Consider the following 288,358-nt stretch of genomic DNA (forward strand, 5'->3'; position numbering starts at 1 on the left):
AGATAATTATAGATGGCGAGAATTTCGATGTTACGTTTTATATCGTCGCTGAGCGTGACGTAAATCATTCGATAATGATTGGAAATAGCCTACTTTTGAGAACTGAAATGACCATGAAAGATGGAGAAATTACAATTCGAAAACCATCAGAGAGAAATCTATTTTTGGAAGAATTTGGTAGCATTTGCCTTAATTTTGAAGTAGACCACGGAGATGATGATGATGTTGATCTGGGTCATCTAGATGGAGACATTTTGACAAACGTGAAAAAATTAGTGAATGGGTATAAACCAAGAAGTGGTGTGAAAAGCCCGATTGAGATGAAATTGATTTTAAATGACGATACACCAATTTACCAACGCGCAAGACGAATGCCGATTTCCGATCAGGAAATAGTGGAGCAACAAGTAAAGCATTGGTTGCATGAAGGGATCATAGTGCCGAGCACATCAGAATATGCTTCCCCAGTGGTATTAGTTTCAAAGAAAGACGGGTCAAAGCGACTATGCTGCGACTATCGAAAGCTGAATGAGAAGATAATTCGAGATCATTTCCCAATGCCTTTAATTGACGATGTACTTGATAAGTTGCAGAGTGCCAAGGTGTATACGACATTGGATTTAGTGAATGGTTTTTTCCACGTACCTATGGAGAAGTCGTCTAGGAAGTACACATCGTTTGTAACGCACAATGGGCAATACGAATTTCGGTATGTCCCATTTGGCATTACAAATTCTCCTGCTGTGTTTACAAGATTTATTTTTGCTGTGTTACAAGATTTGATACAAGATGGTACGATAGTAGTGTACATGGACGATATCATTATTCCAGCCAAGGATATGATAGAAGGGTTGCAAAAATTGGAATTAGTTTTGGAGAGAGCGTCTTTGAGCGGATTAAAGATAAAGTGGAGGAAGAGTCAAATTTTGAGAACGAAAGTGCATTTCTTGGGATATGTCATAGAAGATAGTTCTATTAGGCCTGATGAGGATAAGATTATTTCAGTTAAGAATTTCCCAGTGCCGACTGATCGTAAGACCGTAGAACGATTTCTTGGACTAACGACGTATTTTCGAAGATTCATTTGTGAATATGCAATTATTGCGAAGCCGTTGACGGATTTATTGAGAAAGAAGACAACATTTAAGATAACCGATGAAGTTTTGGCTGCGTGTCAACAATTGAAAGATGCTCTTGTGAGTGCACCTGTGTTGAAATTATTTAATCCGAATGCTGTTACTGAGGTACATGCGGATGCGAGTAAGTTTGGATATGGTGCAATGCTTTTGCAGAAGGACTCAGAGGATCAGCAGATGCATCCGATACAATTTATGTGTCGAAGAACCAAGCCGTATGAAGAAAGGTACCACTCCTACGAGTTGGAAGTTCTTGCAATCGTAGAAGCTCTGAAAAAATGGCGCATTTATTTATTGGGGATACCATTTAAAATTATTACCGATTGTAACGCATTTAAGATGACAATGAGTAAAGCTGATGTTCCACCACGAGTTTCTAGATGGGCAATGTTTTTACAAGACTTTGATTACAAGATTGAACACCGATCCGGAACCAAGATGAGGCACGTAGATGCATTGAGTAGGGTGTCGTGTCTTTTGGTGGAGAGCAGTTTGAGTCATAGACTTAAAGATGCCCAGTTGAAGGACGAATGGACAAGAGCTGTAAGATCTGTTTTGGAGAAGGGTCCTTATGAGGACTATTATTTGAAGAATGGTGTAATTTTCAAAGACCCTACAACGGAATTAATAGTGGTTCCACATCAAATGGAAGACGAGATAATAACGATGGCGCATAAACAAGGTCACTTTGGGGTGACCAAGACAAAAGATTTAGTGCAAAAACAATATTTTATTCCAGGACTTACCCAGAAAGTTGAGAGGATCGTGCGAAGTTGTGTGCAGTGCATCATCACGGACGCTAAGAGTGGAAGAAAGGAAGGATTTTTGAATCCGATTGATAAAGAAGCCCGACCTTTGGAAACCTATCACATTGATCATGTTGGACCAATGGAAACGACGAGTAAGGCTTATAATCACATTTTAGTTGTTATAGACGCATTCACGAAGTTTGTGTGGCTTTATCCCACAAAGTCAACGGATACTAACGCTGTTTTAGAATGTCTAGAGAGACAGGCTGCTATATTTGGAAATCCAGTTCGGATAATTACGGATCGCGGGACAGCATTTACGTCCACGAATTTTGAGAAGTATTGCGAAGAAGCTGGAATACAGCATTTGATGATAGCGACAGGGGTACCTAGAGGCAATGGTCAAGTCGAGAGGATACATCGAATTGTAGTACCCATGATTGCGAAATGTTGCCAAGAAGACCCAAAGAGTTGGTATAAGCACGTCCGTAAAGTGCAGATGATGATAAATAGTACACCACCAAGAAGTACTAAGGTGTCACCATTCAAATTGTTAACCGGAGTTGAGATGAGACGTGAAGAGAACCCTGACTTGAGAGAAATTCTAGAAGCGGAATTGATGATGGATTTTTGCCAAGAAAGAGAGGAAGTGAGAGCTTCGGCAAGAGAGAATATAACCGCTATTCAGAATGAGAATTGCAAAACCTTCAATGAAAGACGAAAGCCAGAGACCGTGTATAAGGAGAATGATCTGGTCGCGATTAAGCGTACCCAGTTTGGTACTGGTTTAAAGCTGAGAGGTAAATTTTTGGGACCATACAAGATAACGAGAGTGTCACGACATGGAAGGTACGAAGTGGAGAAAGTCGGAGAGCATGAGGGACCCAACAGAACATCGACGGTAGCTGAGAACATGAAGCCGTGGGTTCTGCAATCCGGGGCGTATTGCCGTCAGGAGGGCCGGTTGTAGGATGGCAACCTTGTTGCATACAAAGACAGACAGTGAACAGTAACTTGACGCTTACTAGTACTTGTACAGCCTTCCTCAAGAACACTCTCTTTTAGACCGTGAACGAGAAAAGAAGTAGTCTTTAAGCATAATTTTAAGTGAATTAACTCCTCCTTTATTATTTTTACTACTTGTAAGGAAATTATTCAATAAACTTCATTATAAATAAAAATCAAAAGAAAGTTTCCTACAGAAATAAAATGTTGACAAAATTTTCTATAGAAATAAAATGTTGACAAAATTTTCTATGGAAATAAAATTTTGACAAAATATTCTATAGAAATAAAATTTTGACAAAATTTCCTATACAAAATTTTGTTTTTTAATAATTCTGTTTATTTGCAATCTATTTTTCTACAAAACATTAATCAATTTTTTTGTCGCAATTTTATTTATTTTTTTTTATTTAATTTTTTTTTTCAAAAAAAATAAAATTGCGACAAAATTTTCTATAAAAATAAAATTTTGACAAAATTTTCTGTAGAAATAAAATTTTGACAAAATTTTCTATAGAAATAAAATTTTGACAAAATTTCCTATAGAAATAAAATTTTGACAAAATTTTCTATAGAAAAAAAATTTGACAAAATTTTCTATAGAAATAAAATTTTGGCAAAATTTTCTATAGAAAACAAATTTGAAAAAATTTTCTATAGAAAAAATTTTTTGACAAAATTTTCTATAGAAATAAAATTTTGACAAATTTTCAAAAAAAAAAAATTATAACTGGGCTAGCAGAAATAACTTGTCCATTAATGTCAGTAAAACAAAGATCATGGCTTTTGAAAATCCCCGCCAGCCGATCACACTGAGAGATATTGTGATCCAAGACAATTTAATTAGTTTTAGTGACTCCATTATTTCTCTTGGGTTTCACATTGACCATAGACTTAAATTCGATTTCCATATAGCCAAGATATGTTCAAAAGTTAACTTCGTTCTGAAGAAACTATATAGTTTGAACGTTATTCTCCCGCTTCCTGTGAAACGAATGCTGGCGCATTCACTACTTATGCCACATATTTTATACGGTGTAGAGGTTTATATGGGGTCAAATAGATCAAGTTTGTCTAAACTTACTTCATGTTTCCATTCTCTGCTTCGTTTTGTATTCGGTAAAAACTGTAGACACAACTATTCACGCTTTGCTAATGAATTTCTGGGATGCTCGTTTGAGCGTTATCTTGATATTCGATGTCTTTGTTTTCTTTATGGTGTTTTGAAATCAGGTAAACCAGCATATCTTATATCTTATTTCCGGTTCTTGAGTACAACAAGGACCACTCAAATACGCATTGAACATTTCAACCATAATATTCTGGAGCGCTCGTATGCAATTCGAGTTACCAGACTGTGGAACTCCTTACCTCAAAACATAAAGCAATTATCGAATAGTGTTCATGTTTTCAAAAAAAAGTTAATATCCCATTTTTCTCACGAAGCTTAGCAGTTTAGTCATTGACAATCTCTGTCTCACACTTATTCATTATTTTTTTAGAAATGTGCATTGAGGATTTTGCTAGATTTTTAGATTTTTAAGTTTTTTTATAGTTTTAGAATTTTTCGTGTTAGTGCCTTAGCAATTTTTGATGTATGTAATTAATATTTTAAATCTCATTATTGCTCTACTTTATATATCTATCAACATATGGCCCATGGGGGCTCAGTTTGATTAAATAAATAAATATAAATATAAATAGATATAAAATTTAGCAAAAATTTGCTATAGAAATGAAATTTTGCCACAATTTTCGTTAAAACTTAAATTTTGAAAAAAAAATGCTATAGAAATGAAATTTTGTAAAAATTTTCTGTAGAAATCAAAAATAAAGTATTGTAAAAATTTCCTATAGAAATCAAATTTTGCTAAATTTTCTTATTCAAATTTTGCTAAATTTTCGTATACGAAAATTTGCAAAAAAAAAAAATCCTATAAAACTGATTTGCATTTTTGTTCAACACTGTACAAAGCTATGAATTTATTGCTATACAAAATTACTTTGCTTTCTTTCAAATAGGAACTGTAGTAGAAGCCATCTTTGATCATGGATGCTATGAACGCCATACACATATGAACCTATAAACATTTTGTGTTTTTATCATTGTAATAACTTTGCTATTTTTATCTCTTGTATTTTTCTTTCTTCACATTCGATTTGCTTTAATAAAAATATTCGTATCATAAAGGTTAAGGTGAATAATATTTTGTTTTGTGAAGATAGGTGGCAGACGTTGAGATTCATATGTAGTACGGTTTGAGGGTCAAAACAAAATGTACGTCATAGGAATTTGTAAAAAGTATGCACTAACAACATGGTTACATGGTTATCATATTGTGATCAGTAAAAATTTTCAATGATAAGCTAAAGTTGGAGGAATCATAACATTCCAATATAAATAATAAAGAAATAATGTAACAATTTAACAGGCAATTTAAAAATTTCATTTCGATAGGAAACTTTTGCAAACTTTTATTTCAATGGAAAATTTTTGCAAAATTTAATTTCTAAAGGACATTTTTGAAAAATTTCATTTCTATAGGAAATTTATGCAAAATTTCATTTCTATGTTATAGGAAATTTTTGCAAAATTTCATTTCTATGGGAAACTTGCAAACTTTAATTCCCATGGGAAATTTTTGCAAAATTTCATTTCTATGGGAAACTTTTGCAAACTTTAATTCCCATGAAAAATTTTTGCAAAATTTCATTTCTATGGGAAATTTTTGCAAATTCTCATTTCTATGGGAATTTTTTGCAAAGTTTCATTTCTATGGGAATTTTTTGCAAAATTTCATTTCTATAGGAAAATTATGCAAAAATTTCATTTCTATGGGAAACTTTTGCAAACTTTAATTCCCATGAAAATTTTTGCAAAGTTTCATTTATATGGGAAATTTTTGGAAATTCTCATTTCTATGGGAAATTTTAACAAAATTTCATTTCTATAGGAATTTTTTGCTAAATTTCGTTTCTATAAGAAATTTTTGCAAAATATCTTTTCTATTGGGATGGTTAATTTTTTCTCAAATGTTTGCAAAATTTCTTTTCTACAGGAATCGTTTTTTTTTAATTTCATTTCTATAGGAAATTTTGTTAAAATTTCACGTACATGGGAAAATTTTTCCAAAATTTCATTTCTATAGGAAGTTTTACAAATGTTCATTTCTATAGGAGAATTTTGCAAAATTTCATTTCTGTAGGATTATTTTTTTTGCAAAATCATTTCTAAAAAAAATTTTCGCTAAATTTCATTTCTATAGGAAAAATTTGCAAAATTTCATTTCTATGGAAAATTTTTGCGAAATTTCATTTCTATAGGAAATTTTTGCAAATTTTCATTTCTATGGGAAATTTTTGCAAAATTTCATTTCTAAGGGAAATTTTTGCAAAATTTCATTTCTGTAGAAAATTTTTGCAAAATTTCATTTCTATAGGAAAGTTTTGCAAAATATCTTTTCTAATGGCGTGGGAAATTTTTGTCAAAATTTCGTTTCTAAAAACAATTTTTGCAAAATTACATTTCTACAGGAATCTTTTTTTTTAATTTCATTTCTATAGGAAATTTTGTTAAAATTACACGTCCATGGGAAAATTTTTCCAAAATTTAATTTCTATAGGAAAATTTTGCAAGTGTTCATTTCTAGAGGAATTTTTTGCAAATTTTCATTTCTACACGGAAATTTTTGTAAATTAAATTTGGGAAAACATTTTTGAAATTTAAGATTATATATATAATTTGAACAAATATTAAATAAAGTAATAAAATATATTTTTTTATTTTAAAGGGTGATACGGTCAAAATTTGGTCAATATAAACTTGACGTATTTATTTCAATTTTGCATTTAAAAAATCTGAACACCCCTCATTTTGAAGGTGTGTGTATGTTGCTCCTATTTTGATTTTGGAATTCACTCTTCAGTTGTCAAAATGCCGTCCATACAAGAAGAGCAGCGTATCAAAATTTTGCTCGCGCATCGCGAAAATCCGAGCTACTCGCACGCAAAGCTGGCAAAATCGCTAAAAGTTGCCAAATCAACCGTTACAAATATAATTAAAGTGTTTGGGGAACGTTTGTCGACAGCCAGGAAGTCTGGATCGGGGGGAAATCGAAAACCGGAAGCCGCTGAGACGACAAAGAGAGTTGCCGGTATTTTCAATCGAAACCCTAACCTCTCTATCCGGATTGCCGCAAATAAGCTGGGTGTATCGTCTGCAACCGTGCATCGAGCCAAAAAACGAGCCGGACTATCGACTTACAAGAAGGTAGTGACTCCAAATCGGGATGATAAACAAAATACGACGGCCAAAGCGCGATCCCGGAGGCTGTACACGACGATGCTGACGAAAACAAAACAAAAATGCAAAGCAAAGGTGGATATGAAATGAATTCAATACAACTTCAGGTTAGTTATTTTCTTTGAATATGAATGATAAAGATAAAACCAAAAGGTTAAATTTTTTTTATATAGTGTATAGGGTAGCTAACACAAATATGTTACCCATTGAAATGACCCTGTTTTTTTTTTTTTGGTATAAAAACTATGTTGTTATTATTGGAATGTAAAAATGATGAGCACGAATGTAATTAGCCAGATTTTCGGCTCACACCATCGTTGCCAGAATTGTTTCACCAAAAATCGCTAGATTTGCTCAAAAATAGTTGAAAAAACTAAATATAAATAATTATTTCTATAGAAAATTTGGTCAAAATTTTATTTCTATAGAAAATTTGGTCAAAATTTTATTTCTATGGAAAATTTGGCCAAATCTTTATTTCTATAGAAAATTTTGTCAAAATTTGATTTCTATAGAAAATTTTGTCAAAATTTTATTTCAGTAGAAAAATTTCTCAAAATTTTATTTCTATAGAAATTTTTCTCAATATTTTATGTCTGTAGAAATTTTTGTCAATATTTTATTTCTATAGAAAATTTTTTCAATATTTTATTTCTATAGAAAATTTTTTCAATATTTTATTTCTATAGAAAAAATTGTAGTTCCGAGGAATTTCCAATTATTTGTTAACAGAAATTTAAATCTAAAAATTTAATCTATGATGATAATTTATAACTTATAAACTTTTTCTTTTCAGGCTTGCTGATAGTTTATTTATTAAGATTATACACCTATATATTGGGACTGTTGACCTAAAGTTAATTAGCACAGAGCATATTCCCTCCTGTCCAATGGCAATTTTTTAAAGCTTGCTCTGTAATGCAATCTTTCGCTTTTTACGTACTTGTTAAGCAGCCTCTATACTTGTGTGTAAGATCTTTAGGTAATAACAAGCACATATATATATATTTCGTAGATATTTTAGCGCAAAACTATATATAAACATGTTTATATACACTCATATATATTATATAACAAAAGTGTTGTGTTGGAAAATCGGAAAGATAAGAAAGAAGAAAAAAAAAACGTTAAATCAATTTGGCCTTTATTAAAAAATCTAAAATAATTAATGAAAATGTTCTAAACATTTTCTAACTTTTGTTAACAATAACAAGATATATATTACTTTAAATATTTCTATACTCGACTGGAAAATGATGATATAATAACATATTTTTTACATCTTGGGCTCGCGTCCCAAATAAAGTGTTCAAAAGTAGGTTCTCAAAAATCAAAGTAAATCAGATCAAGTTAACAGATCTCCGTATTATACTTTAGAACATCACAAGTCAATTTTGCGATCAATAAAAAATGAACCTAATCTACGTACACATATACATACCAGTACCATAGTCTGATGTTTTTTACTTAAAATTTATTTGTCTTTACTGGATGGATGTGTAAAGCAAATAAAACAAACGTGCACAATCAATATATTTAATTCTTTTTTTTTTAAATATAATAGTCTGAAAACAATAAGCATTAAATTTGAACAAAACTATGTAAAAGCAAATGTATAAATTTTATCTAATACTACCTCTAGCATTAAGAGACAATTTAATATTTTTTTTTTTATTGAATTTTGTGTTTTTTTATAAATTTTTATTTATTTATTTAACAAATGTTTACAAAAACAAATATTAAAACATAATAGAAATGGAGAAAAACAGCAAACAATCGTAGAAAATGAAATGTGTTATAATTCATTTACTTACTAAATTAAATACATCATAAATTATGTACATAACAAATCCATTAATTCCCTGCCTCCAAATACAGCCTCTATATGATCACAAATCAAGAAAATATTTCAAATAACTAAAGAATTTTGAATTTTAGTTTTGTCTGTATCTCATATAAGGCCGTAAGGAAAATGTAACATTAAAAAAAATATCCATATATAAATGTTAGTTTTAAATTTATAATATAATAGACTTTATAGAAAATAAATTAAAAAATAAAAATAATTTAAATTATTGAAAAAAAAATCATGTTTTAATTTATGCAATCAACTGTAGCTACTACAGGAATGAGCGGACAATGGCAATTACTTAGGTTTCAAGTTTATTTATTTTATTCCCGTCAATGATTTCCGAAGAAGATCGAATTTTGTCAAAATTTTATTTCTATAGAAATTTTTGTCCTATATTTTGACAAAATTTTCTATAGAAATAAATTTTTGACAAAATTTTCTATAGAAAATTTTGACAAAATTTTCTATAGAAATAAAATTTTGACGAAATTTTCTATAGAAATAAAATTTTGACAAAATTTTCTAAAGAAATAAAATGTTGACAATATTTTCTATAGAAATAAAATTTTGACAAAATTTTCTAAGCAATAAAATTTTGACAAAATTTTCTATGAAATAAAATTTTGACAAAATTTTCTATAGAAATTTATAGAAATAAAATTTTGAAAAAATTTTCTATAGAAATAAAATTTTGACAAAATTTTCTATAGAAATTTATAGAAATAAAATTTTGACAAAATTTTCTTAGAAATAAAATTTTGACAAAATTTTCTATAGAAATAAAATTTTGACAAAATTTTCTATAGAAATAAAAATTTTTACAAAATTTTCTAAAGAAATAAAATGTTATTGTTGTTTTTGATCTCAGCTTAAAGCCATGCATTGACTAAACTACAAGTGTAGCTTAACCAACAGAGGAAAAGTATGCTTGTCAAAATTATTTGGGACAAGCATACTTTTCCTCTGTTGGTTAAGCTACACTTGTAGTTTAGTCAATGCATGGCTTTAAGCTGAGATCAAAAACAACAATAACGATTGAAGAGAAGCCAACAATAACAAACAAAACGAATGAAATAAAATGTTGACAAAATTTTCTATAGAAATAAAATTTTGACAAAATTTTCTATAGAAATAAAAATTTTGACAAAATTTTCTAAAGAAATAAAATGTTGACAAAATTTTCTATAGAAATAAAATTTTGACAAAATTTTCTAAAGAAATAAAATTTTGACAAAATTTTCTATAGAAATAAAATTTTGACAAAATTTTCTATAGAAATAAAAATTTTGACAAAATTTTCTAAAGAAATAAAATGTTGACAAAATTTTCAATAGAAATAAAATTGTGACAAAATTTTCTATAGAAATAAAATTTTGACAAAATTTTCTATAGAAATAAAATTTTGACAAAATTTTTTATAAGAATAAAATTTTGACAAAATTTTCTATAGAAATAAAATTTTGACAAAATTTTCTATAGAAATAAAATGTGGATATAATTTTCTATAGAATAAAAATTTGACAAATAAAATGTTGATACAATTTTTAATACAAATTAAATAGGAATCTATTGTCTTCCAAACCCCTGCCGTGTGTGTCGCCCTTAATGCCGTCCTTATTCTCTCATCGCCGATCAAGTGGTCAACTGGTTGTATTTCTTTCCTGAAATCGAACCGAATGGGCAAGGCCTGTTCGGATGGCACCCTCCTGGATGTAGCATGGTTTGGGTGGTTTACCCCTCTGCACTTTATCAGGTTCTGGTGGATGAGATGAAGAAGATTCACGACTTTTGCTATGTTGTAATGTCGCATTTCCCTTTTAATTCAAATATTAATGTCCAATTGTTTTTCGTTAAATTTATTAGAGTAACATCAAAAATCGTTTGTATTGATATTCAAAAAAATCGATTTAGAAGATTACAAAAAGTCCACTTCGACTATTGAACCATCTGTATCACCTTCTAAGCCTATCAAATCAATTGAAGTCAACGCCACACATTTGTCATAATTATTTATTAAAAGCTATAATTATTCCAATGTATTTTCTAAATATACTTCACTCACTTCCACTGCCGCTGCCACTACCGCTACCACTTCCCGAGTGACCACTCTTACTGCCATCATCATCATCACTACCACCGCTATGATCGCTTCCGCGCTCTACATCAGACTCACTGTCCGAATCCCGTAAAGCTTTGACAACTTTTGTTTTATCAACATGCTTCTTACTACGCCTGCCCTCGAAATCGGAGCCTTCATCCTCATCGGACGAATATATGGCAGAAGCTTTTTGATCACCGCTGCCACCACCGCCGCCGCCAGATCCTGACGAAGTTGCAGGATTGGTTTTTTTATTGTATTTGTTCTTGATGGCACTCAATGAAATTACATTTTCATCATCGCTACCCTCGTCGTGATGATATCCACCACTTGCCGATGTACCATGGGTATCTTGTCCCTTCTTTTTACTCTTCGGTGTTGGTTTATTCTGTGTACGCATGGCTTGTCGTAGTTTCTCCTCTTCCTTTTTAAGATTATACAAACGATCCTGTGTCGGATCTTTACCAACTTGGGTAAGGATTTTAATACCAGATACTTTCTGGGATCGATCTGCCAATGACATTGTCATCTTCTTGTGTGTAAATGATTCCGTCGAATGAGGACGGAATGTTAACTTTGTGCGAAAAACTGCCTGTCCCTGGAGACCTGTACCTTGACGTATGAACATGTGATTGTGATCACCATGTAGTGGCTGGCGGTAGACATCGAATATTTCATTACCCAAATGCAATGACATGCTTCCATCGGACCATCGCACAAATCGAGCATTCGACTCTTTGATCATGTCACCATCATTGTTCATGTATTCGCGCCAGCGAATTGTGTTACTAACTTTCAATTTGATACGTTGGCGACCCTCTTCATCCATTGTCTCCTCTTCGTCAATTTCGTCTTCATATGTTTCGGGATCAAAAGGCCTTGTGTCCACAGACAAGAAATTTGGCAATTTTACAAAATGTATCTCACGCCCCAAATCTGTTACTATACGAGGAATCTCAACATCAATGCGTGTTTCCGGTATGGGTTCGGGTTCGTCTTCCTTCTGTTGTTCCCCAATACGTTCGGCAGAACGTGATCTAGCTCGTGATGCAGACCTAGAGCGCGGCGTACGTGATCTTGACCTAGATTTGGTCCTGGACCTTGAAGCTCTGGATGATGATCTTGATGCTGTTCTTGATCTCGACCTCGACTTTCGTGATCCTTTTTCAGAACCGCTATCCGATTTATCTTTCTCATCTTCAGACATACTAATGTCATCGGCATCGCCAAAAATATCTTGGGCATCTATTTTCTTGGCATCATCTTCAGGTTCGCTATCATCGGAATCTATGATACGAGATTTCTTATTCTTCGAAGGAGACTCTTTTCCGCCCTCCTCGTCTTCCGATCCACTTGATACAGCTTTACGCTTACTCTTGGCCTTTTCACCGCCAAAATCACTGCCCGATTCTGAACCACTACGGGATCTCCTTTGTGGTGTACCCGAACGACTGCGAGACCCACTGCGTGAGCGGGGTGTTTGTGAACGGCTCCGGGATTGCCTGTCATCGATTTGAAGATTCGGTGATTGTGATCTTGATTCCTCTTCATTTTCAGGATTTGTCGCAGTCTTGTTGGGAGCCGGGGAACCACTTGGAGAGCGTCTGCTTTTGCCAGATTTATGAGAAGTTTTTGAATGTTGACTTCCTGCCGAATTAGAGCGATTGCTGTGGGGCGTACCAGAACGTGAACGAGATTTGCGATCACTGCTAGCGCTGCCAGAACGAGAGCGAGATCTTGATTTGGATCTTGAGCGGGAATGAGACCTAGACCTTGAACGTGATGGAGATCGTGAACGTCCAGTTGCAGACCCGGCGGGAGTTCCAGAACGGGATCTATCGGATCCACTTCCAGACTTACGGGATGCAGGAGATCTAAAAACACATTGGCTATAAATACCGAGTAACGTTGAAAGAGGCCTTAACTTACCCGGCATTGCTTGCTTTTGCTGGACTATTGCTGCGACTGCGGCTCCCACGACTGCTACTTGAGTCCGAATCGGATCCAGACCCTATAAAAGATTATATTCTGTGAAGTACTCTAAAATACTTAATAAAAAAGTCCTACCACTATCGTTTTCCGTATTGTTAAATCCCATTTTTTTGTTCCAAATCTATATATTCACGCAAAACCAAACGAAATATGACAACTACAATGTTCAAATTAGTGAAGAGAGCGTATGGCAACGCAGAAGAAATTTAGTAATCATCAGGGTTGCCATTTATCCGATCGGACCACAATTGGTTCAAAATATTATTAAATATTAAATTTTGTTCGATGGTCGGAATTTGGATGATTTTGGTCAAATCGGTAATTTTTCAAAATTTTGACAAAATTTTCTGTAGAAATAAAACTTTGACAAAATTTTCGATGGAAATAACATTTTGACAAAACTTTCCGTAGAAAAAAAAATGTAGGCTAAATTTTCTATAGAAATGGAATTATGACAAAATTTTCTAAAAAAAATAAATTTTGACAAAATTTTCGATAGAAAAAAAATGTTGACAAAATCGTCTATAGAAATAAAATTTGGAAAAAATTTTCTATGGAAATAAAATTTTGACAAAATTTTCTATATAATTAAAATTTTGTCTCTTTGGCCTAAGACACGCTTCAGGGTATAGTTAATAAATTTCTTCATAAATGTTTATTGTAAATATTTGCATGTATAATTAATGCGAATTTATACAAAATATTTGGTTTTGTCTCCTTTTTTTTTGCCGTAATTCTTTTACGACTATTCATATGTGTTTCGCATATATGATACCGAAGAAGAATCTTTAGCGCCATCTACACTATATATCGTGCATTTACTCTCTGAGTAAAAGAGCGCAACAGTGTTATGTACAATTGCTTTGCTGCGTTACATCGACACTAACTGTATACTTTCAATCCCAGATTAAACGTACTCCGCATGACTTGTGCGTTTGTTTATTTATTCAGCTAGTAGGCGCAGATTTGTTGCTCTCTTGGTTATTACTTAAAAATGGGTTGTCCAATGGGATTCGGTGAATTAAATATCCCTTCGTCGAGAGCGTTTTGGGACGATTGCGATGAGGATGAATGTCCAAAAACTGAGGCAGAGAAGTGAGCTATTTGTTAACCAAAAATTAGTTCGATTCCAAATTTTAACGATAATTTCGTATAGATTACAGTTGAAATATGAATGCTCTCCAGAGGGAGCCGAATGGAAAAATCCGAAAATGATGTTTATTCTTGAAGGGCCAAATGTGGCTGCATTTGGTGAAGGTACTCTTCTACTAAACGATAGTAAAAAGGTAGCTTCAATTCCGAGCAAAAGTTCTTCCCTTCATTATATTCCCAGTAAACAAATGTTAATAGCCATTGTGGAAGAAGATTTAGCAACAAGTGGTGAAATATGTGATATTCTGCTTTCTACATGCAAACCTCAAGACGTAATTACATTGACCATAAAACCAAAAGTAGATTACAAGAGTGAAAACATAGCCGCAGTAAGGGACACAATAACACTTTTAAGATCTATTGATGGAACTTTGAATCACATTGAAGCATTGGAAACACCAAATTTTATAGCTGGTGTTGCGGCAGGAAGTGAGTAGTGTTGTAGATTTGTTATCCCATTCAATGGTTTTTTCTTTGTCTATTTACAGTATGTTCCTGGCGTTGTAATGAGAAACTAAAATCCCAATCATACATCGCTTACACCGATAATCTTGCTATGGATTCGATGGCCGCAAAGCCCATATTGAAACTTCTAAATGATTTAAATATTGAATATTCCAATTCTTATAAGCCTAAGAAACGAGATGACTCACATTTGTATATGTAACAGAGATAGCACTTTACGAAATTGTTATCCACTTGTTGTGAAACTAGTTCGGGTTTTGGGTTCCAAATGCAAAATATAAAAAATTTAGACTTTATTAAATATTCCCAGAAAACAATCTCTTATTTATCGAATTCAAACATGCTTAAATTTAATCCTTTAGATCTTTGCTCCAAATGCGCCTTTGAAATGGCTATAAACTGGGGACGATGAAGCAATGAGTAGGCTTGCACCAATAATGAGCTTATTAACATGTGCAACTGGGTATGTCCGCTACAAAACAAGTCAATGCCTAGTTCTAGGGCTGTGCCAAAGTCACATTCATCCACCGCTATGCTGGCAGCGGTTACTATGGGCTGTAATTTTTCCATAACAGCATTTTTAACTGTGTCATTTGGATCCGTTGCAGACGAACCAGCCGTTTCAAACAGTTTTAAGATTTTCTTTAACTCTGCATCACTTTCAATGAGTGGTCTGTAGCCCAATTGTGTTTTGGCCTCATAGGGAACTACAATGCCAGCACGATGAAATGTTTTGCACACAACTTTGGAATTTCGTTTCCTACGTACTTGTTCGAGTGTGTCAATGTGGACCTCATTCGTTCCTATGAACTTCTGCAAAGATTTCTTCGTACTTGCCACTGTAGCGGCGGTAAATGGAGTAGCCTTAAAATCTTTATCCAAGTAATTAATAAAAGCATCAAAAATACTGGCAGCAATAAATTCAAATTCACAGTTCTTGGACGAGTCATTGCGAGCTATGAGTAAAGTCTCTTTATCGTGGGGATCATCACGCCAATATCCATAATGTACCCCAGATCCCTTAAGGACAAATACTGTTTGAAATTCCGCTGGATCGTAGAAAAAACGCCAATGCCTAAGATAGTCTCCGGGCTCATGCAACTTGGCCTTGTTAAATCTTCCTGCCATAAACTCGAATGGTCCAACGGCCAACAAATGAAATGTTTTCTCCAAATACTCAAGGATTTCTTCTCCTTTTGTATTGGGTTTCAATTGTTCTAAAAATTTCCAAAATGCATAGAAATCTGGTGGCATTTCCACCAGAAACTTATGCCGTATGAATTCGTGGCTCTGCAATAAATTGTCATACTCCTGTTGCTCAGACAACTTAATGCGTTTTTGTAAAAGTGCCATGTAATCCTTACCACTAATATTCGATAGGGCTTCTTTTCGCAAATGATCTGTTTCGTACTTATCCTTTGGGGGTTCCATTTCCTTGGACACGGCAGATGACTCAGCTTTCTCCATTTCCGAAGATCTGCGTTTGGGTGGTGGGTTTTCTTTTTTCGGAGATTTCTTTTCCTCGGGATGATTATATTTTTCTAGATGTTGTTCATTCCTTTGATAACATTTATCCCAATATTTGCAATCTTCTTTCGGCATCTCAATTATTTTTACCGCCTTGTGTTGTTTCGCTTGGGATAAAAATTGCAAAATGTCAGCTGATTGTTGTTATGGGAGATTTAGACGAACAATTTCGAAGCCTACTATGCAGCTCTGTCAAAAACCCTTGATGCATGCCGATAAGGCGGTTTCACCATGTATTTCCTAAGCTCGGTATGCAACTCGTGCGAAAATTACTGTTGCATGACAATAATACAGTTTTCCCATGTAATTTTTAGGGAAGAAAATGTGTAAGCAATCGACAACACCGTGTCTTGGTAGCAAAAGCACCAATGCCTGTCTTATGCGTAACGGAAATTTCGTAAGAAATGTATGGCTATATTTGCTAACAAGATTTCTGCGAGGCGTTGTGATCCATTGTTTACATTTTGCTCTCATAAGAAATACATGAGAAAACTGTGTTATCGATCTCCCCCGTTGTTCCCGCAAGAAATACATGGCAAAATTGTATTATTGGTTCACAAAAGAATTTATTTATTATAGGTGAGTATCAAGTTCGAGTTTAGCCGCTAAAATCGCAAAAGTGAAAACTAAATCAGTAAGAAAAATGCGTGAAATTATGCATATTTGTTGCAAATTTTATTATAACTTGATGGAGAAAAGCCCAAAGCAAATTTTCACAAAGTGTGTGTTCCTTAAAATGGATTATTAAAGAAAAGTAATCGTGAAAAAATTACGTTTTTAGCGGCTAAACTCGAACTTAATACCCACCTTATAAAACAAAAGCCTATTGGCCAATAACGTATTTCCGCTAAAAATACTCAAATTATCGAGTCTTTATAAACTTTTTTCTACCCATAATAAACAAAGTTTGCTCCCGCGGACTAAAATTAAAAAACTTGTCTTATTTTTTAATGATAGTTTACTGTTGTATATCATTCAATGAATACAAAAAAATAAGACAGTTTAAAGACTTTGTAACGAAATTGAAAAACGTCGTTACAATATGCATTTGTTGTTTATATGTTAATGAACTTAAATGTTACTACCAGTGAATTTCTGCCGTGTGATTTATATAGTAAATTTGCATATAATCTAATCTTCCACAGTAATTCCCTTTACGGAATGAATGCATTCTTCTTTGTTTATTAAATGGCAGGTCTTATTGACCAATGACATTAGTTGACTGACATCATTGGACCATGCGTTTAGGACATCTGATGGACTCTTTTTGATGGTGAAGTAAATAATTTCTGCGGGACGATCTATTTTAACACGTATTGTGTCACTGTTTGCCAATTTCGACAAGTACTCCTCACAGCGGTTCGTAGGCAGATTCAACAATTCACTCATGCGGGTCAAATGCAAACGGGAGTAATACATAGCAATAATGCGAATATTCTAAAAAGAAAATAGTTTGTAGGAATTGTCCTTGTCAAATTCTGTATATTATCGGCTTACATGTTCTATTAGTCGATCCTTGAGTTCAGCTATGCATTTTTTGCCATGTTTGGTGTTCTCCTGGAACATTTCATTTTCAGCTAAAACTGTGCCAAAATCATGGTTGAAGGTATCGAAATTAATCAATTCCTTAGACATAAATAGACGCAAAATTTCTCTAGAAAAAATATAGAAGTTATTTGATGGCTACATTACTATCTTTTTTATCTTACTTGTATACTGGAATATCTTCCAATTTTTTATTCTTTGACAAATGGGCCATCATATCGCATTGTTCATTATCATATGGGGCCAGAATGCAATATAAAACAGCACAGATAAGTTTCTCCTTAAGTTCTTTCTCTTGTTCTGGTGTTAGCTCCACAGGCGTGGGTACTTCGGGTTTCTTGGTTTCCTCTTCTTTTTCCTTCTTCTTTTTGTCATCGTCGCCCTTCTTTTTATCTTCATCCATAGGTTCGGGTTTGGGCTCAACAGGCTTTGGTGGCTCGGCAATTGCCTGATAATGGCGAGAAGTCTTCAAATAGGATGTGTCACGATCTAAGCTTATCATCAAATTGTAGAATTTCAATTTGAGATCATGCTGTGAGGGATCGTCGAAGAATTTTATACTAATTTTCTTGGCGATGATTTGTGTGGAAACGAAATCCTCTTTCAGCAGACATAAACGCATTTGTTCCAATATAAGCTCTACCTAAAATGTAAGTTAGCATATGGGTTCATTACGAAATTCTTTCTTTAAGAACTTGCCTTCTCTCTCTTGTCCATTGAGCCATATGTTTCCACCTGCAGTTCTTCCATAACAGCTGCAGCCCCGGGTATATCACCATCAGCCTCTTTAATGTCGGCCAATATCTTTGTCAATCGAGCCCTTTCAATTTCAACATAGATTTTTCCCTCTGTAACTGACCTCAATGTGTCGATTAATTTCAATTTTGTCTCCTTATCAGGAGTCTTATCCACGTAGCTGCAGCATTCTTGTATCATTTTGGAGACAGCCTGCTTCAATTGCGAACGCCGACGAACCAATAAAGTAACATATTCGTTTAAAGCATTCCAATTGCCAGCATCAAAACATAACTGACATATGGCCACCAATACCCGAGAACATGAGACCATGTCTGCCCCCAGTCTAGTTTGTTTTTCCAATGACAAAAGCATTTCAATAGCTTCATGGAATGAGTCGGGGTTCTTTTTAGCTAATTCCTTAGCAATGGGAATTTTTTCATCACAAGATGGAGCATAATCAACCTCCATTTTTTGAATGCGTCCTCCATCAAATAAATATGTGTCCATTTTGGCAATCTATGATATGGAAGGAAATTGGAATAAAGCTGTATCCTGAAAGCATAGCTATTTATCCTACTAATTTTACCTGTTCTAATTGGGTTCTATTACTGCAAATATGAATTAACAATAATTTTTTGTAACCTCCGGCTTTCGATTGAGTTCAGCAATAATTTTTGCTTTAATCATTCCACGGTTGTATATTTTAGTAGTAGCCAAATATTGTATGTTGTCAATGCATCAAACGTATGGTGTGGTAGATTAGTTCATTAGCGGCAACGTAAGTTATTAGTTTTGTTAAGGTATGTTAATTACTACGTTCACACAAGGTATTTCGTTTTTTGTGCGCCATACAATTTATGCATTTATTTTATTATTTTTATTATTTTTTTATTCATTTAATCAACCAACGCCTCTGTGGACTAAATGTTGATAGATTTGATACAATTCAAAGCAAATGGCTTAATTTGGACATCTGTTTATGGATTTTATAAGAAACACGATTCTTTAAGCTCGGTATGTAGCTCTAATTAAATTTCCTCTAACTATAAAAGATGCATAGTTACTAGCGCTAATATTTGTTCGAAAAGGCTCAATATTAACGGTTTCACAGATATTCCGCTCAAACGGTTTTCGTACGTAGTATAACAGCGAAAACGTGGCTCAAGATCGGGTGAGCACCTCCAAAGAAATTTCCGCTACCCATTAGAAATAGATTGTTGTTTTTGCAATCAAAATTTCCGGGCTTCAAGCAATGCTATATTTGCAAAAGAAATATCTGTGACACTTTGTTATCACTGGTTAACATTTTGTTCCCATAAGAAATGCATAGCAAAACTTTGTTATTGGCACGCAAAAGAATTTCCGATATGCTCTATGCGTAGGAAACATTGGAACAGTGTTATCGGTGCTTTCGAGAAAACATTATACCGTCAATTTGCAACGTAACGGCTTTGTTCTTATCTTCCAAGTTTGCCAGTTTTTAACGGCGTCAATTTTTACAATGCCGGTCCCGATATATGTCCTGAGGGTATAAGATTGTCTAACGGAGGGTACTTCTTCTTCTTAGGTGGAATCGTAGTATTGTATTTTCGTAAATTGAAAGAATTAATTTGGTTTTAATTTTGCTCAATAAAATAATAAAAGTGGTTTTGGGAACAATAAAATTCTATTACCCCAGGTACATAAGTGTTTGCCATAATTTTTTTTCTGCTTCGACCAAAACAACACATTTTGCGCGCCAAGATTGCAAAAGGAAGCGAAAATGGCTCACATAGAAGAATATCAAGATTTGGTTTTGGATGCTGTCGAATGTGTGGAGTTTAAACTGAGTAAGTAATTTCATTGTTAAAGATGTCGGAGCAACTGCAGTTTATGGGCCCCTCACCGAATTACTTAAAATTAATATATGTTGTGTTGTGTCATTCGGTGAGCTGATTCCAACAAAGTGACCCATATAGCCCTCCAAAGGGTCAATAAAAACTTGAAATATATCTCTTTTGTTTTTTGTCCAATCTAGACAAAATTGATATCATATGAAAATTTTTATTTTATTTCTATTTCTATTTATATCTCCCAAACTAAATTAAATATTAAAAAAATATTTTTTGCGTATAAAAGTTCACATGATACCACGTTTGTCTAGATTGGACAAAAAACAAAAGAGATATATCAAGTTTTTATTGACCCTTTGGAGGGCTATATCTCAAGACCCGGGTACTTCCCTCGGGTATGGGTCACTTTGTTGGAATCAGCTCACCGAATGACACAACATATATTAATTATAAGCAATTCGGTGAGGGGCCCATAAACTGCAGTTGAGCCAAGATGTCTGTATTATAATGGACCCCAGAAATTTTTATGGGTTTAGGGCTTAACCCAAACTTATATTAGTAGTAATATTATGTTCCATATTTAGTTCGATCCAAGACCGACTTGGAAAAGGATGAGTTGGCCTTTCATCCATTAATGGCACATCAGATATTTGGTGAATCTGAAAGTATTTTTGGATACCAAGCCTTGAAAGTAACCATTTTATATACGGCCGGCCCGTTGCATATTTATTTGGGTATTAAATATGACAAAAAAGTTGATGAGATTTCCAAAGGTGAGATTAAAGCTGACGACGTTGTCGCTACAATTGCTGAAAAGTTACCTGATGGCTGTTACTTCGTGAATATGGATGAATTTCTAAAGACTTTGGATAAAGCTGATAAATTTCAACCATTTGGTGAAAAATTGTCTGAAAGTAAACACACCGACGATGAGGGCAATGAAAGACATTTCGAGGTTTATCACTGCAACTTCAAGTATCCATCCTTCCTAAAATTTTTCTCACGTTTACAAACATTTGTACTATGGTTTGTTGATGCAGCTTCATATATAGATGTGGACGATCCCCAGTGGTCATATTTTGTTTGGTAAGTTGTTTTTTGTGAACCATCAATAATTGACATTGACTTGATTTATCTACCTTCCGTAGTTATGAAAAATATAAAAATGAAAATGGTGAAGAATTGTTTGCCACAGTAGGATATACCACCATATATGAGTATTATGCTTATCCCCAACATATACGACCTCGCATCAGTCAAATGCTTATTTTACCACCGTTTCAAAAATTGGGCATTGGTACTAAGATGGTGGAGACAATTTATTCATTCTATCATTCCCAAAAGAATGTCATTGATATTACAGTAGAGGATCCCTCTGACGATTTTCAACGTATGAGGAATTTTGTTGACTCTCGTCTTTGCATGAAACTGAAATCTTTCCAAAGGGACGAAATCAAAAAAGGTTTCACCAAAGACATGATTAAAGAGGCTAGAGAAACGTACAAGGTAATAATCAAAAAGTATATTCCTCCAAATGAATGTAAACAATCCAAAATTTTATTGATAGCTTAATCCCCGACAATGTCGCAAAGTATATGAGATTCTACGTTTGTATCATACAAATATTCATGATAAGGAAGACTATACAGCCTATCGATTGGATGTAAAGAAACGTCTAAATGCCGTCTATCACAAACAATTGAGTGACATTAAAAAAATGGAAAAGGCCAAAATGGATACTGAATGGTTACGTGCCCGTTTGCCAAATATGAAACAACGTATTGAACAACTGCAAGAGGAATATGAACAAGTGGAGAAAGACTATCAGCAAGTAATTCAAAAACTTCGTGAAATTTAATTGCCTTGGTATTCAAAACTTACGTGTTAATTTACTTATGCGTCCTTAAAATCTATTTGTATTTTTTTATTTTCTTTGTTTTATTTTTTCGTAAATTATTTAATAAAAAATTGTAATTATCACTTTGTGTGAAAAAAATATATATTTTGTTTAACTTAAAGCCCGAGTTTATTGAAATAATAAATTTAAGTATTTTTGTAGTGCGAGTTTTTGACAGACTGTTGCGTGCTATCAATCTGGGACCATGTAGATTGATTTCACATTGTGATGTAACAGTGGACATTACCACAAACGAGGTCCTGACGAAATCTCTTTGTAATTGTGGACGTCTAGAAATTTTATTTCTATAGAAAATTTTCTTAAAATTTTATTTCTATAGAAAATTTTGTCAAAATTTTATTTCTATAGAAATTTTTTCTCAAAATTTTATTTCTATAGAAAATTTTGTCAAAATTTTATTTCTATAGAAAATTTTGTCAAAATTTTATTTATAGAAAATTTTGTCAAAATTTTATTTCTATAGAAAAATTTGTCAAAATGTTATTTCTATAGAAAATTTTGTCAAAATTTTATTTCTATAGAAAATTTAGTCAAATTTTGTTTCTATAGAAAATTTTGTTAAAATTTTATTTCTATAGAAAATTTTGTCAAAATTTTATTTCTATAGAAAATTTTGTCAAAATTTTATTTCTTTAGAAAATTTGGTCAAAATTTTATTTCTACGGAAGATTTTGTCAAAATTTTATTTCTATAGGAAATTTTGTCGAAATGTTATTTCTACGGAAGATTTTGTCCAAATTTTATTTCTACGGAAAATTTTCTCCAAATTTTATTTCTATAGAATATTTTGTAAAAATTTTATTTCTATAGAAAATTTTGTCAAAATTTTATTCCTACTGAAGATTTTGTCCAAATTTTATTTCTATAGAAAATTTTGTCAAAATTTTATTTCTATAAAAAATGTCAAAATTTTATTTCTATAGAAAATTTTGTCAAAATTTTATTTCTATAGAAAATTTTGTCAAAATTTTATTTCTATAGAAAATTTTGTCAAAATTTTATTTCTATAGAAAATTTTGTCAAATTTTATTTCTATAGAAAATTTTGTCAAAATTTTATTTCTTTAGAAAATTTGGTCAAAATTTTATTTTTTTAGAAAATTTTGTCAACATTTTATTTCGATAGAAAATTTTTTCAAAATTTTATTTCTATAGAAAATTTGTCAAAATGTTATTTCTATTTGATTAGTTCGGCTTGAGGTCATGTGAATAAAAACAGATGTTGTTGTTTTTTGAGTTGTATTTTTATATTTAAAATTTTCCAATATTTCGAGACATCTCCGATGCTCGTCTTCAGGGAAATTAATTTAAATTTAAAGAACAGTGAACTTCTTTACAAGGGAGTATATTTACAACTTGTAAATATACTCCCTTGTAAAGTCTCGAAATATTGGAAAATTTTAAATATAAAAATACAACTCAAAAAACAACAACATCTGTTTTTATTCACATGACCTCAAGCCGAACTAAGCAAATATAATTAAAAGTTTAAAGGTCAACTAATTAAAACAACAAAATGTTATTTCCATAGAAAATTTTGCCAAAAATTTATTTCTATAGAAAATTTTGTCAAAATTTTATTTCTTTCATTCGTTTTGTTTTGTTGTTGTTGGTTTTTGTTCTTTAATCATTGTTGTTGTTTTTTTGACGCATGGACGCACGTTTCGGAATTACCACATTCCTCATCAGCATCCTCTACTTGCATAGAAAATGTTGTTTCTATAGAAAATGTTGTCAAAATTTTATTTCTATAGAAAATGTAGTCAAAATTTTATTTCTATAGAAAATTTTGTCAAAATTTTATTTCTATAGAAAACTTTGTCAAAGTTTTATTTCTATAGAAAACTTTGTCAAAATTTTGTTTCTTTAGAAAATTTGATCAAAATTTTATTTCATTAGAAAATTTGGTCAAAATTTCATTTATATGGAAACTAGAAGTTCCTCTTAAAGGTGAGTATTAAGTTCGAGTTTAGCCGCTAAAAACATGATTTTTTCACGATTACTTTTCTTTAATAATCCATTTTAAGGAATACAAACTTTGTGAAAACTTACTTTGGGCTATTCCCCATCAAGTTATAATAAAATCTGCAACATATATGTATAATTTTATTCCTTTTTTCACTGATTTAGTTTTCACTTTAGTGAAAAAACTCGAACTTAATACCCACCTTAATTTAAAATTTTGTCAAAATTTTATTTTTATAGAAAATTTTGTCAAAATTTTATTTCTATAGAAAATTTTGTCAACATTTTATTTCAATAGAAAATTTGGCCAAAATTTTATTTCTTTAGTAAAATTTTGCCAAAATTTCATTTATATGGAAACTAGAAGTTCCTCCTGGAGTGGAATGTTTCACAAAATCAACATCATGAATTCCACCAATCTACCAAACAATAAAAATATTTGTGGTACAATTCTAACAACATGAAAAAATTCAGGGAATCCCGTCTTTGTAACCTCATTCATTCGATTAAAATGTTTTCTCAACGAGAATCCTTTTCAGATTTGAGAACAGGTAATTGTCGATGGAGGTATGTGGATCTGTGTGATACAGTTTGACCTGTTACAATCAATATCATCACAGTTCGTATGACAAATTACCCATGATTACCTTTGAAAGCCTTGGAGTGTAAAACCCCAGGTCATTGCTAGGACAAAATCCCCAAGTTACCATCGCCACCCACATAAAAACATCAATTTAGGGTTTAATATAAAATGAGTTTACTTTTATTAAAGGCTGTTTTGGGTACAACTAACTAAAGGATATTCAATGTAGATATTTTCTCCAAATTATTCTGGTTTCGATTAAAGTCGCAGGGCATTATTTTGAAATTTTGAAAATGTAAACAATAAACAAAAATTGTTAAAAGATTTTAATGATTTCCAGAATACAAAATCGATGTGTTGCCAGAGAGATGTGCAAAATATATTTTGGTTTTTTCATTGATTTGATATTAACTTTTTTAAAGGTTCTTATCATAATAATTTACACAACTATGGAAGTCTACTATAAGAATATTTGTGTATAAATATATGTAGATTAGAAATTGAAATTAAATTTTGCGGGAAAATATAAATTGTATATATTTGTATGCCCCGAGGGCATTATTTGTAACGTGCATGATTTTGAATCTTTGTTTTTTTTTTGTTATGGAAAGTATAAAACTATATGGAATTACTTTCACTTAATCTTATTATACACATAAGATATACATGTACATTTTATATATGAGCAAATAAATTTTTATTTTTAAAATTTTATGTCCATTAGACCACAGCTGGGCTATGAAAATATAATTTTGTTATACTATTATACTATGTGCAACTAAAGAAATGCTATTTCTTGAAGATTTATGGAAATGAAAAGAAAGTTTATTTCTATAAAAAATTTTTGCAAAATTTTTTTTTTCAGAATTACCCGAATTTATTCTGATAATTGGTTGATAGTTTTGCTGCAAGTAGAGGATGCTTATGAGGAATGTGGTAATTCCGAAACAGCTGTACATCCAACCATCTTGCAGTCTATAGGGATTTGCCCAAATAAATTTGACAAGCATATTTTTCCTCTGGTTGGTTTAAGCTGAAATCAAAAACAAAAAAAATTTGTTTCTATAGAAAATTTTTGCCAAATTTTTTTCTATAAAAATTTTTTGCCGAATTTTTTTCTATAGAAATTTTTTGCAAAATTTTATTTCTATAGAAAATTTTGTCAAAATTTTATTTCTATAGAAAATTTTGTCAAAATTTTATTTCTTTAGAAAATTTTGTCAAAATTTTATTTCTATAGAAAATTTTGTCAAATTTTATTTTTATAGAAAATTTTGTCAAAATTTTATTTCTATAGAAAATTTTGTCAAAATTTTATTTCTTTAGAAAATTTTGTCAACATTTTATTTCTATAGAAAATTTTTTCAAAATTTTATTCCTATAGAAAATTTTGTCAAAATTTTATTTCTATAGAAAATTTTGTCAAAATTTTATTTCTTTCATTCGTTTTGTTATTGTTGGTTTTTGTTCTTTAATCAATTTTGTTGTTTTTTTTGATTTCAGCTTAAAACCATACATTGACTAAACTACAAGTGTAGCTTAACCAACAGAGGAAAAGAATGTTTGTCAAATTTATTTGGGCGAAGCCCTATAGACTGCAATATGGTTGGATGGACGCACGTTTGGGAATTACCACATTCCTCAACCAATTATCAGAATAAATTCAGGTAGTTCAATAAACCCAAAGTGAACCACACTTGAACCTTCCGAAAAAAGGTTTATGATAGCCGGCTTATGCCGAAATAAATTCATACAAACATCTCTCTTTTCCTTTGCCACCATCAAATCATCGATTTGAGTGCAGTTGGCTGGGTTTATTTTCTATCGAAATAAAATTTTGACAAAATTTTCTATGGAAATAAAATTTTTACAACATTTTCTATAGAAATAAAATTTTGACAAAATTTTCTATAGAAATAAAATTTTGACAAAATAAAAACAATAAAACAAAATTTTATTTTTGTCAAATTTTTATTTCTATAGAAAATTTTTACAAAATTTTATTTCTATAGAAAATTTGGTAAAATTTTATTTTATAGAAAATTTTTGCAAAATTTTATATAGAAAATTTTCTCAAAATTTTATTTCTGTCAAATTTTATCAAAATTTTTATTCTATAGAAAATTTTGTCAAAATTTTACTTCTATAGAAATTTTTTGAAAAAAAAATATTTCTATAAAAAATTGTATTTCTATAGAAAATTATCGTTGGTGCATGCAGTCATGTATTCCAATAACTTTCTAGGCATGTATAAGGATATTTAGAGTTAATCCTAAAAGCTTCGGAAAAAAGGGCAGAGCACAAAAATTATTTTGATCCTATTCCCTATTACCCACTTAAAATTTTGCAACCCAGCTAATTTAGGGAATACGATGTGCTATATAAAGATAAAAAATCCCATTGAATTCAGAATTCTAAATTTAAATGAAAGCCTATGCACATAGTATTATCGTTAGATCTATGGAAAAATTCATGGACATCAACATTTTCATCATGCAATCATAAGACAAGAGAATATAGTGAATGTACATACAACAAAAATATGTACATCTTTTACATTCACTTCTAGCATGATCCATATTCTTCCATCCATTTCTCAAAGCGCTTAACATCATCGATAGATACAGATTTTTTAGTCCTCTGCATGGCATCTTGAAAATCTTGCAAGGTGATGGGCAGGTCAACATCTTCGCGTCGAATTTGTCGTATCTCTTCGGGGGTACGACCGAATATCTGTCGACGCATAGGCATCATGGCGGCATCGCGACATACATTGCTTATGTCGAAACCGGAATAGCCTTTCATTTGTTCACCAATGGCTGTGGTATCCAAAGAGGAACACAAATTAACATCCTTGAGGCAAAGTTTCAATAAAGCTGATCGGGTGTCCTCTGAAATGAAAGAAAGTTACAAACTCTTAAGCCTTAAATCACAATGTGGGCCATCCTCACCATTAGGCAATGATATATAGATACGTTTTTCAAAACGTCTACGGAAAGCTTCATCAATATCCCAGGGATGATTTGTGGCAGCCAAGACCATTATAATTTTCTCATCTTGCATGGTGACATTCAAGCCATCCATTTGTATAAGAAGTTCAGCTTTAAAACGGCGACTTGCCTCATGCTCTGAATCGCTACGCCGGGCCGAGCACAAAGCATCTATTTCATCAATGAAGATAGTGCTGGGAGCATAAAATCGGGCCATTTCAAAGAGTAAACGCACTAGCTTTTCACTTTCTCCTCTATACTTGGAAGTCAATGTGGATGAGGAGACGTTAAAGAATGTTGTACCACATTCGGTGGCCACGGCCTTGGCTAACATAGTTTTACCAGTTCCCGGAGGTCCCACCATGAGGACCCCCCTCCAGGGTCTTCGAATACCTTTGAAAAAGTCAGGCATAATAATTGGCAAGACCACAGCCTCTTGAAGTATAGACTTTGCCTCATTCAAACCGGCTACATCGGTCCACTTGACTCCGGGATTCTTTTGTAATATGTCCTTTTCCAACGTTTCCACCAGATGTTGTTCATAACCTGCCGGTGCAAATGTCTTCGATTTTGTGGAAGTTTTCGGTGAATTTTTAGGTGTGCTCTGTGATGTAGAATTCTCTTCGAGTGAGGTAGCTTCTTGATCATCTGAATTGGAATTTTCATCTATGGAATTCTTTTTAATAACCTTATCTTTGGGTGGTTTCATTTGGGAGGCAATAACCATTTTGCGAGCTCTTACACGTTCCATTGATCGGCTTTTGCGATTTGGCATTGTAGCTGTCTTCAATGAACGTGAATTTCGTTTATCTGCTCGATCCGAGAGACCAGTGCCAGCTGTAGCCACATTATGAGAGCTGCCATGATGACTGAGATTAATGGAGGGTAGCGTAGGCTGAAGTTCTGGATCACGTCGCCTTAGCGATGATATCCATCTGTTGTCGTTGTGCGTATTAAATGTAGTTGCAGAGTTGGTGTGCTGTAAAGGATTTGTATTGGCCCCCGCAGCGGGTGGTAAATTTGTAGTGGGTCTGGGTTGTGGAGAGACTTCTGGAAGAATTTTTTTTTATGTATAGCATTAATTGCCTGAAGGTTCTGCATGAATGTCTATTTCATTACCTTGTGTTGGTATACGACTTTTTAAGCGAACAGCTCCTATGCTGGTTGTTGATTGTGATGGTACCAATCCTCCCATTGATGTGGTCCTTGTTGTTTCAGTTTTTTTAATGTTACCCGTTTTTGTAGGCCTATGTGTTGTAGTGATTTTCGTAAAAGCAAATGGAGGATATTGATCCAAGATCAAGGAGTCCATCATGCGTGCCATATGTGAGAGGCCTGTGGGCGGTGCCGATGATGTACTGGAAGTAAAAAAAGAAAAGATTTATAGTTCATTTAGATACTTAGATAGTACATGGAGAAAAACATAAATCATAAATCTTAGTTTAATGAATATTACGAGGCTCGCTAAATTTCGTGAAACATTGTTATCGACTGTTTATACATTTCTCCCAAAAATTACGGTATGAACCCTTAGCAAAATTGAAAGAAAATCAACTTTTGTTATCGAAGGCACTAGGACGATTTTATTGACATTATACATTTTCTCCCAGAAGAACAATATGGAAAAACTGGGGAGCCACAAACCAGTTTTGACCAAGCACCAAAAAGTGGATGATTATCTCCTCTCACTAATTCTGGTGACCTATCTGAGTGTTTCACAACTTCTCTATGTGGTTTCACAGTAATATGAAACACCGTTCGGATTCGGTTATAAAAAACAGGCCCCTTGGCATTGAGCTAAACATACAATCGGGCAGCCATAATCACTTGTGGTAGCACAAAAATAACAGACTGTCACTATATCTAACCAAACCTTGATACTATTGACTTTCGATGAAATATGAACAAGAATTTTCGCAAGAGCTGCATACAGGGCTTTATGGCAGCGAATATAAATTTAAATCGATAACATCGTCCTTCCAAAAAAATTTATGGGTATTGTTGCTACCGAAAATACCATGCGATATTATTAGCGGTTGTTTACTTTTTCAATAAAATCTCTATTGGTAATTTAATACCAAAAATTGCGCCACATGTTGTTCTCGATTGTTAACATTTGTTCCCTGATCTTGTATACCATTTCGAGAACTTTTGTTTTTGGAAAAAAATAAATAAATCAAACATTAATCTCCACACAAATGAAGATAACTGGAGGAGAAATTCATTGCATGACAAAATGTTTCTACAATCATAAAAAACATACGTAAATGATTAGAGGACTTACAACCCCTATTTGGAATAAAAAATAATAACAATAATAAAGTAGTTCGTTCATTTCTATAGAAATTTTTTAAAAATTTAATTTCTATAAAATATTTTGTCAAAATTTTATTTCTATAGAAATTTTTTGTAAAATTTTATTTCGATAGAAAATTTTCAGAAAATTTTATTTCTAATGTTTGCAAAATTTTATTTCTATAGAAAATTTACTTACAACCCCTATTTGGAATAAGAAATAATAATAACAATAAAGTAGTTCGTAAACTGTTGTTTATTTCCATTGAAAATTTTATTTCTATAGAAAATTTTTACACAGTTTTATTTCTATAGAAAATGTTTGCAAAATTTTATTTCTATAGGAAATTTTCTGAAAATTTCATTTCTATAGAAAATTTTCTGAAAATTTTATTTCTATACAAAATTTTCTGAAAATTTTTTTTCTATAGAAAAGTTTGTCAACATTTTATTTCTATAGAAAATTTTTGCAAAATTTTATTTCTATAGAAAATTTTCTGAAAATTTTTTTTCTATAGAAAAGTTTGTCAACATTTTATTTCTATAGAAAATTTTTGCACAGTTTTATTTCTATAGAAAATTTTCTGAAAATTGTATTTCTATAGAAAATTTTCTGAATTTTTTTTCTATAGAAAAGTTTGTCAATATTTTATTTCTATAGAAAATTTTTGCAAAATTTTATTTTTATAGGAATTTTTTGTAAAACTTTATTTCTATAGGACATTTTTGCAAATTTTTTTTCTATAGAAAATTTTGTCAAAATTTTATTTCTATAGAAAATTTTGTCAAAATTTTACTTCTACAGAAAATTTTGTCAAAATTTTATTTCTATAGAAAATTTTGTCAAAATTTTATTTCTATAGAAAATTTTGTCAAAATTTCATTTCTATAGAAAATTTTATCAAAATTTTATTTCTATAGAAAATTTTGTTAAAATTTTATTTCTATAGAAAATTTTGTTAAAATTTTATTTCTATAGAAAATTTTGTCAAAATTTTATTTCTATAGAAAATTTTGTAAAAATTTTATTTCAATAAAAAATTATGTCAAAATTTTATTTCTATAGAAAATTTTTGCAAAATTTTTCTTCTATAGAAAATTTTGTCAAATTTTATTTCTATAGAAAATTTTATCAAATTTTATTTCTATAGAAAATTTTTGCAAAATTTAATTTCTATATAAAATTTTGTTAAACTTTTGTTTCAAAAGAGACTTTTATATTGGTAATTTAATACCGAAAATTCCGCCAGATGTTGTTATCGATTATTAACATTTTTTGTTTGGGAAAAATTAACAAATCCAATATTGGTCTCCACACAAATGAAGATAACTAGTGGAGAAGTAGAATCATTTTTTTCAAATTCATTGCATGATAAAATGTTTGTATAGTCATAAAAAACATACGTAGATGATTAGAGGAAGTATAAAAAATAATAATAAAGTGGTTCGTACACTGTAGCCAAAAAGGCGAAGAAATTTTAGTAATTTAATACCGAAAATTCCGCCAGATGTTGTTATCGATTATTAACATTTTTTGTTTGGGAAAAATTAACAAATCCAATATTGGTCTCCACACAAATGAAGATAACTAGTGGAGAAGTAGAATCATTTTTTTCAAATTCATTGCATGATAAAATGTTTGTATAGTCATAAAAACATACGTAGATGATTAGAGGAAGTATAAAAAATAATAATAAAGTGGTTCGTACACTGTAGCCAAAAAGGCGAAGAAATTTTAGTCACGAACAAGAAATAATGAATCCAAATAGTCAATGTGAAAACGTGTAAAAACACCTGAAGACATATTTAAGTGGCAAATGGGGTTAATGATTTTTGCCAGAGAATTATATTCGTTAGTTAATTGTCACTCTATAAAAAAGGCAACGTTATATAGTAAATCACTTAAAATACAAGAAAAAATGGTAACAAAAAACACGATTTACACACAGAAGATCGTGATATTTAACAATCGATAACGTCGTTCAAGCACCAATTTTTGTAGCAAAAGTGTTAATGCATTTCTTAGGCATAGCGGTACAACTGTGCGTATGATTACGTCCGTCTGCTGCTAATTGTATGTAAAGTATACGCAATATGTTAGTGTACGCAAATTAATAGTATAACCATGGTGCCAATCTTTTTTATCAAAGTTTGGAAATATCTACCCTAATATATATCAAATCACAAAGCTGGAAACTAGTAAAATAAAAATACATTTGTTTTATAATATATGCAACATGCAATAATTTTGCGTACACTATCATAGTTTGAAAGAATAATGAGAAATACAACCTCTATGCGTGAAGATAATCATTCTAATCATAGAATAGAATTTTGACAAAATTTTCTATAGAAAAAAAATTGGCAAAATTTCTGAAGAAATTAATTTCTGACAAAATTTTCTATAGAAATAAAATTTTGCAAAAATTTTCTATAGAAATAAAATTTTGCAAAAATGTTCTATAGAAATAAACTTTTGACAAAATTTTCTATAGAAATAAAATTTTGATAAAATTTTCTATAGAAATAAAACTTTTGACACAATTTTCTATAGAAATAAAATTTTGCAAAAAATTTCTATAGAAATAAAATTTTGCAAAAATTTTCTATAGAAATAAAATTTTGCAAACATTTTCTATAGAAACAAAATTTTGAAAAAATTTTCTACAGAAATAAAATTTTGCAAAAATTTTCTACAGAAATAAAATTTTGCAAAAATTTTCTATAGAAATAAAATTTTGCAATAGTTTTCTATAGAAATAATAGAAAAACTTTTATTTGGAAAATAAAGATTGAAAAAAACAACAAAAAACTCAAAATAAAATTTTTTGAAAATTCTCTATAGAAATAAAATTTTGACAAAATTTTCTGTAGAAATAAAAATTTTGACAACATTTTCTATAGAAATAAAATTTTAACAAATTTTTCTACAGAAATAACATTTTGCTAAAATTTTCTTTAGAAATTAAATTTTGAGAAAATCTTCCATAGAAATAAAATTTTGGCAAAATTTTCGATAGGAATAAAATTTTGACAAAATTTTCTATGGAAATACAATTTTGACAAAATTTTTATAGAAATAATATGTTGACAAAATTTTCTATAGAAATAAAATTTTGCAAAAAATTTCTATAGAAATAAAATTTTGACAAAAATTTTTTATAGAAATAAAATTTTGACAAAAATTTTCTATAGAAATAAAATTTTGCAAAAAATTTCTATAGAAATAAAATTTGGCAAAAATTTTCTTTAGAAATAAAATTTTGCAAAAATTTTCTATAGAAATAAAATTTTGCAAAAATTTTCTATAGAAATAAAATTTTGCAGAAGTTTTCTATAGAAATAAAATTTTAACAGAATTTTCTACAGAAATAACATTTTGCTAAAATTTTCTATAGAAATAAAATTTTGACACAATTTTCTGTAGAAATAAAATTTTGACAAACTTTTTTATAGAAATAAAAATTTTGACAAAATTTTCTATAGAAATAAAATGTTGACAAAATTTTCTATAGAAATAAAATTTTGACAAAATTTTCTATGGAAACACAATTTTGACAAACTTTTCTATAGAAATAAAATTTTGACACAATTTTCTATAGAAATAAAATTTTGACAAAAATTTTCCATAGGAATAAAATTTTGACGAAATTTTCTACAGAAATTAAATTTTGACACAATTTTCTGTAGAAATAAAATGTTGACAAAATTTTCTATAGAAATAAAATTTTGCAAAAATTTTCTATAGAAATAAAATTTTGACAAAATTTTTCTATAGAAATAAATTTTTGACAAAAATTTTCTATAGAAATAAAATTTTGACACAATTTTCTATGGAAATAAAATTTCGCATAGTAAGATTTTTTTGTTTGGTAGTTTTATGTTAAATTTTGGTAGATTTTTTGGTGACGGTGTTATCGACTATTTACAATACACCATTTTAGTTCAATGATTCCTATGGCATAATTATCACAATGGACTGAATAGTCTAAGTGAGCCTGAATCTTAATCGGGCTGCCACTTTAACCTATGGCATAATATCGGAATACCAATCAATCCCAATAATAAAACGTGATACATGCGAATGGATATAGGGTATAGGGAAATGTATGGCTGATTTCTAGTCTATGTACTAGCTTTTTAATCTAAATGAAATTTGGGTATATACAATTATGACAAATTTCTAGTTTCTATTCGACCTTTTTACTCTAAAACTCTATGTATATATTTTTCCTCAATTCGTTGATTTTTCATTGTAAAATATTAAATTACAATTTTATACATATGAGCTGATGGCATGTTAGAACAATAATTGTATCAGATATACAAAAACAAAAAAATCATATGCATATGCTAGGCACCCCAAGGAGTCTATTACTATTGCAATCCCTTAATAACACTGTATTAAATGACCAGATGGGGGCTTGGTATAGTGCAGATAAGAGCAAACAAAATATCCTCTACTTCCTAATAGACAAAGTCAAAGCCAACGACATTGTGACACGAAAAGGCCAGACTTCTATGTCGATGAAATATGAGTAAATATCCAATGAACTCAGATATTCATATATGGACACCAGAACATATGAAAATACATCTGTATGTGTGTATATATAAATTAATTGAAAAAATTGCATGAACTTTATATGGTGTTGTTTTAAGCTTTTTTTTTTTTGAAACAACAAAAATGCCATATTGATAGTTTCTTTTGCAACTTAGGTTCATTGAACTCAGTCACTAAGTGATTACAGGAAGTAAATTTGATTTGTTTTTTTTTTTAATAATTATTTTATAAAAGCGGGCCTGGTGGGTGAGGATGAAATTAATGAAGTTTCCTATATAGAACTAGATACAATGATTTATAATTAGCAGTAATTGATTAAAGGCTACCTGTATGGGTAGAGGTTAAATTTTTCATTATCCTTTCAAAACATGATAATGTACGTAAATTATATATAAAAAACACATTTTTATTTTATTAATTTATTGCTTTGTGATTTGATATCCATTAGGGTAGATATTTCTAAAACATGGAGGTGGTACTGTCACATACTGAAAAAAATATTGATCAAATATGTAAAGTTAGTAAGTATAAGTAAGTAAAGTAAGTAAAATTTTACATAATATTAAGGATAAATATGTTAAAGTAAATAAATTTTAATGCAAATAAAGAAAATAATATTTATTCAAACAATTTGTTCCCTCCGTTAAGGACGTGTGGCTTTGAAAACAAACAAAAAATCCCTTAAAGTAAAGAAAAACATTTTTGATGTAAAAAAAATAATCGAGAAAAAAGAATTGATAAACGAGATCTGCATCTTAATTTTATAGAGTTTAGATTTAAAACCCAATAATTAAAAAAAAGAAAAAATCTAAACGAAAATTTCAGATTTCTCCACATCATAATCCAAATTTTAATAACGTTTTAAAAAATATTCAATTAAAATTCAACAAATTTTTAGTTGAAACAAAACCCAATCACAAAAATTAATAGTATCAATTAATTTTTTAATTGGATCAATTAATATTATAATTGGTATTCAATTAATTTTTTAATTGATACTATCATTTCTGTGATTGAAGACATTTCAATCACGAAATTAATTGATCCAATTAGAAAAAAATTTTTTGTGTGTACTATTTGACTACACAAAAATGTACATTCCCTGCATTTTTTGAAATCACCAGTGGAGTTAATTGTTGAAGTACTAACCAATAGACCCTAAAACCACGAATTTCTATGCTAATGCTGAAGTATCTGGGAATACTAGGTTAGGTTATGTGGCAGCCTGATGTATCAGGCTCACTTAGACTATTCAGTCCATTGCGATACCACATTGGTGAACTTTTCTTTTATCACTGAGTGCTGCCCGATTCCATATTAAGTTCAATGACAAGGGACCTCCTTTTTATAGCCGAGTCCGAACGGCGTTCCACAATGCAGTGAAAATACTTAGAGAAGCTTTGAAACCCTCAGAAATGTCACCAGCATTACTGCGGTGGGATAATCCACCGCTGAAAAATTTTTTGGTGTTCGGTCGAAGCAGGAATCGAACCCACGACCTTGTGCATGCAAGGTGGGCATGCTAACCATTGCACCACGGTGGCTAGAAGGTGAGTACTTGACCAGATTCCTCAATTTGTCCTTGGAATCACTGCCCAGCACAAAAAGCGTCGCCAAAAAAGTAAAGAAAATGTTCCTTTTGGATCCGGAAGTGGTGCAAAATTGACGCAGAAACGATGAATTTAACATGGGCTTGTCATAGGATGGAAGTCCTCCATTTCAACGGCCAGTGCACTGAGTTTGCATCACTTTTTTAGGTGTGATCCGAATTCAATGTTTTGGATTTAAATTAAAAAATTCTGTGATATTTTGTTAAATAAATAAATAATTTTTATAGTTTTTAATGGATTCTAACGCTTGTTTGAAACGTTTGACCTCAAATATTTTCAAAAATTCACAATTTTTTCAGATTGGATTTAGCATTTTTTTCGACAAAATATAAAAAATTTGTACCATTTTATTAATTCTTAAACTGTTTTTAACCAATTTGAACATCATTGGGAGTACATCTTCTGGAAGTGCTTTAAAAGTTGTGCTTTTGGAAGAACTTCTAAATTTTGGTGGGTGATTATGGGTATAAAGTAGATAGGCTGATTCCATACTGAAGCCAGACAAATACTTCTATAAAAATAAAATTTTGAGAAAATTTTCTATAAAAATACAATTTTGAGAAAATTTTCTATAGAAATAAAATTTTGAGAAAATTTTCTATAGAAATAAAAATTTTGATAAAATTTTCTATAGAAATAAAATATTGACAAAATTTTCTATAGAATAAAAATTTTGACAAAATTTTCTATACCAATAAAATTTGACTAAATTTTCTATAGAAAAAAAAATTGACAACATTTTCTATAAAAATACAATTTTGACAAAATTTTTTAGAGAAATAAAATTTTGAGAAAATTTTCTATAGAAATAAAATTTTGAGAAAATTTTCTATAGAAATAAAATTTTGACAAAATTTTCTATAAAAATAAAATTTTGACAAAATGTTCTATAGAAATAAAATTTTGAGAAAATTTTCTATAGAAATAAAATTTTGACAAAATTTTCTATAAAAATAAAATTTTGACAAAATGTTCTATAGAAATAAAATTTTGACAAAATTTTCTATAGAAATAAAATTTTGACAAAATTTTCTGTAGAAATAAAATCTTGACAAAATTTTCTATAGAAATAAAATTTTGACAAAATATTCTATAGCAATAAAATTTGACTAAATTTTCTATAGAAAAAAAATTTGACAACATTTTCTATAGAAATAAAATGTTGACAAATTTGTCTATAGAAATAAAATTTTGACAAAATTTTTTAGAGAAATAAAATTTTGCGAAAATTTTCTATAGAAATAAAACTTTGCGAAAATTTTCTATAGAAATAAAATTTTGACAAAATTTTCTATAGAAAAAAAATTTTGAGAAAATTTTCTATAGAAATAAAATTTTGACAAATTTGTCTATAGAAATAAAATTTTGAAAAAATTTTTTAGAGAAATAAAATTTTGAGAAAATTCTCTATTGAAATAAAATTTTGAGAAATTTTTCTATAGAAACAAAATTTTGCAAACATTTTCTTTAGAAATAAAATTTTGACAAAATTTTCTGTTCAAATAAAATTTTCACACAATTTTCTGTTAAAATAACATTTTTTTTCTATGGAAATAAAATCTTGACAACATTTTCTATAGAAATAAAATTTTGACAAAATATTCTATAGCAATAAAATTTGACTAAATTCTCTATAGAAAAACAATTTTGACAACATTTTCTATAGAAGTAAAGTTTTGACAAATTTGTCTATAGAAATAAAATTTTTACAAAATTTTTTAGAGAAATAAAATTTTGAAAAAATTTTCTATAGAAATAAAATTTTGAGAAATTTTTCTATAGTAATAACATTTTGAGAAAATTTTCTATAGAAATAAAATTTTGACAAAATTTTCTATAGAAATAAAATTTTGACAAAATTTTCTATTGAAATAAAATTTTGAGAAAATTCTCTATAGAAACAAAATTTTGAGAAAATTCTCTATAGAAACAAAATTTTGCAAACATTTTCTTTAGAAATAAAATTTTGACAAAATTTTTTAGAGAAATAAAATTTTGACAAAATTTTTTAGAGAAATCAAATTTTGAAAAAATTTTCTATAGAAATAAAATTTTGAGAAATTTTTCTATAGTAATAACATTTTGAGAAAATTTTCTATAGAAAAAAAAATTTGACAAAATTTTCTATTGAAATAAAATTTTGAGAAAATTCTCTATAGAAACAAAATTTTGCAAACATTTTCTTTAGAAATAAAATTTTGACAAAATTTTCTGTTCAAATAAAATTTTCACAAAATTTTCTGTTAAAAAAACATTTTTACAAAATTTTCTATAGAAATAAAATTTTGACAAAATTTTCTATAGAAATAAAATTTTGACAAAATTTTCTGTAGAAATAAAATTTTGACAAAATTTTCTATTGAAATAAAATTCCTCCTTAGGAGTTGGGCTTAACTGGACAAATCCCTTCCAGTAAACAAACTGGTTCGGCCATTACTCCTACACCATATGTATCCTTGACCTATCGTTAAAGTATGACTTATATATTTGTTTATCCCGATAACAATTCTAGGACATTCGAAATAAACAATAATTGGTTATTTTACCTGAAAATAGGTATATGTAGGTCAATGTTAGATATATTTGAGGCATTGGCTCTTAAAAAACATTTAATAGGATAGAGCATAAGATATCGACCTCGACCAGTGAAATGATTGTGGGCATTAATTAATTTGGATTACAATATCAGAAGGTCATATTCAAATCTATATCTAATTTGTATATTCAAACGAACCCACTTTACCGGTTTAACACACCTTCGAGTGCATAAATGACTAACCTTGTGTACTTTTTACTATATAGCTCAATATTGCTTTAATATTTGGTAATTAGTCAATTGAAAGGCCCGAAAAATGTTGGTATTTCATGGTCATCATTGTCATTATTTCATTGCCTGACTATGTTGGCCATTTGGTGTATGTAGGTTCATTTGGTGGCCCCAAACCCTATCTATAACACATTCTTCGATTCAGTTTTTCTTACTCAGCAACTGTAAGAGAGTTCGAGGGTAATCTATAAAAAGCTAGAGAATCTAGTTCATCATTATTCGATATGATCCTGATTGTATGGTGTTATTATTTGTAGTTGTCCGTTGTCTCATACTTAAGACATTTTTTTTATAATAATTTATTCTTAGCACAATACAAGTGTACTCGCATATATGTTCCAATACCCCAGTTTCGTTAATAATCGAGTACACATTGTCATAAACGTAGGCAAAAACATAACCGATGTACAACAATAACATCCTTCCTTTGGAACGTTCTCCTTTTTTATTTCTCTTTCTGTTTATAGGTGCTGTGGTCATGTAGATGTACACTGAAAAGAATTTTGAGCAAATATGAAAGAATACGCGACTTAAATTTTAGGACACAAAATTTGCACAAATTAAGTTGAAATTACACCCAGAGAAGGAATGTGTTCACATCCTATTCTCGAACGTTATGTATCTGATTTTGAAAACCATTTTAGAAAATAGAAAATTTTGTCAAAATTTAATTTCTATAGAAAATTTTGTCAAAATTTTATTTCTATAGAAAAGTTTCTCAAACATTTTATTTCTATAGAAAATTGGGCCAAAATTTTATTTCTATAGAAAATTTACTCAAAAAATTTATTTCTATAAATTTTATTTCTATAGAAAATTTTCTCAAAAATTTTATTTCTATAGAAAATTTTCTCAAAATTTTATTTCTATAGAAAATTGGGTCAAAATTTTATTTCTATAGAAAAGGAAGGAATATTTTCTGATTTCGAAAACCATTTTTTTGAAAATTTCTATAGAAAATTTTGTCAAAATGTTATTTCTATAGAAAATTTTGTCAAAATTTTATTTCTATAGAAATTTTTGTCAAAATTTTATTTCTATAGACAATTTTGTCAAAATTGTATTTCTATAGAAAATTTTGTTTAATTGTATTTTTATAGAAAATTTTGTTAAAATTTTATTTCTATAGAAAATTATGTCAACATTTTATTTCTATAAAAGTTTTTATTAAAATTTTGTTTCTATAGAAAATTATGTCAAAATTTTATTTCTATATAAAATTTTGCCAAATTTTTTATTTCTTTAGAAATTTTTCTCTAAATTTTTACAAAATTTTATTTCTATAGAAAATGTTGTTAAAATTTTATTTCTATAAAAAATTATGTCAAAATTGTATTTCTATAGAAATTTTTGCCAAATTTTTTTATTTCTTTAGAAAATTTTCTCAAAAATTTTGCAAACTTTTATTTCTATAGAAAATTTTGTCAAAATTATTTTTCTATAGACAATTTTTGTCAAAATTTTAGTTCTCTAGAACATTTTGTCAATATTTTATTTCTATAGAAAATTATGTCAAAATTGTATTTCTATAGAAAATTTTGCCAAATTTTTTTATTTCTTTAGAAAATTCTCTCAAAATTTTTGCAAACTTTTATTTCTTTAGAAAATTTTGTCAAAATTTTATTTCTATAGACAATTTTTGTCAAAATTTTAGTTCTATAGAACATTTTGTCAATATTTTATTTCTATAGAAAATTTTGTCCAAAATTCTATTTCTATACAAAATTTTCTGCAAAATTTTATTTCTATAGAAAATTTTGTCAAAATTGTATTTCTATAGAAAATTTTGTCAAAATTTTATTTCCATAGAAATTGTTGTCAAAATTTTGTTTCTATAGAAAATTTTGTCAAAATTTTATTTCTATAGAAAATTTTGTCAAAATTGTATTTCTATAGAAAATTTTGCCAATTTTTTTTATTTCTTTAGAAAATTTTCTCAAAATTTTTGTCAAAATTTCATTTCTATAGAAAATGTTGTCAAAAATTCTATTTCTATAGAAAATTTTGTCAAAATTTTATTTCTATAGAAAATTTTGTCAAAATTTTATTTCTATAGAAAATGTTGTCAAAATTTTATTTCTATAGAAAATTTTGGTAAAATATTATTTCTATAGAAAATTTTGTAAAAATTTTATTTCTTTCGAAAATTTTGTCAAAATTTTATTTCAGACAATTTTTATAGAAAATTTTTGTAAAATTTTATTTCTATCGAAAATTTTTGTAAAATTTTATTTCTATAGAAAATTTTGTCATTTCATTTTATTTCAGAAAATTTTTATAGAAAAATTTTGTAAAATTTTATTTTTATAGAAAATTTTCTCAAAATTTTATTTCTATAGAAAATTTTGCCTAAATTTTATTGCTGTAGAAATTTTTGTCAAAATTTTATTTTTATAGAAACTTTTGTCAAAATTTTATTCATCGACTTCAAATTTGGCACAAGTATGCATTTTGGGATCAAAATATAACCCTATTGAATATGGAAGAAATCGAGTCAGATTTGGATATAGATCCCATATATATCTCTCGCCCTATATGCGCATAAATGGCCCCAGAAGCCAGAGTTTTACCCTGATTTGCCTTAGAGTGTCCTAAATTTGCTTGTAATCGGAGTTTTGGCTTAGCGAATAGAATTAACATTCTAGCTATGCATGCCAAATTTGACATTAAAAATCGGTTCAGAGGGTATAATACAGTTGGTCCCGCTAGACTTTCCTTACTTGTTCTTTTCTTCAAATAAAGGATCCCAGCAAAAAAACGTCGCCAAAAAAGTAATGAAAATGTTCTTTTTGGATCCGGAAGTGGTGCAAAATTGACGCAGAAGCGATGAATTTAACATGGGCTTGTCATAGGACGGAAGTCCTCTATTTCAACAGCCGTTGCACTGAATTTGCATCACTTCTTTAGGTGTGATCTGAATTCAATGTTTTGGATGTAAAATAAAAAATTCTGTGATATTTTGTCAAATAAATAATTTTTATAATTTTTAATGGATTCTAACGCTTGTCGGTAACGTTTAACCTCAAATATTTTCAAAATTCACAATTTTTTCAGATTGGATTTAGCATTTTTGTCGACAAAATTTTAATGATTTGTACCATTTTATTAATTCTTACTCTGTTCTTAACCTATTTGAAACCAAAAAAGTTAAAATTATCCATTATAAGTATGAAAATACCATGTTATAAAAAATTGAATTAAAAGAACTTCATGGGTAGTTAAAATAAAGAACATCATTGGGAGTGCATCTTCTGGAAGTGCTTTTAAAGTTGTGCCTTTGGAAGAACTTCCAAATTTTTTTGGGATACTAATCTTTGAAACTTGGGTCCCCCCGTTAGCCTTTAAATTAACTTAAGGATTTTGGTCTTGATTCCAAGCCAAATGTGCGACTTCTTTACAATAAGGATACAACTAACAATGCAACCAAATAAATACTGAAACGAAAGATTATGCAGCCTAAATTTTAGCTCACGCAATTTACCCAATATTAAGAACAAATTGCTTTAGAATAAAGAAAAAATTGGATTCAAGTAAGCTTTTTGCGAGTGTACATTGTCTTATGCAGTCTTTTGTTTTTTCTTTTTTTGCATAAAAAGGATGTCTCTTTTTAAAAACGTAAGACATAAATACAATAACAACAACACGACTGAAATTAAGTGCATGTACGCCCATTCTCAGGTGGTATGTTTGGTTGTGCCGATAACGTTTTTGAAATGACAATGAACTCAATTGACGAAGTAGCAATAATAGTTGTTTATATTGCGGCGTATATATCTCCATACCACAAAGAGACACTTTTAATATATCCTGGCATTAGAAGTATTGTAATAAATAGAACGTTGTTATCGACAACTTTACTTTCAAAGAACCCATTCGAAAATTTATATTTAACAGAAAATAGAAATATATTTTTGCTAGGAAATATTGATTGAAACAATCGATAACAACGTATCCGATAATTTTGCCAGTAAAGATAGTATTGTATTTATTATGGGTAGCGGAAATTTTCATAAGAAATGCATAGTCATATTTGCTAAAGAAAACTCAATGAATCGTTCTTATCGATTATTTACATTTTGCTTCCTAAGAAATACATGGCAAAAGTGGCATTAAGGGAGAAAATCGAAACAATCGATAACCTCGTTCTATCGAGATTGTCTGTATCAAAATTTCTGATACTCTTAAGAAATGCATAGTCATATTTGTTAACGAAAACACCATGAATCGTTGTTATCGATTATTTACATGGCAAAAATGACATTAAGGGAGCACATGTAAAGAAACGATAACATCATTCTAACGAAATAACTAGTCTGTAGCAAAAATGCATTTCTTATGGGCAGGGGAATTTTGTTGGGGTATATATCAGACTACACGCAGAGAAGGAATATGAGAAAAATATTATTTTTGGATGGGGAAAACATTTTTGCCCCAAAAATGTTGTTTTCTCGTCAAACATAAAATGGTTATAAAAATCATTTATATAATATCCGAGAAAAACATGATTGCGACGAACATGCTACATGGTCACTGTCCAAAAATAACATTTTGCTACGAGGTTAGGTTAGGTTAGGTTAGTTTAGGTTAGGTTAGGTTAGGTTAGGTTAGGTTATGTGGCAGCCCGACGTATCAGGTTCACTTAGACTATTCAGTCCATTGTGATACCACAGTGGTGAACTTCTCTCTTATCACTGAGTGCTGCCCGATTCCATGTTAAGCTCAATGACAAGGGACCTCCTTTTTATAGCCGAGTCCGAACGGCGTTCCACATTCCAGTGAAACCACTTAGAGAAGCTTTGAAACCCTCAGAAATGTCACCAGCATTACTGAGGTGGGATAATCCACCGCTGAAAAACTTTTTGGTGTTCGGTCGCAGCAGGAATCGAACCCACGACCTTGTGTATGCAAGGCGGGCATGCTAACCATTGCACCACGGTGGCGTGGGTGTATATATCCTTTTTCAAGTGTATGGTTTTGGTTGTGGTTCTGTTGCACCTAAATTAAATTGATGATGCTATCGGTAGCAAAATTTAAATAATGGATAGAATGTGAGTACCAGACCTTAAACTGCCTAATACGAGCTTAGTGTAAGAGCAATTTATCATATGGGACTACGGTTGCCACAGTTGGTAGAATTCTACCAAAAATGGTACATTTCATAAAAGAAAATAGAAATGAAATTGTGACAAAATTTTCTATAAAAATAAAACTTTAACAAAATTTTCTATAGATAACTAAAATTTTGAAAAAATTTTCTATAGATAAATAAAAATTTGACAAAATTTTCTGTAGAAATAAAATGTTGATAAAATTTTCTGTAGAAATAAAATTTTGATAAAATTTTTATAGATAACTAAAATTTTGACATTTTCTTTAGAAATAAAATGTTGACAACATTTTCTTTAGAAATAAAATTTAGACAAAATTTTCTATAGAAATAAAATTTTGACAAAATTTCCCATAGAAATAAAATTTTGACAATAAATTTTTCTATAGATAACTAAAATTTTGACAAAATTTCCTATAGAAATAAAATTTTGATAAAATTTTCTATAGAAATAAAATTTTGACAAAATTTTCTATAGAAATTAAATTGTGACAAAATTTCCTATAGAAATAAAAATTTGATAAAGTTTTCTATAGAAAACAAATTTTGACAACATTTTCTATAGAAATAGAACTACAAGAAGCAAGTTAAAATCGATAAAACATATAAAATTTTGTACATTTACAATGCAAGATATATTTATACAACTAATACTGTCGCTAATATGAGGGATCATTCATTGGAAGAAAAAAAATATTTTAAACAATTGGTAGATTTTTGGTTTTTTTTTTCAAATTTTGGTAGATTATTTTTGGCACGAGTGACACCCGTGTTTGGAACTTATATTTTTGTTATTACTTCGTGCAGAAGGGGGAGTGTTCGAGAGTAACTCTCTGTATATATCGATAAAACTGTTTTTACGAAAATTTCATTATCAAAAATGCCTAGGCTAAAATGTGCTTTTCCTTTTCTTATAGCTAACATAATACAAAGTTTCTTCAAATCACAAATAATGAGAGAATGTATTGATTGAATAAAATATAATTTTTATAAAATTAATTATATGACAAAAGTAGCGTAAAGTGAATCTGATTTATGGTCAGCAAAATTGCTATAAATGAAAAGGACTTCATTTGAAAACATTCTGGTTTTCTTCACAAAGACCATGGAACTTTTCTGTTTATCCAATTTGGAAGGCGTTACCATTTATAATATTTTCAACTTTAGTATTTCTTTGTCTGGAGAAGAAAAGTAGTTCTTTGGTCTTTCCATTATTTATTATACAAAACACAAATAGAATTGTCCATTTGTTTGGAATTTACGCTACATTTTCTTAAGGAGTAATGGTGGCCGATGACCAAGGCAAAATATAGATGTAGTTACATACAAAATCATATAACTATGGTAATGTCATGATAGGTATATATGTATGTATTACCTTATATACATTGGAAAAAAATTAAGCATGTATAATAATTACTTTTAAAAGCTGACATGCAAGTTTATTGAAATTTCTGCAATTCATAAAAATACTTTGTTACTTTTGTTATCGATTGTTCATATTTTGCTTTCATAAAAAAATATATGGCAAAACTGTGTTATTGGCTCGCTAAAGAAATTTCCGTTAGAGGTGCATACCGAGCTCTATATAATACTTTTCTATTTATCAAATTATTTCAGAAATGAACGAAATATATTTCCAAAATAAATCTATCGTTTTCTATTGTTGGAACATTATTATCGACCATTTTTGCAGAGACCCAGGGCTACAACAGCCTGGATAAGTCATTTTCTAAGGAATATTAATATACAAAATCGGAAAAAATTATCAGCTTTAATCAACTTCTAATTAGAATTATTTTGGCGATATTTTTTGTGTGTATTATAGCCATACAAATTTGAATTTTCTTGGAATAGAATAAATTTTGGATGATTTCCCAAAGTGTAATACTGTAGAATGGTATAATCAGGGATGGAAAATACAACTTTTAAGAAAGTACAAAAAAGGTATTTTTTGAGCGAAAAAGTACTTTTTACTAACTTTCAACAGACATAATCAATAGACAGAATTTTAAAGAAAATAAAATTTTGTTTGTCAATTTTAAATATTAGTGTTTATAATGTTTTTTTGTTTTCCGCTTACAAAGACTATCGTAGTATTGCAATTATGGTTGCCACCGTTAGTAGAATTCATGGAACTTCAAAAATTTTCTAAAATAAAATACAATTTTGACAAAATTTTCTATAGAAATAAAATGTTGACAAAATTTTTCCATCGAAATAAAAATTTGACAAAATTTTCTATAAAAATAAAATGTTGACAACATTTTCTATCAAAATAAAATTTTAACAACATTTTCTATGGAAATAAAATTTTGACAAGATTTTCTTTCAAAATAAAATTTTGACAAACTTTTCTATCGAAATAAAATTTTTGGAAAATTTTCTATAGAAATAAAATTTTTGGAAAATTTTCTATAGAAATAAAATTTTTGGAAACTTTTCTATAGAAATAAAAATTTTGACAAAATGTTCTATCGAAATAAAAATTTGACAAACTTTTCTATCGAAATAAAATTTTGACCAAATTTTCTATCGAAATAAAATTTTTGGAAATTTTGCCAAAGGAATAAAATTGTTGGCAAAATTTTCTATAGAAATAAAATTTTTGACAACATTTTCTATCAAAATAAAATTTTGACAAAATTTTCTATCGAAATAAAATTTTTGGAAAATTTTCTATAGAAATAAAATTTTTGGAAAATTTTCTATAGAAATAAAATTTTTGGAAAATTTTCTATAGAAATAAAAATTTTGACAAAATGTTCTATCGAAATAAAAATTTGACAAACTTTTCTATCGAAATAAAATTTTGACAAAATTTTCTATCGAAATAAAATTTTTGGAAATTTTGCCAAAGGAATAAAATTGTTGGCAAAATTTTCTATAGAAATAAAATTTTTGGAAAATTTTGTATAAAAGTAAAAATTTTGACAAAATTTTTTCATATTTGTTGTTTTGATCTCAGCTTTAAAACCATTTTGTTGACTAAACTACAAGAGTAGCTTAACCAACAGAGGAAAAGAATGTGTGTCAAATTTATTTGGGCAAAGCCCTATAGACTACAAGATGGTTGAATGGACGCACGTTTCCGAATTACCACATTCCTCAACCAATTATCAGAATAAATTCAGGCAGTTCAATAAACCCAAAGTGGACCACACCTGAACCTTCCGAAAAAACGTTTATGATAACGGGCTTATGCCGAAATAAATTCATACAACCATCTCTCTTTTCCTTTGCCACCATCAAATCATCGAATTGAGTGCAGTTGGCTGGGTTTATTGTCTATCTAAATAAAATTTTGAAAAAATTTTCTATGGAAATAAAATTTTTACAACATTTTCTATAGAAATAAAATTTTTGGAAAATGTTCTATATATAGAAATTTAAAAATTTTCTATAGAAATAAAATTTTGACAAAATTTTCAGTATAAATAAAATTTTTGAAAAATTTTCTATAGAAATAAAAATTTTGACAAAATTTTCTATTGAAATAAAATGTTTGAAAAATTTTCTATAGAAATAAAAATTTTGACAAAATTTTCTATCGAAATAAAATTTTGACAAAATTTTCTATAGAAATAAAATTTTTGGAAGTTTCCATAGGAATAAAATTGTCGGCAAAATTTTCTATAGAAATAAAATTTTAACAAATTTTTCTATAGAAATAAAATTGTGATAAAAATTTCTATAGAAATAAAATGTTGACAAAATTTTCTATAGAAATAAAATTTTGACAAAATTTTCTGTAGAAATAAAATTTTTGGGAAGTTTTCTATAGAAATAAAATTTTTGGAAAATTTTCTATAGAAATAAAAATTTTGACAAAATTTTCTATAGAAATAAAATTTTTTACAAAATTTTCTATAGAAATAAAATATTATTGTTGTCGTTTTTGATTTCAGCCTAAAACCATGCATTGACTAAACTACAAGTGTAGCTTAACCAACAGAGGAAAATAATGTTTGTCAAATTGATTTGGGCAAAGCCCTATAGACTGCAAGATGGTTGGATGGACGCACGTTTCGGAATTACCACATTCCTCATCAGCATCCTCTACTTGCAGCAAAACTATTAACCAATTATCAGAATAAATTCAGGAAGTTCATTAAACCCAACAATGAACCACACTTGAACCTTCCGAAAAAAGGTTTTACATGATAGCCGGCTTATGCCGAAATAAATTCGTACTAAAATATCTCTTTTCCGTTGCCACCGTCAAATCAATAAAATTTTTGGAAAATTTTCTATAGAAATAAAAATTTTGACAAAATTTTCTACCGAAATAAAATGTTGAAAAAATTTTGTATCGAAATAAAATTTTGACAAAATTTTCTATAGAAATAAAATTTTTGTAAAATTTTCTATAGAAATAAAAATGATGACAAATTTTTCTATCGAAATAAAAATGTTGACAAATTTTCCTATCGAAATAAAATTTTAACAAAATTTTCTATAGAAATAAAATTTTCTATAGAAATAAAAAATTTGACAAAATTTTCTATCGAAATAAAATTTTGACAAAATTTCTAGAGAAATAAAATTTTGACAAAATTTCTATAGAAATAAAAATTTTGACAAAATTTTCTATCGAAATAAAATTTTGACAAAATTTCTAGAGAAATAAAATTTTGACAAAATTTCTAGAGAAATAAAAATGTTGACAAATTTTTCTATCGAAAAAAAATTTAACAAAATTTTCTATAGAAATAAAATTTTGGGAAATTTTCTATAGAAATAAAAATTTTCTATCGAAATAAAATTTTGACAAAATTTCTAGAGAAATAAAATTTTGACAAAATTTCTAGAGAAATAAAATTTTGACAAAATTTCTATAGAAATAAAAATTTTGACAAAATTTTCTATCGAAATAAAATTTTGACAAAATTTCTAGAGAAATAAAATTTTGGAAAAATTTCTATAGAAATAAAATTTTTGGAAAATTTTCCATAGGAATAAAATTGATGGCAAAATTTTCTAAAGAAGTAAAATTTTTACAAATTTTTCTATAGAAATAAAATTTTGACAAACATTTTTATAGAAATAAAATTTATAGAAAATTTTGATAAAATTTTCTATCGAAATAAAAATTTTGATAAAATTTTCTATCGAAATAAAATTTTGACAAAATTTCTATAGAAATAAAATTTTGACAAAATTTCTATAGAAATAAAATTTTGACAAAATTTTCCATAGGAATAAAATTGTTGGAAAATTTTCTATAGAAATGAAATATAGAAATTTTCTATCGAAATAAAATTTTGACAAAATTTCTAGAGAAATAAAATTTTGACAAAATTTCTAGAGAAATAAAAATGTTGACAAAATTTTCTATCGAAATAAAATTTTGACAAAATTTCTATAGAAATAAAATTTTGACAAAAATTTCTATAGAAATAACATTTTGACAAAATTTTCTATAGAAATAAAATTTTGACAAAATTTTGTATAGAAATAAAATTGTTGGCAAAATTTCTATAGAAAAAAAATTGACTAAATTTTCTATCAAAATGTTGGCAAAATTTTCTATAGAAAAAAAATTTGACAAATTTTCCAAAAGAATAAAAAATTTACAAAATTTTCAATAGTAAAATTTTGACAAAACTTTCTGAAGAATCAAATTTTGGCAAAATAATATTTTTTGGTAGTTTTTTGTAAGAATTTTTCCCGATGTCTCAATTTAAAAAAAAATCTCTAAGTGTATATATAGAACTATTGTATAATGTTGACTTCACACGCTAATTACCTTACCATTCATGTAAATCCCACAAAGAATGATATGGGGTATGCCGATATGCAGAGACCAATGGTACGGCCACCTCATATTCAACATGGATATCGGATGCAGCATTTGTGGGCGGAGGACGATCCAAAGCTGGATTGGAATTCGATACCGAACGTTTGCGTAAATACATATTAGCTGTGCTAGAGTTATTCGAAGGACCATTAACATTATTTAGCTGATGATGTTGATTATGGTGGGGTTGAAGTTGTTGTTGTTGATATTGGTGAGGGTGTGGGTGATGAGCGTGATTGCCATTTATTTGATGTAAATTATTGGGAATAATTCCTGTTGCGGTGGTTGCGGTATTAGTATTTGAGCCATGATTAATCAAAGAACTATCGTGATGGTTTAGACCAAACCAATTTTGAGTATTTGCATTGAACATAATTCAATTTTTTTTTAAATCTTAAAAAACACTTGTCACATTTGTAGTAAATTTTCTTCTGTGATATGCACTGTGATTTATGTGTATTTCAATACATTTACTTCCGTTACATTTCAATGGAATTTCAGTTAGGGACTGAAAAAATACACGTCCGTTACTTTTAAGGGTTGTTTCACAACTGACCACTAATGACGATTTAGACGAACGCATACGTCTAGGATTTCTATTTTTTTTCGCCCTATTCGTAGTTTCGTTTATCATTCGTAATTTTTATGATTATTTTTTTTTTTTTTTTGAGGCGGTTTTTTTATTACTTACACTATTAGAGACCGTCCACCAAAGCCGGTTGTGTGGTTTTCTTATGGGGTGGATGGTGGCATGTTTCGTCGTATCCTTCAAGATTTTGTATTTTCCATGTATTGGTCATTTGTAAATGACGGTGAAAACGACCATACCCTACTCATACCATCAATATTGGCTATAGTTTTATCGTTAGTTACTCCTTTCGTGGTCGTGGTCAGAAGTACTTCATGGTAATAGTATTTGACCAGGTATTTCGGTTTGGGAGAAACCACTTGTTTTAGTTTAGCTATTGTTTGTTGTGTTTGTTGTCCTCCATCATCATTAATATGAAATGAGGTTAAAGGAAGTTGGTTTTGTTTTGTGCTCTTATTACACATGATGGCTATTTGATGTGGCATACCGGAGCTTTTCTCCCCCTCAACTACTCCTCCATATTTATACTTGGCTACATTCTTTGTATAGTCAATGATTTAAAGAGTTGGCTGTAGTCGTTATGTTGTTTAATTTGTAACGAAATTTCCGATAAAATAATCTACCAAAATTTGAAGAAATATTTACCAAAAATCTACCAATCTTACAAAAATCAAAATTTTATTTCTATAGAAAATTTTGTCAAAATTTTATTTCTGTAGCAAATTTAGTAAAAATTTTATTTCTATAGAAAATTTTGTCAAAATTTTATTTCTATAGCAAATTTAGTAAAAATTTTAGTTCTATAGAAAATTTTGTCAAAATTTTATTTCTATAGAAAATTCGGTACAAATTTTATTTCTATAGAAAATCTTGTCAAAATTTTATTTCTATAGAAAATTTTGTCAAAATTTTATTTCTCTAGAAAATTTTGCATTATTTTATTTCTATAGAAAATTTTGTAAAAAAATTATTTTTATAAAAAATTCGGTCAAAACTTTATTTCTGTAGAAAATTTTGTCAAAATTTTACTTCTATAGAAAATTTGGTCAAAATTTTTATTCTATAGAAAATTTGGTCAAAATTTTATTTCTATAGAAAATTTTGTCAAAATTTTATTTCTATAGAAAATTTTGCCAAAATTTTATTTCTATAGAAACTTTTGTCAAAATTTTATTTCTCTAGAAAATCTTGTCAAAATTTTATTTCTATAGAAAATTTTCTCCAAATTTTATTTCTATAGAAAATCTCCCCCAAATTTTATTTCTATAGAAAATTTTGTCAAAATTTTATTTTTATATAGATAATTTTGTCAAAACTTTATTTCTATAGAAAATTTTGTCAAAATTTTATTTCTATAGAAAATTTGTCAAAATTTTATTTCTATAGAAAATTCGGTCAAAATTTTATTTCTAGAGAAAATTTTTTTAAAATTTTATTTCTATAGAAAATTTTGTCAAAGTTTTATTTCTATAGAAAATTTTGTAAAAATGTTATTTCTATAGAAAATTTTATTTCTATAGAAAATTCGGTTAAAATTTTATTTCTATAGAAAATTTGGTCAAAATTTTATTTCTATAATAAATTCGGTAAAAATTGTATTTCTATAGAAAATTTTGTCAAAATTTTATTTCTATAGAAAATTTTGTCAAAATTTTATTTCTATAGAAAATTCGGTTAAAATTTTATTTCTATAGAAAATTTGGTCAAAATTTTATTTCTATAGAAAATTCGGTAAAAATTGTATTTCTATAGAAAATTTTGTCAATATTTTATTTCTATAGAAAATTTTGTCAAAATTTTATTTCTATAGAAAATTTTGTCAAAATTTTATTTCTATAACAAATTTTGTCAAGATTTTATTTCTGTGGAAATTTTTGTCAACATTTTATTTCTAAAGAAAATTTTGTTAAAATTTTATTTCTATACAAAATTTTGTCAACTTTTTTTTTATAGCAATATTTGTCAAACTTTTATTTCTATAGCAAAATTTGTCAGAATTTTATTTCTATAGAAAATGTCAAAATTTTATTTCTATAGAAAATTTTGTCAAAATTTTATTTCTATGGAAAATGTTGTCAACATTTTATTTTAAAGAAAATTTTGTCAACATTTTATTTCTTTAGAAGTTTTTATCACAATTCTATTTCTATAGAAAAATTTGTCAACATTTTATTTCTATAGAAATTTTTGTCAAAATATTATTTCTATAGAAAATGTTGTTAACATTTTATTTGTCAAAATTTTATTTCTATAGAAAATTTTGTCAACATTTTATTTCTATAGAAATTTTTATCACAATTTTATTTCTATAGAAAATTTTGTCAACATTTTATTTCTATAGAAACTTTTTTATAGAAAAATTTGTTAAAATGTTATCTATATATATAAAAAAATTATAAAATATTTTGTCAAAATTTTAAAGAAATTTTTTTAAACATTTCATTTTTATTTAAATTTTTTTTGTCAAAATTTTGTTTTTATAGGTAGGTTAGGTGGCAGCCCAATGTATCAGGTTCACCTAGACTATTCAGTCCATTGTGATACCACATTGGTGAACTATAAAATATTGGTGTTTCTATAAAATATTTTGTCAAAATTTTATAGAACATTTTGTTAAAATTTTATTTTTATAGCAAAATTTTATTTCTATAGCAAAATTTGTCAAAAATTTATTTCTATAGAAAATGTTGTCAACATTTTATTTCTATAGAAAAGTTTGTCAAAGTGTTATGTCTTTATAAAATTTTGTTTAAATTGTATTTTTATAAAATAGTTTGTCAAAATTTTATAGAAAATTTTTTTTTATAGCAAAATTTGTCAAAATTTTATTTCCATTTGTCAAAATTTTATTTCTATAGAAAATGTGGTCAAAATTTTATTTCTTTAGAAAATTTTGCAAAATTTTAATTTTTCTATAGAAAATTTTGTCAAAATTTTATTTATATAAAAATTTTGTCAAAATTGTATTTCTATGGAAAATTTTGTCAACATTTTATTTCTATAGAAATTCTTACCACAATTTTATTTCTATAGAAAATTTTGTCTAAATTGCATTTCTATAAAATATTTTGTCAAAATTTTATAGAAAATTTGTTTTATAGCGAAATTTGTCAAAATTTTATTTCTGTAGAAAACTTTGTAAAAATTCCATTTATATGGAAAATAGAAGTACATCTAAGTTGGAGTGGAATGTTTATAAATTGTGTTGAGGGGTGTTACCGCTATTTTTAAATTTCGATCCAATATGATATGCATGGAAAAACTGTGTGTTATTGGCATTTAAATTAAATTTAGAGAGCATCTCGGGCTTAATGAAATTGTCGTTAGAACATTGTTAACGACTTTTTTAATTTTCAAGCCCGGTATGAACCGCTTTTGTGGAATTTATGGATTTTCTCTGGGTTTTGGCTCCGAATCAGTATTTAAATAAAGAAAGGAATTCACATAATTAAATTTTTTCTAAAAAAAAAATTCTGCCTTTAATATTTGTTTCATAGCTCATTTATTATTCGTTAATACTTCTTTCAACCACTTGAGTTTTCTTTGAATGTTGTTGTTTTTTTCCAATAAGCCTTTTTGCTTTCGTAGAAATTCATTTAATTTTTTGGGGGTTTTGGTTAAACGAACGCATGGCGTGGCACGCCATCTTTAACATAAATCGATTGTATCCAAAACGTCTTTTTGGTTAACTAAATAAATTGGGGCTAATGGCCAAATTTGATCTGGACTTTATATGGTAAACTTTTATATTACTAATGCAATAATCGGGAACAAATTTAAATTTTTATACGTTTGCCACAGAAAAATTCAGGTAACAAGTTAAGTACTTATACATATACTTAAAGAAATTACTTTTTGCATTGGTTACAATAAAAAATTGCAAACAATTTATACTTGAAAAATAAATAAAATTCATTTTACAAATTATTGGAACTTCAGAAGCTCTTGTGTTACTCCTTCGCTTCTGACCGAACAAAAACACGTTTTTCTAAATTGGTTGCCTTCTAAAATTTCGGTGAGATTTTATGATTCCCTAAGTGATGTCGCACATAAGTTGACTATAGGGGGAAGAATTTGCTTTTCAAAACGAGCATGATTTATCTGTGGAATTGTATGCGGAACTGCACTCTAAAGCCCGATATGTACATCTAAGAAAACTTTCATTTGTATGTATTCGATAATGCAGTTCAGATGTATATTCCTTATAGTTGATTGTTCAGATCTTGCGGTAATTTGATGTGGAAATGCATTCTAAACACGATTGCCATTCAAGCCCAAAATACTCTACCAACTTTTTCAACAAAAAAAAAAAACTACCAAATACAAAAAATCTTATTTTACTTATTTATTATGAAAAAATATATTTTTTCAAATGAAATGATGAAATGACTTTATTGAAAATATAGTCAAAATTTTATTTTTATAGAAAATTTTTAAAAATTTAATTTATATAGAAAATTTTTGTTTATAGGAAATTTCATTAAAATTTTCTTCCTAGAGAAAATTTTGTCAAAATTTTATTTCTAAAGAAAATTTTTTCAAAATTTTATTTCTATAGAAAGTTTTGTCAAATTTGTATTCCTATAGAAAATTTTATAAAAATTTTATTTCTATAGAAAATTTTCGCAAAATTTTATTTCTATAGAAAATTTTCGCAAAATTTTATTTCTATAGAAAATTTTCGCAAAATTTTATTTCTATAGATAATTTTCGCAAAATTTTATTTCTATAGATAATTTTCGCAAAATTTTATTTCTATAGAACATTTTCGCAAAATTTTATTTCTATAGAAAATTTTCGCAAAATTTTATTTCTATAGAAAATTTTTGCAAAATATTATTTCTATAGAAAATTTTGTCTAAAGTTTATTTCTATAGAAAATATTGTCAAAATTTTATTTCTATAGAAAATTTTCTCAAAAAATTTATTTCTATAGAAAATTTTGTCAAAATTTTATTTCTATAGAAAATTTTGTCAAAATTTTATTTCTATAGAAAATTTTGTCAAAATTTTATTTCTATAGAAAATTTTCGCAAAATTTTATTTTTATAGAAATGTATCTCTTAGGTGGAGAGGGATATTTTGAAAAATCTACCAAACAGTAAAAAATCTGCCAATTTTGGTAGAATTCTACCAACTGTTGCAACCGTGATTGTAAATAATGTAGTTCAGATATATATTCCTTAAATGTTCAATGTTCAGCTCTTGTGGTCTTAAGGGCGGTATGTACCTCTAGCGAAAATTTCCACTACCCATATATATTTCATGCATGCATATCCCAAATTCATTGCTATATATTTGCTATTGAACATTCCATGATACGTTATTATCGATTGTCTTCAATTTGCTCCCATAAAAAATACATTGCAAAACTGTGTTATTGGCAAGCAAACGAAAGGTGCATACCGGGCTTTAGGGAGAAAATATGAACTGTCGATAATAATAGCCATGGGGAATTTTCGCTAGAAAAATGAATTTCTTATGGGTAGCGAAAATTTCGGCTGGATGTACATACCGGCCTTAACCATAAGTAATACATTGCTAACCATAACCATAAGTAATACATTGCAAAAGTTCCATGAGTCGTTGTTATCGATGGTTTAAATTTTGCGAGGCGTTAATATCGATTGTTTACATTTTAAAGTTACATACCGGGAATTTGCGTTATCCATATGCACCTCCGTCGGAAATTTCGTTTGCGTCCCAATAGCACACTTTATAAGAAAAACTTGACAAATCTAAACACTATTATCGATTATTTATAAAGGGTGATTTGTTAAGAGCTTGATAACTTTAAAAAAAAAAACGCATAAAGTTTGCAAAATCTCATCGGTTCTTTATTTGAAACGTTAGATTGGTCCATGACATTTACTTTTTGAAGATAATTTCATTTAAATGTTGACCGCGGCTGCGTCTTAGGTGGTCCATTCGGAAAGTCCAATTTTGGGCAACTTTTTCGAGCATTTCGGCCGGAATAGCCCGAATTTCTTCGGAAATGTTGTCTTCCAAAGCTGGAATAGTTGCTGGCTTATTTCTGTAGACTTTAGACTTGACGTAGCCCCACAAAAAATAGTCTAAAGGCGTCAAATCGCATGATCTTGGTGGCCAACTTACCGGTCCATTTCTTGAGATGAATTGTTCTCCGAAGTTTTCCCTCAAAATGGCCATAGAATCGCGAGCTGTGTGGCATATAGCGCCATCTTGTTGAAACCACATGTCAACCAAGTTCAGTTCTTCCATTTTTGGCAACAAAAAGTTTGTTAGCATCGAACGATAGCGATCGCCATTCACCGTAACGTTGCGTCCAACAGCATCTTTGAAAAAATACGGTCCAATGATTCCACCAGCGTACAAACCACACCAAACAGTGCACTTTTCGGGATGCATGGGCAGTTCTTGAACGGCTTCTGGTTGCTCTTCACTCCAAATGCGGCAATTTTGCTTATTTACGTAGCCATTCAACCAGAAATGTGCCTCATCGCTGAACAAAATTTGTCGATAAAAAAGCGGATTTTCTGCCACTGATTTTGGTAATAAAATTCAATGATTTGCAAGCGTTGCTCGTTAGTAAGTCTATTCATGATGAAATGTCAAAGCATACTGAGCATCTTTCTCTTTGACACCATGTCTGAAATCCCACGTGATCTGTCAAATACTAATGCATGAAAATCCTAACCTCAAAAGAATCACCCTTTATAATTCTTTCGTAAAATATACACTACTAAACTGTGTTATTGGCCCATAGAGGAAATTTTCGTAATAGCTGCGAACCGGGCTAGTGGCCATTTCCTTTGCATGGCAATAACACAATTTTGCCATTTATCTCTTATTGGACAAGTTGTGGTGTGAAATTTTACTTTATAATCTTTAAAGCATTCACTTTTTGACACTCAAGGAGAATAATTGCGAAAAAGGAGAAAAGTCAATTGGATACATATCATATTAATTAAAAAGCACTGCTGGCGGAAAAAAATTGTACAAGCCTGTGAGACACGTGTTGCCACTGAATGTGACCTTTAAAACCTTAAATTAAAAACACAAAAAAATGACCAATGTCATTTCTGATTCTCAACAAAAAATAAAATGCCTACAGTAATAAACCATTTTAAAGGCCTACCAACTCACTATTCATCCCCCATAGACAATTTCTCAAGGGAAAATATATAAAAAAAATATTTCACTTTAACCTTTGCCAGGGACACTGGAGCAACATTAGATCGGCTACAAAACAATTGATTTTTCACAAATTGCTGCTGGTGCCACACCAAGTAGTCCATTTTAATTTACTTACCCAGGCATAACTGGTAAATATGATGTGGTTGAATCCAATGTCCTTATGGTGGTATTCCCTCGGACGACAAGTTTTTCACGTGTAACGCGACGAAATGTTTCCTCTTGACGCATTTTCAATGAAAACTACAAGGAATCGTTGTGGAAAATTTTAAATTATTTCTATTTGCTTTAATGTTGCCTCGTTTTATTTTTGTTTAAATAATTCACTGTGACACTTGTTTCACATTCGTTTGCTTATGTTAATAAATTGGTCTTTATTTTCTGAGATTATTTCTCTTATGATATTATCCATACTTGGATGCTGTGTATATTTTCAAGAAAGGGATGCTTTTTTAAGCTGATCTAGTGCGCAGGTATGTTTTTCCCCTTTTTTTTATTATATTTTTAGAAATTTATCTTTTATTTTTCTCATGTTGTGTTAGTTATTTTTCTTTTTTTTTGTGTGGGAACAACTTGTAAATTTTTATTACACAACTGCATTCAACCAAGGATATTTTTGCATTGTTCTTCATATACTCTGGCTGGCTTTCGGTGTCGTGTGTCTGGTCGCTGTCGTCTCTACTGACCATTAGATTTGTCTCCTGGAAGTTAGGGTGAATCGGCCAGTTTGAATTCATAAGGAAATGGATTTTGTTAATGAAAATGTTGCTCTTGCGAAATTTTTTGTTGCACGCCTGTACATCATTTTTGTTATGGGAGAAAATGTAATTAATCGATAATACCATCCTATAACCAAGTTTGAGACCACTAGATAGAAAACGTATGATGGTTTAAATCACAATTTTCATTGATGGACCATTCCGGGAAAATTTTGGGAAATTTTTTTATAGAAATAAAATTTTGACAAAAATTTTTATAGAAATAAAATTTTGACAAAATTTTCTATAGAAATAAAATTTTGACAAAATTTCCTATAGAAATACAATTTTGAGAAAATTTTCTGTGGAAATTTAATTTTGACAAATTTCTTTATAGAAATAAAATGTTGACAAAATTTTCTACAGAAATAAAATGTTGACAAAACTTTCTACAGAAATAAAATGTTGACAAAACTTTCTATAGAAATAAAATTTTGACAAAATTTTCTATAGAAATACAATTTTGACAAAATTTTCTACAGAAATAAAATTTTGACAAAATTTTCTACAGAAATTAAATTTTGACAAAATTTTCTATAGAAATCAAGTTTTGACAAAATTTCCTATAGAAATACAATTTTGACAAAATTTTTATACGAATAAAATTATGACAAAATTGTCTATAGAAATAAAATTTTGAGAAAATTGTCTGTGGAAATGTAATTTTTTGGAAACATTTTAGAATTAAAATTTTGACAAAACTTTCTATAGAAATAAAATTTTGATAAAATTTTCTATAGAAATAAAATTTTGACAAAATTTTCTATAGAAATAAATTTTTGATAAAATTTTCTATAGGAATAAAATTTTGACAAAATTTTCTATAGAAATAAAATTTTGACAAAACTTTCTATAGAAATAAAATTTTGACAAAATTTTCTATAGAAATAAAATTTTGACAAAATTTTCTATAGAAATAAATTTTTGTTTTTTTGTTTTTTGATCTCAGCTTAAAGCCATGCATTGACTAAACTACAAGAGTAGCTTAACCAACATTCTGATAATTGGTTGATAGTTTTGCTGCAAGTAGAGGATGCTGATGAGGAATGTGGTAATTCCGAAACAGCTGTACATCCAACCATCTTGCAGTCTATAGGGCTTTGCCCAAATAAATTTGACAAGCATACTTTTCCTCTGTTGGTTAAGCTACTCTTGTAGTTTAGTCAATGCATGGCTTTAAGCTGAGATCAAAAAACAAAAAAACAACAATAACGATTGAAGAGAAGCCAACAATAACAAACAAAACGAAATAAATTTTTGATAAAATTTTCTATAGGAATAAAATTTTGACAAAATTTTCTATAGAAATAAAATTTTGACAAATTTCTTTATAGAAATAAAATTTTGACAAAATGTTCTATAGAAATAAAATTCTGACAAAATTTTCTTTAGAAATAAAATGTTGACAAAATTTTCTATAGAAATAAAATTTTGACAAAATTTTCTATAGAAATAAAATTTTGACAAAATTTTCTATAGAAATAAAATTTTGAAAAAATTTTCTATAGAAATAAAATTTTGACAAATTTCTTTATAGAAATAAAATATTGACAACATTTTCTACAGAAATAAAATTTTGACAAAGTTTTCTATAGAAATAAAATTTTGACAAAATTTTCTATAGAAATAAAATTTTGACAAAATTTCCTATAGAAATACAATTTTGAGAAAATTTTCTACAGAAATAAAATTTTGACAAAATTTTCTACAGAAATAAAATTTTGACAAAATTTTCTACAGAAATAAAATTTTGACAAAATTTTCTACAGAAATACAATTTTGACAAAATTTTCTACAGAAATAAAATTTTGAGAAAATTTTCTGTGGAAATGTAATTTTTTGGAAACATTTTAGAATTAAAATTTTGATAAAACTTTCTATAGAAATAAAATTTTGATAAAATTTTCTATAGAAATAAAATTTTGACAAAATTTTCTATAGAAATAAAATTTTGACAAAACTTTCTATAGAAATAAAATTTTGACAAAATTTTCTATAGAAATAAAATTTTGACAAAATTTTCTATAGAAATAAAATTTTGACAAAATTTTCAATAGAAATACAATTTTGACAAAATTTTCTACAGAAATAAAATGTTGACAAAACTTTCTATAGAAAAAAATTTTGACAAAATTTTCTATAGAAATACAATTTTAACAAAATTTTCTACAGAAATAAAATTTTGACAAAATTTTCTACAGAAATAAAATTTTGACAAAATTTTCTACAGAAATAAATTTTTGATAAAATTTTCTATAGAAATAAAATTTTGACAAAATTTTCCATAGAAATAAAATTTTGACAAAATTTTCTATATAAATAAAATTATGACAAAATTTTCTATATAAATAAAATTTTGACAAAATTTTCTATAGAAATAAAGTTTTTACAAAATTTTCTATAGAAATAAAATTTCGACAAAATTTTCTATAGAAATAAAATTTTGACAAAATTTTCTATAGAAATAAAATTTTGACAAAATTTTCTATAGAAATAAAATTTTGACAAAATTTTCTATAGAAATAAAATTTTGACAAAATAATATTTTTTTGGTTAAAATTTTTCCAAATTTTGGTAGATTATTTTTGGCTCGAATGATAACCGTGATAGGAATGCATTTCTTATGGGTAGCGGAAATTTCGGCTGATGGTGCATACCGGCCTTTAAGTGCGAATAATACAATCGAAGCATACGTTAGCATAAATAGCTATACCAGATCTTTCAATATTGTATATTGATTTTTATAAAATTGTTGAGACCTGCAGGCCTTCGTTTTTTTTCGATCCACCCTATTCCCTCATACAGGTATTGCGGTCAATTCTCTAATGCGGCATTTTTAACATTTGTTGTTGTTCTTATTGTTAATTTCAATACCTAGCTCTTTTAGGGGTGGTTTCGGTGGAATCACTTATAAAATGAGAGATTCTAACTTTCGATAGTTTGGCAAAACAGGTGAAAATGTGGGCGTTTTTATTGCCCATATGTACGATTGTTGAATACACACGGACGAACATAAAATGAAATGTGGAAATTTTCATGAATTATAAAAGATTTTTATAAATGATATTGACCATTAAGCTCTCGCTGTACGAAAATTCCCTTTGCATGCCGATAAGGCAGTTTTGTCATGTTATTATTGCATGTCAATAACACAGTACTCCCATGTATTTGTTACGGGAGTTAAAAGTAAACAATCGATAGCAACACCTTACGAAATGTTCAATGGCAAAATGCATTGCTCATGAATAACGGAAATTTCGTTAGGGGTGCATATCGGACTTAAGAAAAAAATTCTTTAGGCCGTAGACGTATGCAGAGGGAGTCTCGGGACCCTAAAAAGGGACGCAATTTAATCCAAACCAGTCAAGATAAAGAATATTCTATGCTCAAATCTGTAAACCTCAATCCTCGGTTCAGATTTGGTTATTACCACCATATATGTATCGGCCTGTTCTGTTACGTGATCATTTCACCTGTTCAGACACGTGATCATATCACCCTTAGTCACATGTTTACAAGGATCTGGCTTAGGGTTTTATATACAGTCGGATTATATCGACCTAAGATGTTGCTTACCAGTTTCTTTCTTAGCCATTTGATTCCTACCCTTCTAATTATAATTCAAAAATTCTTTGTAAACCACTGAGAGCGTAATAATTTATTAACATTTAAAAATTACAATTTCTAATAATAAAATATAATCATGTTGTCTAAAACCAAAAATTGAATGACTATACGCGAACTAAGTTAACCAAAGTCTTAAAAGATATATATTTTTTATTAGGATTCATTTGACCAAAATTAAAAATTATAATAATAAAAAATATATTAAATTATAAAGAAACCATATTAAAACAGCTTTAAAAATAAAAATAGTGGATTATATTAAAATCAAACACATAAAACAATTAAATTATAAGAGGCAGTTTAAAATATTAGTTAACCTTTGTTTTTCTTTATATAATTACTAATTTTTTTGTCATGAATCATAGATTATACATAGACTTAGGCACAGCTTATACAAAAAATCAAGGAGTACCTTAAGTACTTTAAAAACTTTATTCATAAAATAATTGTTTCGATTCTTTTTTTAATATTTAACAATGCAAGCACAAACATTTAGGAAACTATTTAAGATGTACATGGATGTAGAAAAAAAATACATTAAGGAGTATTAAAAATTTTCATTCAATTTTATTGATGATATATGTTTTGTTAGAGACTTTTGAATTTAAATTTATTTTCTTGATTAAATTTTTCAATCGATTTTTCTTGTGCTTTTATCAGTTGTGCAATTATGATTTTTTTACTTTTGTTATGATAACTATGATACACATGTACACATTTCATTATCCATTACTAATAAATTTCAAATCTAATTTTTGATTTTCAACTCTATACACATATGCATTCATAGATATATATATATATAGAAACATCAAAAAATAGTATAACAGGTCATAGGTTATATTTTGTAGTTTTTCGTTTTGTTTTACAAGAGTGCTTTTCAATTAAAATAAAAATCAAAAAAATTAACAAACATTTTTGCAGATTTATTGATATTTTCTGGTAGAGCGAGCTTTCCAAGCTTTTACCAAGTTATAGGAGAAATACAAAGTGAAACCATGTATTTGGAAACCGACAAAACAAAAAGCATACCACAATAGGCCATATGGCATACCCTGAAATTAAGAAAAATATATTAAGTTAAATACATTAAGGTTAAACTCTTTTAAAACTCACTCTCCATATTAATATATCGGTATCATCCAATTCCGATTTATCATCCAATGTTAAATATTCAATAACATCACCAAAATAATATATGAAACAATAGACTAGAGGGAGAACACCAAAAACTCCAAGAATAATCATGTATTTTTGCATGTCACGTATTTTATTGCCACGTGCTGCCGAGAGACCTACAAACGATGTAAGTAACGATGACAACCACATGTATTCCCACCATAATGGTGCTGGCACTTCGAGTTCTTCAATTTCCAAAACAAAAATGTCCAAACGATCCAATATATCGGAAGTTAGCTTGGCTAACATGACAAAAAATAGCAGCGCATGGAAGAAAATGCAATATTTCAGTCGGGATTTGTTTAACAAACTGTAAAGTATATAAAAAAATAATTTCATTTGTTTGTAATCTATAAAGAATTATATCATATTTATTAAAATGTTAATTGTTTAATTCGCTACTTTCTATATTTAAAGCTGGGACATGATAAATTTTAAATAACGTTTTTTTGTTTACCTATGTTTAGATTTTATTCCTTAAAAAAGAAATAGGCTTCAAATCTGTATTATTGACATACAAACTAAATGTCCATATACCAGGCGAAATTTTCATAAAAACACAATTATATATTCATTTAATATGTATCCATAAGCTCGTAGCATTATCCGCCTTATTATTGAGACTATAATTGAAAATTACGACGTTATCGACTGCTTACATTTCCATTTATAAAGACCGTTAACCACACCAAGCGAATATTTCGCTACCCATGATAAAGGCTTAGCTACGTCTGCTAGCGACATTCATTGTAGAACTGTCTTATCGATATTTAAATAATGTATTCGCTATAAGAGTTAAGTGGATCCACATTTCTCGTGCGTGCCATGTATTTTTATGGAAGCAAGGGTAAACAACCGAAAATAACTCCTACATCCCGGTATGCAACCTCAGCGAAAATTTCGTCTGAGTGCCAATAATATAATTTTAACATGTATTTCTTATGGGAGCAAAATTTAAAAAATTGATACCAACGACTCACGGGATTTTCAAATATAGCTATGTATTTTAGATGGGTAGCGGAAATTCCTTGCAGGCCTTAACGGATATTTTTTCAGATAATAGCTCCGTTCGAGAACCCGATAATTTTTGATAATTATCACAAATTTTTACTGGAAGTCGTTCGTTTATACCAAAAAGCCAGCAATAGAGAGCCGGAGAGAGACTACATTTGACAGAGAAATTGAATTGAAATTGATAGAGAAATTGCAAGTTTTTGCTACAGTTTTTTCCCCAGTAAAATCTTGCAAACCATAGCGTTGCCAGCTGGTTGTTGATAACCAGAACAATGCACATGTTCCGCAACTACAATTGAATGTTACAAAATCAGGATTTGTTTATTGTTTTTAAAATTTTGAATATGCAAATAGTTACTGGATGTCGTTCGCGCACTTTTCAGCAATTTTAAGCAAAGAGAGTAAAATACATTCTTACCCTCATACTAGTTTTTACTAAATAAATAAATGGGTATACGAATGGATCCTTCCTCGATAAATACGATGTGATGCTGTTCATGAGCTACACTTGTGTCTTAATGTAACAATTTTGTACCGTTCTATAAGATATAAGAGAGGATATTTTATTTTTTGAAAGGATAAAATAAAAAAACATCATGCAGTGGCTTTGTAAACGCGCACAGATGGATATATGCTATTACGTCTAAACTGCATCGGATCAACAAATCAGACTGCCATTCTGCCACTTTCTTCTCCTCCTTCTACTTACAGTAATAAAATAATGGGAAAACATAACATAAATACAAAAAGCAACAAATCTATAAAACAAATGTAAACAAATTCTGGCACTTTGCCCAGAACAAAAACAACACACATTAGCAGCATTAGAGAGGAATGGGACAATGAGTAAAAAAAAAAAACAAACAGCTCAATATTCGCAAATGAAAATTGGAGCCCTACAACTAAATTAATAAAATGTATTGTCATCTGTCTAACGGCAACGACTAGACGGATAAAATAAATGGAGCCGAGCGAACATTACTTTGGATCCTATGCTAGCTACATACCATTGTTGCTGATGTGGCGGGGCGGCAGTGGCAGTATAAAACAATTATGCAAAACTATAAATAAGACCAAATGGTTTGGACAGCAAAAAACTAAATATGTGAGCACAAATTTTGTTAGAAACAATCTGTTTCTGCAACAAATACATTATTAAATACTTAGCATAAACTTATATATCTACTAGATTCATGATGTATATATTAACCTAATTTGATGTGGTGCAGCCACTCGTTGTCTATATTCGAAATCATTGCCATCGGTTCCCGATACCGTGGGACCTCCGCCACGCGTTGCCATTTCTGCCTTTTGTAGAGCTTAACTTTGGCGAATATTCCTCTTAATTAATTTAGATCCAATCTTTGGTTTAGCACTTCTTTTTGTGTTTAATATTTTATAAACATTGCACTTAAACAAAAATATAAACGGTCGAATTCGTACAAAATAAAAATTTATAAATAGGTTCGCTTTCGGTGGTGGTGGTTATACAAAAGAGATGTGTCAAACTTATTGTCAAAATGTTGAGTGTTGTTGTTTTGGGGGGAAGAAACAACTAAAAGAGAACGCCAAGCGTTTGCGAATTTGCTTTGAAATGGTCGTTGCATCTAGTGTTGCCAGGTGCAAATGTCTAATGTAGTGCTGACACTGCAAACACAGTACAAGTAATAAACGCTTTTGTTGTTAAAATTAACTCTTTATACGACTCTAGTAAATTATTTCAACTTATAATATATATAACTATGTATAGTATAATGTTCTACAAAAATAAATATATGAAAAAAAAACTGATTCAGTGATAACAAAACATGTTTTTCTATTTTGAATTTTAGTTCCTTGTCGGTTTATGCCATAGTATTGCCAGAATTAAAAATTTGTAATCGACATATTGGAAATTCTTGCTTGGTCATGTATTCATTACCTTTGAATAAATAATAATAATTTTTGGTTTTTTATTGATCTATAAACCTATAATACATATATTATACACTTATATAAACGGAAGGATAATCATTTTGTCGTGAAGGTTAGTAAATGTTGTTATGCGTTCGTCGGGGAATATGTTTCGACGGTCTTCTTTCTACCCTTTCGACTGGAAATTTTCCAATTAGTATTTATAAGTGGACTGTTGTGTTTTAAAGTATAAATTATGTATCAAGACGATTGTTTTTATACCAAATTATGAATAGAAAGCATCCAAAGCATTGATTGCGTTGCATTTCAACGTCTAATCTTGATTGAGTCTAACGAATTAACCGTGAAAATATGGTGTGTTTTGGCGCGGGAACCGAATGTAGTTCCATCTTTACTTGGTGAAAATACCATTATTTAATAGCGATATTTTCCCCCGTGCCTGATTTTCTAGGAGGTCAATTAGATTGCAAACAATAATGGGTAAAAATAACTCAGAATTTGATTAAACTACATTTATTGAATGGTAGTGTCCGGTCTCAGCCTATAGCAGACCAGTTAACACCAGGCAAGTTCAGTTATTCCTATTCCTACTTAAAGACCAGTACATGTTAACATAACATGGGGAAATTGCACAAATTATCAATTCTGAAAAGTTTCCTTCCTTAAAATATAAATGCAAAGAAAAGTAACCGTGAATTTATTTGATTTTCACCAATAAAACACGAGCTAAATACCGGCCTTTCGCCGAAATGCATAATAACATGTTTATTCATTTATAGATATTCGCCAAACCTAATGAACGCTAATCCTGGAGTTTATTCCTTTGAGAACCGATTAACAGATAAACTACACCATTTTTTGTGTCATTTGGGTCTGTAAATTCCTTTTCAGTATATCCACTACTATATGTGACAAACTCAGAGATAGGAAAAAGGTTGTCATGTATATTGCCACAGAGCTTTTTTGCGGATAAAAAAAATTTCTTAGTTGCATTCAACATTATAGCATCTTCGATTAAACCTCTTCCAGAGCTAGTGTAGGACTCCGCTCTGATGTGGAAATCAAAATCTTTCTTGAATGAAAGTTCCTAAGGTTTTGATTCCAGGATTCCTATGTAAAGATCTCTCTTAGATATTTATATTTGTCTCCACAACAATGTCGACATGTTTTACGATATTACCCTCAGAAGCCGAAACTTTAACCTAATTCTGCATTCAGATGTTTTTTAAAACTAAATTCCCAAAAAGGGGTTATTAAAACACCTAATCAAATCGGCCAGTGAAATGTCAGCAACAAAATCATGGATTAGTTAAATTCTACACCCCCAACCCACACTCAAAAACGACAATGTAATGTAAACTTTAAATCCACTTTTACCATACAGTTTTTCTAAAAACTTTCAGTAAATTGTTTTGAATAAGGGCCAATTTTTATGAAGCTGTGCTGGTTCTAGGTTAGCTAATGAACTTTGAAACCGTACTTTGGATATGTCTGTCATCATACCCGTATGCAGTTTGTGTACTGAGCTGCCGAAAATTTTTCAGTTAAAGTTAACCGGATAGAAGAAATTTATCTTTTGCTAACTGGCATTTAAAGCCTAACGAAGCTACAAGTACGGTTGCCACAGTTGGTAGAATTCTACCAAATATGGTAATTTTTTTATTGTTTGGTAGATTGGTAGAATTTATAGTGTTTTGGTAGATTTTTCAAAATATTCCTTTCCAACTAAGAGGTAATTCATAAATAGAAATAAAAGTTTCTATAGATATAAAATTTTGACAAAATTTTCTATGGAAATAAAATTTTGACAAAATTTTCTATAAATATAAAATTTTGACCAAATTTTCTATAAATATAAAATTTTGACCAAATTTTCTATAGATATAAAATTTTGACAACATTTTCTATGGGAATAAAATTTTGACCAAATTTTCTATGAAATAAAATGTTGACAAAATTTTCTATGAAATTAAAATTTTGACAAAATTTCCTATAGATATAAAATTTTGACCAAATTTTCTATGGGAATAAAATTTTGACCAATTTTTCTATGGGAATAAAATTTTGACAAAATTTTCTATGAAATAAAATTTTGACCAAATTTTCTATGGAAATAAAATTTTCACAAAATGTTCTATAGAAATAAAATTTTGATAAAATTTTGTATAGAAATAAAATTTTGACAAAATATTCTATAGAAATAAAATTTTGACAAAATTTTCTATAGAAATAAAATTTGGAGAACATTTTCTATAGAAATAAAATTTTGACGAAATTTTCTATAGAAAAAGATACAATTTTGACAAAATTTCCTATAGAACTAAATTTTTGCAAAATAAAATTTTTTGTTTGGTACTTTTTTTAGTAAAAATTTCTCCAAATTTTGGTAGATTATTTTTGGCTCGAGTGGCAACCGTGGCTACAAGACCGTAAAATTTGGAAAAGCAAAATCGAATTGTATGCGAAACAAATACGGTGGATTTACATCTATTTTTAGTCAATGTTAATATTACAGCAAGAATATCATACCAAAGCATACATTCACACACACACACATCCCCATTGACCGATACAAATAACAAACGAAGGAAGAAAAACTACCCTTAAATTCTGCTGTAATGTCCTTGTGCAAGGATGTGTGTTGTATCATTTAAATTCAGTGATATCTAACGACTTACAAGCAGGACCGTGTGGCCTAATGGATAAGGCGTCGGACTTCGAATCCGAAGATTGCAGGTTCGAGTCCTGTCACGGTCGAAGATTTTTTTTTTTAATTTAATATTTTTAAAATTTTGTCAATATTAAAATTTATGAAGACAACATCTTTCTATGGTTTGCTGCGATATGAAATAAGAAAAACATAAATTTTTGCTAGAGGTGCATAACGGCCTTTATAGGAAAAATTAAAAAAAAAGATTCTGCTTAACAAAAATATGAAATTCTTATGGATTGTTATGGATAGTAAGAGATAGAAAGTAGTTGGGATAGGGTTAACACCGGTTGTTATATTTGGTAAAAACGAATCTAGATTAGGTTAGGTATAGTGACAGCCCGATATTTCAGGCTCACTTAGACTATTCCGTCCATTGTGGTACCATAGTGGTGAACTTATAACAGAAATTTTTGCTAGAGGTGTATAACGACCTTTAAAGGAAAAATTAAAAAAAAAAAAGATTTTTCTTAACAAAAAATGGTTTTGCAATTCTTATGGATTGGTATGGATAGTTAGAGATAGAAAGTAGGTGGGATAGGGTTAACACCGGTTCTTATATTTGGTAAACAATGAACCTGGGCTCTATAGGTATACCAAAATTTTAGGTATACCAAATTTTAAGTATACCAAAACTGGATTATATTCCAATAATATAATTTATTTCCTCGGAATTGTTTTTCTAAATACTAAAACTATTTTGCTCTAAAAACTTCAACTTTTAAAGGATGACATATATCCTCAGGAACTTCTTGGCCAACTGGAATGGAAACATCACCTTGTGGGCAAGCACTTAATGCTACCAATAAATTCATATCGGCTATGAATTCTATGTAGTCACCTTTTTGAGCTGGACTTGGTTTGCAAAAATATTGCTGGGTATCCTAAAATTTACAATTACAAAGAATTAATTATTTTTTTTCTATCGATGTCAAAATTACCTTAGTAAACCCCGTACACATAAATATATTCCAAACGTCATGGACATCAGATTCACACATTCCGCGTTCTTCGACTAGAGCCTTAACCAAATTACTGTGACAGCTACCAACTCGATCTTTGCCTGTTATCAATTTATAGGTATAATCATCACAACGTGTTCCCACCACATCATGTAACGCCCCACCATCTTCATCAATACCATAGGCACTCAAAGAATCAAAGATAAAAGTAGCCATTGGTCTCAAGTAGGGCATACAACTCCATAAACGATCATAGACTTTCAAATGGGTACTATGCAATTGCCTTGTTTTGCCCGAATAGAAATGTTCTTTGGTATTTTCTAAATTCCAAAAATTTAAATCACCAACCTGGGAGCCCTCACATACGGTCACACGGCATAGGTCACCCTTCTGCATAGTCCAAGTGCGGGCAGTACGTTTTGGCACCACTAAGGTTGTGATCGCTTCGCCCATTATTGCTTGATAACGCATATCATCATATAACGATTTGGACACTTGAGCCGCAGCAGGTTTATCATAACACAAAGTGGGTGGATACTTTTTAAAGACTCGCTTCTTAAAATCTTTACCACACCATGGTTGAGTTGTAGACATTTCTATGTCGTTGTTTAATATCTTTATTTAATTAAGGATTTTTTGTATTCTGAGATCTTGTGTGGAATTAACCATAGACTATTCGCTGTTTTTCTAGATCGATATGAAAAAAAATAGCAAAGTGTATTTTTGTATGTTTTGCGAATGCCTTGTGGTTAGTTTGTTTTGTTCCAAGCTTTTAAGTCAAATGACAAACAAACAACTGATCGTTGTGAATGGTGTGTTCGGAATTTCAATTTTGACACTAGATAAGGTCGACTGCAGACATTGATTACTATGGCTTTTAATCATTTTCTCTTTCGAAATAAGAGAGAGAGATGTTAATTATTAGATTATTATCTGAAAATGTTTTACTCAAAGAATCATTTCTAAAAAAATGTTGTATATCCAGCATAGTTTGATGGGTGTACTAAATTTATCATTCCGTTTGTGACGCATAGAAATTTTTGTCAAAATTTTATTTCTATAGAAAATTTTTGCAAAATTTTGTTTATACAGAAAATTTCGTCAACATTTTATTTATATAAAAAATTTTGTTACAATTTTAGTTCTATAGAAAATTTTGTCAAAATTTTATTTCTATAGAAAATTTTGTCAAAATTTTATTTCTATAGAAAATTTTTGTAAAAATTTTATTTCTATGGAACATTTTTGTCAAAATTTTATTTCTATAGAAGATTTTGTCAAAATTTTATTTATGTAGAAAATTTCCAAAAAACTTTATTTCTATAGAAAATTTTGTCAAAATTTTATTTCTATATAAAATTTTGTCAATATTTTATTTCTATAGAAAATTTTGTCAACATTTTATTTCTATAGAAGATTTTTGTCAAAATTTTATTTCTATAGAACATTTTTGTCAAAATTTTATTTCTATAGAAGATTTTGTCAAAATTTTATTTATATAGAAAATTTTCAAAAAACTTTATTTCTATAGAAAATTTTGTCAAAATTTTATTTCTATAGAAAATTTTGTCAAAATTTTATTTCTATAGAAAATTTTATTTTTATAGAAAATTTTTCTCAACAATATTTTTTTTATAGTAAATTTTGTCATAATTTTATTTCTATAGAAAATTTTGTCAAAATTTTATTTCTTAAAAAATTTAGTCAAAATTTTATTTCTATAGAAAATTTTGTCAGTATTTTATTTCTATAGAAAATTTTGTAAAAATATAGACAATTTTTCTCAAATTTTTATTTCTATTGAAAATTTTGTCTACCTTTTATTTCTATAGAAAGCTTTGTCCAAATTTTATTTCTATAGAAACTTTTCTCGAAATTGTATTTCTATAGAAACTTTTGTCAAAATTATATTTCTATAGAAAATTTTGTCAAAATTGTATTTATATAGAAAATTTTGTCAAAATTTTATTTCTATAGAAAATTTTGTCAATATTTTATTTCTATAGAAAATTTTGTAAAAATTTTATTTCTATAGAATTTTTTTTTCAAATTGTTATTTCTATTGACAATTTTGTAGAAATTTTATTTCTTAGAAAATTTTGTCAAAATTTTTTTTCTATAAAAAATGTTATAATTTTATTTCTATAGAAAATTTTGTGAAAATGTTATTTCTATCAAAATTTTTTGTTAAAATTTTATTTATATAGAAAATTTTGTTAAAATTTTATTTCTACAGAAAATTTTGTTAATATTTAATTTCTATAGTACATTTTGTCAAAATTGTATTTCAATGGAAAATTTTGTCAAAATTTTATTTCTATAAAAAATTTTGTCAACATTCTATTTCTATAGAAAATTTTCAAAAAACTTTATTTCTATAGAAAATTTTGTCAAAATTGTGTTTCTATAAAAAAAAATTGTAAAAATTGTAAAAATTTTATTTCTATAGAAAATTTTGTCAAAATTTTCTTTCTATAAAAATTTTTTGTTATAATTTATATTTTTTATATATAGAAAATTTTGTTTAAATTTATTTCTTCAGAAAATTTTGTTAATATTTTATTTCTATAGCAGGTTTTGTCAAAATTGTATTTCAATGGAAAATTTTAGTCAAAATTTTATTGCACAGTATTGCACAGTGGGCCCGCGTGCACAATATTTTAAATTCTGACATATTAATTATATTTTTGATTAAAATCGATATTTCTATGATGCTTTCGAACATGAGAACCACTTGCGTTTATAGTACTCGTCAAGAGCTTTCATTTGATACCAAAAAATCTAGAGCAGGTATTGCACAGTGGGCGTAGTTTAACTTTATTTCAAGTTGGACAAACTGACTTTTAAAATATAGCTGCAAAACTAACATTTATGGGGCGCTTTCGAACATGACAACCACTTGCATTTATAGTACTTGTCAAGATCTTTCGTTTAATACCAAAATATTTTGCGCAAATATGTTGGAAAGTGCTGAATTTCATTAAATATTTTATCTCCTCAAATTGTAATTAACCCATTAGGTGCGCAGGCAAAAACTACTTGGCTTGTGTCTCGACTAGTTAAATTTACAATTTATCTTCACGCACATCAATTTATTTCTATAGAAAATTTTCAAAAAACTTTATTTCTATAGAAAATTTTGTCAAAATCTTATTTTTATAGAAAAATTTCAAAAAAAAAACTTTATTTCTATAGAAAATTTTGTCAAAATATTATTTCTATAGAAACTTTTGTCAAAATTGTATTTCTATAGAAAATTTTGTCAAAATTGAATTTCTATAGAAAATTTTATCAAAATTGTATTTCTACAGAAAATTTTGTCAAAAATTTATTTCTATAGGAAATTTTCAAAAAAACTTTATTTCCATCGAAAATTTTCGAAAAAAATTATTTCTATAGAAAATTTGTGTCAAGATTTTATTTCTATAGAACATTTTGTCAAAATTTTATTTGTATAGAAACTTTTGTCTAAATTTTATTAAATTTTATTTCTATAAAGTTGTAAAAATTTTATTTCAATAGAAAATGGAGAGATGGAAATTCCTTGGCAAATTTTGTTAAAATTGTATACAATAGTCATTATTTCATATATTTTCCTAATACATTGCTCGTATTTAGTAACATGTACCTATTGGGTATATTCATTGACAATTCAAGAACATCTGTTCAATGGACATAAGTCTGCCTCTTATTTTGTAGCATTTCACAAAGCAGAGTAAAGTAGCAAGCTGTTTGTCAGTGGAAAGTGTTTTTAGTCTCTCACAGAGCAGCGCGCGGTGATCGTTGATATAATATTGAATTTTGAATAGAAAAAGTGTTGTGCCTGAAAGAGCTTTATAATTTTTGTTTCTAAAAACGAAAGTAATTAGTACGTAACGATTTGAAATTATTCAAATAAATTAAATTGCAAAGTATAATTCAATTTAGTGATTTTATTGTAAAGGAATTAACGGATCGAAATTAAAATTTATTAAATTAAAAATCAACAAATAAGAATATTTTCTTAAAAAAAGACAAAACAAAAACTACTAATAAGGTTAGTAGTTAAAATGAAAATATTTAAAATTTCAAATACAATATTAACTGATGTAAATATGTAATAGCATAAAAAATGATAGGAGTATGTTGCTGTATGCAAGCATTTGTAGGTGTATAAGACAAAAGTTAAATCAAATTCTTTTTATAAATGTGCATATATATATTTAGCTTAGCCAAATTAAAAGAATTAAAAAATTTCAACTTTCTGCCATCATCATCGCCAAGTGTGTGAATGCCGTTTTTTTATGTGGTTTTTATTCTTTCTTTAAAATGAAATGAATAACAACAAGAAAACAAAAGTGAAAAAAACAAAAGCATTAAAAAATGAAAATAAAAAAGCCAAAGTGTAAATTAATTAAATTTTAAAATTCTTAGTGCACTGCTTCTTGTTCTTCGTTTTACGTTTTCGCTTTCATATGGTTGTTTTGTTGACAACAAATAATTTCTTATGTCGTCTATTCGGTTTTTTTTGTTTTATTTTTCAAAATAATATACCAACCAAAAATAAAGGAACTGGTTAGCATATGCATTCATAGGCAATTTTATTAGAATCTCAACACTTTCGGGGTGTTAGACCTTGTTGAAGAGTAATACTGTTGAGTATTCGTATACCCTACAATAAGATATGTATTAATTATGATTCTTTTTTTCATTTAGCTTTTAAATTATAGAATTAAAAAAAAAAATATTGAGAGATGGCATTTCAAATAGTCTCGGTATTCCTACTGTCCCTAGCTACTATACAGTAGTAACAACCACGGTTGCCACAGTTGGTAGAATTCTACCAAAAATGGTAGATTTTTTACTGTTTGTTAGATTTTGCAATTTTCTATAGAAAACATTTTGACAAAATTTTCAATAGATATAAAATTTTAACAAAATTTTCCATAGAAATAAAATGTTGACAAAATTTTCTATATAAATAACATTTTGACAAAATCTTCTATAGAAATAAAATTTTGGCAAAAATGTTCCATAGAAATAAAATGTTGACAAAAATTTCTATAGAAATAAAATTTTGACAAAATTTTCTATAGAAATAAAATGTTGACAAAATTTTCTATAGAAATAAAATTTTGACAAAAATGTTCCATAGAAATAAAATGTTGACAAAATCCTCTGTAGAAATAAAATTTTGACAAAAATGTTCCATAGAAATAAAATGTTGACAAAAATTTTCTATAGAAATAAAATTTTGACAAAATTTTTCTATAGATATAAAATTTTGACCAAATTTTCTATAGAAACAATTTTCTATAGAAATAAAATTTTGACAAAAATTTCTATAGAAATAAAATTTTGACAAAATTTTCTATAGAAATAAAATTTTGACAAAATTCTCTATAGAAATAAATTTTTGACAATATTTTCTATAGAAATAACATTTTTAAAAATTTCCTATAGAAATACAATTTTCTCAAAATGTTCTATAGAAATAAAATTTTTACAAAATTTTCTTCACAAGATTTTTTTTTAGAATTTTCTCCTAATGTTGGTAGATTATTTGTGGCCTCAAATCAATTCAATAGATGAATGATTCTACAATATCTTATGAAATATTGTTTAAGGCATAATTTAAAATATTTATGGATTTATTAGACAACCACAATAGGTGTATATTCCTAACATCTCTATCTACTATATAATAGTTTGGGGATAGTAGGAATCTGACATAATGCCTACATGGCATTATTCTGATTTTAAGAAAATTTTTAGTTAAACAAATATTACAACTACTTTAACAAAGTCCTTTCATGAATATATTTGTTAGTTATTGTAATACACAAAATAACTTTTTTACGTATTTTCTTTAAAATATAAAAAATGGAATATTAACTAATGTATAATATGTTAGTTGAGAATAGTAGTAACCACACTTCATGGTTATTTGAATTGTTTATTATTTACATTAAGTTTATTATAGTTTAGATAGTTTACAGATTAAAAAAAAAACAAATACTTTTGTAATGGCTTTCTTGCGTTTTAAGATTTATTTATGGTAATATACATATGTGTATTGTTTTGTGGTAAGTGAGAACGTATTAATATAAATTGTAAAAACGCCAATGACAAATCAGTGCTACTTAGTTGCGCCTTCAAACCTTAAAGAAAGTTTGCATGTTTCTGTCTGTATATGTATACACCTATAGAAAATTTTTAATACACACTGTAAAAACTACAAACATGCTGAAAAAGGGAAAATGTTGACATAGCAAACACTATCTTCTACTTTTTTAAACTTGAAAACAAAAAATTCGTCAGTTTAAATTGGAAGACAATTTTTTTTTTTTTAACAAGAATGATCTACATGGAAATTTTCGAAATTTTTATTAATACAATCGAAGTTCGGTTTAACGAACGAAATATATCGTTTAACGAACGATATATTTTTCTTACCAGATGAGTAAAAATTCATAAGTATTTGGGAAAATTATACTACAGAAGCACTTAAAAAATGTTACTTTAAACAATCCTTAAAAACTGATGAACTTGATATATCTAGGTGAGGTAAAATAGAAAAGAGGTACAATATTCGCTGTCTTATGGGGGCCTATAGACATCCATGCCAATATTTGTGTGCTCTTCTTAGCCTAATTTGTTTCCAGTCCCCGGTTTCAAGATGGACTGGGCATAGGTAGTGTTCATAGTAACATCTTGCTAAAACGTCCTACATACACCATTACTCTGCTCCTGTCGGCATAGATGTACTCTCAACGCTAGATTACCGTTTCGACCGAGCACCAAAAAAGTTTTTCAGCGGTAGGCTATCCCTCTCAATAATGATGTTGGCATTCCTGTGTATTTCATAGTTTCTCTTCAGCTATAAGAAGGAGGTACCTTGTCATTGAGCTAATTATAGAATCGGGTAGCATTATTAATAAGAGAAAAATTCACATCTTTTCCAACTGGCGATTCTACGAAAATTTGGTGTATATTGACACTAACGGACCTATCACAGGACTAGTACCAGTGCTCCAGTTTGTCGTAGATTTTAAATTTTCATTTATTGATTACTAAACTCTTGCGCTTTTTAAATTCTATTCGATCTAGACATTTACCTATGGGCCAACATATTCCAAATGTTTTTCCTTCAGGTGCAATTGGGTTCCTAAGAGTTTGTCCCAGACTGGTTCATGAGGACCTGTCTAGTTCAACTAAGTTCTCCCAGGAATGAGTCCAAGCCATGTCCTGCAGTGTAAATTTACCCCCGTCAATGACAAACCCGTGTTAAAGTGACCAGTCCCTTCCATACGTTTCGATCAGAACTTGGACCAGCTATTCACTCCAGGGAGTAGTCCTGCACCGGTCGTGGGGTAGATCCATTTCCGTAACGGAGCTGCCATCTATCTAACCTAACTTTACCTAATTACCCGGCCATTGAATATGTGTTTCCAAACATTTGATGGAATCTAAATATCTTGGAAATGCCGTACTTTGTGGACATTTCCTAAGGACTTAAGTCATTCTCATTATCGTCAAATATTGCTGATTTTGTGTTGTTTATTTCCTTAAGATTAAAATCATTTTCGTTAAATCGAACGTATATTTTGTTCAACCGTTCGTTATTTCGAATACTAAACGTTAAGAATTTGGACGTTCGTTAAATTGGATTTTCGCTAAATGGGATATTCGTTAAACAGAGCTTCGACTGTATATCTATACCCCCAGAAGATTTAACTTTATTAATTATTTCATGAAAATTAGTGACGAGAACTAAAAATGAGAAAACAATAGTTTTATACAAATGAAATACACATTTTACTTAAATTGTGTCTGTCTAGAACTTCATATAGCGTCAAAAACATTTAAAAATTTTTTCATTCCAATTTTTTCTTTCAAAATATGAAAATTTATTATACAACCGAAAAAATTGGTAATTTTTATAAATTTTGTATATATAAGTTTGTATCATGTTGCAATAACTAAAATATTTTAGTTAACATTTTTCTAATATAAGCCTACATATTTGAGAAAATTTTCTATATAAATAAAATTTTTCGAAAATTTTCTATATAAATAAAATTTTTTGAAAATATCAATAAAATTTTGACAAATTTTCTATAGAAATAAAATTTTGACGAAATTTTTCTATAGAAATAACATTTTGACAAAATTTTCTATAAAAAAAATTGACAAAATTTTCTATAGAAATAAAATTTTGGCAAAATTTTCTATAGAAATAAAATTTTGAAAACATTTTCTATAGTTAAGATTTTCTAATATAAATCTACATTTTATTTCATGGTGAGTTCACCTTTTCATAAAATTTAACTTCTTATTTAGTTGTTTTTGTTTATTAAATTTTCTTAAAAATTGTGAAAAAAATATTTTAGTCTAATATATATAACAGTTTGTAAATTGAAACCTTTTAATATCTTGGGGAATATTTAATAAACCGATTTTGAAAATATAATAAAATTTTGACAAAATTTTCTATAGAAATAAAATTTTGACAAAATTTTCTATAGAAATACAATTTTGACAAAATTTTCTATAGAAAATTAGATTTTAACAAAATTTTGTATAAAAATAAAATTTTAACAAAATTTTCTATAGAAATAAAATTTTGACAAAATTTTTTACAGAGATAAAATTTTGACAAAATTTTCTACAGAAATAAAATTTTGACAAAATTTTCTATAGAAAAAAAATTTCTACAGAAATAAAATTTTCTATAGAAATAAAAATTTGACAAAATTTTCTATAGAAATAAAATGTTCACAAAATGTTCTATACACTGAAAAAAAAGAAGAAAAAGAAAGATTTTGTCTTTACTTTAAAAAATTTGGTATTGATTCCGAGCCAAAGAAGCGGAGAATACAAGTAAGGATACTTTTAAGACACAATTCTCTTTTAAATTTAGGTTTTGTGTACTTGCTTCTAGGAAGCAAATTTTAATTTTTCGCTTTCTCAGCTTTTTTTCTTTATATGCTATCAAGTCCTTTAAAAACGAGTTACCGGCAACTTTATTTTCCAAATTAAGACTCGACTTCCAGTAGAAATTATGCTATGTTTGAAGTAAAAACTTCTTTAAAATAAAGTTTTGAAAAACATGTCCTATATTTGAACGATTTTTTGCTTTGTAGTCAAGATGCAAAAAGACAACAAATTTAAAGACAATTTCATTAAATTTAAAGAAATTTTCTGAATTATTAAAGTCAAGTTGACCTTAGCCTATAATTTTTTTCTTTCATGTTAAGATACCCATTTTTAAGTCAAATCACTTTATTATAAGGACAATACGACTTCATTGATAAGTTTATCGACTTTTGGATAAGGAAAATAACTTTATTTTAGAGAAATGCGTCTTCTATGCTAAGCAAAATTTGTATTCGTATTTTAAAGACATGAAATCTTTGACCTCACGACAATATTTTTTTCAGTGTAGAAATACAATTTTGAAAAAAAAAAAATTCTATAGTTAAGATTATCTAATATAAATCTACATTTTATTTCATGGTGAGTTCATTTTTTTCTGAAATATAACTTCTTATTTAGTTTTATTTTTTTTTTTTTTTTGTTTATTAAATTTCATTTCTTAAAAATTGTGAAAAAGATATATTTTAGTCTAATATATATAACATTTTGTAAATTGAAACCTTTTAATGTCTTGGGGAATATTTAATAAACCGATTTTTTGGCAAATTTAAATATGCTTTTATAAAACAATTTTGTTTCAAAATTTCCCTTGCGTAAGATTTACTAAAACTATTTCTTTATTGGTAACTTTAAATTTATTGTTTAACTTTATTATATTTAGTTTTTTTTATTAAATATTTTTTAATATTGTTAAAATTTTTTTTGCTTTATAAATCAAAAATTTTCCATCATTGTCAAATGCATTTGCCAATCATCCATGCCGATATTATTTTTTTCAAATATTCTTTTTCGATGTTTTACAACGATAAAACAAATTATTGTTCACACATGTATGTATGGACGTACAATAAGTGCATGTGACTAATATGTACATACAAACTATTATGAGCAAATACATTCATAAATATAGAAACACATATATAAACGGCCGCTGACAACATTCGTTCACCCATATTGTATTAGGGGGCACGTACTATGTCATATCAGCAGCTTTGCCATAGTTCTTGTTAGCTTGCTTCAATGCTAATATGATTCCTTCCACCATATCACCATTGGGCTTTTGGTAATATGACAAATTAAACAAAAAAACGAAATCACAAAAATGCATTGTCGCAGAGCCTATGATTCTTAGCCTGTTGGCCGGTTTCTATTTATATGTGCGTTTTCTTCAAAAAATTAAAAACAGCGACATATTTCGGTTTTATAAATTTTTCCACTTTTTTATGCTCCCCCACAGTGACCACATGGTGGCAGTGGTTGAGTTTATATTTACATATTATTTTGGATGTATATAAATAACAAACATAATCATATGAATTGATAAAGTATTCTGGGGCAATTTGTGTTTAGGTGATCTTGGAGTAAAAATAAGAATACGATAAAACAAATAGTTTCCTATATTTCTTTCATTACCTTATAAGGAGCCATCTAACGCTCTGTGGGCTTGCTTTTGTGTGTATGTTTTTTTCCAAACTGACTTCTAATGTTAGGAAAAATAAGTGCTAGAATTGAAAACCGCAATTTGACATTATAAATATTTTATTGGTTTTATTAACCGCCTTACATAATTTTACACACATGTTACTATTTAAGCTATAATTTCATCATGATTACAATAGAGATTTTTTAAATACACTACCAAAAATTTCTATAGAAACAAAATTTTGAGAAAATTTTCTTAAAATAAAATTTTGACAAAATTTTTTACAGAAATAAAAATTTGACAAAATGTTTTACAGAAATAAAAATTTGACAAAACTTTCCATAGAAATAAAATTTTGACAACATTTGCTATAGAGATACAATTTTGTCAAAAATTTTTATAGAGATAAAATTTTGACAAAATTTTCTATGGAGATAAAATTTTGGTAAATTTTTCTATAGAAATGAAATTTTGACAACATTTTCTATAGAAATAAAATTTTGACAAAATTTTCTATAGAAATAAAATTTTGAAAAAGTTTTCTATAGAAATAAAATTTTCACAATTTTTTTTATAGAAATAACATTTTGACTAAATTTTCTATAGAAATAAAATTTTGATAAAATTTCTATAGAAATAAAATTTTGACAAAATTTTCTATAGAAATAAAATTTTGACAAAATTTTCTATAGAAATAAAATTTTGACAAAATTTTCTATAGAAATAAAATTTTGATAAATTTTTCTGTAGAAATAAAATTTTGACAAAATTTTCTATAGAAATAAAATTTTGACAAAATTTTCTATAGAAATAAAATTTTGGCAAAATTTTCTATAGAAATAAAGTTTTTGCAAAATTTTCTATAGAAATAAAATTATGACAAAATTTTCTATAGAAATAAAATTTTGACAAAATTTTCTATAGAAATAAAATTTTGACAAAATTTTCTATAGAAATAAAATTTTGACAAAATTTTCTATACAAATAAAATTTTGACAAAATTTTCTATAGAAATAAAATTTTGACAAAATTTTCTATAGAAATAAAATTTTGACAACATTTTTTATAGAAATAAAATTTTGACAAAATTTTCTATAGAAATAAAATTTTTACAAAATTTTCTATAGAAATAAAATTTTTACAAAATTTTCTATAGAAATAAAATGTTGACAAAATTTTCTATAGAAATAAAATTTAGATAAAATTTTCTATAGAAATAAAATTTTCACAAAATTTTCTATAGAAATAAAATTTTTACAAAATTTTCTATAGAAATAAAATTTTGACAAAATTTTCTATCGAAATAAAATTTTAACAAAATTTTCTATAGAAATAAAATTTTGACAAAATTTTCTATCGAAATAAAATTTTTACAAATTTTTTTTATAGAAATAGAATTTTGTCAAAATTTTCTATAGAAATAAAATTTTTACAAAATTTTCTATAGAAATAAAATTTTTACAAAATTTTCTATAGAAATAAAATGTTGACAAAATTTTCTATAGAAATAAAATTTAGATAAAATTTTCTATAGAAATAAAATTTTCACAAAATTTTCTATAGAAATAAAATTTTGACAAAATTTTCTATAGAAATAAAATTTTGACAAAATTTTCTATAGAAATAAAATGTTGACAAAATTTTCTATAGAAATAAAATTTTAACAAAATTTTCTATAGAAATAAAATTTTGACAAAATTTTTTTATAGAAATATAATTTTGTCAAAATTTTCTATAGAAATAAAATTGTGACAAAATTTTTTATAGATATAAAATTTTGATACATTTTTCCATAGAAATAAAATTTTGATACATTTTTCCATAGAAATAAAATTTTGAGAAAATTTTCTATAGAAATAAAATTTTGATAAAATTTTCTATAGAAATAAAATTTTAACAAAATTTTCTATAGAAATAAAATTTTGATAAATTTTTCTATAGAAATAAAATTTTGACAAAATTTTCTATAGAAATAAAATTTTGACAAAATTTTCTATAGAAATAAAATTTTGGCAAAATTTTCTATAGAAATAAAGTTTTGGCAAAATTTTCTATAGAAATAAAATTTTGGCAAAATTTTCTATAGAAATAAAATTTTAACAAAATTTTCTATAGAAATAAAATTTTGACAAAATTTTTTTATAGAAATATAATTTTGTCAAAATTTTCTATAGAAATAAAATTGTGACAAAATTTTTTATAGATATAAAATTTTGATACATTTTTCCATAGAAATAAAATTTTGATACATTTTTCCATAGAAATAAAATTTTGATACATTTTTCCATAGAAATAAAATTTTGAGAAAATTTTCTATAGAAATAAAATTTTGATAAAATTTTCTATAGAAATAAAATTTTAACAAAATTTTCTATAGAAATAAAATTTTGATAAATTTTTCTATAGAAATAAAATTTTGACAAAATTTTCTATAGAAATAAAATTTTGACAAAATTTTCTATAGAAATAAAATTTTGGCAAAATTTTCTATAGAAATAAAGTTTTGGCAAAATTTTCTATAGAAATAAAATTATGACAAAATTTTCTATAGAAATAAAATTTTGACAAAATTTTCTATAGAAATAAAATTTTTACAAAATTTTCTATAGAAATAAAATTTTAACAAAATTTTCTATAGTAATAAAAGTTTGACAAAATTTTCTATCGAAATAAAATTTTTACAAATTTTTTTTTATAGAAATAGAATTTTGTCAAAATTTTCTATAGAAATAAAATTTTGACAAAATTTTCTATAGAAATAAAATTTTGGCAAAATTTTCTATAGAAATAAAGTTTTGGCAAAATTTTCAATAGAAATAAAATTTTTACAAAATTTTCTATAGAAGTAAAATTTTGAAAAAAATTTTCTATAAAAGAAAATTTTGACAAAATTTTCTATAAAAGAAAATTTTAACAAAATTTTCTATAGAAATAAAATTTTCACAAAATTTTCTATAGAAAGAAAATTTTGGCAAAATTTTCTATAGAAATAAAATTTTGATACATTTTTCCATAGAAAAAAAATTTTGATAAAATTTTCTATAGAAATAAAATTTTTACAAAATTTTCTATAGAAATAAAATTTTGACAAAATTTTCTATAGAAATAAAATTTTGACAAAATTTTCTATAGAAATAAAATTTTGGCAACATTTTTTATAGAAATAGAATTTTGACAAAATTTTCTATAGAAATAGAATTTTGACAAAATTTTCTATAGAAATAAAATTTTGAGAAAATTTTGTATAGAAATAAAATTTTGACAAAATTTTCTATAGAAATAAAATGTTGACAAAATTTTCTATAGAAATAAAATTTTGACAAAATTTTCTATAGAAATAAAATTTTGGCAAAATTTTCTATAGAAATAAAGTTTTGGCAAAATGTTCTATAGAAATAAAATTTTGACAAAATTTTCTATAGAAATAAAATTTTTACAAAATTTTCTATAGAAATAAAATTTTGACAAAATTTTCTATCGAAATAAAATTTTAACAAAATTTTCTATAGAAATAAAATTTTGACAAAATTTTCTATCGAAATAAAATTTTTACAAAATTTTTTTATAGAAATAGAATTTTGTCAAAATTTTCTATAGAAATAAAATGTTTACAAAATTTTCTATAGAAATAAAATGTTGACAAAATTTTCTATAGAAATAAAATTTTGATAAAATTTTCTATAGAAATAAAATTTTCTATAGAAATAAAATTTTGACAAAATTTTCTATAGAAATAAAATTTTGACAAAATTTTCTATAGAAATAAAATGTTGACAAAATTTTCTATAGAAATAAAATTTTAACAAAATTTTCTATAGAAATAAAATTTTGACAAAATTTTCTATAGAAATAAAATTTTGACAAAATTTTTTTATAGAAATATAATTTTGACAAAATTTTCTATAGAAATAAAATTGTGACAAAATTTTTTATAGAAATAAAATTTTGATACATTTTTCCATAGAAATAAAATTTTGAGAAAATTTTCTATAGAAATAAAATTTTGATAAAATTTTCTATAGAAATAAAATTTTGACAAAATTTTCTATCGAAATAAAATTTTTACAAAATTTTTTTATAGAAATAGAATTTTGTCAAAATTTTCTATAGAAATAAAATTTTTACAAAATTTTCTATAGAAATAAAATGTTGACAAAATTTTCTATAGAAATAAAATTTTGATAAAATTTTCTATAGAAATAAAATTTTCTATAGAAATAAAATTTTGACAAAATTTTCTATAGAAATAAAATTTTGACAAAATTTTCTATAGAAATAAAATGTTGACAAAATTTTCTATAGAAATAAAATTTTAACAAAATTTTCTATAGAAATAAAATTTTGACAAAATTTTCTATAGAAATAAAATTTTGACAAAATTTTTTTATAGAAATATAATTTTGACAAAATTTTCTATAGAAATAAAATTGTGACAAAATTTTTTATAGAAATAAAATTTTGATACATTTTTCCATAGAAATAAAATTTTGAGAAAATTTTCTATAGAAATAAAATTTTGATAAAATTTTCTATAGAAATAAAATTTTAACAAAATTTTCTATAGAAATAAAATTTTGATAAATTTTTCTATAGAAGTAAAATTTTGCCAAATTTTCTATTGAAATAAAATTTTGACAAAATTTTCTATAAAAATAAAATTTTGGCAAAATTTTCTATAGAAAAAAAATTTAACAAAATTTTCTATAGAAATAAAATTTTGACAAAATTTTCTATAGAAATAAAATTTTAACAAAATTTTCTATAGAAATAAAATTTTGACAAAATTTTCTATAGAAATAAAATTGTGACAAAATTTTCCATAGAAATAAAATTTTGACAAAATTTTCCATAGAAATAAAATGTTGACAAAATTTTCCATAGAAATAAACTTTTTCATTCTAAAACTCATTCCATTTCCATTCTATTTAAATACCAAAAAATTGTAAGCAATATATATATCAATGGTTTGACATTGGTTCGAAATTCATTCGAAAATAATGCACTTTCATTTGCGTATATATTCATAATTACTTTGTATTAACCTTGGAGCAATTGCATGTAATAATATTTGGAAATTAATGAATGCACTCATGTCGGACAATAGAAAATTGAAATACACAACAAAATGTTGTAGTTTATTTTGGCTACAGTAGTTGTGTGAATAACCATTTTAATAGCGCCAGGCGATGAGGGCAACGTGATTTGGCATATTTTTTATTTAGATCACATTTTCTATTAAAGAAATTTATAATTGTAGATTCTTACAATACTTTTGGAAATTTTTAAAAATTTTAATTTAATTGATTTTGTAAATTTGTAAATCATTTTCTTTAAATTTTTGTGAAATTTTCTTGAACTTTTGAAAGCGCTTTTTCAATTTGTGTTAATGTATAATATCAATCTCAAAATATGGTTTAGTTTTTAATTTCTGTGTTTAAGGCTTGAAGATTATGTATGTTATGTCTATATTCCTACTGTCCTTATCTACTATATAGTAGTAAGGGATAGTGGGAATTACACATCATGACTACTAGAATGGATTAAATATTTATTTATTTGTACCTTTTAATTTCTTAAATGTCTCCCTAATCTAGAATTTTCAAGTACCACTGACTAATTGTTTAGTAAAAAACAATATTTATTAGCTTCTATAAATTAATTTCAATTGTTGGTTTTTAATTTTGACATCTTTATCATTAAGTGTTGAACAAAAGATTATAGAGTACAAATCAAAAATTTATTTCTCTGAATAATGATAATGATAATTTTTGTATGTTTATTTTTAGCGACATGCAATATTTATTTTTTTATAGATAATGCAATCAAAAAAAATTGCATTATTTCATTGTTTATGACCACAAAACATATCTGATGGTATAAAAAATTTATTTGTGTCCACTTTAATTTAAGTATCGGCTCTTTAACACTTGTCATATTTTAAATAGAAGGGTGGTCAAAATGTCTTTCTATATTGATTAATTAGTATTTTGATAATATAATAAATATAAAGGATTTAATTTTTCTTATAGATTAAAAATGTCTTTGTTCAAATATAATTATATACCTATATATAAAAAGACTTATCTTTTGTTAAAGAAAGAAATAAAAAAAGTTAATTTAAACTTAGATAAAGCATTTCTCTCATAGGTTAGGTTGGATTAGGTTAGAGGATAACAATTTTGGATCGAATTAATGTCCACTTAATTTTCACAACTCCTCCCTAGAGTGGTTTCCTTTAAAAGTCGTTCATTTATTCATCTTCCTTAAAGTTTCTTCAAACATCCTATCAGAGACCCTGATGAAGACGAGTTTGTTCCTTAAGACAAACTTCCGTAGATCGGAGAGGATCTGAAAGAAAAAAACGGCCCAGTATTTTGTTCTTCTAAAGGATAATGCTGGAAGGAGGTACTACGAGCATGGTTGCCACACGAGCCGAAAATATTCTACCAAAATATGGAGAAAATATTACCAAAAACTACCAAGCAAAACATTTTGTCAACATTTTATTTCTATAGAAAAATGTTGCAAAATTTTATTTCTATAGAAAATTTTTGCAAAATTTTATTTCTATAGAAAATTTTTGCAAAATTTTATTTCTATAGAAAATTTTTGCAAAATTTTAATTCTATAGAAAATTTTTGCAAAATTTTATTTCTATAGAAAATTTTTGCAAAATTTTATTTCTATAGAAAATTTGTCAAAATTTTATTTCTATAGAAAATTTTGTCAAAATTTTATTTCTATAGAAAATTTTGTCAAAATTTTATTTCTATAGAAAATTTTGTCAAAATTTTATTTCTATAGAAAATTTTTGCAAAATTTTATTTCTATAGAAAATTTTTGCAAAATTTTATTTCTATAGAAAATTTTTGCAAAATTTTATTTCTCTAGAAAATGTTGACAAAATTTTATTTCTATAGAAAATTTTGTCAAAATTTTATTTCTATAGAAAATTTTGTCAAAATTTTATTTCTATAGAAAATTTTGTCAAAATTTTATTTCTATAGAAAATTTTGTCAAAACTTTATTTTTATAGAAAATTTTGTCAAAATTTTATTTCTATAGAAAATTTTTGCAAAATTTTATTTCTCTAGAAAATTTTGTCAAAATTTTATTTCTATAGAAAATTTTGTCAAAATTTTATTTCTATAGAAAATTTTGTCAAAATTTTATTTCTATAGAAAATTTTTGCAAAATTTTATTTCTATAGAAAATTTTTGCAAAATTTTATTTCTATAGAAAATTTTGTAAAAATTTTATTTCTATAGAAAATTTTGTCAAAATTTTATTTCTATAGAAAATTTTGTAAAAATTTTACTTCTATAGAAAATTTTGTCAAAATTTTATTTCTATAGAAAATTTTGTCAAAATTTTATTTCTATAGAAAATTTTGTCAAAATTTTATTTCTATAGAAAATTTTCTCAAAATTTTATTTCTATAGAAAATTTTCTCAACATTTTATTTCTATAGAAAATTTTCTCAAAATTTTATATCTATAGAAAATTTTCTCAAAATTTTATATCTATAGAAAATTTTCTCAAAATTTTATTTCTATAGAAAATTTTCTCAAAATTTTATTTCTATAGAAAATTTTCTCAAAATTTTATTTCTATAGAAAATTTTCTCAAAATTTTATTTCTGTAAAAAATTTTGTCAAAATTTTATTTCTATAGAAAATTTTGTCAAAATTTTATTTCTATAGAAAATTTTTTCAAAATTTTATTTCTATAGAAAATTTTTGCAAAATTTTATTTCTATAGAAAATTTTTGCAAAATTTTATTTCTTTAGAAAATTTTGTCAAAATTTTATTTCTATAGAAAAATTTTGCAAAATTTTATTTCTATAGAACATTTTTGCAAAATTTTATTTCTATAGAAAATTTTGTCAAAATTTTATTCCTATAGAAAATTGTTTCCCAAGTGTGTTATGTCAGGTTATAATTCCAAAGAAAGGACTCAACTCCTGTCTGTTTAACGCCATCAGATTTTCGCAATTCCCACGGTTCTTTTCGTCCCATATCAACTTGGTTTGAAGATTCTTAAAAATTAAATGCGGCTACTTTTCTAAAGTTTTTTTAATTAAAAAAAAAATAGTTTTAGGAAATATAATAAAAAATTCCAATACAATTTCACGTAAACAAATTGTATCGATTTATCCACTTTCCAGCTATATGAAATTAGACTTGAAATATACCTTCACTATGGTAATACTACCAGTATGTTATCATTATAAAGATATATAATGCGATACACAAACATTTGGCTCCCTTTGCGTTGTTGAGATCGCGAACGGTATCCTGTCCAGATTTTCTAGGCAAACAAAACAAAGTCACACTAATTAGCTTATATTTTTTATTTATTTTTTAAGGAAAACTTTTTTAACTCAAAAAACTATATTAAAAAAAACTCAAAATATGTATAATTTCTAGTTTAACCGCTATGTCAGTGGGAGCTTGGTAACTCTTCATATCCCTGTATATAATGTCGTGTGTAGGTCATATATTTTTTTGCAAATGTTCGTTATCATCATTTATTGTTTTTTAATCATTTTGTTTAATGGCATTTTAAACAAATTGTATCGATTTATCCATTTTCCAACTATATGGAATTAAACTTGAAATATACATTCACTATGGTAATACTACCACTATCATTATAAAGATATATAATGCGATACACAAACATTTGGCTCCCTTTTCGTTGTTGAGATCGCGAACGGTATCCTGTCCAGATTTACTAGGCAAACAAAACAAAGTCACACTAATTAGCTTATATTTTTTATTTAGTTTTTAAGGAAAACTTTTTTAACTCAAAAAACTATATTAAAAAAACTCAAAATATGCATAATTTCTAGTTTAACCGATATGTCAGTGGGAGCTTGGTAACACTTCATATCCCTGTATATAATGTCATGTGTAGGTCATATATTTTTTTGCAAATATTCGTTATCATCATTTATTGTTTTTTAATCATTTTGTTTAATGCCATTTTTTGTTGTTTATTTTATCGTTACAGAATTTCTATTTAACTTATTAATAAACAAAACCGCACACAGACATCATGTCATCAGCTGAAGCCAGACGTGCCTCATTTGCCCGACGAGCCGAAAGTCTTGTGGAGAGGGTGAGAATAATGAACACCATATATGAGGTATCAAATGACCAAGTATTTCTTTTTATTGAAAATAAACGAATGCAAAGTTTAGTTGAAAAATATTGGCCTAATTATGCAGCTTCTTTTCTCTTTCCACAGTATATTGCTCAAAATTTAGCAATCACCATATATAGTATATCAAATGTTTAATTTGGGCTGTTAGCTGCTTACCAAACAAAAAAAAAATCGTTGAAAAATTGGTATTTTTACACTTTGAAATATTTTTTGTTTTATTGGTTTTGAGTTTATCCATCCCTATACAATTTAAAAAAAAAAATTATTTTGGGCTGTTTTATGCTTTCCAAAATTTTGAGTTATTTTCATAAATTTGTTCAGTCATCTTAATCCATTAGAGGAATGGGTCATTTATATTTGAGAAAAATAGGTGGTTTAGTTCTTGGCATGAAATATAATTGGGAGTTATCGCTGAATATTTTGTTACGTATTGGCAACCCACAAGTTATCATAGTGTAATCACAAGATGGCATCTCTAACACGGCTGAGAAAAATTTAGTGATAACAGTTCTCTCCAAACGTCATATTGACCTGCTGACCAAACAAAATACAGATACATACGAAATTTTAGATTATCGGTGTAAAATGGCAATGATAAAACAAAGTTATGTAAAATACAAAAAATCTTAAATACTTCAGGTGTAAACGAATTTAAAATTATTGAGTTTTAGAAAACTAAAGTTTTGGTTTTGTAGAAGTGACACTACATGTCTTATTTTTATATAAAAAAGAATTCCTGGCATTGTTGTCATGCGATTTTTGAACCTTCCTCCAAATATTAAACCACAAACCACAAAATTTTTTTTAGGAATGTAAATGGCACAAAATGGTTTTCCAAATTTTGTGAAGACCTAGCAAAACTAATTCCTGAGATGTCATTCCATCTGTTGTAATCACGCTAACGTAGGCCGGATGATATTGCATACGGGTCATAACGGACCACTTTTAGGCATAACCGCCATATAAACCGACCACCAGATTTGACTTGCACAGCCTCTTGGGAGAGCAAATATTATCCGATCCCGTTAAAATTTGGTACCCGATGCCAGTATATGCCCTCTAACAACCGTGCAAAAATTGGTCCATAGTAATATATAGTTCCCATATAATCGTTCCTCTGCAACCTCTTGGAGGAGTAAATTTCACCCCTCCGGTTCAATTTTGGTACGCGATATTAGTATAGGCCTTCTAACAACCATGCAAAATTGTGAATTGGGGGCAGCAACTTAGAGGAGTAAATTTAACCGTACACTGCTCTATATAAATCGATCAAGAACTAAATAGACTTATTTATTTTATTTTTTTATTCAGCTATGGTAAGCCACTTCGAAGATACATTCATGAATTCAATAAGTTTATATAGTTACGTTAGAGTTAAAATAATTACGGACGAGAAACAAATAATTAAGGATATAAAAAACTGGTTTAAATGGTCAAAATAAATTCAACTTCTTTAGAGTATAAAAGCTATATATTCTGCTTTTTAAAGGGTGGTTAAAATTTCAAGGGCAGATGTTGATTTTGAATAAAACACAAACTATTTGGGAAATTATTGTAATTTTATTTTATTATGTTATATTGGTATTACTCAATTATGTATGGAACAAAATATCGCCAAATGGGCGCCGCGACCTCGGTGGCACGCCTTCATCCTTCATCATGGTCCAAATTTTCGATGACGCTGAGGCATAATGGAGGTTCTATGCCGTTAATGTGCCGAATTATCTCATCGACGTACACCTTTTCTTTCAAATAACCCCAAAGAAAAAAGTCCAACGGTGTCAAATCACATGATCTTGGCGGCCAATTGACATCGCCATTACGTGAGATAACACGGCCATTGAATTTGTTGCGCAAAAGAGCCATTGATTCGTTAGCTGTGTGGCAAGTGGCACCGTCCTGCTGAAACCACATATCGTCCACATCCATATCTTCCAATTCGGGCCATAAAAAGTTCGTTATCATCTCACGATAGCGAACACCATTCACAGTAACTGCCTGACCGGCCTCATTTTGGAAAAAATACGGCCCGATGATGCCGCCAGCCCATAAACCGCACCAAACAGTCTACTCTTTGTGGGTGCATTGGTTTTTCGGTAATCACTCTTGGATTCTCATTCGCCCAAATGCGGCAATTCTGTTTATTGACGAATCCACTGAGGTGAAAATGTGCCTCATGATGATTTTCTTCGAAAATTGATCATCCACTGTTGCCATTTCTTGGAACCATTTAACACGTTGTTGGATTGTGTATCTCTCCATTGAGTAAGTCTGAAATAGAGAAATGTCAAATAAAATTCGGAAAAAAAATTGGCGTTTAGGTGTGGTTCACATTCAAGATCGGCCCTTACAATTTAACCACCCTTATTTATTTTTCATTTATTTAATAAAAAAAAAAATACTAATAAAACACAAATATGGGCAAAAATGTTTTAATCTTTTTTAAATTTCACATTGACCACAAGGGAAACAAATTAGTTACTTATAAAATGTTTTTTTTTTGTTTTTAACATTACGTCCGTTCAACAATTGTTGTTATTATTGTTTGTACTTTTCTCATTCAATTCAAACTTAATTAATTGAACCCATAAACCTTAATAAGAATGCTCTTCCTCGCATATTTTGTTTTTCATTTAAGTACTCTGCCACCAAGCCACACGATGGCTTCGAGTTTATTCTTTTTCTTCAATTAATGAAAGGGGCAACAACAAATGCTGGGGGAGAGGCTACACAGTGATAGTTTTGTCCAGAGTAAAAGGGCTATAACAAGAATAAAAACTATGGCAACGACAACGACTAAAAGAAGCAGACCAATGCACTGCTATTGCCAATTTATTCGAGTACCATTACAACAATTCACTATAAGAACAACAATTGCAATGAGCAATTGTTTTTAGTGAGAGTGAGAGAGAGGAGGAGGAGAAAAATAACGGAAGACAACGACAATGAATAGATATCATATGAATATCAATAAGAGTAAAAAACAATAACAAATCATTTGATGAATGTTACTTTGCTATACTCAATATAACAACTTTTTCATCATAAATTGCTCCAAGCTCTCTTTAAAAATTAATCTAAAAAACACAACCATCACAAACATTTTATACAATGTGGGTGCTGGAGGTTGGGTTTTTAAATACGCATAAATACCAGCTTGCATACACATACGCACAGACATATATGTATGTTTATAACCGTTAGTGGTGGAGGTCAAGTTCATTGAGGGGTCGTCGATAAGATATTTTTTTTTTCTATTAATATTTAAGGCCATTTTTGTTTGGGTGTGGTGTGTGAATGTATTTCGAATAAATTTTGTTTTTGTTTTTCTTTATATTTTGCTAAGCTGCAATTCTTCAGAGATGGACAGTATAGTTTTTTTTTTTAACTCACATGTTCAGGTTTACGAATTAGTAAATCTAATCCTTAAACTTGTGTTGTCTTTGTAAAAGTGACACGACCCGACTGATTTTATCCGGTTTCTAATCTACGGAGAGGTTCTTTTAAATATGGATGTTTAAATCAAGATTTTATATTCGAATTTCTTAAAAAATCAATTTATATATGAATTTTATTTTTAATTTAAAAAATAAACTTTTATTTTTAACAAAATCATATTTAAAAAGGAAAGCTCTTAAGTTAGGTTGTAGAGATCAATTCCTGAATCGAATTGCTGTCCACTTAGACCACTATAGATCTGTTGTGATTATTCGAGGTAATTTTCTCAATTTCTTCCTGAGGTGATCTCCTTTAAAGTCGCACAAAAACATTAATTTGTCCGTCTTTCTTAAAGTTGTAAAACATCCAACCAGATGCCCTGATGAAGGCGAGTATGTTCTTTAAGAAACACATCCGCAGATTGGTAAGAAAGAAAAATGAGTCCAGTATCTTGTTTCTTCTAAAGATACCGGCACAGGAAATGGTACAAGTTTTCCGTAACTTCCGGGTTCCAACACCATCTGCAAATATCATCATGTTTAAGACCTATTTTTACTATATGTTTCCCAAGTATGTTATGTTCAGTTATAATCACGGTTGTCACTCATGCCAAAAATAATCAAAATAATTCTCTACAATTTGGAGAACATTTTACAAAAAACAAAACTAAATTTGGTCAAAATTTTATTTCTACAGAAAATTTTGTAATTTTTTATTTTATTTCTATAGAGATTTCTATAGAGATGTAGAGATCAATTCCTGAATCGAATTGCTGTCCACTTAGACCACTATAGATCTGTTGTGATTATTCGAGGTAATTTTCTCAATTTCTTCCTGAGGTGATCTCCTTTAAAGTCGCACAAAAACATTAATTTGTCCGTCTTTCTTAAAGTTGTAAAACATCCAACCAGATGCCCTGATGAAGGCGAGTATGTTCTTTAAGAAACACATCCGCAGATTGGTAAGAAAGAAAAATGAGTCCAGTATCTTGTTTCTTCTAAAGATACCGGCACAGGAAATGGTACAAGTTTTCCGTAACTTCCGGGTTCCAACACCATCTGCAAATATCATCATGTTTAAGACCTATTTTTACTATATGTTTCCCAAGTATGTTATGTTCAGTTATAATCACGGTTGTCACTCATGCCAAAAATAATCAAAATAATTCTCTACAATTTGGAGAACATTTTACAAAAAACAAAACTAAATTTGGTCAAAATTTTATTTCTACAGAAAATTTTGTAATTTTTTATTTTATTTCTATAGAAAATTTTGTGAAAAGTTTTTTTTATATAGAAAATGTTGTCAAAATTTTATTTCTACAGGAAATTTTGTCAAAATTTTATTTCTATGGAAAAGTTTTTCACAATTTTTTTCTATAGAAAATTTTGTCAAAATTTTATTTCTACAGGAAATTTTGTCAAAATGTTATTTCTATAGAAGTTTTTCACAAAAATTTATTTCTACAGGAAATTTTGTCAAAATTTTATTTCTATAGAAAAGTTTTTCAAAAAAAATTATTTCTATAGATAATTTTACCAAAATTTTATTTCTATAGAAAATTTTGTTAAAATTTTATATCTATAGAAAATTTTGTCAAAATTTTATTTCTATAGAAAATTTTTGCCAAAATTTTATTTCTATAGAAAATTTTGTCAAAATTTTATATCTGAAGAAAATTTTGTCAAAATTTTATATCTGAAGAAAATTTTGTCAAAATTTTATTTCTATAGAAAATGTCAAAATTTTATTTCTTTAAAAAATTTTGTCAAAATTTTATTTCTATAGAATATTTTGTTAAAGTTTTATTTCTACAGAATATTTTGTCAAAATTTTATTTCTATAGAAAATTTAGTCAAAATTTTATTTCTGTAGAAAATTTTGTCATTTGATTTCTATAGAACATTTTATCAAAATTTTATTTCTATAGAAAATTTTGTCAAAACTTTATTTCTATAGAAAATTTTGTCAAAAGGTTATTTCTATAGAAAAGTTTTTCACAAAATTTTATTTCTATAGAAAATTTTATCAAAATTTTATTGCAATAGAAAAGTTTTTCACAAAATTTTATTTCTATAGAAAGTTTTGTCAAAATTTTATTTCTATAGAAAATTTTTGCCAAAATTTTATTTCTATAGAAAATTTTTGCCAAAATTTTATTTCTATAGAAAATTTTGTCAAAATTTTATTTCTTTAAAAAATTTTGACAAAATTTTATTTCTGTACAAAATTTTTTCATTTGATTTCTATAGAACATTTTATCAAAATTTTATTTCTATAGAAAATTTTGTCAAAACTTTATTTCTATGGAAAATTTTGCCAAGGGTTATTTCTATAGAAACGTTTTTCACAAAATTTTATTACTATAGAAAATTTTATCAAAATTGTATTTCTATAGAAAATTTTGTCAAAATTTTATTTCTTTAAAAAATTTTGACAAAATTTTATTTCTGTACAAAATTTTTTCATTTGATTTCTATAGAACATTTTATCAAAATTTTATTTCTATAGAAAATTTTGTCAAAACTTTATTTCTATAGAAAATTTTGCCAAGGGTTATTTCTATAGAAACGTTTTTCACAAAATTTTATTACTATAGAAAATTTTATCAAAATTGTATTTCTATAGAAAAGTTTTTGACAAAATTTTATTTCTATAGAAAATTTTGTCAAAATTTTATTTCTTTAGAAAATTTTGTCAAAATTTTATTTCTATAGAATATTTTTTCAAAATTTTATTTATATAAAAAAAAAATTATTTCTATATAAAATGTTGTCAAATTTTTATTTCTAAAGAAAATTTTGTCGAAATGTTATTTCTATAGAAGTTTTTCACAAAGATTTATTTCTACAGGAAATTTTGTCAAAATTTTATTTATATAGAAAAGTTTTTCAAAAAAATTTATTTCTATAGAAAATTTTACCAAAATTTTATTTCTATAGAAAATTTTGTCAAAATTTTGTTTCTATAGTAAATTTTGTTAAAATTTTATATCTATAGAAAATTTTGTCAAAATTTTATTTCTATAGATAATTTTTGCCAAAATTTTATTTATATAGAAAATTTTTGCCAAAATTTTATTTCTATAGAAAATTTTGTCAAAACTTTATTTCTATAGAAAATTTTGCCAAAATGTTATTTCTATAGAAAATTTTGTCAAAATTTTATATCTGTAGAAAATTTTGTCAAAATTTTATTTCTATAGAAAATTTTGTCAAAATTTTATTTCTTTAAAAAATTTTGTCAAAATTTTATTTCTATAGAATATTTTTTAAAGTTTTATTTCTATAGAATATTTTGTCAAAATTTTATTTCTATAGAAAATTTAGTCAAATTTTTATTTCTATAGAAAATTTTGTCATTTGATTTCTATAGAACATTTTTTCAAAATTTTATTTCTATAGAAAATTTTGTCAAAAACTTTATTTCTATAGAAAATTTTGTCAAAATGTTGTTTCTATAGATAATTTTGTCAAAACTTTATTTCTATAGAAAATTTTGTCAAAAGGTTATTTCTATAGAAAAATTTTTCGCAAAATTTTATTTCTATAGAAAATTTTGTCAAAATTTTGTTTCTATAGTAAATTTTATTAAAATCTTATATCTATAGAAAATTTTGTCAAAATTTTATTTCTATAGAAAATTTTGTCATTTGATTTCTATAGAACATTTTATCAAAATTTTATTTCTATAGAAAATTTTATCAAAATTTTATTTCAATAGAAAAGTTTTTCACAAAATTTTATTTCTATAGAAAGTTTTGTCAAAATTTTATTTCTATAGAAAATTTTTGCCAAAATTTTATTTCTATAGAAAATTTTGTCAAAATTTTATATCTATAGAAAATGTTTTCAAAATTTTATTTCTATAGAAAATTTTGTCAAAATTTTATTTCTGTACAAAATTTTTTCATTTGATTTCTATAGAACATTTTATCAAAATTTTATTTCTATAGAAAATTTTGTCAAAACTTTATTTCTATAGAAAAGTTTTTCACAAAATTTTATTACTAAGAAAATTTTATCAAAATTTTATTTCTATAGACAATCTTATCAAAATTGTATTTCTATAGAAAAGATTTTGACAAAATTTTATTTCTATAGAAAATTTTGTCAAAATTTTATTTCTTTAGAAAATTTTGTCAAAATTTTATTTCTATAGAATATTTTTTCAAAATTTTATTTATATAAAAAAAAATTATTTCTATATAAAATGTTGTCAAATTTTTATTTCTGCAGAAAATTTTGTCAAATTTTTATTTCTATAAAAAATTTTGTCAAAATTTTATTTCTATAGAATATTTTTTCAAAATTTTAGTTCTATAAAAAATTTTGTCAAAATGTTATTTCTATAGAAAATTTTGTCAAAATTTTATTTCTTTAGAAAATTTTGTCAAAATTTGATTTCTATAGAATATTTCGTCAAAATTTTATTTCTATAAAAAATTTTGTCAAAATTTTATTTCTATAGAAAATTTGGGCAATATGTCATTTCTATAGAAAATTTTGTCAAAATTTTATTTCTATATAAAATGTCAAATTTTTATTTCTATCGAAAATTTTGTTAAAATTTTATTTCTAACGAAAATTTTGTTAACCTTTTATTTCTATAGAAAATTTTGTCTATTCTATAGATAAATTTGTCAACATTTTATTTCTATTGAAAATTTTGTCAAAATGTTATTTCTATAGTATGAAAGCTTTTAAGCCTCATTATTATTAAGCCTTATTTTAATAAATATTATATATTATTATTATGTATTTTTTTTTTTTAAATTCGTAAGCTTCCATCTCTGCCAACTGTTTTCATCCGATAATGTAAAGTGGGTGTGTGTGTCTACTCTTGGGTTATACCCTACGAAATTTATGCGTTCTGGCAATTCTAGAAGACAGCAACAAAATAAAGTGTGGACCACATCTGGTTTATTTTTAAAACTCACATAATAAGGCAGTGAGCGGAAAATAGGACAATCAACTGGTTTACAAGCTCACGTCTACATGTATGTGTGTGTGTTTATGCATTTAATACTGCGTGCGTGTCGACGAATTTTTCTTTTTATTTCATGCAATGCTGTATTTAAATTGATGCATGGGTTTGTAGTTTTGCATAACGCTTAGCATTGTAATGTACTTTAGAATTAATTCACATTCACTTCAATATTTGTAATGGTAGTGGAGTGAGTATCACGAATACTGTATGCCTGGTATATGATAATTTATGGGATATCAAAAGCATTTTTTATATATTAAATTTGTAACCAGATTATGGTTGACAAATTTATATTTTTTATAGTCATTCATTAGGAAAATGATGTTGGGCGATTTTATCGCTTTCATTGTGGTTTTACGCTGGTACTCAGCACGCATCAACCAAGAATTGCTAAAAACAAAAATTGATCATCTACTTTTCCTTCGGAGGTTATGATTGAGTAGGGGATATGTTCATGCCTCAATTAAACCACATGCATACCTCTACACAGAAAAAAATATCACCAAAATATTTCCAATTAATAAGTTAATTGAAGTTGAAAATTTTTTCAATTAATAAATTAATTGATACAATTAACTTTTTAATCATGATAGAAACATTAAGTTAATTAAGTCAATGATTGAAATTTTTAAAATGTTTAATTAACAAATTAATTGATACAAATAACTTTTTAATCAAATTCGGAAGACTAATTCAGTTAAAAAAAGTGCTGATTTTTTTTTACTTTTTTAATTAAAAATGTATTTCAAACAATCATTTGTTAATCCAAATAAAAACTCTAAGCCAATCTAAATAAGTAATTAAAAATAGTTACCTTAATAAATTAATTGCGTTTTGCAATCAACATCAATTAAATTTTTAATTGAATCAATTAAAAAATTAATTGAATTTTGCTGAAAAAATCAATTAATTGTTTAATCAAGAACTTTTTCTATGCCCAATTAAAACTGTGATTGATACTATCATTTTCGTGATTGAAGACATTTCAATTAAAAAATTAATTGGACCAATTAATTTGGTGATTGAATCAGAGCAAAAATTTTTTGTGTGTACAGAAAACATAGAATAAACTGTTTTATCGACACATAAATGAAAATTTCATATACCACGCTTCAAATCAGATATGTACATTTAGGCAAATGCATTATTCAAAAAGTTTGCTATTCCACTAAATATCATTATAATATTGAAACAAAATTTATAAACACATTCTACCTATAATGGTGGAGGACAACAAGTGGTCGGTCTCGATTGAACAATCGACGACTACAACCACTTGTTAATATTGCTAATATTTTTGTTTTTTTTCTCATTTGACATGAGAAAAACAAAACTATTCGCTAGCTACAACCATAAATTAAAATTGAATAGATTGCATCACAGAAAAAAGCTGCACCATCCTACAGCCCGTACTGTCTTAACAATCCTCTTAAGAGTACAACGATGGCATGCAATTTTATGCGTTTAATTGATAATTATTTTAAAGGTTTCTCCGTTTTAATTTTCTCCTATTTTTTTTATTTACATGCCTATAAATTTGATTTTTCCATAGGCTAGTGGTGAGTTAAGTGCAATAAAAACACAATCAGCATTCATCTGTCTGTCTGTCTGCCTGTCTATCAGTCCTATTTGTGAGACCGACTACCGGTCTACTCCATGGAATATTCTCATGTTGCGATTATTTTTAAATACGCATTTGTTTCATTATTAATGGAGCGATTATTGTCGTTGATGTAGTTTTCGTTCTATTTTTAGCAATATGTTTTATTGGGCAGTCAGAATGTAAGAATAAAACACCAAAGACGACGACGGAGCAAAATTTGCTGTTGTTAAACGCATTTTTCAAGTCTCTATGGGCACAGTGGATAAAACAGTAGACGTTTAATAGAAACAAAGATTTTAAGATTTTAGCAACAGTTAATTTTACAACTCGGCCGTAAATAAAGCTACAAGTTGTAGGAAATTTTTTTTTTTTTGACAAAATTTTCTATAGGAATAAAATCTTGAGAAAATTTTCTATTGAAATAAAATCTTGAGAAAATTTTCTGTAGTAATGAAACTTTGACAAAATTTTCTATAGAAATAAAATTTTGAGAAATTTTCTATAGAAATAAAATTTTGAGAAAATTTTCTATAGAAATACAATTTTGACAAAATTAATTAATAAATAAAATAAAATTTTGACAAAATTTTCTATAGAAATAAAATTTTGACAAAATTTTCTATAGAAATAAAATTTTGACAAAATTTTCTATAGAAATAAAATTTTGACAAAATTTTCTGTAGAAATAAAATTATGACAAAATTTTCTATAGAAATAAAATTTTGACAAAATTTTCTATAGAAATAAAATTTTGACAAAATTTTCTATAGAAATAAAATTTTGACAAAATTTTCTATAGAAATAAAATTTTAACAAAATTTTCTATAGAAATAAAATTTTAACAAAATTTTCTATAGAAATAAAATTTTGACAAAATTTTCTTTAGAAATCAAATTTTGATAAACATTTCTATAGAAATGAAATTTTGATAAAATTTTCTATAGAAATAAAATTTTGACAAAATTTTCTATAGAAATACAAATTTGACAAAATTTTCTATAGAAATAAAATTTTGACAAAATATTCTATAGAAATAAAGTTTTGACAAAATTGTCTATAGAAATAAAATTTTCTATAGAAATAAAATTTTGACAAAATATTCTATAGAAATAAAATTTTGACAAAATTTTCTATAGAAATAAAGTGTTGACAAAATTTTCTATAGAAATAAAATGTTGACAGAATTTTCTATAGAAATAAAATTTTGACAAAATTTTCTATAGAAATAACATTTTGACAAAATTTTCTATAGAAATAAAATTTTAGCAAAATTTTCTATAGAAATAAAATTTTAACAAAATTTTCTATAGAAATAAAATTTTGACAAAATTTTCTATAGAAATAAAATTTTGACAAAATTTTCTATAGAAATAAAATTTTGACAAAATATTGTATAGAAATAAAATTTTGACAAAATTTTCTATAGAAATAAAATTTTGACAAAATTTTATATAGAAATAAAATGTTGACAGAATTTTCTATAGAAATAACATTTTGACAAAATTTTCTATAGAAATAAAATTTTAACAAAATTTTCTATAGAAATAAAATTTTGACAAAATTTTCTATAGAAATAAAGTGTTGACAAAATTTTCTATAGAAATAAAATTTTGAGACAATTTTCTATAGAAATAAAATTTTGACAAAATTTTCTATAGAAATAAAATTTTGACAGAATTTTCTATAGAAATAAAATTTTGACAAAATTTTCAAAAAAAAAAAAGTTTGACTAAATTTTCTATAGAAATAAAATTTTGACAAAATTTTCTATAAAAATAAAATTTTGACAAAATTTTCTATAGAAATAAAATTTTGACAAAATTTTCTATAGAAATAAAATTTTGACAAAATTTTCTATAGAAATAAAATTTTGACAAAGTTTTCTATAGAAATAAAATTTTGCCAAAACTTTCTATAGAAATAAAATTTTGGCATAATTTTTATAGAAATAAAATTTTGACAAAATTTTCTATAGAAATAAAATTTTAATAAAAGTTTCTATAGAAATAAAATTTTGACAAAATTTTCTATAGAAATAAAATTTTGACAAAATTTTCTATAGAAATAAAATTTTGACAAATTTTTCTATGGAAATAAAATTTTGAAAACATTTTCTATAGAGATAAAATTTTCGATATTAGACACTGTATATGGATGCATACAAGATAATATTTTTATGGATTTTAAATTCACCCTTCTTGTTTTATTTTGCTTTTCTTTTAATTAATGCAACATACCTAATACTTGGCTAGACTACGAGCAATAAATTATGATTTGTTTTATTATGACACCTTGGAGTATATAAATATATATTAAATATTGTGTATACAAAAAAAATACCTTTCATGTTATTTATCTTGATTCCATTTGAGTAAATATAAAAACGTTGAGTTTTTTTGCTATGCCGTAAACAAATTTTGTGGTATTATCGTTTCATTATTATTTTTTTATGTAGTATCTGATGTATGTATGTTTTCCTTATTTATTTTTGTTTAATGTCGTTCACACTTCATTGTTCAATTTTTTGCGTTTTAAGTCAATAAAATTTGGCATGATGGTTTTAATTGAATTCGTTTTCAATGTCCTGTACTGGAGCGCACATAATCTTCACTATGGGTTTTAACGCAGTCAAAGAAAATTGTTAGTAGGCACAGTAGAAAAATCTGTTAAAACAGTACACAGAAAAAAGATCATCAAAATATTTCAAATTAAAAATTTGATTGCAGTTGCAAAAGGTAATTGTTAAAAAATTAAAAAAAAAATGTGGAATTAAAATTTTAATCAAATTAAAAAATAAAGTCAATTAAGAAAATGGTTGAAATGTTTGCTAATTTTGAAGACTTTTTTCTATGAGTGTAGTGTATATAATATAATATACACATTGGTCTGAAATTAAAGCAAATGCACATCTGAAAATAAGGTGTCATGTCTAGACCCAAAGAATTACAAGCAGACACGTCACTTTCGTCATTACAATAAATCACATTTTAAATGTGAATTTCACTTTCATTTTATATGGTTCTTAACTTTACAACGGGATAATTATATACATTTTTTTTAGGGCATGCAAAAGTAATTTGGTTTTTATTTATCTGAAATGTTGCCAAAACATTTTTGTCTCGAAATAAACATCTCTCAATATTGTTGTAATTTTCGTTGTCAGAAAACAATGACAGCACAATAGACAATAAAACAAAAAGAATTCAAAATGCGTTTTCACTCGGCATTTTCAATGCATTGAGGTGATGATTATGTTATGTCAATAGACTGTATAATATTTAAAATATATATCTGAGCCAATATGAACATATATAAAAAAACATTAGAATGGAACGAAAAAATATTGACTTCAATCTCCATGTATTGTAATGTGATTTTGTCTAAAATTTTATTTTAGAAATGTTTTATAAAATTTTAGATCTGTAGAAAATTTTTGCAAAATTGTATTTCTACTCTCAAAAAACTATTTTATTTCTCTGAAACGAAATTTTTATTCAGTGATCTTTTATGTTGTTGTTAGAAATTTTTCTATTGTTTGCAACATTAGCAAAATTGTGCTTCTATTTTTATGAACTATTTGGCTCTTTAAATATTTTAATTATTTTATTAACTTTGTCTATGTAGACAATATTATCCCATACCTTTCATTAAAGTTGTTATTTTTGTTGTTGTTTGTTTTTAGTATCTTACCCATTAATATTAAATTGAATTGCAAATGTTATGTTTCTATTGGGAAAAAGTTTATATACATTTTTTAAATTAAATAAAAGTTAGTTCATAAAAAACGTAATAAATTTTATAGTTAACCCAAAAACTATTTCTAGCATAAATCATTAATATGTCTTTTAGTTGATATTTTAAAAATATTACCTTTTTGAAAACTGGCGCTCCATCTTCAAAGACCTCATTTCACAAAGAAATGAGGTCCTCGCCAGTACACAAATTCCATGTCTTTGGTCATACCAGACAAATTATAATCAAATGCTGATGGCTGACGTTAGTTTATGGACATCTTTTAAGGGCACCATTTAAGAGGAATTTTTGCCATCATTCTCCATTGTTTGTGTGTGTTGAGGCCCTTAAAAAGTCATCAATTCCATAATGTCTTTTGTAAGCACTTTTTTCTGTTACATTTGTTCTATTTTCTTGGTGTTTTTTTCGAATTTGTTCGCTTCAACATTTGTTATTGTTCTACAAAAAAAACAATGTAAATGCCTATTAGGACTTTTTTGATTTTGTTTTGGTTTAATTCAATTTTGATATTGCAAGCCTGCCATGAAAGACATTTAGTCCATTATGAAATCGTCTGACAAATCATCATCATTACTGTGTCTGCACTAAGATTTATAAGCTTTTGCGATTAATTTGCTTTGTTTTTGTATTGGTTTTGTTATGTTTTACATGTTCATTGTTTGGATAATTTTTTTATAGAAACAAAATTTTGACAAAATCTTCTGTAAACATAAAATTTTGAAAAAAATGTCTATAGGAATAAAATTTTGAGAAAATTTTCTATAGAAATAAAATTTTGACAAAGTTTTCTATAGCAATAAAATTTTGACAAAATTTTTTATAGAAATAAAATTTTGACCAAATTTTCTATAGAAATAAAATTGTGACAAAATTTTCTATAGAAATAACATTTCAGCAAAATTTTCCATAGAAATAAAATTTTCACAAAATTTTCTATAGAAATAACATTTTGACAAAAATTTCTATAGAAATAAAATTTTTGTAAAATTTTTTATAGAAATAAAATTTTATTAAAATTTTCTATAGAAATAACATTTTCTATACAAATAAAATTTTGACAAAATTTCCTATAGAAATAAAATATTGACAAAATTTTGTATAGAAATAAAATTTTGACAAAATTTTCTATAGAAATAAATTTTGACAAAATTTTCTATAGAAATAAAATTTTGACAAAACTTTCTATAGACATAACATTTTGACAAAATTTTCTATAGACATAAAATGTTGACAAATTTTTCTATAGAAAAAATTTGGCAAAATTTTCTATAGAAACAACATTTTAACAAAATTTTCCATAGAAAAAAAATATATAAAAATTTTCAATAGAAATAAAATTTTGGCAAAATTTTCTATAGAAATAAAATTTTGACCAAATTTTCTACAAAAATAAATTTTTTGCAAAATTTTCTATAGAAATAAACTAGAAGTGCCCACATGTAAAACGTACTTTTAGTTAATGTGGTATCACAATGGACTGAATAGTCTAAGTGAGCCTGAATCTTAATCGGGCTGCCACTTTTACCTAACCTAACCTAACCTATAGAAATAAAATTTTGACAAAATTTTGTATAGAAATAAAATTGTGCCAACATTTTCAATAGAAATAAAATTTTGATAAAATTTTCTGTAGAAAAAAAATTTTGACAAAATTTTCTATAAAAATAAAATTTTGACAAAATTTTCTATAGAAATAAAATTTCGTCAAATTTTCAATAGAAATAAAATTTTGACAAAATTTTCTATAGAAATAAAATTTTGACAAAATTTTCTATAGAAATAAAGTTTTGACAAAATTTTCTATAAAATTTTGCAAAATAAGGTTTTTTGTTTGGTTGGTTTTATCTAAAATACGAATATGATTTATTGAGGTTTACCATGGAATATTTGATTTTTTGGAATTTTTAATTTTGTATATTTTCATAAATTTCCTTTGATATTCTCCTTATGATTTATATTTAATATTTATTTTTTTTGTTTTAACAAATTGGCCAACACTTTGGTTTTTTCACGTATGTTTTGCTTTATATTCTCCAAACGCAAGCCAATTTCTTTTATATCGTAGTCTCTCTTATCTTGCAAATTTACCGCATGAATGATTCTATTAATGTAGCAGTAGAACTCTTTTACAACTACACTACATGGCTTTTCATTTGGCAAGTGGTTCCGTTTCCTTTCTGCAGGTATTGCAGACTATTACAATCCTTAGCATTGTTGTATGTGTCAAAGGAAAAGCTAAACAGACAGACGAAAACCCATGAAACCAACCGCCAACATAGAGGAGTTGATGTTAATGCCAGCAAATTAAATGCAAGTGCAATTACCCTATTTTCTTGGAATTTTTATAGAAATGATGGTTTATATAGTATATATAAAAAAAGAAGCACAATGGAAAAAGTGTTGTTTGTGTACAAATTAATTTATAATTGTTTAGGTTACCTTTCACCTTACTTACGACGTTATAGAACAAAAAACTGTATCTTGACTTGTTGCCCAAGTAAAACAAAATAAACGAGAAATAAGAAATGTTGATTTTATTCGATCTTTCTATTTAATAAACGAGAAATATTTTCTGTTTCCTTAACATCCCGCTATAAAGAAAGATTAACATTTCATTATAGTACTTGCAAAAATTTTGGTTAACCCATTAATTTTTAATAGATATTTAAGCTAACAATCGTTAAAGGAAAGTCCACAACATACATAGATTTTAACTACGCAAATACCTTTAGTTTATGACCACACACACAACCCTCTCTCTTTCTCTTTCTCTTTAATTTAAATAACATCACATTGCTCCCACCAAAGCCTCCATTATCTCTGACCTAGGGCACTGGCTTTTATAATGTGTAACAGTATTTTGCCCCCATCTTCTTCTTCTTCATATTTTGTTGCTTCATCTCATTCTAAACAACTCAGGGCAGTAACATAATGGCAATGGTGTCGTTGCACTGCTAACTATTGTGATATAAAATTGCAAGAGAAAAATATAGTGAGATAGTGTAAGAGAGGGAGTGTGTACAGATATATGGTTCGTAGCTAGGGAATTTGTGTATGTATTTAGTTTTAAATACAAAACATACAGGTAAAATAACATAAAATATTCGGCAAATGGAAAATATTCAAATGATAAATCTTAAAGAGATATTTATGTTAGCTTTGTAAGCTCTTATTTTTGTTTAACATAATAATGCCAGATGGAAAGTTTAGTACAAGAAATTTTTATTAGCAGACTGTTATAATTCGATTTTGTCCGACCTACAAATCCCATTAAATAAAGTATAATTCCCAATAGAAATTAATGAAAAAAATAAATAAAATGTAAAAACTAGAGGTCTACATCGAATAACTTTTCACTACATGTATGCAATTCGCTGTCGAATATAGTACATACACTGTCTTTCTCTCAGAGCGCAAGTAGTGAAGTGAAGAGAACACTTGCTTGTCAAATACCACCAAGTACTTATCCGAAACAATATGTGTTCCGAAAAAAAGGAACAATAAAAATATAAGTACTTGAGAAAAAGTACAACATGGATTTTCTTCACTTCACGTGGTACCACAAGTATTTCTCAGTTATGTGCGAAGCAAAACTTTCCATTATTATTAATCATAGATATGTATGTATGTCACATATTTCATATATTTATGTATGTCACACACTTACCTTAACGTTTGCCGTTCTTTATATCAATTCGAAAACATATATTATGGAGAGTAACTGTTTTCTTGTATTTCTGAAACTGCACGTGGTACATGGAGTACTCTATGAAGTTTTGTTCTCTCAACATACTCGACGTGATCACTCCGAGTACACTTCAATAAGAGAGAAAGAGGAATATGTGTTTGTTGGTAGTGAAGACATCAGAGCAGCAACAAGAAGTTACTCGTGGCTTTTGGTGTTCATTAAAATGTGTACCAATTGTTTTGCGACTCTCTCAAATAGATGTACTCATTTAGCAAGTACACGTGTACTCTGCATTTACAAATGGAATTGTGCAGACCTCTAGTAAAAACCGCTCCACTTTTGGGAATAAGATCATGGTTGATTGTCTAATTCTACCAAAAATGGTTGATATGTTACTGTTGGGCACATTGTAATAATGAATTTTAGTACATGAAAATTAGGATGATATAAACTATTCCATCATGGAATTATAACTACAATAAAAAAATAGTGACCCCAAAAGGAAGGAAAATTTTGGTTAATTTTAAAAGAAAAATTTTATTTAGAACATTTTAACTAAACTGTATTGCAAACGCACATGTCACGCCGATTTCACAAAAATAAGTAAATATTTTCCTACAAATTCCAGAAAATTTATTAGACATAATTATTTTGTTTTTGTTTGTAAAAAAATTTTGCAGTGTGAAGGTGGGTATTAAATTCGAGTTTAGCCGCTAAAATTGCTATTTTTTCACGATTACTTTTCTTAATTAATCCACTTTAAGGAATACAAACTTTATGAAAATTTGCTTTGGGCTATTCCCCGTCAGGTTATAATAAAATTTGCAACAAAATTTGTATAATTGTATGACTTTTTTTACTGATTTAGTTTTCACTTTAGCGATTTTAGCGGCTAAACTCGATCTTAATACCCACCTTGAAGGAAAAAAATGGAGTTCAATGTTGCAAAAATGCCTTTAGTGCCATACGAAGATCAAGAGAGATTTACAAATTTTAAGAATATTTAAACTATGTTTTCGAATTTATTATTATTTATTATAATATATTAACTTTATGCTTCATTTGTGTAAAATTGTTTTCCCCGCAAAAAAGTATTAAAGTCAAGAAAACTTTCTTAAAACATAATATTTCCATCAACTATAATAGAGTATAAATGGCTTTAGTGACATATAGGGTTCACTTTTTTTCAGTGTTAGTTCAGAATGACATTTTTGGGGGCTACTAAGGCAGCCTTGTATTTGTGAAATACTTTTTTAGGGTGCTTGTCAATATCTTTAAAAATTTAATATTCATTTAGGTCATTTAGGTTCTATTTCTTTTTGGAAGTAGGAACATTCCCTTGTTGGTCAAAGCTAAAAACGTCAATATTTAACATTTCGTCATATTTACAATTCAATGGGTATTTATATACAGTATGTCAAGAAAGTCTTTTGACATTGCCAAATATTTCAAATTCTAGAAATAATTGAAATATTAAATATTTTATTAAATTTGTAATTCTGTGTACGTATGTATACTTTGCAAAATACATAATAAAATATTTTTTTAAAATTTCATTATATTTAATTTTGGAACAAAACATAATTTTTATCCCATTGTCAAAACACTTTCTTGACAAACTGTACCTACACACAAAATAATATTATAATTTTTGAGCTAACGATAAGTTGTTGTTACAGAAAATTTTGAAGTTCAACTAAATTTTTGTTGATATAACAAAAGGTTTGTTGATATAACAAAAGGTTTGTTGATATAACAAAATTAGTTGCTAAAGTGACTAAAATCGTAATTGTATTTACAAAATACGTTGTTAGCTCAAATTTAAACATAATAATTGATATTTTTTGTGTGTAATAATTGTTAATAGTTAACATTTTTGCTAGTATATAATTTAAACTTTTAGTTAACGAAATAAAAATTCTAAAATATATCTTTGGAAAAAATTTTATCAAATAGTAGATTTTTAGCCTACACTCAAAAAAAAGTTTACTTGGATTCAAAGATTTTGACCTTCCCTTAAGGATTTTTGTATTGATTCCGGGCCAAAGATGAGGCTTCTTTAAAATAAAGAAATTTTGTAGCTACCTATCTGGCTTTAAATCTAGGATTAATATAATTAAAATTATTTATCAAACACATATTTATCAAATTTCACGTACAAACCAGTGTAAAAATCCAAATTATAACGGATACTTCAAAGTAAACAATTTTTTCTTAATTCCAAAAAAACTTTAAACCAAAGACGCTAAATCCTCAAAATAAGTCTTAGCCTATATTTGAAGCGTTTTTATCTTAAATCTAAAGTTTCAATATTTCAGTTAATTTAAGGACAATTTCTTTAAATCAAAAATGTGTTTCTTTACTGTAAGGAAAATTAGCCTTAGTTCGAAGACATGGGACTTTAATGGAGGGACGAAAATTTACAAAATTTGTGTCCTAAATTTAATGAAAAAAATGTTTGAAACAAAGATTATAAACTTTATTTTAATTAAAATTTCATTATTTTAAAGAAATTTCCTTAATATTTTGAAAATTTAGGTTGCGTAATCTTGAATATCACGTAAATATTTTTTCAGTGTAATGTGAATGGACTATAACATAAATTGATTGAATCAATATGAGCATTTAATTTATTAATTTTATGATAGAAATCAACAAAATAAAATTCTGAGAGAAATGTAAAAATAAACATAAAAAAATATTTTCTGTTAAATATCATCCCAAAAAAAAAAAACATCCCAAAAGTCAAAAATATTTATTATAGAAAATTTAATACTTGTATTACGTTCACACTATGCTCAAAGTCTAATTTTTCGAGATTTTAAAATTTCTTTCTAAAGGTGGGTACTAAGTTCGAGTTTAGCCGCTAAAATCGCTAAAGTGAAAACTAAATCAGTAAGAAAAAGGCATAAAATTATACATATTTGCTGCAAATTTTTTTATAACTTGATGGGGAGAAGTCAAAAGCAAATTTTCACAAAGTTTGTATTCCTTAAAATAGATTATTAAAGAAAAGTAATGGTGAAAAAATGACGATTTTAGCGGCTAAACTCGAACTTAATACCCACCTTAATACAAAAGGAAATTTCACATGTTAAAAATGGCGATTTCGTTTACAGTGTGCTTTGCGTTTGAAATTTATGATATTATATATTTTTGAATTGTTTACCACTGTGCCATATTCGTCCCCCTCTCTACTTGTTTTCTTCAAATCTCTCCCAAATGTATTTATTTATTTTTTAATGTTTATTTACTAATCATTTTCTGGCAATTTTTCTAATTTTGTATTTGTATTCCTTTTTTTATACGATGACAACCCTTAAAAGTAACTACTGTTATCAATTCTTAACAGAACTCAACAAAGCTTTTCTCTCTCAAGTTTATGTATTCGCTGCCACTCAGTAAAAGCTGTGCAATATGTACTCTCTGTTGTTATTCTTGTGTTTTTTGTTTTTGCAAATGCGAAAAACGGAAACAAAACATAAAAACGAAAAGTTAATGTTTTCGTTTTTGTTTCATGTTAACCATAGTTGAGCGGTAGAATTGAGCTGTTGTAATTCTGGTCTGGCTGCTGTGTGAGGGGTGTATAGATGGTGCGCTCACATATCATTTCTTGAGTGGGTATGTGTGTGTGTTTATGTGTATTAATGCGAATGTTTGTTTTTGTTTTCTGGCACAGTTTTTAACATTTCGCTACTGCGATGCTTCTTCATAGATTTTTGGTCCTATGCAAGGGAACATAACCGACAAACTGTGTCAGTTACTCGTTAGACGTCGTGCATAGTGTTTTATCATTGAATTACTATTCTCAGCAAGTGTTACTTGTGTGGCCACGGACAAAAGTGAAAAAGTGTTGAAAGAAAATTAAAATTTTGGAAATATTTCAATTCAAAATAACTTGAATTTTCAACTAAAGTAAAGAAAGAAAAAAAAAACTTATTGTCCAATGTCAACAATGGAAAATCAAGACCAAGGAAATAAATCACCAACTCCCAATCAGACTCCGGTGAATGCATCCACTCCCAATGGTCAGGATAAGACAAATGTAAGTTATTTTAAGGCGCAATTTGGTGTTCTTTTCTCTACATGGGCAAAAGGCTCAGAATCAGACAAGAAGACATACACAAAGAGGCCATTAAACTATAAAAGGCATCATTATTGACACTCTAGTCTTTGTATGGATGGACGGGCGTATGTGCGTGTTTGTGTGCATATGACTTTAATAATAAAGATATTTTAGTAATTTAGTAAAATATATGGAATTTCTTTTCAAACCATATTGCTGCGGGTACAGTTAACCAATATTTGAAAAATAGATAAAAAAAATAGTAAACTTACATCTATCAAGAAATTCGATCAATAAAACTTTTAAAGTTTTTCACATGAACATGGTCACTACAATTTTTATAAATTAATACAATAAACCTCTTGAAAGTGTGTTTTTTTTTTATCATTGTTATTCAAAAGGCAAATCTATGAATGTCCATTTTCTTCGTTACTGCTATACTTAATAAGTGCCATCGTAGGAATTTTTGATTTTTCTATTCTCATTGATGTGTATTCAGAACCTTTAGCCCAGAATTGAGATATTGATATGATAGTGGCAATCTTGAAAATGGTTATTTTTAGATTTTGGCTCTATACAAGTTTTTAGGATAACAATACAGGTGACAACAATTCAAAAGGTGGCTATGAAAAACTTGTTAGTATTGTGGAATGAGAAAAAATTTATGTACAATTGTAGGCTACTCACAATTTATAAATTTATTTACATGAATCAATATCACTAGGTCCAAAATTCTGGTAGCATAAAACTTTGTTACGATTGGCATATTTACTATAGTATATTATTCATATGACTTTATCGAATTTTCTATGAAAATTAGATTTTTATCCAATTTTCTATAAAAATTCTATTGTTATCAAATATTCTCTGAAAATTCGATTTTTATCAAATTTTCTTTAAAATTTCGATATTTATAAAATTTTCGGTGAATATTAATTTTTTTTTATGAAATTTCGTTTTTAATCAAATTTTCTATGAAAATTCGACATTTATCATATTTTCAATGAAAATTGGATTCTTATCAAACTTTTCTATGTAAATTGGATTGTTATCATATTTTCTTTAAAAATTCGATGTTTATAAAATGTTTTTTTATTTTTATAAAATTTTCTATGAAAATTCGATTTTCATCAAATTATCTCTGAAAATTCTATTTTTATCAAAATTTCTATGACTATTAAATGTTTATCAAATTCCCTATGGACATTTGAGTGTTATCAAATTATCTATAAAAATTCGATTTTGGGCAAATTTTCTACGAAAATTTAATTTTATCAAAATTCTATGAAAATTAGATTTTTACCAATTCTCTATGAAAATTCTATTTTTTTCTATGAAAATTAGATTTTTATCGAATTTTCTATAAAAACTCTGTTGTTATCAAATATTCTCTGAAAATTCAATTTTTTATCAAATTTTCTTTAAAAATTCGTTATTTATCAAATTTTTTGTGAATATTAAATTTTTCTATGAAATTTCGTTTTTAATCAAATTTTCTATGAAAATTCGACATTTATCATATTTTCAATGAAAATAGATTTTTTATCAAACTTTTCTATGTAAATTGGATTTTTATCATATTTGTTTTTAAAATTCGATGTTTATAAAATATTCTTTTTATAAAATTTTCTATGAAAATTCGTTTTTCATCAAATTATCTCTAAAAATTCTGTTTTTATCAAATTTTCTATGAAAATTGGTGTTTTAAATTTTTTTATGAATATTAAATGTTTATCAAATTCCCTATGAACATTTGAGTGACCAAATTATCTATAAAAATTCGATTTTATTTTTCTATGAAAATTTAATTTTACCAAATTTTTTATGAAAATTAGATTTTTACAAATTATCTATGAAAATTCTATTTTTATTGAATTTCCATGAAAATTCGATTTTTGTAAAATTTTTTCTGAATATCGATTTTTATTAAATTTCCTTTGAAAAGTCTTAGTTTTTTTCAAAATTGAATTTTTAACAAATTTTCTATGAAAATTCGATTTTTGTAAAATTTTCTATGAAAATTCGATTTTTGCCAGATGTTCTATGGAAATTCGATTTTTATCAAATTTTCTTTGCAAATTCTTTTTATGAATATTAAATTTTTATCAAATTCACTATGAAAATTTGAGTGTTATGAAACTATCTATGAGAAATCGATTTGATTCGATTTTTTATAAAAGTGTCTATGAAAATAAGATATTTTCAAACTTTCTATGAAAATTCAATTCTTATCAAATTTTCTATGAAAATTCTAGTTTTATCGAAATTTCCATGAAAATTCGATTTTTTATAACATTTTCTATAAAAATTCGATTTTTGTAAAATTTTCTATGGAAATTCGATTTTTATCAATTTTTTTTTTTAAATCGTTTTTTCAAAAATGTTTATGAATATTAAATTTTTATCAAATTAACTATGAAAATTTGAGTGTTATGAAATTATCTATGAGAAATCGATTTTTGTCAAATTTTCTATGATTCAATTCAATTTTATCAAATTTTCTATTAAAATTCAATTTTATCAAATTTTCTATGAAAATTCAATTTTATCAAATTTTCTATGAAAATTCAATTCTATCAAATTTTCTATGAAAATTCAATTTTATAAAATTTTTTATGAAAGTTAAATTTTATCAAAGTTTCTATGAAAATTATAGTTTTATCGAATTTTCCATTGAATTTCCATGAAAATTCGATTTGTTATAAAATTTTCTATAAAAATTCGATTTTTGTAAAATTTTCTATGAAAATTCGATTTTAATCAAATTTCCTATGAAATTTCAATTTTATCAAATTTTCTATGAAAATTCAATTTTATCAAATTTTCTATGAAAATTCAATTTTATCAAATTTTCTATGAAAATTATAGTTTTATCGAAATTTCCATTGAATTTCCATGAAAATTCGATTTTTTTTATAAAAGTTTCTATGAAAATTAGATATTTTCAAACTTTCTATGAAAATTCGATTTTTATCAAATTTTCTATGAAAATTCAATTCTTATCAAATTTTCTATGAAAATTCTAGTTTTATCGAAATTTCCATTGAATTTCCATGAAAATTCGATTTTTTATAATATTTTCTATAAAAATTCTATTTTTGTAAAATTTTCTATGAAAATTCGATTTTTGCAAAATTTTCTCTGAAAATCGATTTTTTATTATCACATTTTCTATGTAGGATCGGTTTTTATCAAATTTTGTATGAATATTCGATTTTTATCAATCGATTTTTTTGTGAAAGTTCGCTGGAATTATGCCGATTTTGTCGGAATTTCGGTTGCTTCAAATTACTATGAAATATTGTGGCGTTTAAATAGCGTCCCGCTATGCATATGATTATTTTATTTTTATTTATGTCGATTATACGCTCCCTTTTAAATCAGTTTTTTATCAAATTTTCTATCAGAATAAAAATTTTCTATGAAGCTTCGATTATTATCAATTTTTTTATGAAAATTCCATTTTTATCAATTTTTTTATGAAAATAGATTTTTATCAAATTTTCTATGAAAATTCGATTTTTATTAAATTAAATTAAATTTTCAATTTTTATCAAATTTTTTATGAAATCGACTTTATCAAATTTTCTATTAAAATTAAATTTATATAAAATTTTCTCTTTAAATTCGATTTTTATCAAATTTTTTTATAAAAATCAGAATCAAACATTTTTTTATGAAAATTCGATTATGATCAATTTTTTATGAAAATTAGATTATGATCAATTTTTTTATGAAAATTAGATTTTTATAAAATTTTGTATGAAATTCGATTTTTATTAAATTTTCTATAAAAATTCGATTTTTATAAAATTTTCTAAGAAAATTGGATTTCTGTCAATTTTTTATGGAAGTCGAGATTTTTGTGAAAATTCGGTGCAATTATAGTGATTCTGTTGGAGTTTCGGTTGCTTCGAATTATTATGGCTGTTAAATGACGTCCCCCTATGCGTATGATCATTTTATGTTTATTATGTCGATTATACGCTCCCTTGTAAATAGTGCACTAGGGTGTATGATTATTTTGAATTTTTTTATAGTTTATTAAAAACACTTTAACATCATTGACATTCTGCTTGGTTTCGGATTCTTAGTCGAGGGGATATATCGGAATTATGTAGGTAATTTCCCTCTAGTTTCTATACAAAAAAATTGGTTCATAATTAGATATAGTCTGTCTAGATTATAGTTATTACATGTAGATGAAATTGCAAAGTGTCGTCTTAGTTGCATGCAATCCATGGTGGTGGGTATATAAAATTCGACCTGTACGAACTTTTGTCCATATATAAAACAAAATGTTTTTTGTAGTTATTAGTGTAAACATAAACAAATAAATAATCCCAATGAATACATTTGTAGTCAATCAATATTTCATAATTTTCATTTCATAAAAGGCAATCATTTTGGAATATATTCTTGAAAATATTAACCCTCTTCTACTATTTGACAAGCTATATATCTGATAATGTTTACCAGAGCTAGCCATTTGCCGTTCAAAAGTCAAGTATTTGCATAGAACTGAACATATATTGAATTTATAAAAAATTAATATTAAGTACCAAAAAAAAAAAGGTTTCATATAGAAACTTTATGGCTTACACAAGCCTTCCAACTGTGGGTCGGTTTACATGAGATGTAACATGGGAACAGCAAGTAGTCCCTTTATCATTCGTTTTTTTGACTTTTTTTGTTACTGGAGTTTTGTTTCTCCTAAGGATACTAGCAAGAAGAATAAAAACAAACTTTAATACAATATTTTCTGTTTGTAACTTTAGATGTTGGCGAGTTCCAAAGAATCACGAAAAAAACAACAAGAATGAAGGGGTTTTTGTTATTTGGAAAACAAACAATAAATTATACCCCAAGGATATGTGAGGATAAAATATACATTCGGCTCATGAAGGACTGTCTTTAATTAAATTGCCAAACAATTGTGATGAAATCAAATATCCCACTGAAAGGTTCTCTTTGTAAACCTTCTCAATGTCTGAGTCAAAATCAAAATTAAGTCCAGCAAAATCTGAGAATAATAAAATAGCCACTCATAAACTGTAAATGGAAATTGAAACTTTAATCGAGAAGGAAATGGTGCACATATCTGTATATGTAGTCCCGGAAAAACAATAAGACCAAATAAAGCAACTTCCCAAAAACTAGTTGAACTCATTTAAAATTAGACAAAGTGTTAATAACAACTACAACAACAATCCTTGATTGTTAGTTGTGGTTAAGAACGTTGTTTTCCATTTTGCCATTTGTAACATGAATAGCAATGATCATGATGATGATTGTGGTCTTAGACGAAAACTTTTATTGCGAGGAGTATATTCATCATCAAAACTTTTTTTCACATGACTTCCAATTAGTTGTGCAGTTTGAGGCGATTGAATGATGAGAACTAATTTACACCTTAATATTTATCTTCATACAATTGAGGTATTCTCGTAATAGATTATAGAAAATTTAATTTTATAAATTTTTTTTATGAGATCAAATTTTGTGAACCTCAATTCAGAGACATGGGTGCGTTTAAACAATATTAATTAATTTAAAATACTCATACGCTCTATGGTCTCATACAAATATCACATGCCACTCGAGCCAAAAATAATTATCAAAATTTGGAGAAACTTTTACCAAAAAACTTCTAAATTAAAAAATTTAATTTGCAAAATTTCATTTCTTTAGAAAAACTTGTCAAAATTTTATTTCTATAGAAAATTTTGTGAATCTCAATTCAGAGACATGACTGCGTATAAACGATATTAATTAATTTAAAATACTCATACGCTCTATGGTCTCATACAAATATCACATCCACGGTTGCCACTCGAGCCAAAAATAATTACCAAAATTTGGAGAAAATTTTACCAACAAACTATTAAATAAAAAAAATTATTTTGCAAAATTTCATTTCTTTAGAAAAACTTGTCAAAATTTTATTCCTATAGGAAATTTTCTGAACCTCAACTCAGAAACATGAGTGCGTATAAACGTTATTAATTAATTTAAAATACTCATACGCTCAATAGTCTCATACAAACATCACATCCACGGTTGCCACTCGAACCAAAAATAATTACCAAAATTTGGAGAAAAAAATACTAAATAAAAAAAATATTTTGCAAAATTTCATTTCTTTAGAAAAACTTGTCAAAATTTTATTTCTATAGAAAACTTTCTGAACCTCAATTCTGAGACATGACTGCGTATAAACGATATTAATTAATTTAAAATACTCATACGCTCAATGGTCTCATACAAATATCGCATCCACGGTTACCACTCAAGCCACAAATAATTATCAAAATTTGGAGAAAATTTTACCAAAAAAACTACTAAATAAAAAAATTTATTTTGCAAAATTTCATTTCTTTAGAAAAACTTTTCAAAATTTTATTTCTATAGAAAATTTTGTCACTATTTTTTTCTATAAAGAAATTTGTCAACATTTTATTTTTATAGAAAATTTTGTCAAAATTTTATTTCTATAGAAAATTTTGTCAAAAGTTTATTACTATAGAAAATTTTGTCAAAATTTATTTTATTTTGACAAACTTTTCTATAGAAAAAAAAATTGGAAAAAATTTTCTATAGAAATAAAATTTTGAACAAATTTTCTATAGGAATAAAAATTTGACAAAAATTTCTGTAGGAATAAAGTTTTGACGAAAATTTCTATAGAAAATTTACTTTATTTTGACAAAATGTTCTATAGAAATAAAATTTTGACAAAATTTTCTATAGAAATAAAATCTTTACAAAATTTTCTATAGAAATAAAATTTTGACAAAAGTTTCTATAGAAATAAAATTTTGACAAAATTTTCTATAGAAATAAAATGTTGACAAAATTTTCTACAGAAATAAAATTTTGAACAAATTTTCTATAGGAATAAAAAATTTGACAAAATTTTCTATAGGAATAAAGTTTTGACGAAAATTTCTATAGTAATAAATTTTTTTCTTTTATTTCTATAGACAATTTTGTCAACATTTTATTTTTGTTTTTTGAAAATTTTATTTCTATAAATAATTTTGTCAAAATTTTATTTCTATAAAAAATTTTGTCAAAATTTTATTTCTATAGAAAATTTTGTCAAAATTTTATTTCTATAGAAAATTTTGTCAAAAGTTTATTTCTATAGAAAATTTTGTCAAAATTTATTTTCTATAGAAAATTTTGTCCAAATTTTATTTCTATACAAAATTTTTTCAAAATTTTATTTCTATACAAAATTTTTTCAAAATTTTATTTCTATAGAAAATTTTGTCAAATTTTTATTCCTATAGAAAATTTGTTCAAAATTTTATTTCTATAGAAAATTTTGTCAAATTTTTATTTCTATAGAAAATTTTGTCAAATTTTTATTTCTATAGAAAATTTTGTTAAAATTTTATTTCTATCGAAAATTTTGTCAAAAATTTATTTCTATACAAATTGTCGTCACAACTTTATTCCTATAGGAATTTTCGTCAAATTTTTATTTCTATAGAAAATTTTGTCAAAATTTTATTCCTATAGAAAATTTGTTCAAAATTTTATTTCTATAGACAAATTTGTCAAAATTTTATTTCTATAGAAAATTTTGCCAAAATTGTATTTTTTGTCAAAATTTTATTTCTATAGAAAATTTCTAGAAAGAAATTTGTCAACATTTTATTTTTATAGAATATTTCGTCAAAATTTTATTTCTATAGAAATTTTCGTCAAAACTGTATTCCTATAGAAAATTTTGTTAAATTTTTATTTCTATAGAAAATTTGTTCAAAATTTTATTCCTATAGAGAATTTTGTAAAAATTTTATTTTATAGAAAATTTTGTCAAAAATTTATTTCTATAGAAAATTTTGTCACAATTTTTTTCTATAAAAAATTTTGTCAAAATTTTGTCATTTTATTTTTATTTCTATAGAATTTTTTTTCAAAATTTTATTTCTATAGAAAATTTTGTAAAAATTTTATTTCTATTGAAAATTTTGTCACAATTGTAATCATTGTAGCAACAATGATTACAATTGTTAAATCCAACTATGCGTATGATTATTTAAATTTATTTAATGTCGATTATACGCTCCCTTGTAAATAGTGCACTAGTATGTATTGAAATTTGAATTTTTTTCAGTTAACTAGATTCTTTGAAGTATGTATATATATTTTTTTGTTCATTATGAAAAAAAAAAAATAAATTGTAATGATCTTGCATTATTTAATTTTAAAATTTAATGTTAATCGAATTCTAATTGAAAATTTAATTTGAATCAATTTCCAATAGAAAGATATATATAATTCGATTTTTTCAAAAATACTGCTAAAAGTTTATGTTCCCCGTTATCTGGCATTAATCCCCATGAATACTCTGTATTTACCGGAAAGTAAATACAAAAAAATAAAACTGTTTTAATGCCATTGGTGGGAAATTCCAATTGGCACAAATCCAGTAATGAACTGGCCTATTTTTATTTCACATTACATGCAGCTTTCAAAACCAAAACTCTTATTTAGTTTAGCCACAAACAACCCAAGCAACCAACGAAGGGGAAACAACATAACTGACATCAAAATCCCTGTCGGCAATGAGGTCAGTGGTATAAAAGTGGCAGCATAATTTTTAATACTCTCTTGTTTCTCAGACACATGAATGAAGAAAATATGAATGAATTCAACGAACATTGCAATTTATGTTGGGCAGAATGAAACAAAGCAGAGCAGAGTAGAATAGAATAGAAGAGCTTGGGCCGCCAACATCATTGTTGGCAGGCGGTTAAATTGCAACATGATAGCCAAAACAATACGAGCAACAACAACAGCAATTCTAGAGTAGAGCGGCAAAATCTTTCAAAAGTGCTTTAAGGCTCTTGTTAATACTGTGCTCAACCCAAAAACCCCATAATCGAAAAGTGCAACGACAATGACAAAAAAGGCAACAACAATAACTAACGATAGTGTTGCCATATTAGATAAAATAAACGAAGTATGTTATAATGATCTAAACGTCATAGATAATATAAAAACCCCCTAAGAAATGTTTTAAAGAAAAATCGTTTAAAAATATTTTAAGGCAAGGAAAATATGCAATAAGTATTAATAATTATTCAAAATCCCAAAAAATCAAACCTTTTTTAATTTTAAGATAAAGCAAAGAGAATCTAGAAGATTTTGTCATAACAAAACTGAAGCACCAGAGGGAGATCTCTGTCAACATAATATCATACATAAATCTCTCAATTTTATTGTCGTTTGCGTCGGAAAATATCAGTAACATTTGTGATTTTGATAAATTTCTGAATTAAAAACCGCAACGATTATAGAAAAACCGCAACTATTATGAAGTTAATATGTATTGATTTTTTTTTAATATTATTGTTTTACTTAATTCCTGGGTAGAGCTGCCTTGGAAAAAAATTACACATAAAGCAATTCTTTGTCATAGCCCTCTATACCTTGATATTTGTCTTCTCTCACTCAGAGAACCACACTGCGTTTTCTTCTAGATTGTCTTTGCAGAAGGGTAATACATTGTTGCCATATTAGGTAATAGAAGTATTCCGTAATGATGTAAGCTTCACCGAAAATAATCAAGAAGAATTGAAGACTAAAAAATACCAAAATTATGCAAAGAAAAATCTTAAGCATATAACCCATAATCGACGAAGATGATATACGAGAATTCATAGAAATCATGGGAGGGTAGGGTAGGGTAGGTTGCCACAGTTGGTAGAATTCTATCAAAAATGGTAGATTTTCTAATGTTTGGTAGATTAGTAGAATTCTTCTATTCCTCTCCATCTAAGAGGTACTACACATATTTCCTTTGGCAATAAACATTTAGACAAAATGTTCTATAGAAATAAATTTTGACAAAATTTTCTTTAGAAAAAATTTCAACAAAGTTTTCTAAAGAAATATAATTTTGACATAAAAAAATAAAGAAATAAAGTTTTGACAAAATTTTCTAAAGGAATAAAATTTTGACAAACTTCTAAAGAAATAAAATTTTTGACAAAATTTTCTAAAGAATTAAAATTTTTTACAAAATTTTCTTAAGAAATAAAATTTTTGACAAAATTTACTAAAGAAATAAAATTTTCGACAAAATTTTCTAAAGGAATAAAATTTAGACAAAATTTTCTATAGAAATAAAATTTTGACAAAATTTTCTAAAGAAATAAAATTTGTGGCAAAATTTTCCAAAGAAATAAAATTTTCGACAAAATTTTCTAAAGGAATAAAATTTAGACAAAATTTTCTATAGAAATAAAATTTTGACAAAATTTTCTAAAGAAATAAAATTTTTGCCAAAATTTTCCAAAGAAATTAAATTTTTGACAAAATTTTCTATAGAAATAAAATTTGGACAAAATTTTCTATAGAAATAAAATTTGGACAAAATTTTCTATAGAAATAAGATTTTGACAAAATTTTCTATAGAAATAAAAATTTGAGAAAATTTTCTATACACACACAAAAATTTCACGAAAATTTTTCCAATTAAAATTTTAATTGAGTTTTAAAAAATATTCAATTAAAAATTTAATTGATTCAACAAATTTTTTAATTGAAACAAAAATCAATCACAAAAATAATAGTATCAATTAATTTTTTTATTGGATCAATTAACTTTTTAATTGACCTTCAATTAATTTTTTAATTGATACTATCATTTCTGTGATTGAAGACATTTCAATTAAAAATTAATTGTATCAATTAATTTCGTGATTGAATCAGAAAAAAACATTTTTTGTGTGTAGAAATAAAATGTTGACAAAATTGTCTATAGGAATAAAACATTTTCTATAAATTCAATATTTTTAAAAGTTCAAATTTTCGTGTTAGTTACTATTACCAAAGTCTTTTTTGTACAAATAGTAACTGAAATAAAATAGTTAAAATAAAATAGTAAAACATTTCTTTCGAAGAAAAAACATTTTTTCATACTAACCACAAAGTTTTGATCAAAAACTTCAAAATAGGATTTTTTATTTGGTAGTTTTTAGTAAAATATTCTTAAAATTTTGGTAGATTATTTTTGGCACGAGTGGCAACCGTGGTAGGATTTCCATTTCAGATCCAAGTATATTCCACATCTGCAATATTAATGGGTATAAAAATATAGCAATGCTCAGTAAATAAAATCGGGGAATTATTTTTCTTATAAACTACCTTCACATCATCTCATTATTAGGCTGGAATTACGATATTCCAAATATGTCCAATAAATCGAAACAATATTAGGAATTTTAAATTTGGGTATCCGTGAACATAAAAGCCATATTAAAACATAGACGAATGCACCAAAGGTTAGATATACAAAAGTTGATACAATTGTACTGAATTTGGTACAATGACGAATTTGGTACAATTTAAATTATTTAATGCGTCTTGGAAATACCTAAAAATTCAAAGCAGCCAAATGAGTAATATGGGGTTCAACAAATCCTTTTCTGCAGTTGTTGAACTTAACCAATACTGAAAATATTAGTAGAAATTCCAGTGAAAATCTGGATACTGGTATAAAAAATTTCGAACTCCCTAAGGTCAAAAACTAGTTTTAGTGGTTACTATAAATACATATATTCCACGAATACTCATGAGAGGAAAATATTATTCAAATTCATTACTCCTGAAAATTGATATATATTGATTCCAAAAAGTATACAAGTACACTTTATCATCCTCTTTGGTACAATTAAAAAATGTTTTATGAAAATTCGATTCTCATCAAATTTTTTTTTTATGGAAAATTCGGTTTCTTCAAATTACCATGACATTTTGTTTTCTTTTTACCAAGTCTTGAGGTACAAACCGAAAGCACAATTGCTCATATATCCAGATCATGTACAAAATTGCTCAACACTGACATCAGCTGCTGTTTAAATACAACGACAGAAAATAGGGGGGATCCAACATTTTTAATTGTTCAAATTTACTAGTCTTTATTTACTAGTTTGTGACTCTTTTTTTGTCTTCAATCGCGAAATTAATTGATCCAATTAATTTTTAATTGAATCACAGAATTGATAGTATCAATTAAAAAAAAATATTAAAAGTCTATTAAAAACTCAATTGATCGAATTAAAAAATAATTGATATTATTAATTTGATTTTTGTTTCAATTAAAAAATTTGTTTGAATCCATAAAATTTTTAATTGAATATTTTTTAAAACTCTATTAAGACTTTAATTGGAAAAATTTTCGTGAAATGTTTGCTGTGTACTTTTAATTTCATCTTATTTGAGAAAATAATCGCAATAAATAGCTATTGTGAGTGGAAGAAATGTCACATTATCAAAATGGAATCTGGCAATATAGGTGAGATTTTCACTGATGAGATCTTCTGGATAGAAGGCTAATACAACGATGTTATGGATATTTCATACCAATATTACCAATATTATATCCAGAACTAAAAGAAAAACGAAACTTTAAATAGCATCCCACTATGCGTATGATTATTTTTTATGAATAAATGTCGATTATACGCTCCCTTGTAAATAGGGCACTAGTACGTATGATTATTTTTATTTTATTTTTTTATATAAATTAATAATCCAAAAAAATAAACTTTTATATTTGAAGTTCCCTGTCAAAAATGTGCCATATTTGGCAAATTTCAAATATGCCCTGAAACATCAAGCCAAAATCAAATTAAATTAAAGATAAACTAAATTAAATGTGGCAGCACTACTAATTAACCCATGCTTGCAAAGATGACTTCAACAACAATAGTGTGACTAATTTATCAGAGGTTCAACGAGAACGATATTATCATGTTGGCATCATATTACGAACACAAAATCATCCTTCCCTACGGCAGGATTTTCATATCAACAATGTTTTATGACATAGGCATACGGTGATAAGGTTCAAATAAAGTTAAAGTAGTTTTGGGAAAAAACACATACTTTTTGACAATTTGAAATAAAAAGCTAAAATCTAGAAATTAGAAATAGAATTTATTTTTGTTAAATTATATATCTGTATAACATATTCACCAATTTTTTTTAACTTATTCGGTTCCACCACTATATATACCTTTTCATTAATGATTTTAAATAAACCCAAAATTAAAACAAAAACAAATTCAAATCCTTAAAAATTCTAATACCAAAATTAAAACAAAAACAAATTCAACCCTTTAAAAATGTAACAACAAATTTTAACAATAATTGTACTAATAAATAATAGCCATTTGACAATTCTGTATAATATCCTGCACTTTTATTTTTCAATATGCATTTTTTTCCTTTCTGCCACCGTATACCATTCTATACCGTTTCATATATATTTTATATAAATAAACCCCACATTAAAGAAAATCTTAAAATAACTATCGTAATTTTAAAGTTCATAAATTTTACGAATGAATCCATATATAGGATGCCATTACTTTGGGAGCAATGTTTCGCATGGTCTATTTCATGGTACGTGTAAAAATATGAATGCATTTCTCAATATTTCATAGCACAAAGCTTTACACATTTCACATCCGCAAATGTGTTCTGGAAATCCATGTATGGCAAATGTAATACAAACACATACACATATATATGTAAGAATGTAGTAGTGATAAACAATATGCTGAGATTACATAAACAAAGTTCATATAAAGGACATTGCTCTAGAAAAGCGAAATCTTCGAACATGGTTGCATTGTACGAATGCGAAACAGGGATTCCAAACAATAACGCCTACCACAATCTGTTAAAGTTTAGAGAAATGAACTTTCATTCATGTCCCTCATGGGATGTGGGTTTTGTTGCTTATTCCATTATTTTTATATTAATAATAAAGATTTTCATTTGTACATTTTTGATATGGTGCTTTCAATGCATTTCAATGTAATAGGAATATAAAAAGAGTCAAAATCAAAAAAAAATTGAAGTCTCAGATTATAGATTGGGAATGTGGTATTCTTCCAATAAAAATATCGCCTAACAACTTCTTGGAACCTTCTGTAGAGATATATAGCGGAAATCTATTTTTAATACTTTCGATCATACAAATTTTATATCTATAGAAAATTTTGTCAAAATTTTATTTCTATAGAAAAATTTGTCAAAATTGTATTTCAATAGAAAAATTTGTTAAATTTTTATTCCTATAGAAAATTTTGTCAAAATTTTATTTTTATAGAAAATTTTGTCAAAATCATATTTCAATAGAAAATTTTGTCAAAATTTTATTTCTATAGAAAATTTTGTAAAATTTTTATTTTATCAACATTTTATTTCTATAGAAAATTTTGCCAAAAAAAAAAACAACAACAAAAATTCATTTCTTTAGAAAATTTTCTCAAAATTTTATTTCTATCGAAAAATTTGTCAAAATTTTATTTCTACGGAAAAATTTGTCAAAATTTTATTTCTACGGAAAAATTTGTCAAAATTTTATTTCTATAGAAAATTTTTTCAAAATTTTATTTCTATAGCAAATGCTGATGAGGAATGTGGTAATTCCGAAACGTGCGTCCATCCAACCATCTTGCAGTCTATAGGGCTTTGCCCAAATAAATTTGACAAACCTTCTTTTCCTCTGTTGGTTAAGCTATTCTTGTAGTTTAGTCAACGCAATGTTTTTTAAGCTGAGATCAAAAGAACAAATATGAAAATTTTATTTCTGTAGAAAATTTTGTCAAAATTTTATTTCTATAGAAAATTTTTCGAAAATTTTATTTCTATAGAAATAATTCTATAAAAAATTTTGACACAAGTTTTTTTCTATAGAAAACTTTGTCATCATTTTATTTCTTTCGAAAATTTTGTCAAAATTTGATTTCAATAGAAAATTTTGTCAAAATCTTATTTCTATAATTTTTTTTTTAATTTTATTTTTATAGAAAATTTTGTCAAAATTTTATTTCTATAGAAAATTTTGTCAAAATTATACTTCTACAGAAAATTTTGCCCAAATTTAATTATAAAGAAAATTTTGTCAAAATTTTATTTCTATAGAAAATTTTGTCAAAATTTTATTTCCAGAAAATTTTTAAAAAATTTTATTTCTATAGAAAATTTTTTAAAAATTTTATTTCTATAGAAAATTGTTTAAAAATTTTATTTCTATAGAAATTTTATAATTATATTTTATATCTATAGAAATTTTTTTTCAACATTTCATTTCTATAGAAAATTTTGTCAAAATTGTATTTCTATAGAAAATTTCGTCAAAATTTTATTTCTATAGAAAATTTTGTCAAAATTATACTTCTATAGAAAAATTTGCCAAAATTTTATTTCTAAAGAAAAGTTTGTCAAAATTTGATTTCTATAGAAAATTTTGTCAAAATTTAATTTCTATAGAAAATTTTGTCAAAATTTAATTTCTATAGAAAATTTTGTCTAAATTTTATTTCTATAGAAAATTTTGTCAAAATTTTATTTCCAGAAAATTTTGTCAAAATTTTATTTCTATAGAAAATGGTTCAAAAATTTTATTTCTACAGAAATTTTATAATTATATTTTATATCTATAGAAAATTTTTTCAGCATTTTATTTCTATAGAAAATTTTGTCAAAATTTTATTTCTATAGAAAATGTTGTCAAAATTATACTTCTATAGAAAATTTTGCCAAAATTTTGTTTCTAAAGAAAATTTTGTCAAAATTTCTATAGAAAGTTTTGTCTAAATTTTATTTCTATAGAAAATTTTGACAAAATTTTATTTCCAGAAAAATTTTCAAAAAATTTGTTTCTATAGAAAATTGTTTAAAAAATTTATTTCTATAGAAATTTTGTAATTATATTTTATATCTATAGAAAATTTTTTTCAACTTTTTATTTCTATAGAAAATTTTGTCAAAATTTTATTTCTATAGAAAATTTTATCAAATATTGATTTCTATAGAAAATTTTGCCAAAATTTTATTTCTATAGAAAATTGTGTCAAAATTGTATTTCTATAGAAAATTTTGTCAAAATTTTATTTCTATAGAAAATGTTGTCAAAATTTTATTTCAATAGAAAATTTCGTCAAAATTTTATTTCTATAGAAAATTTTGTCTACATTTTATTTCTATAGAAAATTTTTTAAAAATTTTATTTTGTCAACATTTAATTTCTATAGAAAATTTTGTCTAAGTTTTATTTCTATAGAAAATTTTGTCAAAATTTTTTTTCTATAGAAAATTTTGTCAAAATTTTATTTCTATAGAAAATTTTGTCAAAATTTTATTTCCAGAAAATTTTTCAAAAATTTTATTTCTATAGAAAATTGTTTAAAAATTTTATTTCTATAGAAATTTTATAATTATATTTTATATCTATAGAAAATTTTTTTCAACATTTTATTTCTATAGAAAATTGTGTCAAAATTGTATTTCTATAGAAAATTTTGTCAAAATTTTATTTCTATAGAAAATTTTGTCAAAATTTTATTTCAATAGAAAATTTGTTGTTGTTGTTGTTTTTGTTTTTTTTTATTTCAGCTTAAACTATAAGTGTAACTTAACCAACAGAGGAAAAGAATGTTTGTCAAATTTATTTGGGCAAAGCCCTATATACTGCAAGATGGTTGGATGGACGCACGTTTCAGAATTACTACATTCCTCATCAGCATCCTCTACTTGTAGCAAAACTGTCAACCAATTATCAGAATAAATTCAGGCAGTTCACTAAACCCAAAAGTAAACCACACTTGAACCTTCCGAAAAAAGGTTTTACATGATAGCCGGCTTATGCCGAAATAAATTCGTACAAACATATGTCTTTTTCCTTTGCCACCGTCTATTCAAATAAAATTTCGTCAAAATTTTATTTCTATAGAAAATCTTGTCAAATTTTATTTCTATAGAAAATCTTGTCAAATTTTATTTCTATAGAAAATTTTGTCAAATTTTTATTTTGTCAAAATTTTATTTCAATAGAAAATTTTGTCAAAATTTTATTTCCAGAAAATTTTTAAAAAATTTTATTTCTATAGAAAGTTTTGTCAAAATTTTATTTCTATAGACATTTTTGTCAAAATTTTATTTCTATAGAAAATTTTGTCAACATTTTATTTTTGTATAAAATCTGGTAAACATTTTATTTCTATAGAAAATTTTGTCAACATTTTATTTGTATAGAAAAATTTTTTACAAGTCTTTTCCTACATATCAAGCAATAACTTTTATTTGGCATTACTAAAAGCCATGGAATATACATAATTTGAATAGGCTCCATACATACCATATACTCTCATCGTATATACTATTTGAAAATTATTTAGTTTTGTAACTATAATGTCTTCTCACAATCACAAACAAGAATTTGTAAATTTGAAAGCCAATTTCATAGTTAATATCTTTAATAAGTATTTTGTTCTGGTGTCAGGCACAATTAGCCTTTTTTGTAGAAGTGGTAAGGCTTAACATTTTTCACATTAAGCTTCAACTTTACGCAAATAAACTGGGAAACACATTCGACACACGCACACACACAAGGATGCCATTGTTTTTCATATACTCTGACACACAAACGCGATTACTTATTGTATGTGGAAGTTTGTAGGAATTTATGAGTTTACTAATGGAGAGAGAGTGAGAGAAGGAGAGGCTGTCATGAACTATTCTTTATGTAGGAGGGGTATAGTTATGCACTTTGCCTTTGAGGGTAAATTATTCCACATGCATTCTAGAGTGCAAACAAGCAAACATAACTACAACCCTAATACGCATTTGACATATTAGGGTGGATTGATACTTGATATGTTTACCATATTTTAAAAATTGTCAAATGTTTTTACATACTAGTACTACAAAAAGCTATCAGCACAAGCAGAGAAAATTGGAAAATAAATGTGGTTAGTCAATTACAAATCTTTAATGAAAATTATTTTTAATTTTTTTTGTATATATTTTTTCTGGGCTTTCAAGGTCATTTTTAAATGCGAATAAAAAAATATTGAATTATTCCATTATCCACATCCAACATTTCGCTTGGGATTTTTTTTTTTACCCTCATCTTACTTTTGCTGACTTTAGAATTTTAAGTTTTTTTTCGTCATATTGAACTTTCGAACTATGCGAACCAATGAATGCTTAATAATTTACAGCTGTTTATTTTGTAATCAAAATGGTTGAAGTTTTACTAAAACTTAACATGTAGTAAACCTATGGCATAATTATAAATTTTGATGTCACTAGAGTAAAGGAATTTGCAGCACTAAATTTGAATGTCAAATATAATTTATGGATAGGAAGTTATATGGTGGGACTACATCCAACATGTTGGGTTGGAGCACTTCAGTCCTTATGATGTAGTATGTGCAACTCTTACATTTGATGTCTCAATAAAATCGCAGTAAGCAAGAAAATCATATTTGTTTTTAATGTACAATATAAAATGAGCAATAGTACAGGGAGGCTGATATATGTTGTGACCAAACTTCAGGTTTCTGTCATTTCTAAACTGCTCGTCTGACAGCTGACAGAATTATGCCAGTGGCCGTTGATTTTATTGTTAACGAGCTTACAAAAGAATTTTGATTTATTTCACTATTCAGAAATAAAGTTATTCGTTATGAAATTCAACACTGAAACAAATATCACCAAAAATGTTTCCAATTAAAATTTAGTTTAATTTAATTAAAAATTTAATTAGTTCAAAAATTTCTTAATTAAAACAAAAATCAATCACAAAACTTAATGCATATAAATGAGGATGAATTATTCTTTTCACCGTGATACTGGCAGTATTGCAACGCATCCAAAAGTGGCCAAAAACCAGAAATGATTCGAAAAGCGACTGCCAGATTTAATCGAAATCCACGCCGCACATATTGAAAATGACTCTTTAGTCATTGAAGTTCCAAAACGTGCAAAAGTTCACCGATACACAAAAAATGTTAGTCTAGAAAGAATCAAGGAGTCGCTAAGCTTGCACAAATTACCTAATTTGGCTTTTCTCCGAGGAGGAGCCACTACAAATTGAGGAGTTTATGAACAAACAAAATGATCGGGATAACTTTGCTTATTTGAAAATGTACCCTTGCAATTGGCCACCAGAACTAAAGGTCCGCCGAGGGTAATGGTGGGGACCGCCGTATCGACTGATGGTCGCTCCCCGCTCGTAGTTATCGATCGTAGGTTAAAAAAAAATTCCAAATATTAGCACTGAGCATACCACAACAATAGATCCATGTGTGAATCCATTAGACTTTTGCGGCATTTGGGAGTTTAAGGTTCCCAGCAAAAAAATGGAAGTTCTTCTTAAGGCACAACTTTAAAAGTACTTCCAAAAATGTCCTCCCTCATAAAAAATTTTAAAAATTATTTATTCGTCAAAATATCATAAAATTTCTTTATCCACATCCAAATCACTGGATTCGCATCACACCTTAAGAAGTGATGCAAATTCAGTGCAACGGCTGTTGAAATGGTGGACATCCGTCTTATGACAAGCCCATGTTAAAATCATCGCTTCCGCGCCAATTTTGCACCACTTCCGGATCCAAAAAGAACATTTTCACTACTTTTTTGGCGACGCTTTTTTTGCTGGGTTGTTATTAAAAAATACTAAAGTGTCGGTCGTCCCAAGACGAGCTTCGACGGAAATGTGTCAAAAATACCGCAGAGCCACTTTCGTGCACAATTTTATTTCTATAGAAAATGTTGTCAAAATTTTATTTCTATAGAAAATTTTGTCAAAATTTTATTTCTATTGAAAATTTTGTCATAATTTTATTTCTATAGAAAATTTTTGCAAAATTTTATTTCCATAGAAAATTTTTTGCAAAATTTTATTTCCATAGAAAATTTTCTCAAAATTTGATTTCTATAGAAAATTTTGTCAAAATCTTATTTCTATAGAAAATTTTGTCATAATTTTATTTTTATAGAAAATTTTTGCAAAATTTTATTTCTATAATAAATTTTTGTTGTAGAAAATTTTGTCAAAATTCCATTTCTATAGAAAATTTTGTCAAAAATTTATTTCTATAGAAATTTTTGTCAAAATTTTATTTCTGTAGAAAATTTTGTCAAAAATTTATTTTTATAGAAAATTTTGTGAACATTTTTTTTTGTTAAAATTTTGCAAAATTTTATTTCTATAGAAAATTTTGTCCAAATTTTATTTCTATAGAAAATTTTCTCAAAATTTTATTTCTATAGAAAATTTTGCAAAATTTTATTTCTATAGAAAATTTGTCCAAATTTTATTTCTATAGAAAATTTTCTCAAAATTTTATTTCTATAGAAAATTTTGTCAAAATTTTATTTCTATAGAAAATTTTGTCAAAATTTTATTTCTATAGAAAATTTTTGCAAAATTTATTTCTATAGAAAATTTTGCAAAATTTTATTTCTATAGAAAATTTGTCCAAATTTTATTTCTATAGAAAATTTTCTCAAAATTTTATTTCTATAGAAAATTTTGTCAAAATTTTATTTCTATAGAAAATTTTTGCAAAATTTATTTCTATAGAAAATTTTTTCAAAATTTTATTTCTGTAGAAAATTTTCTCAAAATTTTATTTCTATAGAAGATTTTGTCAAAATTGTATTTCTATAGAAAATTTTGTCAAAATTTTATTTCTATAAAAAATTTTGTCAAAAGTTTATTTCTATAGAAAATTTTGTCAAAAGTTTATTTCTATAGAAAATTTTTGCAAAATTTTATATAGATAGAAAATTTTGCAAAATTTTATTTCTATAGAAAATTTTGTCCAAATTTTATTTCTATAGAAAATTTTCTCAAAATTTTATTTCTATAGAAAATTTTGTCAAAATTTTATTTCTATCGAAAATTTTTTCATAATTTTATTTTTATAGAAAATTTTTGCAAAATTTTATTTCTATATAAAATTTTGCCAAAGATTTATTTCTATAGAAAATTTTGTGAACATTTTTTTTCTATAGAAAATTTTGTCAAAATATTATTTCTATAGAAAATTTTGTCATAATTTTATTTTTATATAAAATTTTCTGAAAGTTTTATTTCTATAGAAAATTTTATCAACATTTTATTTCTATAGAAAATTTTGTCATAATTTTATTTCTATAGAAATTGTTGTCAAAATTTTATTTCTATAGAAATTTTTGTCAAAATGTTATTTCTATAGAAAATTTTGTCATAATTTTATTTCTATAGAAAATTTTTGCATAATATTATTTCTATAGAAAATATTGTCAAAAATTTATTTCCATAGACAATTTTGTGAACATTTTTTTTCTATAGAAAATTTTCTCAAAATTTTATTTCTATAGGAAATTTTCTCAAAATTTTATTTCTATAGAAAATTTTTGCAAAATTTTATTTCTATAGAAATTTTTGTCAAAATTTTATTATTAGAGAAAATTTTTCAAAATTTTATATCTATAGAACATTTTGTCAAAAGTTTATTTCTATAGAAAATGTTGTCAAAAGTTTATTTCTATAGAAATTTTTGTCAAAATCTTGTTTCTATAGAAAATTTTTGCAAAATTTAATTTCTATAATAAATTTTTGTCAAAATTTTATTTCTATAGAAAATTTTGTCAAAATTTTATTTCTATAGAAAATTTTGTCAAAATTTTATTTCTATACAAATTGTTGTCAAAATTTTATTTCTATAGAAATTTTTTTCAAAATTTTATTTCTATAGAAAATTTTGTCATAATTTTATTTCTATATAAAATTTTGTCAAAATTTATTTCTATATCCAATTTTGTCAAAATTTTATTTCTATAGAAAATGTTGTAAACATTTTTTTTCTATAGAAAATTTGTCAAAATTTTATTTCTATAGAAAATTTTGTGAACATTTTTTTTCTATAGAAAATTTTGTCATAATTTTATTTCTATAGAAAATTTTGTCAAAATTTTATTTCTATAGACAATTTTTGCAAAATTTTATTTCTATAGAAAATTTTTGGAAAAATTTTATTTCTATAGAAAATTTTGTCAACATTTTATTTCTATAGAAAATTTTGTCAAAATTTTATTTTTATAGAAATTTTTGTCAAAATTTTATTTCTATAGAAAATTTTGTCAAAATTTTATTTCTATAGAAAATTTTGTCAACATTTTATATCTATAGAAATTTTTTTTTCAAAAATTTATTTCTATAGAAAATTTTGTGAAAATTTTATTTCTATAGAAAATTTTGTGAAAATTTTATTTCTATAGAAAATTAGATAATACCTTTCTTCAAATTTCAAACCAAAAATTACATATTGGCTTTTCAAATTTCGGCATTCCCAATGTAACGCCAACATGTCAACATTCCACAGCTGTCAATAAAACTTTGATTAAGAAAATTAAATTAATATATTATACAATAGCATTTAAGGCAGCCTTGTTAAAACATCAAACGTGATTCCCTGAAAAAAATATTCTCTATACGTACGTCAACGTTACGATGACCAAACAAAATACCACCACAATATACCAATATCCCATCTTCTTACTATAGATTCCAGTGTAACTATGACCATATGATAGATATAGCAATGCATGTAAATTGATATAAGAAGAAAAAAATTGAAAACATTGATTTACTTTTATATTTATTTTACTATTTGGGTTCTTGTGACCCCAACGAATATGCCATATATTTGGTTTTTTTTTTTTATTGAAAATCATTTAACTTTCATTCATTCTCAAATAAATTTCTTTATTGAAAAACAACAAACGAAGAAAAAGAGAATATCAAACATTCAACCGGCCACGTAAACAAATAACAAACAATTGAATTGAATCGATTCCAAACGATCGAACCAAATCGAATTGAATGATTTGTGCACTCACATTCAACAATGGCAACAACATCATAAAGAACTCTTGGATACACAATAGAAAACTGTTAGAAAGTTTCTTCTATTTTTTTTAACTTTTTTTTTTTTTTGTTTTGCATTTAGGAATAAGTTTTTATCTATTTTTGCCACAAACAAAGTGTTGTTTAATTGTTTATGTAGATTTTTGAGTTATTCTTATACAGTCGTGTTTTCAGTACTGCTACTGTAATCATTTCAAAGAGTTGTGTTGAGCCTTTCTTAGTTTTGGCTTAAATCGTATACTCTCAGATTTATATTGTAAGCGTTTCAGACCTCCGGAGCTCTAGTTGCCATGTTAAGCTTCCGGAAGGATTTCCTTATATTATATATATATTGAAATTTATTAAATAACCAGTGTACAATATTAATTAAAAATAATTCCTCTTCACTAATTACTATTTTCTGCCATTGATGTGTATGGTAAATTAAAGACAATCCCAATTAAAAGATACCCCTAAAGTACGAGTAACAAAAGAATTCGAAGACCTCATTATTTTGCAACACATACACTTTGCTTCCTTTAATATACCTAAAGTTTTGCTTCTATCAACACTTGTAGGTGTTAAACTGTCGATATATAATATAAATACCTTCATAGTTGTACCACCTATCCAAGAATACCTTTGGATGCCAAAACATTGTGTTGCAATATTCCAAGCATTTTTCACATTAAATTCGTTTTATTATTATTGCTGTATCAAATGATTAATTTTCCTGGGGTTTTCTATTATCTGAATGTTTGTGTGTGTGGAAATGGCCATATGGGCTAGGCAATTGTAGACAATTGTTTTCTTTTCCTTTTCCCTAAAGGAAATTTATTGTAAATACATATATCGAATGACATTTATATTTCATTAGTCATTTAAACATAGTTATGAACAAATAAATGATGAATGTAATGTTATATGGTATGATAGTATGTATTTTATGAGCAAAAGCATATCATGTATACACTCAAAAAAAAGTTTACTTGGATCCAAAGATTTTGACCTTCCCTTAAGGATTTTGGTATTGATTCCGAGCCAAAGATGCGGCTTCTTTAAAATAAAGAAATGTATTAGCGACCTATCTGGCTTTTAATCTAGGACCAATAAAATTAAAAATAAGATACAGATCTCATTTATCAATTTTTCATTCCCTTTTCGCGGTTTAATAAAGGTACTCACGTACAAACAAATGCCAGTTTAAAAATCCAAATTATAACGGATACTTCAAAGTAAAAAATGTTTCCTTAATTCCAAAAAAAAAACTTTAAACCAAAGACGCTAAATCCTTAAAATAAGTCTTAGCCTATATTTGAAGCGTTTTGATCTTAAATCTAAAGTTTCAATATTTCAGTTAATTTAAGGACAATTTCTTTAAATCGAAAATGTGTTTCTTTACTTTAAGGAAAATTAGCCTTAGTTCAAAGACATGCGACTTTAACGGAGGAACGCAAATACACAAAATTTGCGTCCTAAATTTAATGAAAAAAAATTTTAAAGCAAAGATTATAAACTTGAATTTAATTAAATTGACATTATTTTAAAGAAATTTGTCCTTAATAAGTTGCGTAATCTTTAATATCACGTAAATATTTTTTTCAGTGTATGCTTTTATACTATCGGATTGTTGAACAATAACCTCTAGGTGTAGTGGCAGCAGCGTTGCCAGAATTGTTTCACCAAAAACCGCTAGATTTTTGCCAGAAAAATAGCTATAACAGCTAAAAAATAGCTAAAAACCCTAAAAAAAAATGTTGTCTCAAAAGTCACATTTTTTATTGAAATTTAAGAAACTTAAAAACTTTATTTCACTTAAAATGCATATTAATTTAATTGTATTAATTTTTATTGTACTTCTATGAGACTGTAACAATAAATACATTTTGATTACTACCACAAATTTTTACTGGAAATCCTTCGTTTAGACGAAAAATAACATTTTTCGCAGTAAAAATTTGCAGGAGGTTTACATTTAGGGATGCCAAACGTGCTCTTTTTTACAAAATGTGCTCTTAAAACAAGATAGGCTAAAAGAGCACTCAAAAGTTCTCTGTTAAGTACTCTTTTTGTGCTCTTTTTCTGTGATTGTTTTTAAACAGCTGATCTGGATGAACGAGTACTCTGTTTTCTTTTAGTCCTTCACGGTTTAGTGTATCCAGTGCTGAAAGAAAACAGCCCCAGTGTTTTACTTTATATATCAGAGTCGAAGAAGAGCTCGCCGATGTTGCTTCTTCACTTTGTACTCTGTTCTAAATGTAAACAAACGTCTTTCAATAACACTGTACAATTCCGGGGATTGCAGCTTAGAAAACAGTTCCCAATTTTTACAATAACACTACCACTTGTTTGCCAACAAATTCACTTTACTTTCTCTACTATTCACAATGTTATAAACTTCACATACCTTTTTTCCATTGTATAAATTATGAAGACTTTTCCAAAATTTAAAATTTATGCAGCGGTGGACGTGATCCAAGAAAATTTCCAGAAAAAAATGACTTACAAAGTATTGTAAGAAAATTAGCTTGAGTTGAAAGTGGGTTATTTTATGTTTATGTTATGAACCTTTTTGTTATGTTTAAATGAATTATATTTCAATAAATTGGAATTAAATGTTTATATTTTATTTGAAAAAGTGTGCTCTTTTTGCCTCTTCAAAATCTGGCATCCCTATTTACATTTTTGCTAATTTTAATCAAGAGAGTAAAATGTATTCTTACTGTCTTGCAAGTTTATACTGAATAACTTTTATTGGAAAATTAAAATTAAGTAATTCCATTCACAATCTGCAGATTTGTTTTTATTGAGCGTATAAAAATGTTTTGATCCTATCGACACGATATTTTTTATACCATCCACCATAGGATGGGGGGTATATTAACTTTGTCATTCCGTTTGTAACACATCGAAATATTGCTATAAGACCCCATAAAGTATATATATTCCGGGTCATAGTTAAATTCTGAGTCGATCTAGCCACGTCCATCCGTCCGTCCGATCCGGTTGAAATTTGGTACGTGGTGTTAGTATATGGTCTCTAACAACACACAAAATTGTTTTTTCTGATCCAATCACGAAATTAATTGATCCAATTGAAGTGTCTTCAATCATGAAAATGATAATATCAATCAAAGTTTTAATTGGGCATAGAAAAAATTCTTGATTAAAAAATTGATTCAATTAAAGATGTAATTGATGTTGATTGCAAAACTCAATAATTTTTTTATTTAGAAAAGGTAACAATTTTCAATTACTTTCTGAAATGACTTAGAGTTTTTATTTGGAACAACAATTGATTGTTTGAAATACATTTTGAATTAAAACAAGTAAGGAAAGTCTAAAGTCGGGCGGGGCCGACTATATTATACCCTGCACCACTTTGTAGATCTAAACTTTCGATATCATATCACATCCGTCAAATGTGTTGGGTGCTATATATAAAGGTTTGTCCCAAATACATATATTTAAATAGCACTCGATTTGGACAGAATTTGATAGACTTTTACAAAATCTATAGACTCAAAATTTAAGTCGGCTAATGCACTAGGGTGGAACACAATGTTAGTAAAAAAATATGGGAAACATTTAAATCTGAAGCAATTTAAGGAAACTTCGCAAAAGTTTATTTATGATTTATCGCTCGATATATATGTACAAGAAGTTTAGGAAAATTAGAGTCATTTTTACAACTTTTCGACTAAGCAGTGGCGATTTTATAAGGAAAATGTTGGTATTTTGACCATTTTTGTCGAAATCAGAAAAACATATATGGGAGCTATATCTAAATCCGAACCGATGTCAACCAAATTTGACACGCATAGCTATAATGCTAATTCTACTCCCTGTGCAAAATTTCAACTAAATCGGAGTTAAAAATTGGCCTCTGTGGTCATGAGTGTAAATCGAGCGAAAGCTATATATGGGAGATATATCCAAATCTGATCCGATTTCAACCAAATTTGGCACGCATAGTCACTATGCTTATTCTACTCCCTATGCAAAATTTCAACTAAATCGGAGCAAAAAATTGGTCTCTGTGGGCAAATGAGTGTACATCGGGCGAAAGCTATATATGGGAGCTACATCTAAATCTGAATCGATTTGGCTGATATTTTGCAAGTTTTTCGAGACTCATAAAATATTTGGATGTACGGAATTTGAGGAAGATCGGTTGATATACACGCCAATTATGACCAGATCGGTGAAAAATATATATGGCAGCTATATCTAAATCTGAACCGATTTTTTCCAAAATCAATAGGGATCGTCTTTAAGCCGAAACAGGACCCTGTACCAAATTTTAGGACAATCGGAATAAAACTGCGAGCTGTACTTTGCACACAAAAATACACCAACAGACAGACAGACAGACAGACGGACAGACAGACAGACGGACATCGCTAAATCGACTCAGAATTTAATTCTAAGCCGATCCGTATACTAAAAGGTTGGTCTATGATTACTCCTTCTTGGCGTTACATACAAATGCACAAACTTATACCCTGTACCATAGTAGTGGTGAAGGGTATAAAAATGATCATCACTTTTTTTAACTGACTTATTGTGTTTTCTTTTCTGCAAAAAGTGCTTTGCTATAGAATGTGCGCCAGCAACCTAAAAAAACTATCATTTCATCGGGCAGAAAAAATTCAAAGGAGCAATCAGGGCAATTGCAGCACTCTCGTCGGTACTGCTGAATGTGTCCGCAATTTGCCTCTACGCGTGGCACTATTTTCACAACAGAATTCGAAGCATTTTCGCATTTTTGAATGTTTGTTTAGAAAATAACCTAAAAAGTAAATTTTCCGGGCAAAATGCAAAAAAGTACACATTTTTTACAAGAAAAGAAAACACCATTAGTCTTCCGAATTTTGATTAAAAAATTAAATTATATAATCAAAATTATAAATGAAAACAAACACATTCCTTTAAAGTCTTGCCAAAATCTAGAGGAACAAGAAACTGTACATCAATTAAGTTAATTTATCTGCTTTATATTGAACTGTTTTAATAAAGTAACCGCGAAAATTTCAACGTGAAAAACGAAAGGCAAGATGACAGCTTCGTCCATAATACGGTTTAAAAGTTGGTTAGTTAACGAAACACTAACGGAGCTTTATGAAAATGGTAGTAAGTCATAAATTAAATAAGCATACACCTGCTAGTGGGAAAACCAACACTCCTACACGCAGAGAAGAAACATGATTGTCACAATCATATTCGAAGAGCAAAATAATATGATAGCAGCAATTTTTGCGGCGACCATGTAACATTTTAACCTGCAACCATGTTGGCTCAGTGAACATGGTTCTAAGAAAAATACAATTGTCCTCATCTAAAATGTTATTATATTGATAAAAAGAATTTTGTTTCCATTAAAAGACAATGGTCACGATCTAAAATGTTATGTTATTCGTCAAAAATGTTTTTCTTCGAGTTAAAAGAACATGGTCACAACCTAAAATGTTTTGATTTTTATGAAAAAACTTTTTTCGTCGTCGAAAAAAGGACGCCGCTTGAGAAAAGAAAACACAAAATCAACTTTATTTATTTGTTTTTATTTATTTATAAACTAATTCATTGTTTATTTGTATTTATAATGTCGTGCAAGCAAACATCACATATATTTACACACTCTAGTTTGGTTCAATTTCAACAATAAGTAATCATTCCATATTTACTTCGTGCCCATCAAATGTACAAACACAGACATCATATAACTGCAAATAAAAATAAATTATACCATATGTCAAAATGCAGAACAAAAACCAGGTACATTTGTTTCAATTACACTTTCCTTTTTTGTATTCACATAAAACCACGTGCCATTTCTGAATAAATAAATTAACTCAAAACACAATAATTCCGTATTCTCCGTCCATTCCAAGAAACAATCAACACACGACTGACGCGCAAAATGAAAATCGTGTGTACCTGCTCAATGTTTTTATAAAATTCTTGTCGCTGCTAAAAAATTAAAAAATTAAATGCTCACGAAAACAATGTACATGGTCTTTATGGCCATGTAATGGTTGTAGACATGTCTATACGTAAACTATAAAAATACTTTTTTCTCTGCAAAAAAGTAAAAAAATTGAATGGTCAGGTACATGATTTTCCTGACCATATAATGGTCTCAAATTCTATCATTTAAATAATAGAACATGTTTGCGGCATTTGAGAACCATTTATAAGCTTATTGCCAACATATATTTTTCTCCGCACGAAAATTATTTTTACAAAGACAAAATACATAGTTTTCGCGACAATTACATACTCTAAATAAGCATTAAATGGATGTGGCAACCATGTCCAAACATGTTTTTTCTGTGCGTGTATTCTTTGTCCAATTCTTTCCACTGCACTGGTCAAACTTCGAAATATAGGATAGGTGGAACATACCTAATGCATCAACATTTGCAGAATTAGTGAAATATTTCATACTCACTCTTCTTTACTGGACTTTTAAGTTTTGCTGTGGTGTGCTCGTATAATGATACTGGCGTATGGAAAATGGATTGACACTTACATGATATAGCTGTTAAGAATAAAAATGGGTCAATGGAAATTAAGATTAAAAAAATGAAAAATAGTTGGTATTGGGAAGTACATATTAGAAAATAAATGTGCCACAATTATCAATTGTTCAGCAGTACAATTCTCGTAATTGTTCCGAATCTATGATTTTTGTCCAGTCCACGTTACCACTGATGAAGTCGGTTCATCTCAAACGAAATATAACCTCCTATCAATCAATATCCATACATTGGAAGCTGAACGATGAAAAAGCTTAACCCTTTCACTACCGAAATAAACCAAATGTTAAAAACTTTAATTGTTCTTCGTTTTTTACTTGTACGAATAGCATATAGAAAACATGTATATATGGCCGTAAGTTCGGCCAGGCCGAATCTTATGTACCCTCCACCATGGATTGCGTAGAAACTTATACGAAAGACTGTCATCCACAATCGAATTACTTGGGTTTTGGTATCTTAAATCGTTTTCTAAATTGTGAGTTAGTCCATACATGGTATATATTAGACAAAAAAGGTATGTATAGGTAAGTCTACAAATAATTACGAATCGATATGGACTTTTGCACGGTACGTAGAGAGCCAGAATTGAAATATGGGGGTTGCTTATGTGGGGGCTACATATAATTAGGAACTCGATTTGGACCAATTTGTGTGTGATTGGGGATCGATTTATCTGAGAGCTATATATAACTATAGACCGATATGGACCTAGTTAGGCATGGTTGTTAAAGGCCATATACTAGCACAATGTACCAAATTTCAACTGACTCGGATGAAATTTGCTCCTCCAAGAGGCTCCAAAACCAAATCTCGGGATCGGTTTATATGAGGGCTATATATGATTATGGACTGATATGGCCCACTTTTGTTAAATATCATATACCACCACGTACCAGATTTCAACCAGATCGGATGAAATTTGCTTCTCTTAGAGGCTCCGAAAGCCAAATTGGGGGATCGGTTTATATGGGGGCTATATATAATTATGGACCGATGTGGACCAATTTGCATGGTTGTTAGAGACCATATACTAACACCATGTACCAAATTTCAGCCAGATCGTATGAAATTTGCTTCTCTTAGAGGGTCTGCAAGCCAAGTTTGGGGGCTATACGTAAAAGTGGACCGATATGGCCGTTTATATGGGGGCTATACGTAAAAGTTGACCGATATGGTCCATTTCCAATACCATCCGACCTACATCAATAACAACTACTTGTGCCAAGTTTCAAGTCGATAGCTTGTTTCTTTCGGAAGTTAGCGTGATTTCAACAGATAGACGGACGGACATGCTCAGATTGACTCAGAATTTCACCACGACCCAGAATATATATACTTTATGGGGCCTTAGAGCAATATTTCGATGTGTTACAAACGGAATGACAAAGTTAATATACCCCCATCCTATGGCGGAGGGCATAAAAATTTTAAGTTTTAGGACCTACATCAATTAATTCAAGAGCTATGAAAACTTAATTCTTGAATACTGGCCAAATGACCATTCGAAAATAATTTTTGGCCAATAATATCAATCGATGTATGAGAAAAAACGCAAAAAAGATTCCGAAATAATATTCGGTATACTCGTAGGTCATGTATGAAAGTACATTTACTAGAGACGTACAGAAGAAAATTACGTATTTCTCGTATATTGTTAAAAAAGTTTATAAAAAAATGTGTTTTTGTGCTCACCAGTTTGGAAAATATTTATAGCTTATTTAGATTAAATCCTCTACTTTAATATACCATCGAATCTAAGTGGCGAAATAGAATTTGGTTTCGTTTTCTAATGTCCTCCTAAGTGGACATCGGTAGTCAAAGGGTTTAAAAAACAGGTCTATAATATCTATAATAATTAAGCAAAACTTATGCACAGCCGATATGAATAATGCGCCGTTTATATTATCGGTTTATCCGTACAAATCGGTGATAAGTAAAAAATAATAAGTTGCAGTATCGATTATGTCGTCGAACATAAATTATGATGTGACCAATATATAGGATTAGAGAAGGTTAAGTTAAGGTTAGGTTAAAGTGGCAGCCCGATTAAATTTCAGGCTCACTTAGACTATTCAGTCCATTGTGATACCACATTTAACTAAAAGTACCTATTACATATGGGCACTTCTAGTCTTAACCACTGAACCTTCTCTATTATTTACTTTTGTGGAACCAACCAGATTGCTCCAAAAACATTAACAAACTGCTTAAGTTAACGTTTTCCAGGTCAGCCAGTAATCTAAAGCTATATGCTCCTAAAATTCGCTTACGCCTTACACAAAAATCAGGACTCTCACACAAGAGGTGTTTAATTGATTCCTTTTCCTCCACGTCATGACAGCTTATACAATAGTCATTATACTTCGCACCTATAGTTTTTGCAAATTCGCCTATCAGGCAGCGACCCGTTATAGCAGATATTAGGAGTGCTATCTGACGCCTTGAGAACACTAGCATATCTAGTGTGCGGTTTAAGTTTAAATGGGGCCATATTTGCTTGGTGTCGTTACAACCCTTGCAATTTTCCCATCGAATATTGGCCATCATAACAGCCTTCTCACGCAGTAAGAGCTTGCAGGTGGCCAGAGGCATGGAATCTGTAAGGTAGTTCCTAGCCTTGCTAACACATCTGCTTCACAGTTCCCCGGTATGTTCCTATGACCAGGCACCCATATTAGGTGAATATTGTACTGCTCAGCCATCTCGTTGAGAGATTTGCGGCAGTCTATGGCCGTTTTTGAGTTAAGGAACACAGAGTCCAAGGATTTTATTGCAGGTTGACTGTCTGAGTATATATTAATGCCAATATTTGTTGGAACATTACTTCTCAGCCAATTCACCACCTCTCTTATTGCCAATATTTCAGCCTGAAAAACACTACAGTGATTAGGTAATCTTTTCGCTATTCGAATTTCCAGATCTTTAGAATATACTCCGAACCCCACTTGTCCATTCAATTTGGAGCCATCAGTATAGAAATCTATATATCTTTTATTCCCCGGGGTCTGTGTACACCACGCCTCACTGTTGGGAATTAGAGTTTCAAACTTTTTGTCGAAAAGTGGTTTTGCCAGGGTGTAATCCACTACGTTAGACACATCTGGCATTACTTTGAGGACCGAACTATGACCGTACATTTTTTCCGACCACAGCGATAGCTCGCGCAACCGCACAGCCGTTGTTGCAGCTGACTGTTTGGCCAAAATGTCTAAAGGCAATAGATGTAGCATGACATTAAGGGAGTCTGTTCCTGTCTTACTAAATGCGCCTGAAATACATAAGCTCGCCATACGCTGAACTTTATCTAAACAAGTCGGTTTCAGAAGTGCCGGCCACCAGACTACAACACCATATAGCATTATAGGTCTAACCACTGCCGTGTATAGCCAATGCACAATTTTTGGTCTAAGTCCCCACTTTTTCCCTATTGCCTTTTTGCACGAGTACAAAGCTACCGTGGCTTTTCTCGCCCTCTCTTCAATATTAAGCCTAAAATTCAGCTTCCTGTCCAAAATAACGCCAAGGTATTTTGCACACTCACCAAAGGGAATTTCAGTACCCCCTAAGGAAATGGGCCTAACCGTGGGAGTTTTGCGATCTTTGCAGTACATGACTATTTCTGTCTTTGCTGGATTTACACCAAGACCATTATCTTTCGCCCATTTCTCAGTCATCCGGAGAGCTCTCTGTATAATATCTCTGATTGTGGATGGGAATTTTCCCCTGACTGCTAGCGCCACATCATCTGCGTATGCCACCACTTTTATCCTTTCTTTTTCTAGAGAAACCAGAAGGTTGTTTATAGCAACATTCCAAAGAAGAGGTGATAGAACTCCTCCTTGGGGAGTGCCTCTGTTCACATACCTTTGTATGCTTGCTTGCCCTAGTGTGGCTGAAATACGTCTCTTTATTAGAAGTTCGTCTAACAGCCTAAGTATACCTGGATCAACATTCAGAGTTGTCAGTCCATTTAATATCGAGCTCGGATGGACATTATTGAACGCCCCTTCGATGTCTAGAAACGCCACGATTGTGTATTCTTTGACAGATAGTGAGCTTTCAATAAAGCTGACCAGTTCATGCAATGCGGTCTCAGTAGACCTGCCCTTCGAGTATGCATGCTGTCGTTTCGAGAGCAAACTTGAATCCACGCTAGTTCTAAGATACATGTCTATCATCCTCTCCAGGGTCTTAAGTAGGAATGAGGATAAGCTGATTGGTCGGAAATCCTTCGCACTCGAGTGAGAGGCTTTTCCTGCTTTAGGTATGAAGACGACTTTTGTTTCCCTCCACTTTTCTGGAATATATGCTAAGTTTACACATTGTTTATATATCACCGTCAACCAGGGGATAATTCTTTCAGCCACTGCCTGTAACTCCGCCGTAGTAATTCCATCAGGTCCGGGGGATTTGAATGGTCCAAAGCTATTTAAAGCCCATTTTATTCTAGATTCCGACAAAATTTCCTCGATAGGAAGTGATCGCCGAGCCTCTGTTACACCGCCGGAACATGGTTCAACCGTCTGATTTCCAGGGAAGTGTGTGTCCAAAAGTACCTCCAACGTCTCCTCACTGGACGTTGTCCAATTTCCCTCCGATGTTTTAATGAAACCTGGAGCGGTGTTAGTGGATGCTAGTACCTTCCGTAGTCTGGAAGCCTCTGACGTATTCTCAATAATGCTACAGTAATCATCCCAAGAGTTTTGTTGAGACCTTCTCAGTTCTCGTTTATATTCTCTCAGATTCATCTTGTAAGTGTCCCAATCCTCCGGAGCTCTTGTGGACTTTGCTTTGTTAAAGAGCTTCCTGCAGGATTTCCTCATATTACTTAACTCCGTAGTCCACCATGGCGGCCGATTTTTTCCCCTTGGCTTTCCTCTAGGGCAAGCAGCTTTCAGTGAAATGTTGAAGGCCTTCGTAATCCGCTCCACTGCGTGTTCGATATCTTGCACAGTGCTCATATTTGTCTCCGGCATTTCCGGTATCATCAAATTGAACGATTCCCTATACCTATTCCAATCAGCTTTCCTAACATTTGGCGGAAATATGGTCTTTGAAGTACGAACAGCCAATCTGAAACTGATGTAGCGATGATCTGAGAAGCTATGTTCCCTCAAAACTTGCCACTCAGATATCTTATCATTCAGTTCCGGAGAGGTCAACGTTACGTCCAAAACCTCTTGTCTGTTCCGCAAAATAAACTCTATTAGCGACTCTCCCCTTGCATTAGTATCACTACTTCCCCAAATACTATGATGTGCATTTGCATCGCATCCCATAATGAGTTTTGTCTTTGTTTTTAGTGACTCCTCAACTAAGGTCTTAACGGCACAGGGTGGCATATCCCTATCATGTCCCATGTAGACCGAAGATACCCAATATTTGCATGTGGATATCTCTAGACTGGCTACGACAGTGTCTGCATTGCTCAATGAAGGAAGCAGAAACAAGTTTAGTTCGTTTTTAGCAATTATACATGCTCGATTTATATCGTTACCCGTATTATGCAAAAGTTTGAAACCCGGAGTGCTTAATTCACAGATCTTGTTCTTATATATGTATGGTTCTTGAATAAGAACTATATCTATGTCTCCTTTCATCAGGAGAACTTTTAAGGCAGCACAAGCGGACTTACAATGGTGAAGATTTATCTGGAGGAACCGTAGAACCATCCAAATTTTCAACCACCGTCACATCAGCCGCTTCAACTGAGTCATCAAGGGCTTCCTCTTCACAGATCTCGGTGACTCTCGCAACAATCCGCGGTTCAGGATTAGAGAATGAAACCGCGGAATCACGCCGCCGACTTAGCCGCCGCGGACCACTTTTTACCAGTCGACACCGAATACGACTCACCTTTTGCAGCCAATTAGTCAAAAATATTTTTTTTTATAATAATTTATTTATAATACATATATATTTTGTAATTGTTTTTTTTTACCACAATTGAATTGAATTGAACTTTTTATCTGCAATCGTTGGAAATCAAATAGCTATAATAATTTTGCAAAATCCTCGCTTGTAAGCTTAGAATGAAGCAGCCGAGCAGCGCCGTCGATTTTAGCCACCGCCTACCAATTTTGGGCAGTCGACGTCACCGCAGAATATGTCGACTCATCTCCACAAATTATAAAAATACCGAAAAATGTATTAATAATTCTTGTTGTTTTTGCCAAAATTTGAATGAACATTTCATCCACAATCAATCAATATCAAGCTGCTATAATAATAATTTTACAAAAATTTTAAAGAAATGTAAATTTGATTGTAAGATTGGTTGTATAACTAATCACATTACCGTTCGGACCCATTTTTATCGGCAAAGGCTGATACATCGGCAAAGCCGATGTAAATTTGTATATTCGACGGTGGACATTTATCCATTAAAAAATCAAATTGAGGTCTTCGGAACCGTTATGAGATTAGTTGTACAACCAATCTTACAATCAAATTTACATATCATTCATATCTTTTGAGCAAGATTTTTGCGAAATTATTATAGAAATCTAATATTCATTAATTGTGGATCGAAAGTTCAAAATTTTGGTACAAAATACAACAATTATTAATATCCCAGCAAAAAAAGCGTCGCCAAAAAAGTAATGAAAATGTTCTTTTTGGATCCGGAAGTGGTGCAAAATTGACGCAGAAGCGATGCATTTAACATGGGCTTGTCATAGGACGGAAGTCCTCCATTTAAACAGCCGTTGCACTGAATTTACATCACTTCTTTAGGTGTTATCCAAATTCAATGTTTTGGATGTAAATTAAAAAATTCTGTGATATTTTGTCAAATAAATAATTTTTATAATTTTTTATAGTTTTTAATGGTTTCTAACACTTGTTAGAAACGTTTGACTTCAACTATTTTCAAAAATTCAGAATTTTTTCAGATTGGATTTAGCATTTTTTTCGACAAAATTTAAATGATTTGTACCATTTTATGAATTCTTACTCTGTTTTTAACCTATTTGAAACAAAAAAAGTTAAAATTACCCATTAAAAGTATGAAAAAACCAAGTTATAAAAATTTGAATTAAAATAACTTTCAGGGTAGTTAAAATAAAGAACATCATTGGGAGTGCATCTTCTGGAAGTGCTTTTAAAGTTGTGCCTTTGGAAGAACTTCCAAATTTTTTTGCTGGGATATCATTCTGTTTTTAATAAATTATTATGATTAATTGGCGGCTATATTTGAGTCGAGATGAGTCGACTGCCAAATTCAGTGGCCCGATTTTGGACATGGACGTTATCGTATGGAATAGCATGGACGGCGTCTAAAATGTAAATGTAATTTGCATCATTCAGGCTAACAGCCACTTTCTCATATCCGAAACGAACACTTTCCTTCGACGGAAATGCCAAAACCAGCTGATTTTCCTTCAGCTGTTCGTTTCGTATATGAGAAATTGGCTGTAAAAGCATTTTCTCAATAGTGGCGATGAAAGGCAACACTGATTGTACATTTAGTCGTACAACTAATATTACAATAGCTCGAAATATATTAAATTGTATTTTCAATGGATACCACTCTGTCAATGCATAAACTTGTTTCAGCTTAGCCGTCAAGCGGCTGTCGCGTAGGATAAAAATTTAAGGAAAGGCTCCGTGGACAAAATTTAGACGATTTCGTTCTTTGATCATTTATTCGTAATGACTCAATTTTCATAATAAAAGGAATGAAGAATGGGGAAACAAAAACATTTTATAAAAGACTTATATGTACACTCAAAAAAAATTTACTTGGATCCAAAAGATTTTTACCTTCCCTTAAGGATTTTGGTATTGATTCCGAGCCAAAAATAAAGTAATTTTGTTAGCGACCTATCTGGCTTTAAATCTAGGACCAATAATATTAAATTAAGTTACAGATCTCATTTATCAATTTTTCATTCCCTTTTCGCGGTTTAATAAAGGTACTCACGTACAAACAAATGCCAGTCTAAAAATCCAAATTATAACGGATACTTCAAAGTAAACAATGTTTTCTTAATTCCAAAAAAAACTTTAAACCAAAGATGCTAAATCCTTAAAATAAGTCTTAGCCTATATTTGAAGCGTTTTGATCTTAAATCTTAAGTTTCAATATTTCAGTTAATTTAAGGACAAATTCTTTAAATCGAAAATGTGTTTCTTTACTTTAAGGAAAATTAGCCTTAATTCAAAGACATGCGACTTTAACGGAGGGACGCAAATTCACAAAATTTGCGTCCTAAATTTAATGAAAAAAATTTTTAAAGCAAAGATTATAAACTTTTATTGAATTGACAATTCAATTATTTTAAAGAAATTTGCCCTTAATATTTTGTAAATTTTGCATCATAAAATTTAAGTTGCATAATCTTTAATATCAAGTAAATATTTTTTTCAGTGTAGGTTAGAATTCATAAAATTACCAAATAATAATATTTGAATTGGAGTTGTTTTATGAGAGGTGTAAGTACTTGGATAATTGCAATAGTAATTTTATTGCAAAATATCAAAATTACTTTAAATTGTGTTATTAATATACTATATATCTATTCTGTAATTCAGGACATGACCCTATCGTCAACTTTGCATATACATAAAAAATTATTCAATAAAACATATTGGTCATTTCATATCCTCTTTATGTCATGTATATATTTATTTTATATCACACACATATTTTATATTTATTTCACCTAAGTTGTAAATTTATTTATTCTTGCAAATAAGCTATGATCTCCCCCACACCTTGGTGTATGTCTGTCTGTCTCTCTTCCATAGCCTTTAGTCCTTTTTGACCCTTTATCATGCTTATGAAGGTTCACGCTTTTATTTATTAAAACAATTTTTTATTCACAGAAATATATTGTTAATACGGACAAGTGTGGAGAACTTACGGTAACTGTACAGGTATGTATAAAATGCATTTCAAGTTTCTTCTGTATTCTTAACTATTTGATGTATAAGAATTTTAAACAGAATTATGTAGAACGTATGAGAACATTAGTGAACATAAAGAAAGTACAAAAGAAAATTGAAATTCCCATTATACTAGTGGATAGCTGATACGAAATGATACCAAGTTAACACTGGAATATTTTTAATATGTATTAATAATTTTTTATTTATTTTATTTAATTTTTTTTTGTTTTATTTTATTATCTATTTTCATTAATTTTTTTCCCTTTTTTTCATATATTGTTTACCATGTTATATCAATTGTTTCATTAATATTTCTAAAAATTATCTTTTAATAATGTTAAAATTTCTACAATGGACCATTATTGTGACCCACTTTATTTCTGTTAAATTTTTAGAAAGTTCAGTTTATAAGTTAACTTTTTGTACTATATGGCCAATAAAGAATCCAAATACATATATTTGTCAAAATACACAGAAAAAATGAAGATGTGATGATTTGAAATGGAAACACTTGTTGTCAGCCACCCTTTTTGTAAAAAATTAAATTCAAATTAATATATAATTGAGGTCCTCAAGCTAAACGAAAAATCCCAATAATTATAAAATTCCAAAGGTCAACTAAGAAAACTAAACATTAATATATAATAATTTTTAATTTTTTTCTTTTAAGTTTATAATTATTTGTAACGATATCTCTAAATAGACAAAAATATTCCATGTGTATCTTTGGTACTAATTAAAAATATTACCCCCAATTACAAACATATTCCATATATATCATTGGTACTAATTAAAAATATTACCCCCAATTAATTTATAATTTTTTGTTGTTTTTTTCTACTCCTTTGTCCTTTGACAAATACAACAGGGTGATTTAACACAACAGGAGAAACGTGCCGTTTTTATTACGGTCCATGATTTAGGATGCAATCGTGAGTATTTTTTTTTTAATATTATTTTACCCTCATTTGTTCTTTGTCACCTACTTTATGCCATTTAACATAAATACTAACTTATTAACATAGGGGTTATATTGTTCTAGAACAGTGTTGCCAGGGATAATTTTCGGTTTATCCTACAAGGACAAAAAAAGTTCCCTACTTTCCCTACAATATTTTTGGTTTGGTAGAAATTTGGTTTGGTAAAATTTTGGAAAAAGTTTCTATATGCGGTTTTGAGAAATTTTTCTATAGAAATAAAATGTTGACAAAATTTTCTATAGAAACAAAATTTTCTATACAAATAAAATGTTGACAAAATTTTCTATAGAAATACAATTTTGACAAAATTTTCTATAAAAATAAAATGTTGACAAAATTTCCTATAGAAATACAATTTTGACAAAATTTTCGATAGAAATAAAATTTTCTATATAAATAAAATTTTCTATATAAATAAAATTTTGACAAAATTTTGTATAGAAAGAAGTTTTGGTAGATTAAATCTCTATGGAAATAAAATTTTGGAAAAAGTTTCTATAAATGTTTTTGAGAAATTTTTCTATAGGAATGAAAATTTTAGAAAAAATTCTGTAGAAATAAAATTTTAAAAAATTCTATAGAACTAACATTTTGACAAAATTTTCTATAGAAATACAATTTTGACAAAATTTTCTATAGAAATACAATTTTGACAAAATTTTCTATAGAAATAAAATGTTGACAAAATTTTCTATAGAAATAAAATTTTGACAAAATTTTCTATAGAAATACAATTTTAATAAAATTTTTTATAGAAATAAGATTTTGACAAAATTTTCTATAAAATAAAATTTTGAAAAAATTTTCTATAGAAATAAAATGTTGAAAAAATTTTCTATAGAAATACAATTTTGACAAAATTTTCTATAGAAATACAATTTTTACAAAATTTTCTATAGAAATAAAATTTTAACAAAATTTTCTATAGAAATAAAATTTTAACAAAATTTTCTATAGAAATACAATTTTGACAAAATTTTCTATAGAAATACAATTTTGACAAAATTTTCTATAGAAAGAATATTTTGAAAAAAATTTCTATAGAAAGAAAATTTTGAAAAAATTTTCTATAGAAAGAAAATTTTGAAAAAATTCTACAAAAATAAAATTTTCTATTGAAATAAAATCTTGAGAAAATTTTCTATTGAAATAAAATTTTGACAAAATTTTCTATAGAAATACAATTTTAACAAAATTTTCTATAGAAATACAATTTTGACAAAATTTTCTATAGAAATACAATTTTGACAAAATTTTCTATAGAAATAAAATGTTGACAAAATTTTCTATAGAAATAAAATTTTTACAAAATTTTCTATAGAAATACAATTTTGACAAAATTTTCTATAGAAATACAATTTTGATAAAGTTTTCTATAGAAATAAAATTTTGATAAAATTTTCTATAGAAATAAAATTTTGACAAAATTTTCTATAGAAATAAAATTTTCACAAAATTTTCTATAGAAATACAATTTTGACAAAATTTTCTATAGAAATACAATTTTGACAAAATTTTCTATAGAAAGAATATTTTGAAAAAAATTTCTATAGAAAGAAAATTTTGAAAAAATTTTCTATAGAAAGAAAATTTTGAAAAAATTCTACAAAAATAAAATTTTCTATTGAAATAAAATCTTGAGAAAATTTTCTATTGAAATAAAATTTTGACAAAATTTTCTATAGAAATACAATTTTAACAAAATTTTCTATAGAAATACAATTTTGACAAAATTTTCTATAGAAATACAATTTTGACAAAATTTTCTATAGAAATAAAATGTTGACAAAATTTTCTATAGAAATAAAATTTTTACAAAATTTTCTATATAAATACAATTTTGACAAAATTTTCTATAGAAATACAATTTTGACAAAATTTTCTATAGAAATAAAATGTTGACAAAATTTTCTCTAGAAATAAAATGTTAACAAAATTTTCTATAGAAATAAAATTTTGACAAAATTTTCTATAGAAATACAATTTTAACAAAATTTTCTATAGAAATAAAATTTTGGCAAAATTTTCTATAAAATAAAATTTTGACAAAATTTCCTACAGGAATAAAATCTTGACAAAATTTTCTATAGAAATAAAATGTTGACAAAATTTTCTATAGAAATACAATTTTGACAAAATTTTCTATATAAATACAATTTTGACAAAATTTTCTATAGGAATAAAATCTTGACAAAATGTTCTATAGAAATAAAATGTTGACAAAATTTTCTATAGGAATACAATTTTGACAAAATTTCCTATAGAAATACAATTTTGACAAAATTTTCGATAAAAATAAAATTTTCTATAAAAATAAAATGTTGACAAAATTTTCTATAGAAATACAATTTTGACAAAATTTTCTATAGAAAGAAATATTTGAAAACATTTTCTATAGAAATAAAATTTTCTATAAAAATAAAATGTTGACAAAATTTTCTATAGAAATACAATTTTGACAAAATTTTCGATAGAAATAAAATTTTCTATATAAATAAAATTTTGACAAAATTTTCTATAGAAAGAAGTTTTGGTAGATTAAATCTCTATGGAAATAAAATTTTGGGAAAAGTTTCTATAAATGTTTTTGAGAAATTTTTCTATAGGAATGAAATTTTAGAAAAAATTCTGTAGAAATAAAATTTTAAAAAAATTCTATAGAAATACAATTTTGACAACATTTTCTATAGAAATAAAATCTTGACAAAATTTTATATAGAAATAAAATGTTGACAAAATTTTCTATAGAAATAAAATTTTGACAAAATTTTCTATAGAAATACAATTTTAATAAAATTTTTTATAGAAATAAGATTTTGACAAAATTTTCTATAGAAATAAAATTTTGAAAAAAAATTCTATAGAAATAAAATGTTGACAAAATTTTCTATAGAAATACAATTTTGACAAAATTTTCTATAGAAATACAATTTTTACAAAATTTTCTATAGAAATACAATTTTGACAAAATTTTCTATAGAAATAAAATGTTGACAAAATTTTCTATAGAAAGAATATTTTGAAAAAAATTTCTATAGAAAGAAAATTTTGAAAAAATTTTCTATAGAAAGAAAATTTTGAAAAAATTCTACAAAAATAAAATTTTCTATTGAAATAAAATCTTGAGAAAATTTTCTATTGAAATAAAATTTTGACAAAATTTTCTATAGAAATACAATTTTAACAAAATTTTCTATAGAAATACAATTTTGACAAAATTTTCTATAGAAATACAATTTTGACAAAATTTTCTATAGAAATAAAATGTTGACAAAATTTTCTATAGAAATAAAATTTTTACAAAATTTTCTATATAAATACAATTTTGACAAAATTTTCTATAGAAATACAATTTTGACAAAATTTTCTATAGAAATACAATTTTGACAAAATTTTCTATAGAAATAAAATGTTGACAAAATTTTCTCTAGAAATAAAATGTTAACAAAATTTTCTATAGAAATAAAATTTTGACAAAATTTTCTATAGAAATACAATTTTAACAAAATTTTCTATAGAAATAAAATTTTGACAAAATTTTCTATAAAATAAAATTTTGACAAAATTTCCTACAGGAATAAAATCTTGACAAAATTTTCTATAGAAATAAAATGTTGACAAAATTTTCTATAGAAATACAATTTTGACAAAATTTCCTATAGAAATACAATTTTGACAAAATTTTCTATATAAATACAATTTTGACAAAATTTTCTATAGGAATAAAATCTTGACAAAATTTTCTATTGAAATAAAATGTTGACAAAATTTTCTATAGGAATACAATTTTGACAAAATTTCCTATAGAAATACAATTTTGACAAAATTTTCTATATAAATACAATTTTGACAAAATTTTCTATAGAAATACAATTTTGACAAAATTTTCTATAGAAAGAAATATTTGAAAACATTTTCTATAGAACGAAAATTTTGACAAAATTTTCTATAGAAAGAAAATTTTGAAAAAATTTTCTATAGAAATAAAATTTTGATAAAATTCTATAAAAATAAAATTTTTCTATCGACATAAGAGTTTGACAAAATTTTCTACAGACATAAAATTTTCACAAAATTTTCTACAGAAATACAATTTTGACAAAATTTTCGATAGAAATAAAATTTTCTATATAAATAAAATTTTGACAAAATTTTCAATAGAAAGAACTTTTGGTAGATTAAATCTCTATGGAAATAAAATTTTGGAAAAGTTTCTATAAATGTTTTTGAGAAATTTTTCTATAGGAATGAAAATTTTAGAAAAAATTCTGTAGAAATAAAATTTTAAAAAATTCTATAGAACTAACATTTTGACAAAATTTTCTATAGAAATACAATTTTGACAAAATTTTCTATAGAAATACAATTTTGACAAAATTTTCTATAGAAATACAATTTTGACAAAATTTTCTATAGAAATAAAATGTTGACAAAATTTTCTATAGAAATAAAATTTTTACAAAATTTTCTATGTAAATACAATTTTGACAAAATTTTCTATAGAAATACAATTTTGACAAAATTTTCTATAGAAATACAATTTTGACAAAATTTTCTATAGAAATAAAATGTTGACAAAATTTTCTATAGAAATAAAATGTTGACAAAATTTTCTATAGAAATAAAATTTTTACAAAATTTTCTATAGAAATACAATTTTGACAAAATTTTCTATAGAAATACAATTTTGACAAAATTTTCTATAGAAACAAAATTTTGACAAAATTTTCTATAGAAACAAAATTTTGACAAAATTTTCTATAGAAAGAAAATTTTGACAAAATTTTCTATAGAAAGGAAATTTTGACAAAATTTTCTATAGAAAGGAAATTTTGACAAAATTTTCTATAGAAAGAAATTTTTGACAAAATTTTCTATAGAAAGAAAATTTTGACAACATTTGCTATAGAAAGAAATTTTTGACAAAATTTTTCTATAGAAAAAAAAAATTCTATAGAAATAAAATTTTGAGAAAATTCTCTTTAGAAGTAAAATTTTGATAAAATTCTATAAAAATAAAATTTTCTATCGAAATAAGAGTCTGACAAAATTTTCTACAGAAATAAAATTTTGACAAAATTTTCTATAGAAATACAATTTTGACAAAATTTTCAATAGAAATAAAATTTTCTATATAAATAACATTTTGACAAAATTTTCTATAGAAATAAAATTTTGACAAAATTTTCTATAAAAATAAAATTTTGTTAAAAAAGATTCTATAGAAATAAAATTTTGAGAAAATATTCTATAGAAATAAAAATTGTGTTGAGTGAAAAAGTCCCTATATTGTGCACCAACGTCTTTACAAGTTGCTAAATATTAGAAAAAACCTACATGTAGGGAATTTCCCCTACTTCTGGCAACACTGTTCTAGAACCCCCTTCTATTTTGATCCTAGTATGAGTGAACTAAATATATATTCTTCGTATACCTTTACGTTAGTGGACTTGCAAAAAAACGTGACTCCATCTCTATACATTGTATTCGCTAACTATGCCAATTAATGGTATCGTTGGTTGTTGGTTGTTAGTTTAGGTTTAAATTGATTGTACGAGATGATGATTTTGAGCTATATATATAACATTTTAATATTGATGACTATGAAAATATCTAAGGAATATAAGAAATTGGGTTAGATGAACGTGTGTTGATATAGAATTATTTTAACTATTTTAACTATGCGACTGTTCAGATTTTATTATACCTTGTTTCATAAATAATATTTTCCTAGCAAAAAAAGAGCTTCTGGAAGTAGTGCAAACTTGGATCATCTCCAATGAATATTACATGGGCTTGTTATAGGATGGAAGTACTCCATTTTTGGATCCTTTGCATTACTTTAGAAGTTGTGCTTTGGAAGTTCATTTGGATGAGGAAATTAAAAAAAAACTATACATTTTTTTATTTATTTATTTCATAAAGAGTCAAGTCGCTAGACCATATATGACCCAAAAACTACACAATTCTTTGAATAATTGGCTCAATTTATAACATTAAATAGAATAAAAAATATTATAATAAAAAGAATCACCGGCTACTCTATACTCTATTTTTCTCCAATTTCACTTTTTATTTTTATCAGTATTTTTTGTTACACTTTTATTTTCTTATTATCTAAGTTTAACAAATTAAAAACCTTCTTCGCTTCCACAGGGGGTTGAAGCTGGGTTTGTTGGCACCATAACAGAACGCCTTAGCCACAAACAACATCGAACACGATGTAAATCTGCAAAATTTCACGTAAATCGGACTACAACTCTGTGGTCATATGACGGAAAATCGGGCGAAAGGTATATATGGGAGCTATATCTAAATCTGAACCGATTTCAATATAATTTAGCACATGTAACTACACTATGTTATTAATTGTACTCCTAGTGCAAAATTTCAAATATATGTCCATATCGGGCGAAAGATATATATGAGAGCTATATCTCAATCTGAACCGATTTCAACCAACTTTGGCACACCTTACTATAGTACTTATTGTTCTACTGGTGCAAAATTTCAAGCAAATTAGGGTAGAACTCTGGCTTCTGGGCCCATATAAGTCCATATCGAGCGAAACATATATATGGGAGCTATATCTGAACCGATTTCTTCCAAAATCAATACAGTTCTATTCTGACCCAAAGCAGGAACTTTTCCCAAATTTGAAGGCGATTGGACTTAAACTGCGACCTAGACTCACAAAAATGTGTTCACAGACAGACGGACAGACGGACTTGGCTAGATCGACTCAGGGACCCACCCTGAATATTATTGCCAAGAGACACCTTTATAACTTTTAATACCCTGTTCCACAGTGTGGCGCAGGGTATTCGAACCATATGCTGGTGAGATTTGAACCATCGTTCTTTATTTTTTCATTCATAATAATAAATAACATCTCAGGATGTATTTAGAATGTCATGCCGTGGTGTCATACTAGGTTCATATCACAAACAAAATTCATTGGAGATGATCCAAGTTTGCACTAATTCCAGATCATAAATTGGGGATCCAAACTACTTTTTTGGAAGCTCTTTTTTTGCTGGGATAATACAACAGAGTAAATTTCACACTGGTTCAAATCTCACTAGCGTTTTATTAAATATTTTTCACTAGTGTTTTATTAAATATTTTTCTATTTTTTTTTATGTTAACTATACATCGATTTTATTTTTTTTTTTTTTTTGAAATATAACAGCACACGTTCAAATACTAGTGGAGATGATTTATTTTATTTTATTTTATTTTTTTTTTTGTTTTTTTTTTATACCCTCCACCATAGGATGGGAGGTATATTAACTTTGTCATTCCGTTTGTAGCACATCGAAATATTGCTCTAAGACACCATAAAGTATATATAACATATTCTGTGTCGTGGTGAAATTCCGAGTCGATCTAAGCATGTCCGTCCGTCCGTGCGTCTGTTGAAATAACGCTAACTTCCGAACGAAACAAGCTATCGACTTGAAACTTGGCATAAGTAGTTTTTATTGATGTAGGTCGGATAGTATTGCAAATGGGTCATATTCGTCCACTTTTACGTATAGCCCCCACCATATTTGGCTTTGCGGAGCCTCTTAGAGAAGCAAATTTCAGCCGAACTGGTTGAAATTCGGTACGTGGTGTTAGTATATGGCCCCTAACAATCATGCACAAATTTATCCATATCGGTCCATAATTATATATAGCCCCATATAAACCGATCCCCAGATTTAACCTCCGGAGCCTCTTGGAAGAGCAAAATTTATCCGATCCGGTTGAAATTTGGTATGTGATGTTAGTATATGGCCTCTAACAACAATGCAAATATTGGTCCATATCGGTCCATAATTATATATAGCCCCCATATAAACCGACCCCCAGATTTGACCTCCGGAGCCTCTTAGAGGAGCAAAATTTATCCGATCCGGTTGAAATTTGGTATGTGATGTTAGTATATGGCATCCAACAATAATGCAAAAATTGATCCAAATCGGTTTATAATTATATATATAGCCCCAAATTAACCATGCCAAAATTGGTCCATATCATATATAGCCCCCATATAAACCGATCCCACAAAAATTGGTCCATATCGATTCATAAATGTAGATAGCCACACATATAATGCGACCCCCCATATTTCAATTCTGGGTCTCTACACAGACGGTCTTTCGTAGTTTCTGCGCAATCCATGGTGGAGGGTACATAAGATTCGGCCTGGCCGAACTTACTTATACAATTAGCCATTAACTTATAGAAATTAACCATTCACGTTTTTCTTAAACTTTATCATCAGATAAAAATGTGTGCTAAAAATTTCTATTTGTTTAATTTTCAGATAATTCCTTCCAAGAATTTGTCAACAGTCCTTGCATGACGGAAATCAAAGAACGTTCTTGTTTCATACACATCGATGTACCAGGTCATGCCGATAATGCTGATGCTCTACCCGAAAAGTAGGTTTACGGAAAAACAAAAAAACATCAAATTCACACACAATCCATATCCCACTTCTCTGTTACTTTATAGCTTTATATTCCCCTCATTACAAATGTTGGGTGAGGATCTTGTCACTGTTTTGGACTTTTTACATGTCAAATATGTCATGGGTCTAGGTGAAGGGGCTGGTGCTAATGTATTGGCCCGTTTTGGCTTAGCGCATCCCACACGGGTATTGGGATTGATTTTGATTAATGCCACTGGTAGTGCGGCCTCGGTATTGCAATCATTCAAAACAAAGGTAAGTGTTTTCCGTGTATTTGTGTGAGAGTATCACAACAAATACAGTTGAGCTTAAAATTAATCAATTGATTTTTTTGCCCTTCATCTTTTCCCAAAGTTTATTCAATGGAACAATGATGATATTGCTCAATCTGCTGAAAGTTTCCTTATGTATCATAAATTTGGACATGTAAGTAATCGGTAATAATAAGCACAACTATAATTGGCCTACAAAAGGATATATAAATGTTTTTCAATGTTGTTTTTAGTATTATTTATGTATACCACATTCACACTATAATCGAAAAAAATTGAATTTTCGAGCATAGTGTGAACGTTATACCACATTCACACCATAATCGATTTTTTTTATTTTCGAGCATAGTTATATCACATTCATAGCATAATCGGAAAAAAATTAATTTTCGCGCATAGTGTGAACGTTATACCACATTCGTTATACCACACCATAATCGGAAAAAATTTAATATTCGCGCATAGTGTGAACGTTGTATAAAGACAGAAAAACATACATGTACATTTCTAAAGAAGAAATATACATTTTAAATGTATATATACTATATGTACATTAATTGATGTATTGTATTACAAAAATTGTTTAAATGTGTTTATATATATGTGTTTATGTAACTATGTTAATTTTTTCTTTATCTTTTTTTTCTTTTATTTTTAATGCATACATGTAATTCCTGTGATTTCTGTTGGGTGGGGATTTAAAAATAATTTATAATTTTCTATATACGTAATTCCAAAACTGTGTTTTCTGCTTCGAATTAAAAAATAATTCCTTTACAAATACACAAATTTTAGGTTATGGAGGTATTGTAATCTCTTTTTTTTAAATATTTTTTTCGATAAACAAAAACGGAATGCAATATCCAAGTTTGCCACATTTCCCATTAGTTTTTGGTTACATACTCATAATAAACATAAGTTTCCACTCAATTACTTAATTTTTTCCCTTGTTATTAATTATTTTATTCAATATAGTTTCTGTAGTTTCAATTGTTGTTAGAGAAAATTAGACTTAGGGGTTGTTCAGATTAGATTGATAACGTTTGTAAAATGAATTTAAAAAAATAAATAAAATAAAAAATCGATTACACCATTTTCCGATCATAGTAAGTTAACGTGGACAAAACTACCGAAATTTAATTCTATTCAAGCACAAACATTTTGTACAAATAAAATTGTAATCTGAACGGCCCTTACACGTAGATATATTGAATGCACCGTTCAAAATATAATATTATTTGGAAGTATTTTTTTGGGGTTTTTTTTTATATAAAACATATAGCTGGTTTAAATCAATGGAATTTATTACACTGAAATAACATGGAACTCACCACACAGAAAAAATCACCAAAATATTTCCAATTAAAAAGTTGATTGAAGTTTAAGATTTTCTCAATTAATAAATTAATTGATAAATTAACTTTTTAATCAAGATAAAAACATTACGTTAATAAAGTCATTGATTAAAATGTTTAATTAAAAAATTAATTGATACAATTAACTATTAATCAAACTTGAATGAGTAAGTCACTTAAAAAACGTGATGCATTTTTTTTTAATTTTCGAATAATTTCGACTAATTCGACTAAATTTATTTCAAACATTCATTTTTTTTAATCAAACTAAAAACACCAATTCAATTCAGAAAGTAATTGAAAATGGTTACGTTTTTAATGAAAAAAATTAAATGAGTTTTGCAATCAAAATCAATTTAATTTCTTAATAGAATCATTTAAAAATATTAATTAAAATTTGCTAATTAAATCAATTAATTTTTTGATCAAGTATTTTTTTAATGGCCATTTAAAACTGGAATTGATACTATCATTTTCGAGATTGAAGACATTTCAATTAAAAAATTAATTGGATCAATTAATTTCATGATTTGTGTGCAGGAAGAAAAATTTTGTTTAATTTTAGAAAATTTAAATTATTTTTAGAAAATTTTAACTAAACGCTGACATCACGTCGATATAACAAAAATAAGTAAATGTTATTCGATAAATTCAAGAAAATTTATGAGACATAATTATTTTTTTGTTTTTTCAATTGTTAAAGAAAATTTTGTAGTTTGAAGGAAAAAATGTTAGTTAAAAATATGTCTATAGTAACATACGAAGTTCAAAACGGAAGCATTTGTAGTAAAATTGAAAAATTTTAAACAATTATAATCTATTTTGTAAGAAGTACGAAATTAGTAAATCTTTATGCTTTATTGGTAAATAATTTTTTCCCGCTTTTTAGTTCATTTAACGTATGCAAAAAATTATTAAAATAAAGAAAACTTTCTCCATGAACTAAAATAGAGGGCTAATGAAAAAAGTGAAATAGAGGGTTAATTTTTTTTTTTTTTTGGAGTAGGAGCAAAGATAATTGAGAAGAAGATGCAGTCTTGTCATAGCAAAACTGAAGCACCAGAGGACTCTGCCAACAAAATATCATAAAGTTTGCGTCGACGTGTCTCTCAAATGTACTGCCGTTTGCGTCGGAAAATATCATAACATTTGTGTTTTTCATAAATTTCTGAATAAAAACCCACAAAAGTAATACCAAAACGATTGTAGAACATATAAAATAAAACATATGTGTATTTTAAAGCGAATATTCAATATGGTTTTATGTGAATATTGCCGTTTTAAATTTATTCCTGGGCAGAGCTGCTTTGGAAAAAATTGACAAATAAAACAATTGTTTTCTCATAGCCCTCTACAACTTGACATTTGTTTTCTCTTTATAAGAGCACAATGCTTAATCTTGTTATACTCAATTATCTTTGGTAGGAGTCACACGAGCGTTGCCATGTTTTTTAGTAAAATTCCAAAAAATTTACAGTCTGTTTCTGTATGTCGGACGAGCTCTATCGATCGACTGAAATGCATAGAAACAGCTGATTTTTGGTTATAAATTCAGCTGTTTGTTCTCATTTTTTTCGATCGATAGAGCTCGTTCGACATACAGGAACAGACAGTTATATTATAGTAAAATTCCAAAAAAAATTGTCCAAATAAAACTGTAGTATGAACGGTACATAAGCCTTCTTCCATATTCATTAGAAAATTACAAAATATTACCTAGTTTTTCCTTTTTATTATTTTTTTTTTCTAATATTCCAAACGAATGCTTTCGTTCGATTAGGATATTTCAAAACAGCTGAATATATAAAGAAAAATCAGCTGTTTGAATTTCAGTCGAACGAAAGCATTCCTTTCGAATATCGAAAATTGGCGTTAAGAAATTCTTGTTTATACTCCCTGTGCGCACTAGAATAATCCATTTCAATAGATGTTATGTTAAAAAAAATGCCTTTATGCATTGTTGATCCCAGCTTTATATCCATATTTATTACAAATGCAGATTCCATTTTTACTGAGCTTGACCCAGTTATAATTTTTATTAAAAAAAATATTTTGTAGTCATTAGAAATATATTGTACGAGGGCAGTTCGGAAACTTCTTAGCCTAGCACAAAAAGCGCGGTATAAACAGAAAAAAGTTAAGTGTTTTGGAAACTTCCATCTCTGCTATGAACACATGTTAAATTTTGTTTCGATCTGGCAACTCCTTCATATAGAAACAGGTGTTCAAAAAAGACGCATCTGCTATTTTTTTACAATGGAAAATTAGAAATGCGTGCTGTCATTAAATATTTACATAAAAAAGGTTTATCGGCACAAGAAATTCATAATGATATAGTGAATGTGTTAGGTGAAAGTGCTCCTTCATATAATTTTTCATCAAGACAACGCACCAGCGCACAAGAGTGTTTTAACAATGGCTAAAATCAACGAATTAAAGTACGAGTTGCTTGACCACCCACCTTATTCTCCTGATTTATGTTAGGTCCCAGTGACTTTTACTTGTTCCCAAATCTAAAAAAAATCCTTGCTAGCAAGCGTTTTACCTCAAATGAAGATGCAATTACAGTTGAAAAACACTATTTTGAAGACCTTGAGGAAAACTATTTTAACCAAGGGATAGAATTGCTAGAAAAGCGTTGTACTAAGTGTATTAAAGTTTCAGGAGATTATATTGCCAAATAAAAAATATTTTTGAAAAACAAACTATTCTCTTTCATTGATAGGCTAAGAAGTCTCCGAACCGCCCTCGTATGTAGTTTGTTTAGAGAATCGATTTAAATTATTGTTATCGAGAAGTAATCATTCAATTTATCGAGCAAATGCTTGTAAATTTCTTACATTAATTATATGTAAATAAATTCAATATAGAATTACTTTTGACTCAAATAAATTAATATTTAATAAATTTTATTTATTTCCTTTTTTAAATAATCCTGGCATTACACGAACCCCACATTGCTTCAATCTACGACATACATTTTCAACGATAATTCCTCATCTAATAAAAATATTTACATTCGATGAATAGCAATTGGTTGGCGATAATCCAGATAAGGAGAAAATCGTTACTGAATATCAAAAACGTTTGAGAGGCTCATTGAATAGCAAAAATGTTGGTCTTTATGTCAAGGCATTTATGAAGTAAGTAATTAAAAAAAAAAAAAAAACAAAATTTATTAGATTTGCTTTCTTGATAAAAAAATAAGACAGGTAGTGTCACCTCTACAAAATTAAACTTTTATTAAAAATTTTATCTTCGTTTAAAATTTTAAGGTTTGGAGGTAAAATTTAAATTTGTATCCTTTTTTTTGCAAAATGGACAGAATTTCGCAAATACAATAGTTTTGGAAAACTTGTCCTAATTTTCATAAAAAGTTAAATCAGCTGTCTCTGACAAGCCAACTTATTATTTTTTTGTATTACTTTAACCTAACTTGTTTTTTATTTTGTTACCATTTTATCTTTTAGTCGTAAGGATTTAACTTTAAAGGGTTGCAAAGTGGATGTTATTCTAATAACCGGCATGTTGAGCCCATATTCATCAATGGTAGAGAAACTGCATCGCGACATTGAAAAGGAAAAGGTGACCATGTTGAAAATTGAGAGAGCCGGTGATGTATTAGCTGATGCGGTAAGTTTTTTTATTGGATTTCAATTATATAAAAAAAAATTTTGGAAGTTGGGACTACGCACTATATTTTTATTCGTTCAATAATGTCGCTATCAACAATTTTTAAGAAAGTACAAAAAAGGTATTTTTTGAGCGACAAAGTACTTTTTACTACACACAAAAAATTTTTTTTCTGATTCAATCACGAAATTAATTGATCCAATTAATTTTTTAATTGAAATGTCTTCAATCACAGAAATGATAGTATCAATTAGAAAAATTAATTGATCCAATTGATTAATTGCTACTATCAATTTTTGTGTTATCGATCCCCATTTTGACAAAAAATGCAACCATTATTAATAATTTTTTCTGATTCAAATCAATATTTTTGATTAATTGGCGGCTAACTTTGAGTCGAGATGAGTCGACAAATTCTTTACTGAATAAATATTAATTATCAAAAACGAATACATCTATGTATTTTCAATCCAAAACTTCTACATGAAATAAATTAAGACTTTTCTATATATCTTTTCAGCCGGCTAAAGTGGCTCAATCGATTTTATTATTCTGCAAAGGCCAAGGTTTGCTAACATCTGTTGTTATGCCAGGTGTTGATCGTGGTCGTGCCTTTTCCACCAGCTCAGGATCATTTGACGGTACCAATGGCTCACGTAAACTCTCCAGAGGGATTTCCATGGAGGATTATGACAAACCCAATATTCGCCGTTTGAGCATCATTAACAACGAAATTAAGAAATAAATACAAACTACAAAAACAACTTTTAAACAACGCAAATATTAAAAACAAACAACAACAACAAATAGATTCTAATAGAAATGCCAAGAAAAAACATAAACCAAACCAAACCAAAAAACATATGCATATACTAGAAGAAAAAATAAGTTAATTATACAAAACACATATTAGCATCATATATTGGTATGATCGTAAACACACAAAAAAATGTAATACATTTACAAAAAAATAAATAAACTACATATAATTGTAATATTAGAGAATTATAACTATTATTGTTATTGATCGTATTAATTTTGTTTAAATTAATTTATAATAATTTTTGTATATTTAACTAGGAAGCACACACACGCTCACTATATACATACTTAATACCAAGAATGTCATTCGTAACATACGTAAAGTAAACGAAATTTGAGAACCCGATATATTTATTAACTTTTAAATATTTCCTCCATCTTCGTTATGAATCACCCTGTAATGGCCAAGAAATTTACAGTATGTGGGTTCACAAATCACAATCTCGAATGGCATCCCTACTACTTACATATACATTTATGCCCGGTATGTCCCTCTAACGAAAATTTCGTTTATAAACCAATAATACAGTTATGCCATATGTTTCCTATGGGAGCTAAATATAATCAATCGATAACAACGTCTCACGGAATTTTCGGTAGCAAAATTGCCAATGCATTTCTTATGGGTACCGGAAATTTCGTTAGAGCTGCATACTAGGCTTTACCAATTAATATTTTTTAGCCCACCTAACCAAATAAATATTGTACTTCCGATAGAACTTCCCATATTCATTTTAGAATCTACATAGCAAAAAATCGCAAATTTTTTTCCAACCTCGAAGAACAAAAACATTTCTTAGAAAACAATCATTAGAAATTAAAGAAATACCTCCGATTTTACAAAAAAAGGTAACAACAACTTAAAATTGAAACAAAAAGTAAAACAAACAAATGATAATTTATCCGCAAATTTTAGCGTAATTCCTATACAAACGAATTAAAATCCATTTTTATTATAATCATTTTTTTTTTGAAATATTTACAAAAACATCACGTAATAAAGTAGCACATTAACGAAATCCATATTGTCGTTCCCATCTCCCCAAAAAAACGATATACTTTGATGAGCACATAAATATTTAATATATTAACCATTAAAAGCTTGAATAACGCAAAACAATTCAAAAAAAATATATATATATAAAAATTCGTATGCCTTCACATTTTATATGTTGGCTTTAAAAGTACACACCATACTAAATACAGCACCAAAATAAATAAACCCAAAGCATAACTATGCATATATGTAGTTTGCTCAAAAGGCGATCGAGTATTTTTTTTTCGAAAAAAGCAAAATAGTTGTGTAAACTCGATAACACAAGAAAACAACGTTACATATAACGAGAATTTATATTCAAAAACAAACTTTAAGTAAACAAAAGAATGTACTTTCAAAACATATGTATTTCAATAAAAACAATAACAAATCTTAGATGAAGATAATATTGCAATTTATTTTGATCACGACATTGGTAAGAATATAGCTTTAGTTGTACATTAAAAAATAAAAACTATTATTACAGAAAAACTTCCAGTTGGCCTGATAATACCGTGATACAAGAATCAGGTGGCATCTCCGGAAGAGCTAACTGAAATTGTGTTGATGACTGAATTTGATAGTTTCCTCTTAGGCTCTTGCAATAACGATAACAACGGAATTTTCGTTAGCAAATATATAGCAATGCATTTCTTATGGGTAGTAAAAATGTCGTTGGAGGTGCATACCGGCCTTTAATCGTGACTTTTCTGGTACACACATGTAACGCTTCCGTGAGGACAAACAGTTGAGAGGTCTTATGGACTATACTGTTATGCGCTTTACAGACTATCAGTTATCCCGGACGGAATGTCGGTGTTTGTAAAGAATCTTACAGTGTGTCGGATCGATACGACTTGTCAGCGATGACTAAATAATCGGTAAATGTGTTATCGATCCCATAAACATGCAGCAGTATCGATTATGCCTTCGGACTTAACTTGAACATATTGAATTCAAATGTTTATGTATTTTTTATTAATTGACTACGGTCTGAACGACTCTAAAATTTTAGATTCGATACGTCACGTATTTTGGGTACGCAAGACGTTATTTAGGAGATGCAATGAAATGTTGGCAGCATTGATTTCATATTTCTGGCAGGGATGAAAAATCAAATTTTTAAATTGTACATTTTTTTTTCCTACTACTTGAATTATTTTCGTGTATTAGATTTGGAAACCGGCTGTGATGTGTATTACAACTAAATTGTAAGGATCTTAATTTTTAAGTCTTTTTACTCTGAAGCCTATGGTAATGATTTGTTACTGTGTAATACACTATGTGGGCCACTAGGCTTTTAAAAGCCTATTTTATTTATTCATTCAATATAATACAATTGTATTATATTGAATGAATAAATAAAATAAATACAATAAAAATTTGTACTTTTTAGGTTAAAACTGTAGCAAATTTCAAAAAGAATTGAATGCAATATCGCAAGGCATATTAAAGAGGTAAAGTCATGCAATATCGTAACCGAAAAAAACAAACAAATTATTTATCAACTTTTCAAATAACGAAGGTGCTATTTGTAAAGGTCAAAATTCAAAATCTGTTTCCTTCAAATGTGTTTGTTGTCAAAACAATCATATTTTCGTATGAAAATATTCAGTCAAAAAAGTACAAAATTGGGGATTTGAACACGAGCGATTCTTGAAATACAACAACACACGCAATTTTGGTTCAAAAATTGGGAATAAGGCATTATTGAGAATTAATTGAGTGAAAACAATTTTCTCTCAAGAGTTGTCCATGATCTGGCAAAAGTTTCGACATGGCCTCAGAATCAAGAATAAAGTACAATGGAAATGCTTCATAAAATCCTTAATATATATTTTTACCAATTTCAGGTTATATGTGAGTACTAAGTTCGAGTTTAGCCGCTAAAGGGAATAGCCCAAAGCAAATTTGCACAAAGTTTTGTATTCTTTAAAATGGATTATTAAAGAAAAGTAATCGTGAAAAAACGTTTAGCCGCTAAAATCGTAATTTTTTCACGATTACTTTTCTTTAATAATCCATTTTAAAGAATACAAACTTTGTGAAAATTCGCTTTGGGCTATTCCCCATCAAGTTATTATGAAATCTGCAGAAAAATGTGTATAATTTTATGCATTTTTTTACTGATTTAATTTTCACTTTAGTGAAAAATGACGATTTTAGCGGCTAAACTCGAACTTAGTACCCACCTTTATAGAAAAAAATTGTCTATGTGGAAGTCCATATTTGATGTCTTCAATATTTTAAATGTACAGTTTGCGTTTAATCTTCCGAAATGTTATATTTTATTAAGGTGGAATTACATACCAAGCGTTCAAGGCGTCCGATGATTGAAGAGTTGAAATTTCTCTTTGAAATCAAAAACTCGAATAGTCAACCCTTCCATCAACGAACGGATTGACGCATGGTGTGTAATTCAACCTTTATTGTCAGATACACATTGAGCTGCACAAATGAACATTTTTTTTTTATTCCATTTGATTGTAATTTGGTCAGTACTTAAAATATGTGTACAATATAATTTTCGACCATTTTGAAGACGAAATGAGTACTTCAAATTGTACCATTGTACAAATTGTACCATAGTACCAATGTACTTTTGAGAAGTGGATTATGCCAAATATAGTACAATTGTACAACTTTTACATCCCTGCTTCAAACATGGAGAACCCACCATTGAAACCACCTAGAAGAGGCGTTAAATATGGAAAAGATGAGGTAAATCTAGACTAAATTAAGTGAATTGTGGCTAAAAGTGTCCAATAATATCCAGGACATAACTAACAACTGAGATACTTGTGTTATAAATGTGTATATGATGGTTTGATGTGATTTCAAAAAAGTCTTCTCAGTGATGATGACATTTTACAAAGTTATCTCAGTTGACAGCTGTCAAGCTTTTACTCTCTCCCACCCTCGACCGACCCACATATGAAGTATTTAAACATAACAAAGTGCAATCTACTAAAAATCTCGAAACAGAACACAAGAACATATTCTATTCGATGGGCGTTGCTTAGTGATTAATACCAAATATTTGTTGTTTACTCCTTACTCATATTTTCAATGCAATATAGGCAGGTTGTGGTCTTATTGTCAATGTGATCAAATCCTTGGGTCTGAGTGAGACCAATGAAGAAAGGCAGAAAGAAAAACTAAAAATCGAAAAGGAATTCAAAAAGTCGGATCAACGTTTGAATGATTTGGTTTCCAAACATGATCAACAGTTATCACAGGTTATACCACTCTTCACGAAGGTGTCTTCAGAAATCAATAGCAGCAGGGAGAAAATACACACGGTTAAAGAAAATCTGAATGCCTGTAAACGATTGCTGCAATGTCGCCGAGAAGAGCTGAAGAAAATGTGGACGGATGTTGTACAGCACAAACATGTGCTGGCTATGCTAGAGCAAATGTAAGTAAGAACTCATTAATGGAATTCTATTCTAATTGAGCAAAATATTTTCTTTATGGTGACAATAGCAATGATTTACGCAAAGTGCCTCAAAGTGTTGTCAGTTTTACTTCTAAACGCCAGTATTTACATGCCAGTAAGGTGTTAACAGACGCCTTAACCCTTATCAACGGCCCACTCAAAGATGTAGAGGGATTAGCTGATATACGCAGTGACTTAATGGGTCGAAGGCAGCACCTGTACCAGCGACTCCATGAAGAATTAGTAACACAAATCTATCAAAATTCTGCGCAAGATGTTATATCATATTTTCATCGTTCAAATTCAAATCGTCTTAATCAAGGCTTCTCAAGGAACATAACAGCAAGGCGTTCCACAGATCGCATAGAAGCAAATGCCCGGATTCGAAAAGCCCTACAAGAGATGGCTCAAGGAGTAGATTTAACTAAGACCGAAATAATTGAGGATGCCGATTTATTGGACCCCGAACTTAGCATGACATATTTCATAGCCATAATTGTTGAATGCTTTGGAATGTTGGGCAAGGTTCCCGATTCCATAGAAAAGCTAAGAGTCGGTATACAAACTGAATTGTTGGAAGTTGTGCGCAATACTACTCGTCAATTGATCGATTCACCTTTAATAACCAATGAAAGCTATCCCCTTTTGACCCTACTGGATGTGATCTTCAAGCAATTTAAGGCCATTGCACGTACACATGGCTCCGTACTGAAGAACTATTTGGCTGTGGTACAAAAATATCAAGTAGTGGGACCTCAGCATTATAATTTAACTGATTTTTGGTCACAAGCTCAATCGGTGGTATGTTGAAATATTCTTTTTATCTGATTTGTGTTTCTATTTTCATGTTTGTATATATTGGTATTTTTGTAGATGCAATTACTTCTAACCGATTATTTAGATATACAAAATGCTTCCGCAGATGATGCTTCGCAATCCTCATTCTCAGAGCCAACTAATAATATAAATGCATATTTCCTTAGGCGCAAAGTTCCAAGGTATGAGAGAATATCTTCCATTTATCTTTATATGTCAAATTACCGTAATTTAATTTTATTTCTTTAATGGGGGGAAAACCGAAGAAAACATTTGATTTTCTATGATCAACGGTAATGTTGGAAATACCTGTTACCAAAAGTACAGCTTAAATTTACACGAATGCTAGGCTTATCTCCTTTCATGCATTTTTATTTGTTCTTTCCCATAATGATGTTTTTTTTTTCTTAATTATAGTGCAAAAATGTCGATATTCAAATTTGACAAATCCTCAACGAAAACTTCATTGAATAGCTCAGAAGGGCCCAAAGAACATCGTCGCAATATCTCTGATGCCTCCGTTGATAATTTAAATGCAAGCTTGAATGCTAGTGGTGGTAAAGGAGGTGTGGCCAACTATAATCTTCCATATGAAAAACAAAGAGAGAAACTCCTAATTTGTACACCAGATCAGACGGTTATAACTAAAGTCTATTTACCGCTAATGGGATACATACAGGAAATCGAAAGCTTTATGAAATGCAAACCGGGGTAAGGTTATATTCAATAATGGGTAAGGATGTGTATTAATACCTATTTGTATTTCAGACAACCCTGTAGCCTCCATGACTTTATTGATAACTATATTAAGGATACTTTCTTATCAAAAGGCCATAATTCTCATTTGAAATTAACCATTGAAACATTATCGAAAAATCAAGATGTTTGGCGTACCATTATAACACCCGAAGAGATGACGGCATTGAATCTAACACGTCCCATTTTACAATCGACAGCTCGTGTGGAGCGATGTTTGGCGGAAACAAAAACTTTAATACACGATCTGCCGTGTTATTCGGAAGAGTTATTGAAAACTGTATGTGCTGTTCTCAAAGATTACCGTGGAATATGTAATGATGCCTATTTGGGTATTGTACAACCGGATGCCGAAGATAGACGTATCTACAGTGTAACATGGCTTAATGATGAAGATATCAGTAGATTTTTAAAGTAAGTAGGAAAATTTGTAATGATAACATAATCGCGAATAGATAGTTCTCAGACAAAATTAACTGTAAAAATGTGCCTACCACTATTGCCACATACTAGCACTCGAGCCGAAAATAATCTACCAAAATATGGATAAAATATTACCAAAAATACTATCAAACAAAAAAACTTATCTTGTCAAAATTTTATAGCTAAATAGAAAAATTGTTGTTGTGTTTTGTATAGAAAATTTTGTCAAGAATATATTTCTTTAGAAAATTCTGTCAAAATTATATTTCTATAGAAAATTCTGTCAAAATTGTATTTCCATAGAAAATGTTGTCAAAATTTTATTTCTATAGAAAATTTTGTCAAAATTTTATTTCTATAGAAAATTCTTTCAAAATAGTATTACTATAGAAAATTTTGTCAAAATTTTATTTCTATAGAAAATTTTGTCAAAATTTTATTTCTATAGAAAATTCTTTCAAAATAGTATTACTATAGAAAATTTTGTCAAAATTTTATTTCTATAGAAAATTTTGTCAAAATTTTATTTCTAAAGAATATTTTGTCAACATTTTATTTCTATAGAAAATTTTGTCAAAATTTTATTTCTATAGAAAATTATGTCAAAATTTTATATCTCTGGAAATTTTTGTCAAAATTTTATTTCTATAGAAAATTTTGTCAAAATTTTATTTCTATAGAAAATTTTGTCAAAATTTTATTTCTATTGAAAATTTTGTCAAAATTTTATTTCTATAGAAAATTTTGTCAAAATTTTATTTCTCTGGAAAATTTTGTCAAAATTTTATTTCTCTCGAAAATTTTGTCAAAATTTTATTTCTCTCGAAAATTTTGTCAAAATTTTATTTCTCTAGAAAATTTTGTCAAAATTTTATTTCTCTGGAAAATTTTACCAAAAGTTTATTTCTATAGAAAATTTTGCCAAATTTCATTTCTATAGGAAATTTTACAAAAATTTTATTTCTATAGAAAATTTAGGACTTTATCGGAACAAGAACAATTTAGTCAAATTTTTTTTCTGTAGAAAATTTTGTCGAAATTTTATTTCTATCGAAAATTTTGCCAAAATTTTATTTCTCTCGAAAATTTTGTCAAAATTTTATTTCTCTAGAAAATTTTGTCAAAATTTTATTTCTCTGGAAAATTTTACCAAAAGTTTATTTCTATAGAAAATTTTGCCAAATTTCATTTCTATAGGAAATTTTACAAAAATTTTATTTCTATAGAAAATTTAGGACTTTATGGGACAAGAACAATTTAGTCAAATTTTTTTTTCTGTAGAAAATTTTGTCGAAATTTTACTTCTATCGAAAATTTTGCCAAAATTTTATTTCTATAGGAAATTTTGTCAAAATTTTATATCTATAAAATTATATAAAATATCCTTCATTCATTTCTAACAACATTTACGTGAAAATAGTTCTCAACTTCCGTGATGATGATAACATTTTTAACCCAACCAGCATGAGATCTGAAATACAATGCTCATCTATTTAGCTCAACTCAATACTAAAGTCACTAAGTTAAACTAAAAAAAGTTAGCTTCCCCATTAAGTAACTGTTGTTTTTATTCTTACTCTACATCTCAGGACTTTGCCCAATTGGACGGATTTAAAAAATTCCAGCCAAAGGCCAAAACATGGAAAACGTTTACAACGAAGCAACTTTGATGCATCCGAAGAGGAGAGTCCCTTGCAAGTGCAACAACGTAACATAAGAGAAGCTGAAATGTTGACCAGTAATTTAGGTGAAGGTGGAATATCTCAACAAGAAATCCTAGGTGATGTAGGTGTTCTCAAAGAATTGGCAATTCTTCAAGAAAGTATGGAATGGTTTTCGGGAAGAATTTCCGAATTTGCCAATGAACTAAGAAGGCCATTGGTGAACGGAATAAATGCAGTAACTCCCGATTGTGCATCATATGTTGCCGTTAAGGATGGTACAATAAAAGTATTAACAAATTTGGCTTTGGAATTTGATGAATTAGCCAATACATGCTTACTAGTTTTGCACTTGGAGGTATATCTTGAAATTGTTTTCTAGTTAATAGGAAATTAATACTTAAATTTATATTTCTTTACTGCAAAGGTACGAGTGCAATGTTTCCATTACTTACGCTCAAAACCCCAAAAGACCAGAGCGGATAATTTTATAGATTCTAAGGATGATATTCTTGAGCCAGATAGACAAGTTCAAATTTTAACCAAACGTTTATCGGATATGGATGAAGCTTTTAGCACAACTTTACATCCCAGAAAAACGAGGGTAAGTGGTGTTTTTGCCTCTTTGGCTTCTTTAACAACTGTGACAACAATTATATTTGAATATTTTTAGTACATCTTTGAGGGTTTGGCCCATTTGGCTGCCTTAATTCTCATTCAGTTCTCCAACTATATAGAACAAATTGATGAAATCACCATACAACGTATTTGTCGTAATGCCTTGGCTTTGCAACAAACCCTAAGTAATATAACCGGATCACGAGAAGTGGCCCTAGATCATGCAAAACAATTTTACGAATTACTATGCATGGAACCTGATGTAAGTTTTTATTTGAAAAACAAAAATCCAAACACCTTCTACAAACTTTTCTTTTCATATTCAATCTTAGGTTATACTCACAACCCTTGTGGAACAAGGTTTACAATTTTCGGAAATGCAATATTTGAATGCATTGCAATTATCGTGTAAAACACGTGGCATTACAGATTCAAATACCTTGGCAAATTATCAACAAAAATTATCTGATATTTTGGGAGCAAAGCCTTCAACTGGTATTGTGGTGTAAAGCAGAAAACATGCGATGTGGAATACATTTGTAAATTAAACACGGACTTCGTTTGCATATTTCACATTTATTATATGTGAAGCAAAACACACAAACAAAATTCCCCAAAAAAAAAAAAAACTTTTTAATAAAAATAGTTTCTAAGACTGTTTTCCAACGGGCTTATTACTTGTGTTAAAATCCTAAAGTTTAATAGAATGCATGCATATAAAGTTCCCTTTAAAAAAATATATACATATATGTAATTGAAAAGAAAAACAAATCTTATATTAGAAACGAAAGTAAACGTTCAATTCAATAGGTGATGTTCAAAAAATTTGCTTATATAATAATTATATAATAATATATTATTAAAGGAATAAAAAACAACAAAAATAAATGAGCATTAACAATAAAGCACATGAACAGAAAAATGCTGAACATTATAGAAGATTTAAAAAAATAGAAAAATAATTCGCAACTGGTCTTTTATTTATTGTTAATGCTTATAAATGTATTTAAAACAAAAACAGTAGTTTTCTTCCTTTCTCAGATACAGATAAAGGCAAAAGGACACAATAATGGAACTTATCAAGGCGTTGGAAGAAATTGTGGATGAAAGTTAATGATTTAGAGTCAAACTTGTTATTGTTAAAGATTTTCTAAAAAAAACATACTAATGAGCCGAGTCCATGTTAAAGGTATATGAATTTCGACCCGATCGAAATTAGCTCCGCCCATAGTCATTTAGTCTTACCTAAATTTCAATAATCGATGTAAATGTATGTAAATTCATTTTGCTTTAGTTTTGAAAAAAAAAAATTATACATTTCCAAACGATGATTACAGGTAAAGAACATCTCCTTCCCTAAGGTGTCGTATTACAATTTTTTAATGTTTAAGGTGTGCATTAAGTTGGCATTATAGCGCTAAAGTAGGCGTTTTTTGCGTTTACTCCTCTTCAATAATTTTTTTTTACAGAAAATAAACATTTTCAGTTGTTGCAACGGATCATTTCCCCTTAAGTTATTTGCAACAAAAAGATGTAATTTTATTTTATTGTTTTTTGATTTTTGCGGCTAAACCCAAATTTAGCGCCCACTTTTAAAATAAACATATAGAAATACTTGTTCGATTGCAAAATCATTTTTTACCACATTTCTTTTGTCATCCATTTGTTTATTAGAAACGTCGTAGTTGATTAAATGGTGCTTAAAATCAATTACAAGTCAGCTATTTATATTCCATTTTCTTATTTCTACAAGTAAAGCCAATAATCCCAAAAGATGAATATGGAATTAAAATCTCCTTTAGTTGTTACACAACTACGTTCGTATCATTGCTGGCTTCGACCTTTGATTTTTTAACATGTATGTCATCGGAGTCTTCCGGCAATAAACGTTTAGGAGCTTTTCGTATTTTAATTTTACTTACATATAACTCCAACAGCTTGTTACCTTCGTAGAGGACAAATGGTAGCGAGGCTTTTTCATAGTAGTCGGGTAAAAGTTCTAAATTATTGATTACCGTATCAAGCATATGTGATTTTTCACAAAATATTCCTGGTGCATCATTGCGCAGGGGATTAATATGGATATGAAGATGATAGAACGAGGGCTGATAGTGGAAGTACATACGAAGTTGCGATGCTACCAAACCATATTGTTTCTCTATTGCCTCAGTGGCTTTGGTACGAATATTACGCAGTAGAGGTAAATGCGATGCATTGAGATCACGTAAAGATTTCAAGCCATGTTTGTGAGGTATTACTAATACATACAAATTCTCTGTGTTACAGCCATCCCATTTTAGATCTGGTAATAATATAAAACCATTTTCGGGATCCGAATCTTCGAAAATAATGCGCTCCGTTTCCTGTTTATGTTCCAGAATATTATAGACCCACTGTAAATCAAGAAAATATTAAAAAAAAAAGTTTTAAGCATAATCGATATAAGAAATCAAATTACCTCCAAAGAGAATTGGGAAGATGTTATGTACGGCAATGTGATATCTTTGTAAAATTCCGGTGTTTCGTTAATCACATATTTTTGACAAATTGTATACTTTTCAATATGTTTATCAGTTGCGGGATAAACAACAGTAGCTTTTACACCTAAATTATTGAAAAAAAAAAACTTATCAAAACGTCGATAATAATACTAAACTTCAATTAATATTTACCGCTTAGTTCTGCCGGTGGTTTACATTGGTAGCTGCCATAAACATTGTTGATAAAATCAGTTTGTACTTGTAGATCACGGTGGAAGTAAGATGTCGATGTTCCCTCTTTACCTATATCGTTAGTGCCATTAGATGTTGCAACATCACTCTCTTGGAACGCCTGTTTTTCTAAATGAACAATAGCTTTCTCCTCATTCGATTCCGGAAAAGTTCCCAATAAGCTAATACTTTTACTTCTCGTATTATTGTTTAGAATTCTTTCTAATTGAAACTTCCTAAGGTCATAGCTTGGATTGTTTTCTTGTGGCTCATCTTGCTTCCCATTGCCAACTTCTTTTTCGGACATTAGAATCGTGATCGTGTTTCAGTAAATTGAAGATTATTAGGTAGTGGTTTGCAAAAAGACGCAGAATTTTTGACAAACAGCTTTGACGTTTCATTCACAATAGCGTTTTCCAATCTCGAACAAATTAATAGGGCGTTTACATACAGCGGTGCCAACTCTGACGATTTATCGTCATTTTGACGATTTTTGATGGTAAATTTGGCCTCTGACGATTTGACGACGATTTTAAACAACGTAGTTATGAGTTGACGATTTTTTATAATGCTCGACACAAGTGTTTCTTTTTAACGTTTTTTATGACGATTTGACGATTTTTCAAAGTGATTAGTTATAAGTTGACGATTTTCATCAGTTGTAATGTAAACAAGCTTTTTTTAATCTCAGAATATGACAATTTATATGTAGCTTGCTCCCAACCGTCTCCAACATAGACAGAAATTTCAAAGCAATCAATATACATAAACCTAAAATGCGGAATTCCTTTTAAACTTAAACATTGCATGGTATTCTTTTGTCAAAAAAAACTATTTAAAACTAAATAATTCTGATTGCTATTACCGATAATAGAAATAATAATAAAAATTTTTACACGAGCGAGTAACAAGGATTTAAATTCGCTTGAAGAATAGGAAATTTGTCTGTCAAGAAAATGTTGTTAATGTAGTACATGAAGTCACAATCAGAAATATTACTTTAAATTAATTAAAAGTTGATTACTTAGTTGGAGAGTTAAACGGCATTTTTTATGGAACTAAAATGAATTGAAGCCTTTTCTTATGGTTTTGTTCGAATAAAATTTTTAATTTATTGCTAAATCTTTTTTCAGATGTTTTATGGGTGACGATTTTTTGACGAATTTTTTGGGACGAATTGACGATTTTGACGAAAAATATTTTAAAAATTGACGATTTTCAGCCCAAAACAGTTGGCACCACTGTTTACATAGCCTTTTGTGTTTTTTTTTACAAACTTCCCAATAAACACAAACGTTTGAAAAATACCAAAATTCAATAATTTTTCAAACATGTTTTCAAAGGATTAGGGTAATATTCAAGTTGAGAAATTGTTGAGAAATTGCGTTCTCAACAAAAAACAGACATTACCCTCAACAGTAAAATTTAACACAATATCAATAATCTCTCAATTGTAATCCTCAAATTGAAATGCATAGCTACTCAATATTTTCTCAAACAGTTTTCAATGTGAGACAAATTAAAAATTAACATTGTTGCGAATACTTTCTAACCACAATTTGCATTTCAACAGTAAATTTCTAGGGATTTTGAAAATTTTATTAATTTTTTTTCGTTAAAAATATAATAATATTAAAAATAACATTCATAATATATAAAAATCATAATACAATACCAATTATAACATAATTATCTTATTAAACGTATTAATAACTAAAACTATCAATAGAACTTTAAATATCTTAAACATTTTTACATGTATAATACGATTTCCTCCATAATCCCTGCCAGCATTTCAAAGTTCCATTTCAATTATAAATGTTTAATCAAATCAATAAACATCTACACAATCGTGTTTTACTTGACCACAATGATTCTTCTACAATTACCTTAAAATTCACTTTTTCTGATAGTTTGCAGGGGTTCTTATTGGCGTCCTTCGAAATTGATCTAAATAGGCACCTAATAATTGCACTGATGAGAAACTTTTTCGTAGTAACTTGGCGTGGTACAACTTCTCAATAATGACGGCGCTTTTCCGACGAGTTTTTGATGTCGTATATGATTGTTTTCGACGTAGTGGGGATTCTCAGAAGCGCCCCCAAATTCAAAAAATGTTAGCAGGGTTTTGTATGTCTCTTACGCATCTAATGAGAGAAGAATGCCGAATTAACAAACAAACTATTAATACCAAATGGTAATGCCCGCGTACCGCCTTTTTTCTACCAGTGTAATTTTGTTCTTTACAGCATGTGTCGGAACACAAATAAATTAGCTGATTACATTCCTCGCCTCTGCACTTTTTATTATGTTTTTATATTGCACACACTTTTTAAAGTAAAGGGTGATTTGTTAAGAGCTTGATAACTTTTTTTTTTTAAAAACGCATAAAATTTGCAAAATCTCATCGGTTCTTTATTTAAAACGTTAGATTGGTCCATGACATTTACTTTTTGAAGATAATTTCATTTAAATGTTGACCGCGGCTGCGTCTTAGGTGGTCCATTCGGAAAGTCCAATTTTGGGCAACTTTTTCGAGCATTTCGGCCGGAATAGTCCGAATTTCTTCGGAAATGTTGTCTTTCAAAGCTGGAATAGTTGCTGGCTTATTTCTGTAGACTTTAGACTTGACGTAGCCCCACAAAAAATAGTCTAAAGGCGTCAAATCGCATGATCTTGGTGGCCAACTTACCGGTCCATTTCTTGAGATGAATTGTTCTCCGAAGTTTTCCCTCAAAATGGCCATAGAATCGCGAGCTGTGTGGCATGTAGCGCCATCTTGTTGAAACCACATGTCAACCAAGTTCAGTTCTTCCATTTTTGGCAACAAAAAGTTTGTTAGCATCGAACGATAGCGATCGCCATTCACCGTAACGTTGCGTCCAACAGCATCTTTGAAAAAATACGGTCCAATGATTCCACCAGCGTACAAACCACACCAAACAGTGCATTTTTCGGGATGCATGGGCAGTTCTTGAACGGCTTCTGGTTGCTCTTCACTCCAAATGCGGCAATTTTGCTTATTTACGTAGCCATTCAACCAGAAATGAGCCTCATCGCTGAACAAAATTTGTCGATAAAAAAGCGGATTTTCTGCCAACTTTTCTAGGGCCCATTCACTGAAAATTCGACGTTGTGGCAGATCGTAAGTCTATTCATGATGAAATGTCAAAGCATACTGAGCATCTTTCTCTTTGACACCATGTCTGAAATCCCACGTGATCTGTCAAATACTAATGCATGAAAATCCTAACCTCAAAAGAATCACCCTTTATTTGACATTTATGTTTTTTAAACTTACTAGATAATTCCTCGTCTATATTTTCGATTTGTTTTCGTTTGTTGATTTGTTTACATGTTGTTTAATGTTGTCAACGCACTCGACGCATTTGAAAGTTAAAAGTTCGACAACTTCATGCGTCATATGCATAATGCGCTTTATTCAGTTATTCGTGTCGAACATATCCCATATATTGTGCACAATATAAGTTAAGTCCGAAGGCATAATCGATACTGCTGCATGTTTATGGGATCGATAACACATTTACCGATTATTTAGTCATCGCCGACAAGTCGTATCGATCCGACACACTGTAAGATTCTTTACAAACACCGACATTCCGTCCGGAAGAACTGATAGTCTGTAAAGCGCATAAGTTACTTTTATCGTGTAACTAAAACAGTAGTAGTTCCCACATTTTAGCTTTATTTTGTTAATAGTATCCCTGCCAGCATTTCAAAGTTCCATTTCATCCTCATCGTTACCACAGACTCGTAAATGTCACTTCAACCATCATGAAAAGGTACATCAAAAAGTACATGCAAGTAATTTGCCATCCCTACTGTTAAAAAAGCCATTTTTTTGTGAAACGCCAAGCGCAACCAGCTTGTTATATTTTAATTAAATAAAAACGAAAATAAAGTTCTGAAAACATAGATTATACGCTTAAAATTGTGAAAGGTATATTGGTGAACAATGTGGTGATTTTCCAAATGGAATAAAGTGATTGTTTTTCAGATATTTTACAGACACGCTGCCTCCATGGAATAAAAACACTGGTTGATAGACGCAGCAACATGTAACTCGCTACTTGTAACTCAACATCATAATTAATGCCAAAAATTATGTTAAATGTAATGTGATAGTGGTATAAATGTTATATTTTTAAGAATTTGTAAATGTTTAATCAAATTAATAAATATCTAAACAAACGTGTTTTACTCGACCACAATGATTCTTTTACAACTATCTTAAAATGCACTTTTTCTGATTGTTTGGAGGGTCCCTTATTGGCGTCGTTCTAAATTGATCTATAAAGGCACCTAATAATTGCACTCATGCGAAACATTTTTGTAGTAACTTGGTGTGGTACAACTTCTCAATAGTGACGGCGCTTTTCCGACGAGTTTTTGATGTCGTATATGATTGTTTTCGACGTAGTGGGGATTCTCAAAAGAGTCCCCAAATTCAAAAAATGTTGGCAGGGATATAACGTACGCACGCATGGCCGCATTGTATGTAATTCCACCTTTATACCTTGTTTATTTTAGTGCAGTAAGAACATGCGATACGTTTTCATTTCGTTTTCCCTAATAACGTTCCCGTTAAGTTACTCTTACGTTACGTTTAGGGATACATAATCAGACCATTCAATTTATACATTTCGTTGTCAGCTGACGGGAAGTAAGGTTAAAATCCTAATCATTTATTTGGAAAAAAGTGTAAAGTATTAGAAATATGTCATCAAATTGTAGAAATGGGGCGCATTTTTTTATCAGTGATGGTTTGCAATATACTTCAATAGATAAGTTCATGTTTTTGATTAGACAATACTATTTGTAGGCTGTAGATGTTTCGGCGTATGGTGCACAAAAGTGTATTTTTGATTGTGTTTTCAATTAAAATTTGCATTGTTATTTATAATGCTCCGATTGTCTATCACGAAACTTTTGCAACGTTAGCATACGTTTCAGTTAGTCACGTTTACGATACGAGTATGCAATAATTGAAGGAAAAGACTCCCCCCATTGCTGCCCCAATGAGAAAGAAGAAGCGAGATATTTGCAAAAACTCGATACATTATAATGAGGATTTTCATTTCTGTAATTTGTTGGGAATATTTAAAGATTTGTTAATTAATTTTAATGAATAATTTAATCATTCCTCTGAGCAAGGACATCTCAAGTGTGTAACGAAACAAAAACTAAGTGAAATGGCTAATTAATTATTTGCATAAAACTACGACGAAACAACGACAAGTGAAAAAAGTACGAGGAAAAAACACTCATACGCCTTGAAAAAGCACAGCAGAAAAAGCAACAACTACACACTCACGTACATTTTGGGAAGAGATTAAAAAGTGACCGATCGAAGAAAACGACATCTGAACCTTTTTTTGTTGAAAAACAAAAATCAAAACGATATAAGCCGTGAAGAAAGGAAATACGGGAAACCCGGGAACGTCCAAAAGCGAAAATAGACAACAAAGACTCAATCAAGGCCATCGGCAAGAAAATTAAACAAACTAGCCGACATTAATTGAAATTTTAAACAAGTACGAATAAGCAATCAACCAACCAACAATAGGTGTAAATACACATCCATATAAAAAGAGAGAGATAGGCAGACACATACACAGGCACAGCCAGCGGAGAGGAAGAGACCGGCTTAGAACGCAAATCCGAGGCTAGTGGAGGCGTTTGCCGCAACCACTTAGCTGTCAATGTCCGGTAATAATCAAGCACAGATCGGCACTAATGTCGGTGCTGGAGGTGGTGGCGGTGGGGGTAGTGCTGGTAGTAGTGGAGGCAGTTCACAATATGTACACAATAACATACCACAGCCACAGCAACACAGTACACCACCCCAGATAATAGCAACTTCTAGTTCATCAGCAGATGCAGTAAATAACATGGCAGCTGATTCATCGCCTCGCGAATCAGGCGACGACTCAGAGGATGAGAGTGAAATTCTTGAAGAGTCTCCTTGTGGGAGATGGTTGAAGCGACGGGAAGAAGTTGATCAACGGGATATACCCGGAATTGATTGTGTCCATCTGGCTATGGACACGGAGGAGGGTGTCGAAGTCGTCTGGAACGAATTGCAATATACCAGCATACAGGAACTTAAATCGCAGGAGGATAAAATGCGTCAAGTTTTTGATAACCTTTTACAACTGGATCACCAGAATATAGTAAAGTTCCATCGCTATTGGACCGACATTCAAAATCCCGAACGGCCGCGAGTGATTTTCATAACCGAATTCATGTCGTCTGGTTCTTTAAAACAGTTCCTTAAGCGCACCAAACGCAATTTCAAACGTCTCCCCCTGGAGGCCTGGCGTCGTTGGTGTACACAAATTCTTTCAGCGCTTAACTATTTGCATTCCTGCGTACCGCCCATCATCCATGGCAATCTAACCTGTGATAGCATTTTCATCCAGCACAATGGTCTTGTCAAAATTGGCACCGTTGTTCCCGATGCAGTCCATCATAGCATTCGCCAACAGCAACAGCACAAAGCCGTTGAACATGGTGCCCTACATTTTATGGCCCCCGAATATGGTGCAGTTCGTCAGCTCACAGCCGCCGTCGATATCTACGCATTTGGCATGTGTGCTCTTGAGATGGCCGCTTTAGAGATACAAAATAGTGAACCAAACACTACCATACACGAAGAGACAATATTGAGGACCATAAATAGTTTGGAAAATGATTTACAACGTGATTTAATCTACAAATGTTTGCGAAGGAATCGTTCCGAAAGGCCCAAAGCCAGTGATTTGCTATTTCATCCACTGCTATTTGAGGTGAGTAATTGTTTGAAAATTTTATTTGTTCGTTTTTTGTTTTTGTCATTCATAGTACACCCGTTCGTTCCTCTGTCCGTCCGCGCCGTTCATCTATCTATCCGTCTGTCCTGTCCAATGTCTGTCGGGGACTATCGTGTCGTTACTTCTTATATGCTTTGTGCATTTTGATCGTGTCTTTAAGAAGTATAGATGTATTTGTGCTTCATTCATATGTGGCGTAGACGATGAAAACAAAAAGAGGCAAAAAAAAAAGGCGAGCTTAAATATAAACTACATTTTTTTTCTTTGAAGTAGGACATTGACTGACTGACTAATAAAAACCATCAATACGAAAAAAAGTAATTTTACTGCTGTAACATATTGTTGCACACCTTTAGGCTGTAATGACAAGGTATTAAAAAATATTGTAATTAGACCAACTTATTCACCGTTTGTTGAAACTTCCAATTAAACTTCTAAGTATTGGCTGATTCATCAACTCTCACTCACTCCACGGGCAACCCTGAAGTCTATTTGCATAATGCCTATTTTGCTAAAATTTATTCACAAATGGGTTTATTGTGTAGGGCAATAGTATGATGATGATGATGACGATACCAAAGAACATCATATTGGAACGTCAATATTTTAATGACCTTTTTAGTTTACACGTTCCTACTATACTATCTGCCATAAATTAATTCGTTTTAGAAATGTATTTTACGTATATCCATAGATCCCTAAAGTATGTTACACGTGTGTGTTGTAGTTATAAAGAAAGCGTGATTCACCCATTGCATTGCAGTAAAATGTATGCTGCTTTCGCCACATTATAGATTCTCTTTCGTACAGTATACACAAGTATAAGGAGAAATGATAAATTAACAACATTGCTTGCAGGCTAATGCAGTGTGTGGGCTTAGAGTTTTTATTTTTAATAAACGTGTATGCCCAATTCTACATGAAGAGGCAAATCCCGCTTCCTCCATAAATTAGATCAAATGATGGTTACAACAAACATTGCTTTGTAGCACCCACCAAACTATCAATTGGTAAATCTAAACATTTTCTAACATTCCTGTTGACAAAAATATAACAAACAAATTGATTTGAATCAATAAAATGTAGCCTGATCTTGATCGATTTATTGAAATCAATATTATTTCTATCCTGTCTTGAAGCACTCAGAGAACCATTTTATTTTTAGAAAAATGTCGGTAAAAGTCTAGCCATCAGTAACTAACGAGTTGGAAATGGTTTGAACGCAATTTGTTTGTCAGTCCAGTTGAAATTAAGATGAAATTTTGAGATTGAGGATTTATCTCAAGTTGACAATGTATTGCATTTGAGGAATGCACCTACACACAAAAAAGATATTTATTGGATTCAATCACGTAATTAATTCGTCCATCTAAATTTTAATTGAAATGTCTTCAATTACAGAAATTATAGTATCAATCACCAAAGTCAATTAAAAAATTAGAGATTTCAACTGTCATTTGCCTTATAAAAAAGACATTTCAAATACACTTTTAGTAGATTTCGAGCCTAATGTGAATGGGCATTTATTAAAAAATTTGTTGAATAAATTAATTTTTTATTTGAATTGAATTTAATTTAAATTTTAATTGCGAATATTTTAGAGAAAATTTTTTCTGTGTACTGTTGTTGTTCTAAATATGAGCATGAACTTACTATTTCTTACTTTAAAAATACAATTTAATTGCATACTAATGTAATGCCACCACATGAGATAAGCTAAAAATAATGAAAAAACCGCAAAAATATACAATTATCAAATTACTAAAGATTGATTTTTATATGCTATACATATCTATAAGCATGTAGTTTCCATCCCTCTACAAGACGATATTGACTTTTTGTAACATTTCTGAGGGTTTCAAAGCTTCTCTAAGTGGTTTCACTGGAATGTGGAACGCCGTTCGGACTCGGCTATAAAAAGGAGGTCTCTTATCATTGAGCCTAACATGGAATCGGGCAGCACTCAGTGATAAGAGAGAAGTTCACCAATGTGGTATCACAATGGACTGAATAGTCTAAGTTAGCCTGATACATCGGGCTGCCACCTAACCTAACCTAACCTATGGGTTCAATTTCAGTTTCGAGCGACCACCAAAAAGATTTTCAGAGGTGGAAATGCCTTTGTTATGTGTGTGTTAAAAAGGAGGTCCTTTGACATTGAACTATAAAAAGGAGGTCCTTTGTCATTGAGTTAAACATGGAATCGGACAGCACTAACTGTGACATCGCAATGGACTGAATAGTCCTAGTGAGCCTGGAATAACGGGCAGCCAATGTACCTAACCTAACATTTTGTAACCTTCCAATTCAACTAATAGGCATTTGATGTTCACCAAACTATACAATAATCGAATAATTTATTTTAATGTTGGCCAAAATCGACTTTTATTTATTTATTTATTCATTGTTTTAATCAACCAACGCCCTTCAGGACAACATGTTGATAGAATTTAGTACAATTCAGGAAAAATTGGTTTAAAACTGACTTTTAATAAAAATTTGTACAGCAAGTAAAGTATTAAGGTTCTAAACTGATAATTCCCTGAAATATATAGAAGATAATTCCCTGGCAGCGAATTCCATTACCTTGCTCCGCGCACCGAGTAAGACCGTTCAAATACCAAATGGGAGAAATGTTGGTTGAAGTCGACTGATAGGGGTTTCTTTTTTATAAATTCATAGAATTTACTCAAGTAAAAAATAATACACTAAAAATTTCGTAATAATTCTATCAAATATAATAAAATCTAAATTTAAGTTTGTGGTCAAATTTTGGTGGTTGGTATGGAAAAAATATTTTTCTTCCAAATAAATGAATGAAATAGAGTTTTCTATATGAATATGTCAGAAGCCGCATTATATATACTGATTTCCATGGAATGAAATTCGTCGGAAATAAATGCAATTGAAGTATTTCTTTCTTGTAGGAAAATATGTATTTTGAAAAGTCTACCCAAAAAGACCAACAATTCTACCAAATAGTAAGAAAACTACTATTTTTAGTAGAATTCTATCAGCTGTGGGTACCATGGTGTTGGCACGATCTACTCTTAATCCTTGAAACCTAGAGTTTTTTTAAGTGATTACTGCAATTTATGGGCATACATACATGGTGTAGGCAAAAATCAAATGTTAGCTATTATGGTTCTTGTACTTCATTCAAATTCAACTTTATTTTTGTCGATTAGCCGATTTTGATCACTATCAAATGGCTTTTCTGGCCAACATAAATTTTCAATAAGTTGATTTGACTAGATTTTCAATAAAAAATGAAAAAAGTAATCTAATTCGATTAGTCGTATTTGAAGATTACAAAAAATAAAGGCATTGACTTTTTTGTCAAAAATTCGATAAGTAGAAAAGTCGATTTCCTTCTTCTCTCAAGGGGTTTCTTTATAGTTTTTAATATTTTCTTCCATCGCCTAGAATGAAACAAGTGTAATTGAATAATTGTTTTCAACAAATCCTCGAATTTTATATAGAACTCGTCCTTACAATTTACAATCGAACAATTTGTCCATCCGTAATATTGTTTGTGGTAAATAATTTTGGCATTGAACTTTTATTTTAATGAAATGACCTCCCATATGAACTGTATGTGGATGGATCTCTTATTCTCGTGCCTCTTTTTGTTGAAAGAAATCAAATGATTTAACCTTCAGTGGTAATTGAATTAAAACTCACACACACATACTCACAAAGCAAAAACGACAACGATTCCAAAGGCAATTGATGGCTTGTAAACGTTTGCTTTACATATGCCGCCCATCTTGCTCTAGCATTTAAGATAATCATCATGGTATCGTAAGTGATGTAAATGGTGATGGGATATGTACATGTAACAATATTAACAAATTCATACATACCTTTTGTGACAAAATCACAATATGTATATTCTTTTGGCGTTATTAATAAATAAAGAAATATGAATGTTAACATTGGCCTTCTCTTTTCTCCCCCTCCCTCATCCGCCCTAAACAACTAAAATCTTTCAAAAATGTAATCATAAACAGGTGCACTCGCTAAAATTACTGGCTGCCCATTGTCTGATATTTTCATCTTCGAATCGTACAATGTTCTCTGAAACTGTCATCGATGGCATGATGCAACGTTACAATCGACCAGAGGTGATAATGGCACATGTGAAATTTACCCAAAATGAGCCTACAGGGGAAAATGATCAGCAGCAACAAAACCAATCGATAAATGTGGAATCACCTACAGCTGGTGGTGAAGATGACACTACTGCCCAATCGCAACAGGAAGTTTCAGCTGGTGGTGGGGGTCCAAGAACCTACATAAGAGAATATCGATTATGTGATGTTCCTTCGGCTGATAAATTGGAAAAATTTGTAGAAGATGTTAAATACGGTGTATATCCTTTAACAGCCTTTAGCGGAAAGAAGCCACCACATTTCCGTTCGAGAGCAGCCTCACCGGAACGTGCTGATTCCGTCAAATCCGCCACTCCAGAACCTGTAGATATAGAGTCACGTCGTATTGTTAATATGATGTGTAGTGTAAAAAAATTAAAGGAGGGCAGCAGTGATATTCTGATGACCATTTTATTGCGTATGGATGACAAGATGAATAGGCAACTATCGTGCGATGTTACTGAAAGTGATACCGCATCGGATTTAACACAAGAATTAGTGCGCTTAGGTTTTGTACATATTGAAGATCAGGATAAGATACAGGCTCTATTGGAGGAGACCTTACGCAGTACCTTCTCAGAAGGTGGCGCTGCCTTTGGTGAATATGGGGCTCAGGAGCGAACATTTAGTGCTACAATAAATGAGCAACAAAGTACCACTACGATTTCCGGTACAACAAGCAATACTAGCAATAACAATAACAATAGCAACAACAACAATGCCATAATGATGACAAAGACATTGCCTGCGGCAAGCAACACAATAATAACAACAACTACCACAAATAATACACCATCAACATCAGCAGTGGCAGCAACAAATATGACAACATTTAATCAAATGGAAAGGAATTGGTCAGTGGCTGATACGGCGGCAGCTTCATTAATGATGCGTGCTCCAAATCCATCGCAAATCACTTCACCCTTACCCCCTAATGCTGCAACAGCAACGGCCTTGGGATTGGCATCGGCAGGAACAGTGACAGTACCCATGGTTGCCTCTGATCCATTGGCTGGTCATGTTATGTATGTGCCATCGCATGACCCAATGCAGCAAATCCATCATCCCCCGCCACCACAACAACAACAACATCAGAACTCCCTGCTGCAGCAACATCAACACATAGATCCTTCAATGGTTTCTATAGATGTGACTGACAATACTTTAGCTTCATCTGGCGTTGGTGCCGCTCATATTCAATACATGAATCCGGTAAATGTAGCCGTCGCCAGCAGCAGTCCTTCAATGTATACACCTCTAACCAACATTTCCGTACAACCTGCTCCCCAAACCAATGCCACCACCACTACCTATTCGTCTCCCTCAACAACTATTAACTAATGAAAGAAATAGTATTTTGTGTTTTTAATTTACTATAGGGTAGTTTATGCCGAAAAACTGATGTTTTTAAAAACAAATCCTATTGAAAACCTTCTTGTTTTTTTATAATTAATTTTGCAAATTAAGCAAGAAATATGAGAGTAATTAAAAAAAAGATGAAAAAAAAAAACTCATTTTAGTTTGTCTTCTCTGTTTAAGAGTAAGACCTTCTATAATATATTGAGTACAGTCGAGTCAGTTAAATGCACTTCTAATCCTCCTCTTCCTCCTATTTAGCTAAGCAAAAAGAAAGTTTGAAATTCAGAATAAGAAGGAAATCCATTAGAAAACACACAATCACCACCATCATGCCCCAAAGCAAAGGTGGCGACAAGAGTCCTTTTAATATTAAATTAAATACTAATTACACAAAAAATAAACAGAGACTGTAAACAAGTATAATTAATTTTATTAATTTTTGTTTTTTTCGTTAAAAAAATGTTATTTTTTACATTTAAATTAAAAAGCAAATGGCAAAACACAACAATGCAAAAAAAAAAAGAAAAATACTTAATGATAAAAGAAAATCTTTGGTACTTTTTAGAAAAATCAATATAATTATCGAAACAAGACAAGAAAATGGCTTCCAAACGGAGAATACTAAAAGAGTAAAATAATAAAAACAAAAAATATATGCAAAACCCATTAACTCATTATTTAAACAATGACACTAAAGATGACGACCCATTAAGAGAAAACCAAATACCCCACATGGACCTCCATAATTTGCTTGATAAATAAATCCAAATAAATATTAAATAAACAAATAAAAAGATTTTCGATTTACGCTGTGTAAAGTAAAAAAAAAAAATAAAAACTAAAATATACATATAAATATATAATGACTGTGACTACTACTCATATACATACTATAAACTATACACACTATTATTTTTTTTGGGCCGGCTAAGGTACATGAACTGCTGGGCCGGCTAAGGTACATACATTTCTAAGCATACACATAACATCCATTTGAATGAGAGAATACCACACTGTTTGCCCTTCCGCCTATGCCTCTGCCTCTCCCTTCCTACCCATAGAGTCCCGCTCCATAAAAAAAACAAATGTGCGCTTTATTATTACTAAAAGTTATTATTATTATTATTATTACTATTATTATTATTATTGATTATGATCAGTAAATAAATCTTTATAATTAAAAGAAACCACAATCCCTAATAAAATCTCGATTGATTGCAATTCTAGGAAAGATCTACTGCTCGAAAATGAAACGATCTACAAAATTAAAAGAAAAAAATATAAAACAAACAAAAACCTAAATAGACGATGATAAAAGTATAAAAAAGTATAAACCGTAAATAAACAAAAACGTAGCTTATTTAAATGTATTTATTGTAATTCATACAAAATATTAAGAAACTCATACAACCATACATACATGCGACACAACATACATTTTTTTTGAAAACAAATGCCATTTCTAAATATTATACAAAATACTTCTATTTTGCAATAGCATAAAGTCATCAATAAAACATAACTAAAGTATTACTGGGGAAAAATTAGAGAGTAATACAAAAATTCATATATTTCATAGAAAGAAAAAAACTCATTAAAAATAACAAAATTCATATAATGAAGACAAAAAACCAAACAAAATATATGTATTGTGTTTTATTTCAAAAGGTCTCAAAGTAAAAACATCTGAGAAAAGCGGGTTTGAACAGTATTTATGCTTCCTATAATAGAAGGAGGAATGAACTAGATTCGAGTGGGTTTGACTTGACTATATGATGATAATACTGTCCAGGGATATTATAACATAATATCCAATTAAAAGAGAAAAGATTGGTGCTAAAACTTTCTATGAAGCGGACAAATTTATTATTTTTAGAGATATTTGTATATTTTATAGGAAAATTGAACAATACTTAGGCTTTCGCTTTCTTTTCACACTTACAACTCTCAAAGGAAAATGTGAGTACAGCAAAAAAAAAAATGCTGAAAATGGAAAATCAGTCTCTATTGTTTACTGCTGTTATTTCGGCTATTTGTGTGCTGCTTGACCAACGAAAACTTTTGATTTTGCAAAAAGTGCTCAAATTTTTAATTGGGTCAATTAGGTTTCAATTAATGTCGTTCATATCTGCTGATATATAATGCCAACCTTTTGGTGGTCTTCATTAGCACTGGAAGCTTTTCTGAACTATATGTAATAAATTTGTTCATAATAATAGAAAACAGATATAACTGTAAACGATATTGTTCTGCATGGATTTTTTCCGTCAAAAATTTCTTTTGGCTTTGTTTTTGGTGTAAAAACATTAAATATTTTTTCAGCACAAAAAATAATTAGGCATAAGAAGTTTAATACTCACATTTGAAAAGCAGGTTTTAAACCGATACTGACGTAATTTTTTTTCTTCAGGTTAAATCTATATAACAGGTTTGCTGATAAGTCCCCGGTCTAACACATTTTTTATCAAAATTCGTTTTTATTATTCAACATAGTTCCCTTCAAGAGCGATACAACGATTATAACGACCTTCCAATTTCTTGATACCATTTTGGTAGTACTCCTTCGGTTTTGCCTCAAAATAGGCCTCTTCATTGCAGCCAAATTTTTTCCCTGAGAGCATCCTTTTGAGGTCTGAGAACAAGAAAAAGTCTCTGGGGGCCAGATCTGGAGAATACGGTGGTTGGGGAAGTAATTCGAAGCCCAATTCATGAATTTTTGCCATCGTTCTCAATGAGTTGTGGCACGGTGCGTTGTCTTGGTGGAACAACACCTTTTTCTTCTTCATATGGGGCCGTTTTGCCGCGATTTCGACCTTCAAACGCTCCAATAACGCCATATAATAGTCACTGTTGATGGTTTTTCCCTTCTCAAGATAATCGATAAAAATTATTCCATGCGCATCCCAAAAAACAGAGGCCATTACTTTGCCAGCGGACTTTTGAGTTTTTCCACGCCTCGGAGATGGTTCACCGGTCGCTGTCCACTCAGCCGACTGTCGATTGGACTCAGGAGTGTAGTGATGGAGCCATGTTTCACCCATTGTCACATATCGACGGAAAAACTCGGGTGTAGGCCTCTGCTATCTCGATCAACTTCATTTTACGGTCATTCAAAATCATTTTGTGGATTTTTTCGGGCGTCCACTGCGTTCACCGTCCTCCGTGCTCATTTCACCACGCTTGAATTTTGCATACCAATCAATTATTGTTGATTTCCCTGGGTCCGGAGTCCGGAAACTCATTATCAAGCCAAGATTTTGCTTCCACCGTATTTTTTCCCTTCAGAAAACAGTATTTTAACAAAACACGATATTCCTTTTTCCCATTTTTTCACAATAACAAAAGTTGCTTCACAAAAGACGCTCTATGTCACAAACTAATTGAGTTACAGACTCCAAATTTTGACACGATTCATTTGAAGGTTGGTGCTATATAAAAATAATATGCATTTAATACTAGCAACGCCATCTATGTGTCAGACAGGGGACTTATCAGCCAACCTGTTAAATAACCCAGGCAAAAATTAAGCAAACGAAATTTTGCTTGTATTAAGTTTTAAGTTCACATTTCACAAGTGAAAATAAAAATTATAGGATAGGATAAATTTCCCTTACTAATGGTGAATTGGGCTTTGATAGTGTTAGTAATAGAAAACGGAGATTAATATCATACTTGTTGGAAAAGCGCTCCGAACTTACTGGTTTGATGCAGACAATTTTTATTTAGCTATTTTCTCCAACATTTCACGCAAATTTCTGTGTCGGTTGCACTAAATTATTAATAAAATGTTTCACAAAGTGTTTTTATTCGTTTAAGAGTTAAAAAAATTGCTAAAATAAGCGAATTAAGTTTTGTTACGAATGCAAAATGAAAAGAGAAACCGAAAAAAAGTTGCAACGTCTCATGGAACATGTATGATATTAATCTCTGTTTTTTCAAGAAAAAGAGGAAGAGCAAGCTTATCTCACGTCTTCTTTATTAATGGTCTTTGGTATTTAACTATAGCGGATGTTTTTATTTTCATACGTTTGTTTATTTTTATATGTGAAACCGGTTAGTAGCAAAGACAATACACAAAGGAAGATAGGAAATTTGCTACTGAGGAGATCAAACCATTTACGGTGTTAGTTTCATATTTTTCGTTTATCGAATCAAACGCGTATACGACAAGTATTGGCATAGCATTAAAATGCCAATAAAAATAAATTAAGTGCACGAAATAAATTTCCATAAAGGTGAGCATTAAGTTCGAGTTTAGCCGCTAAAGTGAAAACTAAATCAGCAAAAAAATGTCATAAAATTATACATAGTTGTTGCAAATTTTATTATAACTTGGTGGGGAATAGCCCAAAGCAAATTTTCGTAAAGTTTGTTTTCCTTAAAGTGGAATAATTCAGAAAAGAAAAATGGCGATTTTAGCGGCTAAACTCGAACTTTATACCCACCTTAAAGGGGAAAAATTTTGTTTTTTGTTATTGCCTAAAATTTAACATTGTTTCATTAAGAAAATTAAGTTTTTCATTTAAAAAATTAAAACGAAAAACAAATAAAAAAAAATTACAAACATGTATGGAACTAACATCGTAAATGCAACATTTGCTTTGACGGAAGCCAATTTCCTATCTTCCTAAAGTTTATTGTCTTTGGTTAGTAGTACCCACCTTAGTGTACAAATAAAAAAATGCCAAAATGAAAATATTTATTATGGTTCATATCTACCGTTTAATACGAATCACCCTGTTAATTTGTTTTCAATATCATGGCAACACTATCCACCAGAAGTAAGGATTGGATTGTTGATTTGCACAAAAATAATTAAAGAAATACCAGAACTATTAGAACTTGTTAAGGTTCCAAGGAGCAAAAATGGATCCTATATTAGGAAGGCCACAGTTTTTGAGTGAAACTGTTAATTTATTTACCGATGAAAAGACTGCCGCTGCAAGAGCTCGAGTAAGTACCGGCCGCAATGGTTACGCACAACACATTTGTATAGCTTTCTCATTTCTAGGTTGTTGAATGGTTTAATGAATTGAACACTGTCAGTGATGCTCAAACCAAATGTGAATTGTTGGTAAAAATTCAAGAGACCATAATAGGCTCTTGTGTAGAATTGCTGGAAGAGTTTTTAGAATCTATTCTGTCGTTGGTGCATGATACCAACATGGATGTGCGGAAACAAGTAGTAGGCTTTATGGAACAAATATGGTATTTATGGTTGCAAAGAAATTTGGAATTTTTCTAATACTGCTATTGATTCATTTTAGTAAAGTAAAAGTGGAGTGTCTGACCCAAATCATTAACTTGATTTCCATGTTACTGCGCGACCGATCACCGCAAGTTATTAAACGTGTTATACAAGCCTGTGGAAGCATATATAAAAACGGTTTACAATGGATATGTAGTCACCAAGAATTGACCGATAGTGCTGAAAAAGTTTGGAATGTTCTAAGCTTGATAAAGGCACAAATATTGGATTTAATCGATAATGACAATGATGGCATTCGTACAAACGCCATTAAATTCTTGGAAGGTGTCGTAGTACTACAAAGTTTTCCTGACGAAGATAGCCAAAAAAAGGACAATGACTTTTCATTGGAAAATATTCCGGATAATTTGAAGATAGTTAAGCGGCAAAAACTCGAAGAGGAGGCTTTAAACATTTTCGATATATTGCTAAGGTTCCATGGAGCCACTCACATATCTTCGGTGAATTTAATAGCCTGTACCAGTAGTTTATGCACCATAGCTAAAATGAGACCTAGCCTAATGTCTCATGTAGTGGAAGCGTTCAAGCATTTAAACTCTAATCTTCCCCCCACTTTGACCGATTCTCAGGTCAGTTCGGTGAGGAAAAGTTTGAAAATGCAATTGATTGCCTTGTTGAAGAATAAAGGGTCATATGAATATCAATCCGTAATAAAACATATGCTTTTGGATTTGGGAGCATCGCAGGGGGAAATACAGCGCACCATACCTAAAATGGATAAACAAGAACAATTGAGAAGACAAAAACGAATCTTGGAAAACGCAACCAATAATTTGTCGAAAAAAATGCGTTTAGGACCACAACATGACCTACCAGAGGAGCCAGAAAAGTCTAAAGAAATGGTAATCGACGAAGAAGAATTGGATAAGCAACGCCAAAAATCAAACAGGGTGAACGAAAAATATATTGCTGAAAATATCAGATCTACAGAAACAGCAGTGAAATTTGTTATGGATTTTTTACCTAAACTTCCGGAAAGTCCTCCGGAAGCATTTCTGCGGGAATATGTTCCAATCAAAGATTTATCTATACCGCAACAAGTCTCGAAAATTTCCAATTTATTGGGTGAACAAATGACTGAGCAAAAAATTGGACCAGGATCGGCTGCATTTACTAAAGATCCCCCAATGAAAGAAAAAGTTGTGGGATCAACATCATCGGAGGCCATGGATGTTGACGAAGCGGGAACATCTATGGACGAGGAACAGTTGCGAAAAGAAGAAGCTACAAAAAAATTGCGTGAGAATATGGAGCGTGTTAAAGGCGAACAAGAGCTTATTGAACGCATGAAGCAAAAGGCCAAGGCGCTAAAACTACAAGAGGTCACCAAACCTTTCTCGCGATCCATGAAAGAGAAATTTCTCATGGATGCTGTAAAACGAGTCTTGAATGCAGAGCGCCAATGTATTATTGGCGGTGTTTCAGCAAAGAGAAGAAGACTGGTAACTATAATGGCCGCCACATTTCCAGATAATGTGAGGTATTATATATTCGACTTCCTAATGTTGGACATTAAGCAAAGAATAGATTTGGCTTTCTCATGGCTATACGAAGAGTATTGTTTGTTGCAAGGGTTCACCAGACATTCTTATGTGAAATCTGAAAATCGTCCAGATCATGCTTACAATGAACTGTTGACCAGACTGGTGCAGGGAATTATTGAAAAATGCGAATTTCGGGATAAAATTTTGCTTATGAGGAGGCTTCTTCTTGAAGCTCCACTTTTGCCCGATGATGTTCTAAAGATTTTTCTACGTCAGATATTAATAGAAGAATATACCTCGCATGGCTTGGAATTGCTTAAAGACTTGTGCGTTCTAAGACCTCCCCGAAGGGCCAAATGTGTGAGGCATTTGCTACAGTTTTGTGTCCATGAAAGAGGAGACATAAGAAACAAAGCTTTGGAGCATATTGTGGAGCTATATAATACTCAAAAACTATTGCCGCCACGTATTAATGAATTCGCTTTGGAATGGTGTACACATCTGGAAAAAGAGATACCACCTGCATCTATATTCGGAGTTGAATACGGCAGACCAGATATAGAAACAGCCTGGAGAGAAGAAAGTGCAAAGATTTGCTTAGTAGTAATGCTAGCCCTAATGCCACATAAACCAGAAATATTTCTAGATAAACTGGTACAGATCTATGGTAATACTTCCGCTGATCTGAAAAGAACGATTTTAAGGTCTATAGATGGAGCCATCAAGTCCTTGGGACCTGAAAATGTGATGCTGCTAAAACTCCTAGAGGATTGTCCCAAGGGTTGTGAGACCTTGATTATACGCATTATTTATATATTGACCGAAAGACAACCTACACCACAACAGGAATTGGTCTTAAGGGTACGTGAACTCTATGCGAATAAAATCAAAGATGTACGTGTTCTAATACCCATAATGGCCGGTCTAACTAAACCCGAGATAATAAAAGCTTTGCCCAAATTAATAAAACTCAATCAAGTTGTGGTGAAAGAGGTTTTTAATCGTTTGTTGGGTATAGGTGCGGAATTTGCGAATCAAACAATGGCCACTAGTCCTGCCGATATTTTGGTAGCTCTACACAATATCGATGTGAATGAATGTGATTTGAAATTTATTGTAAAGGCTACATCGATGTGTTTGGCTGAAAAAGAAGTCTTCACCCAAGACGTGTTGTTAGGTGTGCTACAACAGCTGGTGGAGATTGTACCCATTCCTACCTTGCTTATGCGTACAATTATTCAAAGTTTAACTTTGTATCCTCGTTTGGGTAATTTTGTTTTAAATCTACTGCAAAGACTTATAATGAAGCAAGTATGGCGTCATAAGGTCATATGGGAAGGTTTTTTGAAGTGTATACAAAGATTGAAGCCTTCATCATTACCGGTTTTGTTACACTTACCACCACCTCAATTGCTTGCGGCCTTAGACCAATGTCCCGATTTGAGGCAGCCTTTGTTAGAATATGCCCAAAGTATTGAAGATGAACCAATGTCGGGTATAACACAACAAATTATGGACATTATAACCGGAAACGCCGTGGATGTTTTCATAACGGTAAGTTTTAGAATTTAAAATTGTTCTAGAGAATGATTTCCATATACATTATATATTCCCCAGGATGACAGCGGTGGTTTTATATCCATAGAGAATATCAAAAAAGAAGTGGAGGAACCCATGGAAATATCTACCATTTCCACCGTTTCTACAGTTCCAGTTGTAAGTACAGTAGTACCAGCCGCCCAACCTGCTGCAGCAGCTTTACTTCCTGATGCCAATCAACCTCTACCTCCAGGAGAGGATTAAATTTAACAAATATCTCAAATTGTAATCTTTATTATTATTTTTTTTTCTTCTACAAAATTTTGTTTTATTTACTGTGTGTTGTCATTATCTATGTATGAAATATTGGGTGGCAAATAATTGGGTGTTTAATCATTATATTAAAGATTCACCTCATATATCATTTGTGTTCCGTTAAGACCAGCCAAAATATTCATGGCTGTTATCCTAGACATTTCTGCACGGGTATTGGTTTCCGCACTTCCAATATGTGGCAAAACAACAATATTGTCCAATGTCAATAGTGGATCATTTAAAGGCAAGGGCTCTGGTGTTGTGACATCCAAACCAGCAGCTAATATGCGTCGTTCTTTCAAGGCTTTGTATAGGGCTGGTTGATCAACTACCCCTCCACGGGCTATGTTGATAAAAATACAATTACTTTTCATTTTATCAAAAGCCGAACTGTTAAAGATTTCTTTTGTCTCAGGTGTTAGAGCACAACAAGCAATGATGAAATCTGATTCACTTAACATTTCTTCAAAGGAAACATATGAAGCAGATACCTGTTTGGCCTCTTTAGGACGTTCCGTACGTGTAGTATAGGTAATAAGGGAGGGTTTAAAAGGCACCAAACGACTAGCAATTTCCTGGCCAATGCGTCCAAAACCAAATAGGCCTATACGAGCCCCCTTTAAACCTTGACCACACATCCAACTAGGTGCCCAAGATTTCCATCCTCCATTGTAAACCTCCTTGTTGGCCTCGATCAAACGTCTATTTGTCGCCAATATCAAAGCTAATGTGAGTTCAGCAGTTGCATCAGTCAAAACTTCGGGAGTATATCCAACTCGAATTCCTCGCTTTTTACACTCCTGAAGATCAATATGCTCATAGCCCACTGATATTGTGGAAATACATTTCAATTGAGGGCCAGCCTTTTCAATTACTTCTGCATCGATTTTGTCTGTCAATGCACAGAAAAGGGCATCTTTACCCTGGATTTGTTTCAAGAGTTCATCGCGTGGAACCGGTTTTGGTTCAGACCATGTTGTTACGTTACATCTATGGAGAAAAATTTTTTTACTGTTCCGAACTTCTAATTTACCAAACATACTCCTTTTTCAATAAATCCAAACCAACAGCGGCCACATCTGGTCTAGTTACATATACACTTTTGGGATTTTCCATTTTAGAAGAAGTTTGCCGTAAAGTACCTGTGATGTTATCAATTGATTTGAGCCGTCGTAAAACTAAACAACTTTGCAGTTTTATCAAATGCCGTGTAACGAACATTTTGTCTGGAGAATGGATTACCACCTGTTAGTGTATTTGTGTTGGCCGATACAGCTGATTTTATTAGAGTAACCAGTCGATTGTATAATGTTCTAAAGACCCAGTGGGGTAAATTGAAAATGTTGTGGTTTGTATATGGTCTCGATCTGGAATCCGTTTCAATTACATCCTTAACTTTAGAATACTTTGAGACCAATCAATTTTTTGTAATATTTTCTCAAATTTTTCCAAGTGATCTCGTAGGGCAACTTGCCGATATGAGGAGGTATTTCTCGTTTTCTTAAGCCCTTTTTTATGAGGCTTACATTAAAAACGATCTTTATCGCGGGTGCTACCACTAACCTGGCAATTACATCCTGGCAACCAACTCGTCGTGAAAGTCTTTTCCATGCATTCGTAAACATAAAACACAGTATTACAATATCGATCATAGAAGACCCTAATTTAAAATAAAAGGCTTTCAATTGCAATTCCTCTCAATATACTCTGCTGGAAACGATTATAATAAATAAAACTCATACATGGTTCCAGTGTCAGGAGGTTATCAGGACTTCAAATGTAGGAATCTGATAAGACGAATTATGGATTTGTAATACATCTATAAATTTCTTTGAGACTTTTGAACCATATAAATAAAAAATATTTTAATGTATATAAGAAACATTTTTGTAGATAAATTAACCTGCGAAAACCGCTTATTTTTAATATGTATTTCAATTCCACCAAAACGTCCTTCTGCATAGAGAAAATGACCGTACAATGGAAATATGTAAAAAAATAATTCATTTTCGTCATTTTAACCGCCTAATCACAGCGACAAATCAGAAATCAATTTTGTTTGTAGACCATAATACATCATTCTAATATTTTGACTAATGGCAAAACTTACAGCTCAAATAAAAAGATTATGCTAGAATAACAAACTAGAACATTTATGTGTTTATTTTTAGAAAAAATGTCATTCTAACAAAATTTTATGTCGCAAATATATTTGCGTATATCTGAAGAGTTCGATTCTCTTTTATATTTAATGATAAAGCCAGAGATTAAAATCCGACATAGATCATTAGTTTCGGATTGCAAATAAATATATCAGTTCCAAATGTTTCATATGTCTTTTTAAAAAAATATTCTTTGAAAAGCCTTGGAAAATGGAACTTGGTATTTTCGTGATTTGGACTTATTCGATAAAATTAAATAAGGAAAACCTTAATTGAAACAATAGTCGAACCTCAGTCCGAGTTTGATGCATTAGCAAAGTATTTTATAGCAAACAGAAAATACTTGCCCCAGTATCTGAGAGTACACGAATAAACCTATTGTCTTCTTGGTATTTTGCAACCTAACCAACAGCTGTTTTGTGTTTACAAACAAACGAGTTTAAACGTTTATCGCTGTCAAGGAAAATGCGGTTTACTTGGAGGGGTTTTAAACCTTGAATAAAATGGAAATATCAAGCATTATGGATATATGTGAAACAAAACAAAATGCAGATATTAAAAGAAAGGCTGAAAGTGATCTAGTGTGTAAACAAGTGCATAAAAAAATTTGCCAAGAACCAAACTCACCGAAAATTATATCACTGGAAAGTAGCCAATGTGCTCCTTTCAACGAGAATAACAATATAACAGAGGAGACGAAAAATATTTCATCACAAGGTTTACCAAAAAAGGAGTTTTTGGAAACGGAAGCAGGCAGTCCAGAAAAGAAACAACAAAACTTTATTCCAAAAAGTCCAAAAAAACGTCTGGAATTTCCAACTACTTCTGGAAGAGAAAACCAAACAAAAGTCAAAGAAAAATTCATCTATGGCAATTACACACAATATTATGGTTATCGAAATAAAGACAAAGATTTCCATGACATACGATTGGATGTGTTTGAGAAATACAAAGATTCGTTTAAAGATAAACTTGTATTGGATGTAGGCTGTAATAGCGGATTCATAACCATGGAAGTGGCTAAAAGATTTGAAGTCAAGTCTATAGTAGGATTAGACATAGACAAACATCTTATTAATCAAGCCATTAAATCTGTAATTCGTCACAAAAAGGCATTACCAATAAATAGTGACCTTAAGCGTTCTCATAAATTCCCATTCAATGTAACATTTGTTCATGGAAATTATGTTTTACGGGATGCCGTTCTCTTGGAAATCGAAAGACCTCAATTTGATGTGATACTTTGCCTTTCTATAACAAAATGGATACACTTAAATTTCGGTGACAATGGTTTGAAGATGGCTTTCAGGCGAATGTTTCTACAACTACATCCGAAGGGTATACTGATATTGGAAGCTCAACCATTTGATAACTATGGAAGGCGGAAGAAAATGACTGTATGTATAAGCTCCTAAAAATTCGCATGATATGATGAAGTTCTAATTTTTTTTTGATTTTTCATTTCAGGAGACAATATACACAAATTATACAAATATGAAATTTTTTCCCAAAAATTTCGATGAATTTTTGTTATCGCCAGAGATTGGTTTTGTTAAAATGGAAATAATGGGAGTACCTGATCATTGTAAAAAAGGCTTTAAAAGACCTTTACAAATATTCTACAAAGAATAGTTGAAATAAAAGAAAAACAATTATCCTCGTTATTATTCGGAAGTCTTCCTTTTTTTATTGGGTGTCAAAGGAGGAGATTTTAAAGTTTCTAGTACAGTGGGAAGATGCTTTTCTAGAAGTTCCTCAGAACTTATTGTAAAACTGCTATCAACCCATATGCCCTTCAATTGATTGATTATCAGACCCATTTTCTTAGTCGGTTCTAGACCCCGTTCTTTCAAAGTGTTCCCATTGATAGGAAATCTAGGCGTATTCCATGATTTAAGGGATTTATAAAGCTCTGGTTTATGCTTATATTTCAGTAGTTGTTCAACGAACTCCCGATTGGCATATGGTCGGAGACATAATCTTTGATAATCCAATAACGTAATATAATCCACATCAACCTGAAAAAAAGACAAATTTATCTTTGCTATAAATTTAGAGTATTAAGAACTTACCTTGTCTCTATACTGGGTAATGAATAGAGCCATGTCACGCTCAAAAGCTGATAGGCGCAATCTTTCGTGCAGCTTCATAACATCTTCGACAGTATTAAGCAATGATATCATTACTAGTATGGGATAATGCGAGTCATCAAAGTCTTTCAAAGCCATACATAGACGCTTAAACTCAACAATATTAGGATCCTGAGGTAAACCACAATGAACTGTCATTTGACAATTTATCATTTCCAATACAAGTTCTTCGGCAAAGTTACCCACAACTATTTTCTTCATTTCAGACCATATACGTTCTCCACTTATCTTAGCCAAACCCTCAGCATTGTTGCGAATTGCCTCCAATGTTGGAGCATCGTGACAGTTGGGCTCTCTTGCTATGCGTCCATAGAAACGGAAATATCTTAAGATGCGAAGATAATCTTCTTGTATGCGCACAGAAGCATCTCCCACAAAAACTACACGCCGCTGTTGCAGATCCTCGTAGCCAAAGAAGTAATCATAGACAGTACCATCGAAACCCAAAAACATCGAGTTAATGGTTAAATCTCTACGATTAGCATCCAATTGCCAATCGGTGGTATACTGTACCTCTGCATGACGACCATCGGTGCGTACGTCTATTCGCAATGTGGTTACTTCAAAATTCTCTTTATTAGCTATTCGTGGTGTAATGGTACCATGTTTTTCACCCTTCGTATTTACCATGCGAATTTCTTCTGTTTTAAACATTTCCTTCATTTCGTCTGGTGTAGCTGTGGTCGCAAAATCAATGTCTTTGGGTTTAATGTCCATAAGAATATCCCGAACAGCCCCACCAGCAATACGGAGCTCATGATTGTATTTCTTGAAAATATTCACAAGCGTCATCAACTCGTCGGTGAATATACTCCGAAATTCTGGGGAATCTATTTTTTTAAATGCTGGATTGTCACGCATTTTTTCCGGCACTCCTTGTATCTTAGCTTTGAATTCTTTTGTTTGCTGCTGTGCCATATATCGCCGATGCTGCACAGCAAAAGATAATAATTGTCTGTTGAAGAGTTTTACCAACTTTTGGTTAATAATCATAACTAATTAAGACACACTCAAAGCTATTCATGTTATAATTTCGAAAAAGTAAAAGGGAAAAAATGCGTGGGGACGATAAAATAAACAGAAACATATGGCTAACACGGATATTACCTTATTCAAAGTCTACGACGTCGTTCTTTGTCAAGACTAATTTAAGGGCAAATGTTGCCACCTATAATAGGCCTGTGGTGTCAACAATGTGTACAAACAGATGTCGCACTTATATTGCAGGCAAATCGCAATAGAGATCGTAGTTGAATATGAAATTGTCGTGACACACGTGAATCACGTGGTCGTGAACAAAATTTAAAAGCACTCTAGCAAATGCGATTAACGGCCATTTTCTTGTAGCTCCGTTAGGCTTTAACTGCCAGTTAACAGAAAGTAAATTGCAAATATCTTCTCTCTGGTTAACTTTAACTGAAAAATTTTCAGCAGTTAAATTTCTAACTGGCATGTGGGATATATAGGCAAGATGACAGATATGTCCATGGTACGGTTTAAAAATTCGTTAGCTAACGGAGCACTAACGGAGCTTCATGAAAATGAGGGTAAAGCAAATATGTCGTAAGTGAGAGTGAGGAAAGGTTTGTTAATGTGTGTGAACAAAACTTTTGTAAAATCACGCCCTCAATCGATCACACTTATTCTCACAAAACAAAAAAAAAAAGAAGAAAAAAAAAACAATCTCGTTCATGCTAAAGATTAAGTTCTTCCTCATATGTTAACCACATCTATTATTTGAATATACATAATTATTGTTGGCGCTGAACTTATTCTACGTTTGAAAATGAGACTCGTGAATACGTCCGGAGCAGGGATGGATAATTAAGTACTATAGTACTTTTTCAATACTTCTTCATCCTGGCCAGTACCGTAGTACCTTTTGTGTAGACATTTTTGAGCCGATATCAGATTTATGGTACAATAGTTTTGACAAAATATTTAAACATTTTGTGAAAGTCTTTAACAAACTTATTTGCTAATAGTCAAATTTGGCAAAACAGACAAGTTCATGCGGGAAAAAATCTCGATTTTGTAGAAGCCATAGTCAAAAATACGATTTTCTTGAATTTCAAGAATGTTTTAGTCGAAAAAACATGTGATTCTATATTACGCTTTCACACGAACACTTTCTAGATAAAAAGTTATGGATCGAGTACTAAAATAATGCGAACATTACAGTTACGTTCGAAACTTGATACAAAAATAATCTACCAAAATTTGATGAAAATCTTACCATAAAATACCCAAAAATTTTATTTAGCAAAAATGAATTTTTCAGAAAGTTTTGTCAATCTTATATTTCTACAGAAAATTTTGTCAATATTTTTATTTTGGAAAATTTTGACAAAATCTTATTTTTTTTTTTCAATATTTTATTTCTATAGAAAGTTTTTACAGCATTTTATTTTTATAGACAATTTTGTTAAAATTTTATTTCGGTAGAAAATTGTGTTAAAGTTATATTTCGATAGAAAATTTTGTCAATTTTTTTATAGAACATTTTATTTCGGTGGAAAATTTGTTCAACATTTTATTTCGGTAGAAAATTTTGTCAAAAATTTATTTCTATAGAAAATTTTGTCAAAAATGTATTTATTGTTGTGGTTTTTTTATTTCAGCTTGAAACAATGCATTGACAAAACTACAAGTGTAGCTTAATCAACAGAGGAGAAGAATGTTTGTCAAATCTATTTGGGCAAAGCCCTATAGACTGCAAGATGGTTGGATGGACGCACGTTTCGGAATTACCACATTCCCCATCAGCATCCTCTACTTGCAGCAAAACTATCAACCAATTGTCAGAATAAATTCAGGCAGTTTACTAAACCTAAAAGTAAACCACAATTGAACCTTCCCAGCCAACTGCACTCGATTCGATGATTTGACATCGGCAAAGGAAAAAAGATATGATTGTACGAATTTATTTCGGCATAAGCCGGCTATCATGTAAAACCTTTTTTCGGAAGGTTCAAGTGTGGTTTACTTTTGGGTTTAGTGAACTGGCTGAATTTATTCTGATAATTGGTTGATAGTTTTGCTGCAACAATGATTAAAAAAAAAAACAAAAAAAACAACAATAACAAAACAAAACGATTGAAAATAAATTTATTTTTATAGAAAATTTTGGCAAAATTTTATTTCCATAGAAAATGTTGGCAAAATTTTATTTATATCTATAGAAAATTTTGTCAAAATTTTATTTCGGTAGAAATTTTTGTCAAAAATTTTATTTCTATACAGCATTTTGTCAAAATTTTATTTCGGTAGAATCTTTTGTCAAAATTTTATTTCGGTAGAAAATTTTGTCAACATTTTATTTATATCTATAGAAAATTTAAGCAAAATTTTATTTCGGTAGAAACTTTTGTCAAAATTTTATTTCGGTAGAAAATTTTGTCAACATTTTATTTCGGTTGAAAGTTTTGTCAAAATTTTATTTCTATAAAAATTTTGGCAAAATTTTATTTCTATAGAAATCGATAGAAACTTTAGTCAAATTTTTATTTTTTTTTGAAAATTTGTGCAAAATTTTATATCTTTAGAAAAGTTTGTCAAAATTTTATTTCGGTAGAAAATTTTGTCAAAATTTTATTTCGGTAGAAAATTTTGTCAAAATTTTATTTCTATAGAAAATTTTGGCAAAATTTTATTTCGGTAGAAAATTTTGGCAAAATTTTATTTCGGTAGAAAATTTTGTCAAAATTTTATTTCTACACCCAAAGAAAAAAAAAAACGTTTGGAAAACGCGTACCGAAAACATTTTTCTTTTGTTAGAGTTTTTTGAATTGCTTCGAAAATTTTAAACTTTTATCAGCAAAAAAATTCGTTTGTTACAAAATTTTTATTTTTCTAATAAAAAAAATTATTTTTGAAACAACAACACAGTCCATTTCGTTTATATCAAACACTGTTCTTTTCTGACTTTAGGTCTTTAATAAGACACATTTTACAGTTCAAAATTTAATATAGTACAATGTTATGTTCAACATTTTTTCGGAATCTTCCGAACATATCTGGAATATATGTAAAAACAAAAAAAAAAACTTTGGTCGAAGCAGGGATCGAACCCACGACCCTTGGCATGCAAGTCAGACGTAGGAACCACTGCTCCACGGTGCCAAACTAAATGTTTTGTTTCTGTTAAATAAACTTTGTTTATTCGGTTCGTGGGCGCCGCAAGCTATGCTATATAAATATAACTTATATGGATAATTATCTGTTGATGACCATAACAGGTACATAGCTCAGTGGTTAGTGTGTTGAGTTACAAAGTGCATGTTCCGCGGTTCGATTCTCCGTCCAGGCGAAAGGTAAAAAAATGTTAAAATTTTATAAAAACGTATAATTCCTTCTACATTGTTGGTATTACAGGAAAAGGTATTAAGAACTAAAAAACCTCGTGGATGTGAGAAAGATGTAAGGGAAAATGCAATTAGCAAGAAAATAATGTTTTTTTTTTGAGTTAGTCTTTATGAAATTGTTTTTACATCCTGGAAAAGAATTAACGTTTACTACAAAAAGTATATAATTTTCTTCCAAATACACTTCCTTACAGCGAAAAGCAAATGAGAAACGAACTTTGTTTGTCTAAAATTTCGTTTGGGAGGAAAGAATTATTTTTTGTGTATATTTTGTCAAAATTTTATTTCTATAGAAAATTTTGTCAAATTTTTATTTCTATAGAAAATTTATGAAGTACAATGAATTCTGCCAATCTACCAAACAGTAGAATTCTACCAACTGTGGCAACCGTGATTACAATACTACGGTAGTATTTGTAAGTGGATATAATTCTAAAAAAACAATATTTAAAATTGAGGAGTTGACAAACAAAATTTTATTTTCTTTAAAATTCAGTCTAAAGGAGCCATTGACAATAAACTTCCAATGGAATTTTTGTTGAAATTTAGTGAAAAGTACTTTTTCGCCCAAAAAATAGCTTTTTTTGTACTATCTTAAAAATTGTATTTACCATCCCTGGTCGCGAGTGAATAGTGCGTGAGTCATTAAAGTTGTTCGTGCGCGTATTAATATGATTTTCCATTTCGTGAATGTATGTGAGTTCCTATCACACATACCGCGAGTGAACGATACACGTAAAATTCGATTATGATCAATTTTTTTGAAAAAATTCTATTACCATTAAATTTTCCAGAAAGAATCGATAATCACATTTTCTAGAAAAAAAATCGATTATTATCAGACATTTTCTAAGTAAATTCCATTGGTTTACATTGGGCAATTAAAATGGTCGAATACAAACAAAATCAATTTACAAACTTCATTAGCATAAAGTTTTGTAAGAAAATTCAAATATCATCATATTTTCTAAGAAAATTCGTTTAAAATCAAATTTTCTGGAAAATTCTATTATCATCAAATTTTCCAGAAAGAATTCAATTTTGAACAAAGTTTCTAAAAAAAAATCAGTTAGTATCATATTTTATAGGAAAATTCGATTATAATCAAACATTTTATAGGAAAATTCTATTTAACTAAATTTTTAGAAAAAATCTGTTACAATTAAATTTTCTATGAAAATATGATTATCACAAAATTTTCTATAAATATAGGACTATGAAATGTTCTATAAAAAAATCATTCACCTCACGTTCTATACAATGGGATTGTTTAACCACTGTATAAGAGAGTAAAACGATAGTGTGTTCTCTTAAGGCATGATCTTTCTCTTTAAAATTCCACACCAATTCATTTTGTTCATACGAAAATAAAGAGACTTCCCAAGGTTCTCTTTGCCAAGAGTACGTCATTATGCATCGATTTGGGCAAAAGAAGGGTTGTTATTTTTTCCCTTGCCACAAGTCCTTCAGTAACGCAAATTTTTCTTGTTAAAGTGCCCAGTAGATGTGTAGGTTTTGCGATTTCTATTTCATCCCTTAAATATTCCACAAAAGATTCGAATTTTTTTTTATATATTTTTCTACACAAAACATTCCTATGTGGGACTCTTATTATGTTTGTCTGGAGGAATAACCAATGGTAGTGCGGGAAAATGCTAATATTCATATAAAAAACACGTTTTTTTGCTTAAAATTCCGACTGTTTAACCAACGAGAGTAAAGGAATTGGTTTGGTAGTTTATGTTGGAGTATGTGCAATGACCTGTTAGATTGTTGCCATAGGAGGTGAAATATTTAAAGGTTTTAACGGGTTGAATAACAAAAAATTTTATAAAATAGATAAAATTTCTCGTCATTTTTGATTTTTTTTAATAGAAATAACAGAAAAATTATATAGAAATAATATTTTTTAGAAATAAAACAAAATCCTATAGAAATAAAATATTAACGAAATTTTATTTTCATATAAATATTTCAATGAAAATATATAAATAAAAATTCGATTATTTTTTTATAGAGCAAAAAAATTGATTAACTTTTTTTTATAGAAACAAAATGCAAATGTTACGAAAAACCCCTCGTAAAATTTGATGTTTCTTAGTTAGAAAATTTTATAGAAAAAACATTTTGACACAATTTTCTATAGAAATAACATTTTGATACAATTTTCCATAGAAATAAAATATTAAGGAAATTTTCTTTTGAAGTACATATTTCAACGAAAATGTGTTAATATAAATTGGAATAATTAAAAAAAAAATATATTAAATTTTTTATAGAAACGAAATGCCTAAATGCTACGCAAAGCCCCTTTGAAAAAAATAATAAATTTTAGAAAATTTTAAATAAAAAAATTTCATGCAATTTTCAATAGAAATAAAATATATCAATAGAAATAAAAGAAATCCATTTTCCCAAATGGATTTTTATAAAGCAAAAAAATGATTAAGTTTTTTATAGAAACAAAATGCAAATTTTACGAAAAACCCTCGAAAAATTTGATGATTTTTAGTTAGACGATTTTATAGAAAAAAATGTTGACACAATTTTCTATAGAAATAATATTTTGATAAAATTTTCCATAGAAATAAAATATGAAGGAAATTTTCTTTTGAAGTAAATATTTCAACGAAAATGTATTAATATAAATTGCAATAATTTTTTATAAAAAATATTAAATTTTTATATAGGAACAAAATGCCCAAATGCTACGAAAAATGCCTTTGAAAAAAATAATAAATTTTAGAATATTGTATAAAAAAACATTTTCAATAGAAATAAAACGTTAACGAAATTTTCTGTTGAAAATAATATTTCAATATTTCAACAGAAACATTTTGATATAAATTCGATTCATTTTTTATAACAGAAATTGATTAAATATTCGATAAAAACAAAATGTTACGAAAAGCCCTAAAAAATGTTATGAATTTTAGTAAATTTTCGAGTAAAATTATGATAAAAAGTTCTTTAATGTAAATAAAAAAAATTGAAAATGTAAACAAAAAAAATTGAAACAATGTGAAAAATATATGTTTTTTTATATAAAAAATGAATTTTTATAGCCTAAACGTAGCACAAACAAAAAACTTAGCGGAAAAATAAAATATGTGGAAGAAAAATATTATAATAGTTTGGAAAATTTTCGTGAAATATAATATAATAATAAATGACAAAAAATTGTGTTATTAATTTTCATTTGTTTCATTTGAAAACTTATGTATTAATTGTGCAGAGGTAAAAAATAACCCTTGACGATGTTAACAAAATGGCTGACCTCTTGTCCCCCTCCACTTAGCAATACAACAAATACACAAAATTAACGTCAGCAATTGGTCACAATAGAATGGTGGTATGACTATTATGGTGCATTTGCATACGGGTTGTTTTAGGTTTTTTTTGGTACATACGTCCTTGGGTCATGCGCACAAACCAATTCTTGGTTTAACCGACAAATTCAATACAAATATAGCAAACACAGTAAATCTCAGAAAATCCCAAAAGATATCAATTTTCCCAAATGGAAATTTCCTTTATGGTCTCTACAGATATCCCAGATGGGCTTAAATGTAACTTACAAGGACGTTAGGGTATATCTGTTCTACGAAACTTCGATTATCCTCAAATTTCCTACTAATATTCGATTATCATAAAATTTTCTAATAAAATTCGATTATCATCAATTTCTCTATGAAAATTCGATTATCATCAATATTTCGATGAAAATTCGGTTATCATAAAAATTTCTATGAATATTCGATTACCATAAAATTTTCTATGAAAATTCGATTATCATAAAAATGTCTGATAATTCGATTATCTTCAAATTTTCTAAGAAAATTTGATTATTATCAAATTTTCTATGAATGTTCGAATATCATAAAATTTTCTATGGAAGTTCGAATATCATAAAATTTTCTATTCAAATCCGATAATACTTAAATTTTCTATGAAAATTCGATTAGCATCAAAACTTCTATAAAAATTCGATTGCCATCAAATTTTCTATGAAAATTTTCAAAAAAATTTGGATTTTCATCAAATTTTTAGTAAAATTTGGATTTTCATCAATTTTTCAGTAAAGCTTGGATTTTCATCAAATTTTCTGTAAAAAATCGATTTTCATCAAATTTTCTATAAAAATTCGATTTTCATCAAATTTTCTGTAAAAAATCGATTTTCATCAAATTTTCTATAAAAATGCGAATTTCATCAAATGTTCTATGAAAATTCGATTGCCATCAAATTTTCTATGAAAACTCGATTTCTATGAAAATTTAAAAAAGAAATTTGGATATTCATCAAATTTTCTATGAAAATTCGATTTTCATCAATTTTTCAGTAAAGCTTGGATTTTCATCAAATTTTCTATGAAAATTCGATTTTCATTAAATTTTCTATGAAAATTCGATTTTCATCAATTTTTTTATAAAAATTCGATTATCATCAAATTTTATATGAAAATTCGATTGTTATCAAATTTTCTATGAAAATTCGATCATCATCAAATTTTATATGAAAATTCGATTATCATCAAATTTTATATGAAAATTCGATTATCATCAAATTTTCTATGAAAATTCGATTGCCACAAATTTTCTATGAAAATTTGATTTCTATCAAAATTTTCAATGTATTTTCATCAAATTGACAAAAAATTGGATTTTCATCAAATTTTCAGTAATATTTGAATTTTCAGTAAAATTTAGATTTTCATAAAATTTTCTATGAAAATTCGATTATCATCAAATTTTCTATGAAAATTCGATTATCATCAAATTTTCTGTTAAAATTCGATCACCATCAATTTTTCTATGAAAATCCGATTATCATCAAATTTTCTATGAAAATTCGATTATCATCAAATTTTCTATGAAAATTCGATTGCCATCAAATTTTCTATGAAAACTAGATTTCTATGAAAATTAAAAAAAAAAATTGGATTTTCGATTACCATCAAAATTTCTATAAAAATTCGATTGCCATCAAATTTTCTATGAAAATTCGATTTCTATGAAAATTTAAAAAAAAAATTGGATTTTCATCAAATTTTTAGTAAAATTTGGATTTTCATCAATTCTTCAGTAAAGCTTGGTTTTTCATCAAATATTCTGTAAAAATCGATTTTCATTAAATTTTCTATGAAAATTCGATTTTCATCAAATTTTCTATAAAAATTCGATTTTCACCAAATTTTCTATAAAAATTCGATTTTCATCAAATTTTCTATGAAAATTCGATTATCATCAAATTTTTTTTTATGAAAACTCGATTTCTATGAAAATTAAAAAAAAAAAAATTTGGATTTTCATCAAATTTTCTATGAAAATTCGATTTTCATCAAATTTTCTATAAAAATTCGTTTTTCATCAAATTTTCTATAAAAATTCGATTTTCATCAAATTTTCTATAAAAATTCGATTTTCATCAAATTTTCTATAAAAATTCGATTATCATCAAATTTTATATGAAAATTCGATTGTTATAAAATTTTCTATGAAAATTCGATTATCACCAAATTTTCTACGAAAACTCGATTATCATAACATTTTCTATGATATTTCGATTATTATCAAAATTTCTACGATAATTCGATTATCATCAAAATTTCTACGAATATTCGTTTATCATCAAATTTTCTAAGAAAATTCTATTATCATAAAATTTTCTATTATTTATTTATTATTTAATTTATTAAATAAATAAATAATAGAAAATTTGATTTGTCATCAAAAGTTCTATGAAAATTCGATTGTTATCAATTTTTCTATGAAAATACGATTAACATTATTTTTTTGTGTAAATTCGATTATCAACAAATTTTCTATGAAAATTCGATTATCATCAATTTTTCTATGAAAATTCGATTATCATCAAATTTTCTATGAAAATTCTATTATCATCGTTATTTTCGATTATCACCAAACTTTTTCTTAGTATTCCTTAGCGCTATTAAGATTTCCATAAAAAATCGATTACACAAAATTTTCTATCCACCCCAATACACTGTATACACAATTTATAATATATATTAAGTATTAGCTTTTTTTTAATATGCAAATCATTCTTCGTTTCTTTTTAATTACCAGCACTCATCTTCATCAATGACCAAATGCCGGTTGATGACGACAGATTTTCCTCTGGCCATAGGGTTTGTTTTTCACATATCCTTCCCATTGAAACCATATGGCCACCATACAAAAATAGGACTAAAGGCAGGGTTTCAAATAGTCCATTCAATATTTAGAATTTTTTACGCTAAGCTTTAGATGGAAATTAATGTTTGTTGTGTCCAAACCGGTTTTGGTCGTCCTTTTCATTGTTCTTGACAGATCGCCGCGCTTGTAGACGTAATTTTTCACAGCAGCAGATATGGTGCTTGAAAGGGTTACTGCAGAGTCCGGTTAAGAAGTTTCATCCCTTTATTATGCTAAATAGCTTCTTTCCCTGGGCCAATTGTCTTTTCATGCTAAGATCGTTTTGAGGAAGATTTTACAAAAAAAAAAAATAAGTGCAAGATCATCGTCTCTAAATGGGATGGGGGCAAAAGGGTAAATATTTATTTATTTGAACAGCGCGATTAGCGCCTCCTTTTTTTTAAATTACGAAAACCGTTATAAATTCTTGTCGAGAGAAAAAATGTTTTTTATACAAATTTTAAATGCAATGCTTTCGTTTATTTGGTTTCATTTTTTATGCCAGTCCAAAAAACTTTTTTGTAATAATTATTCCAAACTAAAGAAATAATTAATTTCTTATTGAGATTGCGAGCTTTGTTTTGTCCTACCCAGATCTGTCCATTTTCATGTGTTCACAAATTGAAGTGTGCCTAATCAATTAAAAGTGGACAGAGACGAGGGGTTAGTCTCTGTCCACTTTTAAGTGACCACTGAGAAAATTTGTTTCTCTGCTCAACAAATTAACCCCATAATTTGCTGTGACCAATCGGAACCAAAACCGGATTTTCAATTTGACCATTGGTCATTGGCACGTGCCTCCAATCTTCACACCGAATAATTTTAAAATTTTATATGTGGTCAGTTTAGGGTTAGACAAAATTTTTTAAACACTTTAGAATTGAAAAGTTGTAATCATAATAGTACAAGAAAAAATTATATATGTGTAGGTATATCCGTTGGGATATTTCTCAGATTTAATTCAATTCATTTTCACGAAATATTACCAATTCAAACGAGCCTATGTTTAATATAAAAAAAATATTTGTGTTAATCAAATGAGAGATATCTATGAAAATAATCTAAATGCTAGGCAATAAGTGGTCTTAGGCTTTTGCAGGACGTAAGCAGAGTAGAAAGGGGGTGTTTGTATCTGGCCCTTTTGAAATATTTTCGGACCTACAGAAATATGTCTTGGCTAAACAGAGTCCAAGGAAGCCACCGTAGTGCAATGGTAAGCATCGCCGCTTTGCATATACAGAGTCATGGGTTCAATCCCAGTTTCGATTGAACTCCAAAATGTTTTTCAGCAGTGGATTATCCCCTCTGAATAAAGCCGGTGACAATTCTAAGTTTCTTAAAGCTTCTCTAAGTGATTTTAACGTAATGTGAAGCAGCGTGGGGAATCGGCTATTAATACGAAGGTCCCTTGTCATTGAGCTAACAATATAGAATATGACAGCACTCAGTGATAAGAAAGAAGTTCATCATAATGGAATGAATAGTCTAAGAGCATGGTCATACTGGGCAAATATTTAGACATAATTTTCTATAGAAATAAAATTTTGACAAAGTTTTCTATAGAAATAAAATTTTGAAAAAATTTTCTATAGAAATAACATTTTGACAAAATTTCCTATAGAAATAAAATGTTGACAAAATTTCCTATAGAAATAAAATTTTGGAAAAATTTTCTAGAGAAATAAATTTTTGACAAAATTTTCTATAGAAACAAATATTTTGACAAAATTTCCTATAGAAATAAAATTTTGACAAAATTTTCTATAGAAATAAAATTTTGACAAAATTTTTTTATAGAAATAAAATTGTGGCAAAATTTTTTATAGAAATAAAATTTTGACAAAAATCTCTATAGAAATAAAATGTTGACAAAATTTTCTATAGAAATAATATTTTGACAAAATTTTCTATAGAAATAAAATTTTGAAAAAATTTTCTGTAGAAATAAAATGTTTGACAAAATTTTCTATAGAAATAAAATTTTTACACAAAATTTTCAAAAATTTTGAGAAAATTTTCTATAGAAATAAAATTTTGACAAATATCTCTATAGAAATAAAATTTTGCCAAAATCTCTATAGAAATAAAATTTTTACAAAAATCTCTATAGAAATAAAACTTTGACAAAATTTTCTATAGAAATAAAAATTTTGACAAAATTTTTTATAGAAATAAAATTTTGACCAAGTTTTAATAGAAATAAAATTTTGGCAAAATTTTCTATAGAAATAAAATTTTGACAAAAATCTCTATAGAAATAAAATGTTGACAAAATTTTTTATAGAAATAAAATCTTGACAAAGTTTTCTATAGAAATAAAATTTTGACAAAATTTTCTATAGAAATGAAATTTTGACAAAGTTTTCTATAGAAATAAAATTTTGACAAAATTTTCTATAGAAATGAAATTTTGACAAAATTTTCTATAGAAATGAAATTTCGACAAAATTTTCTATAGAAATAAATTATTGAAAAAATTTTCTATAGAAATAAAATATTGACAACATTTTCTTTAGAAATTGTGACAAAAATTTCTGCAGAAATGAAATTTTGACAAAATTTTCTATAGAAATAAAATTTTGACAAAAATCTCTATTGAAATCAAATTTTGGCAACATTTGCTATAGAAATAAAATTGTGACAAAATTTTCTATAGACCCAAAATTTTCTATAGAAATAAAATTTTGACAAAATTTTTTATAGAAATACAATTTTGACAAAATATTTTATAGAAACAAAATTTTGACAAAAAGTTTTATAGAAAAAAAAATTATATTTCATGTTAGCCTGATACCGAAAACAGGCAATTGACGTCCAAATGCATTATATCTAATTATACAATTATTTTTCGAGCTTTAAGGACAGATATAGATTAAGGAACATGGTTAATAGAGTCATTGAAAAGAAAACGCCAGATACAAATCTATACACGCCTGGACTGTACATGTTTCGGTTCGGGCGAATGAACCTTTCCACAGCCTTTAGTATAGATCTGGCTGGGAGAGATAACTCAATTTTGGGCCCTTTATGCTAACTCCTTATGTATTGTATATTTAGATAAAAAAAATTGTATAATTAGATAAAAAAATTTTGACAAAATGTTTTATAGAAATAAAATTTTGACAAAATTTTCTATAGAAATAAAATTTTGACAAAATTTTTTATAGAAAAAAAAAATTGGAAAAATGTTTTATAGAAATAAAATTTTGACAAAATTTTCTATAGAAATAAAATTTTGACAAAAATCTCTATAGAAATAATATTTTGACAAAATTTTCTATAGAAATAAAATGTTGACAAAATTTTCTATGGAAATTAAATTTTGATAAAATTTTCTATAGAAATAAAATTTTGACAAAATTTTCTATAGAAATAAAATTTTGACAGAATTTTCTATAGAAAGAAAATTGTGACAAAATTTTCTGTAGAAATAAAATTTTGACAAAATTTTCTATAGAAATAAAATGTTGACAAAATTTTCTATAGAAATAAAATTTTTACAAAATTTTCTGTAGAAATAAAATTTTGACAAAATTCTCTATAGAAATAAAATATCTATAGAAAAAGTTTTAGCATTAAATAAATTTCATTCATAACTTTCTTGATTGTTTTATGATTAAAATTAATATCTATTCATTGTACTTTCAAAATTAAAAATATTCTACTGCACAAATGAAATATCAACCCTATATAGAACAATAGTCCATTTCAAAGCTGGACATTTTTGTAATTTCCGTTACATTCCTTCTATAGAGAAATACCATTGTCCAGCCTTTACATGTCGAGATGGACAATGGTCCATTGTGAGTCAAATTTAAAGTCTATTCTAAATATAAGAAGTCTCCAATTAAAAAATAATAAATTTCATTTGTAATCAAAATAGAAGGTTGGTCGTTACATTATATACGAGCCCATATAAATTTTAAACTTTGCGCTTTGCTTTTTTTTTTCAAAAGAATATTTCAAGATACAATGACAAAAACATCACTCAAAGTGATGTGTCCATTTAAATGTAAATAAAAAGGTAGACAATATGGAAAGAAATTTGCCATTGTAACAACTTAACAAGCGAAAAAAAAAAACATTTTGGGAAATTGCTTTAGTCCTGTGATCCAATTATAATAACAAAACATCGGCTATAGTTTAGAGGTTTATGCAAGCCTAGGAACGATAACATGCAAATTACATGTCTCCCAAAAGAAAAACGAAAATCAATTGTGATTATGATCTCATCGAACAAAAGCCAATTGCAATAGATATACCTTGGTAGGCCCAAGCATTGAGTAATGTACTTTAAATCATTGGCAAAATATGCAAATCCTTTCGGTGCGATATCCTTATGTGTAAGTGTGGTGAAATAGATTCGTTGCGATGGTTTCTAGGCTAGACATTTATGAAAACACGACTTTTTATGACTCTATTTGTCGTGCCATTGTATTTGTGTTTGTGTGAAAATTATATCCTTGGTAGAAGTCTCATGAATGAATCCTTGCTATTTGACTTGCTGTTATTTTTATGCAGATTTCGATTCGCCTTTATTGCCATTTTGTGCAACAATTGAAACAAAAAACCTAAGTCTTTGTTTTCCCATGTCCTTCCCTTAAGAAATTGACATCAATGAATATTTTGTGACTTATGGTTTATTGCCATAGGGTTAAGAAGTCCTCCTTTCGTTGATCTACATTTTCTAGGAGCATAATTAGCATTAAACCAAATGTAAATTACAAATCAATTTAGTGATCCTTAGATATAAGGATACGGCAAATATATTCATATTCATGATCATATTTTTCGGTTTGCTTGGGTGTTTGCATAAATTTTCCATGTAATCTTGTCCAAGAGTTTAGGGAATATATTCAATTTTCTATAAAAATAAAATTTTGACAAAATTTGCTATGGAAATAAAATTTTGACAAAAATTTTTTATAGAAATAGAATTTTGACAAAACTTTCTATAGAAATAAAATTTTGACAAAAATTTTCTATAGAAATAAAATTTTGACAAAAATCTCTATAGAAATAAAATTTTGACAAAATGTTTTATAGAAATAAAATTTTGACAAAAATTTCTATAGAAATAAAAATTTATACTTCTGGTTGATTATCGTTTACCTTTTTATTTATTTTTAAGAATTATTCTTCATATTTCGGCTATCGACCTATAGCCGGAATAAAATTTTGACAAAATTTTCTATAGAAATAAAATGTTGACAAAAATTTATATAGAAATAAAATGTTGACAAAAATTTCTATAGAAATAAAATGTTGACAAAATTTTCCTATAGAAATAAAATTTTGACAAAAGTTTCTATAGAAATAAAATTTTGGCAAAATTTTCTATAGAAGTACAATTATGACAAAATTTTCTATTGAAATAAAACCTTGACAAAATTTTCTATAGAAGTACAATTATGACAAAATTTTCTATTGAAATAAAACTTTGACAAAATTTTCTATAGAAATAAAATGTTGACAAAATTTTCTATAGAAAAAAAAAATTTGACAAAATTTTCTATAGAAATAAAATTTTGACAAAATTTTTTATAGAAATAAAATGTTGACAAAATTTTCTATAGAAATAAAATTTTGACAAAATTTTCTATAGAAATAAAATTTTGACAAAATTTTCTATAGAAATAAAATTTTGACAAAATTTTCTATAGAAAAAAATTTTGACAAAATTTTCTATAGAAATAAAATGTTGACAAAATTTTCTATAGAAATAAAATTTTGAGAAAATTTTCTATAGAAATACAATTTTGACAAAATTTTCTATGGAAGTAAAATTTTGACAAAATTTTCTATAGAAAACAAATTTTGACAAAATTTTTTATAAAAATAAAGTTTTGACAAGATTTCCTACAGAAATAAAATTTTGATAACATTTTCCAAAGAAATAAAATTTTTACAAAATTTTCTATAGAAATTAAATTTTGACAAAATTTTCTATAGAAGTAAAATTTTGACAAAATTTTCTATAGAAGTAAAATTTTGATAAAATTTTCTATAGAAATAAAATTTTGACAAAATTTTCTATAGAAGTAAAATTTTGACAAAATTTTCTATAGAAGTAAAATTTTGACAATTTTTTTATAAAAATAAAGTTTTGACAAGATTTCCTACAGAAATAAAATTTTGATAAAATCTTCTATAGAAATAAAATTTTGACAAAATTTTCTATAGAAATAAAATGTTGACAAAATTTTCTATAGAAAAAAAAATTTGACAAAATTTTCTATAGAAATAAAATTTTGACAAAATTTTTTATAGAAATAAAATGTTGACAAAATTTTCTATAGAAATAAAATTTTGACAAAATTTTCTATAGAAATAAAATTTTGACAAAATTTTCTATAGAAATAAAATTTTGACAAAATTTTCTATAGAAAAAAATTTTGACAAAATTTTCTATAGAAATAAAATGTTGACAAAATTTTCTATAGAAATAAAATTTTGAGAAAATTTTCTATAGAAATACAATTTTGACAAAATTTTCTATAGAAGTAAAATTTTGACAAAATTTTCTATAGAAAACAAATTTTGACAAAATTTTTTATAAAAATAAAGTTTTGACAAGATTTCCTACAGAAATAAAATTTTGATAAAATCTTCTATAGAAATAAAATTTTTACAAAATTTTCTATAGAAATTAAATTTTGACAAAATTTTCTATAGAAGTAAAATTTTGACAAAATTTTCTATAGAAGTAAAATTTTGACAAAATTTTCTATAGAAATAAAATTTTGACAAAATTTTCTATAGAAGTAAAATTTTGACAAAATTTTCTATAGAAGTAAAATTTTGACAAAATTTTCTATAGAAATAAAATTTTGACAAAATGTTCTATAGAAGTAAAATTTTGACAAAATTTTCTATAGAATTAAAATTTTGACAATTTTTTTTATAAAAACAAAATTTTGACAAGATTTTCTACAGAAATAAAGTTTTGACAAAATTTTCTATAGAAATAAAATTTTGACAACATTTTCATAGAAATAAAATTTTGACAAAATTTTCTATAGAAATAAAATTTTGACAAAATTTTCTATAAAAATAACATTTTGACAAAATTTTCTATAGAAATAAAATTTTGAAAAAATTTTCCTATAGAAATAAAATTTTGACAAAATTTTCCTATAGAAATAAAATTTTGATAACATTTTCTATAGAAATAAAATCCTAAAAAAAATGATATTTTTATATGAAAAACTTCTTTTGTCCACATCTCCTTAAATAAGCGTCTTAAAGCGAAAAGAACTATAATTCGTGACGACCCTAAAAAAATGAAAAATCCACCCAAATCCTAAAAAAAATTGAAATTTTATATGAAAAACTTCTTTTGGCCAATCTCCTTGAATATGCGTCTTAGAGCGAAAGGGACGATAATTCGTGACCACCCTCAAAAAATTTTAAAATCCACCAAAATCCTAAACAAAAATTACATTTTGATATGAAAAACTTATTTTGGTCATATCTCCTAAACTAAGCGTCCTAGAGAGAAAAGGACGATAATTCGTGACCACTCTCAAAAAATCCACCCAAATCCTAAAAAAATTTTTAAATTTTTATATGACAAACTTCTTATGGCCGTATATCCTAAACTAAGCGTCCTAGAGCGAAAAGGACGATAGAAAAACAAACTTGACAAAATTTTCTATAGAAATAAAATTTTGATAAAATTTTCTAATAAAATAAAACTTTGACAAAATTTTCTAAAGGAATAAAACTTTGACAAAATTTTCTAAAGAAATAAAATTTTGACAAAATTTTCTATGGAATAAAATTTATTTATTTATTTATTAAATTTCTTTGTAAACCTAACACAACAAGAACTAAATCTTATCAGATATGTGCTAGGTTAATTTGTTGATTTAAACAATATCAATCGGTGGATTTTACAAACGTAATATTGAATTATAACTATATATCTATACATACATTGTAATTATGAAAATTAATATCAATTACAAATTTTAATTAACTCCTTTTTAAATGTAAAAGCGTTGCTAATTGTTTGGATATGGTGAGGTAGTTTGTTCCATAGACGTATGGTTGGTATGAAAAATTGTCTTTCTGATATTAGACTTTTAAATTTTGTTTGTATAATCTTCTTCCCTCTGTTAGATCTGGCAAACGATAATTTTTCATATAGATTTCCAGGTTCTTTGGTGTAAATTATTTTATGTAAAAATACCAGGTTTTTATATTTCAGCAAGTTTTCAAAACTAATGTTGAATATTTTGAATGCGAATTGCGAGATTCTTTCATATTTCCTCTTGTTAAATACATATCGCGCAATATTGTTGTAGGTAGTTTTTAGTTTAGTAAAGTCGGCATAGCTACAATTGGAGAATACTTCAGCACCATAAAGCAATGTTGGTATCAGATATGTTTTAGCTAGTAGCATTCGAATTTCGAAAGGTGTTGCTGATTGAACGATCCAAAGATTTCTTAACATCCCGTACACTTTCCCAGCTACTGAGTTAATGTGATTAGACCAATTAAGTTTTTCATTGAATATTATTCCAAGATTGGTAGATGAGGGCACATATTTTATGGTGTTGCCATTTAACTTTACTTCCTGAGCAGGAATAGGACAAACCCGTTTACTTATTATTATGCATTTGGGTTTATTTGGATTAATGCTGAGCCCATTATTTAGAGCCCATGTATTGATACATTCTAAGTCCTCATTTATAGAATCAACAATCGTGGAAAAATTTTCAACAGTATCACTATGGAATAGCTGGACATCGTCAGCGTACATATGTATTTTGCAGTGTTTGAGTACATCTGGCAAATCATTTATGTATATGCAGAAAAGGAGGGGACCCAAAGTAGAACCTTGTGGAACTCCTCTTGTTACTGCTCTAGTTTTTGAAAAGTTGTTATTTAAACAGACCGTTTGTGATCGGTTATTCAGGTACGATGCAATGAGACGACATGCAGAAGACGAGAAGAAGAAGAATTTTTCAAGTTTTGTAAGAAGGATGGAGTGGTTAACCATGTCAAACGCCTTGCTATGGTCAAGTAGAACCAAATATGTTATTAGGTTTTTGTCAATATCTTTCCTGATTTCTTCTGTAACTTGAATGAGTGCAGTTGTACAACTTCTTTTAGGTCTGAAACCGGATTGCCATGTTGATAACAGGTTTTTCTGGACGAGAAAACTTTCAATTTGAGAGTATAACAATTTTTCAGGTGCCTTTGACATAAAAGGTAATATTGAAATAGGGCGAAATTCTTTGTTGACTTTTGGAATTGGAATTACCTTTGTAGTTTTCCATGATAAGGGAAAAGTAGATTTAGTTATTATATTATTGAAGATATACGTAATGTGCGGTATGAGTGTTGGTAGTAACATTTTTAGAAATCTTGGGTTTATTTGATCCATTCCAGTGGCATTCGATTTTATTGTTAGCAGATTATTCCAAACTTCATCTGCTCCAACACAGCGAAAGGTGAACATGTTTTCAATAGGAACATTGCAGTATTGTTTGTATACATTATCTCCATGATTTATATTATTGTCCCCAACAAAGCTATCATTTAATTTATTCAAATCGATTTCTAGGTGGCTATCTGTACTATGATCTTTTCCAATGCCAATGTTTCTTATTTCACGCCATTTTGATTTACTATTTAGCGCAGAAGAAAATTTGTTCTTGTAATAGGAGGTTTTTGCATCTGCAATGTGTTTTACAACGTTTTGGCGATAATATTTGTAGGTAGAATGTAGTTCCGGTGTCTTAAACTTTTTCCATCTATGGTATGCAACATCACGTTTGTTAATAAGTATTTTGATTGTATCATTGAACCATGGTTGATGATTATGTTTGACTATTTTATGTCTAAGAGGCACACACAGGTCGAATTTAAACATTTTTTATTCACAATGTCATAAAAAGGATATGATAGTGTAGGAATGGTCATGGTGGCCATTTGGCGAATATTGCTTTTAATTACTAACTGCATACCACTTTATTATAAAATATATTTTGGATATTTTATCTCAAAATATTACAATTTTCTTTGAATACAAAAATAAAGTACTTCATGTCCAAGAATTTCTCCCATATACAACGATCTTTTATTGTTAATTTTTTCTTGAAATATTGCTAGATATGTTGCCTATTTTTTAGTGGAGTAATTGTTTCCTTAAGGGTTATTTTTGTTTTATTCTTCCAGATTTTTAACGTATTTTTTTTTGTATGATTGATTCTTTTTTATGAAAAGTTCAAAGTTGATGATCATTACCTCTCGAAATATCCTGTCATTTGATTTTAGAGTTTGCAAAAAAAAAACACGAAAATTTATAAAGAGTTTTCTTGATGGTTGTCAAGGACATGATCGCCATCACATCATTTTTATCATTAAGTTTCAGTTGTGTCTTGGTCGATGACAGCTGCCTGTATTGAGTGATTAATGTTTGTTTTGGGGGAGAGTTTGATGGGCAAAGCATCCCACCATTATTGGACGATCTTCATATCACATTACATGCAAGAAAGTTAATTTTCTTAGGATAAAATGTAATTAATGAGAATTTGTTTTCTTAAATTTCCACACTTGAGATTTCCGCTTCGTTTTGCAAAAACCGAAAAAAAAATTAAGAAAATGAATTGATAAATGAACTTTCAATTCATTTGGTGATTTTTGTAAATGTATCTCAGGATAAAAGATTTAAAAAATTTCCTTTTTACAATTTTTTTCGTTTCGTTTATAATTTCTTTTTTGATTATTGTATATTGTAAAAAAATATTGACATTTGTTATTGGGGTGGTTTTTGGCTCAAAAACGATCACTACATGGAAAAATTTTTCACGAAAATTTTTCCAATTAAAGTCTTAATTGAGTTTTAAAAAATATTCGATTAAAAATTTAATTGATTCAACAAATTTTTTAATTGACTTTCAATTAATTTTTTAATCATTCATCATTATCATTTTTGTGATTGAAGACATTTCAATTAAAAAATTAATTGGATTAATTAATTTTGTGATTGAATCAGAAAACAAAATTTTTTGTGTGTAATAAATTTTGAAAACTAGGAAAAAGAATATAGGTCCTATATAAAGGACGGTTAAAATTTCAAGGGCCGATGTTGATTTTGAATAAAACACAAACTATTTAGGAAATTATTGTAATTTTATTTTATTATGATATATTGGTATTACTCAATTATGTATGGAACAAAATATCGGCCAAATGGGCGCCGCGACCTCGGTGGCACACCTTCATCCGATGGTCCAAATTTTCGATGACGCTAAGACATAATGGAGGTTCTATGCCGTTAATGTTCCGAATTATCTCATCCTTTAACTCTTGAATTGTTGCTGGCTTATCGACGTACACCTTTTCTTTCAAATAACCCCAAAGAAAAAAGTCCAACGGTGTCAAATCACATGATCTTGGCGGCCAATTGACATCGCCATTACGTGAGATAACACGGTCATTGAATTTGTTGCGCAAAAGAGCCATTGTTTCGTTAGCTGTGTGGCAAGTGGCACCGTCCTGCTGAAATCGTCCACATCCATATCTTCCAATTCGGGCCATAAAAAGTTCGTTATCACCTCACGATAGCGAACACCATTCACAGTAACTGCCTGACCGGCCTCATTTTGGAAAAAATACGGCCCGATGATGCCGCCAGCCCATAAACCGCACCAAACAGTCACTCTTGCATTGGTTTTTCGACAATCACTCTTGAATTCTCATTCGCCTAAATGCAGCAATTCTGTTTATTGACGAATCCTCTGAGGTGAAAATGTGCCTCATCACTGAAGATGATTTTTTTCGAAACTTGATCATCCACTGTTGCCATTTCTTGGAACCATTTAACACGTTGTTGGATTGTGTATCTCTCCATGGTTCCAATTGAGTATGTCTGAAATAGAGAAATGTCAAATAAAATTCGGAAAAAAACTTGGCGTTTAGGTGTGGTTCACATTCAACATCGGCCCTTATGATTTAACCACCCTTTATAGGTAGCACTCAATTTCCTAAATATAACCATATTACTCTTGGGACTGGCTTCTCAATGCATTGTTGTTATTTATCGTGGCGATAAAAAATTAACTAACCGATGGATTATCCTCCGATTAACAGGTTGGCTGATAAGTCCCCGGTCTAACACATAGATGGCGTCGCTAGTATTAAATGCATATTATTTTTATATAGTACCAACCTTCAAATGATTCGTGTCAAAATTTGACGTCTGTAAGTCAATTAGTTTGTGAGATAGAGCGTCTTTTGTGAAGCAAATTTTGTTAGTGTGAAAAAATGGAAAAAAAGGAATTTCGTGTTTTGATAAAATACTGTTTTCTGAAGGGAAAAAATACGGTGGAAGGAAAAACTTGGCTTGATAATGAGTTTCCGGACTCTGCCCCAAGGAAATCAACAATAATTGATTGGTGTACAAAATTCAAGCCTGGTGAAATGAGCACGGAGGACGGTGAACGCAGTGGACGTTCGAAAGAGGTGGTTAAAGACGAAAACATTAAAAAAATCCACAAAATGATTTTGAATGACCGTAAAATGAAGTTGATCTAGATAAATAGCAGAGGCCTTAAAGATATCAAAGGAACGTGTTGGTCATATCATTCATCAATATTTGGATATGCGGAAGCTCTGTGCAAAATGGGTGCCGCGCGAGCTCACATTTGACCAAAAACAACAACGTGTTAATGATTCTGAGCGGTGTTTGCAGCTGTTAACTCGTAATACACCCGAGTTTTTCCGTCGATATGTGACAATGGATGAAACATGGCTCCATCACTACACTCCTGAGTCCAATCGACAGTCGGCTGAGTGGACAGCGACCGGTGAACCGTCTCCGAAGCGTGGAAAGACTCAAAAGTCCGCTGGCAAAGTAATGGCCTCTGTTTTTTGGGATGCGCATGGAATAATTTTTATCGATTATCTTGAGAAGGGAAAAACCATCAACAGTGACTATTATATGGCGTTATTGGAGCGTTTGAAGGTCGAAATCGCGGCAAAACGGCCCCATATGAAGAAGAAAAAAGTGTTGTTCCACCAAGACAACGCACCGTGCCACAAGTCATTGAGAACGATGGCAAAAACTCATGAATTGGGCTTCGTATTGCTTCCCCACCCACCGTATTCTCCAGATCTGGTCACAGCGACTTTTTCTTGTTCTCAGACCTCAAAAGGATGCTCGCAGGAAAAAATTTGGCTGCAATGAAGAGGTGATCGCCGAAACTGAGGTAGTACTCCTTCGGCAAAACCGCGCTCTGTGTTTTTAAGATACAACCACTATTTTTTCAAAAAAACACATACACAAATTTTTTGAAAATTTTTTTTTATTATTTTTGCTGAAGAAAAATCGGAAGCGGTTACCCAAAATTAGTATGGAACCGGATCTTCTCCGGGTGCTTTGTTTGGCCTCAGTCTACTAAATATGTTTTCTAGTTCTTTTTTATATATCGGAGCATCTAGAATCTCGTCATAATTCATAAATTGTGCATATTGGTATTCAAGGAGATTTTGAAAATAAATTTTGAAAGTTGAAGCTGATATCGAAGAATCAATTTTAAATTGATGGCCACTTAACTCTTTGACCAGCTTCCACCATTGTTTACTGCTATCCACAGTATTTATCTTATGCTCAAGATTATGGTAATATTCCAATTTGCTATTCTGTCTTATTATTTTTTATTATATATTTTTTCCGGACGAATCGTTGATCTTGTGGCCAAAAAAATAATTTTGAAAATTTTTCATCCTAAGATCCATAAGCTCGGAATTTCCAATGCCAGTTTGGGGCAATCACCAAAAAATTGTCAATGGTGGGCATCTACCTTATTATTCAATGAAAATTTTCTATGTCATTGAAAAATTCCTATCCTTTCCTAAGAAAATGCAAACACAATTAATCTTCTTCGTCAGCTCCATTGTGGTTAAATTGATCATTTCGTTGTTGTCATCCCTATTGACGGATAATTCAAGTAGCCTTAAGGTGAAGTGTGTGAAATTTGCATAATCCATAAATGATTGCGTGTAAAACACAGAGGGAGGTATTTTGCGTTAATGTACTGAAGATACTTTTGTGTGTTCCAGACTCAAATATGGGCTACGCATGCGCAGATCATCTTCAATTTCTGTCTATTTACATTCATTAGCATAAACCTGTGTGTAAAGATTTTCTCTTTATTAAGAAATCTACTTAGGGTGGAGGATTGTCACAGTCTATACAGTAGACGGTATTTAATTAGTGATAATGTGATGACAGTTTTGGGGAATTTGCACTTCGAATGAAACCATGGGGTCATATGCAAATTTGATCACACGTTTATTCCGTCCACCATTGTATGGGGGTGTACTAAATTAGTCATTCCGTTTGAAACATCGTATTGAAATATTGGTCTCAGACCCCATAAAATATAAATATTCTGGGTCGTAGTGAAATTCTGAGTCGATCTAGCAATGTTAGGATGTTCAACCGTCGAACTGAACGGACGTGTTTTTAATAGCGAATTACTTCATCGTAATAAGTTCCTATTACGAATTTCAAGTGTGGTGGCAAATTAAACCACCATGCAGCGAAATTCAAATTCATCCACTGGCTTGCTAACTTCTGGGCCCAGTGGACGGGTATCGACTAAAGTTATAAATTTAGGCAATGACCAAGAGTTAGGCCCAATTAGTCGACCTGTAGGCAGGTCGACATATGGCGACACTTTGGCAAGTCGAACCTTTTCTAAGGTAACGACATCAAAAGGAGGTAATCCCTCACGAAAGAGATTCAAGGAACGCAGAAATGCTTTGTTTATCCTAAAGATATTAGGATCAGTCGACCCAAAAGGGATCAAATATCGATTGCCTCAGTTGCTAAAGACAGCCTTGTGATGGCTATAATTAATAAAGGAGCATTGGACGGTATGGTTTCAAAGCAAAAATAGGGGGAAATTGAGAACGCAATGTCTGGTGTCTACTCAGAGGTGCGAAAAAAGTTTCCCGGACCAAGTCCACGATGGCAAGATGCTGGATGGTATCAAGGACGATTTAAGTTAATCGCATTTGCGGACCAGACGTTTATGGATTGCTTTAAATGTCTGGTGTCTGGTGTCTACTCAGAGGTGCGGAAAAAGTTTCCCGGACCAAGTCCACGACGGCAAGATGCTCGATGGTATCAAGGACGATTTACGTTAATCGCATTTGCGGACCAGAGGTTTATGGATTGCTTTAAAGCTGATTTGATGCTAATTGGTGAAGTTTGGGAAGGAGCCGCTTTGGAGTTAGTCGAGAAAAAAGACATACCGGCACATGCATGGATACCTGCAAACCCTCTTGATCCTGAGTCAATATTAAACAGACTAAAGGAATGTAACCCAGATCTTCCAACCGCCGATTGGAAGGTTGGTCGTTTGGATGAGGTGGATGTACCAAGACGACATACGGTGTTTATATTATACATTGAGTTGCTGCCACATCTAGCCCAGACCCAAGGACGTGTACAGAGAATGAAGCCGCCGAGTCGCGCCGCCGACTAGTTTGCTATAATAATTTTGCAAAAATTTGGCTCAGAACATTTGAATTATGTGTAAATGTGATTGTAAGATAAGTTGTACAACTAATCTCATTACCATTCGGATAACATCAAATTGATTTTATTATGGATAATTGTCCGCCGTCGATAAGACAAATTTATATCGGCTTAGCCGTCAAGCCGCCGGAGGCAAAAAATTAGTATTAGCCGCCGCCGACAAAAATTGGTCGGCTTCATTCTCTGGACGTGTAAGTTATGGCTTTCGTGATATCCATATGAAGGTATACAAAAGCGATCAGCCAAAGGATTCCGAAAAGGACAGGACTCCGTTAGAGTCAGAAGTGAAAAAATCTCCTTGCGGAGCCGAAAGAGACACAAAAACTGCAGACATTGACGAACATCATATGCGGGAAGTTTCTGCGGGCTCAAACCTCACCAAAACTGAACCGCGGATTGTTGCAAGAGTCTCCGAGATCTGTGAAGAGGAAGCCCTTGATGACTCAATCGAAACGGCTAATGTAACGGTGGTTGAAAATTTGGAAGGTTCTACGGTTCCTCCAGATAAATCTTCACCATTGTAAGGCTGCTTGTGCTGCCTTAAAAATTCTCCTGATGAAAGGAGACATAGATATAGTTATTATTCAAAAACCAGAACAAGATCTGTGAATTAAGCACTCCGGGTTTCAAACTTTTGCATAATGATTTTTACTCGGGGTCCACCAGATTTGACCATCTTATTTGATTCCATACGGTTAAAATTTGGTAGGCAATGTTAGCATATATTATCTAACAACCATGCAAAAATCAATGTTGGTTCATAATTATATATAAACCGCGCCCCTTGGAGGAGTAAATTTCATCCGATCTCGTTGAAATTTGGTACGCGACAGTGGAGGAAAAACGACCGCCAGCATATCTGCCTCTTCATTTTCGATGATTCCATAGTGCCTGGGTACCTACACACAAAAAATTATCACAAACATTTTTTCAATTAAGCACTTAATTGAATTTGGAAACGGATTCAATTAATATGTTAATTGATTCAATTAATTATTTAATCAAATCCGAATAAAAACCAATTAAAAAAATGATTGATATTTGTTACGTTTCCAATTAAAATATTAATTGATTCAATCAATTTGTTAATCAATTCGGAAATAATTTTAAATTACAAACGTGATTGAAATTTTTTCCGTTTCCAATTACACGTGTGATTGATCCAATCACCTTTGTGATTGAAATTGAATAATTTTGAGCAATGGAAAGAGCGAAAAGAGAACAAGAGAATGGGTATTTATTCAACAATGTATGATGGAGAGATCAGTCTGTGGAAGTAACTCGTAACGAACGGTTGGTTTTTTGTTTTTCGCGTAAATTGAAAAACATGATTGGCGACATTCTGTCTGCTGCATTCAATATGTGTGCATAAATATTTTGAACGCAACAACAAATCATAGCAAAGGGTTGAAATAAATAAAGTGTGCAACAACAAACGACCACGTGGTAAAGGTTTGAAAAAAATATATGAGAGAACGCATTTGAAATTACCTGTGTTTGTGTTTTGTGGTATTGTAAAAATGGAAAACAATCTACGTTTATTGAAGGTAAGAAATTGTGAAATATGTATACGGGTTTCCATTGAAGCCTGTTTACATTAAACGGACTAAAATAATATATTTTTTTTATTCATTTCTTTTAGCGACCAATTTTATTTTGTGAAATTGACCAATCACTTGACCATCAACTCCATCATTTTATCAAATATATAAGAATATGTTTGCAACAAAAAAGTGGGTACCGTCTTGATCTTTTAAAATTATAAATTTTTTTCACTCTTAGTTTTCTTAAAACCAAGAGCGGTATGGGTTTGTTGGAAGATTCACCTTGAAGTTGGGAAGTGGCGTTGGCATTAAATTGTATTTTTGCTTTACCTGCCTTTTTCAGTTTGAACCCAAGTAGAGAGCAGTATATCTGATATATAAACTAATGAGCTGAATTATGTAATGGTAAAAAAGTTCTTTCTTTTGGATTTAAAAACATGAAAAATATCCGAAAATAATAAAAATATATATTTTCCATTTATATTTTTTTCTATTTCCAGAATTTACGAAGTATCATCAATATAATACCAAATACTACACTGTTTTCCCATTATTTTTGCCTTTCATTGGTTCAAATTTTAATAGACGATTTCAATGTGTGGATTTTGGAAAGGAATTGTTACTAAAATTAAATTACCGAGCTCCTTAATACACCTTTTTATTCTAAAAGACTACAACTACAAAAGAAGATTATAAATCTGTAACCTGGAACTAAGAATTGAACTTGATATTCTATGCAGGTAATGGTTAACAAAATTAATTTTTATTTGAACAAAATTAAATTCAAATTATTCTAATTTAGCTTACAGGCTGCTGAATTATTGGAAATCTAGGCGCATCTACATATTAGAAGGAACATGCAACATGGTTATTATTATAATGATTTATATAATTTATTTTTCACCCTATAGTTTGTTATTGATAGTAATTGTATTAGTAAGTTATGTTAGAACAAAACACAAATAACAAGAACCAAATTTATTTGTCTATTGCATAATTCAAAAAATAATAAAATATTGAATATGTTTTATAAGAAACACATATTTTCTTTTATTTCAAATAAAACTAAATACGATTTTGGGGTCGCAATATATAAATTTTTTGATCGAAATTTATAGCCAATTTCAATTAATTATTTAATTGAATGAATCAAATAGTTGATTGATTTTTGTCGCGAAATTAATTAAAATTTTAATTGATTCAATTAAAACTGTGAATGAATTTTATGTTAAAAATCAATCACGTTTTTAATTGATTCAATCACACAATTAATTGATTCCGTGACAAAAGTCAATTAAATTTTTAATTGAAAATCGTGTTGGTTTTCAATCAAAATGGGTGATTGATACTATCATTTTCGTGATTGAAGACATTTCAATTAAAAAAATGATTGAATCCGCGATTTTCGTGATTGAAATCAAAAAATTTTTTTTTGTGTGTAGTACAGAGTTATATTATGCGGTTCAGTAATAACCCTAAGTTCTTTACGATAGCGGCTGACTACCTTAGATCTTATGTCCGCAATGTACAAGGCTTTTATAGAAGCTTGACTGACGATGAAGAAGCTGATATTGCTTCTGAATAACGGCCTCACCAACAGCGAATCAGCACATTTTGTGATTGCTAACATTTTGGTTCATATCGGTCCGTAATTATATAGCCCCCATATAAACCGATCCCCATAAGATTCGTCCTGGCCGAACTTTTGACCGTAAATACTTGTTTTTTGAAATTCAATAGCGTTCGTCGTTATGCCGAAAAAACCACAATATACGAAAATTCATCAAAATCAGTTAATAACAATTACATGGACAGATTGAAGGACGGACACCAATGGCTAGTGACTCAGGATTTGATTCCGAGTCGATCGGTACATATATGTTATAGGCAGTGCTGCCGCTAGTGACAAATTGAGTGAAGTAGATTTTGGAAAAAAGTGGAGTAGATTGAATAAAATTGAAGTAGCATACATTTTTGAAAACAAACAATAGAATTCATTTTATTATACCCTCCACCATAGGATAGGGGGTATATTAACTTTGTCATTCCGTTTGTAACACATCGAAATATTGCTCTAAGACCCCATAAAGTATGTATATTCTGGGTCGTGGTGAAATTCTGAGTCGATCTGAGCATGTCCGTCTGTCCGTCCGTCTGTTGAAAAACGCTAACTTCCGAACGTAAGAAGCTATCGACTTGAAACTTGGCACAAGTAGTTGTTATTGATGTAGGTCGGATGGTATTGCAAATGGGCCATATCGGTCCACTTTTACGTATAGCCCACATATAAACGGATCCCCAAATTTGGCTTGCGGGGACTCTAAGAGAAGCAAATTTCATCCGATCCAGCTGAAATTTGGTACATGGCTTCAGCATATGATCTCTAACAACCATGCAAAAATTGGTCCACATCGGTCCATAATTATATATAGCCCCCATATTAACTGATCCCCCGATTTGGCTTGCGGAGCCTCTAAGAGAACCAAATTTCATCCGATCTGGCTGAAATTTGGTACATGGTGTAAGTATATGGTCTCTAACAACTATGCAAAAATTGGTCCACATCGGTTAATAATTCAATGATTAAAACCGCTATGTTCATCGTAATTAAAGGAATAGGAAAAACAATTAGGTAATATGGGGAAAAATTTAAAAATTTGAAGCAGAACAAAAAGTGAAGCAGATTTTTGAAAGAAGGAGTGACGAAGTAAATTTTGTGAAAATGAAGCAAAATACTTCGATTGAAGTAGTAGCGGCAGCACTGGTTATAGGGGTCTAAAATCAATATTTCTGGCAGGCTCATTTTTCTTTTGGAGACACTATAAACAAATTTAATAATTGCAACCGGTACAAAAAATACAGATGGACGGTCCAACACCAAGGTCTAGATAGACTCACATAAACAAAAACTAATTTTTGGATTCAATCACAAAATTAATTGATTTAATTAGTTTTTAATTGAAATGTCTTCAATCACAGTTAGTATCAATTAGCAAAGTCAATTAAATAATTAATTGATTAATACTTATGATTGATTTTTGTTTTAATTAAAATATTTGTTGAATCAATTAAAATTTTATTTGGAAATATTTTGCTGAAATTTTTTTTTCTGTTCAGGAGAAGATATTGTGAGTCCATTGGTGTATACATATTTAAAAGGGGTCTAAAATCAATATTTCTGATAGTAGCATTTTTATACCCTTCACCACTACTGTGGTACAGAGTATAATATGTTAGTGCATATGTTTGCAACACCCAGAAGGAGACGAGATAGACACATGGTGTCTTCGGCAAAAATGCTCAGGGTGGGCTCTTGAGTCGATATAGCGATGTCCGTCTGTCCGTGAACACATTTTTGTAATCAAAGTCTAGGTCGCAGTTTTAGTCCAATCGACTTCAAATTTGGCACAAGTATGTGTTTTGGCTCAGAATAGATCCCTATTGATTTTGGAAGAAATCGGTTCAGATTTAGATATAGCTCCCATATATAGCTTTCGCCCGATTTACACTCATACTACCACAGAGGCCAATTTTTTGATCCGAGTTAGTTGAAATTTTGCTCAGGGAGTAGAATTAGCATTGTAGCTATGCGTGCCAAATTTGGTTGAAATCGGTTCAGATTGAGATATAGCTCCCATATATAGCTTTCGCCCGATTTACACTCATACTACCACAGAGGCCAATTTTTTGCTCCGATTTAGTTGCAATTTTGCTCAGGGAGTAGAATTAGCATTGTAGCTATGCGTGCCAAATTTGGTTGAAATCGGTTCAGATTTAGATATAGCTCTAATATATAGCTTTCGGCCGATTTACACTCATATGGCCACAGAGGTCAATTTTTTGCTCCGATTTAGTTGAAATTTTGCGCAGGGAGTAGAATTAGCATTGTAGCTATGCGTGCCAAATTTGGTTGAAATCGGTTCAGATTTAGATATAGCTCCAATATATAGCTTTCGGCCGATTTACACTCATATGACCACAGAGGCCAATTTTTAACTCCGATTTAGTTGAAGTTTTGCACAGGGAGTATAATTAGCATTGTAGCTATGCGTGCCAAATTTGGTTGAAATCGGTTCAGATTTAGATTTACACTCATATGGCCACAGAGGTCAATTTTTTACTCCGATTTAGTTGAAATTTTGCACAGGGAGTAGAATTAGCATTGTAGCTATGCGTGCCAAATTTGGTCGAAATCGGTTCAGATTTAGATATAGCTCCCATATATATGTTTTTCTGATTTCAATAAAAATGGTCAAAGTACCAACATTTTCCTTGTAAAATCGCCACTGCTTAGTCGAAAAGTTGTAAAAATGACTCTAATTTTCCTAAACTTCTAATACGTATATCTGTGGTCACAACCCATAACAGCCTAAGTCTGTTTTTCAATATTTTCAGTACAAAAGTTTAAAGTTTTGAATCTTCATTGAAAATCAGGAGAAGGTGTTTTTTGGAAAACTTTGCTACAGATTCCTAGAAGAGATACAAACATGAAAAATTTAGAGCAAATAAATTTAGATACGCTGAATACGATGGTGTTAATAACTCAGTTGTGTCCTAACACGAGTTAGGCTGTTAAGGGTTGTGACCACAGATATATCGAGCGATAAATCGTAAATAAACTTTTGCGAAGTTTCCTTAAAATTGCTTCAGATTTAAATGTTTGCCTTATTTTTATACCCTCCACCATAGGATGGGGGTATATTAACTTTGTCATTCCGTTTGTAACACATCGAAATATTGCTCTAAGACCCCATAAAGTATATATATTCTGGGTCGTGGTGAAATTCTGAGTCGATCTGAGCATGTCCGTCCGTCCGTCCGTCTGTTGAAATCACGCTAACTTCCGAACGAAACGAGCTATCGACTTGAAACTTGGCACAAGTAGTTGTTATTGATGTAGGTCGGATGGTATTGTAAATGGGCCATATCGGTCTTACTTTTACGTATAGCCCCCATATAAACGGACCCCCAAATTTGGCTTGCGAGGCCTCTAAGAGAAGCAAATTTCATCCGATCCGGCTGAAATTTGGTACATGGTGTTAGTATATGGTCTCTAACAACCATGCAAAAATTGGTCCACATCGGTCCATAATTATATATAGCCCCCATATAAACCGATCCCCCGATTTGACTTGCGAGGCCTCTAAGAGAAGCAAATTTCATCCGATCCGGCTGAAATTTGGTATATGGTGTTAGTATATGGTCTCTAACAACCATGCAAAAATTGGTCCACATCGGTCCATAATTATATATAGCCCCCATATAAACCGATCCCCCGATTTGGCTTGCGAGGCCTCTAAGAGAAGCAAATTTCATCCGATCCGACTGAAATTTGGTACATGGTGTTAGTATATGGTCTCTAACAACCATGCAAAAATTGGTCCACATCGGTCAATAATTATATATAGCCCCTATCACCAGATTTGACCTCCAGAGCCTCATGGAAGACCAAAATTCATCTGATTCAGTTGAAATTTGGTACGTGGTGTTAATATATGGCCTCAAACTCTCATGCAAAAATTGGTCGATATCGGTCCATAATTATATATAGGCCCCATATGAATCGATCCCCAGATTTGACCTCCAGAGCCCCTTGGAAGAGCAAAATTCTTCCCATTCGGTTGAAATTTGGTATGTGATGTTAGTATATGGTATCCAACAACCAATTCATGCATGGTTGTTGGATACCATTCCTATCGGTCCATAATTATATATAGCTCCCATATAAACCGATCCCCAGATTTGACCTCCGATGCCTTTTGGAGAAGCAAAATTCATCCGATCTGCTTGAAATTTGGTACGTGGTGGTAGTATATGATATTTAACAACCATGCCAAAAGTGGTCCATATCAGTCCATAATCATACATAGCCCCATATAAACCGATCCCGAGATATGGTTTTGGAGCCTTTTGGAGGAGCAAATTTCATCCGAGTGAGTTGAAATTTGGTACATTGTGCTAGTATATGGTCGTTAACAACCATGCCTAACTAGGTCCATATCGGTCTATAGTTATATATGGCCCTCAGATAAATCGATCCCCAGTCACACAAAAATTGGTCCATATCAAGTTCATAATTGTATATAGCCCCATATAAGCGACCCCATATTTCAATGCTGGATACCTTGCCACCGGTATCCATGGTGGAGGGTACATAAGATTCGGCCTGGCCGAACTTACGGCCGTATATACTTGTTTTTTTCAAACATTGTGTTCCACCCTAGTGCATTAGCCGACTTAAATTTTGAGTCTATAGATTTTGTAGAAGTCTATCAAATTCTGTCCAGATCGAGTGATATTTAAATGTATGTATTTGGGACAAACCTTTATATATAGCCCCCAACACATTTGACGGATGTGATATGGTATCGAAAATTTAGATCTACAAAGTGGTGCAGGTTATAATATAGTCGGCCCCGCCCGACTTTAGACTTTCCTTACTTGTTTTTCAAATAATTTTTGACATTTCTAAATTTTTGTGCTGAAATGATGAATGATGGCACAAAAAAAAATTAATTTGAAATTCGATATCTGTACGAAAATTACAAAATTGATTGATGGTGTTGTAGTAGGACCATTACAAATCCTTTTTTTCGCATCACCTATCTAAAGAAATCATTAAGAAATTTTGCAAGGATTTTTTTATATCCTTAAAGAAGAAGGGTTGCACAATTGCCAGCGCATATATCCATAAGATATCATATTACAAAAATCAGTTCATTTTTAATGGAAAAAACGAATATTTCTATAGCAAATGTCATAGGATAAATAAAAAATGAAATTGCAACATTTGTGATATCATTAATTATACAAAGATGTCAAATGCAAAGTAAAAGGACATCTTTTTCTCTAATAAAAAGTACAGTAAAATCAAAAAGAGTATTACAGTACAGTAAATTTTTGGAAAAAGAAATTTGATATTTTTATATGAATGTAACAGCTATGGATATTTGAAAATTTCTTTAATACATTTTGGCAATATTTGCAAACAAAAGAAAAAAAATTGCATTAGATTTTCTTGGGAGAGGAAATTATATAAGATATGGAGGAAAAGGGTTGATTTTCTTGTTACACAATTGCAAGGAAGAAAATTTTTCTTTTTTAGGTTTTTTTTAGTTACCTGATCCTTTGAGGAAACCCTTTTTCTTTGTATTCCTCGGATTCACTGTTGGCGATTTTTTTTGCAATCCTTTTTCTTGAAGATGCAAAAATTATCTCAACCCTTGCAATTTGACTGTTTTTTGCATTTCTAATTTAGATTTATTAACCATGTGGCCAAAAAAGGTCTCTCCTTATAAAGGGGTTATTTTTTGTTTAAATCCTCCTAGGATCTAAGCGTAAAATCATTAGCTACAATATTAATCCTTTCTTGTGACATTATTGTAACACAAAGAAAAAAGGAAAGCTGGCCCTAGAAATTTGATATGTGCAAATTATGGGCCACCACTAAATAAACGTGAGAAAAATTTCTAATTCGCAAAAATTGCCATGCAGAAATTGATTTGTGTGATAGGTAACCTACTTCAAAGTTACATGGTGAAAATTACAAAATATATGTCATCCTCTCCAATTTGAAGATGGAAAACAAGAAAAAATTTACATATTTAAGATTGTTTTTCAAAGATAAGTCATACGTTGCATAACAACAAATAATGAATATTTAATTAGGTCTTAGGCAAGGAAATTCGCAAAACAAAAAGGTTAGGCGAGACCTTAATTAAATTTGCGTAAAATTATATAACGCAATTAACGTGGCCATTGATAGCATCAATATTTTTATGCATTTCTGTTGCAAGATATCAAATGGAATTTGCATATTTTTAAAAGAAAAAATTTTGCAAATTTTGAAATTTCAAATGGAATTTGCATATTTTTAAAAGAAAAAAATTTACAGTTTACAATTTCAAAATTCAGGGTAGCTTACACGAAATGTTACTTGGTACATCTGTCAAATAAATGACAGCTACATGAAATTTGATTTATTTACATTTTATTATTATATTATTTACAAGTTGCCAAAAACATTTGCAATGAGATTATTTAAAAATAAAATTATTTATGATGGAGATGGAGTGAAACAATGTGATATAATTCTCTGAGAAGAAATATTACAGATTGAGCTTAATCGGATAACATGTTCTACTATTTGAACTTTCACTAAAAAAGATATCCCCAAAATATTTCCATCTAAGAAGTTCATTGAGTAGAAAAAGTAATTAAGTAAAAAATGATGACACAATTATTTTTTTAATCAAATGAAAATTTCAATTCAGTTAGAAAAATGATCTACCGTTTTTAATTAAAATATCAAATTAAAAATTTTATTTGAATTAAAAAAAATCAATCAAAAGCTTCATTGATTTTATTAATTTTTTAATCAAAACTAGAATTTCAGCTTACACCGAAAATCATATCACCAAAATATTTCCAATTAAAAAGTTAATTGAAATTGGAAAATAATCAATTAAAAAATTAAATGATACAGAAAAAATTAAAAAAAAAAAATAAATAATAAAACTATTAATAGTCGTAAATAACATTTAACATTTTATTAATTAAATAAAAAAGTACTTAAATTTAAAAATCTAATTTAAAAGTTTGATAGGAAACAATTTGCTTTAATATACATAGAAAAAAGGGAGTCACCGTGGTGCAATGGTTAGCATACCCGACTTGCATACACAAGGCCGTGGGTTCGATTCCTGCCTCGACCGAACACCAAAAATTTTTCAGCGGTGGATTATCCCACCTCAGTAATGCTGGTGACATTTCTGAGGGTTTCAAAGCTTCTCTAAGTGATTTCACTGCAATGTGGAACGCCGTTCGGACTCGGCTATAAAAAGGAGGTCCCTTGTCATAGGGCTTAACATGGAATCGGGCAGCACTCAGTGATAAGAGAGAAGTTCACCAATGTGGTATCACAATGGACAGAATAGTCTAAGTGAGCCTGATACATCGAGCTGCCACCTAACCTAACCTAACCTAACCTAACCTAACCTAACCTAACCTAACCTAACCTAACCATGGGGTCTTAGAGCATTATTTCGATGTGTTACAAACGGAATGGAAAAGTTAATATACCCCCATCCTATGGTGGAGGGTATAAAAATATTTCAATTTTAAAATATATTTTAAAATTTTGGTAGGAAAAATTAGCTTTTATATACACAGAACAAAATCAGCAATATATTTCCAATTAAAATTTTAATCGAATTAAAAAAAAATCAATTGATTCCATTAATTTCATAATCAAAACTAGATTTTAAGTTTACACAGAAAAACAAATTCCAAAATATTCCCAATTAAGAAGTTCGTTGGAGTTGAAGTTAGGTTAGGTTAGGTTAAAGTGGCAGCCCGATTAAGATTAGACTATTCAGTCCATTGTGATACCACATTAACTAAAAGTACCTATTACATATGGGCACTTCTAGTTGAAGTTGAAGTTGAATTTTTCTTAATCAAAACTAGAATTTGAGCTTAATTGGAGTTGAACAAGTAATCAATTAAAAAAATTAAATAATATAAATAAATATTTAATCAAATACAAAAATGAATTCATTAATGATTTAAAGTTTTCAATTAAAATATTATTTGTCCTAAATAACATTTAAATTAAATAGAAACAATATTTCAAATTAAAAATATAATTTAAAATTTTGGAAGGAAATAATTAGCTGTATATAACACAAAAAAAATATCAACAATAATATTTTTTTATTTAAATTTTAATTTAATTAAAAAAAATCAATAAAACTTTAATTAATCCTATTAGTTTTTCAATAAAAAAATCAATTACAACAAAAATTTTTGAATTAATTAAATTTTTAAATGGATCTACTAGGACCCTGAAAATTTCGTTTGAGTTCTTTGTGAGTTTAATTTATATAAAATTTTACTTTTTTGTTTACTTCTTCCAACTCATAAATCTTTTGAATAGCCAAATACTAAAAACTCATGAAAAATATTTCAATTGACCTCTGTATGCCCATTTAAATACTGTCAACATAATACTCAAAATATGTGTCAATTTAAATATCTTTGCATAATAGTTTTTATAATTGCTCAATTATCTCCCAAAAACCAAAAGAAAATATTTAGAGTTTTAGAAAAAAACCTAAAAGAAATTTAAATGAAAAGATAATAGGTCAATAGAATCCATGCCAAAAAAGAAACCATCACCACCCCACCAAACAATAGGTTCATCTAAAGAGTGACGAAGCAAAACGTTGCACAAAATAAAACCAAGAAAATTTAAATGGGAGAAATTTTCTTAAAAAAATAAAAGGAAATAAAAAATTCCTTTCATAAAAAAAAAGATGATCAATGATCTTCCAATGTCTTTTTATTCCATTGTCTTTTATGTTGGGATGGCAATTCACCCCCCATTGCATGCCATCCAAAAAAGTTCCTAGCCAGGTATAGGCCACGAATTTTTATTTTCTCTTTGAGGCATATGGGCTTGCCAATTTATTTTGCACAAGACAGACAACGTTCAATGCCATAATCAACGTCATCATTTAAACTAATAGATCCTGACCCCTCCCAATAAACACAGGATGAGCGTTTTTCAAATGCAACAACTTTTCAGTTTGAGGGTAAATATAATTTTCAACATAAATTCAACTTGACTTGAAATAGCTCATCTTCAATAAATCTTCAAACTGTTTGCGAATTACTTCCAATTTGCCAAAATGTTGACGAAATCTTTGAAAAGTTGTTGAAGATAATATGAGAAAACTTTGACAAAACACTACCCTAAAATGCAACGAAAAACCCATGTGGTTTTCAATACTTATTTGTGCAACGAAGTTCGTGGTCAATTGCAAGAAATAAAAAAATGGAAAATTTTAGACAAATAACCAAATAGTTTATAAAAATAGGTAAGTGAAAATAAAAAATGAAATAAAACTTTAAGGAAGTCACTAAATGTATATCTCTTTGCAGAAAACTAAAATTATGGATTCTACGTTCTTGAAAACATTAAAAAGCAGACCGATGAAAAAATGGTGGACAATTAACTGGAACTGCTTCAAATAGTTTATAATAATTGGTACGTCAATATGAAATATTAAATCAACACTTTAGAGAAGTCACTAAATTTAAATCTCTTTGCAGAAAACCAAAATCTTTGGATGCTACATTCTTGCAAACATTAAGAAGACGACCAATGAAAAATGAGTGGCTTATCGACAAGAAAAAGTTTCCAGAAACATTACAAGTGCAACCAATTAAAATTGTTAAAAACAACAAATTGTTGAAATCAACAACTTCTGGATGAAAATGGGCATCACATCGTCAGTTTAATTCATATGCTATTATCAGTTTAAAATGGATATTTTGTGAATTCCTTCTGCTGGAAATCAATTCCAGTACGGTCCAGTACGTTCCTAATTTCAAATTGCCCGCTTGTTAATAAATTTTAATGCTGTTTTATGACACCAAAAGGAAGGAAAACGAATTATCAATGTAAAAGTGTTTACTAATAATGTTTAAGATATTTAAAGTTTTGTTGTTTTTTTTTTTGTTCTTATTTGTTGATATGTTTAATAAGATTATTATTTATCGATTGGTATTGTAGTGTATTATTATATATTTTATTTTGATGAAAATGAATAAATTATACAAAATTCATAGAATTTTGGCTTTGACTTTCAATTTGAAGTGGGGATATCATTCATACAAATTTAGGTTGAAAAGTATTTGCAACGATGTTAATTTTGAATTTGACTCGCATCGAAAATTGTTTGACAAATTATTGAGTAGCGATGCATTTCAATTTTAGGATAACACTTGAGATATTATTGCTAATGTGTTGAATTTCACTGTTGAGGGTAATGTCTGTTTTTTGTTGAGAACGCGATTTTCTCAACAATTTCTCAACTTGAATATTACACTAATCCTTTGAAAAAATGTTTGAAAAATTGTTGAAATTTAGCATTTTTCAAACGTTTGTGTTTATTGGGCTAGCATAATTCATGGGTATCGTCTATCTTATCGCTGTGTGTTTTCATCTCTTGATTTTAAATTGCATCCGTAGTTATTGTTGTTGCGAGGTTTCTTTCAATTTAGAAAATATACATTCGAGACGGCTGCACAATGAATTGGTATTTTTATCTCTAAACGAATTTTTCAGTTTAGAAAATAACTTCAATAGTCGTTTTCGATGTTTACTTTGCAGATTGGTTAAAGCAAAAATAAATATCAAAAATAATTGCAATAGAGCACATCAAACTGCAGAAATTGAATTTCGTTCACCCATGGTTGAAGTCTTATTTATTTAGGATCAAACTTAAGAGATTTCTAAATTTTTGTTTTTAATTTCAATCAAAATTTTATTCCTATACAAAATTTTGTCAAAATTTTATTTCTATAGAAAATTTTGTTAAAATTTTATTTCCGTATAAAATTTTGTCAAAATTTTATTTCTATAGTAAATTTTGTCAAAATTTTATTTCTATAGTAAATTTTGTCAAAATTTTATTTCTATAAAAAATTTTGTCAAATTTTTATTTCTATAGCAAATTTTGTCAAATTTTTATTTCTATAGAAAATTTTGTTAAAATTTTATTTCTATTTCTGTAGAAATAAAATTTTGACAAAATTTTATTTCTATAGAAAATTTTGTTAAAATTTTATTTCTATAGAAAATTTTGTCAAAATCTTATTTCTACAGAAAATTTTGTCAAAATTTTATTTCTATAGAAAATTTTGCCAAAATTTTATTTCTGTAGAAAATTTAGTTAAACATTTATTTCTATAGAAAATTTTGTCAAAATTTTATTTCTATAGAAAATTTTGTCAAATTTTTATTTCTATGGAAAATTTTGTCAAAATTTTATTTCTATAGAAAATTTGGCCAAAATTTTATTTCTATAGAAAATTTTGTTACATAATTTATTTCTATAGAAAATTTGGCCAAAATTTTATTTCTATAGAAAATTTTGTTACATAATTTATTTCTATAGTAAATTTTGTCAAAATTTTATTTCTATAGAAAATTTTGTCAAATTTTTATTTCTATAGCAAATTTTGTCAAATTTTTATTTCTATAGAAAATTTTGTCAAAATTTTATTTCTATAGAAAATTTTGCCAAAATTTTATTTCTATAGAAAATTTTGCCAAAATTTTATTTCTATAGAAAATGTTGTCAAAATTTTATTTCTATAGAAAATTTTGTCAAGATTTTATTTCTATAGAAAATTTTGTCAAAATTTGATTTCTATAGAAAATTTTGTCAACATTTTATTTCAATAGAAAATTTTGTCAAAATTTTATTTCTGTAGAAAATTTAGTTAAAAATTTATTTCTATAGAAAATTTTGTCAAAATTTAATTTCTATAGAAAATTTTGTCAAAATATTATTTCTATAGAAAATTTTGTTAAAATTTTATTTCAATAGAACATTTTGTCAAAATATTATTTCTATAGCAAATTTTGTCAAAATTTTATTTCTATAGAAAATTTTGCAAAATTTTATTTCTATAGAAAATTTTGTCAAAATTTTATTTCTATAGAAAATTTTGTCAAGATTTTATTTCTATAGAAAATTTTGACAAAATATTATTTCTATAGAAAATTTTGTTAAAATTTTATTTCTATAGAAAAGTTTGTCAAAATTTTATTTTGACAAAAATTTTATTATTTTGTTTCTACACCCTCAAAAAAATCACTTCTGTAACACATACCCCAAACACATTTTGCTTCAAGCATATATATTTTCAGTATTTGCCCAAACAAAATATTGTTTGTATTGTTCAAATATGTTATGTTTCACCTTACGCATACACTGGTAGAAATAAATATTAATTAAATTTTCTTTTTGTATATATATTTTTAAGCCACCAATTGGTTACAACCATTCGTTTACGTGCAGCATACTCTCTAGGTCTTTCTTTCAAAACACATATATGTTTATAGGATATTTCTAAGTTAATATATGTTTGCATCCAAACATATTATATTTACAAAAATTTTATGTCCCATACATAATATGTTCTAACATATTAACGTACATGTCCCAAACATGTTATGCTAGTTTATGAACATTATATGCTTGCACTTAAAAATATTGTATTAAAAAATTTGAGTTCCAAACATATAATTTTTACACCCAAACATATAAAAAACAGTATTTTTCGTCCGTATGTAGAAGCGTTTGTCAAAATTTATGTCAAAATTTTATTTCTATAGAAATTTTTGTCAAAATTTTATTTCTATAAAAAAATTTTGTTAAAAAATTTTTTTCTATAGAAAGATTTGTCAAAATTTTTTTTGTATAGAAAATTTTGTCAACATTGTATTTCTATAGAAAATTTTGTCAAAATTTTATTTTCATAGAAAATTTTTTTCAAAATTTTGTTTCCATAGAAAATTTTGTCAAAATTTTATTTCTATAGAAAATTTAGTTAAAAATTTATTTCTATAGAAATTTTGTCAAAATTTTATTTCTATAGAAAGTTTTGTCAAAATTTTATTTCTATAGAAAGTTTTGTCAAAATTTTATTTCTATAGAAAATTTTGTCAAAATTTTATTTCTATAGAAAATTTTGTCAAAATTTTATTTCTATAGAAAATTTTGTCAATATTTTATTTCTATAGAAAATTTTTTCAATATTTTATTTCTGTAGAAAATTTAGTTAAAAATTTATTTCTATAGGAAATTTTGTTAAAATTTTATTTCTATAGAAAATTTCGTCAAAATTTTATTTCTATAGAAAATTTTGTCAACATTTTATTTCTATAGAAAATTTGGCCAAAATTTTATTTCTATAGAAAATTTTGTTAAAAAATTTATTTCTATAGTAAATTTTGTCAAAATTATATTTCTATGGAAGATTTTATCAAAATTTTATTTCTATAGAAAATTTTGTCAAAATTCTATTTCCATAGAAAATTTTGTCAAAATTTTATTTCTATAGAAAATTTTGTCAAAATTTTATTTCTATAGAAAATTTTGTCAAAATTTTATTTCTATAGAAAATTTTGTCAAAATTTTATTTCTATAGAAAATTTTGTCAAAATTTTATTTCTATAGAAAATTTTGTCAGAATTAAATTTCCATAGAACATTTTGTAAAAGTTTTACTTCCATAGAAAATTTTGTCAATATTTGATTTCTATGGAAAATTTTGTCAAAATTTTAGTTCTATGGAAAATTTGGTCAAAATTTTATTTCTATAGAAAATTTGGCCAAAATTTTATTTCTATAGAAAATTTCGTTAAAATGTTATTTCTATAAAAAATTAAGTCAAAACTTAATTTTGACAAAATTTATTCTTATAGAAAATTTTTTCAAAATTTTATTTCTGTATACTATAATAGTTTAATATTCCTGACCACATATTGATACATGTAAAAATTTAGTAAACTAATTACAAACATATCATATTACATATATTTTTAAAAATAGGAAAACTCATAAATTTTCTATTAAAACTAAAGGAAACTTTCTCATAAAATGTCATTGCTTTTCATCATCAATAGCTAAAAGATACAACAATCTAGACAAGAGAGAGCGAGAGAAACCCCTTTATCACTCATCATATAAGCCTTCCATCGATCAATGTTTCCGCAAACACAATATCGTAACGCCTAAGGATATAACAGTAGACAGACGCAGCTTGCGATTCTTAAAAAAAACTCTAGAAGCATTTGCGAAAATCAAAACCATGAAATAATTTTTTCTTAAATAAGCGATATTGATCTATGAAGGGCAAAATAAAGGATTTTCGTTGTTTCATTTCGATTTCATTTGCAGCTAAGAATTTATGAGCGATCAAATATCTTAGAAGTAGGTATGAAAGGGTGCAAAAATCCTTGCACATTGCCAAAATGTGAAGATTTGAAATGTGCCACAAAAAGGGATCACACGAAGACACACAGTTCAATATGTCACCTCTTATGATGTCATTCTTCTTCTAAAAAAAAATCAAAAAAGAATCCTTCCTTGAGTGCATTAAGGAAAACCTACCCCTTGTCCCTATGCGAAGGATAAGCAAAAGAATTATTGGGTTCACAATGGTTTGTGTCCAAAGGTGAAACACAAACAATCCAGTTTCTGTATGCTTGTGTGTTTGAAGAAAGGATCAAGATTAATGCTTACTTATTTTGTATTTTTGCCATAAAAACTGGTTTCTGTTTTTCTATCTTTTTTGTTTTTGTAAGAATTCGATATTGATATAAAAAAGTTCATAAAATTGAACTCTTTTGGGGTGGATTTGGTCTTATGTTGTCTAACCCTTGCCTATGGCAAATTTCTTAGATTTTTTCTTCAAATTTTCTAATTTTTTACCTCAAAAATTTCTGTTTTTTTTCATTGTTTCATTGTTAAAGAAAAGAGGATAGCCCATTACGCAAGGATTAAAATTTTCTTATTGACATTTCTCCGTGCTGTAGGGAGGAAGTAGTAGACGATTTATTGCGACTGCATGAAATGTGGAAAACTAGTTTCTTCACCCGTAAAGAATCTTTGCCACAATATTCATTCAACCATTGACTAAGAAAACCATAACGACCTTCGTAGACATCTGGCCTAAATCATTTCATCTCAAGCCCATTAGAAATAATTTATGAACTCTAGGTCAAATGGTCATTTGGTAGAACCCAAATTTTATTACCGTATTAAGAGATTTAAATATCCATGAAATGTTACCTTGACCCATATAATGATGATATAAAAGATCTGATATTTATAATGGGGACACTGATATATACCAACTCTTTACGTGTCCAAGATAACTCCTTTGCGAGACCAAAAGAAATCTGAATTTCAAATGTTAAGCACAATTGATGAACATTTCAGCATCTATGTACATTGAAAATAAAATTAAGAGATCTGTGGGGGTGGGATCGTATGAAATTTGTTCCTCCATGAGGTTCCAGAAGTCACATTTTGGGGGTCAGTTTGTATGCACCAATTTTTGCATGATTATTAGAAAGTATGTACTTTTTTTCTTTAGAAAATTTTGTCAAACTTTTATTTCTATAGAAAATTTTGTCAATATTTTATTTTTATAGAAAATTTTGTCAAAATTGTTTTTCTATAGAAAATTTTGTAAAAATTTTATTTTTATAGAAAATTTTGTCAATATTTTATTTTTATAGAAAATTTTGTCAAAATTGTATTTCTATAGAAAATTTTTTAAAAATTTTATTTTTATAGAAATTTTTGTCAAAATGTTATTTCTGTAGACAATTTTGTTAAAATTTTCCTTCTATAGAAAATTTTGTCCAAATTTTATTTCTATAGAAAATTTTGTCAAAAATGTATTTCTATAGACATTTTTTTTCAAAATTTTATTTCTACAGAAAATTTTGTCAAAATTTTATTTCTCCAGAAGTCAAATCTTAGGGTTCAGTTTGTATGCACCAATTTTTGCATGATTATTAGAAAATATGCACTAACCGAAAGTACGAAATTTTCTCCTCCTAGAGGCACCGGAATCTAAATTTGGGATCGGTTTATAGGATGTCTATGTGTAATTATGAACCCATATGGACCAATTTTTGCAGCTCGAGAGATCAGCAGATTATTAGAAAGTATGTACTTTTTCTATAGAAAATTTTGTCAAAATTTTATTTCTATAGAAAATCTTGTCAATATTTTATTTTTATAGAAAATTTTGTCAAAATTGTATTTCTATAGAAAATTTTGTAAAAATTTTATTTTTATAGAAAATTTTGTCAAAATTTTATTTCTGTGGAAAATTTTGTTAAAAGTTTCCTTCTATAGAAAATTTTGTCAAAATTTTATTTCTATACAAAATTTTGTCCAAATTTTATTTCTATAGAACATTTTGTCCAAATTTTATTTCTATAGAATATTTTGTCAAAATTTTAGTTCTATAGAAAATTTTGTCAAAATTTTATTTCTAATGAAAATTTTGTCCAAATTTTATTTCTATAGAAAATTTTGTCCAAATTTTATTTCTATAGAAAATTTGGTCTATAGATAATTTTGTCAAAATTTTAGTTCTATAGAAAATTTTGTCAAAATTTTATTTCTAATGAAAATTTTGTCCAAATTTTATTTCTATAGAAAATTTTGTCCAAATTTTATTTCTATAGAAAATTTTGTCAAAATTTTATTTCCCCAGAAGTCAAATCTTAGAGTTCAGTTTGTATGCACCAATTTTTGCATGATTATTAGAAAGTATGTACTAACAGCAAGTACGAAATTTTCTCCTCCAAGAGGCACCGGAATCTAAATTTGGTATCGGTTTATAGTGGGTCTATGTGTAATTATGAACCGATATGGACCAATTTTTGCAGCTCGAGAGATCAGCATATTATTAGAAAGTATGTACTTTTTCTATAGAAAATTTTGTCAAAATTTTATTTCTATAGAAAATCTTGTCAATATTTTATTTTTATAGAAAATTTTGTCAAAATTGTATTGCTATAGAAAATTTTGTAAAAATTTTATTTTTATAGAAAATTTTGTCAAAATTTTATTTCTATACAAGATTTTGTCCAAATTTTATTTCTATAGAAAATTTTGTCCAAATTTTATTAATATAGAAAGTTTTGTCCAAATTTTATTTCTATAGAAAATTTTGTCCAAATGTAATTTCTATAGAAAATTTTGTCCAAATTTAATTTCTATAGAATACTTTGTCAAAATTTTAGTTCTATAGAAAAGTTTGTCAAAATTTTATTTCTAATGAAAATTTTGTCCAAATTTTATTTCTATAGAACATTTTGTCCAAATTTTATTTTTATAGAAAAGTTTGTCAAAATTTTATTTCCCCAGAAGTCAAATCTTAGAGTTCAGAGAGAGATCAGCAGCACACAAATTTTTTTTTCTGATTTAATCACGAAATTAATTGATTCAATTAATTGGTTAATTGAAATGTCTTCGATCACAGAAATGAAAAATTAATTGAAAGTCAATTAAAAAATTAATTGATACTATTAATTTTTGTTTCAATTAAAAAAAATGTGAATCAATTAAATTTTTAATTGAATATTTTTTAAAACTCAATAAAGATTTTAATTGGAAAAAAATTTCGTGAAATTGTTTTCACATGACTCACGACAAATTCACGAGACTCACGACATTTTCCAACCGAGAATGAGCAAAGGTAAAAAATTCATGAATAGAATATTGTCGAACTATATTCTATTCATGAAATTAATTTCAGTTAACTTACGAGTAAGAATTAAATTTTGATTTTTTCGTGAGCGTGATTTTTCAGAAATTTTATTCACGCACATTCACGAATCGATTTTCTTTCTCACGCACGGCATATTTGTTTCAGTCCCATTCATGCACATTCACGAGAGTTGCTTCAGATTTTTTCACGACTCACGCGTGAATTACGCGTATCACGACAATTTCGTATCACGCGCACACCTCTAGTCTATATGGAACAATTTTTGCATGATTATTAGAAAGCCGACATACTAACCGGATGGGATGAAATTTGGTTCTCAAAGAGTTTCCGGATGTCAAATCTCGGAATTGGTTTCTATGGGGGAATTTTTGCATGGCTGTTAGAAATCTTATACTGACATCACGTAACAAATTTCAAACGGTTCAGATGAAATTTGCTGTTCGAAAAAGCTTAAATGCTTATTGCCCAGAATACATATTTCTCGGCTGGACAAAAAACATAGTTTTCGCGACATGGTTACATGCTCTAGATGAACATTAAATGGATGCGGCTACCATGTCCTTTCTGTGCATGTAACAACTACCCAGAAAAAAAATTTCACGAAAAATTTTCCAATTAAAGTCTTATTGAGTTAAAAAAAATTAAATTAAAAATTGTAATGATTCAACAATTTTTTTAATTGGATCAATTAATTTTTTATTCGACTTTCAATTAATTTTGTAGTTGATATTAGCATTTCCGTGATTGAAGACATTTGAATTAAAAAATTAATTGGAACAATTAATTTCGAAATTGAATCAGAATAGTTTTTTTGTGTGTACTTCTGCCAAGTTTCAAGTCGATAACACGATTCATTCGGAAGTTAGCATGACTTCAACAGACGTACAGGCGGACATGGCTACATCGACTCAAAACTTCACCACGACACAGAATCAAAAAAGTCTCTTGAAATAATTTTAGTTTTTTTTTGAGTATCTAAGTTACATATTCGACTGACGAGTAATTTTTTTTATCGATTTCCAATATTTCAGACAATGTTTTCCCATTGATTTCGTATATTAATTAACATTTTAGTGTCCCTAGATATTTGCTTAATGTTGCTATTTATAACTTTTTGTATCTGTTTTTCTGCTTTTTCGACGAAAACACCCAGCAAAAATACTTCAGCATTAAGGGATTAGATGCGCCTTTTGAAATACTATAAAGTAGGCAGTGCATCTACACGTAAACGAGTAATCAAATTTGTTTACTATCAAATTCGTTGACATTATTGCACCCAACGCATGCAGTATACCATAGATACAAGAAAAGCTGGTACTGCCTCACTCCCTTACAATCCTACTGAAATAGTGCTTCATTTTTTTCTGGGCACAGATTAAAGTGCAAACAATAATTTGCACTTTGCAAATGTAAGACAGTATCGTAGCTGGAAGTTGCGTTATTCTTCAAAAACCCGTTTATCGATATAGAAAACCGCCTCAGCTACAGTGTTGCTAATATATTATATTTTAGGGTTGCCAACAACTAAAATTATTTTCGCAACATAATGTTACGGAATGCCATTACTTTAATTTGTAATTTTTTTAATTTTTATTTTTTATACCCTGCGCCACACTGTGGAACAGGGTATCATAAGTTAGTGCATATGTTTGCAACACCCAGAAGGAGACGAGATAGACACATGGTGTCTTTGGCAAAAATGCTCAGGATGGGCTCCTGAGTCGATATAACCATGTCCGTCCGTCCGTCTGTCTGTGAACACATTTTTGTGATCAAAGTCTAGGTCGCAATTTAAGTCCAATCGCCTTCAAATTTGGCACATGTTCCTACTTTGGATCAGAATAGAACCCTATTGATTTTGGAAGAAATCGGTTCAGATTTAGATATAGCTCCCATATATATCTTTCGCCCGATATGGACTTATATGGCCCCAGAAGCCAGATTTTTGACCGAATTTGGTTGAAATTTTGCACTAGGAGTACAATTAGTAGTATAGTCAAGTGTGCACAATTTGATTGAAATCGGTTCAGATTTAGATATAGCTCCCATATATATCTTTCGCCCGATATTGACTAATATGGACCCAGAAGCCAGAGTTTTATCCCGATTAGCTTGAAATTTTGCACAAGGAGTACAATTGGTAGTATAGTCATGTTTGGCAAATTTGATTGAAATCGGTTCAGATTTAGATATAGCTTCCATATATATTTTTCGCCCAATATGGACTTATATGGCCCCAGAAGCCAGAGTTTTGGCCCAATTTGGTTGAAATTTTGCACTAGAAGTACAATTAGTAATATAGTCATGTGTGCCAAATTTGGTTGAAATCGGTTCAGATTTAGATATAGCTTCCATATATATTTTTCGTCCGATATGGACTTATATGGCCCCAGAAGCCAGAGTTTTGGCCCAATTTGGTTGAAATTTTGCACTAGGAGTACAATTAGTAATATAGTCATGTGTGCCAAATTTGATTGAAATCGGTTCAGATTTAGATATAGCTCACATATATATGTTTTTCTGATTTCGACAAAAATGGTCAAAATACCAACATTTTCCTTGTTAAATCGCCACTGCTTAGTCGAAAAGTTGTAAAAATGACTCTAATTTTCCTAAACTTCTAATGCATATATATCGAGCGATAAATCATAAATAAACTTTTGCTTAAAGTTTCCTTAAAATTGCTTCAATTTAAATGTTTCCCATATTTTTTACTAAAATTGTGTTCCAACCTAGTGAATTAGCCAACTTAAATGTTGAGTCTATAGATTTTGTAAAAGTCTCTCAAATTCTGTCCAAATCGAGTGATATTTAAATGTATGCATTTGGGACAAACCTTTATATATAGCACCCAACACATTTGAAGGATGTGATATGTTATGGTATAGAAAATTTAGATCTACAAAGTGGTGCAGGGTATAATATAGTCGGCCCCGTCCGACTTTAGACTTTCCTTACTTGTTTTTTGCTTCATTTTCATTTTTATAGAAATTTTATAAAAAATAAACCGCTTGTAAGGAAACCTTTTTGATTTAGTGTATATACTTTATGTTACCAGAAATCAGTACTTTAATGTGTTACAAATGGAATGACAAAGTTGGAATACTATATTAACTATATATTTTTTTTTTGTTTTTAACATCAAACAAACAAAAATATACCTTCCAGGTTCAAAATCAGGAGATCACCTGTATAACGATAATTAATGAACCGATAAATTGCGAGACGATATTTCCATTATTGAAGGATGACAATCTAAGTATTTTTTATCCCTTTTTGTGTTTTAACATAAATTAACACCAACAATTCAATGGAACTTTTGACCCTTTTTTCAAAGGCACGTGGTAAACTGACCAATCCAGTTTGCAAAGTGTGCTTCATCAAGTCATTAATGATGACCGACGATGACGAGTCATATTTAGGCAACAACAACTACAACGCAAAGGTAAACAAATAGTAAACTGGCCATTACACGAATGGTGAGGGTCAACAGGCAATGTATGATTATATGAACGAATATAATGAACGAAGTTTGCCAACAAAGCATTCGTGTAAGAAATGGGAATTTGACAGTCATTTAATTTCTTCAATATGAAGAATTTAGGATATAAGAAATATATCGTTAGTTCCCGATCACAATAACGGGTAGCCTGTATTGACAATGTTTCTAATATAAACAAGTAAGGAAAGTCTAAAGTCGGACGGGGCCGACTACATTATACCCTGCACCACTTTGTAGATCTAAATTTTCGATACCATATCACATCCGTTAAATGTGTTGGGGGCTATATATAAAGGTTTGTCCCAAATACATACATTTAAATATCTCTCGATCTGGACAGAATTTGATAGACTTCTACAAAATCTATAGACTCAAAATTTAAGTCGGCTAATGCACTAGGGTGGAACACAATGTTAGTTCCACAGTGTGGAGCAGGGTATAAATATGGGAAACGTTTAAATCTGAAGCAATTTTAAGGAAACTTCGAAAAAGTTTATTTATGATTTATCGCTCGATATATATATGTATTAGAAGTTTAGGAAAATTAGAGTCATTTTTACAACTTTTCGACTAAGCAGTGGCGATTTGACAAGGAAAATGTTGGTATTTTGACCATTTTTGTCGAAATCAGAAAAACATATCTAAATCTGAACCGATTTCAACCAAATTTGGCACGCATAGCAACAATGCTAATTCTACTCCCTGTGCAAAATTTCAACTAAATCGGAGTTAAAAATTGGCTTCTGTGGTCATATGAGTGTAAATCGGGCGAAAGCTATATATGGGAGCTATATCTAAATCTGAACCGATTTCAACCACATTTGGCACGCATAGCAACAATGCTAATTCTTCTCCCTGTGCAAAATTTCAACTAAATCGGAGTTAAAAATTGGCCTCTGTGGTCATATGAGTGTAAATCAGGCGAAAGCTATATATGGGAGCTATATCTAAATCTGAACCGATTTCAACCAAATTTGGCATGCAAAGCAACAATGCTAATTCTACTCCCTGTGCAAAATTTCAACAAAATCGGAGTTAAAAATTGGCCTCTGTGTTAATATGAGTGTAAATCGGGCGAAAGCTATATATGGGAGCTATATCTAAATCTGAACCGATTTCAACCAAATTTGGCACGCATAGCAACAATACTAATTCTACTCCCTGTGCAAAATTTCAACAAAATCGGAGTTAAAAATTGGCCTCTGTGGTCATATGAGTGTAAATCGGGCGAAAGCTATATATGGGAGTTATATCTAAATCTGGACCGATTTCAACCAAATTTGGCACGCATAGCTACAATACTAATTCTACTCCCTGTACAAAATTTCAACCAAATTGGGGTAAAACTCTGGCTTCTGGGACCGTATTAGTCCATATCGGGCGAAAGATATATATGGGAGCTATATCTAAATCTGAACCGATTTCAATAAAATTTGACACACTTAACTATAGTACAAATTGTTCTTCTTGTGCAAAATTTTAAGCAAATTAGGGTAAAACTCTGGCTTCTGGGGCCATATAAGTCCATATCGGGCGAAATATATATATGGGAGCTATATCTAAATCTGAACCGATTTCTTCCAAAATCAATAGGGATCTATTCTGAGCCAAACACATACTTGTGCCAAATTTGAAGTCGATTGGACTAAAACTGCGACCTAGACTTTGATTACAAAAATGTGTTCACGGACAGACGGACATACGGACATGGCTATATCGACTCAGGAGCCCACCCTGAGCATTTTTGCCAAAGACACCATGTGTCTATCTCGTCTCCTTCTGGGTGTTGCAAACATATGCACTAACTTATAATACCCTGTTCCACAGTGTGGAGCAGGGTATAAAAACTCAGCACCACTTGTAGCCTTTAAAATCTACAACAAAATGAAAACCCACTACTGACCTATATTTTATAATTATTGTGATTAATTTTTTACTTTCCTTAGTAATACTTCATTGAAAGATATTTGGAAATAGAAGGAATATGATCACCTCCTAGAGCAACTGTTTGTTGTAGTTCTCTAATAAAAAGTGTATACAATACCATGATTGTACAACAGTTCGGCCATGTTATCCTAAGTTACGAGTAAAATTGACCAATTCATATAGTTAAGTGTGTTACATTAAGTCATTACTGATGACCGAATGACCACCATAAGCAACCAATTGTACAACAAATAGTAAAGTGACCATTACTCACTACTACACCCTCAAAAAAATCGCTTCTGTAACATATACTCCCAAACATATTTTGCTTCAAGCATATACATTTTTGGGTATTGCCCAAACATTTATATATTTGATTTCTTCCAATATATAATATGTTTGAAAGCATATTGGTCTAAACAATATAATATGTTTGGGTATTCTAAGTTCCAAACATTATGTATTTTTTATCCAAATTCAATAATGTTGTCTTCCAAAAAACTATATGTTATTATGTGAACATATAATATGTTTGGAAACATTTTGAACCCAAAAATATTATATGCTTAGAAGAATTTTCTCCCAAAGAAGATTGTGCTCAAATTTTTTTCTGCCTAATTGTATATTCCTCACATTTCTCTCACTTCCACGAGGTTTTTTTAGTTCTTAGCACCTTTTTCTGTAATACAAACATTGTAGAAGAAATTATTCAATTTTATAAAATTTTGAATTTTACCTTTTGCCGGACGAGGATTCGAACAGCGGACCACACAGTTTATAAGCCAGCACACTATCCACTGAGCTACGTAGCTGTTATGGTCATCAAGAGATAATTATCGTTATAAGTTATATTTATATAGCATAGCTTGCGGCGCCCACGAGCCGATGCAAACATAACATTGTCAAACATACATTTGTTGGCGACGTGGATCAGTGGTTGGTACGTCCGCCTTGCATGCCAAGTGTCCTGGGTTCGATCCCTGCTTCGACCGACACCAATTTTATTTTTTTATACCCTTCACCATAGGATGGGGGTATATTAACTTTGTCATTCCGTTTGTAACACATCGAAATATTGCTCTAAGACCCCATAAAGTATAAATATTCTGGGTCGTGGTGAAATTCTGAGTCGATCTGAGCATGTCCGTCCGTCCGTCGGTCTGTTGAAATCACGCTAACTTCCGAACGAAACAAGCTATCGACTTGAAACTTGGCAAAAGTACTTGTTATTGATGTAGGTCGGATGGTATTGCAAATGGGCCATATCGGTCCACTTTTACGTATAGACCCCATATAAACGGACCCCCAAATTTGGCTTGTGATTGCTCTAAGAGAAGCAAATTTCATCCGATCCGGCAGAAATTTGGTATATGGTGTTAGTATATGTTCTCTAACAACCATGCCAAAATTGGTCCATATCGGTCCATAATTACGTATAGCCCCCATATAAACCGATCCCCCGATTTGGCTTGCGGAGCCTCTAAGAGAACCAAATTTCATCCGATCCGGCTGAAATTTGGTACATGGTATTGGTATATGTTCTCTAATGACCATTCAAAAATTGGTCCACATCGATCCATAATTATATATAGCCCCCATATAAACCGATCCCCCGATTTGGCTTGCGGAGCCTCTAAGAGAACCAAATTTCATCCGATCCGGCTGAAATTTGGTACATGGTATTGGTATATGTTCTCTAATGACCATTCAAAAATTGGTCCACATCGATCCATAATTATATATAGCCCCCATATAAACCGATCCCCCGATTTGGCTTGCGGAGCCTCTAAGAGAACCAAATTTCATCCGATCCGGCTGAAATTTGGTACATGGTATTGGTATATGTTCTCTAATGACCATTCAAAAATTGGTCCACATCGATCCATAATTATATATAGCCCCCATATAAACCGATCCCCCGATTTGGCTTGCGGAGCCTCTAAGAGAACCAAATTTCATCCGATCCGGCTGAAATTTGGTACATGGTATTGGTATATGTTCTCTAATGACCATTCAAAAATTGGTCCACATCGGTCCATAATTATATATAGCCCCCATATAAATCGATTCCCAGATTTGGCCTTCGGAGCCTCTTGGAGGAGGAAAATTCATCCGATCCGGTTGAAATTTGGAACATGGTGTTAGAATGTGGTCTCTAACAAACACTCAAGAATTGGTCCATATCGGTCCATAATTATATATAGCCCCCATATAAACCGTCCCCCAGATTTGATTCCCGGAGCCTCTTGGAGGAGCAAAATTCATCCGATCCGGTTGAAATTTGCAACGTGGTGTTAGTATAAGGCCGCTAATGTCCATGCCAAAATAGGTCCATATCGGTCTATAGTCATATATAGCCGATCCCCAAACACACAAAAATTGATCCATATCGGTTCATATTCATGGTTGCCACTCGAGCCAAAAATAATCAACCAAAATTTTATTTTTATAGAAAACATTGTCAAAATTTTATTTCTATAGAAAACCATAATATGTTTGCAGCAAACATGTTGTGGTTGCAGCAAACATAAAATGTTTGGCACCAAAAATTACATGTTTGCCGCAAACATATTACAGTTGCAGCAAACATATTATATTTTTGGTGCCAAACATACTATGTTTGCGGCAACCATGTTATGGTTGCAACAAACATAAAATGCTTGGCACCAAAAATTACATGTTTGCCGCAAACATATTATAGTTGCAGCAAATATATTATAGTTGCAGCAAATATATTATAGTTGCAGCAAACATATTATATTTATTGGTGCCAAACATACTATGTTTGCGGCAACCATAATATGGTTGCGGTAACCATACAATGGTTGCATCAAACATGTTATGGTTGCAGCAATCATAATATGTTTGGCAAAATATAACATGTTTGCTGCAAGCATAATATGTTTCTTGTAACCATATTATGTTTACTGCAACCATAACATGTTTGCTGCAAACATAATATGTCAAAAATAACATGTTTGCTGCAACCATAATACGTTTGCTGCAACCATAACATGTTTGCTGCAACCACAACATGTTTGCTGCAACCATAACATGTTTACAACAAACATGTTATGGTTGCAACAAACATAAAATGTGTGATTGTTGCAACCATAATATGTTTGACACCAAAAATAACATGCTTGCAGCAAACACAATATGTTTCCTGTAACCATAATATGGTTGCAGCAAACATGTTATGGTTGCAGCAAACATAATATGTTTGGCACCAAAAATAACATGTTTGCCGCAACCATAATATTTTTGCTGCAACCATAACATGTTTGCAGCAAACATGTTATGGTTGTAACAAACATAAAATGTTTGGCACCAAAAATAACTTGTTTGCCGCAAACATATTATAGTTGAAGCAAATATATTATAGTTGCAGCAAACATATTATATTTTTGGTGCCAACCATAATATGTTTGCGGCAACCATAACATGTTTGCTGCAACCATAATATGTTTGCTGCAACCATAATATGTTTGCTGCAACCATAACATGTTTGCTGCAACCACAACATGTTTGCAACAAACATGTTACGGTTGCAACAAACATAAAATGTTTGATTGTTGCAACCATAATATGTTTGACACCAAAAATAACATGCTTGCAGCAAACATAATATGTTTCCTGTAACCATAATATGGTTGCAACCATGGCAACCATGTTATGGTTGCAACAAACATAAAATGCAAACAAAATGCTGCAAACATAATATGTCAAAAATAACATGTTTGCTGCAACCATAATATTTTTGCTGCAACCATAACATGTTTGCCGCAAACATGTTATGGTTGCCGCAAACATAGCATGTTTGGCACCAAAAATATAATATGTTTGCTGCAACTATAATATATTTGCCGCAACTATAATATGTTTGCCGCAAACATGTTATGGTTGCAGCAAAAATATTATGGTTGCAGCAAACATGTTATTTTTGACATATTATGTTTGCAGCAAACATGTTATTTTTGGTGCCAAACATATTTTGTTTGCTGCAACCATAACATGCTGCAACCATAACATGTTTGCTGCAACCATAACATGTTTGCTGCAACCATAACATGTTTGCTGCAACCATAACATGTTTGCTGCAACCATATTATGGTTACAGGAAACATATTATGTTTGCAGCAAACATATTATATTTTTGGTGCCAAACATACTATGTTTGCGGCAACCATATTATGTTTGCTGCAACCATATTATGGTTGCCGCAAACATAGTATGTTTGGCACCAAAAACATGTAATTTTTGGTGCCAAACATTTTATGTTTGTTACAACCATAACATGTTGGCTGCAAACATGTTGTGGTTGCAGCAAAAATATTATGCAGCAAACATGTTATTTTTGACATATAATGTTTGCAGCAAGTTGCAGCAAACATATTATATTTTTGGTGCAAAAATACTATGTTTGCGGCAACGATAATATGTTTGCAGCAACCATGTTATAGTTGCAGCAAACATAATATGTTTGGCACAAATAAAACATGTTTGCAGCAAACATATTATATTTTTGGTGCCAAACCATTTTATGGTTGCCGCAAACATAGTATGTTTGGCACCAAAAATATAATAATTGGTGTCAAACATAAAAATAACAGCTTGCAGCAAACACAATATGTTTCCTGTAACCATAATATGGTTGCAGCAAACATGTTATGGTTGCAGCAAACATAATATGTTTGGCACCAAAAATAACATGTTTGCTGCAACCATAATATTTTTGCTGCAACCATAACATGTTTGCAGCAAACATGTTATGGTTGTAACAAACATAAAATGTTTGGCACCAAAAATAACTTGTTTGCCGCAAACATATTATAGTTGAAGCAAATATATTATAGTTGCAGCAAACATATTATATTTTTGGTGCCAACCATATGTTTGCGGCAACCATAATATGTTTGCGGCAACCATAACATGTTTGCTGCAAACATATTATGGTTGGCACCAAAAATATAATATGTTTGCTGCAACTATAATATATTTGCTTCAACTATAATATGTTTGCGGCAAACATGGTATTTTTGGTGCCAAACATTTTATGTTTGTTACAACCATAACATGTTTGCTGCAAACATGTTATGGTTGCAGCAAAAATATTATGGTTGCGGCAAACATGTTATTTTTGGTGCCAAACATATTATGTTTGCTGCAACCATAACATGTTTGCTGCAACCATATTATGGTTACAGGAAACATATTGTGTTTGCTGCAAGCATGTTATTTTTGGTGTCAAACATATTATGGTTGCAACAATCAAACATTTTATGTTTGTTGCAACCATAACATGTTTGTTGTAAACATGTTATGGTTGCAGCAAACATGTTGTGGTTGCAGCAAACATGTTATGGTTGCAGCAAACATAATATGGTTACAAGAAACATATTATGCTTGCAGCAAACATGTTATATTTTGCCAAACATATTATGATTGCTGCAACCATAACATGTTTGATGCAACCATTGTATGGTTACCGCAACCATATTATGGTTGCCGCAAACATAGTATGTTTGGCACCAAAAAATATAATATGTTTGCTGCAACTATAATATATTTGCTGCAACTATAATATGTTTGCGGCAAACATGTAATTTTTGGTGCCAAGCATTTTATGTTTGTTGCAACCATAACATGGTTGCCGCAAACATAGTATGTTTGGCACCAAAAATATAATATGTTTGCTGCAACTGTAATATGTTTGCGGCAAACATGTAATTTTTGGTGCCAAACATTTTATGTTTGCTGCAACCACAACATGTTTGCTGCAAACATATTATGGTTTTCTATAGAAATAAAATTTTGACAATGTTTTCTATAAAAATAAAATTTTGGTTGATTATTTTTTTTTGGTTTTCTATAGAAATAAAATTTTGACAATGTTTTCTATAAAAATAAAATTTTGGTTGATTATTTTTGGCTCGAGTGGCAACCATGAATATGAACCGATATGGATCAATTTTTGTGTGTTTGGGGATCGGCTATATATGACTATAGACCGATATGGACCTATTTTGGCATGGACATTAGCGGCCTTATACTAACACCACGTTGCAAATTTCAACCGGATCGGATGAATTTTGCTCCTCCAAGAGGCTCCGGGAATCAAATCTGGGGGACGGTTTATATGGGGGCTATATATAATTATGGACCGATATAGACCAATTCTTGAGTGTTTGTTAGAGACCACATTCTAACACCATGTTCCAAATTTCAACCGGATCGGATGAATTTTCCTCCTCCAAGAGGCTCCGAAGGCCAAATCTGGGAATCGATTTATATGGGGGCTATATATAATTATGGACCGATGTGGACCAATTTTTGAATGGTCATTAGAGAACATATACCAATACCATGTACCAAATTTCAGCCGGATCGGATGAAATTTGGTTCTCTTAGAGGCTCCGCAAGCCAAATCGGGGGATCGGTTTATATGGGGGCTATATATAATTATGGATCGATGTGGACCAATTTTTGAATGGTCATTAGAGAACATATACCAAAAACATATTATGGTTACAAGAAACATATTATGCTTGCAGCAAACATGTTTTATTTGTGCCAAATATATTATGTTTGCTGCAACCATAACATGTTTGCTGCAAACATATTATGGTTGCCGCAAACATAGTATTTTTGCACCAAAAATATAATATGTTTGCCGCAAACATATTATGTTTGTTACAACCATAACATGGTTGCAGCAAAAATATTATGGTTGCAGCAAACATGTTATTTTAGACATATTATGTTTGCAGCAAACATGTTATGCTTGCAGCAAACATGTTATTTTAGACATATTATGTTTGCAGCAAACATGTTATGGTTGCAGCAAACATGTTATGATTGTTGCAACCATAATATGTTTGGCACCAAAAATAACATGCTTGCTGCAAACATAATATGTTTCCTGTAACCAGAATATGGTTGCAGCAAACATGTTATGGTTGCAGCAAACAAAATATGTTTGTCACCAAAACTAACATGTTTACTGCAACCATAACATGTTTGCTGCAAAAATAATATGTCAAAAATAACATGTTTGCTGCAACCATAATATTTTTGCTGCAACCATAACATGTTTCCTGTAACCATAATAGGGTTGCAGCAAACATGTTATGGTTACAGCAAACAAAATATGTTTGGCACCAAAAATAACATGTTTACTGCAAGCATAATATGTTTCATGTAACCATAACATGTTTGCTGCAAACATAATATGTCAAAAATAACATGTTTGCTGCAACCATAATATTTTTGCTGCAACCACAACATGTTTGCAGCAAACATGTTATGGTTGTAACAAACATAAAATGTTTGGCACCAAAAATTACATGTTTGCCGCAAACATATTATAGTTGCAGCAAACATATTATATTTTTGGTGCCAAACATACTATGTTTGCGGCAACCATAATATGGTTGCAGCAAACATAATATGGTTGTAGCAAACATAATATGGTTGCAGCAAACATAATATGGTTGCAGCAAACATAATATGGTTGCAGCAAACATAATATGGTTGCCGCAAACATAGTATGTTTGGCACCAAAAATATAATATGTTTGCTGCAAACATGTTTTATTTGTGCCAAACATATTATGTTTGCTGCAACTATAACATGGTTGCTGCAAACATATTATGGTTGCCGCAAACATAGTAGTTTTGCACCAAAAATATAATATGTTTGCTGCAACTTGCTGCAAACATTATATGTCAAAAATAACATGTTTGCTGCAACCATAATATTTTTGCTGCAACCACAACATGTTTGCAGCAAACATGTTATGGTTGCAGCAAACATAATATGGTTACAAGAAACATATTATGCTTGCAGCAAACATGTTATATTTTGCCAAACATATTATGATTGCTGCAACCATAACATGTTTGATGCAACCATTGTATGGTTACCGCAACCATATTATGGTTGCCGCAAACATAGTATGTTTGGCACCAAAAAATATAATATGTTTGCTGCAACTATAATATATTTGCTGCAACTATAATATGTTTGCGGCAAACATGTAATTTTTGGTGCCAAGCATTTTATGTTTGTTGCAACCATAACATGGTTGCCGCAAACATAGTATGTTTGGCACCAAAAATATAATATGTTTGCTGCAACTGTAATATGTTTGCGGCAAACATGTAATTTTTGGTGCCAAACATTTTATGTTTGCTGCAACCACAACATGTTTGCTGCAAACATATTATGGTTTTCTATAGAAATAAAATTTTGACAATGTTTTCTATAAAAATAAAATTTTGGTTGATTATTTTTTTTTGGTTTTCTATAGAAATAAAATTTTGACAATGTTTTCTATAAAAATAAAATTTTGGTTGATTATTTTTGGCTCGAGTGGCAACCATGAATATGAACCGATATGGATCAATTTTTGTGTGTTTGGGGATCGGCTATATATGACTATAGACCGATATGGACCTATTTTGGCATGGACATTAGCGGCCTTATACTAACACCACGTTGCAAATTTCAACCGGATCGGATGAATTTTGCTCCTCCAAGAGGCTCCGGGAATCAAATCTGGGGGACGGTTTATATGGGGGCTATATATAATTATGGACCGATATAGACCAATTCTTGAGTGTTTGTTAGAGACCACATTCTAACACCATGTTCCAAATTTCAACCGGATCGGATGAATTTTCCTCCTCCAAGAGGCTCCGAAGGCCAAATCTGGGAATCGATTTATATGGGGGCTATATATAATTATGGACCGATGTGGACCAATTTTTGAATGGTCATTAGAGAACATATACCAATACCATGTACCAAATTTCAGCCGGATCGGATGAAATTTGGTTCTCTTAGAGGCTCCGCAAGCCAAATCGGGGGATCGGTTTATATGGGGGCTATATATAATTATGGATCGATGTGGACCAATTTTTGAATGGTCATTAGAGAACATATACCAAAAACATATTATGGTTACAAGAAACATATTATGCTTGCAGCAAACATGTTTTATTTGTGCCAAATATATTATGTTTGCTGCAACCATAACATGTTTGCTGCAAACATACTATGGTTGCCGCAAACATAGTATTTTTGCACCAAAAATATAATATGTTTGCCGCAAACATATTATGTTTGTTACAACCATAACATGGTTGCAGCAAAAATATTATGGTTGCAGCAAACATGTTATTTTAGACATATTATGTTTGCAGCAAACATGTTATGCTTGCAGCAAACATGTTATTTTAGACATATTATGTTTGCAGCAAACATGTTATGGTTGCAGCAAACATGTTATGATTGTTGCAACCATAATATGTTTGGCACCAAAAATAACATGCTTGCTGCAAACATAATATGTTTCCTGTAACCAGAATATGGTTGCAGCAAACATGTTATGGTTGCAGCAAACAAAATATGTTTGTCACCAAAACTAACATGTTTACTGCAACCATAACATGTTTGCTGCAAAAATAATATGTCAAAAATAACATGTTTGCTGCAACCATAATATTTTTGCTGCAACCATAACATGTTTCCTGTAACCATAATAGGGTTGCAGCAAACATGTTATGGTTACAGCAAACAAAATATGTTTGGCACCAAAAATAACATGTTTACTGCAAGCATAATATGTTTCATGTAACCATAACATGTTTGCTGCAAACATAATATGTCAAAAATAACATGTTTGCTGCAACCATAATATTTTTGCTGCAACCACAACATGTTTGCAGCAAACATGTTATGGTTGTAACAAACATAAAATGTTTGGCACCAAAAATTACATGTTTGCCGCAAACATATTATAGTTGCAGCAAATATATTATAGTTGCAGCAAACATATTATATTTTTGGTGCCAAACATACTATGTTTGCTGCAACCATATTATGGTTGTAGCAAACATAATATGGTTGCAGCAAACATAATATGGTTGCAGCAAACATAATATGGTTGCAGCAAACATAATATGGTTGCCGCAAACATAGTATGTTTGGCACCAAAAATATAATATGTTTGCTGCAAACATGTTTTATTTGTGCCAAACATATTATGTTTGCTGCAACTATAACATGGTTGCTGCAAACATATTATGGTTGCCGCAAACATAGTAGTTTTGCACCAAAAATATAATATGTTTGCTGCAACTTGCTGCAAACATTATATGTCAAAAATAACATGTTTGCTGCAACCATAATATTTTTGCTGCAACCACAACATGTTTGCAGCAAACATGTTATGGTTGTAACAAACATAAAATGTTTGGCACCAAAAATTACATGTTTGCCGCAAACATATTATAGTTGCAGCAAATATATTATAGTTGCAGCAAATATATTATAGTTGCAGCAAACATATTATATTTTTGGTGCCAAACATACTATGTTTGCGGCAACCATAATATGGTTGCAGCAAACATAATATGGTTGCAGCAAACATAATATGGTTGTAGCAAACATAATATGGTTGCAGCAAACATAATATGGTTGCAGCAAACATAATATGGTTGCAGCAAACATAATATGGTTGCCGCAAACATAGTATGTTTGGCACCAAAAATATAATATGTTTGCTGCAAACATAATATGTTTCCTGTAACCATAATATGGTTGCAGCAAACATGTTATGGTTGCAGCAAACAAAATATGTTTGGCACCAAAAATAACATGTTTGCTGCAAACATAATATGTCAAAAATAACATGTTTGCTGCAACCATAACATGTTTGCGGCAAACATATTATAGTTGCAGCAAATATATTATAGTTGCAGCAAACATATTATATTTTTGGTGCCAAACATACTATGTTTGCGGCAACCATAACATGTTTGCGGCAACCATAATATGTTTGCAGCAAACTTAATACGTTTCTTATAACCATAATATGTTTGGCACCAAAAATAACATGCTTGCTGCAAACATAATATGTTTCCTGTAACCATAACATGTTTACTGCAACCATAACATGTTTGCTGCAAACATAATGTGTCAAAAATAACATGTTTGATGCAACCATAACATGTTTGCTGCAACCATAATATGTTTGCTGCAACCATAACATGTTTGCTGCAACCATAATATGTTTGCTGCAACCATAACATGTTTGCAGCAAACATGGTATGGTTGCAACAAATATAAAATGCTTGGCACCAAAAATTACATGTTTGCAGCAACCATATTATAGTTGCAGCAAACATATTATAGTTACAGCAAACATGTTATGGTTGCAGCAAACGTAACATGTTTGGCACCAAAAATAACACGTTTGCTGCAAACATAATATGTTTGCTAAATAACATATTATGGTTGCCGCAAACATATTATAGTTGCAGAAAACATGCTATTTTTGGGTCAAAAATATTATGGTTGCAGCAATCATAATATGTTTGTTGCAACCATAATATGTTTTGTCGGCAACCATAATATGTGTGCAGCAAATATATTATGGTTACAAGAAACATATTATGTTTTCAGCAAACATGTTATTTTTGGTGCCAAACATATTATGTTTGCAACAATCATAATATGTTTGTTGCAACCTACATTTTTTAAAAAATGAGAGTTTTTGCCTGTTCAAAACATTTGCAACTAATATTAAGTGTCACATATATTTAAAAATAATTAATGTTTTTGTAACTTTTAGCGATAAATGTTAATAGCCATGCCGTTTGACTACTTCTTGCCATTGGTTAGGATTAAATGGTAAATGATATTCTATGGTTCAAGTTCAAATAGATTGCGTAAGCCTTTTGCAAAAAGTTAATACCAATTTTTTGTTTTACAACTTTTACAACTTACAAAGGCTATTTTATGACTTTTACATTAGACAATTGACCAGATCAGTCAAGCACCCGCAATTTGTCATCGGAAATCCATTGTTTTATCACTTTACACGTGTGCTGGAGGTCATGATCGCGCTGAAATTTGGTATATGGTGTTAGTATATGTTCTCTAACAACCATGCCAAAATTGGTCCATATCGGTCCATAATTACGTATAGCCCCCATATAAACCGATCCCTCGATTTGGCTTGCGGAGCCTCTAAGAGAACCAAATTTCATCCGATCCGGCTGAAATTTGGTATATGGTGTTAGTATATGTTCTCTAACAACCATGCCAAAATTGGTCCATATCGGTCCATAATTACGTATAGCCCCCATATAAACCGATCCCTCGATTTGGCTTGCGGAGCCTCTAAGAGAACCAAATTTCATCCGATCCGGCTGAAATTTGGAATATGGTGTTAGTATATGTTCTCTAACAACCATGCCAAAATTGGTCCATATCGGTCCACTTTTACGTATAGCCCCCATATAAACGGACCCCCAAATTTGGCTTGCGATTGATCTAAAAGAAGCAAATTTCATCCGATTCGGCTGAAATTTGGTACATGGTATTGGTATATGTTCTCTAATGACCATTCAAAAATTGGTCCACATCGGTTCATAATTATATATAGCCCCCATATAAACCGATCCCCCGATATTTTTATAGAAAACATTGTCAAAATTTTATTTCTATAGAAAATTTTGTCAAAATTTTATTTCTATAGATAATTTTGTCAAAATTTTATTTCTATAGAATTTTTTTCCAAATTTTATTTCTATAGAAAATGTTTTCCAAATTTTACTTCTATAGAAACTTTAAACTTAATTATATACGTATTTAATCGGCATTTTTTAATTTAATATATACCACGTATGGACTATGTGGTATATATTACGGCGTTAGGAAAATGTGGTATATATTACTATCGACAAGTGTTACCGCAACCCAAGTAATTCGATTGTGGATGACAGTCAACCATAATATGTTTGCGGCAACCATAATATGTGTGCCAAAAACATATTATGGTTACAAGAAACATATTATGCTTGCAGCAAACATGTTTTATTTGTGCCAAACATATTATGTTTGCTGCAACTATAACATGTTTGCTGCAAACATATTATGGTTGCCGCAAACATAGTATTTTTGCACCAAAAATATAATATGTTTGCTGCAACCATAATATGTTTGCAGCAAACATGTTATGGTTGCAGCAAACATGTTATGATTTTTGCAACCATAATATGTTTGGCACCAAAAATAACATGCTTGCTGCAAACATAATATGTTTCCTGTAACCATAATAGGGTTGCAGCAAACATGTTATGGTTACAGCAAACAAAATATGTTTGGCACCAAAAATAACATATTTACTGCAAGCATAATATGTTTCATGTAACCATAACATGTTTGCTGCAAACATAATATGTCAAAAATATCATGTTTGCTGCAACCATAATATTTTTGCTGCAACCACAACATGTTTGCAGCAAACATGTTATGGTTGTAACAAACATAAAAAGCTTGGCTTCAAAAATTACATGTTTGTCGCAAACATATTATAGTTGCAGCAAACATATTATAGTTGCAGCAAACATATTATATTTTTGGTGCCAAACATACTATGTTTGCGGCAACCATAATATGGTTGCAGCAATCATAATATGTTTGCAGCAAACATAATATGGTTGCCGCAAACATAGTATGTTTGGCACCAAAAATATAATATGTTTGCTGCAAACATAATATGTTTCCTGTAACCATAATATGGTTGCAGCAAACATGTTATGGTTGCAGCAAACATAATATGTTTGACACCAAAAATAACATGTTTGCTGCAACCATAACTTGTTTGCGGCAAACATATTATAGTTGCAGCAAATATATTATAGTTGCAGCAAACATATTATATTTTTGGTGCCAAACATACTATGTTTGCGGCAACCATAACATGTTTGCGGCAACCGTAACATGTTTGCGGCAACCATAATATGTTTGCAGCAAACTTAATATGTTTCTTATAACCATAATATGTTTGGCACCAAAAATAACATGCTTGCTGCAAACATAATATGTTTCCTGTAACCATAACATGTTTACTGCAACCATAACATGTTTGCTGCAAACATAATGTGTCAAAAATAACATGTTTGATGCAACCATAACATGTTTGCTGCAACCATAATATGTTTGCTGCAACCATAACATGTTTGCAGCAAACATGGTATGGTTGCAACAAATATAAAATGCTTGGCACCAAAAATTACATGTTTGCAGCAACCATATTATAGTTGCAGCAAACATATTATAGTTACAGCAAACATGTTATGGTTGCAGCAAACGTAACATGTTTGGCACCAAAAATAACACGTTTGCTGCAAACATAATATGTTTGCTAAATAACATATTATGGTTGCCGCAAACATATTATAGTTGCAGAAAACATGCTATTTTTGGGTCAAAAATATTATGGTTGCAGCAATCATAATATGTTTGTTGCAACCATAATATGTTTTGTCGGCAACCATAATATGTGTGCAGCAAATATATTATGGTTACAAGAAACATATTATGTTTTCAGCAAACATGTTATTTTTGGTGCCAAACATATTATGTTTGCAACAATCATAATATGTTTGTTGCAACCTACATTTTTTAAAAAATGAGAGTTTTTGCCTGTTCAAAACATTTGCAACTAATATTAAGTGTCACATATATTTAAAAATAATTAATGTTTTTGTAACTTTTAGCGATAAATGTTAATAGCCATGCCGTTTGACTACTTCTTGCCATTGGTTAGGATTAAATGGTAAATGATATTCTATGGTTCAAGTTCAAATAGATTGCGTAAGCCTTTTGCAAAAAGTTAATACCAATTTTTTGTTTTACAACTTTTGCAACTTACAAAGGCTATTTTATGACTTTTACATTAGACAATTGACCAGATCAGTCAAGCACCCGCAATTTGTCATCGGAAATCCATTGTTTTATCACTTTATACGTGTGCTGGAGGTCATGATCGCGCTGACAAATCCATACAGACGGCATTTCCCGGAATGCCCATGACAATATCACATGGAAAAAGATGTTTTTGTAGACTTCCGACAGCATAATACCCTCGACTCTATAAATCGGGCCAATATCTTTTCCAGAAAAATACCCCCACACCCTAATATTGGCCCCACCATGATTGACGTAACTATTTGTATTTCTTGGATTAAGGCTTTCTTTGCAGTATTCGTACTAAATTTCTACCATCCGATCCATGCAAGTTAAATTTTGAGTCGTAGGAAAAAATAGCACATATCCACTGCTCTTAAGGCCATTTAAGGAATTTTTGTAAAATTTTAAGGCGCGTTAACCTATTTTTCGTGGAAATAAGTGGTTTTGGACATTTTTGTGTAATCGCACTCCGGCTTCTAATGTCCTACATCTGATTGTTATGGTTGATATATCCAGTCTAATTTAATTTTTGACATCTTTAGATGATATTTGAGTGAATTATTGCTGCAACCATAATATGTTTGTTTCAAAAATAACATGTTTGTTGCAGACATAATATGTTTGCACGTAAAATGTTTGCTTCAAACATAATATGTTTGCGGCAACCATGTAATGTTTGCTGCATTTATGGTTGCAGCAACCATATTATTTTTGCATCAAACATAACATGGTTGCCGCAAACATATTATGTTTACAGAAAACATGTTATTTTTGGTGCCAAACGTATTATGTTGCGACAAACAAAATATGGTTGCTTCAAACATGTTATTTTTGGGGTCAAACATATTATGGTTACAACAATCATAATATGTCTGCTGCAAACAAATTATATGTATGTCGCAACAAGCATAATATTTTTGCTACAAGCATATTATGTTTGCCGCAAACATATTAAAACAATTATTTGCTGCAAAAATAACATGTTTGCCGCTAAAAGGAAATAATATGCTGGGCCCAAAAATAAAATGTTTGCAGCAAAAGTAATATGTTTGCAGCAAACATAACATGTATATGGAGTAGCCAAACATCAAAATTTTATTTCTATAGAAAATTTTGTCAAAATTTTATTTCTATAGAAAATTTTGTCAAAATCTTATTTCTATAGAAAATTTTGTCAAAATTTTATTTCTATAGAAATTTTTGTCAAAATTTTATTTCTATAGAAAATTTTGCCAAAATTTTATTTCTATAGAAAATATTGTCAAAATTTTATTTCTATAGAAAATGTTGTCAAAATTTTATTTCTATAGAAACTTTAAACTTAATTATATACGTATTTAATCTGCCTTTTTTAGTTTAATATATACGTACGTATGGACTATGTGGTATATATTACGGTGTTAGGAAGTTTTAAGATACCTAGCCATCGGCAAGTATTACTGCAACCCAAGTAATTCGATTGTGGATGACAGTCTTCAGTAGAAGTTTCTACGCAATCCATGGTGGAGGGTACATAAGCTTCGGCCTGGCCGTATATACTTGTTTCATATGTCTTTTCTCTTGGTTCCGAATGAATATTCTCTCCGAATACTCATTTTAATATTTTTACTTAAGCATATACAATTTTTGGCGAAGTCTTATATCACAACATATATATGTTTCCTCCAAATTTGTAAATTTTATATTCACACATAGTATTTTTCCAATCTTTAATGAAATTTTCTTTGTGTATATATATTTTTAAGGCGCCAATTGGTTACTTTCATTATTTTACTTCCAGCATATACTTTATGTCTCTCTTTCTAAACACATATATGTTTATAGCATATTTCTAAATTAATATATGTTTGCATCCAAGCATATTATATTTACAAACATTTTATGTCCCAAACATAATATGTTCTAACATATTAACATATATCTCCCAAACATGTTATGCTAGTTTATGAACATTATATGCTTGCACTTAAAAATATTGTATTTAAAAACTTGAGTTCCAAACATATAATTTTTACACCCAAACATATCCGTGTACCCACTACCATAGATAACTAAGTAATAGATGACCCATCGCTCTCCGACCAGAAAATGTTGAAGAAGCCCAAATTTCTGACATTTCGTTTTGTGTTTTTCGTAAAGAGAAAAATTTCTCAAAAGTAAATTTTGTAAATTTGCGGTTTTGGTCACAATTTTTTGTGCAAATATAAATTTTTGAATATTTAATTTGATTATAAATCATCTGGTGTATCAAAAATGTTAAAATTGTGGATATAATAGAAAAATTGTAAAAACGAATCTCAGAGAGAATTTGTAATTCCCCCTATTTTCTTCGTTTATTCCTCATTTTGGGAACTGTCAGACTGCGTTTGATACCGATGGGTCATCTATTACTTAGTTATTTATGCTCACTACTGTTGATGACCATGGTCATTGCTTATTGCAATAGACAACAACACAATGAAAGATACATATGTATGTCTGGTTTGCGATGTTAAAGCGTCATGCACTATAGTGTGTCCCTCGTCTATTCTTTTTTTGTGAGAGAATAACAATTGTTGTTGGTTTAGAGCAAAAACAATAGAAAAGGAAGATTGGAAAATGGGCGACGTCATACCAAAAGTTGCATTTACGGTGTTCGATACATACACGTTCCTTCATTTTTAATTTGCAATATTTTTTGTTAAAAACTCACAAATCATGTTAAACTTTGTGTAAATAATAATGAGAAACTTTTGACCGATTGTTCTACGTCATTCCCTGATATAAATTTCTTTTTATTCTTAGTTTAATTTGTGGAACAAAAACAAAAAAACGACACGTTTGCATCGAACGCCGTCAATGGTTTGATACCCTCTGCTGCCAATTTCCCATCTTCATCTTCCATTGTTTTTGGTTTAGAGTGAAGGTGTTGGTCAATGTTGTATTTATTGATTTGGCAACCCTGCCCTTTGTTTATCTTGTTCGTAAAGCGGTGAGAGTGATATTCAAGAGATTTTAGAAGAGACTTCTAGAGCCAATGTCAGAAATTGCTTGTCCCTTTTGAGTAGAGGTGTGGGCGTGCATGTGAATTACCTATGTGGCGGCTAATTCATGTTGCTCATACGCAATACAGTATCTGGGGTATACAAACAATTTGCAATTGTGGTTGTTATTTTCAAAAGAACATTCGTTCAAATTTCATTGCCAATTTAGATGTTTTATTTCTTTTTAAGTTTTTTTTATTGTAAAAGAAAACCAAATTATTTTTTGTTTCATCTTATGAATATTTCTTTATTTATAAAATATAAAGATTATCTTAGTGTCGATTTTTCCCATCATAATACTCTTAAATATGTTCCCAAGAAACAAGCTCACTTTTCATAGAAAATTGTAATAAATGACCCAAAACTAAAGTCGTCCCAAAAAAGGATTCTTTTTTAAATAGATAAAATGCTACCCAAAACAAAACATTGTTTCATCCTTTTTTTTTAAAGAAAACCTGATTGTTTGAAGATCCCTAAAGAATGCCAGAATACCATATACGCTTCGGAGAAGACACAAACAAAACATAACGAATTTCAAGGGATTTTATAGTATCAATCTTTGTCGTTTGCGATTGCGTTGCTGATTAGAAAAGGGTTGAAATCATTTTATCTTAGCTGGACCACGGCCAGATTCATGAACGAAGAACAATAGGATGTTGGGCAATGTTGTTTTCATAGTCAAGAAAACCAGTTTTGGCACGTAAAATTTATAATTAGAAGAAAAAAATCCAAACATAGCATATGAATCATTATACAATATGTTTTTTTTTTGGTTCCAGCTTCCGCAGATTTTAAGGAATGTGGATGGCCGTAAATGCATTTAACTGTAGCCTTTTGCTATATCGTCTATTTTTATGAAAGGTGGAAATTTAAAACCAGTTTTTTCTGAATAAACGTTTAACAGCTACAGAGCAGAGTTTCTCTATCCAATGGACCATGGATTAAAAATGCAGATTTAGGGTATGTGGTCAATGGCATTTTGTATGAGAGGCACATATTATGTCTTTGCATAACCAACATTCATTCTGCTCGGCAGTTCTGCTTTATGATGATGGTCGACATTCAAAACTCTGCTCAGTAACTGACACAAGACTCCTTTGCTTTCTGTCACAGGGCAATGATTCAATTTGTGATGCTAGCTGCAGCTCTACATGTAAGGCTTTACTAAGGTGCAAATGTCAGCCAGACGAACTGACTAAAAGATCGACCATTTGTCTGCCCCCTTGTCTGTTTGTCAAGCTATGGGTAGCTTGTCCCTCTTCTCTGCCCTTGGTCCATTTATTTTAAAATTTTTGTGAACCGGTTTATTTCACCTTTTTTGGAAAAAGGGTTGCTTATAGTTTTTATAGGTTTTTTTTAATTTGTAGTGATTTTCATAATTTCAGGTCATCCCAGAGTAAGTTTGTTACAATGAAACACAAAATACTACGAAAGACGGAGATGGAGAGTGTAGATTTGAGAAAATAAAGGGATAAAATTAGTTGTCCATCATGATCATGCATCCTTTTGGCTGTTTTTCTGACTCTCTGGAAACAAACATACTTTGGGCATCCCAACAAATTTTCTTTGTTTTCTTCAAATTACAATGCACTTTGTTTTATAGTAAACATATTCGGCTGTGTTTACAAGTTATTAATATTTTATGGTATATCCTTTGCTGATATATTAATGCTACTGAAAAAAAAATTGATTAAACTAATATAATTTAGTTAAATTTAATTTAAGTTAATTACTATAATTAATATATTTACTTTTTATAATTTAGTATTTTTTTTAATAATATTTAAATTAGTTTAGTCCAATTTATTTAATATAAATTAATACAATTTGACTTCCCAGCAAAAAAAAATTGGAAGTTGTTTCACAAACATTTCTTTTAAAGTCCATCCCAGAATCCTCCATCGAGTTTTTTCAACTTCCGATGCAACTTCACAAACATTTCTTCTAAAGCGCATCGTGGGATATCCCAATAATTTTTTTCCACTTCCGATGCAGTCCTTTTGGACAAGTGCACAAACACTTCTTCTAAAGCACATCTTGGGATCCCCCAATGATTTTTTTCTACTTCCGATGCAGTCCTTGTGGACATGTATTATAAAGAAAGCAATCAGGTTATTTTAAATGCAAATTTTGTACAATTAAATTTTACAAAAAAAATAGAAAACTAATAAAAAAAAACTAAAAAAAAATAGAAATTAATAAAAAAAAAGTAAAAAAAATAATGAAAAAAATAAATTTCATCCCCGCTGGGATTTGAACCTGTGCCGTTTGACTTTTTCGCTTCCATGGAAGTTCTTTTGAGAAGGTTTTGCACATTACGAGAATTTTTAATTTTTTTTGTTGATTTTTAATGGAAAAAATATATTTATACGAAAATATATGCCGAAAATAAAAAATAAAAACGATGCATGACAAAAAAAAATATTTTTGTAGAAAAATATTTGATAAAAAAAATTGCCGCTGGTGAGATTTGAACCTGCGTTTCTTATTTTTTCGTTCATACTAATAAAGAACATCTCGAGAAGCAATTATAATGTTATTTCTTGGTGTCGTATTACGATCATATCACAAAAATTTGAATTGACCTTTCGACGCTTTATGTTCAATGGCGTTGGTGGCTGAGTGTGCTAAGGCATTCTGTTATGGTGCCAGCAAACCCAGGTTCAACCCCTGGTCGGAGCAAACAAAATTTTCAAATTGTAAAAATTAGATAATAGGAAAATAATTGTGTAATAAAACATATGAATGAAAAAAAAAAGAAATTGGTTGAAAAAAAAATTGTTTTCGCTTTTTAAATTTCTTCATTTAAATTAACTTCCAGGGCACAACTTCTAAAGCAATGCAAAGGATCCAAAAAGGGAGTACTTCCGTCCTATGACAAGCCCATGTAAAATTCATTGGAGATGATCCAAGTTTACACTACTTCCGGAACACAGATTGGGGATCCAAACTACTTTTTTGGAAGCTCTTATTTGCTGGGTTAATTTAATTAATTAAACCTAATTTAAATTACAAGTCCAAACCAGAGAATGAAGCCGCCCTATTTTTGTCGGAGGAGACTGGCACCAAATTTTTGCTTCCGGCGGCGCGACTTGACTGCTAAGCCTGTATAAATTTGCCTATACCCAGAAAAGAGGGGCTCTAATGCCAACTGAACTTTATTTTAGTTCATGAAGATTAGTTGATTTTAGTTAAATTTTGCACAATATGAGTAAATGTTCCTTATTTAAATAATTTTTTGCTAACTTTAATGACGTGAACTAAAAATAAGAAAAAAAGTTGTATACAAATATAGTGCACAATTTTACTAAAAAATATAATAGTTCATATTTTCCTAAAATGGCAGAAGTTTGCTTAAATTGAGTTCATAAGCCTCTCAAATGAGTAAATTTTACAAAAATTGTACCAGTCTCGAACTTCGTACAGCGCTAAAGACATTTTAACAATTTTTAAATCCAATTTTTTCTTCCAACATATGAAATTTTCTTAAACAAGAGAAAAAAATTAATTATTTTTAAAAAATGTTCTTCAATTTGACAAAAAGTATTGACTTATTTGTAGCATGTTACAATTAGAAAACTATTTTAGTTAAAATTTTCTAAAATAAACGTACATTTTCTTCCACGGTGGGGTCACTTTTTTTGGGTGTATTCGGTGGCGGACAATAATCCATTATAAAATCAATTTGAAGTTATCCGATTGTTAATGAGATTAGTTGTACAAGTAATCTTACAATCATATTTACATTTCATTCAAATATTCTGAGCTAAATTTTTGCAAAATTATTTCAATTACAAGATTGATTGTGGGTGGAAAATTCAACATTGTGGCAAAAAATAATACAATTATTAGCACATCTTTTTGATTTAAATCAATATTTTTGATTATTTGGCGGCTAAATTTGAGTCGAGATGAGCCGACATATACAGCGGCGGCGTCGACTGGCAAAAAATGGTCGGCGGCAGCTAGAATCGGCGGCGTGACTCGGCGGCTTCATTCTCTGGTCCAAACTTCTTCCTTATCAATATGTTGTGCCCGATACTATATTTAGTTCAATGAAGAGGAACCTATTTTTATAACCGAGTTCACTTAGAGAATGAGATGGTTTAACTTTCTTTTATTTTATTTAATGTATTTCAATTTAGTTTAAGTTTATTTATATTTCAAACTTAGTTTCATTTACTTTAATTTTACTTTATATATAATTGGAATACATTAAAAAACGAACAAATATTCTTTCCGAACCCTTAGTCCATGCTTCTTTCTCGTTTAGTGTTCTGTTGGAAACTGATGAACATGATAATCAGTTTCTAAACAGTGACCATTCTACGAACATGGAATGTCCAGTCAACTAGCATCAATTTGGGCACGCGCCAATTATAGCCATTAAGTGTGTGAAAACCTCCCCTATTGTATGAGCTATTGAATGCGAGATGGTCATCCTTTTTCAAAACAAGTTGACCACTGATGACACACTTTTTACATGTGTATCCTTTTCTTTAATGTATCTATAACTTTAGCCTTATCATCATATTAAGAAGGGTCAGTTATACCATGTCTGTCCTTTATGATAAACATTTTATATATGTGGCTGTATAATTATTTAAAATACTCCTTGTTAATATTTAAAGACCACTAAAGGATGGTCAGTTTTTAGATGGCTTTATGAAAGTGTGCCACTGACCAATCCTTGTCCATAAGAAGTTTCCATATATGACAAATTTTATTTAAACACCCTTTCATTCAAGTTGATGCTGACCATATAAGTGTTTTAGTTTAGGTGTCCATCTGCGTATAGAATGGTGTCCATGATGGAATATAATTTTATTTAGTTGAGATTGCTTCAATTTGAATATTTCTCATATTAGTGAAAAGAAAGGAAGAAATTCGTGTAGCTCATGCCAATAACATAAGGGCTGTTTTCTTTTAGCACTGAATACCCTAAGCCGTGAAGGACTAAAAGAAAACAGAGTAATCGTTTATCGAGGACATCTCTAAAAATATGCAACACTATCATCAGCTGTTTAAAAACACTCACAGAAAAGAAGTGAAATCTTGCATTTTGTAATGTATGAAATGCTGAAATTGTAACAAATATTTACTGCTGCGATTGTTTATGACACTGTACCACTTTAAATTTCATGTTTTTCGATAAATTAGTCACAATAATTTGCTATTGTGAATCGAAGAAGCGTCACTTTATCAAACACACAATCTGGCGACATCGGCTTGCACTGATGAGATGTCTTGGATAGCCCATACAAATGTTGCATCCAGTGCTAAAAGAAAATAGCCCTACTGTTGACACTAAAAACCGCTAGATTTTCGCAAAAAGCTAGAAAATAGCAAAAAAGCAAAAAAAAAAATTTTATCAAAAGTAGCATTTTTATACCCTTCACCACTACTGTGGTACAGGGTATAATAAGTTTGTGCATTTGTATGTAACGCCAAGAAGGAAAGGTCGGAGACCCATCGTTTAGTATACCGATCGTATTAGAATTAAATTCTGAGTCGATTTAGCGATGTCCGTCTGTCTGTCTGTCTGTCTGTCTGTCTGTCCGTCTGTCTGTCTGTTGATGTATTTTTGTGTGCAAAGTACAGCTCGTAGTTTTAGTCCGATTGTCCTAAAATTTGGTATAGGGCCCTGTTTCGGCTCAAAGACGATCCCTATTGATTTTGGAACAAAGCGGTTCAGATTTAGATATAGCCGCCATATATATTTTTCACCGATCTGGTCATAATTGGCGTGTATGTCAACCGATCTTCCTCAAATTCCGTACATCCGAATATTTTATGAGTCTCGAAAAACTTGCAAAATATCAGCCAAATCTGTTCCGATTTAGATATAGCTCCCATATATAGCTTTCGCCCGATTTACACTCATTTGCCCACAGAGGCCAATTTTTTGCTCCGATGTAGTTGAAATTTTGCATAGGGAGTAGAATTAGCATTATAGCTATGCGTGTCAAATTTGGTTGAAATCGGTTCAGATTTAGATATAGCTCCCATATATAGCTTTCGCTCGATTTAAACTCAAATGACCACAGAGGCCAATTTTTTGCTCCGAGTCAGTTGAAATTTTGCACAGGGAGTAGAATTAGCATTGTAGCTATGTGTGCCAAATTTGGTTGAAATCGGTTCAGATTTAGATATAGCTCCCATATATAGCTTTCGCCCGATTTACGCTCATATGACCACAGAGGCCAATTTTTTGCTACGATTTAATTGAAATTTTGCACAGGGAGTAGAATTAGCATTGTAGCTATGCGTGCCAAATTTGGTTGAAATCGGTTCAGATTTAGATATATCTCCCATATATAGCTTTCGCCCGATTTACACTCATATGACCACAGAGGCCAATTTTTTGCTACGATTTAATTGAAATTTTGCACAGGGAGTAGAATTAGCATTGTAGCTATGCGTGCCAAATTTGGTTGAAATCGGTTCAGATTTAGATATATCTCCCATATATAGCTTTCGCCCGATTTACACTCATATGACCACAGAGGCCAATTTTTAACTCCGATTTAGTTGAAATTTTGCACAGGGAGTAGAATTAGCATTGTAGCTAGGCGTGCCAAATTTGGTTAAAATCGGTTCAAATTTAGATATAGCTCCCATATATATGTTTTTCTGATTTCGACAAAAATGGTCAAAATACCATCATTTTCCTTGTTAAATCGCCACTGCTTAGTAGAAAAGTTGTAAAAATGACTCTAATTTTCCTAAACTTCTAATACATATATATCGAGCGATAAATCATAAATAAACTTTTGCGAAGTTTCCTTAAAATTGCTTCAGATTTAAATGTTTCCCATATTTGTTTACTAAAATTGTGTTCCACCCTAGTGCATTAGCCGACTTAAATTTTGAGTCTATAGAATTTGTAGAAGTCTATCAAATTCTGTCCAGATCGAGTGATATCTAAATGTATGTATTTGGGACAAACCTCTATATATTCTGCACCCAACACATTTGACGGATGTGATATGGTATCGAAAATTTAGATCTACAAAGTGGTGCAGGGTATAATATAGTCGGCCCCGCCCGACTTTAGACTTTAATTACTTGTTTTTATTGAAATATACATAATTATTTTTTTTAATAATAATCAGTGTTACCAGAATTTTTTTCACTAAAAACCGCTAGATTTTCTCAAAAAAAAAATGTTTTTTACTTAAAATGGATATTAATTAAAATTATTTTAATTGTACCTTTTTGAGAATATGATAATATTTAAGTCATATTGGCTCCGTTCGCTTACGAGAAATTTTTACTAGAAGTCAGCAAAAAAAAAATGATAATAATAGTTAAAAATTTCCAGCAAAAACATTCAAGAAATAGCACACAATTATCAGGTGTGTTTAGTCATAAATAAATCACATATGCAATACATTGCACAATGTCATTAAGAAATGTAGAAGAAAATCTGAATATACAGTGGCGTGCAGAAATTAGTACATAATTTTTTTTTTCATTTCTAAACGAACAAAATAAGCAGTAATAAAGAAACTCTAAATAATTTTATTTTTCCTTTATTCCTTCTTCAATTCTAAATAAAACAACAAAAAACGCAAAACAAAAAGTAAAGAATTCAGAGAGATAAATAAACATACCGGTGGAACATTTTCTAGTACTTGGTCCATAACCCTTTATTTTTTAATACCATAAGTATGCCAAAACGTATACTTTCAACCAAATCCTTTATATATATATATATATATATATATATATATATATATTTACACGTTCCCACAGGCCTTCTAATTTTGATGGAACTGATTTGTACAATCCCAGCCGTCTTCCCACGATTGACCATAAATTCTCAATCGGGTTGAGGTTGGGGCTTTGCGCTGACCAATTCACTTGAATTTTTTGCTCACTAAGCCATTTTTTCATCCATCCTGTTGAAATACGACTTCATCTTCAGGAGAGACACTCTTGTCAACAAATTCGGGAAGATGAGTCTGCAAAATGGCGAGGTAGTCTTCCTTCTTCATTATACCATCAATTTTCTGCAATGGCCCAATATGCCACCAAGTGAAGCAGCCCCAAACCATGATGCTTCCACAGCCATGCTTCACAGTTTGTTTAACATGGTGGCGTTGAATGGTATCACCGGGACGACGCCAGCAATATTGTTTACCGTCCGATTGGAAACGGTTAAATTTTGATTCACGTTTCCAGTCATCTGTCGCCCAATTTTTATGCTCTCGTGCAAACTTCATTCGCGCCTTTTGCTTCTTTTCGGACAATGCAGGTTTATTTTTTTTTACAGCTGAAACATAACCAATGTTGTGGACTGCTTATTTTTGACAACAGTAGTATGCCAACAGTAGTATTTTTCGGCGTTACGGTCTTGTTCTGCCTCATTTCTGCCATCATAAGACGAGCGTCCGCATCGGTCAACAGTTTTCGGCGGCCTTTGGTTTGCTCTTTGGCAGTAATATTTCATCTTTTTTGATCGCGAATGACCACAGACTGACTTATATTTAGTTCCTTGGCTATTTTCCGCAATGAAGACCCATTATTAGTTAAGGAAACTATATTGTCCTCTACATCGCGCGATAACTTTTTCATTTAAATTTTTTACTTGATATTATTGCAGTACACTTCGAATAAAGCTTTAACTCTTACTAGCAAACACGTTTCTAAACACAAAATTATATTACTGATCATAAAGAAAGCCAAAAAAATAAAAAGAGTCAAAGAGTGCAAAATTGAGTACATGCGAGTTTTTTTTGTTATGTTTATTTATCTCTCTAAATTCTTTACATTTTGTTTTAATTTTTGTTGTTGTTTTATTTAGAATTGAAGAAGGAATAAAGAAAAAATAAAATTATTTTGAGTATATTTATTGCTGCGTTTTTATTCGTTTAGAATTGAAAACATTTAATTATGTACTCATTTCTGCACGCCACTGTATGTATTATTATAATTAATTTTGAAAGCTGTAAATGAGTTAATAGTAAATTGGTAATAGCATAGATTCTTGCTAATTTTACCAAAGAGATTTGGCTGAATAATTTTTACTGAAAAAATACGAAAACATACCTTTTTTAACTTTCGTCAATGTAATTGGCAACGTGTGTTTGCAAGCGGATGGTGTGGGGAAGGGGATATCCATATGATGAACGTTGACTTTTTACAGGATGACAACAATTTAATGAATTTTTCATTGTGTGGATATATTTTTAAGGCGCCAATTGGTTACTTCCATTATTTTACTTGCAGCATACTCTCTAGGTTTCTCTTTCTAAACACATTAGATAGGGTCACGAAAAAAAGTTGATGCGGTCACCCCCAGTTTTGTAGCATATTCGAAGACAATTTCAGAACACCAAAACTTGTTTTCCGTGCACCCTGCGACCCCCGAAAGCGAAAGAGATTGTTAGAATTATAAAACAGTAGGCTCTCAAATTGTTCAAGCAAAAACAAATGCACTTTGCATTGCCTCTTCCCTCATATATTTCTCACTTCGACGTTATTCATTTACTTCTCAGCATTTTTTCTGCAATACAAACAATGTAGAAGAAATTGTTCTATTAAAAAAATTTTTTTTTTTTGGCTACACAAAAAAAAATTCACAAAAATTTTTCCAATTAAGTCTTAATTGAGTCTTACAAAATATTCAAGTAAAAATTTAATTGATTGCACAAGCGACCCCCATATATGGGGGTCGCTTATATGGGGGCTATATACAATTATGAACTTGATATGGACCAATTTTTGTGTGATTGGAAATCGATTTATATGAAGGATATATATAACTATAGACCGATATGGACCAAGTTACGCATGTTTGTTAACGACCATATACTAGCACAATGTACCAAATTTAAACTGACTCGTATGAAATTTGCTCCTCCAAGAGGCTCCAAAACCAAATCTCGGGATCGGTTTCTATGGTGCTATATATGATTATGGACTGATATGGACCACTTTTGGCATGGTTGTTAATATCATATACGATCAACACGTACCAAATTTCAAGCAGATCGGATGAATTTTGCTTCTCCAAAAGGCACCGGAGGTCAAATCTGGGGATCGGTTTATATGGGAGCTATATATAATTATGGGCTGATAGGAACCAATTCCTGCATGGTTGTTGGATACCATATACTAACATCACGTACCAAATTTCAACCGAATGGGAAGAATTTTGCTCTTCCAAGGGGCTCTGGAGGTCAAATCTGGGGATCGGTTTATATGGGGCCTATATATAATTATGGACCGATACCGACCAATTTGTGCATGGGAGTTTGAGGACATATATTAACATCACGTACCAAATTTCAACTGAATCAGATGAATTTTGGTTTTCCAAGAGGCTCCGGAGGTCAAATCTGGTGATCGGTTTATATGGGGTTTATATATAAAGGGTGATTCTTTTGAGGTTAGGATTTTCATGCATTAGTATTTGACAGATCACGTGGGATTTCAGACATGGTGTCAAAGAGAAAGATGCTCAGTATGCTTTGACATTTCATCATGAATAGACTTACTAACGAGCCACAACGTCGAATTTTCAGTGAATGGGCCCTAGAAAAGTTGGCAGAAAATCCGCTTTTTTATCGACAAATTTTGTTCAGCGATGAGGCTCATTTCTGGTTGAATGGCTACGTAAATAAGCAAAATTGCCGCATTTGGAGTGAAGAGCAACCAGAAGCCGTTCAAGAACTGCCCATGCATCCCGAAAAATGCACTGTTTGGTGTGGTTTGTACGCTGGTGGAATCATTGGACCGTATTTTTTCAAAGATGCTGTTGGACGCAACGTTACGGTGAATGGCGATCGCTATCGTTCGATGCTAACAAACTTTTTGTTGCCAAAAATGGAAGAACTGAACTTGGTTGACATGTGGTTTCAACAAGATGGCGCTACATGCCACACAGCTCGCGATTCTATGGCCATTTTGAGGGAAAACTTCGGAGAACAATTCATCTCAAGAAATGGACCGGTAAGTTGGCCACCAAGATCATGCGATTTGACGCCTTTAGACTATTTTTTGTGGGGCTACGTCAAGTCTAAAGTCTACAGAAATAAGCCAGCAACTATTCCAGCTTTGGGAGACAACATTTCCGAAGAAATTCGGGCTATTCCGGCCGAAATGCTCGAAAAAGTTGCCCAAAATTGGACTTTCCGAATGGACCACCTAAGACGCAGCCGCGGTCAACATTTAAATGAAATTATCTTCAAAAAGTAAATGTCATGGACCAATCTAACGTTTCAAATAAAGAACCGATGAGATTTTGCAAATTTTATGCGTTTTTTTTTAAAAAAAAGTTATCAAGCTCTTAACAAATCACCCTTTAATTATAGACCGATGTGGACTAATTTTTGCATGGTTGTTAGATACTATATACTAAACCCATGTATCAAATTTCAGCCGGATCGGATAAAATTTGCTTCTCTTAGAGGCCTCGCAAGCCAAATCGGGGGATCGGTTTATATGGGGACTATATATAATTATGGACCGATGTGGACCAATTTTTAGAGACCATATACTAACACCATGTACCAAATTTCAGCCGGATCGGATGAAATTTGCTTCTCTTAGAGGCCTCGCAAGCTAAATTTGGGGGTCCGTTAATATGGGGGCTATACGTAAAAGTGGACCGATATGGCCCATTTGCAATACCATCCGACCTACATCAATAACAACTACTTGTGCCAAGTTTCAAGTCGATAGCTTGTTTCGTTCGGAAGTTAGCGTGATTTCAACAGACGGACGGACGGACGGACGGACATGCTCAGATCGACTCAAAATTTCACAACGACCCAGAATATATATACTTTATGGGGTCTTAGAGCAATATTTCGATGTGTTACAAACGGAATGACAAAGTTAATATACCCCCCATCCTATGGTGGAGGGTATAAAAATAATTGAATCAATTAATTTTTTAATTGGATCAATTAATTTTTAATTGGCTTTCAATTAATTTTTTAATTGATACAACAACCATGCAAAAATTGGTCTATATCGGTCCATAATTATATATAGCCCCCATATAAACCGATCCCCCGATTTGGCTTGCGGAGCCTCTAAGAGAAGCAAATTTCATCCGATCCGGCTGAAATTTGGTACATGGTGTTAGTATATGGTCTCTAATGACCATGCGAAAATTGGTCCATATCGGTTCATAATTATATATAGCCCCCAAATAAACCGATCCCCCGATTTGGCTTGCAGACCTTCTAAGAGAAGCAAATTTCATCCGATCCGGCTGAAATTTGGTACATGGTGTTAATATATGGTCTCTAACAACCATGCAAAAATTCTTCCCATTCGGTTGAAATTTGGTACGTAATGTTAGTATAGGGTACACCCAGAGAAATAATTGGTTGGAATTCAAGTACGACAACGAATAGATAGTGGAGACCTACAATTTATAGTTGTTTGGAATAAATGTTAGTTACTTCCCTTGTTTAATGGTTTCTATAACCAATATAATAGCTGTGTGACTAAAAGTTCGTACAACCGACTAAATATTGGTCGTTATTTATATATTGAAGTAAGCAACCATTTCAATTTATTCCATATTGTTGTGATAACTAATTTGTTTTGCCAATGTGTCACCAAACCCAACAGAAAGTCTGTCTGGCCAATAAGTTGGTTGTGTTAACAGATTTGATAGTTATAAAGGGAACTTGTTGCTATGGACTACATATATGACAACAAATAATCTTTTGTTTCATTAATTACATAAAATTTTAAAAATTAAGTTAATTTTTTTTTTCAAGGTAAGTAAGATAAACATCAAATTGCAACTCACTCTTCACCATTTATCTTAATTTCCATAACATATGTAGAGATATCTTAGCAAATGTGACCATTACCGAGATTGGGAAAGGTAAATATAAGGTTTGTCTGCCTCATCATCGGTCTCAAAATCTCAACTTTCCCCTGCTGCCGATATATAAGAAAAATTTCATGAGTCTGATTGAATCCCAAGTCACACTGAAAATTGATCACGTGATTGTGAGTGGTTGAACTAACAAAGTTAATGTATGGGCGTGAGAATTGGCGGAAGTTGGGAAAATCCATGTTATTCATTTGCTATGGGACGCTTCCAATTATGATAATATGGTACTACAACAACAACAGGAAATATTTTATTGTGCTTTTGAAGATTTTGCAAATCTCCACCTTAGCTATTTCATGGGGTTATCTTTTACCCTTCATAAAAGGCTTTTTACAAGATCCTTTTTGATCAATAACTACAATATACATTAATATATAATAAAATAAAAACTAAAATGAATTCAACGGATTTTTTCTTTAAATTCGCAAGCATTGGTTATCGGGCAAATAGTTAGTTGTTTTAACAAACGAATGCAATGTTATTGGTTGTGATTGCCAATTAGACTATTAATGTGCCCAAAATGTAGTTTTCTAAACTATTTTATATACTGTTGTGTCAGACAACAATTGGTTGCTTCAACAAATTTTGTCGGTTATATTCTGATAGTAGATGGGACCAAATAATTTGGTTGGCAAAAAAATTGGTTGGCACAACAAATTTGTTTTCTGTGTGTATCCAACAACCATGCAGGAATTGGTTCCTCTCAGCCCATAATAATATATAGCTCCCAAATAAACCGATCCCCAGATTTGACCTCCGGTGCCTTTTGGAGAGCAAAATTCATCCGATCTGGTTGAAATTTGGTACGTGGCGGTAGTATATGATATTTAACAACCATGTGAGTTGAAATTTGTGGATGACAGTCTTTCGTAGAAGTTTCTACGCAATCCATGGTGGAGGGTACATAAGATTCGGCCTGGCCGAACTTACGGCCTTATATACTTGTTGTGATTGATTTTTGTTTCAATTAAAAAATTTGTTGAATCGATAAAATTTTAATTGGGAAAATTTTCGTGAAATTTTTTTCTGTGTTTCATTGATGTTTAATCAATATAATTATTGCATTTAATTTATTATACAATATTTTTCTTCATTGCATAAACAAATCTTTACTTCCATAATTTACAGGGATTGTAGTGCTTTTTAAGAGAATTCGCATTTGATTCTCTTTACCACAATTAGTAATGCGTCAACATTTACTCTTTTTTTCAACCCCTACATTTAAAACTGTAAATTATTGCAAATATCAAATATTTTTTTCTCTATATTATGCTGGTCATAAAAATCAAATGAAATTCAATGTGTGTCATGGTTCATTTATGGAGCACAGTGAACGAAAGTAAGCGCAAAAACTAGAAACGCCATTTTACAAAATTGCCATGTGCAAAATGATATAATTTTCGCAATATATTCGATATGCTCCTAAAGTATAGCGCATAGTTTTAGTGCCAAAAAAACAACAACAACAACAAAATCCAATTCAACATTGTTATGCAAATGACCTGTTGTACACGATTGATTTTTTCCAATCGACATTTGTTGAGCCTAAGCCACCATCATCCCCAGTTGATTAAACAGAAATGGCAATCTAATCGAATGAAAGGTATTGTTTTTTTTTTTGCTACAGATTTGAATTGAGGTCTTTAGGAGTGCAGTGTGTGTGTGTGTGTTTGCTTTTCATTCCATTTGCTTTTGCGCACGCGTAGTACCCTTCTCAAAATTATGCAAATTTTCGAAAATTTCTATTTCTGCACTTTTGTTCTTTATTTTTTTCTATCTGTGCGTGTGTATGTTGGTGTCATTGAGGAAGATCAATGCAAAAGTTTACGAATGAACCAATAATTGAATTGATGAACTATAGAATCACCAGCTGCAAATAGTGCGGGTTGTTTTGGTGGAAATCGAACACTTGGTGTTGGTTTAAAATTTCGGAAAACTGTGTCATTGTGCTCTTCGATACGTTACAAATATTTGCATAACAAAAAAACTTATCATGGAAATTTTATACAAGATTGATTTTACATTTAGGCTTTTAATGTAGCAAATGTTTGGAGGAGTAGCTTACAAATGCACCTTTAATAGAGGGCAGAAGTAAATTGAAAATAGAATATATAAATAAAGTTTTTGTAACAACGAGAATGGGTAGGAATAAACAGCCTTATTATTCCTTACTTATTCCTTAATTCACAGTTATTGCAGAACAGGTGTATGGTGAGAATGCTTCCCTCAGAAAGCAAAATAACTTTGGTGTTTATTTATTTATTCATTTCGTTTATCAGGTACTTGTGCAGTGTTGCCAGTTTGGGGGAAGTGTTGCCCCCCCCCCAATTTAGGGGTTTTTACGAGTGGTGGAATTTTGCGGGGAGGGCATATATATGGGGTAAAAATATCTATGTACACCTTATAAATTTGAATAATTCTCAACCAAACCCATAACCAATGGGGCCAACTGTTTCAAGCTGAAAATCATCGACTTTTAAAATATTTTTCGTCAAAATCGTCAAGTCGTCACATAAAATTCGTCTAAAAATCACGTCACCCATGAAATAGTAGAAAACATAGTCGATTTGGGAGGAAAATAAACGTTTTATTCAAAAGTAAGGAATTCATTTTTTTAGTAACATAAAAAAAACATTTTTATGCAATTAAAAATATTATATAAAAATTAATTTTTTAATACATAGTTAAGTTTTTATTTAAAAATAAAAATACAGATCCTTAATATTTATGTATGTGTTGCCCGATAGAAATAACATTTCGACAAATTTTTCTATAGAAATAAAATGTTGACAAAATTTTCTATAGAAATAAAATTTTGACAAAATTTTCTATGGAAATAAAATTTGGAAAAAATTTTTATAGAAATAAAATTTTGACAAAATTTTCTATAGAAATAAAATTTTGACAAAATTTTTTCTAGAAATAAAATTTTCTATAGAAATAAAATTTTGACAAAATTTTATATAGAAATTAATTATATTTGGACAAAATTTAGTATAGAAATAAAAAATTTGACAAAATTTTCTATAGAAATAAAATTTTGACAAAATTTTCTATAGAAATACAATTTTAACTTTTTTCTGCAGAAATGAAATGTTGACATTTTTTCTGTAGAAATAAAATTTTGACAAAATTTTCTATAGAAATAGAATTTTGACAAAATTTTCTATAGAATTGAAATAAAATTTTGACAAAATTTTCTATAGAAATAAAATAAAATTTTGACAAAGTTTTCTATAGAAATAAAATTTTAACACAATTTTCTATAGAAATAAAATTTTTACAAAATTTTCTATAGAAATAAAATTTTCTATAGAAATAAAATTTTGATAAAATTTTCTGTAGAAATAAAATTTTGACAAAATTTTTTATAGAAATAAAATTTTGACAAAATTTTCTATAGAAATAAAATTTTGACAAAATGTTCTATAGAAATAAAATGTTGACACATTTTTCTATAGAAATAAATTTTGACAAAATTTTCTATAGAAATAAAATATTGACACATTTTTCTATAGAAATGAAATTTTGACATTTTTTCTATAGAAATAAAATTTTGACAAAATTTTCTATAGAAATAAACTTTTGACAACTTTTTTCTATAGAAATAAAATTTTGATAAAATCTTCTATAGAAATAAATTTTTGACCAAATTTCCCTAAATAAAAAAATTTTGGCCAAATTTCCTTAAAGAAATAAAATGTTGACAAAAATTTCCATAGAAATAAAATTTTGACAAAATTTTCTATAGAAATAAAATTTTGACAAAATGTTCTATAGAAATAAAATTTTGACAAAATTTTCTAGAGAAATAAAATTTTGGCAACTTTTTTCTATAGAAATA

The 288,358-nt window shown here is 29.1% G+C and overlaps 16 protein-coding genes, 4 long non-coding RNA genes and 1 other non-coding gene across 31 annotated transcripts in view; 12 read left to right on the forward strand and 9 right to left on the reverse strand.

Moving 5' to 3' along the window:
• The window catches only part of LOC142220323 (uncharacterized), a 15,018-nt gene extending 5,738 nt beyond the window's left edge, over window positions 1–9,280 (forward strand). Inside the window, exons 2-3 of the long non-coding RNA XR_012717858.1 lie at window positions 6,682–7,300; window positions 7,990–9,280. This is a non-coding gene — a long non-coding RNA (uncharacterized LOC142220323). The remainder of the gene's footprint in view (window positions 1–6,681; window positions 7,301–7,989) is intronic.
• A 1,761-nt stretch (window positions 9,281–11,041) lies between these two features.
• On the reverse strand, window positions 11,042–13,359 carry Atu (Another transcription unit). Its single transcript, XM_075289380.1, has 3 exons — window positions 13,211–13,359; window positions 13,073–13,154; window positions 11,042–13,017 (listed from the first exon to the last, which is right to left on the reverse strand). Exons 1-3 carry the CDS (start codon window positions 13,239–13,241, stop codon window positions 11,100–11,102), a joined length of 2,031 nt encoding a protein of 676 aa, XP_075145495.1. The 5' UTR covers window positions 13,242–13,359; the 3' UTR covers window positions 11,042–11,099.
• A 699-nt stretch (window positions 13,360–14,058) lies between these two features.
• Window positions 14,059–15,069, forward strand: PSMG1 (Proteasome assembly chaperone 1). Its single transcript, XM_075289399.1, has 3 exons — window positions 14,059–14,230; window positions 14,292–14,716; window positions 14,776–15,069. Exons 1-3 carry the CDS (start codon window positions 14,130–14,132, stop codon window positions 14,952–14,954), a joined length of 705 nt encoding a protein of 234 aa, XP_075145514.1. The 5' UTR covers window positions 14,059–14,129; the 3' UTR covers window positions 14,955–15,069.
• Hpf1 (Histone PARylation factor 1) lies at window positions 15,008–16,419 on the reverse strand. Its single transcript, XM_075289390.1, has one exon. It carries the CDS (start codon window positions 16,352–16,354, stop codon window positions 15,074–15,076), a length of 1,281 nt encoding a protein of 426 aa, XP_075145505.1. The 5' UTR covers window positions 16,355–16,419; the 3' UTR covers window positions 15,008–15,073.
• Window positions 16,420–17,214: 795 nt separating this feature from the next.
• On the reverse strand, window positions 17,215–19,300 carry Rpn5 (regulatory particle non-ATPase 5). Of its 2 annotated transcripts, none has more exons than XM_075289385.1 (5): window positions 19,149–19,300; window positions 18,524–19,078; window positions 17,989–18,467; window positions 17,777–17,933; window positions 17,215–17,716 (listed from the first exon to the last, which is right to left on the reverse strand). In XM_075289385.1, the coding sequence occupies exons 2-5, from the start codon at window positions 19,067–19,069 to the stop codon at window positions 17,411–17,413; spliced, it is 1,488 nt and encodes a 495-aa protein (XP_075145500.1). In that variant the 5' UTR covers window positions 19,070–19,078; window positions 19,149–19,300; the 3' UTR covers window positions 17,215–17,410. The 2 variants fall into 2 exon arrangements, with proteins under 2 accessions (XP_075145500.1, XP_075145501.1); XM_075289386.1 differs by having other exon boundaries at window positions 17,989–18,463; window positions 18,520–19,078.
• Window positions 19,301–20,110: 810 nt separating this feature from the next.
• On the forward strand, window positions 20,111–22,412 carry Hat1 (histone acetyltransferase 1). Its single transcript, XM_075289403.1, has 4 exons — window positions 20,111–20,391; window positions 20,979–21,480; window positions 21,543–21,900; window positions 21,962–22,412. Exons 1-4 carry the CDS (start codon window positions 20,325–20,327, stop codon window positions 22,250–22,252), a joined length of 1,218 nt encoding a protein of 405 aa, XP_075145518.1. The 5' UTR covers window positions 20,111–20,324; the 3' UTR covers window positions 22,253–22,412.
• Window positions 22,413–27,045: 4,633 nt separating this feature from the next.
• kat-60L1 (katanin p60 ATPase-containing subunit A-like 1) lies at window positions 27,046–58,461 on the reverse strand. Of its 2 annotated transcripts, none has more exons than XM_075289405.1 (4): window positions 57,933–58,461; window positions 28,969–29,207; window positions 27,811–28,899; window positions 27,046–27,750 (listed from the first exon to the last, which is right to left on the reverse strand). In XM_075289405.1, the coding sequence occupies exons 1-4, from the start codon at window positions 58,043–58,045 to the stop codon at window positions 27,425–27,427; spliced, it is 1,767 nt and encodes a 588-aa protein (XP_075145520.1). In that variant the 5' UTR covers window positions 58,046–58,461; the 3' UTR covers window positions 27,046–27,424. The 2 variants fall into 2 exon arrangements, with proteins under 2 accessions (XP_075145520.1, XP_075145519.1); XM_075289404.1 differs by lacking the exon at window positions 57,933–58,461 and adding an exon at window positions 50,007–50,531.
• Window positions 58,462–63,018: 4,557 nt separating this feature from the next.
• jagn (jagunal) lies at window positions 63,019–65,869 on the reverse strand. The gene is made up of 3 exons (XM_075289412.1): window positions 65,603–65,869; window positions 63,316–63,688; window positions 63,019–63,254 (listed from the first exon to the last, which is right to left on the reverse strand). The coding sequence occupies exons 1-3, from the start codon at window positions 65,692–65,694 to the stop codon at window positions 63,126–63,128; spliced, it is 594 nt and encodes a 197-aa protein (XP_075145527.1). The 5' UTR covers window positions 65,695–65,869; the 3' UTR covers window positions 63,019–63,125.
• Window positions 65,870–66,397: 528 nt separating this feature from the next.
• LOC142220337 (uncharacterized protein ZK1073.1) lies at window positions 66,398–166,365 on the forward strand. 8 transcript variants are annotated; one of them, XM_075289419.1, is made up of 11 exons: window positions 73,730–73,846; window positions 73,922–74,014; window positions 89,556–89,690; window positions 149,337–149,387; window positions 150,268–150,331; window positions 158,694–158,811; window positions 158,885–159,095; window positions 159,195–159,266; window positions 163,498–163,610; window positions 163,938–164,100; window positions 164,621–166,365. In XM_075289419.1, exons 3-11 carry the CDS (start codon window positions 89,601–89,603, stop codon window positions 164,843–164,845), a joined length of 1,107 nt encoding a protein of 368 aa, XP_075145534.1. In that variant the 5' UTR covers window positions 73,730–73,846; window positions 73,922–74,014; window positions 89,556–89,600; the 3' UTR covers window positions 164,846–166,365. The 8 variants fall into 8 exon arrangements, with proteins under 8 accessions (XP_075145539.1, XP_075145536.1, XP_075145535.1 ...); XM_075289424.1 differs by lacking the exons at window positions 73,730–73,846; window positions 73,922–74,014 and adding an exon at window positions 66,398–66,418 and having other exon boundaries at window positions 89,556–89,663; XM_075289421.1 differs by lacking the exons at window positions 73,730–73,846; window positions 73,922–74,014 and adding an exon at window positions 66,401–66,418.
• On the forward strand, window positions 68,991–69,063 carry TRNAR-UCG (transfer RNA arginine (anticodon UCG)). The gene has a single exon. It is a non-coding gene; the product is annotated as a tRNA-Arg (tRNA).
• On the reverse strand, window positions 69,657–70,785 carry LOC142220340 (uncharacterized). The gene is made up of 2 exons (XM_075289426.1): window positions 69,958–70,785; window positions 69,657–69,900 (listed from the first exon to the last, which is right to left on the reverse strand). Exons 1-2 carry the CDS (start codon window positions 70,570–70,572, stop codon window positions 69,712–69,714), a joined length of 804 nt encoding a protein of 267 aa, XP_075145541.1. The 5' UTR covers window positions 70,573–70,785; the 3' UTR covers window positions 69,657–69,711.
• A 2,241-nt stretch (window positions 166,366–168,606) lies between the features above and the next one.
• Window positions 168,607–174,331, forward strand: Sec8 (exocyst complex component secretory 8). Its single transcript, XM_075289413.1, has 10 exons — window positions 168,607–168,679; window positions 169,039–169,376; window positions 169,445–170,198; window positions 170,271–170,395; window positions 170,631–170,924; window positions 170,982–171,383; window positions 172,982–173,411; window positions 173,481–173,657; window positions 173,727–173,933; window positions 174,004–174,331. Exons 1-10 carry the CDS (start codon window positions 168,623–168,625, stop codon window positions 174,178–174,180), a joined length of 2,961 nt encoding a protein of 986 aa, XP_075145528.1. The 5' UTR covers window positions 168,607–168,622; the 3' UTR covers window positions 174,181–174,331.
• A 952-nt stretch (window positions 174,332–175,283) lies between these two features.
• On the reverse strand, window positions 175,284–176,776 carry Dcps (Decapping enzyme, scavenger). Its single transcript, XM_075289425.1, has 3 exons — window positions 176,344–176,776; window positions 176,130–176,275; window positions 175,284–176,064 (listed from the first exon to the last, which is right to left on the reverse strand). Exons 1-3 carry the CDS (start codon window positions 176,687–176,689, stop codon window positions 175,477–175,479), a joined length of 1,080 nt encoding a protein of 359 aa, XP_075145540.1. The 5' UTR covers window positions 176,690–176,776; the 3' UTR covers window positions 175,284–175,476.
• A 3,095-nt stretch (window positions 176,777–179,871) lies between these two features.
• On the forward strand, window positions 179,872–180,614 carry LOC142237648 (uncharacterized). The gene is made up of 2 exons (XR_012722534.1): window positions 179,872–180,343; window positions 180,401–180,614. It is a non-coding gene; the product is annotated as an uncharacterized LOC142237648 (long non-coding RNA).
• Window positions 180,615–181,260: 646 nt separating this feature from the next.
• Madm (MLF1-adaptor molecule) lies at window positions 181,261–189,390 on the forward strand. The gene is made up of 2 exons (XM_075289406.1): window positions 181,261–183,191; window positions 187,229–189,390. The coding sequence occupies exons 1-2, from the start codon at window positions 182,106–182,108 to the stop codon at window positions 188,708–188,710; spliced, it is 2,568 nt and encodes an 855-aa protein (XP_075145521.1). The 5' UTR covers window positions 181,261–182,105; the 3' UTR covers window positions 188,711–189,390.
• Window positions 189,391–193,488: 4,098 nt separating this feature from the next.
• On the forward strand, window positions 193,489–197,439 carry Sym (symplekin scaffold protein). Its single transcript, XM_075289407.1, has 4 exons — window positions 193,489–193,681; window positions 193,740–193,936; window positions 193,996–197,035; window positions 197,099–197,439. The coding sequence occupies exons 1-4, from the start codon at window positions 193,595–193,597 to the stop codon at window positions 197,282–197,284; spliced, it is 3,510 nt and encodes a 1,169-aa protein (XP_075145522.1). The 5' UTR covers window positions 193,489–193,594; the 3' UTR covers window positions 197,285–197,439.
• LOC142220329 (glyoxylate reductase/hydroxypyruvate reductase) lies at window positions 197,299–198,613 on the reverse strand. The gene is made up of 2 exons (XM_075289408.1): window positions 198,378–198,613; window positions 197,299–198,325 (listed from the first exon to the last, which is right to left on the reverse strand). The coding sequence occupies exons 1-2, from the start codon at window positions 198,554–198,556 to the stop codon at window positions 197,422–197,424; spliced, it is 1,083 nt and encodes a 360-aa protein (XP_075145523.1). The 5' UTR covers window positions 198,557–198,613; the 3' UTR covers window positions 197,299–197,421.
• Window positions 198,614–199,918: 1,305 nt separating this feature from the next.
• On the forward strand, window positions 199,919–201,171 carry LOC142220331 (U6 snRNA methylphosphate capping enzyme Amus). The gene is made up of 2 exons (XM_075289410.1): window positions 199,919–200,894; window positions 200,965–201,171. The coding sequence occupies exons 1-2, from the start codon at window positions 200,001–200,003 to the stop codon at window positions 201,127–201,129; spliced, it is 1,059 nt and encodes a 352-aa protein (XP_075145525.1). The 5' UTR covers window positions 199,919–200,000; the 3' UTR covers window positions 201,130–201,171.
• On the reverse strand, window positions 201,150–202,746 carry LOC142220330 (CCA tRNA nucleotidyltransferase 1, mitochondrial). The gene is made up of 2 exons (XM_075289409.1): window positions 201,570–202,746; window positions 201,150–201,515 (listed from the first exon to the last, which is right to left on the reverse strand). Exons 1-2 carry the CDS (start codon window positions 202,638–202,640, stop codon window positions 201,162–201,164), a joined length of 1,425 nt encoding a protein of 474 aa, XP_075145524.1. The 5' UTR covers window positions 202,641–202,746; the 3' UTR covers window positions 201,150–201,161.
• Window positions 202,747–228,888: 26,142 nt separating this feature from the next.
• Window positions 228,889–229,709, forward strand: LOC142237653 (uncharacterized). Of its 2 annotated transcripts, none has more exons than XR_012722536.1 (3): window positions 228,889–229,317; window positions 229,413–229,503; window positions 229,569–229,620. It is a non-coding gene; the product is annotated as an uncharacterized LOC142237653 (long non-coding RNA). The 2 variants fall into 2 exon arrangements; XR_012722535.1 differs by lacking the exon at window positions 229,569–229,620 and adding an exon at window positions 229,658–229,709 and having other exon boundaries at window positions 228,890–229,317.
• A 10,170-nt stretch (window positions 229,710–239,879) lies between these two features.
• LOC142237657 (uncharacterized) lies at window positions 239,880–240,495 on the forward strand. The gene is made up of 3 exons (XR_012722537.1): window positions 239,880–240,194; window positions 240,259–240,364; window positions 240,430–240,495. It is a non-coding gene; the product is annotated as an uncharacterized LOC142237657 (long non-coding RNA).
• The last annotated feature ends 47,863 nt before the right edge of the window (window positions 240,496–288,358 follow it).

This window comes from Haematobia irritans, chromosome 1 (genome assembly GCF_050003625.1).
Source record: "Haematobia irritans isolate KBUSLIRL chromosome 1, ASM5000362v1, whole genome shotgun sequence".
In the NCBI taxonomy this organism is placed as follows: Eukaryota; Metazoa; Arthropoda; class Insecta; order Diptera; family Muscidae; genus Haematobia; species Haematobia irritans.

Bases quoted from the DNA above. Each gene is read 5' to 3' on its own strand.
- Hat1 (XM_075289403.1), top strand. From the start codon at position 20,325: ATGGCTCACATAGAAGAATATCAAGATTTGGTTTTGGATGCTGTCGAA. The intron at 20,392-20,978 runs GTAAGTAATTTC...TTCCATATTTAG, and splicing joins ATGTGTGGAGTTTAAACTGA to TTCGATCCAAGACCGACTTG. The intron at 21,481-21,542 runs GTAAGTTGTTTT...TACCTTCCGTAG, and splicing joins CAGTGGTCATATTTTGTTTG to TTATGAAAAATATAAAAATG.
- kat-60L1 (XM_075289404.1), bottom strand. From the start codon at position 50,425: ATGTTCAATGCAAATACTCAAAATTGGTTTGGTCTAAACCATCACGAT. The intron at 28,900-28,968 runs GTAATGAAATAG...AAATTCTTCCAG, and splicing joins AAGTCGTATACCAACACAAG to AAGTCTCTCCACAACCCAGA. The intron at 27,751-27,810 runs GTGAGGATGGCC...CTTTCATTTCAG, and splicing joins CTATATATCATTGCCTAATG to AGGACACCCGATCAGCTTTA.
- LOC142220329 (XM_075289408.1), bottom strand. From the start codon at position 198,556: ATGTTCGTTACACGGCATTTGATAAAACTGCAAAGTTGTTTAGTTTTA. The intron at 198,326-198,377 runs GTATGTTTGGTA...TTTTCTCCATAG, and splicing joins TTGGATTTATTGAAAAAGGA to ATGTAACGTAACAACATGGT.
- Sym (XM_075289407.1), top strand. From the start codon at position 193,595: ATGGATCCTATATTAGGAAGGCCACAGTTTTTGAGTGAAACTGTTAAT. The intron at 193,682-193,739 runs GTAAGTACCGGC...TCTCATTTCTAG, and splicing joins CTGCCGCTGCAAGAGCTCGA to GTTGTTGAATGGTTTAATGA. The intron at 193,937-193,995 runs GTATTTATGGTT...GATTCATTTTAG, and splicing joins GGCTTTATGGAACAAATATG to TAAAGTAAAAGTGGAGTGTC.
- PSMG1 (XM_075289399.1), top strand. From the start codon at position 14,130: ATGGGTTGTCCAATGGGATTCGGTGAATTAAATATCCCTTCGTCGAGA. The intron at 14,231-14,291 runs GTGAGCTATTTG...AATTTCGTATAG, and splicing joins CCAAAAACTGAGGCAGAGAA to ATTACAGTTGAAATATGAAT. The intron at 14,717-14,775 runs GTGAGTAGTGTT...GTCTATTTACAG, and splicing joins AGCTGGTGTTGCGGCAGGAA to TATGTTCCTGGCGTTGTAAT.
- Rpn5 (XM_075289385.1), bottom strand. From the start codon at position 19,069: ATGGACACATATTTATTTGATGGAGGACGCATTCAAAAAATGGAGGTT. The intron at 18,468-18,523 runs GCAAGTTCTTAA...CTTACATTTTAG, and splicing joins CAATGGACAAGAGAGAGAAG to GTAGAGCTTATATTGGAACA. The intron at 17,934-17,988 runs GTAAGATAAAAA...TATTTTTTCTAG, and splicing joins GAAGATATTCCAGTATACAA to AGAAATTTTGCGTCTATTTA.
- LOC142220340 (XM_075289426.1), bottom strand. From the start codon at position 70,572: ATGTCTACAACTCAACCATGGTGTGGTAAAGATTTTAAGAAGCGAGTC. The intron at 69,901-69,957 runs GTAATTTTGACA...TGTAAATTTTAG, and splicing joins TGTGTACGGGGTTTACTAAG to GATACCCAGCAATATTTTTG.
- LOC142220337 (XM_075289417.1), top strand. From the start codon at position 111,126: ATGTCAACAATGGAAAATCAAGACCAAGGAAATAAATCACCAACTCCC. The intron at 111,225-149,336 runs GTAAGTTATTTT...TTTTATTCACAG, and splicing joins ATGGTCAGGATAAGACAAAT to AAATATATTGTTAATACGGA. The intron at 159,096-159,194 runs GTAAGTGTTTTC...CTTTTCCCAAAG, and splicing joins TGCAATCATTCAAAACAAAG to TTTATTCAATGGAACAATGA.
- Dcps (XM_075289425.1), bottom strand. From the start codon at position 176,689: ATGTCCGAAAAAGAAGTTGGCAATGGGAAGCAAGATGAGCCACAAGAA. The intron at 176,276-176,343 runs GTAAATATTAAT...TCAATAATTTAG, and splicing joins ACCACCGGCAGAACTAAGCG to GTGTAAAAGCTACTGTTGTT. The intron at 176,065-176,129 runs GTAATTTGATTT...CTTGATTTACAG, and splicing joins CTTCCCAATTCTCTTTGGAG to TGGGTCTATAATATTCTGGA.
- Hpf1 (XM_075289390.1), bottom strand. From the start codon at position 16,354: ATGCCGAAAGAAGATTGCAAATATTGGGATAAATGTTATCAAAGGAAT.
- LOC142220330 (XM_075289409.1), bottom strand. From the start codon at position 202,640: ATGATTATTAACCAAAAGTTGGTAAAACTCTTCAACAGACAATTATTA. The intron at 201,516-201,569 runs GTAAGTTCTTAA...TCTTTTTTTCAG, and splicing joins TTACCCAGTATAGAGACAAG to GTTGATGTGGATTATATTAC.
- Madm (XM_075289406.1), top strand. From the start codon at position 182,106: ATGTCCGGTAATAATCAAGCACAGATCGGCACTAATGTCGGTGCTGGA. The intron at 183,192-187,228 runs GTGAGTAATTGT...AATCATAAACAG, and splicing joins TTCATCCACTGCTATTTGAG to GTGCACTCGCTAAAATTACT.
- LOC142220331 (XM_075289410.1), top strand. From the start codon at position 200,001: ATGGAAATATCAAGCATTATGGATATATGTGAAACAAAACAAAATGCA. The intron at 200,895-200,964 runs GTATGTATAAGC...TTTTCATTTCAG, and splicing joins GAAGGCGGAAGAAAATGACT to GAGACAATATACACAAATTA.
- Atu (XM_075289380.1), bottom strand. From the start codon at position 13,241: ATGGGATTTAACAATACGGAAAACGATAGTG. The intron at 13,155-13,210 runs GTAGGACTTTTT...AATCTTTTATAG, and splicing joins CAATACGGAAAACGATAGTG to GGTCTGGATCCGATTCGGAC. The intron at 13,018-13,072 runs GTAAGTTAAGGC...ATGTGTTTTTAG, and splicing joins GCAAAAGCAAGCAATGCCGG to ATCTCCTGCATCCCGTAAGT.
- Sec8 (XM_075289413.1), top strand. From the start codon at position 168,623: ATGGAGAACCCACCATTGAAACCACCTAGAAGAGGCGTTAAATATGGA. The intron at 169,377-169,444 runs GTAAGTAAGAAC...TGGTGACAATAG, and splicing joins CTGGCTATGCTAGAGCAAAT to CAATGATTTACGCAAAGTGC. The intron at 171,384-172,981 runs GTAAGTAGGAAA...TCTACATCTCAG, and splicing joins GATATCAGTAGATTTTTAAA to GACTTTGCCCAATTGGACGG.
- jagn (XM_075289412.1), bottom strand. From the start codon at position 65,694: ATGGCAACGCGTGGCGGAGGTCCCACGGTATCGGGAACCGATGGCAAT. The intron at 63,689-65,602 runs GTTAATATATAC...TATACTTTACAG, and splicing joins GCTGCACCACATCAAATTAG to TTTGTTAAACAAATCCCGAC. The intron at 63,255-63,315 runs GTGAGTTTTAAA...TCTTAATTTCAG, and splicing joins CCGATATATTAATATGGAGA to GGTATGCCATATGGCCTATT.